At 42.7% G+C, this 248,631-nt stretch overlaps 3 protein-coding genes across 10 annotated transcripts; 1 reads left to right on the top strand and 2 right to left on the bottom strand.

Moving 5' to 3' along the window:
- Positions 1-47,684: 47,684 nt before the first annotated feature.
- CIT (citron rho-interacting serine/threonine kinase) lies at positions 47,685-179,650 on the top strand. 8 transcript variants are annotated; one of them, XM_060249942.1, is made up of 48 exons: positions 47,685-47,775; positions 48,375-48,483; positions 49,385-49,526; positions 51,705-51,880; positions 52,498-52,599; positions 53,514-53,656; positions 55,074-55,167; positions 63,119-63,322; positions 64,877-65,030; positions 73,376-73,556; positions 88,689-88,791; positions 89,628-89,771; positions 90,568-90,687; positions 90,979-91,158; positions 91,852-91,905; positions 95,593-95,646; positions 97,744-97,884; positions 98,151-98,276; positions 110,069-110,164; positions 112,562-112,678; positions 113,297-113,406; positions 114,871-115,045; positions 116,636-116,833; positions 120,267-120,320; positions 128,902-129,099; positions 135,906-136,099; positions 138,263-138,398; positions 138,935-139,039; positions 141,415-141,555; positions 141,689-141,796; positions 142,671-142,833; positions 143,082-143,246; positions 150,345-150,482; positions 154,066-154,246; positions 154,454-154,545; positions 154,988-155,092; positions 159,058-159,227; positions 160,627-160,707; positions 160,910-161,045; positions 161,762-161,901; positions 162,845-162,937; positions 164,635-164,743; positions 165,646-165,774; positions 168,415-168,495; positions 170,897-170,975; positions 171,094-171,273; positions 173,140-173,443; positions 176,754-179,650. In XM_060249942.1, exons 2-48 carry the CDS (start codon positions 48,388-48,390, stop codon positions 176,775-176,777), a joined length of 6,216 nt encoding a protein of 2,071 aa, XP_060105925.1. In that variant the 5' UTR covers positions 47,685-47,775; positions 48,375-48,387; the 3' UTR covers positions 176,778-179,650. The 8 variants fall into 8 exon arrangements, with proteins under 8 accessions (XP_060105925.1, XP_060105924.1, XP_060105927.1 ...); XM_060249941.1 differs by having other exon boundaries at positions 173,110-173,443; XM_060249945.1 differs by having other exon boundaries at positions 47,686-47,775; positions 142,716-142,833.
- A 2,325-nt stretch (positions 179,651-181,975) lies between these two features.
- Positions 181,976-228,260, bottom strand: PRKAB1 (protein kinase AMP-activated non-catalytic subunit beta 1). The gene is made up of 8 exons (XM_060249950.1): positions 228,255-228,260; positions 188,205-188,386; positions 186,950-187,116; positions 186,588-186,681; positions 185,568-185,682; positions 183,905-184,038; positions 183,401-183,469; positions 181,976-183,321 (listed from the first exon to the last, which is right to left on the bottom strand). Exons 2-8 carry the CDS (start codon positions 188,355-188,357, stop codon positions 183,244-183,246), a joined length of 810 nt encoding a protein of 269 aa, XP_060105933.1. The 5' UTR covers positions 188,358-188,386; positions 228,255-228,260; the 3' UTR covers positions 181,976-183,243.
- TMEM233 (transmembrane protein 233) lies at positions 202,954-232,980 on the bottom strand. Its single transcript, XM_060249951.1, has 3 exons — positions 232,654-232,980; positions 208,621-208,755; positions 202,954-204,382 (listed from the first exon to the last, which is right to left on the bottom strand). The coding sequence occupies exons 1-3, from the start codon at positions 232,867-232,869 to the stop codon at positions 204,371-204,373; spliced, it is 363 nt and encodes a 120-aa protein (XP_060105934.1). The 5' UTR covers positions 232,870-232,980; the 3' UTR covers positions 202,954-204,370.
- Between the last annotated feature and the right edge of the window lie 15,651 nt (positions 232,981-248,631).

Raw genomic sequence — 248,631 nt, 5'->3', positions numbered from 1 at the left:
TCTCATATAAATTAAAATATACAGCAACAAGGCCTAAATGAAACTAATCACTGCACAACAGCTTTTTAGAATTGAAATATTCTACATCAGCCCTTCTTTTCTCAGTTCTGTAAACTTTGAATCATTCACAGACAGTTTCCTTTAATCTGGGCTGAGTTGTTTTTTCATGCATCATAATATTATTACCAGTTGCTTTTCAGTCTCCAAACCATGGAATGAACATCCAAAAAGATTATGCCTTCTGCCGGTAGAGCCTGTTATAATTCTTGTGGCCTGATTAACAAAATCCACTGTGCTGCTAGTGTTAATCCCTAATGCTTTCTTCCCAGGGTATAGCACACAAAGGGATTATCAGAGAATTTAATCCATCCCAAACAAAGCTTCTCTCCCATCCCCCTTCAAGTTTATAAAGATGGAGATAGCAAAAGGGATGACTATGAATGTCAGTGCTGCATTCATGGCCACTTTGCAGATGTGTTGTTCATCTATGACTTCTCCTTGGCTCCATTCAATCCTATTGGTTTGCAAGTTCAGAACAATGTGCCAGTCCTGCCCCAGTCATGTCAGCACATCTGGCTCTTCACATCCTACTGCACATAGTCACTCTGGATATTAATGTTTTGCTTACTGCAAGGTCATACATTAATCTCCACTAGAGAAAATCTGTCATTGCCCTTTTAATTTAATTATTGCTTGTGGACTTGCTTTGAACTCCTGGCATGAATGACCCTTCCATTTACTGAAGCATGCATATAAACTGATCAAAGTACTTTATAGATTAACATTTATGAATGGATTCAATTTAGTGTGTGTGTGGAAAAACTCATGCACTGTAAAAAGTTCATTAAACTGGCTTCTAGTATTCCAATCATTTTTTATTTATTTGTTTAGACCTATAACTCCTCTCTGTTACCCCAACAAAAAAGATAATTTCTTCTAAAACAGACTTTGGGCACAGAAAATAGAGAGAGAGAAAGGAAAACATACATTTCCATTCGCAAACCCATCTTCTAGTCTCCAATCTTAATTCTCAGACCCTGTTTGTATGCATATATTAGGGCTAACATCTGGCTAAAGAAAAATTAGTCCACCAATTATACAAGAGCTGTCCTTTAATTAACCAGTTACATTTATACATACAACGAAACAACAATAGTCCCTGAAGAAATAGAGTGGGCTTTAGGATCAGGCTAGAAAGAACTGCAATGTTACAAATGAGAAGACCCCCTACAGGATCAGCCCAAAGGCCCATATAATCTGTTTTATTTCCCACAACAGCCAACCATATGCACCTAGAAAACAAAACATAACAGGGATATCTTGGTGCGGAAGAGAATTAATGCCCCCCCTGCAACTAACATAAGATAAAGGCCAGCAAATGAGAGACAATTAAACTACCATCCATCTCCCTCTGTACACTCAAGTAGGGAGAAGAAATAGCAGATACCAATTCAGACGGGGGAGAGAGAGAAAAGAAGGGACACAGTTACTTCTAAGTGGTGTCCAATTAACTGAGGAGGCTTAGGAGGACTTTCTAATAAGTTTTTGGTTAATTGGTTAAACACTGCAGCATCAAACAGTAGCTTGCATAGGATAACATATTCAACTATAAACCATCAAAAGGGACCAATAGATTGAGAGCCAGAAACCAAGAGAGATACACAGCCAGCTGTGGAGCAAAATTTCCCCCTCTTAAATTTTCAAATTTCCAGCTTAAATTCATAGCCTTCCCTTCTGACCGGCAGTCACTGATCCCAAGCCAGATTCATACTTCTGATCTCTGTCTTCCATCTGGAAAAGAACCCACAGTAACACACTGTTAATTCTGCAAATCATCACTCAGAGGAGTTCAAACACAGGTCAATTCCCTTAAGCTCTTTTCTCTCCCTTCTAGAGACAGAGTCCCCTATAATCAGTACTCCAAAAGAATGTTTGATACTGAAGAACAACTAGCAGGCTCAACAGCCATGTCTCAGTTGTGAATAGCAGGGATATCCTGCACACCATCTAATATTTCACAGGCAATAACAGAGAGGAACACACTCACAATACCCCAGTTCTTATACCAAAGATCACTGCTTGAGCCTCCAGCCTACAAATCATTACCTGTTGCTGAAGGCTTTCCTCCATCTGCTTTATTCAAGTAACCTTCAATAGCCAGTTTTTCCAAGACAGGTTAGCAAAGGGGTGTAGCCAGGGTTTTAAAAGACAGGGGGCACCCTTTCCCATCCACTGGGGGGCTTGCTGTTTCTCAGAAACTTTCTGGGGTAGGGGCAAAAGCTGGAGTCTTTGAAAGTGGCCAAGTCTAGGCAGCCAATCTTAAAACTTTGGAGTCAAGAAGGGACTACACCTTGTGTGCAAGGAGGGAGGTTTCCTTCCACCTCCTTCTCCCTCACCCATCACTTTGCAGCCAGCAGCTCCATCCATCCCCCCCCCCCAACTGAGCCATGGCAAAAATGGAGAAAAAACAGGCTGCACACCAGAGGGCCCCCTGGAAGTCATGGGGCTGTGTCCAGAAGCTGGGGGCAGTGCCTCCACAGCCCCCCAATGGCTACAGGCCTGGGTTGCCACTTTAGCTACCCCCTCAGAAACTGCAGTGTATGAAATGGCAGACCATGTACTGTATGGTGCCTTTTAGTGCAATCACATGTCTACACAGAAGTCTGTTTAATGGAGTATACTGGAGTACTGCATTGAATGGGGTACACTATCAGGTAAGCATATACAGGATTGTAGCCTCAGTGTTTGTTTATACTTTGGATTTATGAATTGCGAGTTCCTGAATACACAGGGCTCTGGGCAATTTACATCAATAAAAGAATACATACATACATCATAATTACAAGTTAAAATACAATAAATATAACATTAAAAAGTACAGGTAGTCCCCTGTGCAAGCACCAGTCGTTTCCGACTCTGGAGTGATGTCGCATAATGGCATTTGCACTGCAGACTTTTTACAGGGTGGTTTGCCATTGCCTTCTCCAGTCATCTACACTTTACCCCCAGCAAGCTGGGAACTCATTTTACTGAACTTGGAAGGCTGTCAACCTTGAGCCAGCTACCTGAACCCAGCTTCCACTGGGATCAAACTCAGGTCACGAGCAGAGCTTAGACTGCACTACTGCAGCTTACCACTCTGTGCCATGGGGCTCACATTAAATATAACTTTACAGACTTAAAATTAATCCCCAGATGGCATTAAGAGTTAACCGTTAACCAATTGTGGACTGAGTTGCTGCCTCGCAAGCAGGATAAGGAAGAGGAGGAGAAAGGAAAGGAGCATGCCAGCAACGTTGTTGCCCATTGCTGCTCTCAACCAAAAGCTAGGCAGAACATCTCTGCCTTGCAGGCCCTGTGGAACTGCATTAAGTGCATTTGGCAGAGAGTTCCACCAGATTGGAGCCTTCCTTTCGCTACCATTTTTCTTCTACTCTTTTCTGTTGTGCAGGTAGACTTTTACTTTGGTTGAGAATGGGACAATAACACCTGGTGTAAAGTAGAGTACAAGGCTTGTTCTATATGTTATATATTCATGCCATGTTAAAACTTTAATAAATGTACATGCAGTAAAAGCAACTTGCAGGCACAATTACATTACATAACTGTTTTGCCCCTCCCCCCTGTCTTTACCAACACAATGGCCTTCAGCTCCACAGGGATCTCAATTTCTCTCTCTCTCTCTTTCTGTATGTGAGAGAGAGATACCATCAAGCTGCTTCTCATGGTGTCCCTATGAACTGATGAGCTCCAAAATATCCTGTCATTAACAGCTTTGCTCACTGTCATGTTAAAAGCAATGTCATACATGCACAGCAGAGCCCAGATGCACCCACCCCCATTCTGAGATTTAATTTTTAGCTACAAAATACAAACACCCATGTCCCAGGTACAGGTATCAGAGATGTTGCTAAATAGCCATGATTGGAGCATATGCCACTAAATATAACTTTAATAAAGCTTTTTTAAAGCTTGAAAACACAATTTTGCAAAATTAAATAAATTAAAAATAAGAATACACCATTAGAATATACTTTCAGTGTTGCAAAAGCAACTGGTATGGCGGGGAAAACAGGTCTAGACATGTAGGCACTGTTTTCAGCAGTGCCCAAGCTTTGGTATTTACTTCCAAATAGGTATGTGCAAACTGACAAGTGGCCCCCTATGCACATTTATTTAGAATTAAACCCAATTGTTTTCAATAGGGCATACTCCAGGCAAGGATCATGACTCCAGTTGCCACTCATGTCTTGAAAACAACACTAGGAGCAGCCCTAGGAATGTATAATTGGGAAATTTCCGTGGGATTTCCCCTGACTGCATGATATACAACTATACATTTGTGGGCTGCTGCGTTAACTCCTTTAAAATAGTGCTGCCATTGTTAAAGTAATGAGACCTCCGGGAGGTCTGAGTTCATGAATTGCTCTTGCAGGAGAATGCCGTGTTTGTTTTATAAGGTGCTTATCTATCTGCATCACCTCTCAGTAGAAAACAACAGCCCTTCATCTCTCCTGAATGTGTTCTAATTGGACTGTGTCAACACGAAACAACCTTTCATTATAGTGCAGTCTTAGTCACTTCTTGTCATTGTGATCAATTATTTCAAGATAATGGCAATGTTACTCAGTATATGCCTCATTAAACAATGGTGTTGCTATAGCGACTAGGCTTCTAATCACGATTTAGAAATGGACCTGATGTGGTTATATGTGTGCATGTTTTTAAAGCAAGATTGGTATCCATAAGACACCAAGGCAATGAAGAATCTGAGCAAATTCACAAAGGGTCCTGGGAGAGGTAAAATATTATTATAGTTCTGTTTAGGGTACAAAGTTGACAGGAGTAGTTATTTCAGTCTGTTGGTGCCAAAACAACAAAAAAGTCTTGTGGCACCTTAAAGACATACAGATTTGCAGTGTCATCCTAAACAGAGTTATAGGCTTTTAATTCCATTCAAGTCAATGGTCTTAGAAGGCTGTAACTCTAAACAAACAACTACAAACATACAAGGTAATCTCTAGGTGGTATTTAAGTCCAGCTTTCTCATTCTGTACCCTCTATATCTTCTTTATGTTGGAAGTTTTGTGATGAAAGAAGAACATTTTATCATAACTAGTGGTCCTGCAAGGTAATTTAAAAAAAATTGGACACAGGTTCTATTTGAAATTAAACTGCTTACTGATTATTCAGTACTGATTATTCAGTAGAGAAAGAAGTACTTTCCTCCCTTTCTCACAATACAAGAACTCGTGGGCATTCAATGAAATTGCTGAGCAGTCAGGTTAAAACGGATAAAAGGAAGTACTTCTTCACCCAAAGGGTGATTAACATGTGGAATATATGTGGAATATATATATAAATAATTTTTTTGGCCACAGTGTGACACAGATTGTTGGACTGGATGGGCCATTGGCCTGATCCAACATGGCTTCTCTTATGTTCTTATGTTCCAGTAACCCCAGACTTGACTCTCAACTTCAGGGAAAATTTTAAAATTCCTAAAATCCAAAAAGAATGGATATTATGCTAACAGCAGCCAAAAAGCTTATTGAGCTTAAATTGAAGGACAAAGACCCTCCCAATGGTGCAGCTTTGATATGTTAAATTGTGGGGTTATTTTATTTTAGATAAGATTTCAGATAATGTAGTCAAAACAGAAGCCTTAGCCCACCAGCCCAATCTGTTAGAGAAATGGCTTCTCTTCACAGAAAGAAACCTTAATTTTTGAAAACCCACTAATACTATGTCACCAGACTACTATCATTCTCTTCTGGCATTACATTGTTATTACATTTTTTTGTAATAGATTTGCTAATAGAGGGTCAACTTCCTGAACATGGCATACTCAGTACTGTGTGATAACTGCCATTCCAGCTATATTCTTGCAGTATATTGTAGTATCTTATTTAATTGTTACCTTTGTAAGTATATGTTTCAATAAAGGAAAAAAGTTTGTAAAAAAGAAGGTTGTAACTCTGCTTAGGATAGCACTGTTAGTGAGGCACTAACAGTAAGCTAGAACCCACTATTAGATGCATGAAGTGTTATATAGGGGGTCAAATTAAATAAGACATGCATAAATCCATGAAAGTATCTATAGCATGTTTCTTTAAACTGGTACACAGCAGCTGCAGGAGCCACTAATTCTGACTGGGTGCATAAGGCCGGGGGGGGGATTTTTTCTCTCCCCCCTCTGAAGCTGCTTTTGATCTGTTGTGAGGAAACATACATGCAGTTGTACATTCCTGTCTCTTCAGCACGTTTATATTCTGTCCTACCTCCACCAATCTCTCTCTCGGCTTGACTTTGCGAACAAAGATTTAAGAAAGGTGCAGTAGTCCACGTCTGCTGCAGGCTCGCTGGTGGCTGACAAGACCAATGCGGGACAGGCAGGTCCGGCCACAGTGGCTGCGGGGAAAAGTCTGATTCGGGGTTGGTGCTGTAGCAGTACGATTCTTCCTCAATCTCCTTTTATCCTCAAGACCAGCTATGCGTGCGTTCTCAAAGGAAGAGACAGCCTGGTGGATGGTGTGCCTCCATGCTATGCGATCTGCGGCTAGGTCAGACCACTGGTGATGGTTAATGCAACAGGTACCAAGGGATTTCTTCAAGGAGTCCTTGAACCTCTTCTTTGGTGCCCCTCTATTTTGATGGCCGGTGGAAAGTTCGCCATACAGAGCAATCTTGGGAAGGCGGTGGTTTTCCATCCTAGAAATATGCCCTGCCCAGCGAAGCTGCATCTTCAACAGCAGTGCCTCAATGCTTGTAACCTCCGCCCTCTTGAGGACTTCAGTGTTGGTCACAAAGTCACTCCAGTGGATGCTGAGGATGGTGCGAAGGCAGCGCTGATGAAAGCGCTCAAGGAGTCGCAGATGATGACAGTATAAAACTCATGATTCGGAGCCGTAGATGAGGGTTGTCATCACAACTGCTTTGTAAACATTGATCTTTGTGCCTTTTTTCAGATGTTTGTTGCTCCACACCCTTGTATGCAGTCGGCCAAATGCACGGTTTGCCTTTGCCAGTCTATTGTCAATCTCCTTGTCAATCTTGGCATCTGAGGAGATGATGCACCCCAGGTAGCTGAACTGCTGGACTGTCTTCAAAGCTGATTCACCCACAGTGATGCAAGGAGGGTGATAATCTTCCTGGGGTGCAGGCTGGTGGAGAACTTCTGTCTTCTTCAGACTAACTTCTAGGCCGAATAGCTTGGCAGCCTCTGCAAAGCAGGACGTCATATGCTGCAGAGCTGATACCGAGTGGGAGACAAGTGCAGCATCATCAGCAAACAGTAGCTCTCGGATAAGTTTTTCCATTGTCTTGGAGTGGGCCTTTAGTCACCTCAGGTTGAACAGGCTGCCATTGGTACGATAGCGGATGTAGACACCATCGTCGTCCTCTAAATCTACTGCGGCTCTTTGAAGCATCATGCTAAAGAAGATCGTAAAGAGAGTTGGTGCAAGAACACAGCCTTGCTTTACACCTGTGCCTATTGGGAAGGGCTCCAAGAGATCGTTGCAATGTCTAACTTGGCCTCGCTGGTCTTCATGTAGCTGGATGACCATACTGAGGAACCTTGGGGAACATCCTAAACGTTCCAAGATTTGCCACAGGCCATTCCTGCTAACAGTATCAAAAGCTTTGGTAAGGTCGACAAAAGTCACATATAGACCCTTGTTCTGTTCCCTGCATTTCTCCACCAAATTACAAGGTAATTACAAGGTACCTCCACTTTCTCCATTTTATCCCCACAACAATCTTGTTAAGTTAGGTCCACGGTCACCTCAGAACCTCAGAACTTCAGAGCTGAATCCAGTTACACACTGATTTAGTATTATTTTTTTTCAGTGGGTTTATATTCTGTTCTCCCCTGTAAACAGGGCTCAAAGCAGGTTATATGTTAATAAAACATATTATAGAATATAATATGTTAATAATACTAAATACAATAAATATAATCCAACAGCACAGCTAAAAGATGATGTAACATCTGAGGCGGGGGGAGTAAATGACTTGAAATCTATCTGAAATAACGGAGAGGGGGAAGAGGAAAGGCAGGAGGAGATGAGGGAGGCCAGTCAGAGATGAAAAACCCTCACTGCCCTCAACTGTAAGTCCATGGAACAACTCTGTTTTGCAGATATGCAGTAGGTCTCACAGGGCCCAGATCTCATCCAAAAGGAGTGTTCTACCAGGTCGGAGCCAGGGCTAAAAAGGCCCTGGTTTTGGTTGAGGACAGCCGGACACTCTTTGGGTCAAGGATCACCAGTAGATTTTTGTGCACTTGAGAGTAATGCTTTTGGGGGGGGGCTATACTAGAAAAGATGGCATTGACTCTTGAAGGTATGTTGGTGCCAGACCATAAAGGCAGTCCCCAAAGAGGCCAGTAGCAGTCCCTCAAATATGTTTGAGGTTGAGATAGGGTTGCCAGGTCTGACTCAGGAAATATCTGGGGACTTTGGGGGTGGACCCAGGAGACTTTGGGGGTGGACCGAGGAGCAAGGTTTTGATAAGCATGGCTGAACTTCAAAGGGAGTTCTGGCCATCACATTTAAAGAGACCATGCTCCTTTTAAATGCCTTCCCTTAATAGGAAATAATGGAGAATGTGGACACCCTCTTTTGGGGCTCATAGAATTGGACCCCCTGGTCCAATCTTTTTGAAACTTTGGGGGGGGTTAGGATAGGCACTAGATACTATGTTGAAAATTTGATGGCTCTACCTGCAAAAACAGCCCCCAAAGAGCCACAGATATCCACAGATCAATTCTCCATTATATTCTAAAGGAACCAGTCTCAGTAGGATATAATGAAGTGCCAGTAGACACTCAGCCCCCCTCCTGCTTTCTGATAACCATGAAGCAGGGGAAGGGTGCCAAACCAGGGATCCCCTACCACCAACTGGTAGAAAGAGTTAAAGAGTTTCATGGTAGAAAAGGTTAAACTTTCTCTCCCCCCTTTTTCAGCACCATGGTCCCAAACAGAATGAGGAGGGGGAGATAGGCTTGGATTTAGCAATAAAAATGCCCAGAAGATCTGCAGGTGAATTTTTAGCATCTCAACTGGTTAGGCTCTGAGCAGGAAAAAATATATCTACACATGTGAATATATACATAGAAAGGAGAGGTGACAGAGTTTGAATGTGCAGGAAGGTGTGGTCCCCTGAGTGAGTAGATAGTTGGGTGCACTCCAGAACACTGTGGTAAAAACACAGACTCCACAACAGCCAGTTAACAGTTATATTTTGGGTTGAACGGAAGAGGCAGTCAAGACAGGCAATGGTCATACACAGAATAGCAGTCCTCCAATATGCAGCACCAAATCACAGTCCAATAGAGAAGTCAAAATCAGTCCAATACATTACATGAATCCAGCAAGTCAGTCAGTAAGTCACTCCTTCCAAGAAACAGTTCAACAGAGTTTCTCCTTCACATATGTCATCCATACAGCATCGCCCAAGGCCAAGGCACGGCATGTAACCAAGGCAAAGTGCTGTGGCTAATGCTACCACAGATATAGTGCAGCCACCCAATCCTAAGCCTGATTGGTAACATGGGCCACACCTGTGCTTCTCGTGACTTCTATCACAGCTGTATAGTTTTAGTTGCATAACCTTGACTCAGCAGTTTAGTTCTTAAAGGAACTCAAACACTGACATCCTCCCCTTTATGGAACTAAAAACATTCTATACAGGTAACATAAACTATTTACATTCATAGTTCACATACATATCAACAACATGGCAGTAATATTGCACCTTCACTTCAGACCAAGTTTTATACAGTTGTCTTTATGTTTTACTGGTGTCTGAGCCTTAGTGAAAATGTCTGCAATATTGTCACTCGTTGCACAGTATTCCAGAGTGATTAGCCTGTCTGTTAAGCATTGCTTTACATTGTGGAACCTGACGTCTGTGTGCTTGGATCTTGATTTAACTCCAAGATTGGTTGCTAGCTTTAAAGCTGCCTGATTGTCTTCAAACACAGTGATAGGCTCTATGTAAAACAAACCAAGGTCAGCTAGTAGCTGTTTGTACCAGGTTAACTCACTACAGACTGTACTGAGTGCGGAATACTCTGACTCGCATGTCGAGAGAGCCACATGTCGTTGTTTCAGAGATCTCCACCCTACCAGGACACCACCCATGAAAATTGCCAGACCGGTGGTTGACTGCCGGGTGCTCTGATCACTAGCAAAACTTGCATCTGCGTAAGCATGCACCTTTAGATCCTTAACAGGTGTTATATACAAGCTTAACTCTAGAGTATGCTTTAGGTATCTAAGGACATGTTTAGCAGCCATCCAATGGCATTGTCTTGGCTCCTTTACAGCCCTTGCCAATTGGTTAGTTGCCATAGCTATATCAGGTCTTGACCAGTTAGCTATATAAGATAAACTTCCAATCAAAGACTGATAGATGCTTTGGTCAAACAGTGGACTGTTACTATCATTTAAGTCAAAGTTCTGCAGCATAGGAGATTGCACTCCCCTGCATTGGTCCATTTTATAGCTCTTTAGCAACTGAGCTATTTTACCCTTCTGTGAGACACGATACCCACCATTTACAGGTTCTATGTCTAAGCCAACATATTGTCTGATGTTGCCCATATCTCTCACAGTAAACTGTTCATTCAAAGTTTCAACAACAGATTTCATCATCTTTTCATTTCTACAAATCAAAGCTAAATCATCAACAAAGACAAGGATTAAACATTGCTGCTCCCCTTTTCCTTTGAGAAATATACAAGGGTCAGCTATGCCTTGCTTAAAACCAAGCTTCTTTAAACATTCAGTTAAGAACTGATTCCATTGATGCCCAGACTGTTTTAAACCATACAGTGATTTTTTAAGTTTCCAGCAAACATTTGCATTGTTATTTCCACCAGAAACACCAGGTGGCAACTTCATATACAATGTGTGTTCTAGAGGAGCGTGTAGGTAAGCGGTCTTAACATCTAGATGTTTTACAACACAATTATGCCTGGCTGCATAAGTCAGAGCACAAAAGATTGATGTAGCTTTGAGTGTGGGGGCAAATGTTTCGTCATAATCTTGCATGGACTGCAAGTACCCCTGTGCTACTAGTCTAGCTTTATAACATACATTTCCGTCTGCCCCAGATTTTAATTTGTAAACCCACCTACAACCCAAGAGTTTATGATTAGGTGGTAGTACAGACTCTTCGTAGACTTGTAGCTCCTTCAACGACTCAAGCTCCGCCTTCATGGCTGCGTTCCATCCAGCCTGTTCGTCTTGCGTGAGATGCTTGATGCTGTCGTAGCAGGAAGGCTCAGCAAGGACGACACACGCCTGACCAGGACTGTAGCGATCTGGAGGACGAGTTGCTCTCGTAGATCGTCTGAGAACTGGTTCTGGTTCCTCATCTGACACTCCATGCTGGCTCACCGGCTGCTGCTGCTGCTGCTGTGACACTCCCGCTCCAGAAGACGCAGGTGTAACAGGTTCCGGCTTGATGGCTCTGCTGCTGGGTGAAGGACTCCGCCTCTCGCCTCCAGTTGGTAGTGGCGAATCAGTTTCCACTGCTGTAGGTAGGGATACTGTAGAGGACGTTCTCTCCCAACCGACAGAGGTTTCCAGGAACTTAGCAGAGCAGGACGTTGTTATCTTCTTGTCACCTACTTGGGAAAATCTATAAGATTGGTGATTGTTGGAATACCCAAGAAATAACAACTTAACAGCCTTATTACTCCCCTTTCGCTGTAGCTGCTTTGGGATGTTTACATAGGCTGGTATCCCAAAGATCTTTATATGGCTAATGGACACTTTCCTGCCGTACCAGACCTCAGCAGGGATCTTTCCAATAGCAGAAGACCAGGAATAATTCAGCACATGGGAAGCACTCATGATACTTTCCCCCCAATAACTCATGGGAAGGTTACTGTCTCTCAACATAGAGATACACATATTGTAGAGGGTGGCATTCCTCCTCTCAACAAAAGCGTTATGCTGTGGCCTATAAGGTGATGTTCGTTGATGGCTGATGCCATATCTCCTAAATAGAGAAGACATGCGGTCATTACAAAATTCTGTGCCGTTATCAGAAATAATAGCCCTTGGAACTCTCCCAGTTTTCCTGTTGACAAAACGAAGCCAGTTGCTGATGTTTTGGTAAGTCTCAGCCTTGGATTTAAGTAAATAACAAAAACCATAGCGAGAATAGTGATCTTCTATGTGTAAACAGAACTTAGCTCCGCCCACACTTCTGGTTGGGAATGGTCCAATCAGATCCATGAAAACTAGGTCCAAGATTTCTGCAGACTGGAATTTTGATGGAGACACTGTGGGTGCTGCCTTTGATTTTGTTGCTTTGCAGATCTCACAGTCAACAAAACAATGACAGGCTCTGGGGGTAATTCCTGCAGCTTGCAAGGTTCTCTTGACAGCTTGGAAATTTATGTGCCCCAGCCTCCTGTGCCACATGTGTATGCATTCATCATGAGGGGGTCGGTTCATACTCACATGTTGCACAAGGTTTTCTTTCTCCAGAAAATATAAGTTGTCTCTCCTTTTAGCCACCACTGAAACGCCATCACCACTAATCAAGCAGCTCTCAGCTGTAAAAGACACTTTAAAACTCTGCTCAGTTAAAGTGGAGACAGATAACATGTTGTACTTAATGCTGGGCACGTGAAGCATTTGGAATTTTCTCCTTAGACAAGGAATGTTAACAAGCCCAGTTCCTTCTACATTGGCACAAAGCCCATCTGCTAACATAACACACTGACCTTTAATTGGTGTGTAGGTGTTGAAGAGACTCTTGTCCTTGATAATGTGCACAGTCGCGCCGCTATCAATTAAAAACTGATTGCAGAAGGAAGAATAGTTAACAACAAGGTTCACATGCCTGCCTCCCTCCGGAGGTATAGAAGACTGTTTCCTTTTGAAATGTTTACAGCTCCGTTTGAGATGATTAGGGCTGTTACATATAAAGCATCTCCTCACTGAGTAAGTTTTCCCAGCTGCTGCATGACTGTCGGCCCCTTTAAATTCCTCCCGGGCGGGAGACTTGGCTGAATGAGCTGGAGACACACCGAACAAAACTGTGTTCCTTCTCCTCATGTCCTCATTCAACAAACGTTGAGCGATGTTAGACATAGTTATCTCAGCTTTTGGCAAGATATCCAAACAGGATACAAACTGATCATAACTAGCATCCAGGGAGCAAAGGATTATGTAGGCTTTCTGCTGCTCAGAAAAAACCACCTCCTTCTCCTGTAACTGTTGCAAGGTACGTTGCATAAACTCTAGGTGGACATTCATTTCCCCACCAGGCACATATTTTGCACTAAGGAGTTTCTTCATTAAGTATATGTGGGAGCCCACACTCTCACTGACATAGAGAGACTTTAAAGCGTCCCAACAAGACTTTGCACTGCTGGAGGACTTTATGTGGATAAGCTGGCTGTCTTCCAACGTTAGACCAATTAGTGCGCAAGCTTTATCCTCATTACTCCTGTGTTTTGCTATAACAGCTGCGTCATCAGCAGCGTCTAACACAGCTATATTGGGTGGACTTGTCACGTACTCCCACAAACCATGATATTTGAGGATCATTGTGACCTTCTCCGACCAGGTGCAGTAATTCTCCCCGTTCAGCCTCTTGATGAGGAATCCGGAGACTTGGATACTGGACTCCATTCTGCCTGTGTAAAAAACAAAAAAACTGCCACGCCCAAAAATGGCTGTTACTCACGAGTAGACCTCGAGTAGACCACAGGAACTGATGGCACGTAGCGCTCTTACTCTCCAGGAGACCTACGCACTGGGCCCATAACCGATGACAGAGTTTGAATGTGCAGGAAGGTGTGGTCCCCTGAGTGAGTAGATAGTTGGGTGCACTCCAGAACACTGTGGTAAAAACACAGACTCCACAACAGCCAGTTAACAGTTATATTTTGGGTTGAACGGAAGAGGCAGTCAAGACAGGCAATGGTCATACACAGAATAGCAGTCCTCCAATATGCAGCACCAAATCACAGTCCAATAGAGAAGTCAAAATCAGTCCAATACATTACATGAATCCAGCAAGTCAGTCAGTAAGTCACTCCTTCCAAGAAACAGTTCAACAGAGTTTCTCCTTCACATATGTCATCCATACAGCATCGCCCAAGGCCAAGGCACGGCATGTAACCAAGGCAAAGTGCTGTGGCTAATGCTACCACAGATATAGTGCAGCCACCCAATCCTAAGCCTGATTGGTAACATGGGCCACACCTGTGCTTCTCGTGACTTCTATCACAGCTGTATAGTTTTAGTTGCATAACCTTGACTCAGCAGTTTAGTTCTTAAAGGAACTCAAACACTGACAAGAGGGATATTATGATAAAGTTAGATTAGAACATGTAGCCCTCCAAAAGAAAGATGATACTGGATCACTGTTCAGAGCACAGGCAAAAACAAGACCAAGCAAAAGATCCAACCAAAATGTGTGCAGGTCACTCCTAATTGGTAGAGAAAAGACAAGCAGGAATACTATGTTCTCCACAGAGGAACAATTCTATTCTGGAGCGGTTGAATGATCCATTCCCAGTCTGTATTAAGTGCAAGTATCATAGCATTATGAAGTCCTGTGAAGTCTAGTTCAATCAGTTCATGCTAGTGTCTCTTTTTCAAATGGGATATAAGGTGCATTGCAAAACTTTATCTACACAAAATAAACAAGTCCTATACTGAGGAGCTGGTTTGTTTAGGTTGAGACATCAAAGGCAGGCAATGCTTCCAAACAAGAGATCTTTTTGAACTGCTTGTACATCTCTTTTCTGCATTGAGCTGCAAGCTGAACTGAAACAAGGGTTCTGTGCAGCTCTTAATACTGCATGACATATCCCCTCTTCAAATTGATCCCCAGAAACAAGACTTGCTATTTCTCTATCCAGAAGAAACTCTCCTTTCAGCAAGTTATTAATTTCCCCTCCAGTGTAATTCAGTTCTCGTTCTCTTGGATGGTTTTCTTGTGGCACTCATAAATCAATAGTTTATTTTGAATTGTTTTTCCTTTGATGGGGGGGTATTGCTATTAACATTACACCCACAGCCTCTTCTCAAGTTTTTTGTTATTTTTATGATCAAGACGGTATGATAATACAATGAACAATGACTTAGACTGTTTGCAAAGTGAGAAACATTACTTAAACCCCTATCTCCATAAGAAAGAGTTGACAATTTACCTTTGATTAATGAATGCAAAATGAGAAGCAGATGACTTGAGAAAGAAAGAATTAATTAACCTGGAAGGTACAGGAAGACAGGAGAATTTAAAGGGACAGTGATAACAGAAAACCTCAACAGCACTGTATAAGGCAGGATGGTGCAGCACCTGCATTTTAAGTTATAAAAATGCCTCACTGCTGTACTTGTCATGATCATCTGGTTGTCTACTGTAGGGAACAACATAAGAACATAAGAGAAGCCATGTTGGATCAGGCCAATGGCCCATCCAGTCCAACACTCTGTGTCACACAGTGGCCAAAAAAATTATATATATACACACACACATATATATATACACACTGTGGCTAATAGCCACTGATGGACCTCTGCTCCATATTTTTATCTAACCCCCTTTTGAAGCTGTCTATGCTTGTAGCTGCCGCCACCACTTCCTGTGGCAGTAAATTCCACATGTTAATCACCCTTTGGGTGAAGTACTTCCTTTTATCTGTTTTAACCTGACTGCTCAGCAATTTTATCGAATGCCCACGAGTTCTTGTATTGTGAGAAAGGGAGAAAAGTACCTTTCTCTACTTTCTCCATCCCATGCATTATCTTGTAAACCTCTATCATGTCACCCCGCAGTCGACGTTTCTCCAAGCTAAAGAGCCCCAAGCGTTTTAACCTTTCTTCATAGGGAAAGTGTTCCAATCCTTTAATCATTCTAGTTGCCCTTTTCTGGACTTTTTCCAATGGTATAATATTCTTTTTGAGGTACGGTGACCAGAATTGCACACAATATTCCAAATGAGACCACACTATCGATTTATACAGGGGCATTATGATACCGGCTGATTTGTTTTCAATTCCCTTCCTAATAATTCCCAGCATGGCGTTGGCCTTTTTTATTGCAATCGCACACTGTCTTGACATTTTCAGTGAGTTATCTACCATGACCCCAAGATCTCTCTCTTGGTCAGTCTCTGCCAGTTCACACCCCATCAACTTGTATTTGTAGCTGGGATTCTTGGCCCCAATGTGCATTACTTTGCACTTGGCCACACTAAACCTCATCTGACACGTTGATGCCCACTCACCCAGCCTCAACAGATCCCTTTGGAGTGTCTCACAATCCTCTCTGGTTCTCACCACCCTGAACAATTTAGTGTCATCTGCAAACTTGGTCACTTCACTGCTCACTCCCAACTCCAAATCATTTATGAACAAGTTAAAAAGCATGGGACCCAGTACTGAGCCCTGCGGCACCCCACTGCTTACTGTCCTCCAATGCGAAGACTGCCCATTTATACTCACTCTCTGCTTCCTATTAATCAGCCAGTTTTTGATCCACAAGAGGACCTGTCCTTTTACTCCATGACTCTCGAGCGTACTAAGAAGCCTTTGATGAGGAACTTTATCAAAAGCTTTCTGGAAGTCAAGGTAAACAGCATCTATTGGGTCTCCTTTGTCCACATGTTTGTTCACCTCCTCAAAGAAATGTAACAGGTTAGTGAGGTAAGATCTTCCCTTACAGAACCCATGCTGAGTCTTCCTCAATAATCAGTGTTCATCAATGTGCCTACTCATTCTGTCCTTGATAATGGTTTCTACCAACTTTTTTGGTATTGAAGTCAGACTGACTGGCCTGTAATTTCCCAGTTCTCTTCTGGAACCCTTTTTAAAGATGGGGGTGACATTTGCTACCTTCCAGTCCTCAGGAACAGAGACAGATTCCAATGAAAGATTACGTATTTTTGTCAGAAGATCCACAAGTTCAACTTTGAGTTCTTTCAGAACTCTTGGATGTATGCCATCTGGACCCGGTGACTTATTTGATTTTAATTCGTCATTCAGTTGTAGGACCTCCTCTCTTGTCACCTCAATCTGACTCAGGTCTTTCAACACCCCTTCCAAAAGTAGTGGTTCTGGAGCGGGCAAACACTTCTTGTCTTCTACAGTGAAGACGGAGGCAAAAAATGCATTCAGCCTCTCAGCCATTTCCCTATCCTCCTTTAGTAATCCTTTTACCCCTTGGTCATCCAAGGGCCCCACTGCCTCCCTGGCTGGTTTCCTGCTTCTAATATATTTGAAGAAATTTTTATTGTTGGTCTTTATGGTTTTTGCAATATGCTCCTCATAGTCCCTTTTTGCCTGCCTGATCACAGTCTTGCATTTGATTTGCCATAGCCTCTGTTCCCTTTTATTAATCTCACTTGGACTAACTTTCCACCATTTAAAGGAGTCCTTCTTACCTTTTACAGCTTCCATTACTTCGTTTGTTAACCATGCAGGCTTTTTCTTATACCTGTTTGTGCCTTTCCTAATTTGTGGTATATATTTTATCTGAGCTTCTAGGATTGTAGTTTTAAATAGCCTCCAAGCTTCCCCAAGGGTTTGACTGTATTCACCTTTCCTTTCAGTTTCCTCTTCACATGCCTCCTCATCTCAGAGAATTTACCCCTTTTAAAGTTAAATGTGGTCATGCTGGTCTTTTGGGGCAACTCTCTATTTATACAAATGGTGAAATCAACAATGTTATGGTCACTGCTCCCAAGTGGTGCGATCACTTTTACATCTCTCACCAAGTCTTGGGCATTACTTAGGACCAAATCCAGGATCGCCCCATCCCTAGTAGGTTCTGAGATCATCTGCTCCATAGCACAGTCTTTGAGAGCATCAAGAAACTCAATCTCTTTCTCTCGACCAGAACACATATTGACCCAATCAATCTGCAGGTAGTTAAAATCACCTATTACAACAGTTTTTACGTTTCGGCACTATCTTTAATCCTTCCATCATATTATAAACGTTCTCTATTTTTTGAGTTGGTGGGCGATAACAAACTCCCATAGTTAAATTTCCTGTACTATATGCACTTTTCATTTAATCCATCTGGACTCTTCTTATGACCAGGGGGCCAAGTCACAGTCTTTAAAGGAAATGTTTTTGAGGAAGGATTTGAAGAAATCAGCACCATGCAGGTTTTCTAGGTGCTCTAAATATTAGGGATTGTAAAGAAGAAAAGGCAGACTAAAGCTGCAGCCCTAAACACACTTACCAGGGAGTAAGCCCCATTGAACTTAATGGGATTTACTCCTGAATATCCATGCTTAGGCTTGCACTGCATATGACTATTTTAAGGAAGCAGGAGATCTCTTTGCAGCTGGGAGTGGTGAATAAGAGAAAGGCTATTGTGAGGAATGAGGGAAGACAGTTGAATTGGGAAAAGTTTTGAAAGATTTCAAAGGTAAACAGCAGGAAACCAGTGTAATGGTTTGGGAAGGAACATCTCACAAAATAACCTACAAGCTCTGAATTATTTGTGAGGTGATATTCTGGATAAAGGTGACAGGATGAAAGCAAGACAGAGGTTGCAGTCCTAAACACACCTTCTTGGGAGTAAGTCCCATTGACTAATATTGGACTTATTCTGAGTAGACCTTTTTAGGCTTGCTCTCATGAAGATGGAGCAAAGGCCATCACTCTTAATGCAATTGCCAGCTTCCGGGACATAAAAAAACTCCTGTACCTTTAAAAAAGGTTCAATGGGATATTATTTACCTAATGATGCTACATATCTCCACACCATGAAAAGCTATGGCTGCCCATTTCCACACATTAAGGTTCTATTAAAGGGGCAGGATGTATTTCTTAAGGCCTGTTGGTAACCATGCCTCTTATACATACCACTGAGGGACTAACACAGGCAATTGGTTTTGAAAGAGACCTTGTCCTATGCCTTTAAGAGATTAAATCAGTTGAAGGAGCTGAACATGATCTGCTGCAGCTCAAACTGCTGTTCAAAGGGCAGGGAGGAACTCACTTAAGGAGGGCATATTTTGTATCTCCTTGTTTTGATGGTGTTTTCCAACTCTGTTATAGGAGATGCTAAGGAATTTGGAGGTGAGCAGAGGGGCTGTAAGACTATATGTTAGAGAGTGAGGCACAGTTTTTGGTGGTGAACTTGGGAAAAGAACCATGTGCTGTGGGTTGGGGCAAGGGAAGTGCTTGCACCCCTGACTCCTTGATCTCTGAATTGAAGGATATTTCTCCGTTAATCACAGTTTCACAATAGAAAAAAAATATTTTAAGAGCATTGCATTCTACAGTTCCAGAAGTGTCTCTGCAATGGGCAATCCCACTTTTGTCACTGAAAGCTATCATACTATGGGAACAGCAGACACAATCTCCAACATCTCTGTGCTTACCCAACGCAATATTTATTTACACATACCCAGAGGCAGCAAAGCTCTGAATACCAGTGCTTAGGAGGCAACAGCAGGGGCGGGCCTTGGCCTCTGTGTCCCATTTGCCCTCCAGGAAAACTGGCTGGCTACTGCGTGAAACTAGGGTTGCCAAGTGCCTCGTGGCTGCTGGTGGGGGTACCACAGAACTGCCCCCCAAATTACTAGAGTATCCCTGCATGAAACCATAGAGTTTTCCAGCAAATTCCTAGAGCATCCCCATGCAATGTGCCCGGCGCAATACATCACTTCCAGGCGCCACACATGCCATGTGGCAACAGGACTCTCGGGGAGGCAGGGATCCCCTGGCGGCCTCCTCCCTGCCAGCGTGTTGCGGCCCACCAAACCAGGGGATTCCCTGCCCCTGGTGGGAACTTAGCAGTCCTATGTGAAACAGAGTGCTGGACTAAATGGACCACTGGTCTGATCTTGAAGGGCTCCTCTTACATTCTTCAAATTCTAGGAAGGCGTAGGGCAAAATGCAGACACTGGAACAACAGACCCTTATATTAATGCAGTTTGTCTTTGGGGTTCGAATCCTCCGGTGTGCTTTAGACAAACACTAACCACTGTCTGGAAGTGGTGTGTCTTTTTCATTCGTAGTACTGAAAAGCTGACGAAAAGTACACTACTGAAAAATATTGCAAGATGGCAATACCATGAAATCCAAATGTTCAACACACTGTTAAAATAATTTTTAAATCTTTTATTTAGCTGTCTTCACATCCCGTCTTTCTCTTAAGACATATTCCAAAGGTGGCTTACTATATACCAAAGCAAAAACACCATGTCAAAACAAGACTATCATAACTATACCTCAATGCACAGCAGAAACAAAAAAAGTGCAACCCAAACTATGCCAATTATAAAATGGCCTTTTTGAAAACTTTGCTTTGTACATCTTTCTAAAACTCAGTATAAAGAAGGAGTCCTCCAATCTGCAGTCAGTCTATTCCATTAATATCAGACTAGAAACTAAAAATATTCCAACTTCTATGGGAAAAGATGCAGACCAGGTGTTGGTCAGATTAAAGCATATTGGTATGCACTGAAAGATGCAGTCCTTCAGGTCAGGAAGGTAAACACCAACACCTTGAATTAAAACTAGAAGCTAGTTGGCAACCAATGGTGACACTGAATAAAGGTGTTGTATGCTGAGAACAGCTAACTCCTGACAGGAGGGGAATGGCTGCATTCTGCACCCACCAATTGAACATTCTGGACTGGAAAAAATGGGTCTATTTGAATTCAGGGTTACTTGGGGTTAAAAGTATTCAGGATTACTGCCAGGCCTCAGATTCAGCACAGGAGCACAACTTTCTGACAGTTCCACCTCCTCCTTTCCACCTTGCCCACTGAATAGCAGGTGCAGGTGCATAATAATCTCTGGATGAGCTCCACCACCTTTTTTTCTACAAAAAGACCCCTGAACTGCAAATCTTTGAATATCAGGTTCTGCTATGTATACTGGTTCAGGAGATATTCAGGAATCTCAAATATATGGCTCCATTATATCCTATGGGCCGCTAAAGTCAATGACAAAATCTCATAAAGTATAATCTGGGGGCTGTGGGGAGGGGGTTTGAGGGAGAGGCACCAAACTCACAGTGTAGCTGCTGGAGCCTCTCCCCAAAAGAATCCCCAAGTCCCAAAAAGATTGGATAAGGGGGTCCAATTTTATGGGCCTCCAAAGAAGTTGCCCCCATTCCCTATTGTTTCCTATGATGGGGGAAAGTGTAAATTTTCCCATGGTGTTTACAATGGGATGGGGCAGAGGGGGTTTGAGGGAGAGGCACCAAATTTCTACTGTAGCTGCTGAAGCGTCTCCTCACAAGAACCACAAAATTTCAAAGACATTGGACCAGAGGATCCAATTCAATGGGCACCCAAAGAGGTTGCCCCCATTCCCTCCATGGCCTCATAAGGTTTCAATGCTGTAAAAAAAAATTGGGAGGAAAAGTGTCCTCTCCCTTTAATAGAGTCTTAATTGGATGTTATACCATGAAAATCTTAACTGCTGGTTTCACACATTACGTTTCTATGGTCATTGTTTCTATAGTCATTGTCCTTAAAGCCCTTTAGCAACCCTAGCTACTCTAGATGGCCTTGCTACTAGTGTGGTCACACCAATGGCTGTCTATCAATTAAATGCACAGCTATAAGTTGTGGCAGAGAACTGATGGACTTGATGGACCAAAGCCCTGGGCCCTAGCCTCTCCTCCCAAATGAATGCTAAGACCACTTGCTGCAAAACTGAGTCTTATGTGATCTAAACTGTCAGATGGTTTCAAAAGGCAAACATAGGATGTGGACCAGGTGCATGCCATAGGGAGAAAGGGCATTGAACCTTCTAACCCTGCAGGGTATTGACAAAACTCTGAAGGAAGATTTAATAAACAAAGAGATGGCTCTTTTGTTTGTTTTTCCTCTTCAGGACTTAACGCTACTGGAGGAAGATGATCTGAGAAAACTGTGCATGGAAAGAAGGGCTGAACCTCCTCGAACCTCCCGCCCCCCATCCAAATGGGATTCTATATAGTTATCATCGCAGATCTCCCATCATCTTGCCTAACTGGGGTCTACATCCTTCTTTTGCCCCTAAGAATGCCAGTTTGATAGAGAAGATTGTTCTCTGCAGCAATTAGTCATATATGATTGACATATAACATAATAGAGGTTGATGATGTAATATAATTTTTGTTCATTCTATTAGTTTTGCAGATACTGATCAGAGGAAGGAACTATTCAAAGATACATTTGCTAGGTACATACGATACAAATTTAAATCTCACAAACATCCAAAATACCAGCTTTCTCATCATTGTATGGACCGCTGTCTGCAACAATTTATGCTGGAACTTACTCTGCTCTAAGGAGATATTTCATGAAATGACATTCCCAAACAATGTCGAGTACACCCTAGAAGAGAAAGTCAATAATATCCTGCAGAATGAGCCTCTATGTTAAGGTTGTAAAAATATATATACAGTATATGAAATTCTGGGGCATCATCTTCTTTACTGGCTGTTATATAAAGACCCCAGAGAAAGATTTCTTCAAGAATTGACCAATAAACAATCAGAATGAAAAATAGTGCTACTGATTTAGATGTTTTGTAATCTACATAATTGCAATGTTTATAGCAGCAGTCAAGAAACCTACCGCATAACTGTGTAGAGCTACTGATTCTCATTGGTTTACCAAGGTTTGCTCAATTTGTTAATTTTACTGCATACTGCTGCCTTGTTGCTTTCGCATGCTCATGCTACTCAGATCAAAGGTTTGCTCAATTTGTTAATTTGACTATTCTGTCATTGTACCATTTTACATTCTAAACCATTGTCTATCAGATAATTTTACTTCACTGTCATTGGTTCTTAAATCTGTACCATGTTGCATTCTGTGCCACTGCCTAGTGCCTACCAGCTATGTATGGCTCTGCTCAGCTATGTATGGCTTTGCTCACTGTGCTGGATTCCTTGTCTGATGAAGTGTGCTTAAGAGCACATGAAAGCTTATGTTCTAAATAAAAATTGGTTGGTCTTAAAGGTGTCACTTGACTCCTGCTTTGTTCAACTGCTTCAGACCAACGTGGCTGCCCGCTTGGATCTATCTACAAGGAACAACTCAGTATAGGATCATACAGTAATTAGGCAAAAGATACTACCATTCCCAAAGCTAGGAACCAGTGGTAGTAATTCTAGCATTTAACGATCTCTTTATGCATTTTTACAAAAGTCTTACTGAGGTCTTCCACATCATCTACCGCCTCTTCTTTTTAACTGGAGATGCTGGGAATTGAACCTGGGACCTTCTGCATGACAAACTGAGGCTCTTCCACTGAACCACCATAACTGTCTATCTACAGTACTATCTGTTTTTATATATTTGAACATATATATAAATATATATAAACATAGAGTTGTCAAAGTTCACATATTTCTGGAGATTCAGGGGTAAAACCTGTGGAGGGCAAGGTTTAGGGAGGGGAGGGACCTCAGCAGGGTATAGTGCCATTGAGTGCACCCTCCAAAGCAGCCATTTCTCAAGGGGGAGTGATCTCTGTAGTCTTGATATAAGTTGTAATTTTAAGAGATCTCCAGATCTCACCTGGAGGTTGGCAGTCCTATCCACACAACAGAAATATCTCTTCCTCCTTTTCATCTTCACAGAAGCCTTGTAAATTAGGTTATGCAGACTTACTGACCCAAGGTCACAAAGTGAGTTTCCATGGTGGGTGAGCGGGGAGGGTTGTACCTTTAGTGAATAACTTGGCAATTTTACTAAGTGTTACAGACATACATTCATACAGTCTAATATAAAGATTTCCTCTGTTGTGAATGTTTCAAAAGCTGGCAACAAATTTCAGAAATGGAATGGCATTTGGGGCTCATTAATCTTGGGAACTGAACAGGTTTGGTGGGGGAGTTCTGTGTAAAGTTCAATTATTTTCCAACTCTCAGTGTTTAAAGAAATAAGAAGTTTGAAGGTAAAAAGTTCCCTTTGTAAGTCTGTGTTTCCTCACCCATTGCATTGCACTGGATACATATAGATATTTTAGGAAGTGCACAGATCCTGATTTGTCACAGATATGTTCTGTATCAATTATCTATTTCCCAACCCTTCTTGTGTGGGTGAGTGTTAGATTCAATGACTTCCTCAGGGAGAGGAAGACTGCATGGATACCGTTGCAAGTTCACTTTAGTAATAGCTGCATATCAACAAGAGAACTGTGTTTTCCAGCAATGCCCTAAGAAAACAGACTGTACCTTTTGACCCTTGTTCAGTAGCTCAATATGTTTCTTCCATGCTGTAATTCATATTCCACATTACCATATAAATATTGTTTACCTACAGCAGTGGCTTTAAAACTTTTTACCATTTTTCCACATCAGTTTATCTTCTGAGGAACTCCTGCTTGCAGTGTGATGCAATGCATGCACGTTACAGGTGAAGCAGGGTTACTGAGTGTACACATTTAATTCATTCCCAGGGCTGAAAGAGTAGGCCATGCTGGTTTGTGATGTGCCCAATTCATGAACCACAGACCATCATGATTTTTTTGATGCTAGATGAACTGGTTTGGTGATGCAGTAGAACTCTCAGTTTAGCAAACTGGGGATCTCCAGCTCACTCTCCTCTATCTGCCCTACAAGTTTAGAGATTATTGGATTTACAAGGTACAAGTTATGTCCCCAACAAAGAAAATGTCCCCAGGAAAGTGCTTTCTTGGGAAATGACAGGCACAGGTTCAGGAGGTTCAAGAGTGTATAGAATGGACCCTGTGTAAGCTATAGATATAAAACTCACAGGTGACCTCTGGCTGACTATCTGTCTGGTGAGGATTAGATTTATGGGGTCTGGGTTACAATGCCCCCCCCCAAAGAAGGTGCTCCCATCCTCCATTGTTTCTAAGGGAGAGAGGAAAACAGCAAACAAACAAACAAACAACCCCCAAGGGCAATAGAAGCCCAGCAGAACAGAATCAAAGTCCCCAAGAATCTCTGCAGCAGAAACTGAAGGTGGGGAACATTTCTGCAAGCCCAGCAGAACCAGTATCACTGGGGCACTGCAAACCCAACAAGATTATGGGCAAATCAGGAAAGCCCATGTTCTAAAAATACTTGGTGGGTACAAGGAAAGAGGTCATCTCATTGGGGGACACATGGTTTATAGTATGTCATGTCTTACGCTGTTTGGAAGGGTTTTCTGTATTGTCCTCTAGTTTTGTAAGCCTTCTGTTGCATTGCTTATTGAATATCTTTGTGGCAAGATGCATGGTAGCTTGAAGACAGGATGGGGCAGAGGTGAAGGAAAGAGAGATTTAAGATGGGAGGAGGGACAGCTGAGGGTTGGCGTTCAAGGAGAGAGAGATGGCCAATGTATGACGAGGGAGGAACACCTTGAGCTTGGAGAAGGAGCACAGTGTGGAGAGCCAGGGCAGGAGGAGGAACCAGCAAGGATGAAACCTGACTGTCAGGATGGGTGAACAGTTGTAGCTTCGAGAGCAGTTAAGAACAAGTTTGTGCAACCTCACGCTTCTGTAGTGTGACCTTTTGTTCTGTTAAACAATCACTATCTGAGCCTGTGTTACCAGTGACAATCTTATACTGCCTGATTGCATTGTTTTTACATTTTGCAATCCACCTTGAGTCTTGACAAGAAAGTTGAGCTTTGAATGAATGAATGAATGAATGAATGAATGAATGAATGAATGAATGAATGAATGAAATATAACAAAGGATTCACTGGCTTCAAAAAGAGTCAAGGGAGAATGATAACACCACATAGTGTACCAAATGCCTGTGTGGAATTCCTTCTGTGCAAGGCTCATGGAAGTGGGTAAGATTTCCCCAAGGACTTGAGCATAGGAGCTGCCTTATACCAACTTAGATTGTTGGTCCACCTAGTTCAGTATTGTGTACTCTGGCAGGCAGTGGTTTTCCAGGGTTTCAGTTACAGAATGGTTTTCCCAAGACCAGCTACTAGAATGTGTTTCAACTGGAGATACTTGGAACTGAACCTGGGACTTCCTGTCCAAAATGCAAGTGTGCTCTTTTGCTGATCCATGGCCCCTTCCTTGTGTATAAAGGCCAGCCATTTGCTCTGGGCCAACAAAACAGTAGGGCTTGAAGGCTGTTCAGGAAGGCATCCTCAGTTGGTCCCCATGACCTGCAACAGAAGGGGAGTTCAGCATGAAAATTCATTCCTCCTGCTTCTGGGCTTCTTGGGAGCAGGTTGTTTTTGTTTTTTAAAGACCAGCAGGAACTTATTTCCATATTAGGCCACACTCCCTGATGTCACCATTGTTTCTACAAAAAAGCCCACCAGGAACTAATTTGCATATTAGGCCACACCCTCTGATGCCAAGCCAGCCAGAACTGCTTTCCAGATACAAAATGCCCCCTGCTTGGGAGTAAAGTAAATACAGCAGCACCGTTGGGGTAATAGGGCTGTTTCTGCTTTCTGAAGCTGGTCCTCTGGTAGCAACTGAACAGGGAAAACTTTAAGAAGTTTTGCTCAGCGTGAGATATTTTTAGGTCTGGTTACAAATGGTAACATCAAGCAAGTAAGGCTTTCCCCTGACTTTTCAAGTGGCAAAGCTTTTCCTTCAGGCTGCAGAAATGTTTTGCAGGTCTGAATGCTCCTCCATTAACCCCCCCCCCACCTTTCTGCAAACAGAAAACTAATATATTTTTGTTCTGACCTATTATTTTATTTGTAAGGAAGCATTCCAAAATGCAGCTCCTCACCTGACATGGTACAGTCCAAGAAGAAAAACCTTTACCACATGATTTTCTTGATTGCGGAAGAAAGCTCTTAGAATTGAGTGCTATAGTTTAAAAAACTCTGAATTTTAATTGGATATAATTACTGATGTGCTCTTAGCGATACCTAGTCCTGCAGCATATAACCAGTAGAGGGCATTAGAGGGCTGGGTAGAAACAACCAACAAGCAAGAGTCAGCCTTAACATTTATAACCCTGCTGGTATTCAACTATTAACTCATCTCAGAAGTGTTTACTATGCATGGAGAAGAACCATAGCAAATTAGAGGTGAATCTGAAATCCAGTTTACATCCAAACGCCATCTGTCCTCAGTAGAAAGTACTTAATTCCCCAGAGGTACTTGTGTGACCATAGATGTAACATTTCAAGAGTGCTAAGGGTGGTTTCAAAGCATCTTCTCTGCTCTTGAAATATGTATAAATTTTCCTGTCCTGGGATGAGTTAATTGCAAGTTCACATTGCTTAAGAAAAAAGTAAGGAAGGAAAAAAAGCTGGATGCAATGGGCACATATTGGCTAATGCTCAGTTTATCATCTGTATTGTTTTATAATGTTGTAATCTGAATCCCATTGCATCATTCATTGGATGATTTATGCTGGCATTTTTCTAGTATCTCAAAATCCACCTTGGGTCTCAGTGGGAAAGTGGGCTAGAAATGGAGTAAATTAATAATAAATTAAATATCTCCTTCTGTGAATACCTTGAGAAGATTTGCTTATTTTCAAATGTTTGAGGGTTTGTTTTTTTTTCAAAAAGTGAAGAATGAACACAGGTCTACATAAATGAGCATGGGCCTAGCGGCAAACAAGGAGGTGGGCAGCCTTCCAGAAGAGCAAGGCAAAAAGGCAAGAGTGAGGCCTGAGCCGGCATCGGACTCATTGCTATGCACTGTATGTATGTAAAGCAAGTTGCAAAGTTCACACTGTGTGTGCTTATACTTCAGTTGTGTTGATGTGCAAAAGAATAGCAAGATTTGATCAAAGACCAACACAATGTCCAGGATTTAAGCTTTTGAGAGTCAAAGCCTCCGCTGTCAGATGAAGATAATCTGATGAAGGGAGCTATTATTGTCAAAAGTTTATGCTGGAAATCTTGTTGGTCTTTAAGATGCTACTCAGGTTTGCCAGTTCTTGGTTAGGAAACACCTGGAAAGATTTGGGGGTGGAGCCTGAGGAGGGAAGGCATTGGGGAGTGGAGGGACTTCAATGGGGTATAATGCCAAAGAGTTCACCTTCCAAAGTGGCCATTTTCTCCAGGTGCTGTCACTGAGATCTAAGAAAAATAATTTATCTACTTGGTTCAACTGAAGAAAAAAAGGAAAGGCAGACATATACTTTGTCATTACGGAACTTTTGGATTTCCTACTTGCCAAAGGCTGCAATTCTGAAAACACTTTCCTGGCAGTAAGGCCCATTAAATAAAATGGGATTTACTTCTGAGTAGATAGATTTAGGATTGCTCTCAAAATCTACAGAAGTTTCCTTTTCTGCACTTTTGAATAGGGTTGCCAAGTCCAACCCCAGAAATATCTGGGGACTTTGGGGGTGAAGCCAGGAGACACTGGGGTGGAGCTAGGGGGAGGGGGGAAACGGCGCCGGGGAGCGTGGCGAGCCGCCCCGTCTCGGAGCGGGCGACGCCACTGCGCAGCTGCCGCCTCTTCTCCGCTCGCCGTGGCTGCTCCTCCGAGATGGGCTCAGCCTGAGGAGGAGCAGCCACGGCGAGCGGAGAAGAGGCGGCAGCGGCGCGGCGGCCTCGCCCGCTCCGCCTCTGGGGTGGAATCGGAGGGGGGGTGGAGGCAGGCCAGGGGCGTGGCGAGCCGCGAGTCCGGGACCTAGAAGGGCCTGGATTCACGGCTCGCCATGCTCCTGGCCTGCCTCCGCCCTCCCTTCTCCGTTTTTGCCTGCGCTGCTGCCGCCTCTTGGCTGCTCCTCCGAGATGGGCTCAGCCTGGGCCCATCTCAGAGAAGCAGCTGCGATGGGCGGGGAGGGGTCAGCAGCGGCACAGCGGCCTCGCCCGCTCCGGGATGGGGCGGCTCGCCATGCTCCCCGGCGCCGTTTCCCCCCTCCCCCCGCTTTCATTTTTTTGGGGAGCGGGGGAAGAGGGTGGAAATCCTGGGGTCCCCCGCCAGGGCAGGAGGGTTGGGAAGCCTACTTTTGAAATATGGGAAATAGCTATCTAAAACTTCAAAATCATTTACCATGATTTACCCTGTAAAAAGTCTGCCGTGAAAACATTGCGAAAGCAACATCACCCCAGAGTCGGAAAGAACTGGTGCTTGCACAGGGGACCTTTCCTTTCCATATCCCATTGCTGGGTGTGGATGTTGGGTAACAAAAGGAAAAACAAACACATTTTTAGAAAATTATTTCCTCTAATTAAAATGAGACACCAGCACATTTTCTTGACTTATCCCAAAGGTCAGTTCAAACAGGTCTTATAATGCTTCTGAAAAATAAAATTTACTAAATAAAATAAATAAAGGTGTTCAGGGTTGGCCTTTGGGGAGTCTGCACAGGGAAGAAATTCCATTACTGGGGGACAACCAGTGAGAAACATCCATGTTCATGACCAAAGTCGTCTGACCTTGGCATGGCTGGTATCAAGCTAGTTCTCTTACTGGACATCAATGTAGTCACAGAACTGAACCTGGACTAAACTGGCAATTTTCTCTCATCCCCCCTTCCTTGCTGTAAAACCTGTTCCTGACATTCCTCAGGGCCTCCTATCCTCAGAAGCAGAATTTTGTAGAAATCATGGGCAGCAAAGTTCCATTCTGCCAATGGAAAAATTAATCTGGACGCAATCCTTAGTCTTTCAGGAGCATTGTGCCTGCAAGCCCAAATTCATGTTTATTGGTGGGAGATGAATTAATAGATCTCTTCTAGCAGCCAAAGCTCACAACACCATCCCATTTTAATCCCACTCACAGTGTGGACAATACAACATCTCACTCGAGTATTGACACTTGTACCAGAGCCTGCAATAAACCCAAGTTTGCTGCCACATACACCCAGACAACACAATCACTGGACCTAACAGTATTAACTACACCATCTCAGGCTCATTCACTTGTTCATCTTCCAATATTATATATGCCATTAAATGCCAACAATGCCCTTCAGTTCTTTACACAGGGCAAACAGGACAAACCCTACAACAAAGGATAAATGGACACAAATCTGACATCAGGAATCACAAAACTGAGAAACCCATAGAAGAACATTTTAACTTTCCAGAACATTCAATGAGTGACCTCAGAGTTGCTGTTTTACTGCAAAGGAACTTCAAGAACAGAATGGAGAGAGAAATGGCTGAATTACAAATTATTATGAAACTTGGAACAAACACCTCCTGAACAGGGATATTGGTTTTTTATCTCATTACATATGCTAAACGCACTCTCACCTAGCTATATATCCAAAGTATTCCAATGTATTTCTCTTTTAGAGTAGTGTATCAGAATAATATTTTTTGTATTGACGTACTCAAATAAGGGATATTGGCTGTTTATCACATTACATATACTATACCCATCTTCCATTATATTTTAATGTATTCTTTTTTTCTAACGGCAGACTAGAATGGTGTTTATATGTATGTTGCATGTTAAAAAGTAAATTAGATGGACAGAAAAAGCCTCTGAGAAAGAAATGTCCTCATTTTAACCCAGACTTGCTAGCAATACAGTAATTAACATTTATTACCTTCTTCTCCCATTCTGACATGTTACTGTTTTATTGGTTTCCCATGCAAATGCTATCCAGACCAAATGTTCTTTCAATTTGTTAATTGCACTGTTTTGCCATTGGATTCAAACTTTATACCACTTTGCATTCTAAACTACTGCTTACCAGCTATAAGTAGCTCTGCTCACTGTACCCCATTCCATTGTCTGATGAAGTATGAATGCATACGAAAACTTACATTCTGAATAAAACTTTGTTGGTCTTAAAGGTGCTACTGGATTTCTACTTTGTTCTACTGCTTCAGACCAACACGGCTGCCCACCTGGATCTATCTAGTGTGGACTGGAGTGGGGCTAAACTCTTTCTCCTCAGGCCATTCCCACCCCCCACCCCCAAACTCAACCCATCACCTCCAAGAGCTGCCATTTGCCCATGAAGAGGCATCAAAGGGCACATTGTATCTCCAGCATATTGGGAAAACAGTGAGCTCAGAATAAATCCACATCCCATGCCCCAGCACTGATCAAACCCAGGATTCCCTGGGGTTTCTGTTCACACTTTAAAATAATGCAGGCCATCTGTTCGTGAATATCTCACCATCATAACTAATCTGGCCCTGCTATAACTATGAAGGCTTTGTGGGATGCAACTAGCATTGTGAATTGTGCCAAGACAAGAACAGGGAGCTGAAGCATCTGAACAGTTTTCAAGATAAGCCCCCTTGTAAAATGTGTGGTGGTAATCTAAACTTTAGGTGATTGAGGCGCGAGTGATAATCACCAGTCTCTCATCAGATAGAGAACCAGATTACCCTACACAAAAGACCTTGATCTTTTGGTTGGTGGATGCAAATCCACCACACATGACACTTGAAAAGCACATTTTTTTTTTTATAACAGTGCATATCTTCAATTCAGATGACCTAGATGTTAATTGGAAAGGAAATATTAACAACAACAGAAAATGCAATGTTTAATTTTTTTAAGAAATTGTTCTCTGTTGCTATCTACGCCCACCCCTCAGACACTCTTATACTGATTCCTTGGGCCTATTCAGCATGCCAGACTACATTTCCCAGCATATTCTTGATTTCCCCCCCGTATTTCTGTTGAAGCATAGACACTAGATTCTTTTTCTAAACCTTTTCTACCACCTAAGTACTCTCCCCCCCCCTCAAAAATATGATTTTGTACTCTCTGCAAAATACCTCAGTAAGGTTTCCATCTATCTGCACCCCTGTGGCAATCTATCACTGATCAAATATAACTCTAGGATGTTAACATTTTATAATGAGGTGTGTTCCCTCCTCCTTTCACTATTTCTACCGTTGTTGTGTTTAGATTATGTAAAAGTGGATATTTATAAAACAGTCCACACAAATATCAGCAGGAAAAAATGGCTAGAAGAATAGGCCTAAACCAAGTATTTATTACTGCAGAAACAATTTTTAAAAAAACAAAACATTTCAGGGCTGAATCTGACAAAGGCAATGGCACATAATTACTAATTTGGGGGCAAAATAAAGTAACGTGTAGGAGGGCTCTGCCAAGCTTTCCAAGACAGAAATAAGCACAATGACTTGGAGAAGAAAAAAAAAGTAACTCTGCAAAGAACCAAAAACCGTGATTCAGAACACAAAGATGGGCAATCATACCTACTTTGTGCACTTTTCTTGAGAAGAGTTTTTTTACATAATATACCTGTCACTATTTATCTTGCCTGCACGAAACAATGAAACAACAGCATTAGTCATGCACAGGGTTTGTTTTGCATGACTAGCCTTGAACACTGAAATGTGTACACTTCATCCACTGAAGTCATTCCATGTTTCAATTCAAACTCCAAGTTTGGCTTGAAAACTGTTGGTCATTCCATTAGTGTTTAAGGTGTTGTGCCTTCACCATTCAATGAGCATAGTACCAAGTTTTTGTGGCTTAATTTATGTATGTTTATTCATTTAAATATCAATGCATTGCTTTTCAAAGCAAGGAGATTCCAAAGTAGCTTTCAACATAACAAGCCCCTCCTCCATTTTATCTTCATAACAAGAACAGCCTTTTGAGGTAGATTAGGCTGCAAGAGGCTTCGATGGTAACAGCTGGGGATACATAAGTATACATGGTATTTCTGCCCACTGAAAAAGATGTTTTGCTGTACAAATTGACTTCAGCACTAATTTTAGGGCTGCAAGTTTTAACCAACAAATTAATGAAGTTAAAGTTTTCATTGATTAAAGAGTGGGGCAATTTACAATGGGAGGAGCTACAAGCTGAACTCATTAAGTGGCCTTATACCAAGTCAGACTTTTGGTCTATCGCTTAATAGTGTAATATATTCTGATTGGAAGCAGCTGTCCAAGATACCAGGCAAAGAAGAGTGTTTAAAGTGAGAATTTTTTTGCAGCTGCTAGTGACTGAGCCTGGGACCTTCCACATGCAAAGCACATGCTCTGCCACTGAGCCATAGCCTCTTCAAGACTACCAACATAAGGGACCCATGGATAGCTTTTTTAAATAAGCTGATTATTTAAAATGTTATTTTGGAGCTAGTGGTTTAATAGAACTAGTGTGGCGTATTGGGTACAGTGGTAAATATCAGACAGGGAGACCTGGCTTTCAACCCTTCTTCGCCCATGAGTCTCATCACTATGAGGCACTGGGCACAGCACTCTTTTTAAACACCTAACCTGCCTTAAGGATTTATTTCTAGTTTGCAGTGGGGTATCCCTTCTGTACATGACCTTAGTCTTGTTGAATTGTAGGGTAGGTTTTAAATAAAATGTGTCCTGTTTGAGAGGAGCCATACTGGTAGAGCACCTATGTTCCACACAGAAGACAGCTTACATCTCTGGTTTTAATTAGCTTGGACAGCATGGCTGGAAGAGGCTTTGTAGAGTTACTGCCAGCCAGGATAAGCAATACTGGACAATATGGACCTATGTTTTTTATCCTAAGGAGGGGCCATTGCTTAGCCATACCCTGTTTACATTTCTGTCATCTCCAGTTTAAACAGAGGAGATCATAACAGCAATGGGAAAGATTTTTGTCTGAGACCTCACAGAGGCATTGCCATTCAGAAGATACCATCCTGGAGAGTCCAATGGTTTGATTTGTTATAAGGTTGTTGCAAATGTTCATGTATGTTAACTGTCTTAACAAACTTTTACTGAAGTGAGCAAAAAACTGAAATCTGCTATCTAGCCTCAGAAATACTGCTCACCGCATCTCTGCAGAATTCCTTGATCTGGCTTTGCCTGCATCTCTTCTGGTTTCCTCTGAGAGTATTCTGTCCCAGTGCAGAGATAAAGCAGATTTACTTCACTCTGGCTGTCCCTTGTATCTCTTGCTTCCAATAAGGAAGCAAGCCTAACACTGACTTGTGAAGTGACATTCTTTTTAGGCAAGTAATTCTTATAGTAATTCTTATTCTCTCACATGCTAGTCTACAAGGAAACCTTTCAGAGTGCAGGATTGAAAGGTGCCTTGGGTTTTGATTCAGAAAAAAAAATCAGTTATCATGTGTTTGGCTTTGTACTTTGAACATGTTAATTCTCTTCCAGGCCTTGTAATATTTTTTACTGTACCTTTTATAAGAATTAGGAGCCCCATGGTGCAGATTGGTAAATTGCAGTACTGCAATCCAAACTCTGCTCATGACCTGAGTTCAATCCCGGTAGAAGCTAGGTTTAGGTAGCCAGCTCAAGGTCAACTCAGCCTTCCATCCTTCTGAGGTCAGTAAAATTAGTACCCAGCTTGCTGGGGGTAAAGTGTAGATGACTGGGGAAGGCAATGGCAAACCACGCCGTAAAAAGTCTGCCAAGAAAACGTCATGATGTGACGTCATCCCCATGCGTCAGTAACAACTCATGCTTGCACAGGGGACTACCTTTACTTTTAAAAAACCTTTGATAAGAACTCTGGTTCTATCCATGTTTGTATTCTAGGTGTGTGGGGTCTGTCACTGACTATTGCTCTGTTACTAGAATCCTGAAATCTGCCAGGGAGTCCCTAACACAACCCAAGCAGGTGGGAGGGGGACACTAATTACACACAATTAGAAATACTTGTTTTTCTTCTGATCTGGTAGGTTTAGAGAGCACCTGGCAGATTCCAGTTCTAGAATAATGATTAGCAATAATGATTTTTAACCAGAGTAGTTGGATGTTTTCTAAACCAAATAAGGTTACAATCTGTTATATGTGCTGACTTGTAAGAAGAGTTGTATGCTAGTTACTGTGTGGGTTGCAGCCCATAATTTTCACATTAAAACAATTTATGGAATTTATATACATTTTTCTTATTTTACAAAAACCTATTCTATATTCATCAATGGGCATAGGCATACCTAACTTTACCTAAACTTGAGCTATAAACCTTCCCATCATCTCCTTTCAATGCTGTGTTTAAAAAAAAAACCTATAATAAATTAGGGAAAAGGAAAATGTATTCCCATCCATTAAAAACTTTGTTTTCAGTGACTAATACTCTTTTACAAAAAAAGATTACCAAATTTGGCAGAAATCCTAAAACACTGATATAATCAAAGGGGCTCCTGATTAAATGCCTTCCTTTGAATGTACTCAGTCTATACTCTTTCTGGGCTACTTTTCAGATTAATAATATTTTCCCCCATGAACAGAAGACCCTGAACTGTATTACAAACAGCTTTTGAAATTTTTTCTATTTTCAAGAAGTGGTTTTCTGTGTGACATGATGGATTGCTATTGGAGGAACAAGTTAAAGAAGTGGAACCAACAGTGTGCTTTTTCTTTTGTAAATGGAGAGTAGAATACTATTTATGTGCATTCATGTGTTTTGTGATGGTGACTGATTACATTTTTAATCTCATCCTTAACTCCAAGGCAGTCAGGGTGGTGTACATGGTTCTCTTCTCCACCACTTCATCCTCATAACCTAGTTATGAATCTAAGAAAGGGCAACCAATCCAAGGTCATGCAGTGACCCTTTTGGTTGAGTAAAGATTTTAACCTCTGGTCTGCTGCAGTCAGACACTTTATGCACCACATTATACTGACTCTCATACAGCTCTTGCCAGTGACTAGCTGAGTAGCCCTGATTTCAGAGAGGCTACTCTGAGTTGCTATTCTTTGAAATATTCTTGTACAGAAGGGGAGGGCAAGCAAAAGGGACTAATGAAGGTAGAAAAACCAGGGACAGAGGACTGAGAAGGATGAGAGTAGGTGAAAAGGACTAGCAGGGGGAGAAAAAGCAGAGCCATAGGACAGAGGAGCAGCAGGACAAAAGAAGGGGAGCTTTGGATTGGAGAGCAAGGAGTGGTCCGGAAGAGGGAGGATGTATTTGATTTACATGTATTTACATGTATTTGATTTACTTTGAAAAACTATCCACTATTAAAAAAAAGTCTTAATAGCAGATTGAATTATGATTGGAAGGAAAACTGAGACAATAAGTGTTATGTATTTGAATTTCAGTTACATTTCATTTACTAAGCTATTTTGAATCTGCTGTTCTTTTATATTTACTAATTTTACTTACTGTATTTGTTGCTGAAAAGAATATGCGTAATAGCCACTGCTGGACCTCTGCTCCATATTTTTATCCAATCCCCTCTTAAAGCTAGCTATGCTTGTAGCCACCACCCCCTCCTGTGGCAGTGAATTCCACATGTTAATCACCCTTTGGGTGAAGAAGTACTTCCTTTTATCCGTTTTAACCTGACTGCTCAGCAATTTCATTGAATGCCCACGAGTTCTTGTATTGTAAGAAAGGGAGAAAAGTACTTCTTTCTCTGCTTTCTCCATCCCATGCATAATCTTGTAAATCTCTATCATACCACCCCACAGTCAACGTTTCTCGAAGCTAAAGAGCCCCAAGCATTTTAACCTTTCTTCATAGGGAAAGTGTTCCAAACCTTTAATCATTCTAGTTGCCCTTTTCTGCACTTTTCCCAATGCTATAATATCTTTTGTGACCAGAATTGTACACAGTATTCCAAATGAGATCGCACCATCAATTTATACAGGGGCATTATGATACTGAATATATCTGAAATATACAGATGAATCTGAAATATACAGATTAAGTATCAGAATTAACACTAGTAGATACATCATGCAGAAACAGTAGATACCAAATGTCACAAAGGTGTAAGAGGGCAATACTAAACTTAAATTCCCCTTTCCTCAGCCTCATTTTCTGTTGTAGGCAAGGGGGAATCAAATTTTGTTCTTTATGCAACTATCAACAATCATGAAACATGACTACTCTAATATTTGACATTAGTTCTGGTCTAGTTTAGTTTGCTTTTTTAAAGTATAGATAATTACTTGGAAGTGGGGGCACATGTGTAGAATTTTCAATAGTTCCATAGGTTTATTTTTCTAGCACATACCCCACCCACTTAAATGTAGGGGCTTCTGTGGTCATCAGGCTGGATCGAAAGGTATCTTTCTCTTTGTAGAAGGCATCTTCTGCTCTTACACAAGAAGCTTGACAACTACTATGCTGCCTACCTATAGTACTACACAAGCACTTCTTCCAAGCTCTAGCATAAATGTTTGTAGAACCTGGTGGTTGTTTTGATCCTCCCTATTGGAACTATATTTCTACCACCACAGACATTTGTGTTTTGAAATAACTGATCTGAAGTTTTGTAGCATAGCCTCAGATAATTTTCATTTACATAGAAGAATCAATGTTCATGAACACATTACAAACTACAAGACAGTTCCTTACTCTGAGTAGCTTACAGTTTAAAATTCAACCTCTGAGTGGCTCCCCACCAGAGCTGCTGGAAGGGGGGGGGGGTGGAAAGGGATCACCTTGGGGCAGCTGTGGGGAGCAGGGAAGCTGTATGGCAGTGAGCTGGCAGCTTTCCTCCTCAGTGGTGGTAGGAGAGAAGGCCATGGAGGTTGGGGCCACTATGTGCCCCCTGAAAAAATCTGGGCCCCCCAATTCTTCAAATCCTGGCTACGGTGCTGGAAGGTCAAGAGGGCCAGGAACCCAGTGGAGGGATTTAAGGGGGAATATCATATGGTCAGAATGATGGGGATGGGGATCAGTTTTATGAGCAGAGTATCTCACAATGATCTAGCTGATTCCTTGTCAAGATCCACTGGCAGTAGTTCATGAAAGAGCCTCTCTACTATTCACTTTACAAACAGTTTTATTGATAATCTTCCTTGATCCTTTTTCCATGCCATCTGAAAGACCAAGGAACACAGCTTATTGATAGGATGGGAATGATCATCTGGAATTTTTCTTTAGGCACCAGAACAGTTGAAAATCACATCATCTCGCTGAGATGTATTGTCCTTTGTTGGTGAATCGGACGGACTGGATTTTGGAGGGATTTTCAAAGGGGTTAGAGCATGCTGGAATCCAACTGCATATTTCTGAAGGTCATTACTGAGCCAGTTCACCACGTTGCCTTCATGGCAGTGACCTTGTTTGAAAAAGCAGACAGATCCTTCAGTGTTTGATGGATTTTTGTTGTCATCTTTTATTACAATGACCTCCTTTTCCTCCAAGTCAAATCCATAAAGAGAGTCAAAATCACTGGACTGGCTATCAGATGGCTTGGATTTCTGATCTTTATCTTTTTCATTAAGGTTGGAGACATCGACAAAGCAAATCAGTTTCCGTTCAGTATTGACTTTTTGTCTGTCACGGTTATAAAGGTTTACTTTGCACAGGCTTGCCTGGCAGTTCAACCAGTCAATATCTTGAGACATCTGGGTCATTGGAAGAGTGGAATTGAACTCAGAATCTTCTTCCTGTTGAACAGCTTTGATTCCTGTGTAAGACTCAAGGTGATGCATCTTCTTTCATCTTTCCAAGCTCTCCTACTGGTGGGTGGCACCTTCAGCCAGGTGAACACATGGTTTATGTGGTAGCAATGACATCACAAAGCATCAACTCAAACCAGTGATGTTTGGCTGTGCTTTACAAATATATTATGCTTTCTCTATTGCCATCCTGGTATTTTAATTAATTTTATCTGATGTGTTAACTTGTAATTGACTGTATTTCTTGACTGTAAGTTTTATATGTTGTTACCCACAGTGGCCCTATTCTTGGGGAGGGTGGGTTATAAATAGAAAATAATAAATAAATAACTGTATAGTCAAAGGACTACTGGTGCAAACACACCACTGTATTAGGATGTTGATTGATCTGTCAAGGAACATGAAACCTAATTAGGAACAATTGTATTACAAGTTTAAACTTAATCATGACTACAATAGCTAACCTAACAGACCTCATAAAAGATCCTTTCATGAAGACTTTAATCTTATTACTGAATGGAAGGATCTCCACCACAGTGTTAAAAGTGGTCATTACAGGGATTTATCTTTAATCTACGATTTTGTATTTACAGAGAAGATGTAGCGGTGGCTTTAACTGCAGTATTTGTTGAATTACCCAATTTATAAAGCGATACCTGTTTCCTTTTTGCAAATTAACAAAACACCGAATCCTTTCTAGTTGACAGCAAAATGTTGCTTGACATGCCTTTGCTGAAAAGCATGTATGTCAAAAGGTTCTTTCTATAAATGTGGCTCTAATAAATTAATGACTTTGTTCTCTGTTCTGCTTTGTGTATATTCATTTACAGTTTCAGTTATGACCTTCGGTTCAAACAAAATATAATTCTGTTTCTACAACATTAGGATGCATTGCTCAGTATTTACCATGCCCACTGAGGGTTGTATAATTACATCAAAACATGCATACAACCCCATTTTGCATGTGTTTATTGATAAAACCAAAAGTCAGAGTCATGGAGTCCTGTAACCAGGACTGCCAACTCTGAATTTGGAGATACCTGGAGATTTGGGAATGGAGCCTGAGGATGCTGGGGTTTGGGGAGGGAATGGGGGGTATAATACTATAGAGTCCACCATCCAAAGCAGGAATTTTCTCCAGCAGCATTGACCTTTGCTGTCTAGAGATCAGTTGTAATTCTGGGATTTCTCCAGGGTCCATCTAGAGAACAGCAACTGAAAGGACCAGGTGAGTTGAAAAGGAAGTGTGTCCGTGCCAATACCACAGAGACTGCCATGCAGACAATCTCTATTTAATTACCTTCACATACTATCCCCAGCCTCCACAAACTCCCCATTTGGTAGAAAATGAGAGAAAAGGAACTGGTTCTGTCTACAGCTAGCAGTTCAGTTACATCCTGGATAAGGAATATACCATGCAAACCACACACATAGCAATTGTCTAAAAGCTCAAATACACATTACAAAATAGTTTATGTGCATGCTAATGTGGTTAGCTGTCAGCATCTAGGCATCATGCTTTGACTCTTGTCAAAGGATATGGGAATTCCCCCCACTAACAGTAAACCCATTTGTGAGCCTTAAACATCCTTATCAAGGATTAATATTTCTAAAAATTGTTAGAGCTGATTCTAATTAAAACAGAATTGTTTTAACACCACCACCACCACTTCCTTGAGTAGTAGGATGTTCCAGGGCAGCTACAGGGTCAGTTTTCTTGAGATAAGAGAATTCTGAAAGTTTATTGTGCTTTTTGAACATCTGTTTATCCGCATATGTATGCAGAGCATAGGAAAACAGATAAACACTCTGGCTGATAGTGGTAGCTTCAGAAGGCACAAATAGCTCAGTGGTTCAGCACATGCTTTGTATGCATAAGATCACAGGTTCAGGGGCGGAGGAAGGGACTGTGCCCAAGTCTTTATAGCTATTGCAAGTTGAACTAGACAGTACAAACTGGCTTAATGAGTTATTATAAAGCTGCTGTTTGATTAATGTGAATGGATCTACAATTATAGTTTTGCTTAAAGTGATCTGGGTGGATTTTACAAAAGAGGCTTTGTGTTCTTTTAATGGTTATGAATGTTTCCATTTCACCTGCAGAAGTACCAAATTGTACATGATGTTGGTATTCTGTGACTGACACTCCCAACATGTCTTTTCACTCTAAAAAGCCACCATGAAGGTCCTCTACTATGAATCAGGGTCATAGCACTAGTGGAAGGAGGTTTGCATCATTTCCATGATCAGTATCAGGCTACCTTTAAATCCCAATAAGGAAGAGACCCATACCTGTCTTTTTAGCCCAGAAAAGCCATTTTTGATCAAGGGAATAGTATGATGAGGGAGTTAACCCTCCCATTGCCACAGCCTCAATCCACAAAGGACCTATGGTTACCAACCTCCATGTAAGGCCTGGAATTCTCCTAGAAGTACAACTAATCTCCAGACTACAGAGATCAGTCCCCCTGGAGGAAATAGCAGCTTGGGAGAGCATACTCTAAGGAAACCCTAGACCGTGGGTGTCAAACTCATTTGTTATGAGGGCAAGATATGACATAAATGAGACCTTGCTGAGCAGGGTCAGGCTGTGTTGGGCCAGGCCATATGTGTACCTATTTAAGATTAGGTAGCAGAGATATAAACTTTTTAAAAGACACAGACAAACACGACTAAAGATTTAAAAAAAACAAAACCTTAAAACATGCTTAAAACATTAGCACTTGTTGGTCTTAAAGGTGCTTTCTTTGTATTTCTCCCATGGGATCCAGGAAACGAGGAAGCTCTGACTCTTTCCCTTCTTCCCCAAGAGGGGGAGGAGCCTCAACCAATGGAGAAAAGTGAAGTTTTGCTCTGTAGCTCCTGTGCAATTGAACAAGCTTTGCAAAACAAGCTGCAATGCAGAAGGAAGTAAGAGAGAGGGAGAAGGAAACATTAGCACTTGTTGGTCTTAAAGGTGCTTTCTTTGTATTTCTCCCATGGGATCCAGGAAACTAGGAAGCTCTGACTCTTTCCCTCCCTCCCCAAGAGGGGGAGGAGCCTCAACCAATGGAGAAAAGTGAGGTTTTGCTCTGTAGCTCCTGTGCAATTGAACAAGCTTTGCAAAACAAGCTGCGATGCAGAAGGAAGCAGGCAAGAGTCTGTTGCTCAGGGGCCTGATAGGAGTCCTCCAGAGGCCTGATCCGGGCCACATGTTTGACACCCCTGCCCTTGACTGTAAGTCATATCCCTGCCCATGACTGTAAGACAGGCCAGTCAGTCTGACTTCAATACCGGGAAAGTTGGTAGAAACCATTATCAAGGACAGAATGAGTAGGCACATTGATGAACACGGGTTATTGAGAAAGACTCAGCATGGGTTCTGCAAGGGAAGATCTTGCCTCACTAACCTGTTACATTTCTTTGAGGGGGTGAACAAACATGTGGACAAAGGAGACCCGATAGATGTTGTTTACCTTGACTTCCAGAAAGCTTTTGATAAAGTTCCTCATCAAAGGCTCCTTAGAAAGCTTGAGAGTCATGGAGTAAAAGGACAGGTCCTCTTGTGGATCAAAAACTGGCTGAGTAATAGGAAGCAGAGAGTGAGTATAAATGGGCAGTCTTCGCAGTGGAGGACGGTAAGCAGTGGGGTGCCGCAGGGCTCGGTACTGGGTCCCATCCTCTTTAACTTGTTCATAAATAATTTAGAGTTGGGAGTGAGCAGTGAAGTGGCCAAATTTGCGGATGACACTAAATTGTTCAGGGTGGTGAGAACCAGAGAGGATTGTGAGGAACTCCAAAGGGATCTGTTGAGGCTGGGTGAGTGGGCGTCAACGTGGCAGATGCGGTTCAATGTGGCCAAGTGCAAAGTAATGCACATTGGGGCCAAGAATCCCAGCTACAAATACAAGTTGATGGGGTGTGAACTGGCAGAGACAGACCAAGAGAGAGATCTTGGGGTCATGGTAGATAATTCACTGAAAATGTCAAGACAGTGTGCGTTTGCAATAAAAAAGGCCAACGCCATGCTGGGAATTATTAGGAAGGGAATTGAAAACAAATCAGCCAGTATCATAATGCCTCTGTATACATCGATGGTGCGGTCTCATTTGGAGTACTGTGTGCAGTTCTGGTCGCCGCACCTCAAAAAGGATATTATAGCATTGGAGAAAGTTCAGAAAAGGGCAACTAAAATGATTAAAGGGCTGGAACACCTTCCCTATGAAGAAAGGTTGAAACGCTTAGGGCTCTTTAGCTTGGAGAAACGTCGACTGAGGGGTGACATGATAGAAGTTTACAAGATAATGCATGGGATGGAGAAAGTAGAGAAAGAAGTACTTTTCTCCCTTTCTCACAATACAAGAACTCGTGGGCATTCGATGAAATTGCTGAGCAGACAGGTTAAAACGGATAAAAGGAAGTACTTCTTCACCCAAAGGGTGATTAACATGTGGAATTCACTGCCACAGGAGGTGGTGGCGTCCACAAGCATAGCCACCTTCAAGAAGGGGTTAGATAAAAATATGGAGCAGAGGTCCATCAGTGGCTACTAGCCACAGTGTGTGTGTGTGTGTGTGTGTGTATATATATATATATATTTGGCCGCTGTGTGACACAGAATGTTGGACTGGATGGGCCATTGGCCTGATCTAACATGGCTTCTCTTATGTTCTTATGTTCTTAAAAGTTCTAGTCTTGGAATCTCAACATAACTTTGAGTCTGAGATGCACACCTGGCAAATCATGGGTGAGAAACAATATCTGACTGCTTTGAAGACTAAGAGATGACAGCAGAGTGAGAACTGTGAACTGGCTGAAAACAACTTGGGTTATCTTGCTCTAGGTATCTAATGTCTTATCAGAGTATCTCTTTAGTTTCACTTATGCTCAGTTTCTATATTTATTTGTTGATAAAGCAAATATTACGAAGACATTGATATCTTGATAAATATTACGAAGGCATTGATATCATTGAGAGCCAGTTTGGTGTCGTGGTTAAGTGCATGGACTCTTATCTGGGAGAACCGGGTTTGATTCCCCACTCCTCCACTTGCACCTGCTGGCATGGCCTTGGGTCAGCCATAGCTCTGGCAGAGGTTGTCCTTGAAAGGGCAGCTGTTGTGAGAGTCCTCTCAGCCCCACCCGCCTCACAGGGTGTCTGTTGTGGAGGAGGAAGTTAAGATTGTGAGCTGCTCTGAGACTCTGAAATTCGGAGTGGAGGGCGGGATATAAATCCAATATCTTCTTCTTCTTCCACATGACAGTACTTTTCTGCATTTAGCTCACAAAGCTAAGGTACCTCTCAACAGCGCACTTTGGGTACAGATGTTCCACATGTTAGGTAGTACTGCACACAACATGGCTTGCATAGCAACATGAAAACACATTTCAAGATATTTTTAAAGTGTTTTTTTTAACTCAAAATTTTTTATTTTTCAATAAACAACACTTTTCAATACAAATACAGCTTAAATTCAAACACTGACACAATGTATAGGGAGAAAAGAAAGGGTGGGAAAAAAAGAAAGAAAAAGAAAAAAAAGGGAAAAAAAACCCTTGTACTACTGCTCCAAACTCCACAGCCAAGCTCAGAGAACCCATCAAAGAGTCTTTAAATTAAAATAAGACAAAGTTTAAATATTTCTTAGGCATTTCATTTTTTTTTGATGAGTTAACATTTATGTAATCAAAAAAAATAAACCATTTTTCGATGAAATTCTCCCCTGCTTTGGGATTATCATTAAAAATAAGTTGCGACGCAATTTTATCCTGAATAACTATTTCCCACACTTTCTGAAACCAAAGGGTAATTGAAGGAATTCTTGTAGTTTTCCAATATTTTGCTAACAGAGCTTTCCCAGCCAAAATCAAAAGAGAAATAAGTTCTGTTTTTTGTTTAGTATAATTATTATTCGGCCAGTAATTGAGTAGTATTGACTCAGGAGTGCAAGGAATGTGTTCATTAGTGATGGCTTCAATTTTGTTTAGCAAGACTTTCCAATAGGCCTGTACTTTCGGACAGAACCACCAACAGTGGGAGAAAGATCCAATCTCGCCACACCCCTTCCAACACAGGGGAGTAAGGCCTGACCTAGCATGACTCAAAGATAAGGGAGTTAAGTACCACCGTGAAGTGAGCTTGTACTGTTGAAGCTTAAAGTTGGTGCATCTGGATCCACCGATAATGAGTTCCCCCTGTTTAAATCCCATCAGGTCAGCAAAGGTGTCCTCCAGGAACTCCAACTGCCCACTGTTCGGAGAGTAGATAGAAGCAATAGTTATCAAGTGACCGTTTAGCATACCTTTAACAAATACAAACCTACCATTGGGGTCAGCTTTTATGCCTTGCAAACTAAATGATGCGGTTTTAGAAATTAGAATTGCTACTCCCCTCGCTTTTTAAAGTGTTTTGAGTGTTAATTTACTGCAGCAATATATCATTTGTTATTCTAATAGTAAAATAAATCGCTGTGTCATTTTGCAGTGCTGAATGATTCTGAGGATTTAAAATGGCAGGATGGGTCATCTGGCAACAGAGCAGAACTCCCATAACAGAGAAAAACACCATGGAAGCAGTTTTTTTTCAGAAATGATCAGATCAAAAGAGATTTAACAAAGCATGGAAGATACAAGGAGGAAAAGTGGGACAGGCAGATAACTGGAACAAAGTTTCAAAGCTTGCAAAAAAAAAATCCAAAGAAAACAGGATTTAGTTTGGTACTAAAGGGGTAGCAGTAACTCTGTGTAGGAGATATCACAGCCAGTCTCCACTGCTCTCTTATCCAAAAGAAAGGAAACCCAGTTTTATCGCTCCTTGAATATCACATTAACTAGGAAAGTAGGAAAAGCATAAAAATATGGTAAAAACAACATGATTTTCTAAAAATATATCTCCTGCCCACTACAGATGTTGCCACAATGACTGGTTGGTATATCTAATATGTAGAACTCTTCAGCCATAAAAAAAAAAATTGAAGAAAATTTTGTAGCTTTTAACACCCACTGATTATACATATGTAGGTATTAACAAAAGAGTCAAGGTCTTCTCCACAATAGTCATTAATGAATGCTAAACATATTAGTTTCATTTATTTTAATGTTAACTTATATATTGTATAATTTATATTGCTCTGTTTATTGATTGTATTACTTTGTTTTATTGTTATACCATGATATTTTATATCATGCCTTGTAAGCCGCCCTGAGCCTGCTTCAGTGGGGAGGGCGGGGTATAAATAAAAACTAATTATTATTATGAATAAAGATTTTTAATCTCATCAGTCATCTGGCAGAGAGTTTACTTTTCTCACCATAAATTGAAAATTATAAAACACAACAATTAAATCAAAACCACAAATACACATCAATTGCATCTGTTTTCTTATTTAAAAACATTAAATCAAAGTTAATTGTATTACTTTATTGTCATAAGGACCCCAGGCTGAATTATTTTATTGTCATAAGGACCCCAGGTTGAATGGAAAAACAAACTTTGACCAGTCTATGCCAGGCGAGATAATTGATCCTACTCTGATCCTACACTGCTGTCTCATGTAGAGGATCTTCTTTCCCAGTCCAGTTACCGGTACTTCAGAGCCTTTTTAACAAGAAGAATCAGGCACTTAACCAAGTTACACGGCACACATGCAGAACATGTTTTGTACCCACTGAGGTATAGACCTTTCTGTCAGTCAGTATTTGTCCCATGAATTACATTTTGCCCTGTCAGTCTTCCAAAGAGCCCCTCCCATTCTGTCCCCTCAACAATTTAATGCCATGATTCAACACAGATGAAACCAGGAACCCACCCCTAACAGTCCATTCTGACTGACACCAAGGCTCTCTGCCTAAGACTCCTTTCTTCATTACACCGTTTGAAGGTTCTGCTACATTCATTTATAAACAGTGGTTCTGGAATCTATTGGCACCACTATAACTCTCACCTTTATGGTTGCTAGCTCCTGGTTGGCAAACACCTGGAGATTTTGGGGGTGGAATCTGAAGAAGGCAGAGTTTGGGGATGGGAGGGGCTTCAACTGGTATATAGCCAGAGTCCACCTTCCAAAGCAGCCATTTTCTCCAGATGAACTGATCTCTGTCACCTGGAAAGCAGTTGTAATCCCAGGAGATCTCCAATCACCACCTGGCAACCCACTTGCTTGGCTCATCCTTACCACACTTGAGTGGCTTCCACAATACGAGGTAGTGGTAATTAGGGTTGCCAGCCTCCAGGTGGGGCTTGGAGATCTCTTGCCTTTACAACTGATCTGCACCTGGCAGAGATCAGCTCCCCTGGACAAAACTGCAGCTTTGAAGGGTGAAATCTATGGCATTGCACCATGCTGAGGCCCCTTCCCTAACCCCACCCTCCTTGGCTCCACCCCCAAAGTCTCCAGGTATTTTCTAACACAGACTTGGCTGGTTTGATTGTTGTACTATGAATTTGTAGGCCTAGGTTCAAATCCTTCGAGGATTTGTGGTGGACTAAAAATGTTATAAATTCAATAAATAAAAATATAGTGACGCCTCTGGGAGTGACCTTGGTTCAGTCACTTTCTCTCAGTCTAATTTACCTCACAGTAGGGTTGCCAAGTCCAATTCAAGAAATATCTGGGGACTTTGGGGGTGGAGCCAGGAGACTTTGGGGGTGGAGCCAAGAGACATTGGGGCGGAGCCAAGAGCAAGGGTGTAACAAGCATAATTGAACTTCAAGGGAGTTCTGGTCATCACATTTAAAGGGAATGCACAAATTTTTAAATGCCTTCCTTCCATAGGAAATAATGGATAGGGGCACCTTCTTTTGGGACTCACAGAATTGGACCCCCTGGTCCAATCTTTTTGAAACTTGGGAGGTATTTTGGGGAGAGGCACTAGATGCTATACTGAAAATTTGGTGCCTTATCTCAAAAAACAGGGCCTCCCAGAACCCCAGATACCTGCAGATCAATTCCCCATCATTCCCTATGGGAATCGTTCATGGAGGTGCATGATGGCTCTGGGGGCGGGGCTTCCCCTGCCGGCCAGCGGGCTGGGGGAAGGGGGAAGCCTGTAAAACCGGGGGATCCCCCTCTGGGACCTGGGGATTGGGAAGCCTACCTCACAGGGTTGTTGTGTGGGGGAAAAGACATGAAAAGAGTCATTGCAACCTGAAGAAAGGCGTGCTAAAAAAAAAACTAACCAAGATAAATAGACGTCCAATTATTTTATATGTTTTCCTATTCCTTCTACTGTCAGGATTTCCATACCTCGGCCAGGGCGAAAAATAAAAAAAGTGGAAAAAGCTATGTGCCACTCAGGTTTTCTTGTGGTTCTTTAGTTCCTCTAAACGAGAATCGCGGCGAAGGGATTGCAGCCATTCTACATTACACAGGAATGAAACTGACGACCGTTGCGGCAGTTGGGCTATTTTGGCCACACCCCTTCCCCAGGCGGTCATTCAACAGGAAGATATAACGCTAGCAGAGCGAGTAAATGCAGCTGGCCGCCACTCTCCTTTTACGGTCACCGTGTCAGCTGATTGGTGGGAATCTTAAGTCACATGGTCTCAGTAGGCGAGGCGAGTCACAGTGGCGACGTATCTGCTTGTCGAGCCTATTCAAACCGGATGGCGGGAAGGCGGGAGGTTCTCCTCTGAGGTAACGGGAAGGTTTCGTGGCGCGGAGGGGAGGTTGGTCGGTCGGAAAGGTGGGGTTGTGGTTTTATGGCTGAGGTGCATGTAGCGCATGTCAGTCCGTGCTTGGCAAGGCTCCCTTGGCTGCATCAGGGAGTGGTCTGAATTAAGTAGCGTTTAGAGAAAGTTGCTGGAGCTGATATTTGCCCGGTTGTGTGGTGACGGCACTCTGCATCTTCTTATACGCATTCTCTGCCAGTATTATCAATGTACTGTCATGGGTTAGGACTGGAGTGACCATGGTTCATATCCTCCTCCCCCCAATAAAGTTTGCTTCGCTTGCTCCAGTTGCAGCCTCTCAGCTTACTCTAATAGGGCCGGTTTTAAGGCTGAAATAGAGGAGGATGGAGGAAGAACAACGGAACTCCCCTAACTGGGAATTCTGGGAACTTAACATAAGACTTTCTGCATGCAATGTGGTCTACTTCTGAGCCATAATTTCCTCCTGTTGAAAAATATTTCCTAGAGCTGTATTAGGTCTGAAAGCCAGATGAGAATTCTCAAAACTTGCTTTGGATGTTAATATTTCTACAACATCTGTAAAACAAACAATTTCCTTTGCAGGTCAATTGTAAAGATGCTGAAGTTTAAATACGGTGCACGTAATGGTGTAGAAACAGGCGTTATGGAGTCCATTGCCAGTCGTGCCTCTCGACTTAACCTGCTCTTTCAGGTTAAAACTTTTTTAAAAAAATTATTTATTGAAACATTTATATCCCGTTTTCCCTTTTTGTTCAAAACTGTGCAAGTGTACTTGTTCAACATCAATATCCTGCAGAGCTAAAGTAGCAGCATCTATTTTTGTGTAAATATTCATGACAATCTGATTTCAGAGTTGTGTATTTCTCTTGCAATTAAGTAATTGCTGGTCATGGAAACAAATGTAGGCCACTTGTGTCATCTGCCCTGCACTGTTAGTCCCAAAGGTACAAATAGGGTAATGTCTGTGGCAGTGGAAATTGACGGAAGGTTATTTTGAAGAGTGGCCCATGGGGCTTTGATGAATACTGCTCTTTTCTTATGTTGCCAGCTGGGAAAGCCAGTTGCCAGTTAGAGTAATAAAGTAACTTTCAGTGCAATCCTTTGTGGAATTCCTCTGCATAGTAGCCTAATGATTTATGTACACTCAAAGTTATGTTTTAAGGGAACCGCAGTTTCTCTCACTTAAACATATACAACTTGGGCAGTACATTACATATCCTTTTAAGAAGGGTGCATTTGATTTCTGAATAATAATAATAATCTGTTACTGTAGATGGTTTTGCTGGAGGAGCCAAAGAAGTGGTGATGGTACTTTTTCCTTGTTTGCTGCTTTGCTTCTTTCAGTCACAGGGCAGTTGCTTTTAAATGACTGGTGTAAAGATTGAGGTCCCTGATTACAGCACTAGAGCAGCAACATTTGGAGGTGACAGTAGAAAAAATTCACTTTCCTGAATGATTTGCTATAAAGTAGGAGAAAATATTTGTTTTATTTGGTTTAAAGCAACCCACTGGAAAATTAACTTCTATAACTTATTCAGATGTTATCCTTCTGTTTTTGCCTGAGGCTCACTGGTTCTTGCCTTTGTTACCAGGGTAAGCTGCCTTCTGTGTCACAACAGCAGATGTCTCTACTTTCCAGGGAAGGCATCTTGGACTCCTTAATGGTGCTTTTTGAACAATGCAGCAACCCCACCTTATTGAAAATGAAGCATGTGGATAACTTCATTAGAAAGTGTATGTTTTCCTCACTTTTTTAGAACTGAAGAAAAGTGCAAGAGCAAATTTATTCTTTGAAGGGTTTGTTCTAAAGAATATTAGTATAGTAATAGGAGTGTGTCTAGGTATCATACATGCTGTCTTTTTGCCCTGATTGTGTGTAGGAGTTATATTCTCAAACTAAAAGGAGTATGTGTCTATTGAATGTGGTGGCTGTGGTGACTCCTGCTGGGCTTTGGTTTGAGGCAGAGGCCTGCACAATGTAAACAGCAGTACTGTAACTTTATAGCCTTTATTTTTGCTAGTTGAGGACATAGAAACACATTCAAATATAGTAGTCAGAACCTAAAGCAGATACCTAAGTATAAGGGCTAGAAAGACTGCCTAGGAAAAGTTATATTTCTCTTGTTGGTCTGCAAGGTGTATTTTCTTTGAAAGGCTTTCCTTGGGTGGAAAAGTGGCATGAAATGTTTTAAATAAAAATCAGTAAACATCAACTTTGTATTTAGGAAATTGTTTTTGAGGGTAAGGGCTAGTGTAACTGCCGAAATAGCTATGGGCCAACTCAAATTAGGGTTTCTCTAAAAAGAATTCTGAATGGTGGTCTGTTACTAACAAAGCCATGTTATTGAGACCCCCCACTGCTTAATTATTCACTGACTACTACTTAATTCATAAGTAAAACAATGATAAAAGATAAATACTAGAGAGAAGGCATTTGCAAAAGTTTTGTCAAACCTCTTTTCAAAGGTGCTAATGCCACTGATGCCAACCTTGTGAGCAGAGGGGATGGATATTCACCAGCTCATATTGTAGTGTATCAGGCTCACCCACTGATACAGTTTTATTGGTTCTCCTCAGTTAGTGACTCAGGCCCCAAAACTAGTGGCCCAACTGAAGGGAGGTGATCCAGGTACATCATCACCACTTTCTTTTATCTAAGTTTTTTTTTTTAAAGAGAAGTAGGAACATAGGCTGCAGAGTTAAACTAATAGTAAGAAGTGGAGACAAAGAGAAGCCAAAAGTTGCATAGCAGATGATCTACAATTGATACTGCCTGTGGGGATTAAAAAGAGGTCTTTTATCCAGGACCTGGATAGCTCAGGTGAGCCAGATCTTTTCAACTTTGGTTAGTGTTTGGATGGGAGACTGCCCTTAAAATACCTAGTTGGGAGGCAGGGGCAGTCTCATCAGCCACCTTCTCCAGACTTCCAGTAGGGGGTCAGTCACCAGATGTCGACATGACTTCCAGGTGTGCACACAAACACAACTCCGCCCCCCCAAAAAGAGATCTTTTTCCTAAAAAGACAGAAGAATGTTGATATTGACAGTGTTGTCATTGAGTTAATATATATTTCAGCCAGACTTGAGTTGTGTCAGGGAGGCAGTGCGGATGTGATCTCCTGCAGTATGTTGTCATCCTCTTTAACTCAGAGGATCTCTGTTACATACCATTTTGAGATGTCTTTTTGTACTTCATTAAATACTTCATCTCAAGGCTATATAGCAACAGCAGTACATATGGGTACAGATTAACACAAGCCAAAGTCCCAGCCCTGAGGAACTAACCAGCTTCAATTTTTAAAGGGGTATGGTGAGGGTAGGGAACAGGAAAACAATGAATGTGTGTAAACAGATGTGCTTATACATGCTTAGCTTTGTTTCATTTTGGCATGGGGGCTGAGGAACTAAGCTAAATTTTTAATGGTTTTGGAACTGGAACTTGAAGTAAGAGATGAGATCCTACTTAACAGTTTTGGAAGGGAGTTCCAGGGAGAAGAGGCAGTTGTATCATTGAAGAGAGCAAGGTGACTGACAGCACAATCCTAAGTGCAGGTCTCCTAAGTCCATTGACTTCAATAGATTTAGCAGCACATAACTCTGCTTAGAATTGTACTGCCAGCGCATGAGAAGTACAAGAGTGAAAGTCAACATCTGGAATATATTGGAATATGTGAGAGCAGAAAGATAAGAGGGCATTAAAGTAAGGTCAACAACCTAATGTGAAGAGATGGGAAGCTGATACAAGGCTATGAAAGAATCACTCATGTTTGAATGACAAAACAGGCAAAGAAATTGGCGGTAGTGAATTGGACAGAGGAGAGAATACAGGCTGAGAAGGCTAAGATCACTTGCATAAAATTCTAGGCTTCAATCCATTTTATTCCTTAACATAAAATGCCCTCCCTTGTGCAGATTCAGATTCCATAGCAGAGTTCCGGGAACTTCAGCCCAGTGTGAAGGACTTTGAAGTCAGGAGCGTGGTGGGATGTGGTCACTTTGCAGAAGTGCAGGTAGTGAGAGAGAAGGCAACTGGTGACATCTATGCCATGAAGGTGATGAGCAAGGAGACTATGTTGGCACAAAATCAAGTATGTTCCCGTCTAAATTTTATACCCTACCAATTGTTTATAAGTTTTTAGGAGTGCTGAGAACTCTTTCCATGGTTAGAATATGTAAATCACAGGGAAAATCACAATGTATCCTGATCCAATATCTTGCTGTGGTGTTAGGCTAGTCTTTTTATTTTTTTATTTCTTCTGGGAAAGTGTGGTTGAGATGATAGAGGATAATGTTAATGGCATGTTTTCCAAACTTAGATCCACAATGACAATAAACTTGTTTGTTGACCCTGAAATCCCCAGAAGTTAAAAACTTCTTATGAATACTAGGTTCAGGGTAGCTGAAAGGTGGCAGGTTAAATCTGCTGATTATTTCCCGTAATGAATGTGGGATGCTTTTCTCCTCATGCTGTTCATGGAAGTGCTTCCTTTCTCCCTGGAGCAGCATTTAGGGGGGATCAGTGTACTGTGGTGGGAGAGGCAGGGGAATTCTGTTCTGCAAACAGAAATGCTTTCCATTAATGCAAACGACCGGTGAGATCCAGTTCTTTTGGCTTTATGCGTAATTGTCTCTGCTGTAGTCATTAAATGTTAAACTACACATTTTGTTTTGTTTTTAAGAATGTATTGATGATATTTGCTCCTAGGTATCGTTCTTTGAGGAAGAGCGGAATATATTATCTCAGAGTACTAGTCCTTGGATTCCACAACTGTATTATGCATTTCAGGACAAAAAGAACCTTTATTTGGTGAGTTTTTTTGGGCTGGCAGGCCCATTTCAGGTGGGAGTGATAGTTTTTCACCTTCATTGTATGTAGCTGACTCCTGGGGACTGTTGAACAGCATTCCAGTTGTGTTGCATTCACTTCAGAGCCTTTATAGAGAACAGCATATACTTGAGTCCAAGAACAAGAGAGTCCTTGAAAGGACTTGTGTTTTTCAGCCTTATGCCTGTTTAAATGTTCTAAAATGTTGACCGTTTAAAAAAGACAAAAATGAAACAGAACTGAAGTACCTTCAGGCCTGTATAGATAAGATCTCTCCCCCCCCCGCCCATTGCATGCTACATGGGGTGTAATCAACAGTGGGGTTTTGGTCTTGTGCACTTCCATTATGCCTCCTTGATTATGCAGAAGTGGAAAAGTGGGAATTTCTGCACTGAAATAAATATCAGTATTGATGTATCCTGGTTTGAGCATAGCCTGCTATGTAAGTGTGGAGGTGGGGAAGGAAGGAAGGAGGAGAGGAAGAGACAACTAGAGAACTCATTAGATCAGTACAAGCTAAGATCATGCACATCTTAATTGCATTTGAGTTGCATCTGAATGCAGCCAATGTGTCTACAATCCTACACTTCAACTTTAATTACTGGATTGCAAAAATGTATTCATTTCAGATTATAACTGCCAGTTCTTGAGCCCTGCTTTGTTACTCTTGTTAATCAAGAGTACATACTTCCACAAAACACTTATGGGTCACTATGCTGCAAGATTTACTATTAGATGTACATTCTTTAGTTTTCATCATCAGTCATCTGTTAAATTGACTATATTATGAACCCTTCCTAAATCTTAAGTTCTCATGCATTTGTTTACCTTGCATGCTTTTGATGGTCCAGGAATTTCCATAAAATCTGGGATGTGTTTGTGTAAAATGTATGCAGGTTATGGAATATTATCCTGGAGGAGACTTACTATCACTCTTAAACAGATATGAAGATCAGCTTGATGAAAATAGTGTTAAATTCTATCTGGCAGAACTTGTTTTAGCAGTGCATAGCATCCATTGCATGGGCTACGTCCACCGGTAAGTTCTTCCATTTTCCTCTTGCAGGCTTAATTGGGGATCAGGAATAATAAATTGAAACTTATTTTATTTTTAAATGACATACGCTGTTTCAGAAAGCAATTGGTATTTTCTTGTACTTAATGTAATTCTAGGATTTCTGTAGATCTTGGCTGGAACCCAAAGAGATGCTTTTAGGTATCACAAAGGGTTTGAGCATGCCCAATAAAACAACATATCCTATTACTGCCTCCATTGCTTTTGAAACACTCTTGATGATAAAAACTCATTGCTCAGGGCACTTACTCTCAAGGTAATATGATATGTAGAAGACAATCAAAATGATTCTGCTATTGGCTACTTCCAGTTGACATTGTATTGGGTTGGCTCAGACTTAAAGCTCATGATTACTTAACCATGGTTAATGGAATGAATCTGGGCCACTGGATTGTATGCATCCAAACTCTTACCTCACTAAGACTTCCATCAGCATCACATTCAATTATGGTTAACTGGGGTTTGCTGTTAACCAGTATGAATGAATGAACAAGTTAACCAGTATTCAAACCACCTTGAACCTGCGGTTGTAAACCCTTGTTAATGTAGGCAATGGTTATGTGCTGTTTGGTTGGGGTTTGCAGGCAGGAGGTGTTCCTGATCTCTTTCGTCTGCAGCACAGTCTTGAAAATACAGAACATTTTTGTTTCAACTGTTAGAGCTATTTCCTGATATATAGATCATGGATTTTTGAATGAAAGCTGATTATCAAAAACTTGTGCTTTAATTGTTTATTGTAAGAATAGTGTAATATTTCTAATAGCTGCTTGTTGCATTGTCCAGAGCTATAATGTAACACTGGTCCATTCCTTTTTGTTTAGCTCCTTATGTATTGGTAACTTGCATCCACCATCTTTCTCTGGGGAAATCTCAGTAGCTTTAATGCTTGAGAGTGGAGTAGAAAGAAATGCAGATACACTAGCCTGGAGTGTTGAAATTTGGGGTACTATTGAAAGGTGGATCCAGATTAATTGGGCTTGCTTGTTTTCAATCTGCAGATCCTTTCTTTAGTGGATGAGGGTATTGTTATATGGGTTATTACTCCTGCTTGTTCTGATAGGCAGATTTGTAGTTATGTAGATGGGGTTTTGGCTTGCCTTTTCCTGTGAGATAGGGACCCTCCCACTTCTGGCCCTGTCTGCTCTGAAGCAACTGGCCCTGTCTGCTCTGAAGCAACAGAATATTGTCTGGAGCGCCATCTGCAAGACGGCAAATCCTGCAGTGTCAGGCACCATCATACATTGTGTCTCTTCCCCTGCCATTATACTTTCATTGCAGGTTCCCTGCTTGCACTGTTGACTTCTGTAAGATGTTATGGGGCAGGGAAGAGGTGGTGAATGGGTTAAAGGTGTTATATTGATTGCTTTTTGCTTACTTACAGAGATATTAAGCCAGAGAATATACTCATTGATAGAACTGGACACATCAAATTGGTGGACTTTGGGTCAGCTGCCAAAATGACAGGGAACAAAATGGTAATAAAAATTATTTGCTGCCCAGATGGTACACAGAAAATAAAAATTTATGACTTGGCTGCCGCTCTTGTAGTTGTCTCTAATTTTATGTATATTAGTAATAAGGATACCAGTGTCTTACACAATGGTTCTAATATTAACTTGAGTCGTCTTTTTTTTGGTTGATTATCAATTTCCTGACTGCTTTTTCTGCAAGGGGGTCTTCATTTTTCTCTCCCTATATTGTATGAACATACTGACTTATTTATTTATGTATTTTCTTTGATAGGGTTTCAGATAGCAAGCGCACAAGTCTATTAGAAGTCCTCTTCCTCTCTCTCTGTTATAGTGGTTAGTATAGTGGAAAAGGCTTGGGAGACCATGATACAAATTTGCACTTTTGCTGGGTGACCTTGGGCCAGTCATTCTGTCTCAATCTAGCTTACTTTACAGTGGATTGTTATGAGGGTAAAACGAGGGGCAAACCATGTATGCTGCTCTGATCTCATTGGAGAAAGGGTAGGATAGTAATGTACTAGAAGATAGTAAACTGAGATGTAAAACTGTATTTGTCTCAGTTCCCAAATGGGTTGCTGTAGAGGAACTACTAATAGTGCTGCAAGAAGATAAATAAAATGTTCCTATGATGCTGATGTACCCATCTATAAAGAAGATTGCCCACCATTTGTTTCTTAGACAAAATGCTCTGTCTTGGCCTTTCCAAACAGCTTGGCATGGGGGAGGATTCTTTACATCAGGTATTGCTGGATGCAATCACTCTCAATGCAGAGTTGTGGTAGAAGCTTCATGAAAAGAGGTTGCATGTTGTACTTCAATGTAATTAGTTGCTCTGGGGTTACCACTTTCCAGTTAGTAGAGTGATTCATGTACAGGGGTCAGTGTCTGCAGGCAGTAAGTCCAAAGTATACAAGAGTGAAGTATGTATGTCTAATTTTAATTTGTAAAAAAGTATGGCTGGTTTGTAGATTATATAGAGAGACTATTCTCATTACCTAGGTCCAAATAAACTGCCCTAGAGATATACTGTTATATGACAGCAGATTTTAAAAACCTATGCAGACTACAAGTTTAGTGACTGATAATCCTGCAGCAGAGGTTTATCTTGAGAAAGTGCAAACTTTTAAAATCCCTTACTACCATTTTAAACCATGTTTTAATTATTGGTAGGGATTCTCATTTACATTTGAAGTTTGTTTTTTAAAAAAGTAGTGTCAGATATATGAATACATATTCCTGGCTATTTATGGATCTGAAAGAAGCAAACAGAAGATAAAACTAGTGACTGCACTGGTTCTTTAATGTCTATCCTACTAAATTAGAAAGTAACTAAGATGGGTAATTAAATAGTTGAGATCTTGTGGCTGGTAAATAATAGTGTTTTTGATTACTATTAGGATTGTCTTTTGTGATGATAACAAGTGTCTCTTGATTAAACTAATGTAACTGATACAATATGATATGGAAATGAATATTATCTGATTGTTCTTTCAGTTTGATTTGAGTGTTCTGGTCTGAATTCTTTAGTACAAATTATAATTATGTAGATTAAAACAGTATATTATTAAATCCTTTTGATAGGTTTCCTTTTTAGAAGGCTATTTGGAAGTATTTTTCAGTTAATTCCCACATCAGTAAGTGTTAGTTTAAGTAAATAGATTAAGGGTTTCTTTTAAAACTGTACTGGGAACCAGGATGTTCTTTGGAAGCTTATCAGGAGTTCCTCCAAGAGAATTTGCATGTGACTTGTTACAGATAGGACATGGGCTGGAATAGGGGTCGTTTTGTAGAAAAATAGGTGGTGAAGCTCATTAGCATAATTAACATATGCTGTCCCTCCCCCAGTCAAAAGCAGCCTGACTCAAAAATGGAGAGACCCGGGCAAGTGAGGCCTGCTTGGGCTGGCTAGAGATCCAGCCAGCCCAAGCAGGCCTCACTCACTTGGGTTTTCCTTCCCCCACCCCCCCACTCAAAAGGCCAAAGTCATCTGCCACCTAAAATCACGTAAAAAGTGGAGAAAGGGTGGTGTGGGCTTCTCCAAGGGTTAATGAGGGCTACTGGGGGTGTGGCAAAGCTCCTGGTGGCTGACTGGCTACCTGCTCTCCTAATCCAGGGATTGTTATGCAGCTGAACCTACTATTCAATGGATATGGTAGGTGGGGAGGAGGAAGGTGGGGCTGTCAGAAAGGTTCAGGAGCTGTGCTGCTGTGAGCTCCTGCTGAATTCAAGGCCTGGGCTGGAAACCAGTCTTTACCTAGCAGATATTGAACTATGATTCTCTACTGTAGGTGAAACAGTAATTTTGTTAATTTGAGTAATTAATAGAAGCAATGAGAGAAACCCTGGTCATCCTCTTATTATGTCACAGCAGTGTCAGCCATCATGATAGACAGGATGATAGCCAATTTGGTATAGTGGTTAAGTGCATGGAATCTTATCTGGGAGAACTGAGTTGGATTCCCCACTCCTCCACTCGCACCTGCTGGAATGGCCTTGGGTCAGCCATAGTTCTGGCAGAGGTTGTCCTTGAAAGGGCAGCTGCTGTGAGAGCCCTCTTAACCCCACCCACCTCACAAGGTGTCTGTTGTGGGGGGAGAAAATAAAGGAGATTGTAAGCTGCTCTGAGTCTCTGATTCAGAGAGAAGGGTGGGGTATAAATCTGCAATTCTTCTCCTAGATAGATTGTTATACCACACTTCCCCCCCAGTAGAGACACAAAGTAGCTTATGACATCTGTGACAGTCTTGCTCTCTTCCCTTTGTCATGCTCAAGATTTCCCTTTTTTCTTTCTTGCTGAGCAGCCCCTTTAGCTCTTTTCTTATTTGTCTATGGCTGTCCCACCCAGTTGCTTTGATATGTGTGTGCGCGCGCGCATGTTGGCCCAGCCCAGGGACCTGAGGGAAGGAAAAAACCCTTGCTAATATTATAGTCCTGTAATAGCACATGAAAGGCTTTTGAAAGTTCTAAAATTCACAAAAATATTTTATTTAACTTGGAGGGAAAAGAGTTAGGTGGAATTAGAGATAGGATGTATGATGTGAACAGATCATGAAATTGAGGTAACTTTGTAATCACTCTGACTCTAGATAATATGTTGCCAAGTGTTTTTGCTCTTAGTCACTAACCAATCACCTCACTCATTTCCCTTCTTCCTCCTTTTCTCTACTGCAACTTGCTAACAAGAACACACACATAAATTAAAATAATTACAGATGCTTTAAATTTACCATGTGATCTGACTTCAGAATGGAAACGAAAATGTTTCAGTACTCACTTTCAAGGCCATTGCTTCTGGGAAGTAATGGGGATAGAACCCTGAAACAAAATGGCACAGAAATAGAATATCTAGCTGTTTACAAGAAAAGGCAAACATTTAAGGTTAAAGTTAAAAAAATCATAGGTAACTTGCCACTATGGATTTTGGACACAGTATTTGCAGAGACATGTAGGTAGGCAACAACTGAAGACTGTCCTTACCTATTAAGCAGGCTTTTAAGCATGAGAAGCATTTAATGTTATTTCTGAATCACTGACACAGTTTACACTTCCCTTATGTGCATCTATCATAGTCTTTGGCTGTTAATGAGCAATCATAAATGTGACTTTCAGTTTTTGGATTTAGTCAATCTGGTGAGCATGCTTGACCAGCAAAGTAGATAGGGGTTGAGAGAAAATTCAGATGCTGACCTACAGATTTGTTCAGAAGGCAAGTGTCTAACAATTGTAGGTCAAGTGCATGATCTGCAGCCAGTTTATTGAATGTTCTTCAGGGTTTTAATTGGAAAAAATGAAACGGAATGTTTGCTTTTGGTGCCCTTTCAGAAAAATGTGTGCATATCTACAATGTAAATTTCTGTCCCACGCACAGAGTTTTGGTGGTCAAATAAGAGCGAGTTAACTTCCTGCAGTAATAACAAATGTACCCCAAAGATTTTGTCACATTCTTTGTTGAAATTTAACATTGAATCTAGTGATCTTTTTTTGTACAAGGATTCTAAATCTTCACTGCTTCCCATCACACAACAGTTCTGACCATGGGAAAGTTCTGGATTTGTGGCCTGTACGTGGAGTATAGCTATGTGGGTCTGAGGGTTGCTGTGAGGAGGAAGGCGGCAAAATAACTCTCTATAGACAGCAAAGCTCTGCTCACAGAAGAAATAGATCTGCCTATAAAAGAGGCAGGAAGGGTGATTTTATTATCTTCATCTTCATTGCTGCCTGCAGACCCATGTGACTACTACAGTAGGTAGGTGCCATGAATTGGGGAATTAGCTTTCCTGGAGGTGGAAATGGCTGTTGAGGCAGTGGAAATTAGGGAAGGTCCATGACCATGAGTGCCTTTCACAAATGGATTGGTAGATCCAACCTACCACCTTAACTATGTCAAGATACTCATTTAGGACTTTAAATTTAGCACTTTTATTTGCACCTGACATTTATTTTTTAAAATATTATATCCCACCTTTCCTTGGGGTTCAAGATGTCTTACAATAATAGTTTAAAACATTTTCAGTTTAAAACCAAACGTAAAGCAACAAGCCCCCAAATTTCTTTCCCTCCTATAAATGATGCCTGCCAATTCGGACTTCCTCAAAAACCCTGACAAACAGACAGGCTTTGCAGCACTTCCTGAAAATGTTTGAGGAGGCTCCCTTCATCTCTTCTGAGACCCCATTCCACAGAACTGGAACCACAATGCAAAAGGCCTTGCATGATATCAGATAGGCCACTCTTAAGTGGTAGAATAGCCAACAGATGGCAGCCTGAGGACAGCAGTTGGCATACAGGGACAAATAGAAAGAGACAGTTCTTCAAAAATGTGGGGCCCAGGTCATGAAGGGCCTAAAAAGTCATAACAAACACCTTGAATTGAAATGGCAACCAATGCAGCTATTTCAGAATGAGCAACATATGCTCCTGGCTAGCCCCTAATAATAGTCAGGGTGTTGCATTCTGGACCAATTGTAGTTTCTGGGTCTTTGAGGGCAGCTCTCACATAGTGTGTTGCAGTAGTCCAACCATGAGGTTACAGAAGCATGGATCAGCATGGCCAGATTAGTTGCATCTAGGTAATGAGAAAGTTGGCAGAAATCAGATGTAGCTGATAAAAGGCTCTCCTGGCCACCATGCTAGCCTGCTTTTCAAACAGCAAGGCAAAGTCCATGAGTACCCCAGTCTCCTAACTTAATCTGAAAAAGCTAACATCACGCCATCTAGGACAAGTGGATTAAGTTTCTCTAGAATATCAGCCTTCTCAATCAGTGTTTCCTCTGTCGTCTTTGTATTCAGCTTCATTTTGTTCTGCCTTAGTCACCTGACCATAGCTTCAAAACACTGGTTTAGAATCAGGATGAAAGCATTTGGAGGCTTCGACAATGAAATACAGAGCTGGATGTCATCTGCATATTGATGACACTTAGCCTAAATAGCTCTGAATAATCAACTCTAAAGCTCTGTACAATCTTTTAGCAAGAACATTACGAAGTCACAAACCCTTTACAAAGGGTTGCAGCAGGTGCACCAGCCTGAGCTGCTAAAGGAACATCTTGCCAGGTACAGGTTTGTCACTAGACCTGGAGAAGAATGTCCTGTTCTTTTAATAGAGGTTAGTCAGATGTTATTGACCAGGTTTGCCTTCATGACACAACCATCAATTTCTGCATATGAAAGTGCAATTTCTGCACATGATATTTTTCTCCAGGCCTGTTGACAATCTTAGCCAATCAGCTGTTGTTGACCTGTCTTAATATTTCTACTGGTTCTTTTCAGTGTTTTCAGAGACTCAAACATGTCACCATATGTCTGCATACCGTACTCTGAGGAAAAAAATCTCAGCCACATCATTGCTTTTGCTAGCAACTTTTTTGCCCTTATGCCTCAGTTGTATTGATTGCCATTTAAAAACTGAGGAAAGCATATTCAGTTCATAACACTTTGACTTAGTTAGAACATGTTGCAAGTGTCAGCAAAATTTATTGGTTTTAAATTTGTCATGATGATGTGCCTTTGACTGGAAGGGACATGATTTTCAGCTTTAACCTTTAGTTTTCTTATATGTCAGCTAGACATTCTGTTTTTGTGCTATTAAAAGACCTCTACCTTAAGCTTTTGTTTCAAGACTCTATCCACATTAATTCCTGAGATTGGTATCTGAAATTGGTAGGGGGATGTTTTTAACCTGTCATTTTCATCTGAAGATGCAATTTTAAAATTACATTTCTGGTAAACTGACAATGTCAGTTTCCCAAGTCTATGGGACACATAAACAAGAAGTAGGACTAGCAGCAGCTTTCTAGGGACTCCATAGTGAAGTCTTTCATATCACCTGTTACCCGAGTGTTTTAACTGGAGATTGAACCAGGAACCTATAAGCCAGTGTGGTATAGTCGTTAGGCTAGGGAAACCCAGGTTTGAATCCCCACTCTGCTATGGAAGCTCAAAGCTCCTCACAATGTAACTAAAACAACAGTCATAAACAACACAAAGACCACAATTAAAAACCTTAATTAGGACTGTCAATAAATAAAAAAGTTAATCAAATGTAGTCCTAAGTAAAACTTGTCTTTAGCTGCCTCAGAAAGTAAAGGTGGCAAGGAGCATCTACTTGGGGAGACTGTTCTATAATGGTTCGGCTAACACCGAAAAGGCCCTCTTGTGTGCCCACCAGAAAAGCTTTTTTGATTAGGGGGATAGTCAGGAGGGTCTCTTGTGATCTTAATTCCCAGGCAGAAATGTATGGGAAGAAAGCCTTCAGATATCCTAGTCAAAGTGTAGGACTTTAAAGGATGAAACCAAAATCTTGAATTGGGCTCTGAAGTGGATGGGTAGCCAACATAAAGTGCTTTCGTATCAGGCTACTTGTGCGCACACTCAGCCTAATTAACCTCTGGAAGAGGAAATTGATGTAAACTCTTTTGAGTTCCCCCTGGAAGAAACATGGGGTATAAACGAAGTAAATAAATTGATCTGCACATAAAGCAGATGCTGTGTCACTGAGCCGTGGCCCCTTCCTTCTCTAAAGGAAGCATGCCCCCAACCAGACTATTATTTTGCTGGTCTTTCTTCAGCTCCCTTTCAAACAGTCACTAATCAAGTTTTGTTTCTGATGCTTTTTGCACTCCACCTTTCTCTTTTCCCACATTCTGTAAGTTTTTAAAGGCACAGAAATAAGCATTACATTATGAGCATTCCTTCTCTGAAGGAAACATGTGCATCGCTATTGATCTTCCCCTGCAGCTGCAGAAGAGTGTGGGTTGTACAGGGATTCTTGGATGTCCCTCACATGAACTGATGCTTGGTTCACAGAGGCAGTATAATGATATAGTAATAAAGTATAGGAATGCCCCAAAGCACCACCACCACAGGTGATAGATTCCCGCTTCAGATTTTCTTTGAATTAAAAAAACCCCTGGAAAATGTTTGTCATTATTTATATCTTCCCTGCCTGTAAAATTGTAATTAAGGCAGTTTGCAATGCATTGAAAATATTATAACCAATTAAAATTAAAAAAAACCATCCCTTGAAATCAAACCAATTAGCTAGTCCATTAGGTATGCATGTTGTACCTCTTCTATTTGCTTCCCATGCTGGTTTTCTATTTGCAGGCAGTTTCTCACTTAAGGAAACATTCTGAAAAGTGACTTTTGTGTCTGCCGTCTGAAGCACTGTGGCCCATTCTACCTCTCCATTATTCTTCTTCATGTTTGAATAAAGCTTAATTGTAATATGTAATGGAAAAACTGCTTTCAAACTTTGTGAATGGTGAGAAAATTGGCTGGTGGTTGGAGTATTATCACTGGCGGTGGTAGCTACTGGGAAAAGAAAAGTCCTGGGGGCCTGTGAGCTGGCAGCCCCCACAAGTGGGATGGGAGCGGATGTGGATGCATGCAAAATGAGTGAGAGTGGGCTTGTTCCTTCCCTCCCCCTTTTACCAACTGTGTTTATACATTCTAGGTGAATGCCAAATTGCCTGTGGGTACCCCAGATTATATGGCTCCAGAAATGCTAACAGCATTGAATGGTGATGGCAGGGGTTCATATGGATCTGAGTGTGACTGGTGGTCTCTTGGGGTGGTAGCTTATGAAATGATCTATGGAAAGTCCCCATTTACTGAAGGAACATCATCGAAAACCTTCAATAATATCATGAATTTTCAGGTACAAATTGGTCTTCTTTCTGTATGTTCTGAAAGCTTTGTATCATCCCAAGTTTTGCATATATCTGGCTTTCTCTGTATACTCTTTTGCTGTATTATTTTCTGAATTATTAACAGCATGAGTGTTGTGAAATGAGCGCTGATAGGCCAAAAGCAAAATTTTAGTCTTGTCCTGAACTTTATTCAGGACTGGGTTTAGAAAATGATGAAATGACAAAACTAGAGAAGTTCTTGGATGTCCCTCACATGAGCTGATGCTTGGTTCACAGAGGCAGTATAATGATATAGTAATAAAGTATAGGAGTGCCCCAAAGCAACAGAATGGGTTGCACCACCACAGGTGGTAGATTCCAGCTTCAGATTTTCTTTGAATTAAAAAGAAAGCCTTTGAAAATGTTTGTCATTATCTGCCCATTGATGAAATGACAAAACTAGAGAAGTAAAATCTTTGACCATCATAAACAGCAAATAATTCATTGTGCATAATTTATTCTACAAGAGCCCTGTGGTGCAGAGTGGTAAAGCTGCAGTACTACAGTCCTAAGCTCTGCTCATGACCTGAGTTCGATCCTGGTGGAAGCTGGGTTCAGGTAGGCAGCTCGAGGTCAGCCCAGCCTTCCATCCTTCCGAGGTCGGTAAAATGAGTACCTAGCTTGCTGGGGGGAAAGTGTAGATGACTGGGGAAGGCAATGGCAAACCACCCCGTAAAAAGTCTGCCGTGAAAACGTGAAAGCAACGTCACCCCAGAGTCAGAAACGACTATTATAAAGGGAACTACCTTTATAATTCTGCTTCTGCTGGCGTTTGGGAGAGGCAATGAAATCTTCTCCTGATCTATGCAGTTTATCCTGGGCATCTAAGAGCCCTTTGCCTATCTTGTGAAAGGATGCCCTCTTCTGAATACTCTATGGCAAGCTGCATTTGATACAAATAAGCTTTTAAAAGTAGCTTGTATGATGTAGCCTAGTGACTGAAAGAATGAGCTGTGATTTGGAAGATGGCTGGTTCAAATACCATTGCTGCCACAGACTCACTACTAGTGGCATCCTAAGCAGTGTTATGCCCTATGTCTGTTGAGGCTTGGATGAGTGTAAATTGCGTAGGATTGTACCCAGGTGGCCTTAGCAAGGTGACACCATTTCAGCCTTGGTCCCCACCTGCAGAACCTGGATGATAATACGGGATTTCCTTTTAGGGCTGCTTTAAAGGTTTCTGCGATGTTGTGTGTGAAATATCTTAACACTGAACATAAGAAAATATATATACACACACACACTCTCTCACTCTCTGTGGCTAATAGCCACTAATGGACCTCTGCTCCATATTTTTATTCAATCCCCTCTTGAAGCTGTCTGTGCTTGTAGCCATCACCTCCTGTGGCAGTGAAAGTGTCCTATAAAGCATGAGGGAATGTTTAAGTTTTTTTTAAAAAACTAGCTATATATTCTGCTGTGTGCATGTGAACTTTTGGGTTTACCTAAACTAGCTCTTTGGATCACAGCCTTCTGGCTTTTAGTTTCTTTTCTATTAAGGTTTATTTTTGTTTCAACTGCAGAGATTTCTGAAGTTCCCTGAGGATGTGAAAGTCAGCTATGAATTCCTTGATCTGGTGCAGAGGTTATTGTGTGGGCAGAAAGAGAGACTAGGTTATGAAGGACTCTGCTGTCATTCGTTTTTTTCTACTGTTGATTGGAATTGCATTCATAACTGTGAGTACGGTGGTGGTGTTGAAATTATTCTCTTGACTTCTCTGCATTAGGGGATAATTCCAAAAGGGAATTTTGCTGAGGTTTTGCTCTGACAATATGTGGTTGCACAGCATCCAAAGACCGAAATGGAGAATTTTGTTTGCTTTGCACTTGAAATACTCTGCATGGTGTTGGGTTTAGCCCTTATAAGGGGACTTTGTGCAACTGATAGGAAGAGGATGAAGATGAGGAAGAAGATGAAGATGATATTGGATTTATATCCCGCTCTACACTCTGAATCTCAGAGTGGTCACAATCTTCTTTACTTCCCCCCCCCAACAGACACCCTGTGAGGTAGGTGGGGCTTAGAGAGCTCTACAGCAGCTGCCCTTTCAAGGATAACCTCTGCCAGAGCTATGGCTGACCCAAGGCCATTCCAGCAGGTGCAAGTGGAGGGGTGGGGAATCAAACCTGGTTCTCCCAGATAAGAGTCTGCTCACTTAACCACTACACCAAACTGGCCCTCGAGAGAAACTTGAGATAAACCCTTTCCAAATACAGATACTGTGAAACAGAAAAAAGCCATCCTTTGCAAAAACTAAGCCTAGAAAATACTTGCAGAAAAGTAACTTGTTTCTAAGCCATCTGCCTACAGATATCTTAGTTATTTTTGTTACTTAAAAAGAAAAAAAACCCAACTTTTGTAAAGCTCGTTTGCTTGGAGTATATTAACAGTCACCATAGGCAACCTAGTGATTAGCTGTGTATATGCTGGAACCAAGGTAATTTATCATTTCTAGCATAATCATATAATCAAGGAGGAGCCACCAGCTGCCCTGTGGGCATTGAGCCCCAGTGATAATGATCTTAATTTTCCTAAATCTCCATAATGGAGTAGAGTTTGTGCTCTTTGGAGAGGCCAAGGGGCTATGGAGCCATGAATGGAGAAATTATGGGCTCAACATCAAATCCAGGCTCTTGTAGTATAGTGGTTAAAGTATCAAATTAGGATCTAGGAGATTTGTTCAAATCCTCACTTAACTATGGAAACTTGCTGGGTGACCTTGGGCCAGTCACAAGCTCTTAGGCTAATCTACCCACAAGGTTATTGTGAGGATAAAATGGAGGACAGGAGAACAATGTAAGCTGCTTTTGGTCCCCATTGGGGAGAAGGGTAGGGTATAACTGAAGTAAAGTAAATCAATAGGATAACACAGGTAAGGCAAACTTCACTGACTCATTTGAGCTGCGCATTGCAAAAAAAAGTCCTGACCTGGATAGCCCTGGCTAGTCTGATCTCATCAGATCTCAGAAGCTAATCCAGTATTTGGATGGGAGATCACTAAGGAATACCAGAGTTATGACACAGTGGCAGCCAATGGCAAACCACCTCTGAACCTTTCTTGTCTTAAAAGTGCTAGAGGGTCACTGTGTCTTGACAGCAAGCAAACAAAAAAATGGTAAAAAGAAGTATAATCAGATGTGGAGCAGAGCAAATTAAAGGGATATGTTAGTGGACACTGACTACGTTAACAGTACTGTCATCTAGATTTAGCCACCCCAAAAAGTGTAGTGATAACTGCTGTTCTCTGCAATGGGAGTTGGGGCTAGGCATTGACATTAGTGTGGTGCAGGACAGCTTCTCTAAAGCTGTCTGTTGGAGAGTGCTTGAAGTAGCAAGCCTTGAGGCACTGGCTGCACAATCTTTTGTGGCCCTCTTCTCCTTGAACTAATGAATAGAACTGGCTAGGGCCAAGCATGAACTGAAGTTAAAATCTAAGTTTCTTGGGGCTGTCAAGTTATTAACTCATTATAGAACCCATGTTTTTGCTGATGAAGTAGGCAGTGTTGAGCCAGATAAGCTCCTGGTGTGATGGTGAAGGCAGCTTCATGAACCTATAGAAAGATATTTTTGTGGCTGATGAGCTTCTCTGAGACATCACTGTTTTAAATTGCAGGATAATGGGCTCAAATTCATTCTGAAAATTCTGTGGGGGGGGATCTTAATTAAAAATGCATAACTCATCAATCCAGGTATCACCAGAACTTGACTCTGAAGAGCATTCAATTAGATCACGTTAGCTATAGATAACAGTTTCCATTTTAAACTGATGGTCTTTGTCTTTTTCCCTTAAATGTATTAAATGTTTAAAGAAATGTAGCTTGTTCCAAAAATAACTTCGGTTTATTGATGTTCTAGATAAGCCAGGTGGTGGCGAGCGTGAATTCTTAATTATGTAAGTGGGATGAGGGTGGTCTGTTTTGCTCATGCAATTAGGATGGGGATTTTGTGAATGATAGGTTTCTTATTGATTTTTTTTCTTTCAACACAGGGATGGCATTGAGTGGTGGTCCTTGTATAATGATTTCTCAATTTCAGTATAGAAAAAAAATTATAATTGTGTGCTGTTAAGGTGCAACTGATTCATGGCAACCCCAATGCCATTGCATTTTCAAGGCAAGAGATGAGCAGAGGTAGTTTGACATTGCCTTCCTTTGTATAGAGCTCAGGCGAGACGGGGCTATTCAGACTGCTATAAAATTAATAAAATGATGCCTTCTAAACATGTGCTGCTTTTCGCTGATAGTTCTACATGTCGCTTGAAAGATTAATGCAAAGAGTTTTGTATGTTAACAATATTTTATTTAAATAAGTTTTCTTCCACAACCTGCTCCTTTAAGAAAACAATAGGCTTTGTGCTTATGGTTGTGAATCCTTTGGATAATTTGAATATCTTTACATATAAAAAATTATCTGAGAAGCAACTGTTGCAAAATGGACCCCACAGGGACTTCTTCCTTCCACAGTAGGTATGGAATCTAACCAGCTGGCCTGGATCCCAAGCTGCTAGACTCTAATGAGGAGTTCATCTTTCTAGCTTTATCCCACTTACTTCCAACTCATATAGGAATCCTTTTTTCTTCTACCTCCTGAATTAGAGGGATTCTTGTATATTTGTCTGGACCTGGACTCTTGTCTTCTAGTAGATTTCAAAAATTAAGAACCCTAGGCTCTCACTGGCAGTGTACTTCATGTCACTGTGCTTCTTGGAGAAGCCTTGAGAATGGTACTTGCTAGAGTAATTCAGATTTAGGTAGGCTTCTCCCCACCTTTTCATATCTTGATACGTTTGGGCCAAGATAAGCTTTTATCTGGGTGCAGACAGACCATAATATTTGCTTTAGAAAATGAAACATTTTATTATGTTTGTGTTTTTGGATTTTTGCACTTCCAAGAGTAGATGAAGTTGGTACTTAGTTATTTCAAGGGCACAATCCTTCCAGGAAAGGTGCATGTATATTTCAAGCATCAGTCAGCAAGATAAAGTGATGCTATACTAACTGCCATAATGAACTACTTTGTCACTTGATCCATTGTGGTATATTAAGGAACCAAGAAAAAAGTGAAAACTGAAAGTCGTTGGAGTAGTCTTTTCATGCTGGTATAAGTTACAAACATAAAGAACTTGATGTACACATCTCAAGGAGCCACATACGACAGTGTGCTTAAGAGTCAGCCTTATCTCCTTGATATGGGACTTTTCAGGTTGTCCTGGCACTGGAAAATGAGGGTAGACACCCATTTAGGGGATAAAACAGCAGTGTGTCAGATGATCTCAGGCCCAAAGGAGAGGAAGTACATTGAAAGTACATTAGCTGGAGGTCTGTAGTTTTTCCCCCAGCTATTTATCCATTGCAGTTTGGTTTCAGGTCAGGATTTAAAACTGAGCTTTCACTGCACAGGTGGACAATTTGTTTAAAACTGGATTAAGGACAGTCAACCCTGTTCATATTGTTAGATTTCTCTGCAGCCTTTGATATAATTGACCACTCCAGCCTTATTCATCATTGGAAAAGAGAGTATTAGAGGAGTAGCTCTGTAGTTGTTTTGTCCGATTGGACAGGGTTTTTGCTAGAGAAATAGAACCAGTGGGTTGAGACCTGTTTTGTGAAATATCTTGGTGTTCCATTTTGTCATCCATTCATCTATGTATTTATGGAGCTGGTGAGTGAAATTATCTGGAGTTTTAGGGTTGGATGTTATTATGCAGCCCAGGTCTATATTTTAATATTGAGGCCTTGAAATGTATACTTTTCTGTTCTGAATCAGTGCTTTGGCAAGGTAGAACAAGAATGGAGTGCTCATGGGGACCCAGTCTTTCTGTTTGAAAAGCAAGCTGGTACAGTAGCCAACAGTGCTTTCTTGTGATTTTTTTTCCAAAAAAGGGGATACAGAAGGAAAAAAAGGGAAAGTATAAATTCATCAATAATTTTCAAATTTTATGAATAGTTACATATGAGTAAAATCAACTGTTTTAATAAAAATACATAATTCACATGTGAGAGCAGGTGATAGTACAGTATTTTGAGGTGAATTCTCTCTTTAAAGGAATAGACAAGGATTTTCTTGATTGTAATATTCTATTAAAAATAAAAAGATTACATCTTTTACAGTTAGACAAATTCCTGTTCTAAATATCTCGGTGCTAAATTTAAACCATCCTGAAAAACCTAGATACTTTTCTTTCCCTTTTTTTAACAAACAAAAATATTTTTTATTAAAGTAGGCAAGAATAAACAGAACAACAACAGTCTTATCAAAAGATTCCAAGGAGTATGAATACATGCATTACCATATAAAATAAAATCAGATATAATAACTAAACAGTATCAAATGGATATGTTACAACTAAAGAAATCATTATGAACAACTAATGTAAATGGAGCATTCATGAAAAAATACTAGATATAAATAATTATTAAACTAAGAATACTTCATCATTTAATAATTTCAAATGTAACGGCAGATAGTAAAACATCATTGTTATAGTACTTGAGGTGAATTCTCTCTTTGAAAGAATAAACAGAAACTTTCTTAGTTGCAGTATCTTATAAACAGTAAAAATAATTACATTTTTTACAATTTGGTAGATACCAATGTAAGTTTAAAACATCCTAAGAGCCTAGGTACTATAAAGTCAAGAGTACTTTCTACCTGTTTGCTTTGCCAGCTGTCTCTCTTCTTAGGCTTAGCTAACGTGGCTATACCTTTGTAACCTCATCATTGGACTATTGTAAGGCACTGTATATGGGGCTGCCCTTAAAGTCAACCTGGAAACTTCATTTAGTCCAGAATTCAGCAGCCTACTTATTGTCAACAGCTAGCTGACAGGAATATGCTTTATTTTAAAACAGTTACACTGGATGCCATTTTGTTTTGGAGTTCAATTTGAGGTGCTAGTTACAACCTTTAAATGTTTCATGGCCTGGGACCTGCATATCTGAAAGACTGTTTCTCCCCAAATGCCCCTATATACCAGCTACAGCGCTCTAGTTGCAAAATTCTGAGAGCCAGTTTGGTGTAGCAGTTAAGTGTGTGACTCTTACCTGGGAGAACCGGGTCTGATTCCCCACTTCTCCACTTGCAGTTGCTGGAATAGTCTTGGGTCAGCCATAGTGCTCTCTGGGGTTGTCCTTGAAAGGGCAGCTGCTGTGAAAGTCCTCTCAGCCCCACCCACCTCACAGGGTGTCTGTTGTGGGGGAAGAAGATATAGGAGATGAAGGAAATGTTGTCCTTAATAGTTCAATTCTGTTTTGTTTGTTTGGTCTTGTAATGCGGTTTGAGCTGCAGGTGTGTGGGGCTTTATTGTATAATGGAAAGTTTTTAACTTTCCATTATAAGCTGCCTTGAGCCCTAAGGGAAAACGGAATATAAATGTTTATACATATATATATGGGGTGCGGCAATGACTCATTTGGAGAGCATCTAGGTCCCAGGTTCAGTCCTCAACATTTCCATGAAAAGGACCGTGTGATGTGAAAGACCTGCCTGAGACCCTAGAGAGGCATTGCTAGAGTAGATGGTTCTGAGCACGATGAAGCAATTATCTAACTATAAGGTGGCTACATAAGCACTTAAGAAGAGCCCTGCTGGATCAGACCAATAGTCATCTAGTGCACCATTCTGTCTCACACTGTGACCAACCAGTTCCTCTGGATGGCCAGCAACAGGGCAAAGAAGCTAAGGCCGTCCCCTGATATTGCCTCCTGTCTGTGGGATTCAGAGGATGAGTGTGTTCGTGTATTCTTTATGGGGGTGTACCAACAAGCAAGGGTCCAGATGAAATGAGCAGTCAAGACCATGGCTAGTTCACTGAAGGCTGGATACAAAGCACTGACAAGTAGAAGTGCTATTCCGATTTCCAGTCTTTTAATTATGGGGTCACAAAAAGCCGGACTTGACTGTGCAACTGAACAACAAAAAATTATTATTTGAATCACCCAAGCGGGCTTGTGCCCTTTCTGCATGAATTCACTTAATCCCTCTTCTTTCCTTTGTTAACTATGGTGTAGCATTACCTCTTCTGTGATGCTAATGTCTAACTATGGCTAGTGTTAAATCAGAGTTTGAAACTGGTGTTTGAAAATGACTTGTAAATCTGGTTTCCGATATAATGCTGGACCATGATTAACAGTGAAAAAGGGAAGGATTAATCCCAATTTAAACCATGGTTTAGAGAGAGGAAATGTCGTACCTGCAACAATTTAAATACCGTATTTTTCGCTCCATAAGACGCACCTGAACATAAGACGCACCTAGTTTTTAGAGCCGTTTGTGTGAATTTAGAGGCATTTGTGTGAATTTTTTGCAGTATTCGCTCCTTAAGACGCACACACTTTTCCCTCCACTGTTTTTTTTGGGGGAAAGTGAGTCTTATGGTGCAAAAAATACTGTAAATTCCAAAATCTATTCTTTATATATATTTCATACTGTGTAGAAACGAAGATTTGCTGTTTTCTGCTTCTGAATGGCCTGTGGGCCATAATAAAGATTTGAGATTGGTTTTAATTTTTGTATGTACTGTTACTTTTTATAAATACAGGGAAAAATAAAAATCCAAATTAAACCAAAAGGTTAATTCCCCTTCCACAATTAAAAAAGTAAATAATTGACCCCCCCCCACACACACACACACCCAAAAAAACTTTCAATATTAACTAAGAATAACCTCTGGAATAGCAGTTTGTTTCTCCCTTCCCTTTGCCTAAAAACAGCGTCAGCATTTGCCATTTGAAAAGCTGCCGATATGTTTCCATGTGTTCAGGGTGATTTGAATTGGAAAGATACTTAAAAAAAAAAAAGCTTATTAATTCTGGTCACTAACGATGGCTTAAAGTCAGTTGAGTAGAAAATTAAATGGTTAAAAACTCAGACTGCAAAAGGCTCTGGCAACCTAGAGGGAGCTCGCAAGCTCCAGCAGTGATTCATTCTGCTTGTGTCAGTCAGATAAGTATCAGCATCTGTCAGGCACGCAGGGAAGCAGTGTCAAACTCCTGAGCATACACAGAGTAAGGAACAGGAATTCTGCACTGCAGGGGCTGTAATATTTGTTCCTGGTTCTTAAATTCCCATCATCCCTTCAGTCACAGGAGATCTATACGGAATCCATGGTAACGGCATTAGCACACTATACATCCATCAGCTTGTGACAATGAGCGAGGCAGCTTGAAGTGATATCTGTTTCATAGAACAAAAAGGAGCTTGGTTGATTTGCATTTTATGAGGACTTGCATTGTTGAAATATATTTTCAGGGGAAAAAATCTGGTGAAGGTGCATAATTTTCATAGAGGAGACTCTTGCTTTACAAGCAGACTAGCAGGCAATTCTGTTGCTGAACATTGTTTAGGAAAACTTCTTCCAGGAGTTTTGTTGCTTTATTTAGATTGCTGTAAAAATGTAAAATAGGACTAAAACGAAGCTGTTGGATACCAGAATCACTGCATTTTTAATAGAGTTGGTAGTACTGGAGCTAGACTGCAGTGGTGTCCCATCAGGTATTTAGCAATCTGGGAGTGAGGGAGGGTATATTCTCAAAGGACTGCTGGGGTTTAGCAGCTGCAGCATTTCCATAGACAAGATTAATGTAGCAACTGGAGGCAAGGGTCTGGAAGCCAAACTGGGGACGCTTCTACTGTTCAGCACAATCCTTTTTCTAGGTACAGTGGAGCTGGTTTATGTCATGTATTTTTAGACGTCTTCGATGGATGTTTCCCCTTGCCAGAAAGAAGAGCCCTGAAAATAGACAAGATTGTCACTTAAAAATAAACTGAGAAAATCAAACCTGGATGAGAAGCAGCAAGAGATGCTGTGCCTGCAGAATGGTAGCCATGTTGGTAGCTGTAGGGTTAATCTCTTGTTGCTGTAATAGGTTGGAGAGCAGTGGCTCAGCCTGCTGGTGTTAGCAAGATTAAAAGCAGGAGCTGCAGTGCCATTGAAAATGCTGAACAAGAGGGACTTTGACAGCAAGCTGCAGCTAAAAAATTTTTTGTCTCCTCTCTTTCTGTTTTTTAAAAAAACAACCAGCTCCTCCCCCCTTTGTGCCTACCATCAAGTCTGATGATGACACCTCAAATTTCGATGAACCAGAGAAGAATTCACGAATTGTATCCTCTTTGTGCCAGCTGAACCTTGCAGGTTTCTCAGGAGAAGATTTGCCATTTGTGGGGTTCTCTTTCATCAAGGCGTTGGGGATCCTCAGATCAGAGTAAGTAGGAATTACTGTCTGTAGAGGATGAATAAGAGAAAATCGGTGCTTGGTATACTTGTCGGGCGGGGGAAACCCTGGTCTACCTTCTGCTATAGGAAGATGATTCAGGCTTCTTTATAGCTGTGATTCATGTTAGACTCCCCCCCCTCTAATCTTACTACAGGAGAGGAACTGTGATTCTGAAAGTTACATTTCAGAATAAAGATAAGGCTCAGTTGGCTGAAGTCTGTTCACTGCATTTTGGGGAAAGTGAATGGTTTGAATGGTTTCTCTCTGTTACTCTTTTTTTTGTGGGGATTTAGAAGACACCTAGAGGAGTTTCAGAGGGTGAGGGTGTGTTCTATTGATATGAAATGGCTAAGATTGGGACAATGTTAAACATTACAGATCTATGAGGTTGTAGCAGAGAGCCACAGAAGTGTGGAGTTCGTTCATCTGGGAGTGTGCCAGTGATCCAGGTTAACCACAGAGACTGGGAACAGGGTATTGACAGAATTCATGGTCAAAAGAGACACTGGAACTGCAGAATGGATGATGCAGACATTCATAGTGATGGACTGTCTTTTGGAAAGACAGAAGATCCTGTAGAACAATATTGAGGTTAAACCATGAAGAGTGTCTGTCATGTAGTGATGCCCCTTCTGTTCTGGATGGTCCTTAATTCTTTGCTGCCCATGAGTTCATAAGGAAAGCATGAGTATAGTGTATCAAGCCGAAGAATGCTCATTTTGAGTAATGATAAGGCTTCATAAAATGTAGATGCTTTAGTTGCTTGGTGATTCAATGTATTTCAGATTTTTTTGGGAGGGGAGGTGGGCTGTGTGTCTTATGAAACATTTCTTAAGGATGTGAGACGCTAATCAAACCTGGTTTCTGTGTTTCTTATGTGGACTTGAGTGATATGCACGGATGATGATTTGCCTAGAAGTGAAGCCTGGAAACCAAATTTGAGTGTCTGTACTGGGACCAATGATGGTTCCCGATGTTATGAGTCAGAAAGAAACCTTAAATAGGCCAGCAATTAGAAGGGAGCTTCTTGACTGCCTGTGGTGTCCTCCTACTCGCAGGTGCTGCTTTTTGGATGGGGGAGGAAGGCAAGAGTATCGAGCAGGGAGCTGGAAGATGGTAAAGCTGCCTCTGCAGCAAGATGATGATCGTCCCCAGAATTCTGTGTTTAATTGTGGTATTGACTTGTCTACAGAGCATAACAAAAACCAGATTAAAAAATATTCTAAGAGCTATAGGAATGGTTGCAAGTTTGGGCATGTTTCCTTTATTATTAATTTCTTGACAAATGGTTGACTTACAATGAGTTCTTATCAATATGAGTAAAAGTGGCTTGAAAAAGGACTAGAGGAATTCACAGAGGGATGGGTCTATCTTGTGCTAGAGCTTCCATGTTCAGAGGCACTGTATCTTTAAACATCAAATTGTGGACAGTGAACAAGGATGGCTCCTGCCTTCATGCTATGGTTTTGGGCTTCTCAGAAGCATCTTGCTTGCTGCTGTTGGAAATAGAATGCTCGACTACATGAATGGTCTGAGCCAGCAGGGGCAGTTTTCACATTCTCGCTATTTCTTATGAAGAATTTTTGCTCTAATGTCTGTAAGTAGTAAGTAATGGGAGAAGGTTAGCAACAATAAAAAAATTGATGAGCATGTAGTCAGGGTATGTTGTGAATGATCCAGATTATCTTCAACAGAAATATTAGAACAATTCAGGGAAAAGTGAATTTTTCTAGTATAGTCTTGTCCAGAAAGTTAGCTTAGACCGTCATTTCTGAGGCTACAGATCTGCAATTTGGATTTGCAAACCATCTTTGTTGGGGTTACTTAAGCCATTTCTGTCACATTGGCTGTCAAGTGACACTAAAGCCACCTTAGCCAAATGCATGCTGTCAAGTGATTTGTGTATCACAGCAAGAATCTGTGACAGCAGCTGATGAACGAGCTGTGATATACTCTTGGTGTCGTCATGGTATTCTTCATTTGTGGCTTGGATAGATACTTTGGCAAAGGCCATTCTGGGAACTTCTCAAATAGGAGGATGAGGCTGACTAGCTTTTTTCATGAATATGGTGGTTGTAGGGCAGTTTTTGTTGGACAATTTCTAATGCTAGATTGCTTCGAAAATTATTCAGTTGGCACGTAGATTCAGTAACTGCAATGTCTGCTTGCAAGAATTGGTATTAGTGAAGCTAAAATGTATACTGCACCAATTTTATATAGGTAATAGAATTTCAGTAGCATGAATTCTCTGGATTTGTAATAACAGGCAATTAATCTATCTCTAGTTGGTGCTCAGCATGTTCAGATGACAACATAATTAAAATTAAGCAATGTAAAGGTTAGTGAATGATGGTAGTGCTGATGGCTCCCTCTGAAACAAGGGAAACCTCTTTTTAGGTTCCTTCCAACTATAGTTCCTGTGTGTATCAAATAACTGGTTAATTGGCTAAGGGCAAACAAGTTGAAAACTGAATCCTGATAAGATGGAGGTAATGCTGGTCAGGAAGGCTGAGGTCTTGAAGGATACTGTGCTACCAAGTTTCAGTTATGTCCAGCTGACATTGTCTGATTAAGTTAAGAGCCTAGGGGTTATACTACTGGAGAAGCAAGCCAGTGTAGTTGTAAAAATGCATTCTGTCAGCTTTACCTAGCCTGGCATTGGTCCCTCTGCGTCAGCTTGGCCAGTCTGGCCACATGGATCCATGTCATGGTTACCTTGAAGTTAGACAACTGTAATGCACTCTCCATGAGTCTTCCCTGGAAGTCAACTTGGAAATTCCAGTTGATACAGAATGTGGCAGCCTGGTTACTAGCTGGTACCAGGCAGAACATGCACAATGTACCTATTCTACAGTCACTCCAATGGCTATTAGTCAATTACCAAGCTTAATTCAAGGCACTGGTTATCATTTACAAGGCCCTTCATGGCCTAGGTCCTACATACCTGGAGGCCCGCCTTTCCTACTTTGTTCCATCATAGCAGCTTCAGTTGTCTCGACACTACCTTTTGAGGTGTAAATTGGTAAGACTGGCAGTCACTTTATCACATATATTCTCTGTGATGGCTCCTATCTTGAGGAGTGGCTTGCAATAGTACTATCATTCTGCAAAATGTTCAGGAGTGGATTCTTGTAATGGAACTGATCTTTAGTGGGACAGAATGGTCCAGAAGGGCACCTTCATATGGGAGTTGGAAGTGGATTCTGCATTGTCTGGTATCCTTGTGATCCCATATTCTGCATTTCTCAGACTAAAGCAAATAGCAGTCTGCTGTTCACATTGTCTTTGAATTTTGTATTGCTAGTTCTTGAGATTTGATGTGGGTATTCAGTTTTGTATTCCTAGTTCTATTGCATTGTTTGTTTGCATTGTTCACTGGGTATCATATACTATATAATTAGATTGTTGCTTGCATTGTCATTCAGGTTTGTACTCCTAGTCCTATTGCAATGTTCATTTAATGCCCTGTACTGTTTGATTACATTCTTTCTCTTTGTGTGCTCTGTAATCTGTCTTGTATCTCAGTGAGAAAGGTGGCCTATAAATAAGCTAAGTAAATAAATACGGCCAAATCTACACTATAAATTTGGGGTTATATTTAAAAGCTCAAATATATATAATGTTTTAAGAGAAATTGCTTTCCCAAAGTACCCGGGGATTGTAGTCTGGTGAGACTGCTTTGAATCCTGTTGGAGTTCCTTAGCCCTTCTCACAGAACTACAGTTCCCATGGTTCCCTGCAGAAAGAGAATGACTGAAGTCTATGCTAATTTTATACTTTAATTTCATTTGTATTATTCCGCTAAGCCATAGCCTAAACATATAATTACAGCACATTACATGGATAATGTAGATAGCCACCATGGCTTGTGATGTGTGGCAGTTATTTAGAAAACAATTTTTGATATACTGCAGTGTGCATCCAGTCCTTCTCAGTTGTCTGTTTCTTCCAGTTTCTGGGATGAACAAGAACATTATTCATGGGGAGCAATGAATAAGGCTACCCTTCAAAACAATGAGAGAAGTTCTTGCGTTGTGTAGTCATACATCTGGATGGAGTTAATTCCCCTTCTCATGTATGAATTGTGAATATGGTATCGTTATGTTTTAGTTCAATTAAGGAAGACTATATATTTTTGTTTGCAAAACAAACTGAATTTCACAAAAGACAATTGCAGGTGTTGCCCTCTGTGTGCCTTTGCATCTTTCTGGAATTATAATTGAAACTTTCCCCACTGCCTTTTTGCTTATTAACAGAACTTTGTCATCATAATGCTTATTAACTAGGTTGAATTAAAAGCAGATTTTAAAGGATTTTTTTAAAATCAGATTTTTGGGTTTTTTTAAAGTTTCAGCTATTAAAAAGTCAGTCTAAAAATAATCCAATATAAAATGAACTGTGAACTTAATGCATACATGTGGTTTCTTAAAATTGATGTCGTGACCCTGGTATAAAAAGCTGCTTTTTTTTTTTGTAAAGTAGGAACTGGAGAGAACATCTTTGTCAGGTGTCATAAAAAACAATAGTTTATGTATTTATCTTATGCCTTGGTTCTGAGGGCCAGGAACTTGCAAGCCACCACTGTGTCGCCTACTGATCCATCTGGGCGACCTTTTACTCCTGATTTACTCAGTAACTACTACCCACCTTTGCTTCTGGTTGAAATTATCTCATGTCTGTTTGGTGGGAGTGGAGTAGGTAGTGACAGAAAAGAGGCAGACTAGAGCAGAATACTGGATATAAGTAGCACCTTCAAATTCCAATCAGCATTTCTCTAGAAAACTACAGGTTATTACAGAGCCAATGCGGGAACATGTGCATTAAGTTTAGGGTTGCCAGGCCTCCCATGGGCAATCATTGTTGCTTGCTGTTGCTCTTGAGTAGTGCTAGAAGAAAACTTTTTAAACCACTGGTATGACATCACTTCCAGGGGAAATCCAAAACTGATATCACATAGGTCCATGAATTTGTTGGAAGCTCTGTGGTATTACCAGAGTTTTCAGTGATTTCTGGACTGCCATATCACTTCTGGTTTTCCAGGGAAGTGAAGTCATGGTGAACGTGGTGCTGGCACTCCTCTTCCCCAAGCTCCCCTAACTAAGTTGTCTGGTGGAAAAATTTTGATGTGATTGATTTTTTTTGGTAATTCAAAACATTATGTAAAATGTGTTGATGTACATAACTATCCACCCTGTTGTCTCCCACATATTCATCAAATACATAGTTATAACTCTTGTGTTTTGCTGGCGATCAATACAGAATGTTAAGATATATCTTGGTATGAGCAGGATGCCTGGATTGGTGTTCTGATGCTTATGAGCAAACATTATTATTTACTAAGTTTAGAGAGGCACCTTACAAGTAAAAATACCATAAAATAATAAAAACAGCTATCATAAACTTCAACAGTCTGGGGGCATAAAAACAGTATATTAAGCATTCTAAAATGAGATCCATAGACAGATGGAAGCAGACCAAAATGACCTCAAATGCTGATTTAATGCAAGTCTGCCAATCACAAAAGCTGTAATTTGCAAATTCATTGCCTATCAAATACATTTTGCAGATTACACCCATGCACACACCTGGCCTACCTTAGATGTGGTGGTGGGGATTTATCACTGTTTAACCTGCGGACAATTCAATACTGGCATCATCTGAAATGGAAAGAGTTAATGCAAGATCAGAACATTCAGGCTAAAGTGTGAAATGTGTTCTTTTCTAGTAGCAAGTAGCAAAAAAGTTCAGTATTTAAAAAAAAGGTTCATTAGGCTTGTGGGATGCAATTAGCAATAAGTATGGGAAGAAGAAGCAGTGAGTTGTAAATCTGACTCTTGACAGCAGAAGTTCTTTTTAGCCTGCTGTAGTCTCAGGCCTAGTTTTTATTATGCCTCTGCAATTCCAGCTGCAAATAGCAGCTCTTTCATACAAATGCATTAAAAAGTTAGCATGTCAAGGGGATGATGAGACCAGAACATTTGTTTCCTACATGCTAGCTTTCCTTCTGTGGTGTGTATGTGTTTTGTTTTCAGCAGGGCTTTTTTTCTGAAAAAAAAAGGTGCTGGAACTCTCAAGAAGGAAGTAAAGGAGAAACATATCAGTGTCCCTCCTGAACTTTTAAACACTATTTGAAAATGTTGTTTCTACAAAGAGGTTCCCAAATCCTATTTTCCCAGGAAAAGCCCTGTTTTTTGGTATGGAAGAACATTTTGTAATAGAGTTCTAGCCTAAGTATGTACTTCCCAGATAAAGTTTAACACCTTGGTGTTCATTAGGCCTTGGACTCATTAGCTGATAGTAGAAATTGTGCAACACTTGGACTGGTTTATGGTAATGAATGAGCCACCCAAATTCTCAGTTCTAGCCCTGAAACAATGCTGTTTAGGTGTGTTAATGTTTGGCTGTAAACCCCTTTATGCTTTCATTGAATCTAGTCCCACTGAAATCAGAACCTCCATCCAAGTAAATGATGTAAATTTTAGGCTGTAATGCCTTTCAACTTTCATATGCACTGGACCTTTTCACTATTCCTATATAACAACTACAACCCATTCTGGGGTTTCTAGATGAAGATTGGTTCCTATCAGTGAAGACTGCTCCACTTGAAAATGGGAGCTTGCATTCTGAAGGATCTGATTACTGGAAGGTATCCTACACTGTAAAAGTTTTGTAACTATGACCATTAGGAAATCCAGCAAAAACACAGCACAGGTGAATGTTTGTAAAAAAATACTTGAAATAAAGATTTAAAAAAAATTCTTCTTCATTTCCTGACTAGAGCTTAAAGCAGCCATTCGCACTGTTCTCCCATCTTCCACTTAATTCTCATAACAATAACCTTGTGAGGGTATATTTGGCTGACAGATTGAGAAGGGTCCAGGGTCACCCAGTGAGACTCCATAGTAGAGCAGGGATTCAAACCCAACCATCCCAGGTCCAAGTATGACACTAACCATGATCCTATGCCAACCTTTTGTATAGTGAGATTAATTCCTACCCCTGACTTGACATCAAGTCATAATGGCACCAATGCACAATCCTTGCTGCTCAAATTTAGAGGGGGGAGGGTGTCAGGGTCCCATGAATCAGACACATTTCTGAATTCTGTGGATACATACATAATTTAGATATTGTCAAATGCATAGATTGGAAGTTGAACTTGTTGATGGGGGCTGACATATGATGCTCTTCTACCCTGCATTTAATTTATGCGCTTCTGTGAATTATAATAAATTTAATTTTAATAAATCAGCAGGCCTTGTGCTATTGACTCTGGAGGATGTGTCGAACCTGAAATTACAGAAAACATTCATATCTGACAACCTCAGGTGGGATTCTGGGCAAATTTTTTAATTAGGTACCTAATTTATTTTATTTGTGTGTTAAATGTTTTATACAGCCTTTCTGCTTGAAAAAAGACTCATAAAACAGTTTATAAACAATTAAAACTCTGCCATCTAAAGCAACAATAAACTATTTAAACAGCTCAAATCCATTAAAACTTGAGGGTTTTTTTTAAAAAAACTGCCAATAAAAGTACAGCAAACAGAACTGAAACTTTGCCAAAGGGCCATTGCAACGAAATGGTTTCAGCCAATTTTCTAAACATCTGCAGGTTAGTCAGTGTTTTGGATTTCAGAGGAAGAGTATTTCATGTGCACTAGGTGCCACTACTGTAAAAAGTTGTTTACCAATGGCTGAGTCCATCTAAAGATCTTAAAACCTGAAATGGCTGGTTTGGGAGAAGGTGGTTTCCTCAAATAGAAGAAGAAGAAGAAGATGATATTGGATTTATATCCCGCCCTCCACTCCGAAGAGTCTCAGAGCGGCTCACAATCTCCTTTACCTTCCTCCCCCACAACAAACACCCTGTGAGGTGGGTGGGGCCGGAGAGGGCTCTCCCAGCAGCTGCCCTTTCAAGGACAACCTCTGCCAGAGCTATGGCTGACCCAAGGCCATTCCAGCAGGTGCAAGTGGAGGAGTGGGGAATCAAACCCGGTTCTCCCAGATAAGAGTCCGCACACTTAACCACTACACCAAACTGGCTCTCCTGACCAGGGGTTGTTTAGGGCCTTGTGGGTTTTTTTGGCAAAAAAGCAAACTGGGATCTGATGTTCTTTTAACACTGGAAAATGACATGGTTCCAACACTGAGCACCAGTTAACAATTGTGCTGCTATACTCTGGACCCACTGAAGCTCCTGGGCTTTCTTGACAGGACAGACCCACATTGAGTGCATTGCAGTAGAAGATGAATATAGAAGTTACCAAGGTGTTTATCCTTGTTTCCAATATGCCTACTTCATTCTGAAATGCTTAAGAAAATAAATGGCAAAAATGTATTAAATGGAAGACATTTAAAAACAATTAGGTTGCCTTTGAGAAGCTTTCCTCCCCAGCTGTCTTTCTATGCATATTATATTCTATAGAAGAGATATTAAAAAGGAAAAGGATTGTATGGAATCTGTAGATGGGTTACTACTGAAACTAGTACAGCCAGCAGTGGTGACTTCAATCAGCTGCATCTTTACGAAGCGTTTAGTTAGTTCTATTTGCTTGGGAGAAGAAATAGGGCAGTTTGTGCTCTAAGGAACTTGACAGACTAATAGCTCAGTCCTAAATGCATCTACTTACTTCCCTGTGTCTTTCTATTGGATCTTTACTATTGCTGTTCATTGGATCTGTCTTCAGTGCAAGCTTCTAGGATCACAGCCAAAAATTAGCTCAAATAAAAGACATCCATAATGCATACATTTGGACACGCTTTTCACGCTGTCAGTTTCCACAAAGCTGAAGCTACTTCATTTGCAGTGACTTCAGTTACACATGAATGCAGATAGAAAAGCTGTTCCAGTAGTGGAGAACAGCATTGGAGATGAGGGAGAGAAGTTAGGAGCCAAAGGTGAGCTGTTGTGGCTTGGCAGGAATGATAAGGGGAGTAATAAGGAGTTGCAAGGGTAAAAATTTATAAAAACAAAAATCCAAAATTCAGATTTGGTTAGTGAGAATAACCAGAAGACTGAAGGATGGACACAACAAAAGGAAGAGAAGTCAACTTGAGGCACTTTGAATTTATGAAACAACATAAATTCAACACAAAAAGTGGGAATTGCCTGTAGGCTGGAATTTACTGGATGGTGCAGAATTATTTTAAAAGGAGGAAATATATATGTGGGAGGAGTCAAGTCTGTGAAGATGTGGGCAACCAATTAGAGTGAGATCTTTTCTGCATGATGAACTGACTTTTTTTGGCAGTCAATCCACAAGCATTGGAAATGGTTTGGGCGTGGTTGTTCTGCATGTCTGTCCTACCTGCATATTTTCACAGCTGTTTCTTCTACACATACTTAATAATGAGGATTTTCAAGAAAAGGTGCTGTCGTAGTGATAGTTCAAGCAGATTTTCAACATTCCCAGCTTTTTTTCTTTTCCAAGTGAGTCTCTAGCTGTGTACCTTGCTGAGATACATAAGGGAAAAGGCATATCTTGGCAAGGGAGGGAAATGGAGACCTAGTTTTTAAAAATGAAAGCTAGAATTCGGAGAACAGGCTTAAACTATTCCTAGAAGAAGAGGTTGGGTTTATATCCTGCTTTTCACTACCTGAAGTAGTCTCAGAGTGGCTTACAATCCCTTTTCCCTTCCCACAACAGATACCCTGTGAGGTAGGTGGAGCTGAGAGAGCTCTAACAACAGCTCTGAGAGAACTTGTGACTGACTTCAAGGTCACATCAGCAGGTGCATATGGAGAATCAAACCCGGTTCTCCCAGAGTCTGTGCACTTAATCATTACACCAAACTGGCTCTATATCAACCCTACATCAGTATATCAATATTTTAGGGCCTTTTGTTGAAAAAAAATAAAAACTGAAAACACTCTTCTTCAGGGCAAGGGGGAGGAGGAGTGGTTTGACAGTGATGACAATCCAGTTATTGAAAAGTGGGCTGGAGGTGGGTAGGAGTGAGTGGGACAAATAAAAGCAACAAATATTACACAGGAGGACAAAGCTGATACAAAATTGGCTTCCAAATAAGATCATGGTAAAAGTGGTTTTAAAAGAATCCTAGAATAACAACAAAAATGAAACCTAGAGACACACAAATTTTAGCCTGGAGAGGAGGTGAAAGAGAAGTGATATGATAAACATCTTCAAGTACTTGAAGGGATGTCTTATAGAGGATGGAGTGGAGTTGCTTCTGTTGCCCTAAAACAGGGGTGTTGGACTCATTTGTTATGAGGGCCAGCTCAGACATAAATGAGACCTTGTTGGGCCAAGCCATGTGTGTCATAAAATGTAATGCCAGGTTGAGAGAGAAACTTTATAAAGGACACAAGTAAAATAAAAGATTTTTTAAATAAAACTTAAAACATGCTTAAAAGATTAGCACTCTTGTAATATTTTTTATTTAACAGTCTCTGGTAACTAACACTTCTTGCTCTGAATTATTGTATCAAAATCTGGAAACAATGCCTGTGTTGTATAAATCTTGAGTATGCTGTTCAGGTGTGTGTTTGTAAATTGTAAACCTGGCAAAAGCAAGCTGTGATACAGAAGGAAGCAAGAGACAGGGAGAAGGAAGCAGACAACAGCCAGTTGCCCAGGGGCCTGATTTGGCCCCTGGGCTGCATGTTTGACACCCCTGCCCTATAAGGTCAAACCAGAACAAATGGGTTGAAATTAAGAGTTTTCAGCTAAACATTAGGAAGAACATTCTGACAGTTAAAACGGTTCCTCAGTGGAACAGGCTTCCTCAGGAGGTGATGGGCTCCCCTGCTTTGGACGTTTTCAAACAGAGGCTAGATGGCCATCTGACAGCAATGCTGATTCTGTGAACTTAGGCAGATCATGAGAAGGAAGGCAGGAAAGGTTGCATCAGTGCTTAGTTTCATGGCTCTTTCTTATATGCCCAGGGAAGTGTGATTGCCACTTTGGGGGCAGGCAGCAATTTTTCTCCAGGCCCGTTTGGCCAGAGATTCTGAAGGGGTTTTTTTAGCCATCTTCTGGGCATGGAGCAGGTGTCACTGGGGGTGTGTGGGAAGAGGTGAATTTCCTGCATAGTGCAGGGTATTAGACTAGATGGCACTGGAGGTCCCTTCCAACTCTATGATGCTGTGAAATATCTGTGGAAATTGGTGATAAACCAAAGTAGTATGGGGCCAGAATGGACAGGAAAAACCCACGTGGAAAAGCCTTCTGAAGGACCTCTAGCAGTGCCAGAAAGGAGTGGGGGTGGAGACAGCTGGAGTGGAAATATTAAGAGGTGCACTTGTTAGCATGACCAACTTTGAAATTTAAACAGCCTTTTAAAGTGGAGCATGTAAGTGACAGATTAGTTTGGGCATAAGGGCAGTGGTTAAAAAGTAGATGTGAAAACTGTATAAAGAAGCTGCTGTTAGAGAATGAGGTAACCTAAAGGTAGTGCTGAGTGGCAAGAGCTGAGCACTTATCGGACATGGGAGAGATGAGAATGTGTTCACAGAGAAAAAGAAGAACTTCAGGGATAGACGGAAAACTATATGGAAAGGCACGGAAGACTTGCTCCGTGGGAGAGCTTAACAAATATCAATAGTGGGCCAGAGAGAAGCAATATGCATCATAGGGGCAGAAGTCGCAGGTTTGGGCTGTCCTTAGTGGTTAGTCAAAGATGTAAAGTAAAAACCTAGGTTAACTGGTGCATCCTGAGCCATTGTTCTATTTAAGGCTAACTAGTGTTAACTAGTAATGACTGGTACTACCAAAGAGTTTTTTCTAGTTGTCTTTTTAAAAGAGTATGTACCACTTATAAAAACTAAGAAAGTCTATGCTATAATATTGGTTGCTTTCAATCTCAAAGGTATTTCAGTTATTCCTCTAACATCTTATTCCATATCCATTTTATAGAAGAACCATCTATTTCACAGTTTAAAAAATTCTTCAGACTATCCCAAGTTTTTATAAATTTATAAATTGAATCTAGGAGCCACCCAAAAATTTAGAATATTTTTCAGCCCTCAGGGTTTCATATTTTCATGACCATGTTTTCTAATTATTGATAGCAGAAGACTTAGCCCTATTTCCCTTCTCATAGTTTCATGTAATTTTATTAATGCTTTGGGCAAAGTGTTATATATAAATAAATCCAGGGGTAACTATTGCCATCACCTCAACAGAAGGCTAACCTTTAATCCAAATATAAAGCATCCATTCATTAAGAACTGTTAAACACACAAACAAGTAGGAACCAGAGGTGTGATTTGCAAGTATGCCCAAGGGGATGTTAGAATCTCATTGAAGCTGTTCTCAAGATATATGCCTCTTCAGGTCTCCAGTTCCCATTACTTAAGGTGCATGAATACAATATGACTGCTATATTATGCTTTTTCATGCCATGACTATCCACCCTGCCTTTAACAGGATAGGGTGGAACTTTGTGACGCTAGTAAGGTCCCTCCAATTGAGGATATTGGGTTTATATCCCACCCTTCACTCTGAGTCTCAAAGCAGCTCACAATCTCCTTTATCTCCCTCCCCCACAACAAACACCCTGTGAGGTAAGTGGGGCTGAGAGAGCTCTCTCAGAAATCTACCCTTTCAAGGATAATTCTTATGAGAACTATGACTGACCCAAGGCCATTCCAGCAGCTGCAAGTGGAGGAGTGGGGAATCAAATCCTGGTTCTCCCAGAGAAGAGTCCGCATACTTAACCACTACACCAGACTGGTGAACAAAAGTTGTAGGAAGCAGTAGCAACTAGATAAGGGACAAAGGGGTTCAAAATGCAACCCTTTGTTTGTTAGCTTGGCTGCACATGCTCCTGACAACGCTTATCAGCTTTTATCTTCTCCTTGCAGCTACCAGGACCTTGCTAGCTTCAGAAATCTCCTCCTCCTTGTTGTTGTTAGGCAGTGTTGCAGCCCCTACAGTATTTGCCTACAACTCCCATCAGCCCCAGCCATTGGCCATGCTGGCTGGGGCTGATGGGGGTTGTAGGCAAAAAACATCCGGAGAGCTACCGTTGGCCACCCCTGCCCTACAGTTACAGCTGGGGGAAAGCAGAGTAAAGAAGAGCTATTGGGAGTAGTGGCTGCCAGCCGAAGAGATAGTAGGAAATAGTTAATGTTTGTCAAAAATACTAGGAGGCATGGTGACCTGGCACTCAGGAGTTGTTGAGTCCATTTAAAAACATTTTTGCTTCAAAAAATGTTACAATTTATTAGAAGTGGGGAATCTATTATCAAAGGGCTCTGTAGGTTTTCCTAGATGACAAACCCATGTCCAGCTTCCAACTGAGATGTGTAGAATTAATTTTATGACAACTTACAGAGACTTTTCATCCTTAAAAAGAACACACTTCTAGAGATTTTTAGTAGTGGGTGCACCTAAAAAAGTTCCAGTAAGGGTGTTACTTTGGTTATTGTTTTTGTATTTTCCTATTCTTCCTTTTTAATATAAATAAATCTTATATAAAGCTTAGAACAGGGACATCAGATTGCATAAGACTTAGTGCATGCAGTGAGGAACATGTTTTTGCTGCTTTCTGAGCTCTTCTATTATTTCATGGTAGTGCAGCCAGCTCTGGGCTGGAAATGCTTAAAGATTAGGGGGAGATGGAGCCTGAGCAGGGCTGGGTTTGGAGATAGGAGGGATCTCAGTGGGGAATGCCATAGGGTTTACTTTCCAAAGGAGGCATTTTCTTCAGGTGAACTGATCTCTATAACCTGGAGGCCAGTTGTAATTCTAGAAGACCTCCAGCCAACACCTGGAGACTGGCAACTCTACTTCAGGGTCAAGCGAATGGGAGGGGCTCTCCCTGAAGTCTTGTTGTGTGTTGGAGTTGCTCAGAAACCAGCAGGACATGTCACTGTTTTCTGAAGTATGTGCAAGACTGAAGAGAGTCCTTCCTGTCTTTGGGGCTTCTCATGGTTGTTTTTAAACCATACCTGCTAGTAGTGAGCTGGCAAGCATTTTAGTATACCCCTGCATTTGGGCTAATTCCTTGCTCTTTTTTTTGTGGATCTGCAATCCTTTCAAGTTGTAAATGCTTGCTGTTAGAACTGCCACAGGGTATTCATCTTCACGGTAAGTACGGTATATCCCTCCTGTACCAGGGATTTATGAGCAGTTCATGAATTGCTTAGTTAGTTTTGAGCTGTTGTGATTGAATCTTTGGACTGCATTTCAGCATCAGGAAGGATGAAGCAAAAACATATCTTTGCCCAATTTTAGTGTGTCCTACAATGCATAGTTCAATTCTGAAAAGACTATTTCAGATTTCTAGAGCATGGAAATTTATATGTGCCAGTTTTGCCGAGAGCTTAAATAAGCTTTCATGTTCTTAGGCAGCCATATCTATCAGGCTAACCAACTGCCTGGAATTTATCTCCAGAAATTTATGTCTTTGATTATTTTGACAGACAGACATAACCTTTATTGGCATAACAATCTTTGATTATTCTTTTTATTTATATCAGATTTTGTAGAAGGGTAAAATCTGGAAAACGTTTTAGTAATGCAAAATTTTTTTTGATCTCAAACATTAATGATTCTGCTTTGTTGTTGGCTTTTAGGATGGAGTAGTATAAATATGTAAATAAACTTCAAGATACCTCTGTAATGTAGATCTTATCCTTTCTGCGTATTGTATCAGATTCTTTTCCAAGCCACATAGTAAGCTTGTGGAGAAGTCTCCTTTTCAGAGTACAGTTATACCACTTTACTCTCTTAGTATTTGATTAAACTGTGTGCAAGTTGGTAGAAAGGTCCTAAGGTTGGGCTTATTTTGTTCTCTGATTGTGTACTTAATATTTAGGATTTCCAGCTACTGCTGTTCTGAATGCTTTTTTATATCTTTCTCACCTCTTCCTTTGTCTGGCTTCTAAGTTATAGTTATTGTAAGGGATTGTTGTCTAGAAGACTAAAGTGCTGTGTTCTTTGATGGCCATTGTACAGATCATAACTTTTCTCTTAAAGCAATCTCTAAGTGACACTTAATAATGACACAAATGGACTTGGCTTTTTTGATGATGGCATACCTGTCTTTACTAGGATGCATAGTTTTTTTGGCTTGTGTTTTGAAGGATGGCTTGAATGGATTCTTGTAGCTTCCAAACCTGTATTCATACATCCTTGTGGTTTTTTTCAGGTCAGCTTTGAGTTTGGATTCTCCAGCCAAGGTTAACTCCATGGAAAAGAAACTCCTTCTTAAGAACAAAGAGTTGCAAGACACCCAGGATAAGTGCCACAAGGTATTTATTTACATGGTCGGCCTCCTTCCTTGCTCCAGAGATCGACAACCACTGTATGCCAAAGGACCTGCCAGATGTTGTTGTTGAGTTCACAGCTTCTGCGGAGTGGTTTCCTCATCAGTTAAATGGAGAGGAGTTTAGGCCATGCCTTACTCTACTTCAGTTAATGTTAACAAAAGGAAACTCTGGATTCTGTCTAGATCTTTTCTTGGCCTGGCATCTATAGTGGCGGCTTCCAACAGGTGGCATTTCTTCTTCATCAGCTGCTCTGGTTCTATTTTGAGTGCTGCAAAGTCTCTCTTTTCCTAGCTCTTCAGTTTCTGCTTTATGTAACTGTTTCCAGTTCATTGATTACTGTGACCACATTCTAACTGTTGCTCAAAGAGAACTCACGGGAATATTTTTAAAAACCTTCTGATTTTTGAGGGACTTAGTGTACAGTTCTTTGTCTTTCTGTTCTGGACTTGACCTCTGCTTCATCAGGAGGACATGGGGGAGAGCCCTCCTCTGGTCCAAGATGGATTTGGGATAAAGCTAAAGTGACACATCTCTGGAAAAAAATCAGGTGAAAAAATGATTGTGGCTACTTTGCTAACTGGGGTTCGAAGAGTGACTGATTGTGAACAAACGGCTTGAATGAATGGGGTGACTTAGACTTACTGCCTTTCCTTGCGAAGGAACTGTGAATTCCCAGGAGCAGAAACAATGGTATTTGAATTTTAAAAGAATTTTGGCTTGGTCTCTCTTAGAGACATTTTCCCTACCAAGTCACACATTGAAATTATTGGCTGATAGAACTTTGGAAAGCACTTTAAACCTTTCAATATTTGTTGCAGATGGAGCAGGAAATGACACGCTTGCACCGCAGAGTGTCGGAGGTGGAGGCTGTACTTAGCCAAAAGGAGGTGGAACTGAAAGCCTCCGAGACCCAGCGCTCCCTCCTTGAACAGGACCTGGCTACCTACATCACAGAATGCAGTGTGAGCCTCTACCTGTTCTCCTGCAGTCACTCACTGCTGTTGGTCTAAAACCTTTGTGTTCTGTGGTTTTATTAGCGGGGCATATGGCAGAGAGAATGTAAGAAGGCTGTCTAATTAAATAGGGTGGTTAATTTGCAAAGCTCAGTAAGTCTGTTACATGGTTTTAATTCATTAATTAGCTGTAGAGGTGACAGCCTGACAGAGCAGCAAAGGAAATTCAGCTTGAGTCTTGCAGGCAGAACACAGTGAATATTGTGATTGTAATAGTAACATTTGGGGCTTTCTTCTTGGCTGAATCTAAAGCAAGGTAGCAATTACTTTGCCTGTGGCAGTGAGAAGTCTGTGTAATTTATATAGACCATGTTGCTAGTACAGCACATGTATATAAGCTATCAAATAGTTTCACACCATCAGTTTACATAGCTCAATGCTATCTACTGTGGGCCAGCTATAGTCTCTCCAAGGTTTTGAGCAGAAGTCTTTCCCTGATACAGCTGGAGATGACTACTATTAAATTTGGGATCTTGTGCATGCAGAACATGTGTTCAGCTGCTGAGCTGTGGTCCATTTCCATTGAATACAGGGGCAAAAGTACTTTTGTAGTTGTTCTCTTTCAGGTAGCTCTTAAAACTGCAGTCTGCACTGAGAGCTGGCTGCTGCTGTGAATGAGACTGCAGAAGGTTGCAAGCTTCTAAGGGATTGCAAGTTTACTGCTTGTTTCATCCTTAACTAAAAATATTTTCCTTGGTACAGCTTTATGCAAAGTGGTCTATGCATTAAACATTGCACTTTTCAGAGTTTAAAACGAAGTCTGGAGCAGGCTCGGATGGAAGTATCTCAAGAGGATGACAAGGCACTGCAGCTTCTTCATGATATCAGAGAACAGAGCAGGAAGCTGCAAGAAATCAAAGAGCAGGTTTGTATGACTATCGCTGAGGAGGAGAATAGGTGGTGATAGATGGCCCTGGCTTGCAATTGCTGGTCTTCACATTACTGGGAACAAATCCAGAATATTCACTCAGTGTAAAAGCTCTTGGTGCTTTCAATGTGGTTTTTTTTAAAAAACAAACAAAAACAAAAGACTTCTAGAGTAACCTCTGTGTTGGTTGAAGTAATGTGAAGAGACCTTATGTGTACAGAAAAGTGAACACATTCCGTTATACAGCTGGTGCTTTCTGAACCATGTAACTACCCTTTCTTTCTACAGGAATATCAAGCCCAGGTAGAAGAGATGAGGTTGATGATGAATCAGTTAGAAGAGGATCTTATTTCAGCTCGCAGACGGAGTGATCTTTATGAATCTGAGTTGAGAGAGTCTCGATTGGCTGCTGAAGATTTCAAACGTAAAGCCACAGAATGCCACAACAGGCTCCAGAAAGTAGTTAAGGTCAGGGTCTAGAAGTCTCTGTTTTGAAATTCATTTTGGCAACTCCACTTTTGCAGTGTATTCAAATCAGACAGATGTATACATTTATTTTGCATGAGCCCTTGTTGCAAAGAGTAGGCTTTGGTGGGATTTACTCCCCCTCCTCCAGTAATTAATGAAAGAATGGATCAGAATGAGATAGAAACTATATTTGTGTGGTAGAATTTCTTAAGTGAGAGCTGAATCTGGCAGAGCAATTCAGTTCTATTCTAGGAAAATATTCTACATTTCCCTTTTGTGCCCAGACAGATTTCTTGGCCTGCTTATTATGGGGAAAAAGACAAATGTCTTTCTCCTAACACTACATAAGTTAATTAGAACATATGCCGTTATGCCAGATGTTCTTGTGCTTTACAGAGGGAACCAATCCATTCTAACCACTCTTGTCAATTTCACCTCTTCCTCTGTTAATAAGTTCAACTAATATGGATGTACTGACAAGCTTTATAGATGGTTTGTAAATGTAGCAATTTTTTTGAACCTGTTAATTGGTTTTGAATGCCACTAATTTAAAAAGCACTTCATGACCTATAGAAAATGGTTCCTTTAATACTTATTTGGAAAACACAGATTGGGACGTCTTTTAACCTAGGAGACTGCAATGCTCGAGTCCTATTGCTGAATTGTATGCTTTGTTCAATCTTTGTATTAAAGGTCAAAGATCAAGGCAAAACTGAAGTAGGAGAGCTGTATTCCAAACTGGAGAAGGTACTATTTTCTGTATATCATTCGCTTTCTGCAGAAAACCACAGCATGACCAGTTAGTCGCTAATTTTGACTCTAAAGCAGAGGCAACCTATGTGGTACTTATTGCAACTTGTGAATTTAAGGTATCTGGAGAAAATCTAGGCAGTCGTTCACTGCAGTAGTAACAACATTTCTGGCTTCTATTGGCTGAGCTGATGCATGAAATAATCACAAACATTTTATTTCCTACAAATAAGTGCCAGTCTTAGAACCTTTACGACATTTCAGACATTGTGAGTAGAAGTGCTGCATACTCACAAGTTGACAGGAAAATCCTCAAACAAGTTTGGGGACAGGAGAAGCTGTGTAGTCTAATTAGGCAGATTGAGGAATAAAAAGCTTAAGGGAAGATATCATACATTGGGCATGCTGAGTAGAGAATCTAGAGGCCAAGTGGGTAAGAAAGAGGCATGTATAGAGAAATGGGAATCTGAGGGAAGGGCATGGGTAGAAAGTAGGGGTGTACAACCCCCCCCCCCCAGTATTTTTCAGGTTGGGGTATATTGAACCTGAAAAATATTGGTCTTTCCCGATATCCCTGAATCTCAATAGGGGTATGGTATTTGAATTCAGTAAATATTTGGGATTCCTCAATTTTTTGTGGTCCAGTGGACCCAAGAAGAAAAAGAAAGAATAAACTTGTTGTTACTTATCATCTAAATAGTTCACATTGTTTTCCTGCTGAGAAAGAGTAGATCATGAGGGTGGAGGGAATCCAGTTGCAAATAGGAGAGCCCTGGCAAAATGAGCTTTATAAAACAAACACAAACAGGATAGCAAGAAAAAAAGCTCTTACCTTGAATAAAAATGTGCTGGTCTTAAAGGTGCTTTTTGCATTTCTCCCCTATGACTGAGGCAGCCAAGCAAAGCACCCTCTCCTCGCTTTCCCCCCTCCCCCCTTCTCCAAGGGAGGAGGAGCCTCAGCCAGTGGAGGAGCTTGGCTCTGTAGCTCTGCTGTGCAATTGAAAGAGCCTGGCACAGCTCTAGCTTTGATTGCTAGAGCTCTAGCTGTGCCAGGCTCTCAATCAGACAGCAGAGCTGCAGAACCAAGCTCCTCCACTGGCTGAGGCTCCTCCTCCCTTGGAGGAGAGGAAGGGGAGGAGAAGGAAAGAGCCAAAGGCTGCTTTGCTCGGCTGCATCACACCGAAGAAATACAAAAATGGCAACCAAAGGAAGAAGAGGGAGAAGGAAGCAGTTCATAGCCATTTGCTTGTGTGCCTTATAGAAACCCTGTGGGGGATGGGCCTAATTTGACATCTCTGTGGTTTAGAACAATCACAGGTTACTTTCCAGCTTAAGCAGGGGGAAGAGGATGTGCCATTAAGTGCAGAATTTGGTTTTGTAGGGTTGATGCCTTATTTTTTGGCAGGATTCCTTGTGCCTTTAAGAGCTTCATGACAAGCATAAATAGAATAGCTGTAGCTATTTCCAAGTATGCAGAGGCTGTCTTGTTAAGCTTCTAGTCATTCAGCTTTTATAGGTGCCAGGAGTCCTGACAATATAAGAGCAAGAACCTGTCCCTAGGAGCAAGTTAACAGGAAAGTGAAACTGATTGGTGTTTGGATGTACTTTTGGGCCTTCTCTATGTCTATAGGCCTTACAGTGAACAAGCAGCAAAGTGCAGTTTTGGCAGGAAGAGTCTTCTGTCTGTTCTGGCCTGTGTGGCATGAGTTTTGTCCCCTCCTCCTCACTACTACAATTCCTCATGTCATAATGTAGACCAGATTAATTATCTACTTTATGAATACACATACACACATTAAAAACTCGTGCCATGCTTACGAGGCATGGAGAATTGTAGTGAGATCCTCCTTTTCCCTAGAATAGTCCACAGCTGACCTATGAAATGGTTCTCCACGCTATCAATGCTATTTGTGCATCCAGAAGAGATGCAAGTATCCAACTACTGCCGGGAGGGGGGCGGGAATTGAAGCATCTCTTAGATACCTCATACATTGTCCCTTGGGTTCTCCCTCCCCCTCCATGCAGTAAGACAATAGAGTTGACTCATATAAAGGACAGTACTCACTGATGCGCAAATGAAGTATAACTTTAAAAAGAATGCCATGGTAAGGCTATACTCTTATGATGATAAAAGTCACTTTCTGAATTGATTTAGGTCTGCAGAGTAGGGATGGGCACATACTAGGAAAAGAGGGGTTCGTAAAAAAAACACGAATCATGGTTTGTGAACCTCCACAGACTTTTCAGTTTGCTGAACCAGTTCATGGTCCATTAGGTTTGTGACTGAGTATTCAAAAGATGCTTCTGAGCGCACTCTCCAATATCCAGGGGCCTGCTTCCTGACCGCCCCCCCCCCTTGCTGCCTCCATAAGCATGCCTCCCCTTTTCGCCTTCTCCCCCCTGCAAGAGCATTTTCCCAGGGTGCTGGAGACCCTGTTCTTTTACTGCTCATACCTCCTGGCCTTCCTCTACCACCTCCAAGGATTGGCCTGTCAAATCTATTGTACCTCCTTTCCTTGTTGCTAGCTTTCTTCCTCTGTGTTAAACCCCCATTCCCCATGGAAGCCGCCTCAGTTCTTGCGAGTAAACTCAGAAGGCAGCTCACTGGGCCTACCATTGCCTTGAATGCCAGCATGTCTGGCAAATGAACCCGAACTGAATGAACCAAAAAACCAGGCTAGTTTGGGAGTGGTTTGCGAACAACGTGATGATTGTCTGAATCGCAGTTCGCAATTCAATGAACTTGCCTGGTTCACCACAAAATTCAGTTCATACTTTGGTTTGTTCCCTTCCTTACTGCAGGGATTGACATGTACAAGTACATGAAGTAACATACTGAACTGCAGTTTCTAAAATAGGGATGTGGTATATGGATCCACTGCAGTTGCAGTCATAGGCCACTAGTCAAGTATGGCAAAGTACTAAGGTATCTTGCTGATAGTGAAGATGTTGAGCTGCCCTACTGTGTTGAAGGATGGAGTAGCCATACAGATTTCTGTCTGCTATGGACTGGGTTGCTCAGATCCTACAGAAGTGCAGGTCAAAGACAAGAGCCTAAGGAAGAATGCTAAAAGAAGGAATGCTTGGAAAAATTATGGGAGGAGTTTATGGGGGCTGGAAAGTGGAGGGGGAGAAGGCAAAGGAAACTAGTGACCATAGTTGGAGATACAAAAGAGAAGAGCACAGAAATACAAAAGCACTTTCCTGAGTTTGCTGGAGACCCCATTCTTTCACTACTCACACCTCCTGGCCTTCCTCTACCACCTCCAAGGGCCGGCCCATCAAATCCATCGTATCATCGTAAACATGGATTTAAATAGCAACTGAGATCACTGCTTGGAGGACACTAAGCAAATGAGCTTGGGGCCCTATATCATATCATCCAGTGTTTTATTGACAGAAAAATAATGAATGCTCTATATTTCCTAATGTCTTGCTAGATATCCAACATCCTTTTTACAGTAAAAAGAAATGTAATATACTTTGCTGGCATAGCTAGAATCATCTGAACTCACTTCTTCTAAGAAAACAAAGAGGTTTAGGAAGTGCTGGTTAGGAGATAGTGTGAAAGAATGGAGAGCTGCTTAATCATTAGGTTGACATAGAAATGAAGGAGGAAACCTTCACTGGGAAATCTGCCTCATAATTCCCATTTTTTATTTCTTCCGTTAATTCTTGTTGTAGATCAATGCAGAACAGCAGGTCAAAATCCAAGAGCTACAGGAGAAGCTGACAAAGGTAACGTTTAGTTATGAATGATTATAAACATTCATTGTTCTGTTTTGGGGTTAAATGTTAGAGATGTATAAATTTCATAAATACATCTCCATCTTAGGCTTTCTTGCAAGTCGTAATGCAGAGGAGGGAGGAACAGTGTTTCATGTTCCAAAACAGAATTAGTCATAGTACTGTGGATAGGAAAGAGAGAAGGATGAGGGGCTGGAATCTGAAATCGTGATGATCTCAGTGCTTTCTCCTCTTCACAACATGTCATCTGTGTTTATTTTTAAAAATGAAGCAGAGCCAGAATTGGAATATTCAATAGAAATTTAATTTAAAAGACCAGATCAGGCATGCTGCACAGGTGTGGGCTTTTCAGAACTGCGGGTTGTGCATTGCAAAAATATATCGAACCTTGAGGCAGCAACAGATTGCGGCAGCTTAATTTGGATGTAGTTTTCATGAATGGGGTGGGTGCCAAATTATAACTTGTGGGTAATGGCATGTGTTTATTCTAGAACTCTATTGTGAAACTGCTTAGTTCCATCCCCTAAACATCAACAACCTTGGTCTGGGTTTAGCAGTAATATGATACTAAATTTGGACTTCATGAAACTTGCAGAGTGCCATTGTGATAGGAGGTATGTTGGGATTCAAGCAGGGGGAACTTGGCATCTTACCTGAATACTAATCTTGCAGATAACCTCTGTGAGCGTCTTTGTAGTAACATTTATTATGTATATTGTGAAGATAGAAACGGAGACAGCCCCTTTAAGGGAATGCACTCTCCAGGTGTAGGGCAGACAGGAGAGGGCAGACGGGCCAATGGGTAAGGTCGGGTGCAGACAACTGTAGAGCATGCTGTCGAAGTAAGCTATAATAAGTTTCACCTGCAAGCAGATTGAGGCTCTGGACTGTGTTTTTCTCCACATATATCAGTGTAAGCTGTTCTAGAAGCCAAAATATTGTTCTTAAGGGCTAGACTTTCCATATAAGCATGGAAGCCGAGATTCAAAAAGGATCTCAGTACTCATCTCCTTTGGAAATAGAGAATCACATCTTGCTAACTGGAAAGTAAAACTGTAGTTTGGCTATTAATTGCTCTGGAATACTTTGGGTTTGGTCATTCCCAGGATCAAGGTAGTTTACAAATACATAATACAATACAACGCTGAAAAAATTAAATAAAATCAGCAATAAAAACATCATACAGTAAATCAGGGCTTTTTTTGTAACAGGAACTCCTTTGCATATTAGGCCACACACCTCTGATGTAGCCAATCCTCCAAGAGCTTACAGAGCTCTATGTACAGGGCCTACTGAAAGCTCCAGGAGGACTGACTACATCAGGGGTATGTGGCCTAATATGCAAAGGAGTTCCTGCTACAAAAGAAGCCTTAAGTAAATAAAGCTGTCAACTAGCCAAATAAGCAAGCAAACAAAATGTGTACTTTGTTTTGCACCTTCTCCTACAACTAATAGAGGTGAAACTATGAATGGCTGCTGTTGCTTCCTGTTATACACGCGTAATAATGCAGTGTCATCACATGAAAAATATGTCTGCAGAACTGGAAAATACAATCTCAGAAATGGCAAAAAGACCATTTTGCCTAGTTACAATACTTTGGTCTTAATTACTTACCAGTGAGTAACCCTTTGTCCTGATAGTCCTTTGCCTCCTGTGGATATGCTGAGCAGTGTATTAGTAATAAAGTCTGGAAGGATTGAAGGACAGGAGATCATTAATCTGGGAGAAAAGGAGTAACTGCACTTCTCACATTAATCAGCAAAAAAAAAAGCGAAGAGGCTAATTTCTGTCCACTGAGGGCTGATTGCTTCATGTCCAGTTGGAAGTTTATGTGATCTCTCAGAGGCTGAGATCACACACAATAATGCACTTTCAATGCACTTTCCAACTGGTTTTTACTGTGTGAACTGGCAGAATCCAGTTGGAAAGTGCATTGAAAGTGCATTGTTTGGTGTGAATGATTGCAGCCTAAGATGGATATTTCTCATTTCCTGTGGAATGTTTGCTATGACTTGCTGAATATCATAGCTTATTAACATCTTAAACATGCATGATGGCATTGATCATTACTTTGTTCTTTATTTAAGGCTATGAAAGCCAGCTCAGAGGCTACTGAGCTCCTTCAGAATATACGCCAAGCAAAAGAGAGAGCAGAGAAGGAGCTGGAGAAACTGCAGAATCGAGAAGACTCTAATGAAAGCATGAAAAAGAAATTGCTTGAAGCCGAGGTTTGCACAATGTTAACTTTAAGGAGAATTGAATAACCTAACTTGTATTAATTAAAATAATCCTTTTAAAAGGGCACCCTGTTGATTGCTTTTTATGGTTTACTACAAAGGTTTTTCTTTAGAAGCCTGTATTCAGAAACTTTATCAGAATTCAGAAGAGTTGTGTAATCTGGGAAGGATTTTTGAAGTGCCTGAACTGTGACTACTATTTATGTGAACATCCTGACCTGGTTAGCCTCAATTATACTTTCCTGGTTGTTGGGCAGGAAAGGCGCCATTCTCTGGAGAACCAAGTGAAGCGTTTAGAGACTGTGGAACGCAGAGAGAACCGACTGAAGGAAGATATCCAGACTAAATCTCAACAGATCCAGCAGATGGCAGATAAAATTCTGGTGGGTAGTGATCCAAAAAATAAATAAATTGTAGGCTCCAAGATTGGAGTGCGGTGGTGGGAGCAGGCATTGACTCCATAAGACATGGTGGGAAGTGTTAAATACAAAAACCATTCGTCTGAAATTACTTCAGAAGCTAAGTGTTTACTACTGGGAGAAGGTGAAAACTGCCAGAGGTACTTCGTACCGGTACCTGCGTACTTGGATTTTGGGGCTTGACCATCCAATTTTTTAATGTCTTTGTTCATTGTAGATGACTCAGTTCCTACCATGGAGAAAGGAAGTGTCCAGTCCCCTTCCTTCTCAGTTGCAGCTGGCAGCAAATCTCGTATGCATGAAAGGCTGTATTAGTATTCAGGCTTTGGATGTTCTTGTATGAGTAACTCGCAGCTGGTGCTGCCAAAGAAGCACCAGAGGCCACCCTCACTTTTTATTCCCACTGGCTTACACATGATCAGAGATCTGTATTGTTGTAACTATACAAACCCCAGTTTATTTTTACCACTTGCAATTTAGTCAGGCCTCACCAAAGTGCCCAACCTGTGTCTTGGATATACCACTTCAAACCGCAGGTTGGTGTTCACATGACGGAATCATTCTTCATATAAAAGAAGTTCCTTGTAATTAGAAAACTAGGCCAGGGCAGGATTCCTCTACAGTTTAGAATGGCGTTGGTGGGAACTCTTCCTGCTACATCATGCAAATGTGTTATTGTGCTACTGCTTGCCATGCTAGGGAGATTAAAATTCCAGTTGCTTCAACAGAAGCTTTGCAAATCAAACAAAGCATGTTTCGTAAACTCCTTACCCATCATGTGTTTGAGTTTTCTGACAATAAAATCTGCAGAGCCCAGCTTGGGAAGTCTTGGCAATCGTGTCTGTGTTCCAAAGTCTGCTGCATTTTCTGTGTTGGAGAAGGACACAATTAGTCATCTTAACTCTTCTCCAAAGATATTTGTTAGAGATCAGTTTTCTGTGCATCTTTTCTGCAATACAGATGTAAATACTCTCTTGGCTTTACAGTAATTTATTTTGTAGCAAAGCAGAGGAGGAATGAGCACCTGTTTCTTGACCTTGGGAGAACAAGCATATCTGAAGACACTAGGATATGAACAGGCACCTCTACATGGAAATCTTGTTTGTTTCTGTTAGGATAGTGGGATTGTGGTACTCAGTGGCTTGAGAACCACACATGGCTCACCACCTGTGGCGTTTCTGAGTACTGTTGTCCTGTGTGCTACGTACCGCATGTTTCAGAAAAGTGGGCAAGACTGGTGGGTCTTTTGGCTGGCAGGGGTTCCCATATTAAAACATCTGCTGTCAGAGGAATGGATAAGCTGCAAGCCTCCCTAAGGTGTCAGGAATGAAAGCAAATGTGACTCTTCATGAAGTGTAGAATGCGTACCATTGTGTTAGTATATTCATTCTACTAAACGTTTGTCAACATCATCTGCTAAGGTTGACTATGGAGTTGAGACTAGAAAGGAATAGAATCTACTTTACTATAGCGTAGTTGCTACTTTAAGGGGCATTCAAGGCACGTGAGCAGCAGAGGTGGTTTGTAATTGCCTTTCCCTGCAGAGTCTTCCTTGGTGGTCTCCCCTCCAAGTACTGACCTTACTTAGCGTCTAAGATCTGACAGGATTGGGCTATACCATGCTGCCTTCCCTCCCTGACCTGTAACTGGCCTAGGCTGAACAGGTGCAGTTTTTCTGATTTGCTTTTCTTGCATCAATAAGCTGGGGTTGGATACTACTTCCTAACCCATGTGATTTGGTAAGATTCTGTCAAGATGGGTAGCCATGTTAGTCTCTCTGTAGCAGTAGAAAAGAGCAAGAGTCCAGTAGCACCTTAAAGACTAAAAAAATTTGTGGTGGGGTATGAGCTTTCGTGAGTCACTGCTCACTTCTTCAGATACAGCTAGAATGGGAGTCCATCTGTCTTTATATCTTGGAGATTGGAGCGATTTCAAATGCCGAATGGCAATAACAGGTGAATGACAATAGCGGGTGTGATTGGATTAGGTGTGATATACAGAGGCATGGAGAAATTGGCATTGGTAATAAGACAGGAAACCTAGGTCTCAGTTCAGTTCAGGAGGATGCATTGTCTTGAGCTTCATTATCAGCTGCTATTCAGCAGTATCCCTTTGTAATCTCTCTTTGAAATTCCTTTGTAAGAGAACCGCTACTCATAGGTCAGCAACTGAATGTCCTGGAACATTAAAATATCCCCCACTTGAATGTTTTGGTTTCTTATTGTCAGACTTATGTCCATTTATTCTTAGTTGTTGTCCATTTATTATTTGTTTTAGGGACTGGCCTGTTTATCCAGTGTAGAGAGTAGAAGGGCATTGCTGACATATGATGGTATAAATCACATTAGAGGATAAACTGGAGTATGAACCTGAGGTGTCATGGTTGATGTTGCTGGATCCAGTGATGGTGTTGCTAGGACCTATATGAGAGCAAAGTTGGCATCTTGGTTTGTTGCAAGTACCAGAATCCATGTTACTGTTATCATTGGAAGTGAGAAGTTGTTTAGGTTAGCAGACTGACTGTAAGCAAGAAAAGGTCAGTCCCCCCCCCCCCCCGAGTGCCTGTGTGAGGGAAGTGTCACTATCCAGCATGGGTTGTAGGTTGTTAATAATACATTGAACTGGTTTGAGTTATGAGCTGTATGTGACCACCAGTGGTGCTCTTTGCGCTTGTCTTGTAACAAGTTGTCCCTGGGTACATTCTGGCTTTTCCAACCATCTTTCTTAGCATCTTAGGATGACATTTAAGTTGCAAAAATACCTGCTGTAGATCCTTTGAGTGAGTATCTCTGTTTGAGGAGGTTAGAGCAGATGCTACTATAGTGTAGGGCTTGGCTATAGACAATGGATTGTTTGATGTGGTTGGGGTGTTAGCTAGAGGCATGTGGATATGTTTGGCAATCTGTCAGTTTCTGGTACTTATGTGTCCCTCATGTATCCATGCTGTGCTATCCAGGAAGACTAATTCATAGTTAAATTAATACTGGGGTAAAGTTGTTGAAAGCTTGGGGAAATCTTTCTAGTGCTTCTTTGTCATAGGTTGAGACAAAGAATATCTCATCAGTGAATCTCAAGTAAAGGAGGTGTGTCAGTGGGTAAGGTAAAGTAAGGTAAGGTAAATTTATTTTTGTATCCCGCCCTCCCTCGCCAAAGGCAGGCTCAGGGCGGCTCATAGACATGGAACAACCATGATTTCTATAAAATACAATCAATACAATGCAATAAGACAAATTAAAATACAATTAAATTACCATTATAAGTTAGAATAAAATTAGATAAAACAGCTGTTATATGTTAATAATTAATAATTAAGGTGCTATAAATCACAGTCATATATAAGATGGTTAGATGGCTAGAGGTCAGTTTAGTCAGGTTCTATCTTGAAAGCGAGCTGAAAGAGGGTGGTTTTGCAAGATTTTGAGAACTAGATCTCAGAGCTCTCTGGGGAACATATGGGGAGAGGCGGTCCCTAAGGTAGGCAGGTCCTCGGCCATAAAGGGCTTTAAAGGTAATAACCAGCACCTTATAACGAACACAGTACACAACCGGCAGCCAGTGCAGCTCCCGCAGCCCAGGCTGCACGTGTTCCCACCGAGGTAGTCCCACTAACAGCCTGGCCACCGCGTTCTGCACTAACTGCAGTTTCCGCGTTCGGTATAAGGGCAGCCCCATGTAGAGGGCGTTACAGTAGTCTAGCCTCGAGGTGACAGTTGCGTGGATCACAGTTGCCAGGTCGCTACGCTCCAAGAAGGGAGCCAACTGCCTCGCCCTCCTAAGGTGGAAAAAGGCGGATTTAGCAGTGGCAGCTATCTGGGCTTCCATTGACAAGGAAGACTCCAGTAGGACTCCCAAGCTCCTGACCCTGTGCACTGGAATCAGTGGCACACCGTCAAAGGCCGGTAGGGAGATCTCCCCTACTGGCCTGCCGCGGCCTACACAAAGGACCTCAGTCTTCGCTGGATTCAGCTTCAGCCCACTCAGCCTGAGCCAGCCAGCCACGGCTTGTAACGCCCGGTCCAGATTTATAGGGACATCGCCAGTCCGGCCGTCCATCAATAGATAGAGCTGGGTGTCATCAGCGTACTGATGACAGCCGAGCCCATACCTCTGGGCAATCTGGGCAAGGGGGCGCATATAGATGTTGAACAACATCGGGGAGAGAACTGCCCCCTGAGGCACCCCACAATGAAGTGGGTGTCTCTGAGACAGCTCCCCTCCAATTGCAACCCTTTGTCCCCGACCTTCAAGGAAGGAGGAGAGCCACTGTAAGGCTAGCGTCCGAATTCCCGCATCGGCGAGACGGCGGGTCAGCAGCTGATGATCGACCATATCGAACGCAGCCGATAGGTCTAGCAGCAGCAGTACTGCTGAGCCGCCTCGATCCAGTTGTCGCCGGAGGTCATCCATGAGGGCGACCAAGACTGTCTCCGTCCCATGGCCCGGGCGGAAGCCGGACTGGCATGGGTCTAAGGTGGAAGCGTCATCCAGAAAGTCCTGTAACTGCAGCGCCGCAGCCCTCTCAATAATTTTGCCCAAAAAGGGCAAGTTTGAGACCGGTCGGTAATGTGCCAATTCGGCTGGGTCTGATGTAGCCTTTTTCAGGAGAGGGTGGACCACTGCCTCTTTCAGGGGTGTTGGAAAGAAGCCCTCTGAAAGAGATCTATTTAAGATGTCCCATATAGGATATCTTAGCTCCTCCTGGCAAGCCTTAATTAGCCAGGAGGGGCATGGGTCCAGATCGCAGGTTGTGGGTCGTGCAGTGCCAAGAATTCTGTCAACTTCCTCCAAGCTGAGTGGGTCGAAGCAATCCAGGATCAAATCAGAAGACACGCATTGGGCCTCGAGTTCACTTACTGTATCTAAATTGGCAGGGCAGTTGCGGCGGAGCGACTGGACCTTATCTGCAAAAAATTTCGCAAAAGCCTCACAGCCTATCTCCAATTCCTTAACATTTGAATTGCCCTGTGGCAATGTAATGAAGTTCTGAATCATCCTAAATAATTGAGCCGGGCAAAAATTTGCAGAAATTTGCAGATGCAATCTTAGCCGCAAAGTATGTTTTCTTTGCGGTCTTGATTGCCATCTCATAGGACTTCATAAACTTCCTATAAGATGTTCTAGTCGCTTCGTCGCGGGTACACCGCCATTGCCTCTCTAGCCGTCTGATACCTTGTTTCAGCTGGCGTAACTCCGGGGTATACCACGGGGCCAGCTTAATCCGAGGTCGTAGAGGGCGTCGAGGTGCGATCTCTTCTATGGCCCTAGAGAGCCGGCTATTCCAGGTCTCAACCAGGCCATTGAGAGAATCGCCAGAGGGCCAGGGATCCCGCAGTGCCATTTGGAACCGTTCCGGGTCCATTTGGCTCCGCAGGCGAGCCATAATAGGCTCATCGCCTAAACAGGTTTGGGGAGGCATATCTACACGGGCCCTGAGGGCGAGGTGGTCTGACCATGGCACCGCCTCCGCGGTTATATCGCCCACTATAACCCCGGCCACAAAGATCAGGTCCAACATGTGCCCCGCCTGGTGAGTGGGGGTTGCAACAAATTGAGAGAGTCCTAGCGTCGCCATGGAAGACACTAGGTCCGTCGCCTGACTGGAGGACGGGTCATCAGCATGGACGTTGAAGTCACCCAGGATTATCAACCTTGGGTGCTCCAGCGCCCAGCCTGTCGTCACCTCGAGCAGGAACGGTAAGGCGCTAGCTGGTGCATTAGGCATACGGTACACCAGCCAGATCGCCAACCCCTCTCCGGCAGCACATTCAATACCCTCGATCCTTGGGGCCGGGAGCGCCCTGAAGGAGTAAGCCTCCCGTATAAATAATGCCACTCCTCCCCCCCGCCCGCTAGTCCGCGATTGGTGGAAGACTGAATAACCCGGGGGAGCTGTTTGTGAGAGGGCTACTGTATCTCCCTCTCGAATCCAGGTTTCAGTCACGCAAGCCAGGTCCGTGTCCTGTTCGAGTAGAAACTCCCGAAGGACTGAGGTCTTATTATTAATGGACCTGGCATTGCATAACACCAATGACGGAGGCGGGTTATTCGGCCTGACCCTACTACCTGTCACCCTTGGGATGGGCGCAGATTGGAGGAAGATCGAGCACTGTCCTGTCTCAGTCTTCCTCCCTTATAGCATCTGCTCCCACCGCCATACCTCCCCCTCCCCAGGAGCACTGGAATCCCTGAGCCAGCCATTCCCCGTAGGCAGCAACCGCTATTTTAACCACAATCAAGCACTGCTATCAGGAATACCCTCACACTACCTCGTCCCACTAGGTCCCAATATTCCAAACTAACTCAATAAAACTCCAGCCCTAAATTTCTCTTGTATATAATTGGTAAAAATTTAACTCAAATAGCATAATTAATTATAGTCCCCCCCCCATTAACCATTCTTAAATTAATTAGCAAAAAAATTTTAAACAGTCCAAATCCAATATATACAATAAACTAATCAAAGTGAGTCAATTAGTAAACAATTTTTTTTTAAACTAGTGGATTACGGGTAAGTGGAGGTAGAAGTTGTTAAAGTGCGATATGAGTGCGATATAAGTTCTTCTAATGAGGCAAGTAGAGGCACCAGCAGGGTATGGGTGGAGTGTTGCAGGCAGGATGTTAAAGCAGTAACGTGGAATAAAGTGCGGGGTGCAGAGTCAAGCTCAGACGCCGGCAACAAGGGGGTGCCGTATAGGATGTACGCTGAGTAGCGTTGAGGGCCGCAGACTCCCGGTGCAGGGTCCAGTGGATGAGGGTCTTGTCCGATGTTTCCCACGTAGCCTGGCGAGCTCGCAGAGGGTAGAGACCCTCCCCGTGCTCCCCCGCCACGTAGTAGGACCCACGTAGTAGAACTCGGCCCCTCCGGCACTCCTCCCGTCGCACCCACCGAATAGGTGTCGCCGTCCCCTCGCCGCACCTGCTGCCCCTCGCCGCGCTCGCACAGCAAATGTCTCCGGCCTCCAGCCTCTTCCAAGCAGCGATGTCGGCTCCACTCCCGGTCCGGGCGCTTGCATCGCTGCCTCAGCTGGCTCGCAGTCCACGCGCTGCCTCAGCTGCAGCCTCGTTCAGAACAGGCCGGAGCAGGCCCCACCCTCGGCTCGGCGATGGGAGCTCAGCGATAGAAACAGCTCTGTCGCACCCCAACTCTCCACAGGCCCTCCAGTGTCTCACCGCTCTCCAGGAATCGGCGCCAGCCTGTCCAGGTCTTACGCCACGTAGGGTGGTTAACAGACAGGTAGGAACCCGGTTTTCAGGAGCTCTAGCACCTGAGCTCCTTCCTTGTCGCCATCTTGGAAAACCATCCAAGATGGTAGGAGTTCAGATCCACCATGAAAATGTTGGCATACTGTATTAGTTCAGGAAGGAACTTGTTTGTATCCCTTGTTGGTTTGAAACCATTTCTAAGACATTTGAAAGAGAGTGGTGGGATGTGGGCTGGTCAACAGACAAAAGAAAGGCCCATCTTCCTTAATGAACCAGTGAGTCAGTCAGACAAAAAAGCAGCTTCAGTGGTGCCTCCTAACATAGGGAATTATCTTCATTTCACTCAGTTGGTGCTGAGAACATCCTCATATCCTGGATCAGGAGAATAGCAATTTCTGATTGTCAAAATGAAGTTCCATTATAACACAGCCAGGTTTCTGAAACAATCTGTGGTTATGCAGAGCAATCTAAATTGACATAGGAACATTTCAGATTCTACAAGGCTGCTAGTTTAAAAAGAAAAAGTAGGAAAAACACAGATTGAGATATTATTTCTGCATATGATTTGGTTGAGGCTTGATTTGAACAAGATGCTCACAAGGGGTGGCTTAGACCTCACTTTTCTGTTATCCTTTGTAGCTGAATGGTGCTTGGATCCTGCGGCACCAGGGATGCAGTTTGTCACTGTACTCCCAGATTCTGACACAAGATGGCCCAGTTTCTATTGGTGTGGACTCTGGTGGTCTATTCATACAGTTATTGCAGACCAGTCAAACTGATGGACAGATCCTCTCTGTGGGTCTTCCTCTCACAAATGCGGATATTTGGGATAGGCATGGTCCAGAAAAATGGTGGTCCATTTGGTCTGTTTCGTCTGTGGGATTCATGGATCATGAACCACCATGTTTCATGGACCAGATTGGTCCATTTGCACTGTGATGCCTGAGTGGCAACTCCACCCACTTCCAGTTCACTTCTGGGTGAAGTTGCTGACCGGCCTATTTGCAAAAGCTATTGAAATTTTAAATGGCCTTTGCAAAGCTGTGAAAGCCAAGAGGTGAGTTCACCCACTTCTAGATGGGCCAACTCACCACTCAGCTTTGCAAAGGCTATGGCCTTTGCAAAGTAACACAGCACACAAGTGAAGACCAAGTGGCATCTTGCTGTTCGACCCTCACTTGCATGGTGCTTGGCCTCTTTGTAAAAGCTATTTAAATTTTAAATGGCTTTTGCAAAGCTGGGCAACATGTGAGTATGGGCCAAGTGGCAAGTTCACTCACTGGGAAGTGTGTGAAGTCACTGCTTTGCTTTCACTCACACACTGTGTGGCTTTTGCAAGCCCCACACCCAAATGGACCCACAGACCTCCTGGGGTGGTCTGTGGAGGTCCGTGTTGGTTAGTTCACAGATTGGGCTTATGGACCATGAACCAGGCCCTGGTTTGTGGTCCGGTCTGTTCCCATCCCTAATGGGTATATCATTTATAATGGGGAGGATAAGCTTGTGTTGAAGTTGAAAAGAGAGACTGGCAATTATCCAGAGTGCAAAATGTTTCCTTCTGCCTATAAACTGGTACAAATGGATAGCTCAGGATTCTATGTCAGGAGCAGATTTCTGTTAATAATACAGAAACAACCATGCAGATATCTATAGTCCTATATACGTGAGGAAACAATCACTGTCCATCACTCAAATCCCAGATAGAAGTTTTCTGCTTATCCCTAAGAGACACTTCATGCTGTGGTTTTGGTGATGTTTCTTTTGGTGTGTGACATAGTGAAATTGCAAAGAGATTAAAGTGAGTGTAGGCATCCTGGGCAGTAGTTCCCTCTAAGCTGAGTTAGTGTGAGTTATCTCACAGATTTTTAGACTTCGGCTTACACATTTTAATCCTAGCACAGGAAAAATGGCCCCAGAGCAAGCCAATTTATGCAATAGCTCACAACTTTAATGCCAATAACTCACAACTTTATTGCCAGTGGCTCACAAAGTAGAATTTTTGCTCACAAGATTCCATAGCTTAGAGGGAACATTGATTCTGGGGCATCTGGCTGGCCACTGAAACAGATTGCTGTATTAGATGGACCATTTACTTGGTACAACATGGCTGTTTTAATGGTTTTTTTTAAAAAAATTAATGTGTATGTATGTGTGTGCACACACCTGAAAGTCATGGTGACCTCTGGTGACTGACCCCTACTGGGGGCATGGCGAATATTCAAAGAAGTGGCTGAATAAAGCCTACCACTGCCTTCAGGCTTTGGTATTCCAAGGTCTCCCATCCAAGTACCTGCCAGAGTCAACCCTGCTTAGCTTCTGAGATCTGACGAGATCAGGCTTGCCTGGGCTATCCAGATCAGGGCTGCTGCTTTTACATTGTTGTGAAGCTTCTTCATTCTTAGAGCCAATGCAGACTATGGATTAGAGCAGGGCTGTCATTTGTTAGGAGGGCCGGATCTGACATAAATGAGACCTTGTTGGGCTGGGCCATGTGTGTACCTATTTAAGATCAGGTAGCAGAGATATAAACTTTATAAAGGACACAGACAAACAAAATTAAAGATTTTTTAAAAAGCACCTTAAAACATGCTTAAAACATTAGCACTCCTTGGTCTTAAAGGTGCTTTCTTTGTATTTCTTCCATAAGATTCAGGGAACTGGGCAAAGTAAACTGGCTCTTTTCTTCCTTCCCCAGGGGACCAGGAGGGGGAAGAGCCTCAGCCAATAGAAGGAAAAGAGTTTTGGCTCAGTATCTCTGCTGTGCAATTAAGAGAGCCTGGCAAAGCAAGCTCTGCCTCCCCCCCTCCTCCCCAAGGGAAGAGCCTCAGCCAATGGAGAAAACAGAGGTTTTGCTCTGTAGCTCCTGTGCAATTGAGCAAGCTTTTACACAGAAGGAAGCAAGAGAGAGGGAGAAGGAAGCAGATGACAGCCAGTTGCTCGGGGGCCTGATAGGAACCCTTCAGGAGCCTGGTTCAACTTCCAGGCCACTTGTAATAAAGCCTAAAACCACACCTAAACCTTGTTTGACACCCCTGATTAGAGTGTCAGACTAGGATATGCAAGACCTAAGTTAAAATCCCAGTTCTGCTATGTACACTTGCTGGGTGACCTTGGGCCAGTCATTCTTTCTCAGCCTAATCTACCTTATGGCAGGGGGAGGGAGTTGTAAGGATAAAATGGAGAAGTACAGAAAAATGTTACATTATCCTGGGCTTTTTGGATAGAACAAAAATGTACCAAATATGGTTTTGTGGAGGGGAGGGGAGCAGTGATATCCTATTACTGAAGAAACCAGCAATCTATTTTTCTAAAAGAAAGATAAATCCTGCTCGAGTGGTTCTAGAAGAGAGAGACTCACCAAGTATGCTTTGTCAGGATTTTTAGGGAGTGTAGGTGTATGCTGCAAGTGGCTATGGTAACAGAGGCAGGGGCAGATGAGTAGGAGCTGCTGGCGAATAATCTATCTAGTGGTTTATCTGTGTCTCCGAGTCTGTCATTTTCAAATAGCCTCTCCTGGATATTATGAAAGGCCCCTTGGTGTATTTTCAGGTGACATTTGGATTCTTGGCACCACAGTTGTTACCAAAACTATTAGCAAATAGTTTTACTTCTACAAGAGCCGGTTTTCGCTTCATTGGAATGGTCTGAGACTGTCTTACAAAAAAGATTGTCTCTTCCATTGACACACAGCCAACCTGCTTTTAGAGAGGGAAGTGTTCTTTGAAAAGTAAGGGTAAACTATGGTGTAGCAGATGTTCTGATTATTTAAGATGCAGAAGACTTGATTTTTGTAATGATGCCTTAACACTTTTAGGACTCAGGTCTGAGGGTCCCACTCTTTGGGCACAGATGTTGCAAATGAAAGCAGATGTACCTGGGCTTCAAATAATATGATAGCATCATTGTCATTGTGTGGAAATTCTGTCATATACATAGGGCTCTGAATATGGGGCACCTTAGTGGCCCTGATTGGGCTGAAAAACAGGATATACATATTGTAAATAAATAAATTAAATATGAGGTTGGAACCAAGGGAAAAATGGGGGAGAGATACCCAGATCAACCCTTTCAAGTTTAGGAAAGTTGCTGCCATTTTCCTTCCTGCTAGGACCAAACACTGCTATGTGACAGAGCTCCTCTGCAGCGGCCCCCCCTGCTTTGCTGAAATCTCATGATGAGGGACCTGCTTACTTACTAGGAAAGTGTCTTCAGGCACCCAGGTTAATCCAAACCCTCAAATGGACTGCACTATCGTCACAGTAGAATTGCTGCTAAATAATAACTTGGTGAGAGGTTTGCTACATTGCCCTCTGGCAAGGAAGGCTATGTGACAGCATTTACATGTATTTCTTGGTCCCAGCCAAGAAAACCAGCTTCCTATGTAATCTCAGATAACTTTATGCTTGGAGAACTTTGCATTTTACAGTTTGCAACTGATGAACCAGGCATTGTATGTTGCAACACGGTAGTGTGTTTATATATTTCATAGCTCTTTGTTTCTATTTTTGCATGTTCCTCTTCCTTATTCTTATATTTACATCTTCTGTATCTAGGAGCTAGAGGAGAAGCATCGAGAGGCACAGCTTGCAGCACAGCACCTAGAGTTGCACCTGAAACAGAAAGAACAGATGTATGAAGAAAGGATCAAAGTAAAGATGTCTTTTATCTTTAGATGTAAAAGATTCATAGCTCTCTGGATAAATCTTAAATACTTTGTTTTTTAGTACCTTGAGTTCTTCTCTACTACTGAGGTGTGGTTTTGGAGATATATAAGATGTGACTTTTTAAAAATGGTTAGAGCTATAAAACACTAGTCCTAAGTTCTAATGGAGTTGCTAAATCATGTTTGTTTCTTGGAGAACATTGAACGCTTTATTTTTTTCCCATTGTGCATGAGTTAAACTGACATTAACTTTGATGATGCCTAGGTGCCTACTGAAATGCTTCTTATTTTCAAATATGGTATAATACTTAGCTTTTCAATCTATGCACTGGACCCAACCAGCTTTTCTGCTTGTTAGAAAGGCAGAGTTTTTGATTTACTGTTAAACTTTTACTGTTTTACTGCTTTATTGTGTTTGTAATCCATCTTGAGCCCATTACGGGGAAGGGCAGACTATAAATTTACTAAAATAAAATAAAAATAAATAAAGAGGAGTGTTGCCCTTGACCACCAAAAAAGTTATGGTGGGGCTCATGGGACTTTCATGGACAAAAGCCATGTGGGATGGGGGCCGCAGTGAAGAGAAGAAATTAAGTGAGAGTGAGTGAGAAAAGCTGGTTGAACAAATTCTGTAGGTTGATTTATCTTATTAAAGGCAGAAAATGGGTGGGGGGAAGTGAGCATATGGCTTAGAAAGGGAAACAAAGGAAGAACTGGCATGTTTTTCAGAACTAAACTCAATTTCTCAGAGCAGTAGCATCAAGGGGTATCCCATCACTATTCTGGTTGCTGCTATTGAGAAACATCTTGATTATCTGAAATTACAGGCATCTCATAAAATTAAGTAAACCAGAGTATATTAAAAATCTACCACGTATCATCCATTAAGTTTCTTGTAGAAGTATTTTGATTTGTTCCTTATCCTTCCATTTTGTGATTAATTAACGTGCCAGTGTAAACCTACATAGCATCTTGGAATGTGAAGAAACTCAATGGGACTATTGGGGGGGGACACAAAACCCTTTGCTTTACCATGAGTCACAATTTTAAAAGATGATCATTTGGAAAAGAAAGTTGTCATGAAAAGAATGAATGAATTGTTGGAGAATAGAGCATAAGGAGCATTGTGACCTATCTGAAAATGCAGGATGTCTTGCAGTAAGGTAGTGAAAGAAAGAGAGGTTTGTCAGGTAGGGGATATAAAATATCCATGGGGCAAGTTGACACACACTTGACAAGCAGTGGAGTTTAATGGAGAAAAATGGGATCTGGCTTTTGCAGGACAAGAATACTCAATAATTAGATTTCACTTCTGTGTCATCTTTTTTGTAGGAAGACAACTACTTCCCTTTTGGGTTGTGAATAATCTTTTTTTTTTATTATAAAATCACCTGTTGAAGATATGACCTACTCAAACATTATGACAAACCATGGTTTGCCTCTATATGAACATTGCCAGCTAGTTAGAGATTCCTGCTTTGGCAGCAAACCACAGTTTGCTGTTGTATCTGAACCAGCAAGCTGTAGTTTGGACTCTTCTGTTTTTTTAAAGGTAATTTTTATTAAATTTAATTTTTTATAAGAAACAACATTCCAAGTATTACAGTCCAAAACAGAAGATATTCAGAGTCATTACAGCATTACAACAACATTTCCTAATAGTACAAAAACAAACTTGAATACTGACCATTTCATGTAGGGTTGTGATACAGTATCACATGATTCAGACTTTGGGTATAATCTACTGATAGTGGTTTTGGGCAGCTCTTGTTCATTTCAGTGAGGCTGATGCCAAGGGACCACCTTGGCCGATAATTTCTCATGGGTCAGACCCATCTCCTTCTCCAGCACCCTAAATAATTATCAGTAGCACCTTGCATTGGGGAAAAAGCATGGCACTTATGTAAGTCATATGAAATTGCTTTCTGCTGCGTCAAATCATCAATCTGTCTAGTCAAGAACCATCTTCTCTGGGCAGCAACTCTCCAAGGTGTTTTCCAGACCTGCAGCTTGAGGTAGCTTAAGAAATTAGTATCCCATCTTGCCAATAGTTGAGGTGCCACTACTGAGAATGCTCTGTTTCTGGTAAACACTTGCTGTCATTTGGCAGTGTACAACAGCATCATTCTGGTGGAAGAACCTCAGCTGACTGGCAGGGTCATGTAACAACAATCAGTGCTTTAACTGCAATGACAAGGATTGAATTTCTGTATGCAAACCATCTGTTCGGCTACTCTTATGGTACTTTCCTTTAATTCAGTTTTCTACCATTGGTGTCTATACCTTTGGGTTAGTTTTGCTGTAGAACAGTGCCCTTTACTGATGTTTCTTCATGATGAATGGGAATCAGCATGAGGTAAGGAATACTGTTTCTTTTCTTTAGGTGCTGGACAATCAGATGAAAAAAGATTTGGCAGACAAAGAGGCACTAGAGAATGTGCTGAGGAAACATGAAGAGGAAGCCCATGAAAAATGCAAAATTCTTTCAGAACAGAAAGCAGTATGTGAATTGCCATTTAATATCAACAAATTTGGTCAATTTTGGATAGCCAACTAGATCAGAATTATATCAATAGATGTTGATGGTACACGGTAATGGTTTGCACCAGTTTGGCATGTCTGTCCTGCTAGGCAGGTTGAGGATTGTAATTCCTTTACATAGTGCAGGTGAACTGTCCCCAGTAAAAGAAGCAGCCTGCTGGATCAGACTACAGGATGACCTAGCCTGCTTCTGTTTTAGTTGTCTACCCCCCAACTGGTTCTTGGTGCCAGCCATATTGCCTCTGATTTTAAGGTTCTTTTTGGGTTGCCATTGGGGAGTTTTGTCTGCCATTAGTTGAAAAGGGTTATTGCGTTGGTTAGCTTCTAGGTCATCCTTATCATCTTTTATGAACTGGAAATTATGTGCCCTACCTACAACAGGACCTGTCTCTCATCTTCATCTGTGCATTTCAGAGAAGATCAATAGCATTAGGCAAGCTGTCTTTCAGGGAAGCTTGTCTGTCACTATTCACCTCATTATAGATCCTCTGATAAGCTTTTGAAGAGCCTCAGGATTCACCAAAACATTTTGAATGCTACAGTTGTACGGTATTAATAAAAGATGTCTTTCTTTCAGATGATCAATGCTATGGATTCAAAGATTAGGTCTCTGGAACAGAGAATAGTGGAATTGTCCGAAGCAAATAAGCTTGCAGCAAATAGCAGCTTATTTACGCAGAGGAACATGTAAGTACAAGAACTGCTATTAACCTGTCTTTTGGTTTACCGTGCTTGGGAGAAGTGTTGAATTCTTGATACTGAAATAGTGAAGTAAGTCCTTTTAATAAAGATGCTCTTGACTTGAGCTTGCTGTCTTTTGTGTGACTGGCTGCTTCACTAATATGAATTGCACGCCTGCATTGTTCCTTTACCCTCAGGTGCTTTCTCAAGTTGGTAGCGTATCATCATCTTCAGTGTTGCTGTTATCTGGCAACTTTCATTTTCATGTGGTTTTTTTGTTTTAGAATCCATTTCCCTTTTTGAAGGGGGTAATGAGGATTGAACAAAGTTCCTGTATATGCATAATTCTAGCTTGAGTTGAGAAATAATATATTTTCCAAATGCAACTGGATCTGATTCAAAGGCTTCTGGTTATGAGAGCCAGTTTGGTGTAGTGGTTAAGTGTGCGGACTCTTATCTGGAGAACCAGGTTTGATTCCCCACTCCTCCACTTGCACCTGCCGGAATGGCCTTGGGTTAGCCATAACTCTCATAGGAGCTGTCCTTGAAATGGCAGCTTCTGTGAAAGCTCTCTCAGCCCCACCCACCTCACAGGGTGTCTTTTGTGGGAGAAGAAGATAAAGAAGATTGTAAGTTGTTCTGAGTCTCTGATTCAGAGAGAAGGGCGGGGTATAAATCTGTAATTCTTTTTATTCTTCTTCTTATAAGGGATGGGAGAGGAAGACAAGCTGATATTACTCTTGTGGAGCTTGTTTTGAATTGTACAATGTGCTTGGTTTTCAGAAGTGTTAATGGGCCTGGTGCTACTGTAATTCTACTGGTCTCTTTAAGTGTTGGGATAGGTTGTAACCCTCTGCAAATTTTCCTTGCTAGTTTATACTATGGTTAATGTTTATATGCCTACTTGCTTTAATACTGGTTAATACAAATTAAGGTTCCCTCTCAACCAGCTAACCAGCAAGTACTGGTTAAAGTGGCAGTCAATATGAACTTCAGTCACATCAGAATGAAGGAAGCACAGTGCTACTGCTGCTCTGATTCTTTTATCTGCTTTATGTTTACAGGATCAAAGCAAATGAGCTGTATTTTCAGCAGGAAGTCATGCAGACTTTCATATTCTGATTTCAGAGGCCTCAGATTGCTGAAGATTAGCAGCTTCATCCGTTAGAGAGATTAAGCAAGGCAAATTCTGTTCCTCTCAAGCAGAGTGAGACAGCAACATTTCTAATTAAATGGCAATTAGCTCTTTATTCTAAAGTCTGTTTGTAGAATCCACTAATTTTCATTTGACAAGCTGCAAAACTATTTTATGATTATTTTGGAGAAAGCTGTCCAATAGGCCTGGGTAGACCTTGCTGATGCACCAACAGTTCCTGGCCTTAGGGTGATCGTTTTCCATTACATCTTAGTGAAATACTTGACTTCTGGCTAGGGTTGGAAATTGGAATACGTCTTTCTCCCTCTTTTCAGGAAAGCCCAAGAAGAAATGATTTCTGAGCTCAGACAACAGAAGTTTTATTTGGAAACTCAAGCTGGAAAGTTAGAGGCCCAGAACAGTAAACTGGAGGAACAGTTGGAAAAAATCAGCCACCAGGATCACAATGACAAGACACGTTTATTGGAGCTGGAGACTAGGTTGCGAGAGGTATGAACTTGCTTTAGTACTTGCTGCTGTTACTGTTTCTGCAGCTCTTGCCAGCAGTATATAATAACTGCTTAGCACCAGCAGTGTGGTGACCCTGAGATTCACTAGTGCTGTCATTATAATATTTTCCAGGTCAGTGTCCTTCAAACTTTACAGACCCAGGATGCACACTAAGAGGCATAACATAATGAGGAACAAGCCAAGAGTTAGAACCATGCATGAGTTACTTCCATCATTGAGTGACCTTGCCTCATTATCCCACAGCTTTTCCCAGCAAGCATGCAAATAGAAGCAGGAGATATGCCATTGTTTTTCTTTATGCAGCAGGTCCTTCCAGAAATCAGAAAAAAAAAACAATTCTGTTGGGGCTCACAACCCAGCAGGAGGAGGGTTCTAACCATGTGGTGAAGACCACTGCCCAAAGCACATGAGGATAAGAAGAACATACCATCAAGTCGCAACCAACTCATGGTGACCCCTTCCTCTGTATAAAGTTTGAGTCCAGTGGTACCTTTAAGACCAACAAAGTTTTATTCTCAGAATAAGCTTTCATGTGCATACCCACTTGCTCAGATATCTTTGTAGATGAAAACTTATACCCAGAATAAAACTTTGGTCTTAAACATGTCATTAGACTCAAACTTTGTTCTGCTGCTTCTGACCAACACAGCTACCCACCTGCATCTTCCTCTGTAGAGCAACCTTAGATTTCCACGATGGTCTCCCATTCAAGTATTGACTGGAGCCAACCTTGCTTAGCTCCCAGGGTTTGACAAGCTGAGGCTGAGCTGGGCTAGCTGGGCTGCTTGCATGAAAATCAAGTTGTCTTGAATGCCTTAAGGTGAACCATTATGGATAAGTATCCACAGCTACAGCATAGGGCTTCCCTGGCCATAGGAGAATCCTGGGAGGGTATTTTAAGAGATGCATAATAACTCCTTGAAATGATTTCTGCTACTTTGCTATTGCACTTTTTGTCACACTGTTTATCAATACGCTAGAGAGATCATAGTAAAGCATTTGTACCCTCTATCAATTATAAATACTACACAATAGGGACTACCCACAGAAAAATTGGGGAGCTCCAGAATTTTGGGGATTCCCTGTCTATGCAGGAAAATATGAATCTGTAAATCAAGTAGAAGGAAAAATATTCCCCTCTCTTTCTTGTCTAATGAGAACTGAATATGTTCCAAGGCTATGGTTTATGAGGCTCAGTACTTGCTATCCAGTTTAGGAAAGTTTTCTGGACCTGTGTTTCTTTTACTGTCTTCAGCTGTAGTGCAGACTTGGGGCACTAACTATGGGTGGAGCCTGCTCAATTTGACATTTTCTTGACTTTTTGGCCTTAATGTTATAATGGGTTTCTATTGTGACAGAATTATATCTGGAATTCCTTTTCGTATGTGATGTTTTAGAAATCAATACTAAGCTAAAAGCATTATTTTTCCTCTTCCTGCTCTGCATTAAAGAAGCTGTGGCAACCTGTCCATGTGGCATTAAATTGTGGTGCTTTTCCAGAATTATACTCTTTAGCAAGTTCACCCTTTTGAAGTACAATAGGTATCAATGCTGTACTTAACTCTTCAGGTTAGCCTGGAACACGAGGAACAAAAATTGGAATTGAAACGACAGCTAACAGAATTGCAGCTCACCCTCCAGGAGAGGGAATCTCAGATTTCAGGGTTGCAGGCAGCACGTGCAGCCCTGGAAAGTCAACTGCGGGAAGCAAAAACTGAGCTGGAGGAAACTACAGCTGAGGCAGAAGAGGAGATTCAAGCGCTGACGGTAAGCTCTATTATTTTGGGCTGGCACAGAATCTGTGCCTGTGGAGGTGATGCGCTGGATCAGTTTGAAAATGTGATGGTGAAATATTGTGATTTAAACTGTGCTGATAATCTTGAAACTGTGACTGTTCCTGCTGTGCTTTACCTTACATGTGCTTGATGCTGAGCTGTTGCTTGTAGAATTGTAATCCAAAACAGACTTATGCTTTTATGATATGAGAAGGTCCCTCTAGATGTGATATTTTTTCTTACCTTCTTTGGCTAGTAAAAAGTAGTCCACACTCTCTACATGATAACTAAAATTTGAAGTGGATCGCTTTGCCAAAGTCCTTCAGTTCTTGTTATTGCACACAGAAAGAGACTCCAACTCTAAATGACTGCTTGGTTTCCACAAACACTAAGGCTATCCTCTCAAACAAGGGCACAGCTAAGTTATCTGGGAAAGAGATAAAATTCTATACCAGCTACTATTTCTGATCATAAGCCTGCAAGAGGTTTTTTATAGTCTGACCTCAAGGGGCAAAGAAATGTTCTGTTGGAGAATGATGATATGAAAGCATCTACTCAGTGTGATACTGCACATTTGTTCTAATGGGTACTTCAAGAGAAGCAAAAGTTTTTATGTGACCCCAGATGGAGCATTTCACTTCTAAAAGGAAAATTCAGAACTCTGAAACCTCAGACTCCTAAAGGGAAAGAATGGTTTTTACCCAAAAGTTTCCTGTTTGCATTCTGAATCAGACCTTGATTTCTTGAATATAAACTGGTGATGAGATCTCTTATGCTGTGACCTCACCGCAAGGTTCCTTACAGTCTAAAACACTGTATACTCTGGTGTTTTTTGTGCCTCAGAGTTACAAAAATTGATTTACCCTGAGCTGAAATGTGCCAGAGAGGCAGAGCTCAAAAGAATATGACCATCTTGTAACTCTACTAACCTTTAACAGATCAGTAGCTTGGCAAGTGAATGCCAAGTGATGAGATTTTCCTTTGACGTTCCAATTGATGAGTAGAAATCCAAGATACAGGCATACATCCCACTCCTTTATATAGCATCTCAATGAGACAGAAATAATTTTAATTTTTTGTACATTTCTCAACATTTACATTCTGCTTAGATGTTAATTGACAGACTAGTTACTGGTAAGTAACCAAACTTCCTTAACATAATTGTTCCAGAAAATACCTACAGAAGTAAAGATGGTATTGTGTGTTTTATCCTTAATACCATGCTACTTATTCTAACAGTGCTGTCCAGTTTTAAGCAATGAGTTAATGAAATAAATGCTCCCTTAAATTTGTCAGTTTTTGCTGTACATGATAAGTGAGTAATTCATTAAGACATTTTCTCTTGCTCCTCTGAACTGAACCTAAATGTATACTGTATGCTACTGATTATTTGTCTTGTCCTGCAAAATAAAAGTGCTTGAAGAAGTGGTATTTTTATTTCAAACATGTTGCCAAATTTGCTGGTAGAGGTTAACTTGCTTTGGCTGCTGGCTGTTTCTGACTAAAGCACAAGTCTTCAGTAGTGTTTGCAACCAGCTATACTGGAAGTGGGTTGTATGTCTTGGCAGAATGTGATGAAAGGAATATTTGCCTTTCATTGGGGACTCCCTTTCAACCTTTATAGTAGTTCCTTAGGGCTTGGAGAATTCAGCAGGAGACTTGTGCATGTTTCACTCATGTTGTTGATATTACGACAAAATTGCTATCTCTCCAGTTTTCTAAGTTGCACCTAAGCTGAGTCTTACCCATTGGGGAATACAACACTGGTTGTATTCTAAGTTGCACCTAAGCTGAGTCTTACCCATTGGGGAATACAACACTGGTATGGGAAATTTACAAGTAATGGATGTCACGCTGTGCTTAGCTGGTGGCCAACCTGAAGCAAGGGTGCCATAAGTGGCATAGGCAGTGGAAGTGTTCAGTTCAGCTGTAGCTTAAGATGACTTCACATGAGCGGTTGTTTTAGTGCTTGCAGTAACATGACTGAAAACAATGTTGACTAGAAGGCATAATTTGCATTATGCTTTAGCAGTCGCATGTAAGGCAGCTCCCATAAAAGAAGTTCCACATGTGTTATAAAGTTTTGTGTGAAAACACCCATGAAGTCAGGTTTGCACACTTTCCATTTTCTCTCATATTGTGCTGCTTCCTGCTCCTTGGTTCAGTAGATAGACCTGAGACAAAACTCTTTCAGGCAGCGGCAGCAACAAAGTGAGGAGTGCATATGTACTGAATTGTATACTAGAACGTCATTATCTCCTACTTTGAACTTCTGACACACTTGCCAAAAAAAGGTTGGCCATTGCTTTTCTGCCCCGTCTTGTTATATGCAAATTAAATCCTTTTTTTTCATCTGTGCTGAAGCAGTCTTTTGACATTTTGGCTTGGAACATCTGCCTTCTTGGCCAATAGGACATGTTTGATGAGAGTATGTTCTGTTTTGCATTGAAATGGTCGACGTGTAAAATCTTATACTCTCAAAGACCTGCTATTTTGCTCTATTGACTAAACCATTCAAGATTTGGATATTAAATCCAGTGCAATGATGGGGTGTGGGAATGAGAATTGTTGTTTGAAACACTTTTTGGTTGATTGGTGGTGGAAAGAGTTCATTTTCTATTTAATCACTTTCGAGTCTGGCTGAATGGTTTTTCCTTTTTTGAGTGTCTTTGGTGCAAAGCAGGTGGCTTGAATAAAGATAGAATGTACTATGAGTTTCTCTGTTCTGGACACTGAATACCAAAGTCATTGATAAGGAAGGGCCAGTTTGCTGGAAGATGAGCTTTGCCTTTGTCCTGCTTTGTTTGTAAAACAAGTAAAAATGATGCATGCCTTATAGCGGCTGTCTTGAAAAATGAAATGCTTACTGTTTTTGAAAGGGTTGGGCATCCCTTTTCCAAAGATTTCAGTAGTCAGCTTAGCTGCTGCTTAAGAAAGGATAAAACTGCTAGTTAGGCTTAATGATAGATTAGCAGGAATGTTTGGGGTAGCCAGTCTAATTCTCTTTCTTTCTGTCTGTCTCTGCTTCTGTAAGAAATAAAGCATTCTGGGAAGTATTTGTTCAGATATAAAAATAATGCATATGGCAAATTTTTAGGAACTTTAAAAAGTCGTGAAAGTAACTTTGTTATTAAGTGGCTGTTGTCTTGGGTCACTTAAAAGGAATGTTTTGCTAACGTATGGCATGTGCCAGAAAGCAGTGCATAGAATTGTACATTTAGCTTCAGTAGCTGAGAATTAGGGATCTCAAGGATGCCTTAAGTCAATGCAACTTCTGGTTCTTGTTGTCCTGTTAGTAGTCATAGCCTGTAGCATCTACCTTCTCAATTTTGCTTGCTGGTAGACTGTTCTACAGTTCATTTAGAAACAGCTGTTGGATTCTAATATATGAAAAAAATTGATGATCAACTTCTTACCTCCTTTAGGCGCATAGAGATGAAATCCAGCGTAAATTTGAAGCCCTTCGTAATAGCTGCACAGTGAGTATTAAATACAGATCATTGAATTATTTTGAAATTAAGGATGAGGAAGGAACTAATTTTACTCCTTGGAGACAAGGGTTCACAGTGCAGGCTTTTGCCTTCAAGGAGTTGGCAGGACCAAGACTAATTGGATTGCTTCTTTAGACATCAGGTGAATCTCAGCTTAGAGGTTTTAACCTGATTTTAAATTTGACAGCATTCCTCGAGTTTTTTTTTTTAAGAAGTCAATCTGAAAATCTCATTGTAGTGCAGCTAATAAGAATGGTGTAGCAGCTGCAGCAGATGATGGTATATATAACATTTCCCTCACACAGGTAAAGGGAAATGTCATAATATTATAGTACAGAAAGATAATGAAGGGCATCCAGTCATACCAAACCTTGGCTGTGAAGGGACTTGTAGGCTATGATAGTGTCAGTCTTTCGTCTCTTTGTAGGAAAATGCGCATATATTTTCATACATATGTGTGTGTGTGTTGCTACATTGGACATTTGCCGCACACACTGGTATACTTTTCTGTTTTTCCTTACAGAAGTCCTCAGGGTAGGAAAAATATAGTGAATGAACGTACCCTAAGTTTCCCTTCAGAGAATTATGTTTGCAAACTCGTGTATCCAATTTCCTTTCTCTACCATCAGCATTTTAGTGACTCTCTTAAGATTCCTTTAATGACAGAAGACTGTAGTTTAGGTTCTGAAGCAGAAGATGCATTCACAGAGAACTTTCTCTGGTTGTATGCCTCCAAGATACTGATCTAAAGCATAGGCTACCTTGAAACAAAGTTTGCCATTTCAGCTTGATGCAAATTTTGAACTTAGTTACTTCATATAAGTTCACATTTCTCCACTATTCTGGACTTCAAAGTCAGAAGGCACAGAAAATAGGCTTATGGCTGAGCACTCTCTGTAATGAAGAGAAGTTAATGTTCCAAAAACCTCTGTGGTTGTCGTTCCACTTTAAAGTCCCTTCATTGTTCCAAGATGGGCTAGCACCAGGCAGCCTTACATCTTTCTGAGAATGGGTGGTTACAGAAGCTTTTCCTTCTCTGCTGTCTTGCTGCTTTATGTTCTGAGCTTCTTCCCTGATATGAGCACAAGGAAAAGGCTATGGGATACTTCTTTGAGATATTGTTTAGGTGACAGAGAGAACTGCTACACCGCATATTTGACTTCAAGGTTGTCTGCTGGCTTGCCTATAATCATTAACTGTTTTTGAAGCTAGCACTGATTTGCATGCCATTGCAACAAGTGATGACTTGCATGTGTAAATAAACCATCCTCAGATATGTCATAGATTAAACTGCCATGACATTTCAAATGCAGTGCTTTTCAAATAAGTCAGTTCACGTGTTCAGCTACCAGTTATCAAGTACATTGAAAGGAATCAAGCAGTGTATGCCCATGTATGATCCAGCCCGTTGTATATCAGCGGAAGAATGGGAACCCCAGAATGGTATTGTTTTTAGATTTGTTAAGGAGTTTGGAAAGACAGATTATTGAGCCAAAGGATGATTGGAAAGTTTCCTGTGCCCTGCTTTGTTCAGTGCCGTTGCACTTAGTCAGACTTATTCAGTAGGTTCTGTGAAACTGTGGCATAAGAAAGGCCCTGCTGGATCAGACTAGTGGTCCATCTAGTCATAATCTTGTTTCATGGTGTGGCCAACTAGTTGCCTTGGAAGGCCCAACAAAAAGGGCATAGAGGCCAAGGCTTTCTCCTGACGTTCCCTCCTCACTCTGGTATTCAGAAACTTTATCTACTTTCTTCTTAAAGTCATCTTAAAGAGCCAGCTTGATGTAATGGTTAAGTGTATGAACTGTTATTTGGAAGAACTGGGTTTGATTCCCCACTCCTCCACTTGCAGCTGCTAGAATGGCCTTAGGTCAGCCCATAGGTCTTGCAGAGCTGTCCATGAAAAGGGCAACTTCTGTGAGAGCTCTCTCAGACCCACCTACTTCACAAGGTGTCTGTTGTGGAGAAGGAAAGTAAAGGAGATTGTAAGCTGCTCTGAGATTCAGAGTGTAGGATGGGATATAAATCCAATATCATCTTCTTAAGCTTTAAGAGGGAAAGATGGTAGAATCTACATTAAGTAGGTAAAAAGGGTAGAGAAGAAGTAAGAGGTGCAAAGTATTGTTTCCTAAGGCTGTGCTGGAAGATGCCAGGACTGAAGGATGAAACCCATTTCTGGCAGACATATTAGTGCTGCCTCCCCTTCACCTTCAGTGGGGGTCAGAAAATCCCTTTGTAGCTGAGTGCTTCTGTGTCTTCCCACTATTGCTTATCAGCAGCTACTCTGAAAAGGGATTCTTCTCCTTGTCTAAAGAATTCTAGAGGAAAAAGAGCAAGAGAGGGGGAAAGGAATCAATGGGAAGTAAAATAAATTGAGACTTTTTCTGAAAGTCATTTGATCCGCTAGTGAACAGCATGGCAAGGAACTCACCAGAGAGATAGTGATTCTGAGGTTGCTCATGGAGCCTTCCTTCCATGACCCTCCAACTCTACAAGGAGGTTGAAAAGGCTCCTGTAGTTTAAAGGGATCCTGTGGACTGCATTGTCCTCTTCAGGCCAGGGGGCTCCTCACCCCTGCTCAGTCTCTCATCAGCTGCTGTGATTCCTAGCTACTGCTGACCATTTAGCTTTGAGACCTGGCTGCCACCTTGTTTCTGCTCCTTTTAATTACTTACGTGGCTTTACTTGATGCTTGATAACAAACATTGTAGGGTGCTTTTTCTGATCTGTTGTTGCTGCTTGATGGATCCTGTGTAGAAGCCTCATTCCATCTTGGTGCATGCACCCTTCAGCTATCAGCTCAGAATCTTAACCGCCATTCCACCCTTGTTTGTTTCTGCTGGGCATGCTCAGAATATATACCTGCAAGTAAACTGAAAACAAAGCTACCTCTTTTTGCTTTTATGTGGAAGTTATGGCATTTTGTCAGTTGCAGAGGGCAACCAGGTGCCTATTTTTCTGCATATCTGTAGTTCATTTGAACCCATAGCCAAGTTCGTGTGCAGTCTTGCAAGCTGAAAAAAAGGATGGAGGTGATATATAAAAGTTTAGAAAATAGCTATAACGCGTTAATCAATTAGATAAGACTTTTCATAAACCAAATGTAAACCTGCTTTCAGAAGTCCTTCATTGCTTTTGATACATGCTTATTCCAATTATAAAAATAGTTGCTTGTTTGTTGGTACAGCTAATACGGAAAGGTATGGGCAGACTCTAACAAATTAAGAATGGTCTTGTAGTTAGAATCTCACTGTTTTATTTGCTGTGCCAAAACTGCTGATGCATTGATACTGCCAACCTTGCTTCTAAACCCTGCTGTTGTTTCTTGATAGAGAACAGGAGGTAGGATTTTATAGTTCTTTTTGTACAAGAAGGATTTTGACTTTGGTATTAGATTGGTTACATTATTTAAACACCCATATAACACTGCATATACAGTTTCTTTGCTGCATTAGGGACAGTGTAGTACCTCTCCCCCAGAGAGTGGAGAAGATAGCATGTCCTTTAGCTTTTAAAAAAAGTAACCTACTAGTGGTTCCACGTTATGTTTCTCACCATAGTATAGCAGAGTTTTGGACTAGGATCTAAGACCTGGGTCCGAATCCCTACTTTATGGGAATTTGCTGGATGACTGACCAGTCACACACTCTCAGCCTAACCTACCTCACAGTGCTGCTGTGGGAATAAAATGGAGGAAAGAACTGTAAGTTGCTTTGGGTTCTCATTGATGAGAAATAAAGCAAGAAATTTCCACATTGTGTTAAAAAACCCAATGATTTTCCTCTTAGTCTACCTCCATTTGATATATCTCTTGTGGTTGGGGGCAGGGGGTTGGACCTTCAAAACAATGCTGTTGTTTTTCTGATTCAGCCTAATGTGCTTGGGGGTTTTATGGTCCCTTAAACTTCTACTAAATTTCTGATGGAGACCAGGGGCAGAGGAGAATAAATAAGCAGCATTTTGAGAGGGAAGCCATAGAAACCCTAGATGTATCCTTTAAATTTTAATGTATAGTTCTAATAATTTGTGTGCCTCTCATGATTATAGCAATGCATAAATACAGACTCCGCATGGGTATTTGCAATTTCTATGAAATATTGAGTTTTATGGACTTTATTTTACCTTCTTATAGCTAGCAAATAAGTTCACAAATGTTATTAGCACAGGGGTTCTTTTTTTTTTTTTAACCAACTTGCTGACCACACATAAGTTTGTTATTTCTGGCTGGAAAGCAAAGAACAGCCAGCTTCTGAGATATTGTCTTGCTTTGTTGCTGGCAGGTAATTCCTGGGCAAGTGATTATTTACAACCAGCAACGTGCCTCCTAAATATGTTGTCCTCCCATACATTGGCTATGCAAGATGAAGTGTGTTGGATCTGTTCCATTACCGGTGGTGCTTTCCCTTGGCATAAAATCTAACCCTATTTGCATGCCTTTGTTTCTCACTGGTCATTTAAACATGCACTTCCACGATCTTTAATTTATATCATATATAGCAATCTGTTTTTATTAGTCAGTCCTAGAATAACACCTTCACTCCCTTTCTCCTGCCTAGGTAAAAGTCATAACTTTACGAAAAATTTCCACACAATATAATGGAATCTTTGGGGTTTTGTTGTTGTTTTTGGAGGACTGGTTTAGCAGTAATTAGTGTGAGAGAGGTTTCCACTGACACGGTCACTTCCCCTAAAGGTGAGCCTGCCATTTTGCTCAAGTGGTACAGTATTTAGCAGTCTTTCCTAAGAGCCAAGTGGTTTGGGGTTCTCCAGAAGGAATTCTGGTTTTTCTTCAGCTTACCTGCGTATCACACTGCTTTTGAAACTCCTGGGGAAGTTTTAAAAATGGTTGTTTGTACTTTATGGGAAGCTGTTATAGAAGGGTAACAATCCAAAGACCCAATTGCTTTGGAAATAGCTTCATGGTGGCTTGGATCCTTTTTTAAATACTACTACTTGATATCTAATTGTTTACTATATTATTATGGCAAGAAGTGATGCAGCCACTTCCTTCAGGGATGATGAAGGTGATACTTTTGAGGACCATGTCTTCTATGTTCCTTGGGCTCTGTATGTAACTGGCTGGTGTTTATATTACTTTTAAAACCTGATAACCCATCTTTCTGACAGCTCTGTCAGCAATATGAATGAGACAGTTTTTAAGAAATCTAAAATCAGTAAATGTAGACACCCATTGAGGTAGCAAGTATTATGAAAAGGAACCGTAGGTAGTAACAACATTAAGGAGCCAGCATCCTGAGTGAAAGAACAACCTTATAAGAGCCCTTTTAAAATTATGTAGTAAAGAACCCTGGTAGCTTCCCTGGGAAGAGGTTCCATGTATTTACCTGGAAGTTTTACATTGTCCAATTGGTAATTCCACCCCCCCCCCCCTTTATGTTGAAGCTAAAAAAAAATGGTTCACATAATCAGCCCGAAGGCATTTTTATAGGTTCAAAATCTGATGATCCCCGAAAGGGGAATGCACTTCCTTCTCCTATGATCTAGAATAGGGGTGTCGAACGTATGGCTCATGAGCTGGATCAGACCTGTGAGCAACTTTTGGCTGTCATCTGCTTCTTTCTTACTCTCTCTTGCTTCCTTCTGTGTCACAGCTTGCTTTTATTTTAAGGGTTTTTTTAAAAGTCTTTAATTGTATTTGTCTGCGTTTTTTATAAAGTTTATATCTCCTCTATCTGTCATTACATTTTATGACACATATGGCTCGGCCCGACAAGGTCTCATTTATGTCAGATCCAGCCCTCATAATGAATGAGTTCGACACCCCTGGGTTTCTGAGGCAGGTTCTTTTAACTATGGAATGTTTCCCCTCTTCCGTCATTTTTCTCTGCATGTCTTTTCTCAGTTTCAATTACTTGATTATGTATCGCTGAAAGACTTCCCACTGGGAGATATAACCCTATCTAGAAAATTACATTTAATAGCTATGCATATTATAATAGGTTAGATGATCAAGTAGGGATTTGTTATCAAAACTGTGTCCTGGTAGATCAGAGGAAAAATTCGTTTGGTCTAGTACTACTTGCCAATAGTGACAAGACAGATGCGTTCAAGAAGCAGGACACAGTGGTGTTGGTCATCTGCTGCTGGTTTTGTCCCGAGCATCTGCTAATCAGAGGTATGGTGGCTTTGAATAAAAAAGTTCTCCTTTTAGTTATGATTGATAGCCATTGATAGACCTTTTGTCTTATCTAATCACCATGACAATATCTTGTAATGAATTCCATAAGGTAATTATGCAGTGCATTAAGAATGCTTCTTTTTGTATGCTGTACACCTACTGCCTATAATCTTTGCCGGATGATCCAGAGTTCTGGTGTTCTGAGGGTGGTTTTTAAAAAACAAAACAAAAACTTTGCTGTACTTGATGTTCCCTATTCCTTTTCAACCAGGGGCCAAATTGGGTATGTCTATTTGTTTTTTGTCTAAGCTATTTTTGAACTGAATAAAAATCTGGGTCTGTGCATAAAGAAACATGCATAAAAGAATCCAGAGAAGCAAATGATTAATTTGCTATACGCTTTTCTACTGCCAATCATGCTACAAAAATAGTCTTGACTGGTAATTTCAAAATTATGATGTGAATCACCAAATGAGTTTACACTAACAGAAATCCCCTTTAACCAGGAGGGGAGCCATTTTCAATCAACAGCTTTGTTATCCTTTGAGAGCCACAAGCAATTGATATAAATCTAGGAGGATCAGAAGAAAAAGCTTTCTACACTGCAGCAAAAAATAAATGCGGCTATTTTCCTCCAGTTGCTGGAAGTTGCTTCTCAGTTTTTATATATTTACGAGGAATGCAAGCAGAGTTCTGTCCCCTGCCCCTTCTTTACTCTGATTTCTCCATTGTATAAATGAGTCATTACATCTGCATGGTTAAGTACAATAATAAGTAAGAACAGCAGCATTCAGTCTTTTTGGATTGCAGAACTACTTTTTACCAGTGAAATCACTTTTCAAATGAAACTTCTAATCACATAATATTTTAACATTAAAATCAGTTTTTATTCTTCTGTCTCTCTTCCCCTTTCCCCCTTTTTTGTCATAAATTCCTACTTTAAAAGATTCACACATTGATTGTGAGTCTCAGCTTCCAGTTGAAGACCAGTGTGTTAGAACAACTACAGCTAGTGCATTATCTATGTATGGTAGGATTGTGTGATTCAATATTAAAATTATTTATTTTATTATTTTAATGGGTTTTTATTAGACTATATCTTTTATCTCACCCTGAGTATATAGAATGGCAGGATATAGGTCCTTAAATACATTATAGAATTAATGTGGTTTTCTGCTTTTATTTCGCTTTTCTTTTACTTCATTCTCATCATTTTTGTGAAATTTTCCACCAGTTGGTGTGGCAGAATACTCATTTTGCTGTTCATAAAATATTATTATGGGGTACAGTCACCACAGCCACAATACTGCTTTAAGTCATGGACGCATCTGTTTTCATACAAGCAAATACTACCCTGTTCTTTTGCCTTTCATTTTCAAAAGCTTATATTGGCTTTTCCTGTATAATCTGTTTTGCTGCAGTACTTTTTTCATATATCTCATTTTGCTATCCCTAGTTGCACTGGGTCAATAAAATCAGGCATTCCTAAATAAAATCAACCATTTCCTAAATTGGAACTCTTTCTCCGTGGCAATGTATTGGGTTTTGTTGATTTTAAACCATTATAAATAAGAGGCATTCCAGATAATGCACTTCAGTATTACCTCTCTTCAAAGAACTCTCTGGTAAACATTATTATGGAAGTTTTCTTTTGCAAGCTAGCTTCTCCTTTTGTTAGATAGAGTAACTTAAGGTTTAGAGAGGAAAATCAAATTTTACATATGCCCAAATCAAAATATACCAGATCTGACCATTAATTGCTGTTGCCACACAGGAATGTTCTCTCAAATCCATGTTGTTGCAGGGGAGGGACAGTGGCTCAGTGGTAGAGCTTCTGCTTGGGAAGCAGAAGGTCCCAGGTTCAATCCCTGGCATCTGCAAAAAAGGGTCCAGGCAAATAGGTGTGAAAAACCTCAGCTTGAGACCCTGGAGAGCTGCTGCCAGTCTGAGAAGACAATACTGACTTTGATGGACCAAAGGTCTGATTCAGTATAAGGCAGCTTCATATGTTCAAATTAAAAGATTTTGCAATTTTTTTCATTTCATTTTTCATTTTATTTGATTTATATCCCGCCCTACCCCACCGAGGCGGGCTCAGGGTGGCTTACAACATAGAAGTTCTAACAATAGAATTTAAGAATTAAAATACATAATAATTTACATAATTAAAACAACTAAAATATCAATCGATCAATGTCAGTGTGCTATGTGTTATACTCAAGTTGGTTTCATTAAGTCCAGCTCATCTGAAGATGACAGATCTTCAGGCTAAGGACTGAATTGGCTTCCAGTGTATATCTTAAGCTTATTACAGTCTAGAAGACTGCATGATGAATTTCACAAAAAGTCATTTGTTTGGCTTTGGGGTGGTTAAAAAAAAAGATTATTTCAGAAAATGTTTCTTAATATTTTTCTGGTTTATTTGTTTAGGTGATTACAGACTTGGAAGAGCAATTAAACCAGCTGACTGAGGACAATGCTGAGCTGAACAACCAGAATTTCTTCCTGTCGAAACAGCTAGATGAGGCTTCAGGAGCGAATGATGAGGTAGTCCAGCTGCGAAGCGAGGTTGACCATCTTCGTCGTGAAATCACAGAGAGGGAGATGCAGCTCACAAGTCAGAAACAAGTAAGTGTTTAGGAATTAATAATCTTTTCAAGGTTTTTTTTATCAAGAGAAAGGCTGACATGATAAAAAATATAATTGCTTTACCTTGCCTCCTCATGGAGAAGATGTGTGATTATACGAAGTTATTTCCAGCCTGAGTTTCTGTTCCACAGTCTCGCTATATCTCCCAGGTGCTAAAGGTTCAAAACCTATAAAAGCCTTAGAAGAAAAGCTTAAGATAGTTGAGGGCATCAGAATACTTTATTCTTATAAAAGGGGCCAAAAAGTTGCAGTGGTACCTGGGAAACTAATTGGTAAGTATGACATAAAGCAGAGCAGGATAGACAGTGTGTAAGAAAAGTTTTTTAAAAAATTAAATTGAATTTATTACAAAGAGAAAGAGTTTATATAACATTGAAGAGTAAAATTCAAAGAACCTAAAAGGCACCATGAGTAAAAAAATACAGTAGATCTCATATTTATTTATTTATTTTTTTAGATAGCTGTTTTATCTATTTTAACTAACCTATGTAATTGAATTGTATTTAAATTTGTTTTGTCTAGATTGTATTTTATTTAAATCATGGTATTCCATGTCTGTGAGCCGCCCTGAGCCCGCCTTTGGCAGGGGAGGGCGGGATATAAAAATAAATTTACTTTACTTTACTTACTTATTTGGCTAAAGAAAAGTATTTTTGTTCAAGGAATTTCAAAAATAGCAGGAGCTACTTTTTGTGGAAGTCATCATGTGAGACAAAACAGGAAGTTCCAGACCCAGGTTCCCTACACAGATGCATTGGACAGTAGAACAAACTCCAATTTAAATAACTCTCTTTTTGTTGTTGTTTTATGGTGACCCTGTACAGTTTTCAAGGCAAAAGATGTTCAGAGGTGATTTGCCATTTCCTGCCTCGGTGTAGTGACTTTGGGATTCCTTGGTGGTCTTCCATCAAAATTCTGACAGTTCTGGGGTATCCGGGTCATAATAAACTTGCAGAAAGGAAAATCTTGTCCAGTTGGAACTGGTACCTAGGACTTATTTTATGAAGCAGAGGATGGAAAAAATAGTCAATCATGAAGAGTATGTAAATCTGTTTGGAAACCTGATACGTAGGCAGAAAGAGATGGTCACCATACGACCTTCCTAGAACACACATTTCATTGCCTAGGCAGAGACAGAAAATTGAGTGTGTATACATGCCCTCACTCAAGACACTCTCAGCAGACAGGATGAAAATGAGAGTAGAATTTTGAGACTTCTGCTGTGCAGGGGCATAGCCAGGATTTTAAAAGTTGGAGGACTTTTTAAAAAGTCAGGGGGCAACCTTTCCCATCCACTGGGGCTTACCACTTCTCAGAAGCTTTCTGGGATAGGGGCAAAGCTGGAGGCTCTGAAAGTGGTCAAGTCAAGGCAACCAACCCTAAAACTTTGGAGTCAAGAAGAGACTGCACTTTGTGTGCAAGCAGATGGGTTTCCTTCCACCTCCACCTCTGCACTTTGCAGCCAGCAGCTCCAGCCAGGCCCACCACCATCACCCCCGGCCCATTCCACACAGCTTCCTTTGCCTCTCACTCCTCTGCCTCCCTCCTCTCCACCTGCTGCTTTTGCTGCTGCAGTGCAGTGTGCCCCATGCAGATCTCCTGGCTCCAGTGCTGCTGCTGATACTTCACTGGTTCAGCCATGGCGAAAAAAAGAGAGAAAGGGAGGAAAGAAGGAAGGAAGGTAGTCCCGAACCCACACAGGGCCCATCCCCGTGGCTATGGGCTTGCTGCTATGAGAGATAGGCACAGAGGAATTAACAAACAGCTATGGAGTTTTCTATGGCTTTAACAGTTGGGAGCCAGTCACTTAACCAGACCTTAAAGTTATGTCTACTACATAGGCCTCCTCTGTCACAACCCATGACTTGAGCAGAACTTATTTTAAAAATATTTTTAATAAATATGAAAGAAACATAAGAAAAGAAATCAATATAATAATATTTGTAATTGCAATTACGTCAAAGGAGAAAAGAAAGAGGGGAAAAAAGATACTTCGAACATCTTTCTTTCTCTTTTTCTGTCTCTATACACAATCTATGATTGTGATAAATAAAAATTGATTCTTAACCAGGCTTCAAGTGATATTACTTAAATGGTGATTTCATAATATGGAATACTTAATATTGACATATGTCATAAACTAATCTATATAATGTCCTGTAAGCATATTAATAGTTTTAAAAATATTTTAAATAGAATAAAGTCATACAACATATAATAATGTGAGATGATAGTTGTTATATAGTGAATCCTTTATCATTATAAAACCATAGTGGTAGTGGCCAAATGGAGCTCTCTCATTGGTTGATGACTGCGTAGCATAAACCATTGTCCTATTAAGCATCAGTTACCACCTCTGGGTTCCCGTTGGCTGACTCCCCTGTCCCACACCTACTACAGGCCTGGGAACACTGAACAAACTGTTAAAACAGGCTTACCTCAGAGACAGACACATTTCAGATGCTTCTCTGTGTCCTCTCTATCAACCAGCCTCAGGGCTGTGGCTCTAATGCAGCCTCATGACGTGTTTCCTCAGAGGCCATGGTGGCTGCCTCTTTCCTGTCACTCCCTCCCTCCTCCCCTCCCCTCAGCCTCACCCCAAGAAAGATGAGGATTGGGCCATCGGGGAAGCTGCTAGCCAGAGGATGTTGCTAGGCAGTAAAGGGAGAGCCCTCAGCAGGGTATAATGCCATAAAGTTCACCTTCCAAAGCAGTTATTTTCTCCAGGGGTAGAGAGATCTGTTGCCTGGAGTTCAGTTGTGATCCCAGGAGATCTTCATGCTCCACTTGGAGGTTGGCTACCCCTAGACCTGGCAGTACCCTCTGGGTGACTTTATGCCACTTGACTGGCACGACTTAACAAGGTCTGGCTGCTTCAGCCCCCCTATGACAGCCAGTGTGACTTAGCAGTTACCAATTCTGGGTTGGGAAATTCCTGGATATTTGAGGGGCGGAGCCTGGAGAGGGTAGGTTTGAGAAGGGGTGGAACCTTAGACAGGTACAATGCCATAGACTCCAGCCTCTAAACCAGCCATTTCCTCCTGGGGAACAAGTGTTGCCAATCTCCAGGTGGGGGCTGGGGATCACTCAGAATTACATCTACTCTCCAGATGGCAGAGACTGCCTCCCCTTGAGGGTGTGTGGGGGGAGTCAATGCCTTCATTTGGGTGGGTGGGAAGACAGCAAGGGTGGGAGGGCACTTGCCCAAAGCCTCTTTCTAGAGCCCATTGTATTTTTTTTCACAACGGGCCTTATTCCAAGTATTAAATAAGCCCCTCTCTTTTCACTCTTTCTCACTTTCAGACATTTCAATATGATAATTCAGATATAACATTTCAGTAACTTCTGTTTTCTTCCCAGTAATTAAATAAAATATGAAGAGTAAGCTTTCAATTTATCCTGGAATTCTTTGATCGACCTTTTATTTACATAACTCGTTAGCTTTGTCATTACTGCATATTCAGCTAATTTGTCTTTCTAATCATCTCAGCTTGGGCACTCTTCTATTTTGTTGCAAATGCAATTCTGACCTTTGTTATCATGTATCTAAACAATTCTTCAGAGATTTTTTCCAGTATCCTCAGGTAAAATGCCACATAGCATATTCTCAGCTTTCATAGTAAATTTGACTTAATTTTTTTCTGGATTTCTGCATGTATTTCCAATATTTGTCTTTTTGCATGTTCACATATGGAAAACAGTGCCATCCACCTCAGCATTTCCAACAACAGTTCTTATTCATCTTCTCAATATCTTTTGGGATGATGTACCATCAATAAAATGGCTTGTGCCAGTTTTCTCTTAGTGCTTGACTAGCTGTGAATTTTATGTCTTTTGTCCATAAAGTTTTTCCCAGTGTTGAAAAGACATCTCTTCCTCAATTTTCCATTCATCTTATCATACATGTTTTTACTTGTTCTGTCTCTGTATCATATTGAACTAAAGCTTGTAAATTCATCTTAATAAATGATCTTTTTGTTGTGAAATCATCTTTTCAAATTCAGTCAATTCCCTTATTGAAGCAGAGCTTTGTATGTGCCTGCTCAGTCTCTCCTAATGGAATGTACATATGTGCCAAAGCAGATGCAAGCAACCTAAAAATTGCTTTGCTGGATCAGACTAAGGTACATGTAGCCCAGCGTTCTTCTTTCAGCTGTAGCTGAACTGGCCAGTTTGATTTCTTTGAGCACATGTACACAGGATATGATGTTGATGGGCATTCACTGCTTGACCCCAGCAGTTGACATTTAGTTATATACTACTTCAATATAAGGGGCATTGGTTTATTATGATTAGCTGTTGACAGTCGTATCCTCTGTAAATTTGACCTACTCATGTTTTTAAAACCCTCTAAGCTAAAGACTGTAACTTCAGCTTATGGTACTGAATTATGTACTGTGTGACAGGAAAGGGCTTTCATTCATCAGTTTGTAACCAGCTTTATTGGGTTACATAAGTTCTTTATAATGAGAGAGGTGGAAAAATGTGTAAGTTTTTTTAAAAAAAAAATCTTTAGAATAAACATCCATCGTATTATCTCCCAAAGCATTTATCATTATTTTCAAAATTAAAGAAGCTTTAGACTTTTTTCAGTACAAAAAGTGCCTTAGCTCTTTGGCTGTTGCCCTTTTCTTTGTGTCTTTTTCACTTCTGACTGCCTTTTGAGATGGGGTGACCAGATCTGTAATGGGTATTCTAAGTAATCCCACACCATAGAGCAAGGGTCCTCAACATTTTCTGATGTAGGTTAGTGGAGCCAACTACAGGAGGAAGAGCCAAACACAGTGTAAGGGAGCAAGGTTATACTTGGCTCTAATAGTAACTCTACAACATGTTAGACAAAAAGTTCTGTTTAACAGGATTACTTTTAAAATGAACATTTCATTTAAAATATTTTCTTGCATACACACAGCTTTACCTTCAGTCACACAATGAAGATTCTTCTGCTGTTCTGGCCCCTACTTCTGAAGCAACTTTAAGAAAAATCGACGCAGCCAATTGGTTCTGCAATGGCCAGGTGGAAGCTTATCTGGGCAAAAGTCCCACCTGGCACCATGCCCTTAAAAAATCACTCGGTGTATGCCTGAAAGGTTTCAGCAGGTGCTGTGGCACCCATGGGCACCACACTGGGGACCCCTGCCATAGAGAGTACATTCACACAATAATGTGCATTCACAATGGCTTCAGAGGACTCAAGGAAGTGATCCAGCCACTGACTCAAGAAAGTGTCCCAGGAAAGGCATCACCTCTCTCTTAGTTTAGTAGGGAAACGTAACCTGCTGAGACAGTCCTTCCCAACTCCTGGAAAGTAAACCCCCTTTTTCCTTTAGAATTTTACTAGAGTGGGAGAGACAGTGGCTTGGATCCAGCCAACTTTTTCACTCAGTCTCATCTCCTTACTTACAGGGATAGAGGAGTACATCTCCTCTTACACCTCACCTTCTTACTTCAGCCCTCATCCTCATGGCTTTTGTCCATGCAGAGGAGTACATCTCCTCTCTTACACTTCATCTTCTTACTACAGCCCTCATCCTCATGGCTTTTGTCCATGCAGGTCCTGTGATCCCCAGGATAAACTTTTTGCTAGTCAAAGGACACCACTGCTTCACTTTTCATCAGCACAATCCGCTGGTCCAGTGGACAAGATAAGTAGACCAGGAAAATCTGTGCTCCATCATGAATTTCACTGGCTTTCTTAACCTTCCTGTAAAATAGTTTGGGAGAATAAATTGAGATAACTCCACATATGCTGCCCTAATGTCTCTGTAAAATGTGGAAAATTCAAACATGTAGAATGATACTCCATAAACTCCTACTCCAATTATGTTTACTTGTAGCGGTCTCAGAAACTTAACAGGGGGAAAATCCCTAAGATCTAAGTTCAGCCTGGAAGAGGATTTGTTTTTGTTCACCTTTCTCCCCCAGTTTTTCTACCACCAAAGAACACCTCCCACACTGACTCATCTGCAGAGAAACTTGTTGTGCTGCAGAGGATTCTGGGACATATTGTGGAGTGCATACTCAGTTCCCAAAGCATGCTGGCCAGGCTAATTTGCCTTCATTTTCATGTCATTTGAATTGACAGCACTTTTTATAACATAACCCTACCTCTCTTGCAGTTGTATATTGCAAGAGATGTGCAGTAGCAGTGGACAGGCTTGTCTGCTGTAATTGTGAATCTCACTGAGCTAGACCTCTGGAATGCAGTTTGGAAAAAATATACCACGTGATCACGCCATTCTGACATTTAGAAGTAGTTGTGATTTCAAGAAGAAATGCTGCACTACTAAGCACGTGTGATTCCTGTCTTGTGCACTGTTAACACTCCAAAAATTATTTGAATTGTAGAAATTCTTGAAAGAAAGAGGCTTGTGTTTTTGCACATGTCTCAGCTGAGCTAGGAATTGGGAACATCATCACCGTCTTGCATCAATTGCTTCATTGTCTGTTTGGTTGCTTCTGTGGCATCCTTTCTCTTTCAACCTCAAAGAATTCCATAGGTCCAAATATCCCTGATCCTTCCTTTTCCTTTGTTTTAGCTGCCTATTGGCCCAGGACATGAGTGAGTACCACCAGCCAAACTGTCTTGTTGTTGTTCTTGTATTATTTTTGAGAGGTTCAGACTGTGTGTTCCTTCCTTTTTCTTTCCTCCCTGCATCTAGGAAGGCTAAGCGTGATAAATTTTAAGAGGTGCATCGTAAAGACTACGAGGGAGTTTTATTTTAGAATGGTGCAGTGGTTTTGAGGTGGAAATTGGAAAAATGATTGAAGGGGTTTGTTTTTAGACAATGGAGGCCTTAAAGACAACCTGCACAATGCTGGAAGAGCAAGTGATGGATTTGGAGGCTCTGAATGATGAACTCCTAGAGAAAGAGCGCCAGTGGGAGGCATGGCGAAGTGTGCTGGGGGATGAGAAAACTCAGTTTGAATGTCGGGTTCGAGAGTTGCAGAGAATGCTGGACACAGAGAAACAAAGCAGGTATGGATTTTTGCTTTGTGAGGGGTAGCTATGTGAAAAAAAACAATAAATAGGACTGAAGTAAGAAGATTTGACTCATCAGAGCAACCTTGATCTGTGGAACTTGGGAGTACTGTTAGATTGCTTGTCATTATCTTTAGTGGGATTCCTACTGGGCTGTGTCCTTGCTGTTAGGGACAGAGTCTTCCCAATGTCTCCACCAAGGAATGGGCAGATCCATATTGGTGACTGCTGAAAAAGCTTGTAATTGGGCAAGATGCTGCAACTACAGACTTCTGCTACCTTTTGAATACTGTTTGCCAGCTGTGCTGAAGTAGTGTAGGGAGAAACTAAGCCTGCCAGCAGCTTCCAGCACAACTTTCCCTTCTGCTTTCCCCCTTTGGGAAAAGAGCACTGAGATCTGAATTTTTGCTTTGGAAGAGAGCACCGAGATCTGAATATATTGATATCACATAGAGTTTGGGTAGAAAATAAAATACATTCAAGCTATCAGAATAATACCAAGCACATAAATAGCACTAAATAAATACCTGAACGCCCACACTGAAATATCAGTACTTCAGATGTCTGCATTCTTGTGCAGTGTGTTTCACTTGAGCAGAGGTGGAGGGGTTGGAGAGAAGGAGCAGAAGAAAAAGGGGAGGTTTATATTGCCTTTCGAGGTATAGTCCTCTGTGGGGATTTGTCTGGAGAGAGTCCCAAGAATTTTAACAGCTGATAATCAAAACAGGAACTACATAAGCCAGGAAGAGTTTGGGCCAAACTACCTTCTGCCATGTTCTTGCTCTTTGAAAAGGAATGAAGTTGACTCCACCCCCTTTTTCTAGGTGGAGTATACTTGTCCCCATCCTTAGAAAACTAAGAAGGCTCTATTTTCACATTAGCCAGATAAATTTGTCAGAATGGCTTGCCACCTGTCCTTAAAAAGGACTTGCAAATCCCAGCAGCCCCCTCAGTTTGGGATAGTAAGATTTTCCTGTGGTTCCCAGGACTTCACTGTAGTATAGTTTAAGGCAAGTCCTGTGGTTGTCTCTGTATTCTGTTCTCTAGTGTTCGTAATAAATTCTTCAGTAATGTTTCTTACTTTTTTCAGTCAAGGTTTGCTTGTGATGCTACAGTTCAGGGTTTGGTTGTCTTTTTATTGTCCTAGTCCACTGGAAGGACCCTAATTCGAAGGCAGTATGAGTAGCCTTCCAACATATCCCCCAGACAGTCATGGGAAGAAGCATGCACAGTAAATCCAGTGTTCTCTGCTTTCTCTTCCATCCTGACTCTTTTGCTACCATCTTTGTTTCTTCCGAATTTTCTTTCGGTCAGTGACATAGTCTCTCCTGTTTTTCAGACCAGGGAGAGCTTTTTTTCTCCCCCTCATCAGTCTCCCCCCTCAATTTCCTGAATGTATTTTTTCTTCAAGTAAGTGCAAGAGTCCATTAGCACCTTAAAGACATCTTTAGAAGTGAGCAGTGACTCACGAAAGCTCATACTCTGCCTCAAATTTTGTCATTCTTCAAGGTGCTACTGGACTCTTGCTCTTTTCTACTGCTACAGACTAACACAGCTACCCATCTTTTTCTTCAGACATTTCTCTCTACTACCTATTCTTCCCTCAGTTCTCCACTCAATAGTCCACAGCTGATTCCACCCTTTTCTTTCTTCCCTTCATTTGCCTATTTCTTAGCTCCTCAGCTGTCTGCACAGCTCTTCTTGTCGCTTATGCTAATTAGTGTGCTCTTTTTAGTCCCAGCAAAGCTGACCTCTCACAGAAGATTCATGGAATCAGTTTGGCCAGTGTGCTATAAATTTTGTCAGCCTACAGTTTGCTTTTATTCCTGCTCAAGGGCCATGAATTCAAAGAATAGCAATTCTGATTATATGCCAGCTGCTTTATTAAACATGGTTTCTTATTCTGTACCACCATATGGTAGTAACTGTTGATTCAAGACTCTTGCTGTGGAAATTTGGAACTTTTTCAGCACAGCAGGTGTACATGAATTATGTAATATGGAGGAGTGGCATTGTAGAATAATGGGCATTCCTAAAACAGAACTTTGAAAGTCTGAATTGGCTCTGTTCTGTTGATTTCTTCTGATTCCCTGGGACCCTTGGAAGAAGCCAGTTCCAGAAAATACTATCAAGAAATGTATTTCTCATTTTTTGGTGTAGGGTACGAGCAGATCAGCGTATTACTGAATCGCGCCAGGTGGTAGAACTTGCTGTTAAAGAACACAAGGCAGAGATCTTGGCTCTGCAGCAAGCATTAAAGGAACAAAAACTCAAGGCTGAGAGTCTTTCTGACAAGGTCAGTAATGTTTAACCTTTAAAGCACTCACCATAATTTGGTTGTAATTCAGATGAACTGCAATGAACAGAGATAATGTAATCTTTGACGGTTCTTTTTCAGAATGAATGTGTTTCATAGCTTCCTTTGGAAGGTGCGGTATTTGCACAATAGCTTTAAAATCAGAGCTTTTAATGCCACTTTCTGGTGTCCCTGCATGGCATGAAGTGTGTCATTGTTGCAGTGTTCTCATGCAGACAAAGGTTAATCAGCTGGGGACAAGGATTAATCAATTAAGTTGAAGGTTCCCAAAAGTAATGATTGGGGAGAGACAGAGAAAGAGAGAAGAGAAACCTTTGAGGAGGATGTTTTAGGAGCAAAGTAACGAGCAAAGACAAGCCCTTTGGGATAACTGAGGGTGGGGGAGTTAGTTAAAGAGTTGCAGCTTTAAAGAAAAGACTTTTGCACTAGTTGACTTAGTCCTCTTTGTCTCATATGATTGCATTTCACATCTGTACTCTTTTTAATGCATCTTTCTATGTATTCTAAACATTTAGCTTAATGACTTGGAGAAGAAGCATGCCATGCTGGAGATGAATGCTCGTAGTCTGCAGCAGAAGCTTGAGACAGAACGTGAGCTCAAGCAGAGGCTTCTAGAAGAGGTAATTTGCAATCCATCATGAGATGCCAGCCTTCCTCATAGAAAGACATGAGGAAATTGCAAAACAGAGCTATGAAGTTAGGTTAACGTTAGACTGCAAAATCGCAATCACTTTAACATTTCTTCAGGTCATTAATAATAATAATTTTTAATTTATATCCCGCCCTCCCCGCCGAAGCAGGCTCAGGGCGGCTTACATGGCATAAAATGCAGACATTACAATAATACAATAATAAAAATACACTAATTATATAGCAATTATATATTACTCAATTAAATGTACTGTTACATTAAAACCATCTAATTAAAATCATCAAATTTAAAACCAACAGATTAATTCGGTGCTACAATCTCAATGGTACTCATCTTGGCACAATTTTATGTGACGACGGTACAATAAATTCCACATTAAGAAAAAGCCAGCTGAAAGAGGGTAGTCTTGCAGGCCCTGCGGAATTGTTTAAGGCTCCGCAAGGCCCGCACCTCTTCTGGTAATTGGTTCCACCAGTGGGGAGCTGTGATCGAAAAGGCCCTTTCTCTCGTAACTTTCAGTATGGCCTCCTTCGGCCCAATGACGCTTTGGAAAATAGGGAATTCTGTCCAAAACAGATCAAGGTTAATCTTGAGAAGTCTAGAGTACTACCAGATTCTATAATTGGAACATATTATGTTTAGTAGGTGTATTACATACAGATATACTTAGGAAAAAGGAAAGATCCCCTGTGCAAGCACCAGTTGTTTCCGACTCTGGGGTGACGTTGCTTTCACGTTTTCAAGGCAGACTTTTTACGGAGTGGTTTGCCATTGCCTTCCCCAGTCATCTACACTTTCCCCCCAGCAATTGAGGAAAGTGGATTTGTATAGTATTTTTAAAACTAATAGATTTATTGAAGCAATTAATGCCAGTTAATATTAGATAGCAGTTCATGTAAAGATTGAAATGTGCTTTATTTAGCACACATATCTTAGGTTTCTACCCAATGAGGACGCAAAGCAGCTTAAAAATACCAAAATACGATTTAAATAAACAAAACACAGCATGGGAGGTGGGGAAACCCCAAGCTGTAGAATTTATTTTTTTAAAGAAGAGATGTGTTGTGTTGAAGATATTCCTTAAGGATTGAATTCTAGAAAGGTAGCTGTATAAGTCAAGGTCAGAAGTCTCCAGAGCTCTTCTCTTGGCAACCTATTGCACACAGGCATAACACAGCAGACTAAAATCAGGCTCCACAAGCAAATGTGCCAGGGTGGGGTACAAGATGGTCTCTCCCTCCTTTATCTGTGTTTGTGCAGCAAAGTCTCCAGACAAATAGATAGATGATAGATAGATGAATTTATTGTCATTGTTCTCAACAAAAAGAGAGCAACAAAATGAGGTGCTCTTCCACAAACATACCAACACATCAAACACACATATTCATAAACCATTTAAATACATCTAAAACCATTAAACCATTTAAACCATTAAAACCATTTAAATACATCTAAAACGGATAAACATTCATAAAACCATTAAAACCATTTAAACCATTAAATAAACATTCATAAAACCATTAAACATTCATAAAACCATTAAAACCATTTAAACCATTAAATACATCTAAAACAGATAATCCTTCATAACCCTGCATTTAACCTAACCACAGCACTTGGATAGAAACTGTCCTTAAATCTGTTTGTCCTAGCCTTCAACACTCTATATCGTCTACCTGACGGTAAGATCTCAAAAAGCAAATGGCCCAGATGTGTATGGTCCCTTAGGATCATTTGTATCTTCCTTTTACATGCCATATTATACAGATCCACCAATGAGGGGAGAGAACATCCACACATCCACACACAAAACTGGGGAGGATCTGATATCTCTTAGGCCACCATGTCTCTTGGTAAGCAGGGCTGCAAGTTGTGACATAGTTTAAGAGGCAAAGATTTCTCCCCCTGCTAATAACAGCCCATGAGAGGTGGTTTTGACTGAAGGAACTGCCAGAAAGGGGGAGGTGTTAACCCTCATTTCCTCCAGAGCCCCAATCCCAGTAGGGGATCTCATGGCTTTGGAAAATATGGGCAAATTGATTTACAGATCTTCCAGCATTTTGTCTAGCTTAGCCATAAATTCCTGTCTTGAGTTTCTGGTATTATATGCAAAGAAAAGGCTTGTGCATTCACCTGTATACAATTTTAATTAGCCGTTCCGTCTATGCATTCTACATAAGGCATAGAAAATCTGAGACTCAGCCAAGCTAGAACCCACAGCATTTCAAGGATGTAGTTAACAGCCATAATAGCACTGTATATAAGAGAAGGGATTGTTTTTGGCAGCCAAATGTGCCATTGAATGGGTTTAAGGATCTCTGGAGTTTGCTTTCTCATCAACAGCAAGCAAAGCTGCAGCAACAGATGGACTTGCAGAAAAATCATATATTTCGCCTAACTCAAGGCCTGCAAGAGGCTTTGGACAGAGCAGACCTTTTGAAAAATGAAAGAAGTGATCTGGAGTACCAGCTAGAGAATATCCAGGTGAGGGAAAAGCAACAGCTGCTGTGTTTTGGAATTCTGCCCTGGATTCCTTGCTAGTTCTGCTGGGACTGTTTTGGTGTTTGAATGGTCATCTCTCACTATCTCTGCTTTTCATTCTTTTTCTATTTCAAAGGTTCTCTATTCCCATGAAAAAGTGAAAATGGAGGGCACTATTTCTCAGCAAACCAAACTCATTGACTTCCTGCAAGCAAAGATGGACCAGCCTGCCAAGAAGAAGAAGGTGGGCACAATAAACATTAACCAGCAACCATTAGCCAGCTATTAATCATGTTTAAAGAAAATCTGTGGTTGGGATGCAACTAGTTCTTCATGTCCAACGCAGCTTTGGATATGAGTTTTTGGAACAGCAGCTCCTCCATGCTGTGTGTTACTGATTGTGAAATGGAGAACAAGTGTTAAAAAGCTGTTTGTAATAGTGCATGAACAGCGGGGATGAGTCGGCTGTTCCAAAGAGAAAAGATCCCACCGGGTGGGTGTAATCCCCTGGGAGAACCCAAAGCAGGTCTTCAGATCTTGGCCTAACGAATTAGATATGGTGCCTTTTATAGTAAGCCGTATTGAATTATGAACATGCCCTAGTTTGAGAGATTATTGTGAAGGTAGCAGAAAGTCTTCAGTTAGGCCATGTTACATCACAGTATTTTCGTCTTCCTTTCTTTGAGCTAGCTGCTTAGAAAAATTAGGGAAAGAGAATGTTCCTTGCCTTGAAAAGTGTGAAACAAGCCAGGAAGAAATATTTTTCACAAGTAAGCACTGCTCACGAGTGACAGTTCAGGATTTGTTGGGTCTTTGTCCTTTTACTGTGACCCAGAAACAAACTACCTATTGCCATGCTGTTTAAATAGAGATAAAACAGCAGCGGAGACTGAATTTCACTTTCTGTGATGGTTAATGAATTTCTTCAGAGAGAAAAACTAATGGTTCGTTAACAAAATGGGGAATGGGGAGAACCTTAAGGGTCCTCTCCCCATTTCTTTATTTAGGTTAGGAATACTGTCAGACCCTCTGGTCTGAAGTCAGTTAGATTTCCCTAACCCTAGTATAAACCATCACTTACTAGGAGTTAGGAGCTGTCTGTGTGTTTCTGTTGCTAGGGCCTGTTTAGTCGACGGAAAGAGGACCCTTCTTTACCCACACAGGTTCCTCTGCAGTACAATGAGCTGAAGGTGGCATTGGAGAAGGAGAAGGCTCGTTCGGCTGAGCTGGAGGAGGCCCTGCAGAAAACGCGCATTGAGCTGAGATCTGCTCGAGAGGAAGGTAGGGGGCTGCTGAAAAGTTGCATCTGAAGAAGAGGGTCATTTTTAGCCCAAACCTGTCTCACATTTTGTGTGTTCTGTAGCTGTGAAAATGTTTTTTTCTCTTCTCCTCCCCCCCCCCCTTTGTTTGCTGTTGAGGATCCAATATAGCAACACCTTTGCTGCAGGCTCTAACTCTTAAGGTTACATAGAACCACTGCTGCTTCTTGTCCTGGGAGGAGTTAACTAACTATTTATGTGTATCTGTAGCTGCCCATAGGAAAATTACAGACCACCCTCACCCATCCACTCCTGCCACGGCCAGGCAGCAGATCATCATGTCTGCCATAGTCCGGTCACCAGAACACCAGCCCACGCCCATCAGCCTGCTTGCTCCTCCCTCAAGTCGCAGAAAGGAGTCCTCCACACCAGAGGGTAAGGCTTCAAAGGGCCGGGTGGGGGTTATGAAGAATATCTTAATGAAAGCAACACCCACGTCCCTGATTCAGGTCCCACCCTGCTTTTCTGACAGGCACATGAATGTGGCAACTCAAAGGCAGTTGATAGGCTTACAATCTTTTTGAGAGAAAGTAGGACAGTTATTATGAGAACAGAAGCATTTCTTCCTATTACTTTTGTCCATGCTGGAAATCTTAAGCACTGCTTATTCTTCAGCATAAAATGCTGCTTTGACCAAGATTGAAGACCACTGTTTATAAGATGCCAGTCAAATGAAAATCATAAAGGAAGGCAGCTTCTGAATGAGGAATTGCAAATAGTAGTTTCTAGGAAGTGAAAAATAATTTTTTCCCGTGATCCCTAGAAAGGAAGAAAGTGAGGGATATAGTTCAGCATCAGAACACATGGCTTGTGTGCCCATGGTCACAAAATCAGTCCCTGGCATGTCCACTTAAAAAGAGATAGCAGGTAGTTAGGTTAAGATAGAATTCTTCCTGGCAACCAGTGTAGACTGTACTTGGCTAGATGGTCCAACTCAGCGCAAAGCGGTTTTATATATTTATGAGAAAGAAACAGATATTTTGAGAATCTGCAAATGTAGGTTTATTTATTTATTTTTGTGATGGGGAAGATCTAGACTACTGTTTTAAAAGCTATCACCTTCTCTAAAACATTTGGAGTTCTGTTCTGCTAATGCTTTCTTTATTGAAGAAGCAGAACAAAGTTTGAGTCCAGAGGCATCTTAAGACCAATAAAGTTGTATTCTTGGTATACGCTTTTGTATGCATGCACACTTCTTCAGAGACAGTGAAACATAAATCACCAACCTTTACCTATAGATAGCAGGTGAAAAGGATGTTGCCAGGAAGGGCCAATTAGAGATGAGTTTGGATTAAGGCAATTGGTAGGAACTATGAATAACAGCAGATTAACATAAAACATAATAAAAGCTATATTTCTTAGTATTTATTTGATTTGTTAATCGCCCTATCTCAGCTTGTGCCAGGCTCTGGGCAATGTGCAAGGAGCATAATGACATAAAACCAATATACAGACTTTAAAATTCAATATACAATTTGATAAAAACCAGAGTAAAAGAGATCCAAGATGGCATCTTGTACTTTTCTATCACAATTCTGAACTACCTGATCATTTTCTGGGATAGAGGAGAGGTGATTTAAACCCAAATATACAGGGGAGAGAGGAAGGGTGCCAGCCAATGAATAAAACCACTACTGCTCTCAAACAAAAGCCTGGCAGAACATCTCTGCCTTAGAGGCCCTGTGGAATTGCATAAATTCCTGCAGGGCCCTGGTGTCATTTGGCAGAGAGTTTCACAAGGTCAGGGCTAGGACCAAAAAGGACCTAGCCATGGTCAAAGACAGCCGGACATCCCTAGGGCCAGGGATCACCAGCAAGTTGTCAGTAGAACATAAAGCTCTCCTAGAGACATACCAGAGGAGACAGTCCTGCAGATAACATTGGTCCCAGGCCACTCAAGGCTTTAAAGGTTAATACTAGAACCTTGAACTTGACTTGGTATTCCACTGGAAGCCAGTGTAGCTGGCGCAGCACTGGTTGAATTTGTGCCATCTGTGACGTTGCTGTCAAGACTTGTGCTGCCGCGTTCTGGATCAGCTGGAGTTTCCAGGTCATTCTCAAGGGTAGGCCAGCATAGAGTGAGTTACAGTAGTCTAATCTGGAGATGACTGTTGCATGGATTACTGTGGCTAGGTCAGGGCATGACAAGAAAGGAGTCAGTTGCCAAGCTTGGCAAAGGTGGAAGGATGGCAGCCTGGTTATGTGCATGACTTGGGCCTCCACTGATAAGAAGGCATCCAAAGTCACACCCAAGTTCTTGACTGATGGTGCTGGTGTCAGTAGTGCCCCATCAAGAGTTGGAAGCCTGCACTACAATCCCAAAGCCCCCCTGCCATAGAACCTCCATGTATGATGGATTCATTCTCAGCCTGCTCTTTTTGAGCCATCCCACCACAGCCTCCAATCCCTCAGCCAGATTTTGCTGGGTGGTGGCTGACAATCCATCCAAAAACAGATACAGCTGGGTGTCATCAGCATATTGATGACACCCAAGCCCAAAACTATTTGCCAGCTGGGCACAGGGACACTGCTTTCACAGGTCTAACCAGCTGCCTTAATGCAATCTTAGCTCTAACTGACCCTTCCTGTTAGCATCTCCTCACCCGCTACCCTATATATTTAATAATTAGTGACTTCTGTTTCACTCTATCTGAAGAAGTGTGCATGCACACGAAAGCTTATACCAACAATAAAACCTTGTAGGTTTTAAAATTGTCCCTAGACTCAAACTTTGTTCTGCTGCTTCAGACCAACATAGCTATTCACCTGAATTTATTGAAGGTTCATCCATTCTTACTTTTGTCTCTCTTTTTTCTCCTTATGTCTTCCTGTATCAACTCAATATATTGTAAACTGCTAAGGGCAAGGACCTATCTTATTTGGCTTATTTTACTTGTAAAGCTCTATGTTCAATGACAGAATTTTGTAATGAATAGAGAATCAGAAGATGCAATTCCTACAGACGATGCCACAAAGGACTGGGCATTCCCTCCAGAAATACTTTAAGAGCTAGTAAGCAAGATGAATATTTACTTGCTGGCTAAAACAGCTAGGAAGACTGAGACAAACAGGTCTTCCCCTCAAAGGGGATTAATGGACTCCAAAATAAGAAGCAATGAAAGAAATCTGAAAAACGAGGAGAATAATCACTTATTTGGCACAAGAGTTCATAGAATAATACACAAGACAGGTTCTGTAGCAGTTCTCACATTCCTGCTCATGCAAGAAGTCCCACAAATCTCTTGCCCAAGTAGAAGCACATCTTTGGGTTTAGTTTCCCTTGTTCATGCAAAGTTCAGATTCAAAATGTAGAAACGGCCCTTCATTATGCTGTATAATGTAATAAGAGACCCATGGTGTACAATTTAATATAGCTATCACTATCTTTAATAATTTTATGATAGGACAGAGATGTGAAAAACATAAATTAAAGGTTCTTTAGTATTGTGGAGATGGGATGCTGCTGGTAGAAGAGTCTCTTACATCAGTTGAAGTTCCTGGCACTATTATGATTAGTGGAATGGATCCACAGGATGCAGCCTTTGGTGTAAAATATAGATTTCAATTGAAGAATGTCCACTTCTGTTGCTGGTGGTTTATACTGTTAGAAAATCACAGCTTCTTGCTAAAACAGAATACACTACCTCTGGGTACAAACTGGAAGGAAAAAAATTCTTTGCCACAATGTCTGGCTTGATTTAAAATGAATCTTTTAAAAAAACTGTTAAACCTTTTCTCTAAGGATTATGAGAACATTGAAGGCATTCCTTTTTCTGACAGATATTTTGTCTGGGGAGAGTGCTCGCAGCTAGATTTTCCTCAGTATGTTTACTCCAAGGGAGAATTTTCATTTTTACTGCCTTTTTAACATTCTGTGAGCAGCATACTTCACTGAAAATCTGGTCTCATTGCTATTGGATGTAACAGTGTTCAGAATTTAGAGGGTTTTAATGTGCCATGGTATAGAATCGACAACAGAGGATGCATAAGTGATTTGCACGCTTTCCCATGTTTCTGATGCCTCGTGCAAACAAGAGCTCATATATCTCCCCTACTGGGATAAAAGGAACCAAATAAATGAGTGCAAGGAGGATAGAAAAGAATCAAAAGGTTTATAAAGGAAAGGTTTTATGGGACTGGGAAAATCTGAAAAATGCTGAGCTGGAGGCCAGTGGCTTATTCAAGCAGGACTCTTGTATATGGCATGCCAGTGACTTATGTGTGTGCATGTGCCCACAGCAGCTGGGGACCTGCTGATAGGATGAAAGGTGATGTCCTGATGCTCAGGATGTGTTCCACTGTTACCAAGCATCTAAAGGGTGACATGTTGAGAAAGAAGGGATTTCATCCCTAGAGGGATGCAGAATGTCCTGAGATGGTGAGGGGAGAGAAATTGCATGGTATCACCAAGGTAACAGTAACCAAAAAGAAATAGGGATGACAGGGATGAACTTAGATGTTTCTCAGGATTTCTCCATGAAGCAGAGGCCATGTGTAGACTGCAGAGGTATATTTAAATCCTTGCATCAGGGTTGGAGTGGGGGCAGAATGAATGGCCTGAGGGTGTAAATCTGAGTACAGGGTCATCCCAAAAAGCAAGAGAACTTGGGAGCTGTAAAGCTTATCTCCCCCCCCCCCCTTTAATTTTGAGTAAATCTAGGCAGTGGAAGAAGTAACATTTCCAGAAATTTTGAAGGTGCAGCAATTTTTCCTTGCAAACCCACCCCCCTTGGGAAATAATGACTTTTCTATCAAACCTAAATTACTTTTACTATCTAGCAAAATAATATGAATCTATAACTTAACATACAAAATGATACTGTTGGCACATATTTATGGAATTTTCTTACGTATAAGAAAAATTGCTAGTATACCCAATATTTGAGGGAGTGTTGCAGAAGTGCTGCACTTTATTTTGTCATTGGGCATGTAACTTAATTTTTGTCATATGAGTGATAGGAATAAAATAAAAGTCAAAAGGAAGAACAAATTCTGTAAGAAACAAAAGAAAGTGTTATTTGGATAGAAGCACCCTTGTACAATCACATTAAACCACCATTATGTTTGGATATTGAGTTAAACTTTATAACATTGAAAATCCTGAAGTCTTTCATAATAATGTATTATTTAATGCGTTATAGTATATAATTAATATTGCTAAAATATTATTGCCAAAATTATTTGCATTTAAACAAAAATATTATTGAAATAGTTGCATGCATCAATGATATACCCAGGAATTATCATGCAGCAGAACATACACATTTTGGATAAAACCTTGTATTTAATTTTATTAATTCCAAAGGGAGAGGGGGATCAGGAGTTTTTCTGTGCTCCCTCAGATTTCCCGTTGGAAAAGTCCAGTTTAAATAAGAAAAAATTTGTTTTAAGAAGCATCACTCTAAACCAAAATATTTCATAGGTTTTCTTTCCTGTGCTTCCCCAAATTCCCAGTTCTCCTGCTGGGAAAAGTGGAAGAAAGAATTGGAGATGAGGGCATTTCCCCCCTGAATTTTTGTTGTTTATTCTGGGTCTTCACATCTCAGAGGAGAACAAGAGTCCATATTTGAAGCTACTTAAAAGGCTGCCTCTAATAGGAATACTGTCACAATGCAGTATAAATTCCCAACCTCCTCAGTTGTAATTAAGTCATAGGTTAGAGTGAAAAATAGGGGAGCGAGCAGTTTGCTTCCTTGGAAATGCGCTAATACAGTTAAGGAATCTTCTTTAATCAGTCCTCAAATCAGAACACAGACCGGCACAGTTTTTTGTATTCGCTCCTCTGCCATTATTTCTCCCTTGTACCACCTTGTATATCTTCTCCCATGCTTATGCTTTCCTCATTCCACATTCAGCATTTCAGAAGAAATTCTGAAGATATGTCTCATTACTTCCTTTGCTGATTTCCCCCCAATTATTGGTGGTCAGTTTGAATAAGAGACTTTCCTGTTTTACATTTGCCTAACTATGGTTGTTAAATCTTCCTGTTCTTCTTGATCAAACTTATACAGTTTATTCAAGTAGCAATCTCAGCTACTTTTCTCTTAACATTTAAACCATGGAAGCCACATTCTGTTGCCTCGTCAACTTACTGAGCCCTCTGTTCTGAAGTGCTCTTGTCTGTACTAGTGTGTGATGACTTACAGGTGCCGTTCTCATTCAACAGGTTTCTACAGCTAGTGTGAATCTTGCATTGTCTTCCTTGCCTGTTGAGTAGTCAGAACCATACAGGGGGTTAGAGTTAACAATGTTGTCTTTGGCTTTCTAGGCCTAACGATCTTTCTAAAAATCTGTTGGTGCTTACTAAACCCTGTATCACTTAAAATGCTGGCTACAGCAGTAACTCTTAGTCAGAATGATCAGACTGCCAAATTTTTGTGCTTCTCAGTGTTTCACTATAGTGATTGTCTTCATTTTATGGATGTCTTGTATACAAACTGTCTGCTGTTAGTGTAGATGTATTCTTGTATTTGTCCATGTGATGCAGTCATGTGCTCTAGAGCTGGAGTCATGTTATGGACAACAGTGTGAACTATAAGTTGGAAGAACCCATGAATTTACCATATGGCCTGAGACACCTCCCCATGCTTCCCAGTCTCATAGCCTACATTTGCAGTATTGGGATGATAAAGCTTTATCCACCTTTACAGGGGCATTTCAAGAATTACTGAGATAATTATGTGAAGTGCTGAACACCCAGAAATGTAATACAAGTGCTAAGGGCTTCTATACCAGTAATATCTGCAGAATATGAAAAGTTTTTTAATTTTCTGGCCCGGAATGTTAACATGACCCATTAACCCCTGCATATCTGCTCTCCTTGCAAACCCTGAATATGTCAAGGATAAACAGCCAAGCTGTTGAGTTCTGCTACCCTGTTGATTTTTACTTTGTAGTTATGCACAGTGGCAGTATCACAGCTGATGAGGTCAAAACACCGTCATGTAACAATTATTTTGGCAATTTCTTGATTTTTTTATAGTCTGGCACAATATTTCTGACAAATTTTGATGAATATTGCTCTGGTGAACAATGAACTGTAAATTGCTATTAAAATTATTGCAGTCATGCCAGAATAAATTACTGAAGCTTGTTTATTTGTTGGGGGGGGGGGTGACCATAGCTTAAGTTGCAGGGCTGGTATTAGAAGTCCTTGCTCACCTATGCATGCTGCTCTAAACAGTTGTGGTGCTGGCACATGCAGAAATGAAAAGCTGCACCTTGTGTGCTTTGAACAACTTTATGCCACTGTTGCTACCACTAGCAATGTACTTCTTTAGGTACATGGACATAGAAGCCTTAAGCAGTATTTAAAATTATCACTTCCATGGCCAGTTCTGCCACGGATAAGGACTTTTTGGCAGATGTAAGCCATTAGTTCCCACTAAACCAGCACAGGGATAGTGAACTTGGAAATGAGAAAAGTTCTTTGTGCTGCTTTGATAACATTTTGCTGCTTGCTCCTTTCTTCAGAGTTCAGTCGGCGGCTAAAAGAAAGGATGCATCATAATATTCCTCATCGGTTCAATGTGGGATTGAATATGAGAGCAACAAAATGTGCAGTTTGTTTGGATACTGTGCACTTTGGGCGGCAGGCATCAAAATGTCTGGGTAAGAATCTTGTATGAGAGTAAAGAAGGACATGAACATAAAGGATGAAATCGAATAATTATCATTTAGCACTGTACTCATGTTATATACCCAAGACTTGATCTAGAATGCGGCAGAGTGATTTGACAATGGGATAGTAAAGTGCTGAGGAAGCTGAATGAACCATATCTCCTTCAGATTGCAGGGAAGGGATTTTGGTTTTGTTTGTTGTTATTGTTGTTGTTTTGTAATTACCCTACATTAATAATTCCCTCTAAGTAAAAAACTAGCCTGGTATGTGGTATTCCTCCCTGGTGGGCTCCATTTTTATTTGCAAAGAACTACCTTACCTGAGTTTAAAATAGTTTAGTTCATTCTACTATTTCAGAATTCTACCACCTCATTTTACTTCATCTGTAGACCAGATCTATGTTAATAAAACAAGTGTGGGAAGAGGGAATGAGTCTGTTCTGCCCACTATTTTTGACCACCTATCTCAAAGCCTTCCCTTTCGTCCTTGTTCTCAAGAGCTATCTTTCCTAGTTCCTGCTGCCATTAACTGCTCACAGTTCGTGAGGAAATGCAGCAGGCTGGCTTCTCTTAAAGAAGATCAAGGGGTGATTTCTTGGCATTCTTGGAAGATAAATAATCTGCTACTAAATAGCAATTCCTTGGATACCTAGTTTGTAACTATCAAGTGAGAAAGGCAAAGCCCCAAGAACTTTAACAGTGTTGGCTGTCCTGGAACCTTCCACCTAATCTGGTAACATCCCAGTTTAGCCCTATCCAGAGGAGAACCTATCTTGGAGGGGTATCAGCAGCCCAAGATCTGTACACTGTCTTTGAAATTGGCTGCTCTGCTGGAAGACCAGAAGGTAACAAACATAATGCCAATTTTAGTAAGAGAATCTGAGGAGAGTAAAAAAATTACAAGCCATTTAACCTAATGTCTGTTCTGAAAAAATGGTGGGAATTGTTATTAAAAATAGAATTATTATTATGCAGATAAAGGAACAAACTCCACTGATGAAGAATCAGCATGGCTTCTATAAAGGGAAGTCTTCTCCCTCTCTACCCTTTTGGAATTCTTTGAGAGGATTAACAAACATGTAGACAAATGGTCATCTTGTAGCTGTTATATATGAACTCTTTTGACAGTCACTTGTCATAATCCTCAAGATGTAAGGTGCTTTGAAGCTTACTAAGAGTTTTCTAGGATCCTGACAGCCACTTGCGTTCCCAGAGAAGAGGGCTATAAAATGCAGCAAGAGATCAACAAGAGTGATGATGTATTTCCAAGTCAAAACCATTTGCTTTACCTGCCAGGATTGATAGCTGTTGTAAAACATGATCAGGATATTGAGATGTGTGGGATGTGCACCCTTGAATGATTGGGAGATAGGAGTTCGTCATCCTATATGAGAGTGCTCTCTCTAATTCTGGATTGGGTAAGAAGATTACAGTCAGTTAGGGCAGAGTGGGTTAAAAGGTTGGAACATCCAGCTAGCATTGCTCTAATGCTAGGAACTGGATTCCCTTGCATGGAGCAGCTGGAGGTTGAGATTTGGATTTGCTCTATGGCCATCGAAGCAAAGACCTGGAGGTTAACTTCTTTATTGTTAAGTTTAGTTTAGTGTTAAGTTTAGCTTGTTTCTTTCCTTGGATCAGTGTATCTAGTAGACATTATATTTTCCCTTGTCTTGTGCTGTAGTTTTAATAACCTGCATCAACTGCAAGTTTACCTCTTTTAAGAGTGCAGACTGTGTTTCAAACTCCTCCCTGTACACCTAGATTCTTGCTCATGCGATCACACAAGCACAAGGGAAGGGCTAAAGTAATTGGGGAACTCTGACATTTGTACATGCTCAGGGGAGAGCCTTTACTAGTGTTCCATAAGCCACTGGTAACGTGGGAGGCTGGATTTTGTTTGGGGGCAGTGGCACCAAAGAAGAACACACATCCACATAAATATACTTACATGCATGTAAACACACGTGGACCTCAAATGGGTTTATGACATCCCTCACCCATGTAAGAATAGTACCAGTGCAACAGTGCCCAGTGGCACAACTCAGTGCCAATGTGGCAGCAGTGCAGAAACCTTATACACTGTTTCCCCAGGGAAGGCCTCAGAAAGTGAAAGGGAGCAGGTTGTGTGTCCACCCTGAAACTCAGCAGCAGTCCACCCTGAAACTCAGCAGAGAGCCAGCGTGGCATAGTGGGGAAAAGCAGTGGCTTTAGATCTGGCGTGATCAACCGGGTTTGATTCCCCGTCTCCCACCCCATGAAACCTGCTGGGTGACCACGGGCCAGTCACGTTCTCTCAGCCCCACCTACCTCACAGGGTGCTTGTTGTGGGGGAGGAAGGTAAAGGAGATTGTGAGCCGCTCTGAGACTCTTCGGAGTGGAGGGCGGGATATAAATCCAATATCATCTTCTTCTACACACCAACCATCACTGCCTCAGTGGAGGAGCCTTAGCCTTGGTGCTGCAGCTGCCTTTCACAGGCTCTCCCTTTCCCACCTCCCATCCCTACAAAGAAGAATGTTTAAATTAGCTACATTATTTATGGCGCTCCTGTGGGTTCTGCTGCTTTCTTTTTGGTATACAGATCTCACTGTCCTACTCAACCCCTTTCCTCGCCATCAAAATGAAGAATAGGTTTTGTTCTGCTTTTTTAATTTCAGCATGCAGTTTTGGTTTGGGGTGGGTGGTGGTGATTCAGTGAGTGAATTTGTGAGCGGCTTGTTGAGTACCTTGGCACACAGCAGAGCCTGGCTGTAGCTCACCCAGTAACTGTAACTCTGCCTAACATTAGTAGGTTTCCCCACCCTATCCCTGCAACATTGCTGGTGCAGGGGCACGCACACTGACCAGCTACAGGCACCCCTGGAGCCATCTCCTGTGAGCTCAGAGCAGATATACTGCGTCTTAGGGGGAAAGGAGGAAGTTTAAACCTCTCCAGAGCAGCTATTCTGTATTACTGAAAAAGTAGAATAATTTTGGCTTTTTCCAGTATTCATAGAATCATAGAGTTGGAAGGGATCTCCAGGGTCATTAGTCCAACCCCCTGCACAATGCAGGAAACCCACAAACACCTCCCCCTAAATTCACAATTGATCATACCAGTAGCCAAAATGATTCTCTAATTTGAACTTGGCTTTAAAATACCCAGAAAATACCGGTAAGGTTTTCCAGGGTTTTGTGGGGGTTTTTTGGCTCAGATAAACCCAGTGCACATGGCTAACACTGACTGTCACAGGATATAGGGAAAATATATAAATTGGAAATTTCCAGTGTCTTAAATAGTAATCTAATTTAGCATGTTTGTTTTGAGATAAATCAAAATAATTTAGTAAAATTTAGTAACAAATTTTTGTTCCAATAGCAATATGTGAACTGAAATATTTGAGGGAGGGGGAATTGAGTGTGGTTTAAATGTTATATTCAGACATATCCCAAGCGCTGTATGAACATTATTTTAATAGGACATAAATAATGGAAGACAGTATTGCAAGTAATTCTTTTATGTTGTTTAAATGTAAAAAGAAAACCCTGCAGGCCTTGAAGACCCTCTGATTTTAGCACACCCTACCTCTTTCAGAATGCCAGATGATGTGTCATCCAAAATGTTCCACATGTTTGCCGGCTACTTGTGGCTTGCCTACAGAATATGCCACTCATTTCTCTGAAGCTTTTTGCCGGGACAAATTGAACTCTCCTGGTCTGCAGCTGAAAGAGCCAAGCAGCAGTTTACGGCTGGAAGGATGGATGAAGGTGCCAAGGTACAAACGTGAGTCTATGTACTAAAATGCCAGCCCCGCGCTGGTGCTGGTGCAGGAGGAACGCTCTGTAGACTTAAGACGAATCTGCTGAAGCCATTGTTCTTGTTGCTGGTGAAACTCCTGCAGGGTTAGCTAATGTTACTAATTCTCAAAACCTTAACAGAACCTCTGATACATTTTTATCCCTCCTTTCTTCTGTGTTTTCAGAAATAATAAGCGTGGGCAGCAAGGATGGGACAGGAAATACATAGTTCTAGAAGGCACTAAAGTGCTTGTTTATGACACAGAAGTACGAGAAGGTAACCTGTTCCATTTGATTAACTTTCCTGGCTTGTCTGACAATGTATGCTCTCTTGGTCTCTTCATGCAAAATTTTGTCTTCCACAGAAGTCAGAATAGGGAAAGGCAAAATGTTCTAGTTCCTTGGATTTCAAACTTCTTTACTTCAAGGAATTCCTTCCACATGTAATTTCTGGGGCATGTTTGCATCAGGCAAGCAGGGCTGAGCCAGATGTCTTACAGAGACAATGCAGTATAGTTATCAGGGTGCTGGACTAGGCAGGCCTGGAAAAGAACACAGTCTGAAAATGTCTTGTTTGGTTGGCATTACAGTTAGTTCAAACCCTCACAATGTGTAGTTCTGCTTTCCTCCCCTTCACTCTTCCCTCTGTCACTGCCTTGATTCTCAACTATGTTTTCATTTCCCTTTCATGTTGTTCTTCCATTTCAACTTGGCTAAAGCTGGACAAAGGCCCATAGAAGAGTTTGAGCTGTGTCTTCCTGATGGAGATGTCACTGTCCATGGAGCCGTTGGAGCCACTGAACTTCTAAATACAGCTAAGACAGGTGAGGTTAAATAGAATGTCACCTGACTGATAAGAATGCCTAAAGCATAAGTGTCTGCAGCAGAATCAGATCTTCTGGCACCTTTTAAAAATGTGTTATAATTTTGTATCTAACTGAGATCAGGACCCGATAACAAAAGCAAACACACCATGTGAAGAAAATGTTACTATACGGTTCAGTTCTAACCACCATGTGTAATAAATGTTCATATGCAGCAAGACTTACCTTCTTTAGCAATGTTGACATTTTTCTTATTGTACTTCAACCTGTTGCTAAAAGAATCTCCAGTAGTAATTCCTTTATGTCACAATCCCATGGGTAGTCAGTTGTCCTTTCATTTCAGTCAGTCTTTTTCAAGAATCACCCACATCAGGTAAATTCAAGTAAATCTCTTTCAAGAACCATTCACAATAGGTAAGTTCTAGGTCTGCCTTTTACCATCTTTGGAAAATCAGGCAGTTGGTACTTTACCTCTCCCCCCAGGATGTAGCTACAGTGCCCCATGAAATGGTCACTTCTAGGCTTGATTACTGTAACTCGCTCTATGCAGGCTTGCCCTTGAGACTGCTGTGCAAACTCCAGCTAATGCAAAATGTGATTAGGTATTATCAGACGCTCACTTGCTGACTGCAATTGCACTGGCTACCAATCAAGTACTGGATCTGTTTCAGGGTGCTGGTATTGATCTTTAAAGCCCTGTGCGGCCTTGGACCAATATATCTGAGGGATCACCTCTTCCCATATTTATTTTTTTATGTTATATTTATAACCCGCCCATTCTATACAGACTCAAGGCAGTTAACAGCATAAAATATACAGTAAACAAAAGCAATATTAAAACAATAAAACAAAAACATTCAGATAAATGGCAATGGTGCTACTTCAGCAGATATGTGCCCCAAAGAGCTTTACGCTTGGCTAACCAACATCTACGGGCTGTCCTCAGCCCAAAAGATGTCTGCTTAACCTTGGCCAGGGCATTCTCTGGCCTGTTGGAATACATTCCCGCTTAAAATCAGGGCTTCTACCATTCTGTAGGGCCTGTAAAATGGAGCTGTTCCATCAGGCCTTTGGATGAGGTGGCGGGCATCTAATCAAGCTGGCCTCCCTTCCTGCAGCTCTTCTTCCTATCTAGCCCAGTTTTTAAGAAGATCTTCAATGGCCCAGCAGCTCTAGCTTGAGTTCATCATATTTTAATCAGTGGCTGTTTTAACATATTTTTTTTTACTTATTGAATTACTGTGTTTAATTATTGTATATTGTTTGAAGTGATCTGCCCTGATCTGCTTGTTGGGAGGTGTCATGATCTGAGGCCTAGTGCAACCTAGAGGGCAAAGAGAAGCCTACCTAGGAGTTACTAGTTTGCCTAATCTCCCATGATCCCTTCTGACCCTCTGATTATATGGCAGAGATTTTGGAGGGAAAACTAGCCCCAGAGGGGGTGGGATTTGGGAGGAAGGCATAAAAGGCCTGGCTAGAAAGGAAGTTTCTCTAGAGAGGCTGCAGACAGAGGAAGAGCTGTAGGAGGAACAGTTATTAATCTGATTGTTCCAGGAAGAGCTCCTTGGAACAGCTGTAGGAGGACTGTTCCCTCACTAAAGGAGCGCAAGTCTTTGGTATTAGAGGAAGGGAAACATATAGATAGTCATGTTAAGTCTGTTTATTTATTTGTACTGACCTTTATAGTTTCTTATTTCACTGTTGTACTAATGTTTTACTACCCACTTGTTCTATTTATATTAAACATTGTTGTTAAACTGCTTGGGTCCTCACATCTGTTTGGTCACGGTTAAAATGTGCTTGCTAATAAAACACAGGAGTTGGGTGGCTGTTCTGGGCCCTCCTAGACAGACCCTTACCAGAATGGTGGCAGCCAGTAGAAGGCCCTTCCTGGTCCTCTGCTGTGTGACAGGAGGACAGAATAAAAATCAAGATTTAAAAAAATCTCCTATGCTATAATTTGAACCTTTCCCCTCTCCTAAAAACCAGAGGATTGAATCAGAGCATAGATTATTTGTGCTTTGTTTAGAAAATTGAAAATTTAATTAGATTATTTGGAATGCACATGATGGTTAGAACTGAACTGTATTTATATGTATTTGTAAGTACTTAGATTTATATAAGTAGCTAGGAATGTTTACAGTTTTGTGTATAATTTGAAAGTTTATATATATATCTATATAGATATATACAAAGGTAAAGGTAGTCCCCTGTGCAAGCACCAGTCGTTTCTGATTCTGGGGTGAAGTTGCATCACGACGTGTTCATGGCAGACTTTTTAAAAAGAAGAAGGGTGGTTTGCCATTGCCTTCCCCAGTCATGTATACTTTAAGCCTAGCAAGCTGGGTACTCATTTTACCAACCTTGGAAGGCTGAGTCAACCTTGACCTGGCTACCTGAACCCAGCTTCTGCCAGGATCAAACTCAGGTTGTGAACAGAGCTTGAACTGCAGTACTGCAGCTTACCACTCTGCGCCACGGGGTCCCTATAGATATATAATAGCAACGTTTTCTACACATGGTGTGTTTGCTTTTATTATCTGGTCATAATCTTGTAAAGTGTAGATGGGGAACTTCAGGCTAGATTTGACTTCCAGCGCATCTCTATCATGCATCTAGTAACTTGCCCATTTTATACTATCCTTTTAACATGCACAACCCTGCCTTTGGCCTGACCCCAGCTCTTATCTGAATGGGCCATAACGGTTTCTTCTATTTGTGCATTTCCTATTTAAAAGATTCCTGTATATAGTGAAAAAAATCAAACCTGTTTTTGGGTTGCAATGAGTGTGTGTTATGTTTTGGGTATCATTTTTTTTTGCTGCTACAAACTTGTACTGAGTTTTTTTTAAATTGCATGATACTTTGGGGGGGAACTGAATTGTAAGTGTGCTTGATGTTTTTCTCTGAAAGTACTTTTTTAAAAAACACATTTTATTTTCAGCATTGGTTTACAATAGGGGTCCCCAACATGACACCTTTCCTGGCAGCCACCATGTGTTCTGAGAAAATGGGTGGGGCTACATGAAGCTGTTGCCCAGCAGGACTTCTGATTGGCCACTAAAGATCTGATTGGTTGGGCAGATTAAAATAATGCTGTTTGATTGGCAGCTACCTAAAGTCCTGGTTTTATTCTCTCTTGCTGTGTTTGCCCACTATATTCTTAAAATGACCCTTATTGTGCCCTGCTTTTAGACTCCTTCATCTTCTGTGGCAGCCATTTTGTGGTTTCACACTCCACCCTGTGTCAAAATTCCCAAGGTGCCTGCAGGCTCAAAAAATTTGGGGACCTCTGGCAAATTACAGTCATTACCAAATGATGGCATTGTCACCTATGTTAAACCATCTCTTGCTATAAAGAATAAATAAAATATGCACACCAGAACATGAGATGATGTCTTTGCACTAATGCAGCCACAGTTCCTTTTGGCTTGGCTTCAGTCAGGGGCCAAACTAAAAGCTTCAGAAACTGTGTGGGCTTATGAAAGAGAGAGACTGTGTTCAGCAGTGGCAGAAATGGGGTGTCTTTCTTATGGCTGCTGCTTCTTGTTCTTCCCTTTGATCAGAAGAGACTCTAAGGTATAAAAATAAAATCAGTGTCTCTCTTTAATGAGTGTTCCTATTTATGGGGATCCTTAGATTTAGATTTTTTTTCCTTTGTATGTGATGCTATTTCTGAGTTGCATGTGGCTCAAAGCGTGTCAGATGGAGGGGATGGGGGAGAGGTGTTATTTCCTGTCATAGCTAGAGTGTGAGTTCTTGTCTGCAAGTTGGGGTGCTACTTGTTTCGTAACTTAAGGGGATGGTTAGCATTCTTTTAATCCATTTTCAGATCATGGAAGGTTCCTGTTCTGACAGCGCCTCGCTAAAAGCAGAGAAATGGTCTAATGAAGCAATTTGGAGCACTAGTCCAGTTCATGTTCGTTATTTTTTTTCTTTCTTCTTTTTAAATGTTAACATCTTAGATGTGCCATATATCTTAAAGTTGGAGTCTCATCCCCATACCACTTGTTGGCCTGGTCGGACCCTCTATTTACTAGCACCCACTTTTCCTGATAAGCAACGCTGGGTCAGTGCACTGGAGTCCATAGTTGCTGGAGGCAGAGTTTCCAGGGAAAAAGCTGAAGCTGATGCAGTAAGTAAAAGCAGGGATATTTGGGGGGGGGGGGGGCGGGGAGGGATGGGAATGCAATCTCTGTGATATTCCAGCCCCTTTCCACTTTTAACAGGAAATAGAAAAAGTAAGCCTTTAGTGTACAAGAGGTATAAAGCAGCATTCTAGCCCACTGCTGAATGAGAGCCACCTTCTCACTTCTGGCTAACCTATTGTAAAATCCATGAATTGCATTGGCAAACACTTGAATATTGTAGTTACTAGAGATGTGAATTTGGCAGAAACTGAGCCAAGAAAATACCCAGAAAATACCTTAGTGATTTTTTTTAGTATTATGTAGAATACAGATTAGAGAATTTTATCAGCTGCGAAACAACTAGTATAGCTGAGCCTGAATAAAGCCATTTTCCCTGGCTTTTGTTTGGGTATATTCAGCTATACTGAACGGCTGGTGGGCTTCTCTTGTAGCTTGGTTTAAACCGAGCTGCAAGAGGAGCCAGCTCAGGATCGGCCAGGGCAACAGGAGCTGAGAGCTTGCACTGCCTTGGCTAGGGCTGGCTCCTCTTGCAGCTGCAGACCCAGCTGAGGCAGTATGGAGCCCACAGCTCTTGCTGCCCCAGCTTATCCTCTCTTGCCTCCCCACCACATGCAGATAACAGCTTCTCCTGCGATGCCATTTAAAACTTTTAACTCTGTGTGAACTGTATTTATTATTATCTTATGTTTTAACTGCTTTGACTTGTTCTGAACCTGCTCATGGGCTCTTACATGGCTGGGGCTGATGGGAGTTGTAGGCAAAAAACATCTGGAGAACTACTGTTGGCCACTCCTGAAATATTTAAATGGTTACACTTGCTGATAGCCCTTGAAAATACACGCATGTCCATGGCAGACAGCCTATGGAAGACTTGGACAGAGGGTTAAAGAGCCTTTTGCTTCAAATGTTGTCTCTGGGTCAAAGAGTGAGGAAGCAGAAGTCCTCCTACGGTTAAAAAATCCTGCACTTGTTCCTGTCCAGAGGTTCACTTAAATGCAATCTGCCTTGCTGTACTAGTAGCATCACTCCTCCTGAATACCTTTGCTTGGCAACTGGGAATGGGGAGAGTAGGCAAACCTGTCAGTGTAGCTGAGTGGGAGGAACAGAAATACTCACGTATCTTTACCTTTGACAGTGGGTAATTCGCTGTCACAGAGCTGGAGCTCTAAGGAGGAGGAGGTTTGCCATTGTCCCTTAACAGCCATGAGGGGCTGCAGGCACACACTGGACAGTCTTGGATTATGGCAAAGCAGATGCTATCCTTGTATCTGGGTTATCTGTTCCATAAGGAAATTACCATAGGCTCTTCATAGGTGGAATTACAGTAAATTTACTTCTAGTCATTTCTGACTTTTTTCTCTGCTATCCCTTTCTCATACACAGAAGCTACTTGGAAATTCTTTGCTGAAGTTAGAGGGGGAAGACCGTTTGGATATCAATTGTACATTGCCCTTCAGTGATCAGGTAATGGTGACATATTCAGTACCTTGCTAGTGAATCTGTGTCAGCCTAGAGAATAAACAGTGTAGTTTCTTACAGGGAAAATGTTTAGTTCTGAATCTCCTCTTGAAGTTTTCTTCTTCCATTAGCTGGTTATTGCATTCATATTTAACACCTTCATCTTTCTGCATTTGTTGACAAATGTATTTATAAATTCCATTTGTAGGTAGTTCTGGTGGGTGCTGAGGAAGGTCTTTATGCCCTGAATGTGTTGAAAAATTCCTTAACCCATGTCCCTGGAATTGGTGCAGTCTTCCAAGTGCACCTCATCAAGGACCTGGAGAAATTGCTCATGATAGCAGGTAGGGATCAGGAAGACATATTTTCTTTTTTAATGGCAAGCTCTTACTAGCTTATTTGCTGGTGAATTCAACCACCCCAACTTGCCCTGTGACTACAACGGTAAACATTACTCAGCAACTCCTGTGATTCCTGAGATTGTAATGTGTATTGTCCCTTTTTGTTTTCAACCGTATATTTGTATTTAATCCATAAAGGTTAGAGAGAAAAAAACTACAACTCCTCTGGTGTTAGAAAATAGATTTCTGGAGCCAGTACCCCTATGCACAGCATTTCTGCACTCTTTTGGAATTGCTCCATACATGAAGCCCTGGTTGTCCTTGAATGTTTGGCTAATTTTTTCCTAGTGCCCATGTCTTTGCATTTAACAGCACAGAATTTCATCTGCAGAGCATATTGTTTGATTTTAGAATCATGCTATTTTTGTAAGACACTTTTGTTGCTTATGGATGTAAAAGTCTTTAACTCTGTTTTCATATGCAATCTAACATTTAATTGTTTCTGCACCTTAAAGTTTTATTAATAGAATGAGCTCCAGTACTAATGTGACTCCAAATTAAGGTACATCTTGTAATCCAAATCATAAAGATGCAGGCAGAAGGGGCCAGGGAGAAAGAGCTTTAATTCCTTTGCTACTCCGTTTTGCTGCTTTGCCAGAATTTCTTTTGTTCTTGTTTAGCTTATATGTTAACATGTCTGTGGTGTTGTTCTTGCTCAGGAGAAGAGAGGGCTTTGTGTCTTGTTGATGTGAAGAAAGTGAAGCAGTCTCTGGCTCAGTCCCACCTGCCAGCTCAGCCTGATGTTTCACCAAATATTTTTGAGGCTGTAAAAGGATGCCATCTTTTTGCTTGCGGCAAGGTAGAATCTTCAAACTCAGTTTTTATCTATTGACAGAACAATCCCAAGAACTTTTTGGTGTCATGTTGTGGGGAGTTGCCAAGCCTTGTCTCAAATCATTCATTTCATTCAACAGCCAGCTGGCACATATGTTTTTATAGTACCTGTGGAGCAGGATGCATGTAGTCTGCTCATAGGAAGAAGTGGGAGTATTGGAGCATTTGCTGTTGCTCATTAAAATTGGTATTGGTATATTAATAAGCATTTTTTGGTGAGATGATAACTTGGTCAGTTGCATTGCATTAAGCTAGGAGGCAAATTTTGCCTTCACTGCAGCAGTGCCCAGGGATGGGCACAAACTGGCTGGAGAATTAAAGTTGATCATACATTTTGACTGGTTTGTGAAGCAATGTTTGTGAGCTGAAGAACCACCATGAACTTCCACGAATTTTGGCACAGTTTGTGGTGTTTGGAAACCCTTGCTTTCTGCTCCCCACAATTTTTCACGGGAAGTAGAAAGCAGGGTTTAAATGGCTCAGCTTGCTTACCTTGGTCAAGATAGTGATAATGTAATGAAGGCAGAACTGAAAGGGAAAGCTGGAGTAACACTGTTTAACTGAGACTTTAGTAGCAGTATTTCTTTTAAGTATATTTAGATTTGTTCAGAAATTTCTTCCAGTTTCAGTTTGTGTATAAACCAAAATCCTATTGGACAAGAGCGACTGTGCTGATCTAAACAAATAGTCAGTTTGTGGTTCTGAGTGTGGCACCTTCATTATAATACCTCAATTGGAGTGTTGTGTTCTGTTCTGGGCGCTGTAATTCAAGAGGAACATTGCCATTGGAAGGATACAGTGAGGATCTGAAATTTTCCTGTCTCTAAATCTAATGGGATGTTATTTCCAGAAGCACCCCTGAAGCATATTCCTACAAACTAATGCTGAGTATTTTTTCTCTCTCATAGATTGAGAATGGGCTGTGCATCTGTGCAGCCATGCCCAACAAAGTGGTTATTCTGCGCTACAATGAGAGCCTCAGCAAGTTCTGCATCCGGAAGGTAATGTTTGCTAATTCATCCCATCAAGGAGAGCTGATCCCTGCCCTGGAGTAATGCATAGGGTCCCAGCTAGCTTGACCATATTTCTGTTACACCATCACCTAACTTTCTTCTCCACCCATTATTGTCCCTCCACCGCTGCGATTGCAGCAGTGCATGGACAACGTTATACCTCCATGATGTAAATGTCTTAGTGTATCACAGCACAAAAACATGCCCATCCAAGAGGTACTTAGCAGTGACCTTTTAGCTTTCTGCCAGTATAGCATGAATATTTGTTTATTTATTTGATTTGTTATATGCCCTCTCCTGCTAGCACAAGGCTCAGGGTAAGTAACATCATCTTTATAAATAATACATTAACTATTAAAAACAGTTCTTAAAATACTGATTACAACAAACAGATGGCACATAACAATGCAAATAATGTAATCAGGGGAAATTTGATTACATCAGAACTGGGGACAGACAGGAGAGAGAAGGGAGCAGAAGGGCCCAATTTGATGGAGCTGTCATTCTCATCCATCAGAAAGCTTGAGCCATAGGCCTGATAGAACAGCTCTGTTTTGCAGGCCCTGCAGATCTATAACAGGTATCGCAGGGCCTGGATCTCAGCAGGAGGAACATTTCGCCAGGCCAGGACTAGAGCCGAGAAAGCTCGGGCTCTAGTCAAAGTTAATCAAATGCCTCTCAGTCCAGGAATCACCAATAGATATTTATCAAGTGAGCGTAATGCTCTTGAGTACTGTTAAGGGTTTTTGTGTTCATTCTTTCGGTTTTTAAACTGTATTCCAGAGAACCTTGGATTTCCTCAGAAGCTAACCAGAGTTTCCTCCATGTGTAGATCAGTAATGATGGATAAGCTCCCTTGATACAAAGCTTGCCCATTCTCAGTCATTCTGTTCCTGCTATGTGTAGCTGCAGAAGAGAGTGTCTTCTAGAACAAAAACTTGTTAAATGCAGAGCAGCTGATTAAACAGAGTAGGCCTGACCAGCTCTCCTCATGTTGCCTGGAATCCATGGGAATGAGTGGAATTTCTATGGCCAAAGAATCGGATGCAGAAAGGATTCCTTAAATTAAGACTTCAAATTAAAACCACTAAGCCTTGGCAGCAAATTATACCAGTGTCCACATCAGCACAATCCAAATTCAGTGACTAGATTTAGTTATTGAAGTTCCTGACAGCCATGAAGCAGGATAGCACATTTATTGCCAGCCGAAGCCTCTAAGTAGTCATTAGTGGGAGCATCATAACAGAAATAAGATTCTACTGCTGAAGTTCTAAAAATTGTGAATGACAGTTCTGAATCAGTTAAAGGCTTCATGATTTTGAATCAAAAGACTTTGTGTGGCACCTTCATTGTAATACCTCAACTGGAGTGTTGTATTCTAGGTACTGTAATTCAAGAGGAATATTGTCACTGGAAGGATGTAGTGAGGATTTGAAATCCTTCCTGTCTCTGAATCTAATGGGATGTTGTTTCCAGTAGCACCCCTTAAGCATTATTCCTAAAAGTGAAATCATATGAGCCTTACATACCAAGTCTAGAAATCCCAATTCCGTGTTACCTTAAGTGACTGAAGCCAAACAGATTTCTAGGGCAGCAATCAGCACTAGCCAACCAGCAATGTATTGTATCGGGTTGACCCATCTAACCTGAACTTGTCTACCTTTGCTTTATCTTTCCTCTTCCAGGAGATTGAAACTTCAGAGCCCTGCAGCTGTATTCATTTCACCAGTTACAGCATCATCATTGGAACCAACAAATTTTATGAAATTGAGATGAAGCAGTATACCCTCGAGGGTAGGATTTTCTTGCTTTTTATATGTTCTTACTGAGAAAGAGAGAATGCATGTGATGGGATAATTAGCAGGAGATGGCTATTATGTTCCTACCTAACCTTTCTGGATCAGTTGACACCCACAGGACAAAACAGTCCTTTGGGAATCAGTGGACCCATGCAGATCAAAACTGGAGTTGTAAATAACGCTGACTCAAAGTCAAGGCTAGAGCTGATGTAGGTCCAAAGGGCAAGGCAGCAGCAGTACCTGCCTCCTGCCATCTCCTATCCTCATTCCAGGTGATGTTTTCATTATGACAACAAATTCCTTAATTTAGCATTAAAAAAAATCAAGCAGCAGCAGTGTGGTACACCTTCTAACAAACTTCTTGCTGAATAATACACATAGAAGATTCAGTGATGAAGTATGCTTCTTCCAAGTGAAGTTGGGGCTCAGTGGTAGAGAATGCATGTGAACAGAAGGTCCCAGTTCAATCAAATCCTTAGTATATTCTGTTTATAGGTGATGTGAAAAACCTCTACCTGAGACCCTAGAGAACTGCTGCCTGTCAGTTTAGATAATATTGACCTTGGATAGACCAGTAACCTTGCTCAGTATAAGGCAGCTTCATGTTCGCAAGTGGATGTTTGTCTGGATTTAATTGTTTCCCAGGCAGAGGTTTTCATTGATCCACACTGAGTTAGTGACTGTGCTCCAGCAACCTTCCCTGATACAGGTCTTTGTGTATACAGCTGTACGTGAGGATGTGTGTTCTCAGCTACTGAACAGATGATTAGTGTCAGAGGTGGTGGTGGTAGAGCGAGCTTAGCAGACCTATATCAGAAATGAGAAATTCCAAGTTAGTAGTTAATGAATTTTAATGTGAAAGGGAGACTGATCTTATCTTTCTTCCCCTGATTTTAGAATTCCTGGATAAGAATGACCATACCTTAGCTTCTGCTGTGTTTGCATCATCCACCAACAGTTTTCCAATCAATATCATTCAGGTGAATCCTACAGGGCAAAGAGAAGAGTATCTGCTTTGCTTTCATGGTAAGTTTAGCATGTTGCTCTTGGCCTAACCTATGCTTGTCATGTACAGTCCTTTAGGGAATGAGGAATTCTTCTGGCACTGATTCTGAGGGAGTGATTTGTCCATTATGCTGTAGTTCAAAAGCATGTCATTGTCCAGTGCTCAACTGGTGAGATTATAAACAATAAAGGATGTTGCTGTAACAGTTGTTTGTTCTGTTGGATCTGGTCAGGATTTTGTTGATGTTGTTCTGGGTAGTATTACACAGTATTCATATATTAGATGGCAACAATTAAAGGGTAGGATGGTATCTCCAAGCCCTAAGGTAGTATTGTTTCAGAATCTCACTAATCTTTAAGATAAGGCACCAACAGTAATGTTTCCTGTATGTAAAGCAGCAATGTGAAGTATGGGCATAATTATGCCCTTCTGTGGACAGAAAGGGATACGAGCAATGTGTTCTGGCCAGAGAATCTAGAACCTGTCTTCCTCCCTACTGCCCCTACTTCCTCCCTACTCCTGCAGTGGAGGACGGTAAGCAGTGAAGTGGCCAAGTTTGCGGATGACACTAAATTGTTCAGGGTGGTAAGAACCAGAGAGGATTGTGAGGAACTCCAGAGGGATCTGTTGAGGCTGGGTGAGTGGGTGTCAACGTGGCAGATGAGGTTCAATGTGGCCAAGTGCAAAGTAATGCACATTGGGGCCAAGAATCCCAGCTGCAAATACAAGTTGATGGGGTGTGAACTGGCAGAGACTGACCAAGAGAGAGATCTTGGTGTCGTGGTAGATAACTCACTGAAAATGTCAAGACAGTGTGCGATTGCAATAAAAAAGGCCAACACCATGCGGGGAATTATTAGGAAGGGAATTGAAAACAAATCAGCCAGTATCATAATGCCCCTGTATAAATCGATGGTGCGGTCTCATTTGGAATACTGTGTGCAATTTTGATCACCGCACCTCAAAAAGAATATTATAGCACTGGAAAAAAGTGCAGAAAAGGGCAACTAGAATGATTACAGGTTTGGAACACTTTCCCTATGAAGTAAGGTTAAAACGCTTGGGGCTCTTTAGCTTGGAGAAACGTCGACTGCGGGTGACATGATAGAGGTTTACAAGATAATGCATGGAATGGAGAAAGTAGAGAAAGAAGTACTTTTCTCCCTTTCTCACAATACAAGAACTCGTGGGCATTCAATGAAATTGCTGAGCAGTCGGGTTAAAACGGATAAAAGGAGGTACTTCTTCACCCAAAGAGTGATTAACATGTGGAATTCACTGCCACAGGAGGTGGCAGCGGCTACAAACATAGCCAGCTTCAAGAGGGGGTTAGATAAAAATATGGAGCAGAGGTCCATTAGTGGCTATTAGCCACAGTGTGTGTATATGTGTGTGTGTGTGTGTGTGTATAAATTTTTGGCCACTGTGTGATACAGAGTGTTGGACTGGATGGGCCATTGGCCTGATCCAACATGGCTTCTCTTATGTTCTTATGTCCCTGGCACTGAGGAGGAAGGCCAAGTATCAGAGGGTGAGAAGTGTGCCGCTGGTTTCCCCCATGGTGGTTTGATTCCTGGGTAGGTAGCTCAGAGGAAGCTAAAATCACAAGTTTGGAGATTTGGCAAAGGCATTTAGCAGCCTGAGGCTCTAATTGAATCTTTTGGGTACTGTCTCAATGACCTATTGTTGCTAGATTTGAAATAGCTTCAGCCTGCATTGCTTTATTAAAGTCCAGTCATTTCTGGAGTTCAGAGTTCATACACGGGCTTTTCTTAGGTGACCAGACCTGCTGAATTTTTAAAATTGAACTTTATCAAGTATAAGCTTTTCCAAAGTAATTTATTCCTCTTTTCAGTATAATTTGCAATTGCTGTTGCATTAAGAATAATTGAATTCCTGACTCATGGCAGAAGCGGGCTTTATTTTTTTCTAAGAATAACCTTTTTATAGGGGAAGATTTGTGGCAGTTTAACAAATGTTATGAGATTAAATGCATTTGATGACCCGTAGATTTCTGCTGCAGCCCACTGACCCTGTCCTCCCAAATTTTGTTCCTGGATCCAGCAGACCCTCAGGAACAGCATAAGGGGCCAAGTGGTGGTGGGGGGGCTGTAATTAGAGGAGGGAATGGGTAGAAACTGCTGCACCCTCTTCCAAAGACTTCAGTGCCTTTTAGTTTTTAGACCTATGGTTGAATAGACACTATTATAGCATCATGTTCTGTAAGATACCACAAATGTCCTTTTGCTTCAACAAACAAGAGCAGTAGCTACATTAGACAGTGCAGCATTCGGCTTGGCTGTACCACAAGGCAGAAAGAGGAGAGTTCCTAAGGCAGTGGTTTTGGGGGTCAGTAGTTTCTGGTTGGCCTTCCACTAATTGCTGTTACTGCCTAGAAGGCAGAGTTAACCCATCTTCCTGGTTTCTTCTCCCCCAGGCTTCTTAAAAAACAGCAAATGTGCAGCAAGCCACAAATCCCCTATATTATAGGGCTTTCTAAACTGTGGACTGGGGAAGGAATGTTGCAGGGGTTTAGAAGGCCCTGTAGGATATGCATGGCTTGCTGCACTGATTTGCAGCCTGTGGGAGAAGAGAAGGAGGATCTTTGGGTGTGGTGGATCCTCAAAATTAGATGGCACTAAATCATTTATTCTCTGCAGAGTTTGGTGTCTTTGTTGACTCCTATGGGAGGCGGAGTCGCTCAGATGACTTGAAATGGAGTCGCCTGCCTTTAGCATTTGGTAAGTCCTGTGTAATTTCTTTATACATTTCATTGCTTCATACACTGTGTTCTGAAATGCTGCAGGATTGTAGAAATAGGTGATAAAATAACCTCTCCTTTTCTGGAAGAAGCCACAGTACAGTTTTTTAAAAAGAGAATATTAAATCTAAATGGACACACTGACCTTTCCATATTAAGAACTCAAAGTGATAAGATGTGAAAAAATTAATTGGAGACTTTATGCCAGTAGAACTTTTTACTGCACCATGAATATATTGGAAACTTGGGAACATCTGGCCTTTTAATGTCAGAGGAAAAGTGAGAACTTTTTGCAGTTTATAATGAGTTTTGTAACTTGCTTGTGTTTGATGCTTAATGGTAGAGGTGTTAGCATGAACACTGTTAGGCATCTTAAAAGAAGAACACTTCGTCATCAACATATAGATTGCCCACTCCAGTTCACCCCAGGCTCTGGGCCATTTACAACATAAACATGCAAATTAATATATAATTAAAACAGCATATAACTTATATTAAAGTTATATTAATTAAAATTATAAGCCACAGTGTTTTTAATAAGCCAAATCTGCTTCCTAACTGCAATTGTCAACTTAGAGGGGCAAGTGCAGAATGTGAAGGAATTGACAATTTTATTATTTCACGTATTTCTATCTCACCTTTACTTTGTTTAGATATTAGGTCTTCAAGACAGTTTACAGTTTCGGGATGACAGCATCTGGGGTATTAGGCCAGTGGGACTTGCATTGGCCCACCACCAACCATCCCTTCCTCAAAGAGATTGTTTGTAAAACTGTCTAGGACACCAAACCTTTTTTAAATAGTAGGGTGTTCAAGCAACATGTTAATTAATTTTATTGGGGCTTGAGCTGTCATGAGCTGCAGAAAGTAGATCGGAAAAAAAATCAGGTCCAATATTGGGCTTAGGATTCAGTAAGCAAACTAAGAACCTTTCTGCAAACAGTAAGGTTGCTTGCATGAGGATTGAGTTGCATAATTCATTTTTGAATGTAGACACTAGATTTCCTTTGAAGAAGCTGAAGCATTTTAGCACAGAGTTGACAGCCCTCCAACTGTGCAACTGACTTTTCTCTGGCTTTTGATGATAGTGGATAGGGCAGCAAGAAGAGATCCAGAGAGATTGCAATTGTATGTAGATGTCAGAATAGAAAGGGGGGGGGGGGTTAAGTCCAAAGCTCCCTCTGCAAATACCAATGTGATTAGAAAAACAGCTCCACAGCCAAGAGACTTCAGAAATAGATTTCCATTTACATGTATGCCACCAGGGGGGATACATTACAGGAATATATAAACATATAATACATACAACATGTGGATGTATTTTTAAAGGAGCTGTCAGGAATCCAAAGTCAGTATCATATTATCCACAGAATGTCAAATGTGCAGGTGATCAGTATCTCAGGCCAAACATGATAAAAATGGTTGGTCTCCCCTGGCTTCTGGAAGGCATTCTCAGTTCTTCAGGAAAGCCCCCTCCCTTTGGCAGGGTTTGTCTCTGCTCCACACACTTTGTCTCAAGAAGCAGAGTCTAGACTAGATTTTTCTTCCTCACCTGTCTTCTCCTCCTGACATCTTCCAGCTAAAGATTCTTCATATGGGTTGGGAGGGGAGAGAGTTTGGCAGTATTGCCATCCCTGTAGCTGGGACTTTAATAATGTCTTGGCCCAAAGCTGAGGGATACAACAAGATGCTGAAGAACCTAGTAGCATAGAGGCAAAGGATCTGGAGACACCATCTGTCTTGATCCTCATCCATTCTCCTCCCACCCCTGGAAGGAGGAGGCAAGATTGCAGTATGTTTCCAGCTGTTCCTTTCTCCCTGGAAGGCATTCTCAGTTCTTCAGGAAACCAACTTTTCTTTCAACTTCTTGCCATTGCAGTACAAGGAGATAGCAGAATCACAATCTGCCTCCTTTCCAGTTCATGAGCATGCCAGAGGGGCTCTTCTGTTCCGATTTGGAGGCTAGGGAGTCCCCTCCATTGTCTTAGAGGAATCCTTTTTCTTTTATTCCCTTAGAAGCTCATTGATAAACAAATCTTGAGCAGCAGAAGATTCTCATTCCTCATTTTTGGACACAAGGGCTAAAAGGACCGAAATGAATTTTGCTATTGCCAGAGTGATCTTAGGATCTTTGTCACTACACAAAGGAGACAGAGCTTCCGGGCTGTGGGGAGACTTAGAGGAACCAGTCTAGAGTTGACTCCTGCTCCAAAAGGCAGGGCCCCCTCCAGTTATTTAGAATGTCTTCCTGAAGCCACAGGAAGCAGGAATATATCGGAAAGGATTCTTTTTCTTCCTTTTGGTCTGGACCCAGACAGGTAATGTTCTACTACATATTTCTAGACTAGATCCACTAACATTGGTACTTGGTGCTGTTGCAGCCTACAGGGAGCCTTATCTCTTTGTGACGCACTTCAACTCCCTTGAAGTGATTGAGATTCAAGCACGTGCTTCCCTCGGGTAAGTGGTTGCCCTGCATGCATTTGCTTTCCCATAACCAGGGCAGGAATGTCAGTCTTGGGTCTTGCTTTGAGGGCCAGCAGTCTAAAGACACAGTTTCATTCCTTCTTCCCCTCAGCACTCCGGCTCGAGCCCACTTGGATATTCCAAGCCCTCGCTATCTGGGGCCAGCGATTTCATCAGGGGCAATTTATCTCGCCTCTTCCTACCAGGACAAACTAAGAGTTATTTGCTGTAAGGGGAATCTAGTAAAAGAATCAAACAATGAACACCATCGAGGATCCTCTACTACGCGCAGGTAGGAAACCACAATTATTATTATTAATAATAATATAGGGAGGAGCATTAACATGTATAGTATATGATGCTCAAAGGTTAAGGAAGAAATTCTGGGTCCATACCAACAAGTTAAAATTTGGCAGTGGGGAGTACAGCAAGGGCAGGAAAAGAATGGGATGATTAATGAGCCAATACTGCTGTATTTAGGTTTCAATGGGAGTGGAGATGTAGACTTGAGAAGGCTTTTATAGAAAAGGACTGAGAAAGGATATTGAAGGAAGAGGCCATGCTACAGAGGTTTTGGACAGGAAGAGAGTTCTAGGAATAAGAAATAACAAGAGAGAATAGGCAGTCAATAAGGAGAGCAAGAGATATCTTCAGTAGAATGATGAAAAGAGCAGAAAAAGTGTTTGCCACAAATGTTAATACAATGAGAGAGTAGGAAGACTGAATGAAGGCCATAAAAAAACTGTAAAGGGATGAAGAATCTGAATACAGAAGGGGATGAGAAAAGGATGACATAGAATTCAAGAGGTTTTGAGTTTTTTGTTTTGTTTTGTTTTTGCTGTGAATGCTTGAGGGTATGATAAGAGAAGACTCAAGAAAGAACACCCATGCATAGACCAGAATTTTAGTTAGGGAGTGGGGAGACTTGGGTTCAGTTTCCCACTTACAGTGAATAAAGAGGCTGAAAAAAACAGTAGTTGAGAGGATAAAAAGGGGAAAGGGAGAGACCCATGCATATTACCCAGAGCTCCTTGGGGAAAGGATGTTTATACTAAATAAACAAATATAGGCCAGATAAGGAGTTTTAGTTTTGGACATACTGAGTTGAAGACAATTGTGAGAGGTCCAAGTAGTAGTATCAGGAAAGCACTGGGAAGAAATCTGGGGTAGAAAAAGAGTGAGCCAAGTGTTATCAGGAATGTGATATCTGAAAGCTGTGGGATTCGGTGTCACCTAGTTTTCAAAGAAAATAACAGTTGTTCAAGAACAGGGCCCTATGGAATCCCAGCAAAGAGGGGCAAGCTGAGGAAGACCTGCAGTTGAAACATTGTGGTGAAGAAATGTGATGGGTACAAACAGATAATTACCAAAATATGGGAGACATTAGTGAAAAGCATGCAGTTGACTTTTATTAAGGTGAGGGCCAAGCCAAGGCCTATAGATATAGCAGCAAGATACCAATTCTTTTGGGGAGGGCAGATTCAGTGGAGGGCTGAGAGTGGAAGCTTCTCTTCATACAAAAAGAGAAAGGTAAGATATTGGGAGTACATTGTAAATCTGAAGATTTGAAGGTGGTGTCAAAGTGTACACAGAAGGCAGAGGTTTTTTTAAGAATGAAGGACTGTTTATGTTTGGATGGAGTAGGGAAGCTGCTGGAGGAGAGCAGGCCTTGAATTCAGCAGGGGCTCACAGGAGCACAGCTCCTGAACCTTTCTGAGGGTTCCCCCTCTTCCTCCCCACCTACCTACCTTCTCCATTGAATAGTAGGTGCAGCTGTATAACAACCTCTGGATGAGCTTCACCACCTATTTTTCTACAAAATGACCCCTGAAGGAGAGGATATTGATATGGTGGGAGAGATGGTAACCAAGTGGCAGAGTGGGAAAGGCTCAAGAGGGCACATAGTAGGGGCTCTCATCTACAATAGAGCAGTCTGTTCACCATGCTCAAAGACTACCTTTGCAGAGGGTAGATTGTAGAACTAGTTCATTCAGAGAACACTTGTTGGTTTTGTTATTAAACTCTGCAGTTATTCTAGATGGTTTAGTAAAGCACTTTTCAGCAAGGGGAAGCAGAGGAATTTTACTTCTGTAAATAAAAACATAACTTTAAGGTTTTTGTCACTCAGCTGTCCGCGTCCATTGTTTTTGAATGACAGCAGCCCGAATAAGAGAGGTCCCCCAACATATAACGAGCACATAACCAAGCGGGTAGCATCAAGCCCTGGACCTCCGGAAGGTCCAAGCCACCCTCGAGAGCCAAGCACACCCCATCGCTATCGAGAGGGAAGGACGGAGCTGCGTAGGGACAAGTCTCCTGGGCGTCCACTAGAGAGAGAGAAATCTCCTGGCAGGGTCCTGAGCACCCGCAGGGAGAGGTCCCCGGGGAGGCTGTTTGACGAAACCAGCAGGGGACGAATGCAAGTGGGTGGTGCAAGGACTCCCCTCTCTCAAGTCAACAAGGTAAGTTGTAGATTTGGCTGAGGGCCTCCTGCAGAGGGAGAAGGGGCTTGTTCTGTTATGCATCTGAGCCTCGTAGATTTAAAATGTAGCAAATGCTGAAGGGTGAGATTGTCCCACCTAACAAAAAATCTTTTCCATACAGAACAATGTTAATCTTCTTTGTGGTCTCGGTGCACACACTGGGTGCTGCGCCTGCACTGAACCCTCGTCGGAACATTCTAGAGCTCTATTCTTTTGGTGGGCTTTTCCTTGGCTCTGAGGAGCAGGCATTGACTGTGCATGCCTGGAAACCCCACCCCCACCTCAGTTCTTTCCTCACTGGCTGGATGGAATTTTTTCCTCTCTCCTGGTCTCACTTTTCTTCGATGCTCTCTACATTAGTTACTGGATTTTGACCATTATATTCTCCTTTTTCTTTCACTAGCACCTGCCTCTGTCATCTTCAGAACTGTAAAGTAAAAAAAGTGGTTTCCCTCAAAATTTTCCATGTTCCCCTCAAACCCTTCTCTCTTTCCCCCACCCCCTTAGTTTTTCATTCATGAGGGGAGATGTATGGAAGGGGCCCTGTTTTTCTAACCCTGCCATGTTTGCAATACTAAAGTCTCCCCAACTGATGGGCATGATCGTTGCTTGTTTTGTTTGGAAGAGGATCATTGCATGGACAGTTGTCCTCACTTGCAAAATATACAAGGCAGGTGTGGAAGAATAGAGAGGCTCAGCTTAGAACCCATCTTTTGGAGTCTTTGTTCAGACTGCCAACGGCACAACCTTCTGGCTCCTGATCAACACCACTTCCCCTACCCCAATTGAGAGGAGATTCAGCTCTGCTGGGTTTGAAGACGGGTTCAACCACATCGCATTAGGTCTTGGATTTGAACACACATACATCTACAAAATCGGCACCTTTGAAGGCAATGGGGCTGAAATCCTCTACAAGCTCTTCCAGCAGAAAAACTACTTTGGCACCAATCTTGGTGCCCAAGGTCGTTCATCCTGCAAGAGTCACAGGATGTCTCATCACCTTCGGTTCAGACCATGACTTCATCTTCAGGAACTGGACCTGGCATTACAAGCCGTGGCTAGATAGCTCAGGCTGAGTAGGTTGAAGCTAAATCCAGCGAAGACAGAGGTCCTTTGCTTGGGTCGCTGTGGTCCGAGAAGGGAAATTCCCCTCCCGGCTTTTGACGGTGTGCCACTGACAGTGGCGCACAGGGTCAAGAGCTTGGGGGTACTATTGGAGCCTGCCTTAACTATGGAGGCCCAAATAGCAGCCACTGCGAAGTCCGCATTCTTTCATCTTAGGCGGGCAAGGCAATTGGCTCCTTTTCTGGAGCAGGACGATCTGGCAACAGTGATCCATGCAACGGTCACCTCAAGGTTGGATTACTGTAATGCCCTCTACATGGGGCTGCCCCTGTGCCGAACCCGGAAGTTGCAGCTAGTGCTGAACACTGCCGCTCGGCTGTTATTAGGGCTCCCTAGACGGGAGCACATTCAGCCGGGGCTCCGAGGACTGCACTGGCTGCCAGTAATATACTGAGTTCGGTAGAAGGTGCTGGTTATTACCTTCAAAGCCCTATATGGCCTAGGACCTGCCTACCTTAGGGACCGTCTCTTCCCATATGCTCCCCAGAGAGTGCTGCAATCCGGCTCTCGAAATCTGCTTGTAATCCCCGGGCCAAAGAAGGCCCGGCTGAAGTCAACTAGGGATAGGGCCTTCTCAATCTCAGCCCCTTGCTGGTGGAACCAGTTACCGGAGGAGGTCAGGGCCCTGCGGGACTTTGGACAGTTCCGCAGGGCCTGTAAGACTGTCCTCTTCCGGTTGGCTTATAACTGACCGGCATTGAAATATTCTGAAGGAAGATTGGAAGATAGCACACTGACATTAATCGATTGATTTTAGTTGTTTTAATTATGTAAATTATTATGTATTTTAATTTTTAGACCCTATTGTTAGAATTTCTGTGTTGTGAGCCGCCCTGAGCCCGCCTCAGTGGGGTAGGGCGGGATATAAATCAAATAAAATGAAATGAAATGAACTGCAGAACCATTGCTGCAGCCACCTGCTTTTACAACCAGAGCTGAAATGGCAGATGTGAACTTTTATGAAAAACCAAGACTGCTGAAGTGTGGTAAAGTACTTGAGCACTTCATTGTAATGCCTCCGTTCCCTCTCTTTCTAGACTATCTTGTCTTCTGTATGAAACACCATGTATGCTGGATCCATGCAGAGAGCACAAAGTTCATTGACTCATCGGGCAGATGTTAAAGCAACCAACAGGGCAGTCTTCCAAGTAAAGATTCAGGGAAGTTATGGCCGTAGTTTACCTATGAGCTGGGACAAAACTAAAGAAAGACTCCCAAGTAGAAGCCAGTTGCTTTTGAGTGGATGGAGCTTTAGAAGACCTTTCAGAAATGCCTTCATTGTAGGATAGGAAAAAACAGTGGTACTTCCATAAGGGCAATTTCCTCTTCGGCTGCATTCTTGGCTGGCGTTTCACTGGAGGACATCTGTGCTGCTGCAACATGGTCATCTCCATTGACCTTCAATATGCACTTGATGTTAAAGCGTGAAGGGATGCTGCCTTTGGGCAGGCTGTCTTAAAATCCATCTTCCAGCGTTGAGACCCTCTCTTTCATTCCTTGTGGGGGGTGGGAACCACATGAGTTGCAATGACAATGCATACCAAAGTTCTTTGGTTACTTACACTTGCCGTTGTCTCAGTCATTTGGGTTAACTATTTCTGCCAGCACCCACCATCACACATGCCCATCCAGCCTTCCCCACTGCTGGCATCTCTTTTTCATTGACCTTGTCCTGACTGAACTTACTGGTGGTGCATGGAAGGAACTGAGATGCGGGCAGGTTATTCCTCATCTCCAGGCATGCACAGTTGATGCCTGCTCCCCAGAGCTGAGGGAAAGCCTGCCAAAATAAGAGCTGTAAAAAGTTCACATGAGGGTCCAGCACAGGTGCAGTACCAAGTGTTTGCCTACACAGATGACCACTTGATGATCATCAGTTACAGGTAAGCAACCTGTTTTTGTGGTCTCTTACAGACCATGGGGGCTATGGACAAAGGGATGGAAAAGCTCTTGTCAGGAATGTGGAGGCTGAGAAAAACTTCAGAGGAAATTCACACCACCTGTTCCAGAGAAACTTAAAACATTGTTGAGCTAGTAGCCTCCTTTATTTTTGGAAAGAGCACGTATTGAATTGTAGTCATGGGCTCCTGAAAAGAATGCAGCATCTAGAAACTGCAGGGTTCATCTCCTAAAATTGCCTTTTTTCCCCTCCCCTCAAAAACAGGTCTGGGACCAATCTTCAGTATAAGCTACACAAGCCACCCTTGACCTTGAACTGCAGGAAGAACCAAGGAAATGTACTGAGTCAATGCACCTTCCAACTGGGCTGTCCAGCAACCCAACCCAACCGCCATTGGGCCCAAGACGGATTGAGCAGCAGGATCCAAATCCATCGGGACTTGAGTTGCTTGCAAGGATTGTCTGCATCTCGGTTTATTTTCATGCAGCTTCCTGCAGTCAGGTTCTCCTCTCTCCCCACTCCCCCTCTTTTTGGGCACTTTGTACTACTGTTGCTCTTTCAGGCAGTTCATGAACTTTTTATACTTCGCTTTTAGCCTTTTACCAGCCCCACTGAGGAAGTTGAATGGGATGAGGATCTTATCCTGAGTCTGAAAAGTGGCTATCTGCATTTAGAAAAGATGCTGGAATTCTGAGAAGGCCTTGTGACCAGCACAAATCATAACGATTGTGTCTTGGTACCCAGCATCATTGGCTTCTGCTGCAGAGCTTTAGAGAAACCCTGATCAATTTTGTTCATCTGCTGCTTTCAAAGCCTTTTGGAATTTTAGTATTCCCAGAAAAATAGCCCTAAGTGCAGCTCTGTGGTCAGCTGGGTTATGGGGAAGGGAATGCCCCGTTTTAGCTATATCTCTAAACATCCCCTGATCACACAGTAGTGGTCACACTCCAGTCCCCTCTCCCCACTGTATTAAAGCAGTACAGAGGCTTAAGACCTCTCCTACCCAGGTTTTCTGCATGGCAGCTCCCTGCATGCTTACTGCAACACCATCATCCTGGCTGCGATCTCCTTTTCAGTTGCTTCGCTAGATATTGTATCTTGTACCTCCCGTGTTAACGAAACTGAAGCCTTTATAGATTATGCTGCAACAATAACCATCATTGTTTACTGGGGAAAGTGACACTGAAGGAGAGCGACTGAGCTTACAGTTCACATGACAGAACTTTACGAGGCATGACATTTCCATCCCCAGCCAGCCCTAGACAGGATCCTGTTTGCAAACAGTATAATACCGGATATAGGCCAAGGCAAAGCTTTGCCACTGCTGCAGTGGCACAACCAGCGCTCAACCATTCTTAATAAGAAAACCACTCTTAAAACGTGAGCAAGAGCAGGAAGAAAAAACTCATGCTGTGCCAAAAAAACCTTTCATGGTGTGGGCCATGCCTTTTTATACACTGTAAAGAATCGCCCTCTCTGGTAGTAGAGGGCGTATGCAACTCAATGGCTTTGGCAAATTCTAAACATCTCTCCATTCCTTTCTGCCGATTGCAAGATCATTGCTGCTTCTTGCTCTTGGGTGTTGAGTGCACCGAGCCAAATTTACTTCCATGTTAGGCTTTGGCCATTTAAATTTGCTTTAGCCACATTTCTCTCCAAGTTGGCAAGAGCAAGCCAGCCCTTCTCTTCTGCTTGTTCCTTTTTGCCAGCTGGTGCTGCCCTACTGGAGAGATGCCTAAATCTCCTCTGCTTTCATCAATGCCCTTCTGGAGGGTCTTGTGGATAACAGGGTCTGGTCTGTTGCGTTATCGGGCTATTTTATACCAGATGGTTTGTCAGGAAACATGCTGAGATTTCTGCCTCCGGGTCTGGGTGTCCTGAAAGGTACTAAAGTCTTTGCATCTCATGGAAAAGTCCCTTGTGACCTGAAAACTCGGCTTGTCGAGTCCTGAGAGTGTATATCTTGTGTCTTGTTTGTGAAATGCTTCCTGCTATAGAATAGCTCAAAGGACTGTACATATTTACAAGAAACTTTATATTCGTAAAAAAAAAAAAAGAAATCAAATCAGTTTCTACTTTTTTATTGTAAAGTGTGCATTTTTTCCAAAGCGCTAGCCCTTTGTTTTAATGGTGGTTGTGGAAAGGCATCTTCACACACTGAAGGGGCCTTGCCCTAATCCTCCAGAGTCCCATCAAGAAATACTGTAACATTTTAAATTTGCAAGCAGACGCTTGTTAGCATTAAATGAGATCTTAGGCATTATTAAGAGTAGAGGATTTGTCTTCATTACCTTTTTATTGCAGACAAGGCAAAGAAACAGGAATAATTCACAGTCCTCCTGGAAAGTACTGAACTTGTTGTTGACAAATAACCAAATAAAAAATTAATTCACTTTACTGACCTGCACGGCGCAGTGACCTTTTCCTTCACTCTCAGTTGCCAGAAGTTACTCTGTGTGGGCTCTGCTTAAGCTGTTGTTATCTTGGATATGGATGAACTATCAAAGCAGCCTCCCCCTTAAATGCAGAATAAAAAACTGTACTGTCTTCTAAAATGCAGCAGCAGTAATTGCAAAATTTCACTCTTTTCCCCTGATCCAGTCAACCACTTGTGTTTAAAATGCTGAGCAACTTAACAGTCTCACTGGCAAAGGATGACTCAAACAGCACTGTCCAAGAATTACAGGAGGACCAGTTTATATTACCCTTTTCACACCTAAGGCTGTAAAACCCTAAAGCAGCTATTTTAAAAAAAATGCTAATACAATTTAGGCTGGACATCTCAAAACAAGTAACACTTGTCAAAAGGTGACAAGCTCAGACTACAGTGTAAGTACTTCAGTTTTCAAACCCAGCTAGTCTGATACATTCTTCTGCTGGGCAGGCTGTGTGTGTATATTACAAACTAGCAGCTGACAGGAGCTCAAGTGTAGCTCCGGCTGCATACAACCTTCTCTCAACTTGCTTTGAGCAGGTTACCAGTAAACCAACTCCTCTGTCCCCTCCCCTCTCTACATATAGCTGCTCAATGATGCTCTGCATAAAAAATGCTTTGATTCTGTTGTGCCTAATCTTGAATGTATAAATGAACTGCAAGCTTGTTTACAAATGTTCCTTTATTTTTCTTTCATGTGCACAAAAATATACTACTTTAAGATTCATTGCTTCAGTCCTGTGCATGAGAGCTCATAACAAATTACTTGGAAGCCAGATAAGTAAACAAAATAAGCATTCACTCCTCACTACCAAGTTCCCAAAGCTTACACCCTTGAGTGTACCAGAATGTATTTTTTGAAAACAGTGGCACATGGATGGAATGAGCAGGGCTGTGTGTACTCAGATGAAAAAGAATGACAACTAAACATCCTTTAGCAATCATGCAAAGATCTCTACAAGTTTTAACTATATCATTTTGTTTTTGTTGGGAGTGGGAGGGAGCAACACTCAAACCTTAACCCAGACCTTAATCAGCTATCCCTTTGGCTTAAGAACCTTTGTCAGGCAAGGCTCTCAGAATATCAAGCATCTCTTTTTGTCTTAAAACAAAAGCTTGTCATTGAGAAAACTAAGCAATATTCCTCCTATCCTGAGAGCCAGTTTGGTGTAGTGGTTAAGTGTGTGGACTCTTATCTGGTAGAAACGGATTTGATTCCCCACTCCTCCACTGCTGGAATGGCCTTGGGTTAGCCATAGCTCTCACAGGAGTTGTCCTTGAAAGGGCAGTTGCTGTGAGAGCCCTCTCAGCCCCACCCACCTCACAGGGTATCTGTTGTGGGGGGAGAAGATATAGGAGATTGTAAGCCGCTCTGATTCAAGAGAGAAGGGCGGGGTATAAATCTGCAGTCATCATCTTCTGCCACCCAGTCTAATTTATTTAAATACACCCTGCTCCTCCCAGCCAAGGTTCTTGAGGTAATATATAATTCCTTCATCAAGGAGTACAAATCATAAAAGCAGTATAAAATAACTACTAAATATTTACACAGATGGTAACTTAGCTAATGCTTTTATTTTTTCATTCACACCATGAAATCACACTGCTGAAAGGTCTGGGTGAAAATGCCTTTAGCTGCTGTACCATCTCTGTAATTACTAAGATTGGGGTGCACAGTGGGGCCTGTGTCAGTAGATGCAATTGCCCCCCATTCATGCTTTATAGCTCCTATGCCAGCCTCCAGTGTAGTAGGTAAGTAGCTTCATATGGAAGCACATGAACCTTAACTAGGTGAATGATCCAGCATGCTCTTAAATTCATCTTTGTGGGTTCTGTGCAATCCTAAATTGGGGGTGGGAGGAAGCATATGGAAGCACATGAACCTTAAGATATCCCACTGCCATGTTGTTTATGGCTGATAAGGACAAGGTAAAGCTCTTTGACCTGTACCTGGAACCAAATTTGTAGCCTGCAACATGTGCAAAATAATCTCCACCTGCCAGATACTCCTCAGCTGCATTCTGAACCAAATGAGTATATCTTGGGAAAATCAACAGAGGTGTATTCTGCCATTGGGCATGTTCCCAGGGCAACCAATGAAATGTTAGTACCAAAGCTGGGTTGTAAGGTGCAGTGAAATGGATTTAAGTAGTCTGATGTAAGAAAGTCTGGAGTTTGCATTGCCACCACCTGCTCAAAAGCACTTCAATGAATAGATATTTGCAACTGGCTTTTTACAGTTCTTTCAGGTCTAGGGAGGCCTCTTTCAACCACTTCCTTCAAAATGTAATAAAGCAAGGTTGAAAATGGGGTTGTGCTTACCTAGAACCATTGTTCATCAAGTGGTCTTCTTTGCAGGCACATATCCTGGGGGAGCCTGCCCTTAGGCAGTCCTCCCACCCCCAATTTAGGATTGCACAGAACCCACAAAGATGAATTTGAGCATGCTGGATCATTCACCCAGTGCAGCATCCTATCTCAACAATGGCCAATTAGTAGTCCTAGAGAACAACAGGGCATAGAGGAGGCAAAGCCAAACCAGAGAGATTAACAGTTAACTCTGAGATGGTGCTCTGTACTTGCAGGAATTTTTATTCATCAGAGTACTTGTGTGGTTTATCTCCCCCAACCCGTTTGGCAGGGGAGTTACTAGTTTACAGCAAGCATAGATACAGACTGGTGTTTTTGCATCATGTAGACACCTAGCTACAGTCTTTTTGCTTCCCAACTGATATTATCAGAGTACTGTTGCACTTATTCTTCATCTTTTTATACTTTTCCCACTGACATTCCATCTTCAACCAATAGCCAAGCACACCTTCCAGAAATTGGCAACATCCCACGTTTCTTTGTGTCTCCTTTAAAAGGTGTAAGTTTTCTGAACAATGCTCTCCCCCACCACCACTCTGACTCATACAACAACAGGCGGTGGAAGGCACAGGTTATAAGTGTAGTTTGATTAACTGAGGCGTCCAACTGGGGGGGGGGGGAGAACAGATCCCAATTTGAACACCTCTGACATATGTGGGTGCAAATGAACATTAGTCATTCATACCACAAATGCTTTATTGTTAACAATTCTGGAAAGGACTAATACTAGAACAGAAAACAAGTGGACGTGAAATACAGTTCCCTGCAGCAATACTGGAGTGTGTATACATAAGCCATAGACCCATTAAAGCAAAACACATCTGTCCAGGATCAAAGAGCTGCTAGGGAATTATGACATCACATGGGCTCACTTCGCTAAAAGGCACAAGCCAGCTCCTTAGCAGGCTTGGAAGTATCTGCATCTTGACCCTGGCACACTCACTCACTGGCATTAGAAAAGAGGTAGGCCGGGGTTCCTTTCTGTTTTTCACTTCTGGCTGGAGTGGTCCTTTGAGCAGTTCTCTGCCAAGTACTGCAGCAAAAGAAAACCATTTTTAGGGGAGAGAGTCTCCCCTGGAATACAGCAGAACCATCTCTGCAGGTGGCAATCTTTGGAAAAGAGATGGACTGCACACAGCATGGCTTGGGAATGCATGCATGATTAATAGTCTAAGTGGAAAGGGGGGGGGGCTTGTAGTGGGGTTGGTCCCAGACATCTGCAGTAACTTGGAACCCTTCCATCTGACATGATAAGTGCTGCTATTAGAAAATCAGACACACCAACTTAGAGCTGTCAGTGCTGTTACAATAAATCATAAGATTAACTGGTTGCCTCACAGCACTTACTGGAAAACATAACAGAAGCCCATTGTCTTTGCCAACACTTTGAAGCTTGGCCAAGATGTGGACAAGAAAGGCAACTATCTGGGGGACAGAGCAGAACAGGGGAATGCATCTGAATCTGACCCAAATGATTTTAACAGAAAAGGCTTCTCTCATACACTTACTGAAGAATGAACCAGTGGAAATGCTTTTGGAGCTTCTACATTCATGAGCAAGGTACACAAATGACCATCCCTTAAAACTAGCAGAGGTGTTCTAAGTGATCTATTCAGATGAAGGCTCCACCCTCCCCCAATACTCTAAACAAAATGTTCTCAGCAGCTTCCGCATAATTTCTCTTTCCTTTGAGATACAAGCAATTGGGGGCCGTGGTCCATTTTTTAAATTCCATTGGCAGGTCAGCACAGGCCTGTTTGTTGATTAGAAGAACGTCCACAGTAGGAAGAAGAGAGCAAGGCAACTATGCATTAGATCTGAACTAAAAAAAACTGGTATGATTTGAGAACAAGTCTGCTACTGCTTCACCAAAGTGGATAGTCTTTGGGTTTGTTCGTTTTTTGGTTTGTTCCCTCTGCTACTCCACAGACTAGGCAGCCCAGTACTGCTTCATATGGGCTTATATAACAAAGTAGTCACATATTTCTTCTTGTAACGGTGGGTGGCACTGAGCACCATCACCCCATCCTAGAGAAATGAGAGAGATATATGAATACAGGCTGGAATGCCTAATGAGAGACAGCTGGCCAGACGAAATATCCCTTACCTTGATGGACAGTGCATACAGGTGATTCAACATGACGTGGTTAGGCTCCGGAAGCAGAGCTGGATCACACTAAAGAGGAGGATAGAGCAGACGGTCACTATTTAGGAACCAAATTCAAGATCAGAACCATAAAATTTACAGGGGGAGCTCCTTGGGTGTCTGCCAGAGACATATTTGTATGGGTTTCGAACAGTCATGGTTGCAGTAAAAAACTTCATGCTTTCTCACAAGATTCTGCTGCCTTTATTTCAAAGCTGGGAATTCTACATTAAAATATGCTGCCATTTTTCTGACATGGTGAATTTAAATTGGGAAGGAGGAGTGCTTTCCAAAGAAGAAATGCCCACAGCCATCCATGAGATTACCTCATTTTTATTACCATGTTCTTAATCTTTTATTTGACAGCCTTTGGCTATATACAATAAATATTCTGGTTCCAAATTACTATACCTGCTTAACCACCACCAAGGGTCCACAGTCTAAAGAATACATCTCTCTACTCACTGATATGCCTGTGTCTTTGTTTAGGATAACTTGCAGCAGATGTGGAGGAAGAATGGGTGGAGACTTGAAGCGCTCCTCTGGCTTACAGATGTAGGGTTCCTGGTGATAGGGCCCAGGGGGTGAACTTGATAGCTCTGCATTGAGAAGAGGGAACAGGTTAACCTCTACCTATTATAAACTTATTATTTAAAAAAAGCTTATTATAGACACTAATCCATTTCACTGCAGTTGTCTGATGCAGCAGCACAAAACGGTGTCAGAAACTGACAGGCGTGGTTAGTAGTTTGCTTTTTAATTCAAAGTCTTTGTCCAGGTCAAGCCCAGAATTCTCTAATAGGAACAGGTGGAAAAAAATGGCAATTATTCCCCAAAGTTGTCTTTTGCTTGCTTTGGGTAAGGCATATGCCTCTGGTCACGGCACAAGTCTAGTAAAGCTTAAAAGGTAGCATCAGCACCAACAACTGCACCCAAGTTGGGCACCGTGGCAGCTCACTGACATTTGACACTCTCTGCCACTGGGGCCATTCCTGTTTAGAACCTGCAGACTGTGAAGGCATAGGGGAGCCAACCTCTCAGGACCCACACCAAGGGACACCCCATCCACTCTTTGAGTTGTGAGAAGCCAGGAAAAAAAGAGCTTCTTAGCTCCATCACCATCTTTCTCTGCAGTCTGCCTCACAATTTCTATGTGTGGTTTTTTAATCCTCTAAGAGAAGTCATCAGCCCTATAGCAAGCGAGCAAGCAAAGGCTGCCCAGAACTCCCACCACAAACTACCCCATCCTGGCAGTCCCTTGGCAAACACAGAATGGGCCTCATGCTTCACCCTCTTCTACCAGAGAGAATGTGAGACCACCAGCAGTCAGGGCTAGTCCTGCTGCATTCCCTTTGTCAAATAAAATGGCTGTTCTTTCTATGGAGCTTATAAAAGCAGGAGGACAAGGGAGCCAAGCAACTTAAGCACAGAGGGGGAACCTGGGTACCCAATATTTATTTGCAAACATGACATCCGGAAGGCAAAAAAAAAAGTCTCCTGGGCCAGCATTTGGATAGGCAACATGAAGAGGCCCTTTCCTGCAACTGGCTATATGTAGTAAGTCTCAAGCAGTGAGCCCACAGGATAAAAACCCAAATGCCAAACCCTGCTTGCAGAATGACCCCACTGACAGAGAAACCACTTCCATGTGGGAGAATGCGATTCCTTCACGTGGCAGGGCAAGCTACTAGGCCAGGCTGTTTTGCTTGGCACCCAGGTCTGGTTTTCTGCCCAAGCAACTGAGATAAGCAGCTGAGGTGCTGGGAAGGCTCCTGCAGCTGACAGCATAAGAGAAGGCAATATTTTATGCCCATTGTAAACCGGACCTGTACAAGACAGGCCCTTGAGGTGCTGGGCCTCAATGGCTCCCAACATGCCTGGCCCTTGTCAAGTGCAACTCTCTCCCCAATTTTGTCTGCCAGCACACCAACAACTGCATAAATGGACACTGGTTGTTTTTGTGTGTGTAGCAGTGGAGCACTTGAGCCAAAAAAAGGGTTACCTACGCTGCCCTGGAGCACAGCAAATGTGATGCCCTCATCCATGGAAATTAAAAAGCATGAAACTAAGATTTACAAACATACTAGATTATCGCAGATACATGCTGAAAAATTAGATATATTCCTACCGGATATGTCAGAGCACTTTTGGGAGTCCACCATTAAAGCATCAAACACTTCAAAATCTGTTTTCTTCACCTGAATAACATTGTTGAGAGTCCCCAGCTGGCTAGTAACTACAGGCTAGGAAGAAGCAGATGAGCAGGTGTTAGGACAGAAGAAACGCTTTCACAATCCAACTCGCTGTGAAATTCAACTGCCTTGTCACAGGCTTCAGGGAGCTTTTAATGTTTATTTAGCCTTGGGGGCTGCCTTACCAGGAGGCACTCAAAACAAGATCCAGTCCCCAGGCTTTGACGGACCGCAAATATCTCATGGGTTTGTAACAGAAAGAAAAGCTAAAGTACTGTGGGTTATTATCAAGAGTGACTTTACATGGCACCACACAATGGCTGGCACAAGCTGTCTTCAGATCAACCTAGAACTTTCAAGTCACACAAATCCCAAAGGGCTGGCTCTACTGATCCACAAGCAGGGGAGGGACGGTGGCTCAGTGGTAGAGCATCTGCTTGGGAAGCAGAAGGTCCCAGGTTCAATCCCCAGCATCTCCAAAAAAGGGTCCAGGCAAATAGGTGTGAAAAACCTCAGCTTGAGACCCTGGAGAGCCACTGCCAGTCTGAGAAGACAATACTGATTTTGATGGACCAAGTGTCTGATTCAGTATAAGGCAGCTTCATATATGCTCTTCATATGTTCAGAACATTTTGCATGGAACAGAACTTCTGCATCTCCTTTCTCATGCTGTAGTACACTGCATCCCCCAAAACACGGGCCCTGGGGATTCCTGGGAACAGTTTTATGCATGATGCAGGGGTCTGCAGTCAGAGAGGGGATTAGCAAGAATTACCTCCCTCCTCTCCTTGGAGAAGTACCCTTGCCCCACAAGAACACGACAAGTGGATCCAGCTGGATGCTCTTCCACAGAGACAGTTCACGCATTCAGCTTGCCAAATCTCAAGGGATGTTCATGCATGTGGGAGCCAGGCCCAATAAACTCCATACAGGACCACTGAGTAAAAGAATATTACCTCTGAAGGATCATGTGTCCACTGACCATCCACGTAGAATTTGTATTGGTGCTCACCTTCTGGGAGGTCTAGGATGGCTACAAAATTATTGTGGCTGTGATACAAAGGCAAAGAATACAATTAATACTGTTTAAAAAGAGGATCAGCTGCAGAAACTAAGCACAGTAAACAAAACAAAAGCAAGAAAACACAGAACAAAAGCAAGAAAAGAGTAACATTTTACACCCAATGTCACATTTTAGGCATTTCGTGCTCTTTGGAGAACTGGTGTAATGATTACGCTGACAGGATGTCTTCAAAGCAACTGCCCCCCCAAGGGAGGTGCATCGGGGAATCACAAATACAGTCGCAAAGAGGCTCACCTCCGTGTAAGTGGAAGTTTGTTCCAGTTGTTAAATGAGCCTGATAAGTAAACCTCTTTGCCTCCTCCAGTCCAGCGGAAGACAGTCGGCCGGGCTTGAGTAGGAGCTTTATTGTTCACTTCCACGTCATGCTGCCAAGCCAGGAACTCATCTTTCTCCAGGGGAGCCTAAAAACAACAGACTTTCTTCAATGGGAATTTTATAATAGTTACACAACAGCAGAGGGAATGAAAGGATGCCTTATAACTTCTCATTTCCCAAAGGGATACAGCACCTACAAATTTCTTGAGGCTAGAGGTCAAGACTGCCATGCTGCTGGGAAAGAGAAATATGCCACAGTGACATGGTCAAAAGCCAGGGAATGAAACTGCCCATCTCCAGTTTAGATAAAACTGTGCTACAAATCAGGAAATGCCCATGCCTCAGTTTTGCTACAAGCTCACTAGCCTAATATATGGGTATTACTTTACAGGGCTGGATTACTGAGATGATGTATGTAAAGCCTGATGGGTGTCTTTGGGCCACTCACACACTCTCAGACTAATCTACCTCACAGGGCTGTTGTGAGGATGAAACAGAGGAGAGGATAACAACGTAAGTCAACTTTGGGCTCCCTTTGGGGAGAAAGGTGGAGTACAAATGACGATGATGATATTATTATTATTAATAATAATAATAACAACAACAATAATATGTGAAGAGATTGGAAGTGGGGGCAATTTTTAAATTAACAAATCATTAGTTCTAATGAATGGTAAGATTATCATATTATCATCTCAACCTTCCCTCAAGGAACTTGATGTGGCTTACTTGATTATCTCCTCCATTTCATTCACACAACAACCCCACAAGGTAGCTCAGGCTGACAGAAAGAGAGGATGTAGCCCAAAATCACTCAGTGAGCTTCATGACTGAGCGACCACTTGAACTTAGGTCTCCCCACTACTACCCTGACACTAACCACTACAACATGCTTACTCTTAATGCTATAAATATGTGCAACTCACACAACACATTCCTACGTACACAGATGAAACACTTTTCCATTCCCATAAGCCTTCACAAAAGCAGCCTCAGGTGTAGCTCCCACACAGTAATTCAAATAAAATGGCTGTGCCACCATCCCAAGTGATTCTCCAACAATAAACTGCACCTCGTCTCAGATGTTCAAGATATATGGTCACTGAAACTTGGGCTCAACTTTCTTAGCTAACAAGCACCAACATACCTTCACATACCTTGAACCATCACATACCTTGATTTCCTCCCCATGAAACAAGTCGGCATCTTCAGGGCTGTCCATCAAGATCTTAGGCCTGTCCCCTTCCTTTCCAGAGCTGTCCCTCCGAGGAGTCTTGTGCCCCCCTTGGCGCTCCACTCCAGCACGTTCACTGCTTGTGTTGCCCATTTTAAGGTTCTGAAGAGAAAGGCAACTTACTACTCTCTATGAAGTGCTGATACAACCAGGCACTGTAGAATCACTACCGACAGCAACTGGCCCTGTCCAAAGACTTGATTTAAATGTGATGATGCTGACAGATGCAAAAGTACTCACCTATGACACTTGGCACAGCATCTCACTTAACACAGGTTGCAGCTCCCTGTGCTAAACAGCTTTGCTGGTGCAAGGTCCCATAGATGGGTTCTTCTGCATCAACAAGCAATATATATTTAAAATAATGCCCTGCAAGCTAACAAACACTGAAATGGACAATGAATAGAACTAAAAGACTGACAGGTATGACTTTGCAACTAACAATGAACCAGATGAAGATTTTAAAAAGTGTTCCCTCTGAGTCTGTGTGAGCTAGCTCACAGATTTTTAGCCTCCGGCTCACACATTTTTGTCTTAACTCAGAAAAAATGGCCCCAAAGCAAGCTAATTTATGCAGTAGCTCACTATTTTAATGCATGTAGCTCACAAAGTAGAATTTTTGCTCACAAGCCTCCACAGCTTAGAGAAAGTATTGCTGGCAACAAACAAACCTTCACTCTATACACATCCTGTCACTGAAAAAGTTCTTTAGCCAGAAGATGATGCAAAGAACTCTGATGTTTTCAGCATCAAAGTAATATCTTTCAGATGTCACAACAGCTTACAGCAAGTATTAAGAACATATGAAGCTGCCTTATTCTGAATCAGACCCTTAGTCCATCAAGGTCAATACTGTCTACTCAGATTGGCAGTGGCTCTCCAGGGTCTCAAGCAGAGGTCTTTCACATTACCTACCATCTGAACCTTTTAAGTGCCATGAATTGAATCTGGGACATGTTGCATGCAAAGCAGAGGCTCTACCACTGAGCCACAGAACTGATGAATTACTATCTCCTTCCATGAGTAGCCAGGCAATGACAGGAATTGCGTAGGAAGAGCTGAAAGGAAAGCCACTTTCCAAGTCACAGGAAAATAATGCAGATTTTGAGAAACCAGCCTTACCCAGGGAATAAATGAATTTTAAATTCCTACACATCTGTACAACCTGCCTTAAGCACAACAGAGTCCTGCTTCCCAGGATAATTCAAATTGCAAAAAACATAAATTGAACACTGCCATCCTAAACAGCATTACACCCATCTAAGCCCAGTGATTTCAGAAGGGAGTACCTCTGCAAGTTATTCCCTACACTCAGCAGGCTGATGGGGAAGGTGTCCTTCTTTCCTCTGACTGTGCTACTCTTTACTGGCTATTAGGCATTATATGCATTCTAGAAATCATACCAGAGCCATAACTGGGGTAATCACTAGAGAGTCTCAGAAAGAAAGATCTTTTGTCAAAGCTGGGGAGAAAATTAAGTAACAGATCTGACTTCCAGCTGCTGCTGTTCTTGGTTAAATTTTACAGCTAAACTACTGATAAGAACAGAAAAAAAATAAACTCTCCCTGCTGAATCAACCCCACCAAATTCCATCAGTGGCCAGCCAGATGTCTCCAAGGCACTGGCTTCCCACATTGTTTGTCTTCAGCATCTGGTGCTCAGAGGTAGAGTGCCTCTGTACATGGAGATCTAATTTCACTGTCATGGCTAGCAACTGTTGAAAACATACCCTGCATTATTTTCTTTTTTAATATTATTTTAAAAGCTATTTTAAGTTAGCATCCATCACCACATTCTAGGAACAGGACTGCCACTATTAAATTATGGACTGCACACAGAATTATTATTAGTTTATTTATATTCCACCCATCCCCCCATGGGGGCTCAGAATGGAGTACATCAAATATACAATAATAAAACAATCAAAACAGCTAAAATCATAATAAAATAAGTTACAGCATTAAGCTCAGAATCTAATCAGCACTTTACATACCATATATTATGATGTTACATAACCCACTGGCCCCCGTCAGTAACAAACAGTCCGAATAATGATGAAATAGCAATGCTATATTAATAGCATAATTTTTCAGCACTGATGATGGTACAACATGATGGTACAGCAAGGGAGGCCATTCTTAAGTTATTTTATTTCATCCTAATTGTCCAGTGAGACAGCATGAGCTGAAGGGAAATGTCTCAAGATCACTCAGTCCGCTGAGTGCAAAGATTAATCTACCAAGTCTATTTAATTTGACAACTCTGAGTTCTAGCATTTGGGCAGGGAGAGGTTTCTCCATAACTTCCTTCCTTAATCGCTGTAAATCACAAAGTTTCAGCACATCATCCAGGGATATTTTGTTTTCCTTCCCCCAAGCTTTTAGGTTGTTTGTTTTACGCTCCCTACAGAATGTAGTTTTATCTGTGCTTTCCTGCCAGCATTTGTTTGTTTTAACATTGCTGTATTGCTGCAATGTTTTTAATTCTGCTTTTTAAGACTCGAATTCAATGAAATTTTACACAGCTTCAATTAGCAATTGCTTTACTTTTTTATCATAGCATCAGACACCATCTTCCACAATTTTGTTTGGAAAGTGCATTAATAAACAAAGTGGCCGACAGAGAGTGCCAGCCTTCCCCTCTCAGCGTGAAGCTCGATGACCTTGGGCTAGTGATTCTATAACCTACTTGTCATGAAAGTAAAACAGAAAAGGGAGAGAACCATCTAAACTGTCCTGAACTCCCTGGAAAAAAAGACAGGACAGAGCAGGACAGGTGATAAAACAGATCAAGGGCACCTCTTTCACACGTTGCTTTTAACCTCTAATTACACTTGTGGAAGGGGGAACAACCGAGCTAAGAATATTCCCTAGAAGTGTTCTGCGCAGGGTCATGGAGAAAATACACTCTGCACATACTCATGAGTTCTCTTGTGGCGAACTGGCTAACTGTGCCCTTTTCGCTGAGAAAGGCTCCGGGGGTCAGCTCAGCTTGCTACCCTCCCTTACCGACCCAAGGACACGCACCCCAACCCCAGCGCCCGCTCACCGGTAAAGGTTTGTCTTTTCCACAGCCACACCTCCTCCTCCCGGGCTGCCTCAGGTGCCACTTTCACTTCCGGTGGACCCCCTCGCCACAATAGACTTCCGGTCCCTAGTACGCCTGCGCAGATTGAGGAGTTGAGACGGGTGACGAGCGAGCCGGCCGGGTTTAAAGGGGCCGCATTCCCTTGTCATTGTTTGCTACTCCAAAAGGTGGTGTTTTTTTAAATAATAGGAATTCATTCCTCGTCATCATCTCATTTACTAACCTGAAAAATACGCATAAAATAATCTCAGATTTATGTGAGGAGTTTCAGCAGACGAAAATGCACTCTACACATGCTCGAAGCCTCTCCCAGAACACACGTACTCCTTTTTACTTGTTTGTTAGATCAAAGCTCTAACCTAAGCTCTGCTCACGACCTGAGGTAGGTCCCCGGTGGAAGCTGGGTTTTCAGGTAGCCGGCTCGAGGTTGACTCAACCTTCCATCCTTCCGAGGTCGGTAAAATGAGTACCCAGCTTGCTGAGGGGAAAGTGTAGATGACTGGGGAAGGCAATGGCAAACCACCCCGTAAAAAGGCTGCCGTGAAAACGACGTGAAAGCAACGTCACCCCAGAGTCGGAAACGACTGGTGCTTGCACAGAGGACCTTTCCTTTTCCTAGATCAAAGCAATTGCAATTGCATTCCAAGGGATTTGTTGTAAAAGTAAATGGCCGTTTACTCAGGAACTGCCTTCAGGGCTAGCAAGCTGGAATTGAGGAATGGGCTTAAATTCAACCTTCCATTCGCGCCGTGATCCCGATACAAATTTGGACACCTATTAATATCTTTGAAATATCTGTTCTAGCTGGTCATCTTAACGCTGAAAGGTTGCACAAAAGCTCGTTTTAATTCTCAACGTTATTTTATGATGTATTGAGATGTATCCGTGCCGTCTTGCTTTTTAGGATATTTTTGGAATTGCCTGTTTATAAATATGTAAATTGGGTCAGATCTTTGTTTTTAAAATGTCCAATGAGAAATAAGGTACAAAGACTGTGATTGGCTCGGTTGTGGCTGGTCAGGGTTTTCCTTGTCCTCACCAACCTTGCCTGCATCTCCCCGAAAAACAAGCGATCAGGTAGCAGCATTTTCGTTTCCCACAGAATATCTAGGTGACTGTCCCCCTTCCCTCCTCCCATGTAGGCTGCCATCTTTAACTACTAAACTACAGGTGGAAAATAAACTAGAGAAGCTTTTCCCTGCCTGGGGAGTTCGTAAATATTTTGATGTTTTTTACATTTTTGCTGAATTGCATTTCTGCTGATGGACACGATTTACAATCCAAAGAAGACCATATAATTGGAAAGAAAACTATCAGTTGTTGAATTTCTGCATGAGTCTTAAGATTGCCAACTCCAGGTTGGGAAGTTTCTGAAGTTTTGGGGTTTCCCTTCCTACCATAACAGGTGGAACCTGGGAGGGGACTCAGCGGGGTGTAATGCCAGAGACTCCACCCTCCAAAGCAGCCATTTGCTCCAGGGAACCAATCTCTGCCATCTGGGAATCAGTTGTAATTCCAGGAGACTGGTGGGCAACCCTACTTTGAAAGGTTTAAGACCCCTTTCTGGGGGGAAATAATGGTAGTCCAGAACAGGGGGAAACTTCAGCAGTTAGACTATTGTGTACAGTTGCCCATTTTTAAATGCTCCAATTATTATTATAATTATTATTATTGTGTTTTTGTTTTTTAAACAGGATGACCAGTGACTTAGCAGAGAAACCATACCACAGCAAACAGGATCAGGGAAGAAAAGTAAAGAAGTAGAATTCTCAGGGTTTAGACTAGGAAATCATTGCTGCATTCAACAGAGACACCCCACATTGACCCATACTTGCAAATGAATACTCCGTTGATCATGGTACAGAAGTTGCAGATCGCTTTTTAAAGACAAGCTGTTCCTCCTCCTCTGTCAGGCTTCCGTCGCCTTCATTTTACAGCTTTCCAAGCGTCCGGATGATATTTCACCCCTTAAATGCCTTACTGGGCAGCTGGATAGGAGCACCCGCACAGAGCAGGAAATGAGGAGGGTGGCTGAATTCTCCGGCTGCAGCTCCTTCCCATTGGTGTCTGCAGTGGATTTTGGCATCGAGCTGCTTATGATATAATTAGGGACTTCCAAAGTCGTCGTTTTTGAACAGAAATATCCCACAGCCTCTGCTGTGCCTAAAGACAGAGGAACTTGCAGATAGCTGTGCTTGTTGGAGTATTCTATCTAGGCTTGGCCTGAGACAGGCAGTGTCATGCGAAGCAGAGTTGTACCTCTTACCTCACAAACCCTACAGGGTCACTGCAAGTCAACTGCAACTTGACAGCACTTTCCACTACCAGCAGGTTCACTGAAGTCTTAGAAAGTGTAACTTTGCTTAGAATTGCACTGTCAGTGGCACCCAGGAAAGGAGCCTCTTCAGTACCTTGTTCAGCTTTTGCCTGTCTCATTTTTTGATGTCACTGGCCGCCCATTTCACAGTTTTGTTGCATGGTTTGCATTTATTATATCCCAGGTGAAAAATGAAGCGGTGTTAATGTTGCTACTTAATAGTTTTCGTGAGGTTCTGCTATTTTGATGGTGCTGATGATACTACTGGTGTTCAATTCACATGCCATGTGTTGAACAGGCATGATGTACATTTTCTCACAACAATAAAAGATATGGCTACCCAGGTTAGCACTGCCCATTTTACAAGTACAAATGGACTCTTTGCTCTGTTTGCTTCAGCTGCTGAGTGGATAATTTGGTAGCTAGTCCCTTGGCAGGCTCCCCCAGGCACTCTCCATAGTCACTGTCCAGAGGCAGCACCTCAGAAGCCATAGAGTGTTGGAGCAGGAAGGGACCTTGGCGATCATGCAGTCTTAACTCTCTGATAAGCAGCAATACGCAGCTACAGTATCCTTGCCAGATTGCCATGCAGCCTCTGGTCGAACACAGAGGGTCTCCAAAAGGTATATATGTAATAGTATTCTTGCAGCAGAATAAGCTACCTGAAGAAGCAACAATGACACATCCATTGTTCTATAAACATTATCTGTAAATCCCTTTAACCGGATTGGAATCTTACTAGGATGTGCTGCAGCCACTGGCAATGCAAAGTATCCCTCAATTCCCTACTTGTGTTCATTGAACTCTGGGTAGGGCTGTGTTCAAGCTGTGGAAACTCAGGGTGATTCTGCATTAGCCTTTGCTCCGGCTCCGACACTGTGTTTCCCCCGGGACAGATGTTGGTTTCCTCACATTTTGACCAGGGGCGGCAGTTTGACCCGCCTCCGAAGCGGTGCTGCTCCGGATTAAGGAGATTGGCAAAATATCAGATCTTTTTTTTGCTGTGGTTCCGAGGCTCAGAATATTATGTGCGGAACTCAAGCCAGTGCGCTGTCAAACTTCTTGCATCAGTAGAACACACCCACATAACTCCACGCCCATGATTCCGCCAGTTATTTCGTCATACTTCCGCAATTTTACTCCCTTTGAAAATTATGCAATATTTTCTTGAAATGGATTACATTTTTTTAAAAAACAACTCGTTTTGCGTTACAACGCGAAAACAATATAACTATGTAACACTATTTTCTTTTTCTGAATGCATCACTTACTTGCACCCGCCCCCTTCTTTACTATATTCCACGTGAATTTGATAATGTGCCATTGCATTGTGATTACGTTCTTCTCCCCTTCGAAAAAAATAAATCCTGACTGCTATATTTTTTTCCAAATAAGATCGTTGCAATGCAACTAAATAAAAAGCGATGTTGCACGAACTATTTTAAACATGCGTGATTGCCACCTTTATCGATCCCCCCCCCCATTGCCTCAAACGGGAGCAAAAATTCGATTATGTTTACAGCTTTATATTTTTGATAGGTTGGGGAAACTTTCTCCCTTAACCCCTCTACATATTTCTTCTCCCCACCCTTTCACACATCTGTTTGTAATTTGTTATAGGTTTTAACGGAAAACTGTGTGCTTAACATTCAGCGTGTGTGGATAAAAGCGGTGGATCGCCGACTCAGATTTCATGGTGCTTAACCTGCCAATGGCAGGGCGAAAGGAAAACACGTGACTTTGCCAGTATCATGCCTCTGGCATTACGTTGTAACGCAAAGATGCATGCATGTAAAAAAAAAAAAGGGAAATGTATGAGGGAGGGGGAACTCCGGGAGCAGCGGTAATGCGGAATCAGAAAACATGGAACAGATTGGGAATTGAATCTGGGGGAAATCCTCTAATACGGAATTGGGAAATCTGGCCCGTATGGAACAACCCCGGAGCAAAAGGAGGGCAAACGCCAAATGCGGAATCAGCCTCAGAAAAGCTGTGTAATTGGCAAAGGTTGCAGGATTTAGTCTGTTAAGGAAAATAGCTTGTTTTAATTTGAAGGAAGTTTCTAGCCCATAGGAAAGGAATTCCCTCGGGCCTGTGGGAAAGGCCTGAGGGAATCTCTGAAGCCAGAAATATTGCTGGATAAAATCCCCAGTGGTCAAACAATGGTGCTTTAATTATTCTATAGCTCTTGCTCCTCCCCAGGACTACAGAAGCAGACCAAATGATGCAAAATAAGAAACATGTAAGCGAGAGCTCTTATAGTTCTGCAGGTCCTGCAAAATGGCCCTCTTCTGCCTGGCATTTACATGAATGGTAACATCTGCAGCAATGGGACTGGCCCATAAGAACACCACCAATGGCCTACTTCACTGTGCTATGGCGATCCTGAGACCTCTTGAGTATAGCTAGTCACCAGAATTTAAATCGCTGCCTGAAATTATGATAGTAGCATATGCGATTGTTTTAAATTGTTTTTTTAATTGTTGTTTATTGTATTGGTCACACTAATGTGTTTGTGTCGACCTTTGGTTTGTGAGCCGCCCTGAGCCTGCCTTTGGTGGGGAGGGCAAGATAGAAGTTAAATAAAGAAATAAACATTGGGCCCTTTTGCTAATTTTGATAACATGAGCAGATAACAGTGTTCCACTCTTTTTTTTTTTGGCAGAATTTTTATTTTATTTTATTTTGTAGAATGGCACATATGTATTCTAAGAGTATGCTGACCAACTCTTTGAAAGTTCAGAAATAAATATTCTCTGGAAGAAATAAAGCATGGGATTAAATTCAAATTAAACATTTTTAGCAAAAAAAACATCTTAAACTTCTTGATGAGTGGTATTAGGGATAGAAATTGTGTCATGTAATTGGTGATATCACAAGTACTGTCCAGTAGATTCCCGTGATACACATGCTGCAGTCAGGTGCCACTGCCAGACAGCACTCCAAATTAGACCAGTCCATCCATTGGAGAAAACTGGAGAAAAAAAAACATTTCCCCAATGATAATATACTGCAATTTGACTGCTGTGAAAATGCCACAGCCTCTAAACAGAATTACTCCTGCAAAACACATAGCTGTGAATTTGTTGTGCTATAAAATGCCAATTTGAATATCTTCCAGCTGCTAAGAAAGTGAAGCCCTGAGAAATAAGAGGCAGGAGTATTACAGGCCAGGAAGAAGAAATTTCCTGATGATGTCATATCCTGCCTTAAAGCTCTCAAACATGATGGAGCCTCTTCTTCTTCCTTCATGGTAGCATAAGTATTTCTACTGGTGCAGAAAACTGGTTCACAGCTCAGTGGCAGAGCACCTGCTTTGGATGCAGATCTCAAACTGAATGCCTGGTATCTCTGCTCCAAAAGATCTTGGAAAGCAGAGTTAAAGAGACCTTTGCCCAAGACCCTAAAGAGCCGCTGATGTTCAGCACAGAAAACACCGAATTAATCAAATCAACAGAAGTCCAGTGGCACCTTCAAGACTAGCAATGTTTATTTTAGCAGATGCTTTTGTGAGTCAGAGCTGACTTTCCTCAGATGAACAGGAGGCATAAATCAATTTGTGTAGAACCATGTAAATGCATTTGAGGAAAGTCAGCTCTGACTCACTAACCTTTGCTAGACTATTAGTCTTGAAGATGCTGCTGGACTTTTGTTTTTCTTTTCTGGAACAGAATAATACAGCTTCCCCTCTGGAAGTAAGCTGACATTATCTCAGAAATAATTCAGCTTCATATATCAAACAGGACATCAAGAATGTGCCATGTTCAAGAAGTAGATTCAATATGATCAACATAAAAAGCTGCAAAATAAACTCCTTACATAAAGAACACATACTGACACATTCAAAAGAGGCTCAGCTTATAGAATGCATGGAATGCCTGTCTGAATCTGATCCTAGGATAATGGTATAGATGTTATAGGTTTTTGTCTGGGGAGAGGGGGAATTTAAAGGGTTAAGATTTTGTGAATATTTTACTGCACTTGTTGTATATCGTTGTTTTTAGTTTAATTTTAACAAAAGAATGAAAAAATGTGCCATGTTCATGCATATCACTGACATTGTACACTGACTAGCTCATACAAAGAGCAGGTGAGATAAGGTAAGCTCTTCCTGGACTAGAAGAAACATTCAATTGTGTTTCTCCTTTCTACAATCTGCAGTGGTACAGTCCATGATCTGTTTCACCACATCATCTATGCAAAATAAGGTTCAGGAACAAGCTAATACAATGCTTAGAGTGGAGGGTATGGTGATACTAATGTTGCCAATATCGAATAAGATACATTTTCTGCTAGATAGCACTTGCTGCATTGGTTGCTACTGCCCCTTCAAAATGCAGTGCATATCTGGAACCAGAACAAGTCAAAGACTGCTACATGGTAGACAGTGGGGCTGGATGCTCTTTAAAAAGGGTTCTGGCAGATATGCCTTTAAGAACATAAGAGAAGCCATGTTGGATCAGGCCAATGGCCCATCCAGTCCAACACTCTGTGTCACACAGTGGCAAAAAAATTTATATATGCACACACACTGTGGCTAATAGCCACTGATGGACCTGTGCTCCATATTTTTATCTAAACCCTTCTTGAAGGTGGCTATACTTGTGGCCGCCACCACCTCCTGTGGCAGTGAATTCCACATGTTAATCACCCTTTGGGTGAAGAAGTACTTCCTTTTATCCATTTTAACCTGTCTGCTCAGCAATTTCACTGAATGCCCACGAGTTCTTGTATTGTGAGAAAGGGAGAAAAGTACTTCTTTCTCTACTTTCTCCATCCCATGCATTATCTTGTAAACCTCTATCATGTCACCCCGCAGTCGACGTTTCTCCAAGCTAGAGTCCCAAGCGTTTCAACCTTTCTTCAAAGGGAAAGTGCTCCAGCCCTTTAATCATTCTAGTAGCCCTTCTCTGGACTTTCTCCAATGCTATAATATCCTTTTTGAGGTGCGGCGACCAGAACTGCACACAGTACTCCAAATGAGTACTGTTGTCCCCTCTTGGCCAAGAATTATTAGACAGTGCTTGTCACATCATACAGTGACATGGCATGGCTTCCTGTGAGCAGTGCCACATGGCCCCCCATCCTTTTATTTTACAAAATGAGCAAATTTACTCAGCATATGAACTTGAAGGGAAACATCTGCCTGGGAGTTGGGGAGAGACAGGAGTCCATCTTAGAAGACAACAACCCTTTTTCACTGTTAATTCCCCAACATCTGGTATGCTGCCTTTCTCCCTGGAGGTTCCATTTAACTTTTGTGGCTATTAAAGATGCAGGGATCTCTTGTTCATGAACCCATCTAACACATTTTTTAAAACACTCAGCAGCAGCCAGGAAATCTTGTAGAAATTAATTCCATTCGATTGTGGACCTAAAGTATGCTTTAGAGACAGGCAGGCTGGCCAGTAGAATTGAGATTACACTGGTGGTGGTGGTGGTGGAGGTGGAAATGGCCGTGAAGTCACTCTCTGAAAATTCCATGGGGTTTTCCAGGTAAGAGACGTTCAGAGGTGGTTTGCCATTGCTTGCCTCTGGGTAGTGCCCTTAGACTTTCTTGGTGGTCTCCTATCCAAATACTAACCAGAGCCCACCCTGCTTAGCTTCTGAAATCTGATGAGATCAGGCTAGCCTGGGTCAGGGCATTTCACACCACTGCTTAATTGCCCCATTAATACCGATAAACACAGTTGCTGCCAGCTGCAGAGGGGACAACAGGAAGGGGGATTTGCTTGTGGCTTTGCCTAAGACTGATAGGTGACAATTTGAAGGCTGTTTGGAAGAAAGCGTCTGCAGGCTTTTGCTTAAATGCTCATCAACCCTTCTCTGCAGAGCCACCTCTTATATTTAGCTGCCCCACTCTAAAGTTACATATCAGGATTACACATACATTGCTGTTTTGCAGAACCCAGCTGTCCTGAAGACCTGAAGGATGCTAATCTGATCCAGGAGCTGAGGGCAGCGATTTCAGGCCCCATCTGTTTCTGCCTGTAATGCATGCTAGGAGGCGAGAGCTTAGCTGCTGGGCACAGAGAGCGGCTATGGAGAGAAGCAGAGCAGAAGACCGTTATAAGGCAGTTGAAGCTAAGGGCAGAAATACAGTCCTGTGTCCTGCTAAGATGGGAGTTTTTTCACTCTATCCCAGTAATATTGGAATTCAAGAGGCACCCAAGGAAATAAATTCAGGATGGACCAAAGCAAATACTTCTTTGCCCAGTGCATAACTAACTTGTGGAACTCACTGCCACAGCATGTGTTGATGGACATTATCTTAGAGGAATTTGGGAGGGGGATGGGTCTATTAGTGGCTATTAGCTACAGTAGCTAAATGGTCAGAAATAGTATACTTCTAAATATCAATTACTGAGGGGGGGACCACAAGTAGAGACTGTGGCCTTTATTCTTCGGTAAAGTCTCTCTAGTGTTGCCCCCCCAGCAAATAGCATTCAGAGATATACTCACTCCCTGTGAGCATGAAGACTCTACTAATCAGTAATTGAGATTTGAATCCTAATTCTTTAGATATCTTAGCCCAAATCATAGGGATAGGCAACTGGTCACTCACAAGACAAATCAATCTGCCATCAAGTTCTTGCATAGTCCCAAAAATGGTCTCAGGAACTCTTGACCTCTTACGCACGCCATCCCCTTTCAATGATTCCAAGAAGGAACAGAGAGCTCTTTAGTTGCTGCCGCCTCCCCAGTGTGAATCATCGCAGAGACTCAATCAGTGTTCTTTACACACCTCAGCAATTCAATGCTATGAGCCAGCCAAGGCACAGGCCATTGGAAGAGACAGAGAGGGGGCTCTGCTCAAGCCTCTGTTGCTTTTGGTGCTAGGAAGGATGGTTAAAGAGCCCTTTGCCCATGAAGACCAACCCGCTTGACGGGGCCTTGCTCAGTTGAAAGCATGTTCAGATTTAGTAGCAAAACAGAGCCGTTTGACCCTTGGCAGAAGTCTTTAGAATACATGGCATTTGTGTGGCTTCTGCTTCGCTTTACCATGCCGGCAGACCCACAATATAGATTACATTTGTTCACGTTTCACAGATGAAAGAGCCGAGGCAAAGAAAAGTAAGTGGTTGTTTTCAAGTAGCCTGGGAGCTGCTCTGATTACAAACCTGTAAATCTTGAGATGACACCAGCACTTCTTCCATTAATTTGTGATGTGGATCAGAAAGATCACTCTAGTTCAGGATTCGATTTTCAGCAGCAGATCCTTTGATGCTTTCATGAGGCTCTCAGGCAGGTCAGGCAAATATCAGCCCTCTTCTGTTAATTGCCCCAAACACCTCCTGCTAAAAGATACCTTGCCTCTAAGTTAGCGGCTATCAGTGCGTCTTGTGGCAGGGAATTCCGTAAGCTATGTGTATTCAGTCTCCCTGTTCTAAAGACAGTCACACTCTCCACCCTTCCAACTCACCGCAGCAGGAGGTAATAGTATTGTTAATTCTTAGCATTTATGCAGTGCTATGGAATGATCAAAGCATTATCTTTTGTAATCTTTATAATACCCTGTGAGGACAGCCAAATTACTTTCCCTATATGGCAGACAGGAGGCTGAGAGTGCCTTGTCTGGGTCCATCTACATGGTGGAAGTGTGATTTAGACTCAGGACTTCCTGATTTGTAACTCAGTCACTTAACCACTAGGCAACACTGACTCTCTGGTTGGCTAGTAGAGAAGACTCCCATATTTGCTTAAACCAAATAAAACAGTGGGAAAGTGGAAATGCAGTGGTAAGCCAGTTTCTCTGCATGGTCACCAGCAAATTCAATAACTCGGCACTTTCTCATTTAAAGCTGCTTTTCCGTTTATTTGCAAGTGAATATCCAACAGTGTTAAGTGGCTTGTGTGCAGGGCTGCCAGCTTTTAAACTGGTCCCTCTAGCTGTCTTTTTAATAGCAGTTTGTTCCACAGCAATTGGCAGGTGATGCTGTTTAGCTCCATGCTATGAAAAGCTTTAACTGCAGATTTCTGAATATTAAACTTCTGTTAAACGGGCTTTCCTTCCCTGGCCAGCTGGCAAATTTAGTGGACTGTTTTACATGGTGGGATACAATTGTGCGTGTCTGATGTCTAGGCTACTCCTGTGTAGGGAAGTGGAGCACAGATGGCCTGATGCCACAAAGACCCAAAGAATGCATGCTCCTGTTTCCTTGGGTCAACTGGTATTTTCTGGTCCTTGCTCCTGAAAAACAGTTTCTAATTTATTCTGTTTTCTTCAGAGTTTGCTACTTCACTAGAAATTAAAAGTGCCATCCTAAGCAGAATCGGTTTCTAAGGTACTATGAGATTAGAATCTTGGGCTGCGATCACACACACTAAATAATGCAAACTGGCAAAATCCAGTTGGAAAGCGCATTGAAAGTGCGTTATTTCACTTGTGTGATTGCAGCCCTAGCTCTTCTACTCTCTAGTCTAAAACACCCTGTCAAGTTTACTGAAGTCAGTGTGGTTTAGGGTGTTAACTGCTTAGGACAGTAATGTAAATCTGAGTGGGCACATGTAAGCCAGTACAAGTGAATGAATGTAAGGACTCCACTGCCTCTCCTCATACCCCCTGCAGCTGCAAAGGTCTATTCTGAATTGCTGGTAGCAGACTGTGGGATGTTTTCCATGTGTGCGGGGGGGGGGGGGGAGCAAGAAGCCTTCGGATAGGAATTGGGGTCTTAAAGGCAGGACCATGTTTTCATTTGTGTGATACTGGAGGGTATGACAGATGGAATCCCAGCCTCATAGAAACAGAGAAGATGGGGGACCAGGTGGCATGAAGTATGCATGGGGGGGAAGACTTGTTCCGGTATGGAGGGAAGGGGGGACTTGTTCTGGGTTACACATTACACCAAATGAAGTGGAAGAATAGTGGTCAGTATCCCTTCAGCCTGCAGGGTGGGGATTGCATTTGTGTGCTTTTTCCTGTAAATGATCTTGAACTTCAGGAAGTAAGATTTCGCACTGATCTCTCACTCATGTGCTAACTTACTAATAGTAGGGGGTTGGTTTAAAAATGGGGAAACTCTTTCCCCAGCTACCAGTCCTGGTGGTCATGACAGAGAGTTGATGGATCCGAGGGCAACAGAAAGGCAAGCAGGCTAGGAATGAATCCTACAGAAATGGTGAAATGTTGACGTGGAAGAGGAGGCAAAACAGTCGCTCCCCCTTCTGGCTGCTGAAACCCTTTTTGAAGTGATAGACCACACCTTCTTCAGCATCTCCCCCAGAGGGAAAGCACTTCATCCACAGAAACCCCATAAACATTTCAGTTATTTGAACAATGAAAATATACAAACCAAATACAAGTTTATTATGTTTTTTTTTCTTTACAAGCAGGACTCTATTTGTTTAAATCAATGATCAAACATGGATGACTGCCGTTATTATATTTCCTCCCTTTATGAGAGTGTCTTTTCTTTTCTCCTGACCAGTTTCTCCAAAAAGATGAAGGGGGGTGCAGCTATTCATTGTCTCCCACTTGTAAAACCATGGGGCAGATTTCCTCAAGACTTCTTCCCCTCCATAATTTTACTAATTCCAATCAGGATCCAATGTGTGATTTTTGTATTTCCTCCACAGCACCCAAAAGCCAAGCCTGATTGAATTCTACCCCAATTGTCAGCCATTCCTACATATGTCACCTTTCCACAAACCGCTGTAAACATGCCATTCATGGGTTGTTGGTGCACAGAACTTAATGGGCCACCCAAATTATTTTCTATGATGGGGGGAAAACTTAACAGCTGACTGCTGCAGCCATATGTGCTCAGAAAGACATAGGAGTAGCCAATTGGTTATTTTTCCTCTGGTCAGCTGGCTACCACCACTGCTACCCAAACTCATTCCTGACTCTCAGGGGAAGCAGCTGTCGATTCAGAAACATGCAGTCTTAGAATGGGACAAACACAAACCTTCACAAAAGCATGGTCCAACCGACTGATGCATTAGAAGGATTGTAAAAGAGATCTGCAAAAACATTTCAGCAAAACAAGAGTGTGCCTGTGTGAGAACAACCACCTTGCGTTTGGGCTGGAGAGAAGTTGGCACAGGATGGAAAAAGAATTGAATGCTGGAACAGCAATGGGAAAAAAGAGCATACAGATCAGAGGCAGGCCTCTCCATTAAAAAAAAGGACATGATGCAAATCCTTTGAGAATGAGCCAAAAATTCAGAAGGGGCAACGTGCAGAGAGGTTGGTGCGGATGTCTGTAGCGCAATGCAAACAGGGAATTACTCTCATTTTGCATTCCATGGTGTTAATAGAGCTAGAGAGCCGTGACAGTCCAATGTCAGTACTGGGGAAGTCGAGGAGAGATCGTCCAGAGCATTGAGTTCTATTCTTCCAAATATCACTAGTCCAGAAAGTTCAACCGGTGAAACCCTCCAGCCTGGGAGACGTTCCACATGGGAAGAGGCATACATACTGCAATAGGTTGCATTATGGACACAGGATACATCTCTGACATAGTTTAAAAGGGGAGAGGGGCTGTTGCTCTAGAATAGCATTATTTAAGAAATACTGTTTACTTATCTCGTCATAACAGCACTGTTACCAGGATCAATCTCTTCACTAGTGAGGTGCCTCCAGGTTAATTGATCAGTCTGGGCTGGAGGATCCCTCATTTTTCTCTTCTTCATTGGTGATTTTCTTTGCTTTTCCCAGAGGGTTTGAAGACGGCAACCTTTCATATCCACTCTCAGTCTTCAGATGGCATACTGCATTAGCGTAAAAATAGGAGTTTTGTGTTTGTTTCAAAGAGAGGTGAAGGGAAAGGGAGATGGACCAGGGTGGGGGGAAGAGAGAGAGAGAGAGAGTTTGATTTCAGGTTTAAATTATTCATCTAGAAGGTCTAATGGATGTTTTATTTAATGGTCCTTGTGCCTATTAAACAAACAACCATTGCATTAGTGGTTCCATGCTCTTTTTCAATCAGGGACATTAAGCCTGCATTGGCTGCTGTCATCTTGCTGCCTATCAGGGCTGAATTGTCCATCAGGGAGATCAAGGGGTACTGAAGAACTGATAAGATTCTTGATTGTCAGGAAACAACCTGATGTTTGCTAATGGGTTTTGCAATTTTATTTTATTTTTTTGGCCACTATCTTCTCTTTTCCTTCTTTACCTGATACATAAAGCCCAGGGAGCTCTTCCTTCCTTAATCGTGGAAGAAACAATTTCACGTACTCTGGACCATTAGCAGAGGTGCTTGTCTTTTGACCTTGTGGCACCGGAATATGGATCGGTGCCCAGGTGGATGTCCAACCTGCACAGCCATTCAGGATGCAGAAGGGAAAAAAATACCCCACCATGTTCTAAAAAGCTTTATCTGCAGATTTCTACATAACAAGGCGCAAGAGTAGGCCGGGCCCTTTTTTCCCCTGGCCATCTGGTCTATCTATCTGGTCTGTCAAAAGAGCCTTGCCTCTGTCCAGAATCCAATCCTACAAAGTATTAAATAATAACCTGTGCTTGATACGATGATACCCTTTCACTTCTCCTCCATTCAGTACCCCACTCTTGGTAGTAGCGGAAAAGTGTCAAGTCGCAGCCAACTTATGGCGACCCTGCAGGGTTTTCAAGGCAAGAGACGTTCAGAGGTAGTTGGCCATTGCCTGCCTCCAAGTCACAACTCTGGTATTCCTTGGAAGTCTCCCATATGAATACTAAGTAGGGCTGACCCTGCTTAGCTTCCGAGGTCTGATAAGATCAGGCTAGCCTGAGCCATCCAGGTCAGGGCACCTTACTCTTACCTTCCACTGCTGTAGTCTAGCTGTAGATTTAGAACAAAACATGAGACCTGAGAAGTCTGGGTAAAAAAATAAGTAATTTTCCACAGATGGAATGATGGGCATAACTTGCCCACAGTACATAAGAACATAAGAGAAGCCATGTTGGATCAGGCCAATGGCCCATCCAGTCCAACACTCTGTGTCACACAGTGGCAAAAAAATTTATATATATATATACACACACACACACACACCCTGTGGCTAATAGCCACTGATAGACCTCTGCTCCATATTTTTATCTAAACCCCTCTTGAAGGTGGCCATGCTTGTGGCCGCCACCACCTCCTGTGGCAGTGAATTCCACATGTTAATCACCCTTTGGGTGAAGAAGTACTTCCTTTTATCCATTTTAACCTGTCTGCTCAGCAATTTCATCGAATGCCCACGAGTTCTTGTATTGTGAGAAAGGGAGAAAAGTATCTCTTTCTCTACTTTCTCCATCCCATGCATTATCTTGTAAACCTCTATCATGTCACCCCGCATGACGTTTCCTTGTTATCAAACTCTGGTTCTGTTTGGGTGTTCTGAAAAGCCAGGCTCTAAAGCTATGGCGGTGTTTGTGAAATAAGCTTAACAGAGAATGTGAAGCTCTCCCATCACTTCCACTAGCATGACCTCATTTCACTGGCTGTGGAACAGAATATGTTTTAAGACTCATGAGAAGTTGATCTGCTTCACTAACTTGGAAGCGCTGAAAGGGAGGAGGCGTTGGGGAAGCAGTGCTGTTGTTGTGCCAGTGATACCGCTGCAACCTCACACTGCCTTGCGAATAGCACAGCAGCCTTGGCTTTAGGTTCTGGACCTGGTTGTTGATGGGAGATCCTGGGGAAACAGGCTGCAGTGAGAACACTCTTATTTCAAGGACTTTTAGTCACACCTGCCAGCTTGAAGGCAGGGACAGACACTGAAGTCAGTTCTGACTGGGGTGGTACAGTTAACTCTAAGGTTTTTGTTGGGGAAAACCTAATTTGAGGTGTGAATTGTTTTGAATGTGGTATGAATTGTTTTGAATGGAAGGAATTTCAGCTGGGGTGAATTGTGATGTTACTGCCATAGGAGTAGGAACACTTTACAAGTGATGTTACTGTTGTAGGGATAGAAACACTTGTAAAGGAAGGTTTTACAAGTCGACACTTATTTGCTTGGCCTAGAATGGAGGCCCAGTATTCTCATGTGAATTGACTGTGCAGCTTGGAAAATGGCCCAGAATTCTTTGCAAAATGCTGGGGTTCTGTGGCTGACAACTCCTCAAGTTCAAAATTTGGACACCTTTATGATACCTACCAAGTCCCCTCTCAAGCACTACAAAATATCTATTGTCCGGAATCACCACTGGGAGTTTATTGGATAGCATTTGATAGTTGACATGTGAAGACATTCCTTACCACCGCCTTTGCTGAATAGCGTGTGACATACAGTGACACTCTGAATACAACAGCTTTAGCCAGATAACATGCCATGGGAACAGAATAATTAATTCCTCTCATATTTTGAACCTCCAGAAACCAAGACCAGTTGAGAAACCTGGTGGACTGACTGTGATTTATTTATTCATTATGAGATAGATCATGCCAGATTTTTCACTCACTTTCACCCAATTCTTCTCCTTTCTACATGGCTTTTGGCTAAGCAGATCCCAAGATCCCTGGCATAAGGGGACCTCCCCGCCTCCATATTAACCAGTGGAAAAGCTGGTTGAGTTCTACCTAAGGTTTATATTTTCACTGAGCCTTACAAACCAGAAAGAGAAGCATGCAAAAGAAACTGAGTGGAGGGGCAAGGCAGTGGAAGGCATTCGCATCTACCTACCTATCACACTTACATTTTTTATCCCACCCTTTCTCCTAGCAGCACAGGGTATGCAGACGCGGTTCTCTCCTCTGTTTTATCCTACATTAGAATATGATTTGTTCATTTATGTACTTCATGGATTCCCTGCCTCTCTCCCCAGTGGGGGACCCAAGGCAGCTTACGCCAGTCTCTTCCCCTGCATTTTAGGATCAAAACCATCTTGTGAGGAAGATTATGCTGAGAGTGTGCAACTGGCTAAAGGGCATACAGTGAGTTACCATGGCAGGGATTCGAACCTGAGTTTCCCAGTCTAACCATTACACCATGCTGGCTCTGGATGAGAGGCCACAACTGGCCCAAGGTCACCTGGTGAGCTTCACATCCCAGGGGAGCCAACTATGTCAAAATGAAGGAAGAAGGGAGAAGATGCGGCCTGTCACTGGCCCTTGGACCACTGGCTGGTGGCCAGGCCAGACCATCCTTCTCACCTGCTTTTGCAGCCCTGCTTCGCTGGGAGCAGAGTGCAGTTCTTTCTAGCTGGCAAGAGAGGAGCAATTTAACCCTTCTCATTCTAGTGCTGAATAGTAATTAATAGGATATCTCAGGTCAACTAAGAATGCAGGAAATTTTTACTTCCCTGGATGGGAGTTTAGGCCAGACAGCAATGCTCCCTCTAAGCTCTGAGCAAAAATTCTACTCTGTGAACTACTGACATTGAAGTTGTGAGCTTCTTTGTAAATTAGTTTGCTCTGGGGCCGAGCTAAGACAAAAACGTGTGAGCCAGAGGCTAAAAAAAAAGTGAGTTAGCTTGCAGTCACTCAGCTTAGAGCTCAGAGGGGACACTGGGCCAGAGGCCAGTATTTGCCTGGAAGGGAAGGTGAGGAGAAAGTGGTAGGGACAGGACAGAGGAAGCAATCTGAATTGGGCCAGAGAATCATGGCTTAGCTTCTCCAGCTGGCTTACAACCATTAGTGTAATGGCAAGTTTTATTTTTTTGAGAGCAATGTGTTACTTCAAGCCTACTATATCATCTGTCTGGCTTTCTGCTTGCATTCAACTTCCCGAATCTGTCAAAAAGCGGATATCACACACACACAAATACAAAAATTAATACTAATATTTGTCATATACGGGTGACAGAGGGAGATTTCTGTCAATTTTCCTTTTTAAACATTTACAGCCCATCTTTTTCAAACAGTTCACAGTGTCTAACAAAGTTAAAAACCCATGAGCTGTAGATCCCAGGATTTAAGCAAGAGCAATTGCATGGAACTTTCTGATGGCTGTATGGGTGGTATGATACTGCCTATTACTTTTGCTGTCCATCCATGGTATTTATGCTGTTGCAGATTGACAGGCCCAAAAATGCTTACCGTAGTGAAATGGACTATACAGTACATCGCTATGATCACAATGCCAATGATAATGGATGCGATGGCAACCCAGAATGCGTTGTGGCCCAGCCTCTTTGACCCTTCTAAATCTCCATCATTGTAACTGTTCACAGCCTGAAAAATGAAAAGGTTTTAAAAATTACAATGACTATTAAAAACAAGCAAACAATGCCGATCCTTGGTTTTCAGTACTGGAGGAGGACATGATGACTTTATTTCATAACTGACTTGAAAACGACTTCTGGGTATTATTATAAGTATGATTCAATATAATTGGTTTGATAGAAGAAAGTCAGTCAGGATATATTATATATTAAGGTATAAAGTTAAAAATCTGAGCCCATCAGGGGAAGGCAGGATATAAATGTGATAAAATAAAATGATAAAATAAATTAGTCAAGGCCCAATGCCTTACATCTTAAGCTACAAGGCTTGCTGCTAATAGTTAACCCAAACCAACAGTGCTCCCTGGGATGCTCTGACCCTCCTTGTCGGAGATCATAGGGCTTCTGGCACATGACTCCAGCAGCCAATCACAAAGCCTTGTGCCCTTTAAACCCTGGGATTGTAGAATGTGTCCTCAGTCTGGAGACCCAGTCAGCAAGTGAAGCCTTGGCCAAGACTGACTTTCATGTGTCTGTTCCTTTGCTAAAGCCAGCCTGACTTGACCTCAACTATGACTCCTGCTTGCCTTGGGTTATGGGTCTTGCCCCTGGGTCTTTAAACAGCTCACTTGGAATCACGACTCTTGGCTTCACCCTTTCTTTTGCCTCTGGCTCTGTGCCTTGAAGTGCACTCATGTTCCTATCAACTTTAGCTATGTAGCTATGATGCAGGTCTTCCTGCTATTTCAAGTGATCTCCAGGCTACAGAGATCAGTTCACTTAGAGAAAATGGCCTCTTCGGAAGGTGGATTCTATGGCACTATATCCCATTGAAGTCCCTCCCCCCCCCCCCAAAAAAAACCCCTCTGACCTCCTCAAGCTCTGCCCCCAGAATCTCCATGTAGTTTCAAACCTGGAGCTGACAACTTAACCAGGAAAACTGATTTTCTGGAAAAGGACCCAAGAAATGTGCTTAGCAAGTTTATTTAGTAGACATTTTGATGTTTTAAGCCTTAAAGGAGCAACTGGCAGCCTCAGTAGGAATACAAGAAATACAGGTTCCAAAGGACAACACACACTGGTCACTAACACTCTTGAAATGAAAGTTATGACATTAGAGAGCCAGGGCAGCAGGAATGGACTGAGCCTTGAGTTCAAACCCCTGTCATCAGCTGCAAATCTCACTTGAATGGCCACTCAGCCTAACATACTTCACAGCATTGCTGTGAAGACTATGGCCATTTCCATAGGGTTATCTTACGCAGGTTCAATGCTGTTGGGAAGTGGTTTTTTTTCTTGCTTCTCAGAGTATCACAGTACATTCATGTACCTCTCAAAGTTTCCTCAGCTTTTCTGTGATCTCTCTCAAATCCACTTTGCTTCACAGTTTTCAGAAAGTTCACAGTGCCTAGATGGCTGTTGTGTGGGTTGGAAAATTCAGATTCTTCCACCCACAAGGCAGCCATTTTTCCTGCCACTGTCTCTGGAGGTGGCATGGGCCTGCCAGCCAACACCTCCTTGGATAAGGAAGGCCCCAGCCCTCAGATGCTACGGGATGATCCACCAGACAAAGTGAAGACTTCATCAGGTGCAGATGAGTAATCTCAGCTTGTAGTCAGTGTGCCATGCTCTGCAGCCCAGGATGGGAACACAAGAGAAGCCATGTTGGGTCAGGCCAATGGTCCATCCAGTCCAACGCTCTGTGTCACAAAAAAACCAGGAAGCCAAAGCAGAGGCCCTGCAGCTGCCAGCCTACTCCCCGGGTCTCCAAAGCCTTTGGAATGCTGGAGAAGGTGGGCCTGGAGGGAGGTGCAGGAGCAGCGCCATAGTGCCCAGCAACATCTGCCAGCAAGTTGGAATGATTGCAGGATCAGGGGTAAAAGCCCTTTAGGCTGCTTAGCCACTGAGGACTTGCACCCTTTCTTGGATGACTCAGCAGGCTGAGGAGCTATACCTGGCCTTGAATGACTCCTCATAAAAGCAGCCAGAAAAGGGAGAGCTAGCATAGAAGCAACTTGTTAATCACTTTATGTGCTTTGGTCTTCTGGAGTGGGACCTGGTTTGTGCTCAGTGTTCCCTCTAAGCTGAGTTAGTGTGAGCTACCTCACAATTTTTTAGCCTCCAGCTCACACATTTTTGTCTTAGCTCAGGAAAAATGGGCAAACTAATTGATGCACTAGCTCACAATGCCAGTAGCTCACAAAGTACAATATTTGCTCACAAGACTTCACAGCTTAGAGGAAGTATTGCTTGTGCTGTTTGGATCTACCCTTGTTTTGACCCTGTACTGTTTTTGGACTATGCTCTTGCCCCAGGTGCCTGCCTGAACCATTATAGCAGGAGCCATTTCTTCTCCTCCTGCTGCTACCAGGGGGCTTTCATTTTTTAAAAAATAAATCCATACTGGAATATGAGCAATTTTTTAACAACTATTTTACAAAACCATTTGTACTCCAGATAAAATAATGATAGTGAGGAGGAAGCATTATCATGATTACAAAACTGAAGTTATCAACTGCACCTAAAAAATTGGTTTCAGCTCTTGGGTTGTTGGAGAGCAGCTAAACAGCCACCACAGATGTGGGGGGAGGGTTGGCCCAGAGGCATCTAGCCATACCCTACCCTAAAATATCTTGCAGCCTGGCACAACAATTTAATCTTCTGCTGATAAACTCTTCTTCCAGTAGCCCTGTGCCCCAGGAGCTTTCAGATTCTTTTGAGACGAAATGGAGGGCCCAAAAGGAAATTTAACTATGGGAGTTTGTTATCGCCCACCAAATCAAAAGATAGGGGACGATTGTAATATGATGGCAGGATTAAAGATAGCGGCTAAGCATAAAAACTGTGTCGTAATAGGTGATTTTAACTACCCGCAGATTGGTTGGGTCAATATGTGTTCAGGTCGAGAGAAAGAGATTGAGTTTCTAGATGCTCTCAATGACTGTGCTATGGAGCAGATGGTGACAGAACCTACCAGGGGTGGGGCAATCCTAGATTTGGTCCTAAGTAATGCCCAAGACTTGATGAGAGATGTAAAAGTGATCGCGCCGCTTGGGAGCAGTGACTATAACATTATTGATTTCACCATTTGTATAAATAGGGAGTTGCCCCAAAAGACCAGCACAACCACGTTTAACTTTAAAAAGTGTAAATTCTCTGAGATGAGGAGGCATGTGAAGAGGAAACAGTCAAAACCCTTGAGGAAGCTTGGAGGCTATTTAAAACTACAATCCTAGAAGCTCAGATAAAATATATACCACAAGTTAGGAAAGGCACAAACAGGTATAAGAAAAAGCCTGCATGGTTAACAAACAAAGTAATGGAAGCTGTAAAAGGTAAGAAGAACTCCTTTAAGTGGTGGAAAGTTAGTCCAAGTGAGATTAATAAAAGGGAACAGAGGCTGTGGCAAATCAAATGCAAGACTGTGATCAGGCAGGCAAAAAGGGACTATGAGGAGCATATTGCAAAAAAACATAAAAGACCAACAATAAAAATTTCTTCAAATATATTAGAATCAGGAAACCAGTCATAGAGGCAGTGGGGCCCATGGATGACCATGGGGTAAAAGGATTACTGAAGGAGGATAGGGAAATGGCTGAGAAGCTGAATGCATTTTTTGCCTCCGTCTTCACTGTGGAAGATGAGAAGTGTTTGCCTGCTCCAGAACCACTTATTCTGGAAGAGGTGTTGAAAGACCTGAGTCAGATTGAGGTGACAAGAGAGGAGGTCCTACAACTGATTGACGAATTAAAAACTAATAAGTCACCAGGTCCGGATGGCATACATCCAAGAGTTCTGAAAGAACTCAAAGTTGAACTTGTGGATCTTCTGACAAAAATATGTAATCTTTCATTGAAATCTGCCTCCGTTCCTGAGAACTGGAAGGTAGCAAATGTCACCTCCATCTTTTAAAAGGGTTCCAGAGGGGACCTGGGAAATTACAGGCCAGTCAGTCCGACTTCAATACCAGGAAAGTTGGTAGAAACCATTATCAAGGACAGAATGAGTAGGCACATTGATGAACATAAGTTATTGAGGAAGACTTAGCATGGGTTCTGTAAGGGAAGATCTTGCCTAATTAACCTGTTACATTTTTTTGAGGGGGTGAACAAACATGTGGACAAAGGAGACCCAATAGATGTTGTTTACCTTGACTTCCAGAAAGCTTTTGATAAAGTTCCTCATCAAAGGCTCCTTAGTATGCTCGAGAGTCATGGAGTAAAAAGACAGGTCCTCTTGTGGATCAAAAACTGGCTAATTAATAGGAAGTAGAGTGAGTATGAATGGGCAGTCTTCGCTGTGGAGGACGGTAAGCAGTGGGGTGCCGCAGGGCTCAGTACTGGGTACCATGCTCTTTAACCTGTTCATAAATGATTTGGAGTTGGGAGTAAGCAGTGAAGTGGCCAAGTTTGCGGATGACACTAAATTGTTCAGGGTGGTGAGAACCAGAGAGGATTGTGAGGCACTCCAAAGGGATCTGTTGAGGCTGGGTGAGTGGGCATCAACGTGGCAGATGAGGTTCATTGTGGTCAAGTGCAAAGTAATGCACATTGGGGCCAAAAATCCCAGCTACAAATACAAGTTGATGGGGTGTGAACTGGCAGAGACTGACCAAGAGAGAGATCTTGGGGTTGTGGTAGATAACTCACTGAAAATGTCAAGACAGTGTGCGATTGCAATAAAAAAGGCCAACACCATGCTGGGAATTATTAGGAAGGAAATTGAAAACAAATCAGCCAGTATCATAATGCCCCTGTATAAATCGATGGTGCGGTCTCATTTGGAATACTGTGTACAATTCTGGTCACCGCACCTCAAAAAGGATATTATAGCATTAGAAAAAGTCCAGCAAAGGACAACTAGAATGATGAAAGGGTTGGAACACTTTCCCTATGAAGAAAGGTTAAAACGCTTGGGGCTCTTTAGCTTGGAGAAACGTCGACTGCAGGGTGACATGATAGAGGTTTACAAGATTATGCGTGGGATGGAGAAAGTAGAGAAAGAAATACTTTTCTCCCTTTCTCACAATACAAGAACTTGTGGGCATTCGATGAAATTGCTGAGTAGTCGGGTTAAAACGGATAAAAGGAAGTACTTCTTCACCCAAAGGGTGATTAACATGTGGAATTCACTGCCACAGGAGGTGGCTGCGGCTACAAGCATAGGCAGCTTCAAGAGGGGGTTAGATAAAAATATGGAGCAGAGGTCCATCAGTGGCTATTAGACACAGTGTATGTGTCACAGTTTGTCACACAGTGGCCAAAAAATTTATATAATATAATTATATAATTTTTTGGGCCACTGTGTGACACAGAGTGTTGTACTGGATGGGCCATTGGCCTGATCCAACATGGCTTCTCTTATGTTCTTAAAAAGCTGGTTAACCAGCTGTCTGTAGAAAAAACATGCTGATCAACATTTTTATCCAGAAAAGTCATTGGACCCATTCCACATGGTGCATGTTGGATATAGTGTTCCTCATCAAAATGCAAGACACCTCTGGCAGCAGTGTGTACTAATGTTCTGGGTGTGGGAAAATTCAAAACCTTTTAGTATTGCCCATCAATATGTATGGGAGTTGCTGGAGTTGTTTTATTATATAAACCACATACTCTATATCTGGAAATTGTTCACATCTAGGCAGATGCAGGCTGCATGTGGTAATGCTTGTCAACTTGTATGGAGAAAACTGGGGTGAAACAGAGGCTTAAAATCTTGGTTTGAGTGCAGTAAACAAGTTCCCATTCATCAAGGTGCCTGCAATCAAACATCATATTGAACTGGAGCATGATCAAGCCACAAAGGGTTCGATCAAGTTTTGTGTGTTGAAGGAGGAACAAGGGGTGAATGCAAGCACAACAACAAGCTGTGTTCCTCCCCAACCGAAGCTTCATGGCAGTTTGTATGATGCCTGAATGTACCCTTGGTGTTAACAGAGGCATCCTTTAACAAGCTATGTTTTTCGGGTGAGAGTGTCATCGGATAAAAGGAAGAGTCCCTTGGGGGTACTGAAATAACACCCCATACGTCTCTATCTTTGGCAGATTTGGAGGATGGATTCCATAGCATCACACCCTCTGCTGAGCTCCCTCCCATACCCAAATTCTGCCCCAGCCAGGGTCTGTCCCTAAATCTCCAGGATCTTCCCAACCCAGAGCTGGCAACCCTAGCTGTCTCACTCAGCATAGGATGGCACGGCCGGCTTCCATCTCTCCTTCCTTCTAAGGTGTGACGTAACAACTGCAAAATGCACTCCCGAATACGGTATTTCTCTGTATTTATATAATAGCTTGCCTAAGCACATTGCATACATTACCTTAGCAATTCTTTACCTTAGCGATCCTTACAAATAACCCTGGAAGATAGGCCAGTATTATTACTATTATTATTTCCATAAGCAAAACCTCCATCTCATTCTGGCAGTGGGTGATAGAAGGCATTCTCTAGTTTTCAGCCAAGGGTACATCATTGGGGTTTTAGGTTAAAACAAGAGAACCCTGTCTCCAGGGCCATAGCCAGCCAAGACCTTCAAGACTGGGTGGGACCCACAGGGGGAGGAATTCTAGCAAGAGCTCCTTTGCATATTAGGCCATATACCCCTTATGTAGCCAATCCTCCAAGAGCTTACAAAAAAGAGCCTTGTAAGCTCCAGGAATATTGGCTACATCAGTGGTATGTGGCCTAATATGCAAAGGAGCTCCTGCTAGAATTCCACCCCTGGGTGGGGGCATTGTAGATTCTATAGGGGCACAACCCCAAGTGCCCCCCAATGGCTACGGGCCTGGCAGTCTCTACTGACCTCCTTATTGGAAAGGTAGGATAGAAATATGATATATATTCGGGAAAGCAAATGCTCTCTCAGGGAGGACTACTGGATTTTCTACCTGAGGGGGCATTTTTTTAGCTGGGGTCTGGACCTAGGACCATTCACATAGCTCTTCCATTGAGCTATGGGCCAATGCCCATAAACATTATATCCCTGAGGTCAGCCCAGCATGTTTTAACACCCCCAAAGACAGCAAGCTGTTTACTCCCTTGCACACTGGAAAGATCCTTGGCCCTTCGAGGTCTAATTAGAAGCTGAGTGGACTGGATATCCAATATTGCAGCTCGCCTTTGGCTCCCCAAAGGATATCAAAGTCCTAACTTTGGATCCCTCTTGCAGCAGTCAGCATTCCGTCTCAAGGAACAGCAGCATCAGGAGGGAAAGCTTGACAAACCCTGTGCCTTGGCTTCTCATTGGGCAGGAACAGTTTTCAAAGGGGAAAAGAAATTATCTCCTGATGTATGTCAGCCTAGCCTGCTGGAGCGTCAGAGGGCCGCTCACTCACACAGCGCTACCTGCAGCAATTTGGGTTAAAATAGGGGCTCTGCTTGAAAACAACTAAATCAGCTGCCTGCTACAGGGTTCACTAGGCCATCCTGAGCCGGTCAGTCCTTCTGCGTCTGCCTTACCTCACAGAGCTGTTGTGGGGATCTAATGGGAGGAGGGAGAACCATGTCTGCTACCCTGCCTTCTTTGGAGGAAGGGTGGGATAAAAATGCACTAAACAGAAACAAAGCGGAGTCTTGTGGCACCCTGAAGCTAACAGTTCCATTGTGGCAGAAGATCTCCAGGACTACAGCAGATTTCCTCAGACGGATGATGTATTAACCTTTGTTGGCAATAGCTGTATATAACACAGACAGCTGCAAGGTAGAAAGCATCTAGTTCATGAAAGCTTCTACCACAAAAAAAGTGATTCGTCTTTCTGATGACATAATACACTCTCTCTCTCTCTGCATTAGGCTGCATGGTTCCCCCTCTGGAATTTCTCACTGTAGCAAAAGAGTATTTGGTGAATCACAGACCTGCAGAGAAACCGTGTCAGGCTCAGGTTTCTCGAAGTGCTTTCAGAGGCAATGCAAGGAATAAAAGAAAATTAACTGGGTACTGAGACAAGAGACATTCCTCTAGTTGCAAGGGTCCCCAACATGGGCACCTGCTGACACCTTTCCTAGTGCCTGCCAAGTGTTTTTAGAAAGCGGGTGGAGCTAGGTGAAGCTTTTGCCCAGCAAGGCTTCTGACTGGCTACTGAGATTTAATTGGTTGTGCAGGGTTTTTTTTTTGTTTTTTTAATTGCTTTAGCAGCAGCTGCAATCACACCTCAAGGATTTCCACAAGAAGCCATTTTATGGCTGGCTCCACCTCTTGCAGCAGCAATTTTGTGGCAGCTGCAGCCCCCCAATGCTGTATCTGAATTCCAAAGGTGCTGCAGGCTCCGAAAGGTTGGGGACCCCTGTTCTAGTGGTCACTCCAGTTTGACCACCATATCAGATGGATAACAAACACAACAAAACAAAAAATACAACATACAATGTGGAGGAGGGCAGACTGTCCCAGTGTTCACCATCTTCTTAACAATCCAGAGTCATTGCCAAGCAGTTAGAATTTTAGTCTGGGAAGCCCCATGTTCAAATCAGCAATGAGGCTCACCAGGTGACAGAGTTGCCAGCCTCCAGGTAGGTGGCAAGGAGAGAAGGTTCCACCTCCCTGTGCTGTATCTATAAAATATTTCTTAAAGTGACCAACAATCACTAAAAATATTTAGACTTGGAAACTGTAATCTTCCAACACATCACAAGCATGAGAATTAACTGCAAAACAGAACACACTACAGAGAGTGGGATGTATAACCCATAGGAATTATAGTTCAACAGGTCAGTGCAATGTATTCATGCAGTCTTCTTTCTTTTTAGGTAAACATCCACTACTCCCACAGATGAAGAACTTGTTAAGTGCACTTCAGTCCAATTTGTAGGTCAGGAATGCAGGCTTATTCTCAAGTAAGCATCAGGACCTCAGTCATACTCTAAGCACTGACCCATAGGTAGGTGACTATTTCCACCGTGTGAAGTGGGAAAGGAGGGGCAAATAGGCTTGCAAGCTCTTCTCCTCCACCACAGAGGTTGCCCAGAGACTTAGAGTAGGGAAAGAGAGTGAAAGAGCTGAGGGAGATACTGGAAGGAGGGATGGAATTAAGGAGGGCAGTGCAGGGTTAGTTTCATAGCTCTTGTAGGAGCTGTATTTACTAACCTTGGGGTCAAAGCAAAGGGAAAGGTCCCCTGTGCAACCACCAGTCGTTTCCGACTCTGAGGTGATGTTGCTTGCACAACGTTTTCACGGCAGACTTTTTACGGGGTGGTTTGCCACTGCCTTCCCCAGTCATCTACACTTTCCCCCCAGCAAGCTGGGTACTCATTTTACCGACCTCAGAAGAATGGAAGGCTGAGTCAACCTGAGCTGGCTACCTGAACCAGCTTTCGCTGGGATCGAACTCAAGTTGTGAGCAGAGGGCTCCGACTGCAGTACTGCAGCTTTAACACTCTGCGCCACGGAGCAGAGCAAAGAGAGACGCATAATTATGCAAATAGTGGTCAGTGGTTTACAGGGCTTTTTTAAAGAAGATGTTAAGGAAAGGCACTGTCTGATAAAATGGAGTACCCCAGTGCAAATAAAGAGAGAAGGTCTCCTGTTAAACAAAATGGAGTTCAATCAAAGACAGGTCAAGACAACACTCCATCTAAAACAGGTGGAGTGGACCGAGTAGAGAGCTTGTTTTGGTTGGCGCCTGTAGTCTGTCTATCAGTGTAATCTTACCCATTCCCCCTCTAGTGCCTCCACCCAAACGGGATGCATAATAACATGGGAACTACGGGTAAGTATAACTTCTACTCTGATCTTCTGCTACTTGCCAACTGTCCCTTCCTCCAGTCTACCACCTCTACCTTACTAAATCCAATCAAATGCATAACTCTGATTGATCCTACCCTTAAAGGTCTTTTGATCCCTTTTCGGAGTGTCAGACAAAAACCCGGTAACAAATTATGCAGTCGCTCCAAGCTTATCATCCTAGTGAAATATGCGAAGTTTCCAACATAGCGATTCAAGATAGCCATCTATGGAACATCAAAGCCCCTTTGGTAACCACCGACCCCCCATCCGTCAAACCTCTATATAGTGTGGGTCAAAAACCCACCGCGGTGTGCATTCTGTAGGGCACCATTTGCAGTCTGTACCACCTGTTACTCCTGTAATTGGGTTTATAGGGCATGTTACGCTGGTCGTTCGCATTCCTCTCCGTGTATTTTTCCTTTGGACGCCTCCTCTTCTGGATCAGGTGAATATTACCTGCTTCAATGAACCTTAAACTCCTCTATCGATAACCTCTATTTTCTTAGGCTCTTGTTTGAATGTACAAACGCGTGTGCATGAATCCTCTTGCTACATACTCTAAGTAAAATACTATAAAAGATACAATTCCTTGGATTATTTTTGGCTGAAAACCCAAACTCCGTATTATTGAAAGCAAAGAGCCTCACTCCTAAATTCGCTTTACCAAGTCTCTTAGCTAATTTCCCCATTAAAAATAAGAGACTTAAAAGCATTGCCTGTAACACAGGAAAGCAGTTTCGGCTGGCTTGGTGTCAGGGGGTGTGGCTTAAAAGACAAATGAGTTCCTGCTGGGCTTTTTCTACAAAAAGCCCTGCGAGAAACAATGGTGATCTCAGGGGGTGTGGCCTAATATGCAAATGAGTTCTGGCTGGGCTTTCTCTTAAAAAAAAAGCCCTGGTGGTTTATATGGTGCACGTGTGTTTCCTCCTCCTACTGGTGCCAAAAATATTTCCCTAAGCTGGTTTTATGAAGACTGTTATTCCCAGTTTTTGTTTTTTAAAAAGTCTTCTTCTAGCATGGTCATGATGTAAAGTGCATATGTATGTATTTTATCTTTCTGTGTAAAGAAAGTATGAAGAATTTTAATAAAGGTGTGTGTAATATTTGTTCATGTCTTGCAGCTCTCAAACATCTGACATTTATCCTATGCGGCTCTCACATTAAGCAAGTTTGGCCACTTCTGCTCTAGCACCTTGCACAAGAAAGAATTATTAGATGCTTTCTCCTAAGTTTACAGGTTTTGGCAATGCCTTCTCAGCAACAGCCTTCCATGGCTTCCTTCAAACCCATGCAAACCATGCTGTCCATTATTTATTTATGGTCCATCATTCCTACCCTGCTGTCTCTATCAAAGGCACTAAAGGTAGCTGACGGATAATTATTGATTAATGGGAAATCTATGTACAGCCTCTCCAGAGACTTGCTCAAGACAGCTTGTGAAGTCAAAATAATATAGTAAAGTCATAAAAACAGCAACCATAAAATTATCAATATTCAAACAAGCCATGAACCTGTCAGGGGCAAAAACAATGTTCAGCAGCCTAAAATAATATCCAAAAAACAGTTGTTAAGCTAGAAGCAAACTATAAAATCAGCTAAAAAGATGAAACTCTTCAGTTAAAAGCTTGGGTAAAGAGAAACATTTTAGCCTGGAAACTAAAATGATAGCAAAGTATGGATTGGATCAGGTGATCCTCAAAAGTAAAAATCGTATCTGGTTGCCAACCACCTTACCTCTGCCATCAGAGCACAGAGACAAGGGCTGAGGAAAAAGAGCTCAGTTGGTAGGCTGGATAGTATGGAGGAGACGGTCCTTCAGGTACTAAAAAACCCCCCGTTTATATATTTACAGATAAGAACCAGCACTTTGAACTGTGCTTGGAAACAGTGATACAACCCCAGTATTCAGTCTCCAACAATAGCCCTACATGCTGCATCTTAGACCAACTGAGATTTCCACATAGTTCTTAAAGGGAGCCCCATGTTAAGCACATTACAGTAATCTAACTTGTATGAGATCAGAGCATGGACCTCTGTCACCAGATCATGCTTTTGAGGAATGGCTGTAGCTGGTGAACAAGCTGAAGATTATTAAAAAGCACCACAGGCCACGGAGGAGACCTGACCCTCCAACCATAGGCCAGGAATTAGTAGCACCCCCAAGCTACAAGCCTGCTCTGTCTAGTGGAATACTAAAATCCAGGGGTTATTTTGGGGTTTTTTAAAGGCCCAGCAGGAACTCATTTGCATATTAGGCCACACCTCCTGATGCCAAGCCAGCTGGAACTCCTCAAAAAAAGCCCTGCTAAAACTCCTCCAAGGACAGGCTGGCTTCATAGTCCTTGAACAGTCTTCCATTGATCAACAGCAATTGTCTTGTCTGGATTGAGCTTCAGTTTATTGGCCCTCATCCATCCTATTACCTTCTCCAGACATCTGTTCAGGACTTCCATAGATCCACCTGACTCAGATGTTAAGGAGAAGCAGAGCTGGATATCACCCACATATTGATGGCACCTCACTCCAAATTCCAAGATGATCTATTTTAAAAGTTTCATAGAGATGTTAAACAATATCAGGAGACAAAATGGACTCATGCTGGACTCCATACTATAAACACCACAGGGAAGAGCAGCTGTCCCCCAGGCACCACCATCTGGAACTGGCTGGCAAAGACTTGCTGCCAACTTGGTTGCCAGCTTCAGGATAAGCTGGCGAGAGTCTGGGGACAGGAGGAACTTCAGCAGAGTATGATGCCATAGAGTTCTCAATGTGTGCATGCACAAAGGAGAAAATGACTAGAGTAGCCAACCGTTTGAATCTAGGAGGCCAGAGCCCCTCCTAAACCAGTGCCCTAGTCATCTTGGCTGGACACGGCCTGAGTTCCCTTACGGCTCTAGAGACAAATGTGGCTCTTTTTAAAAAGAAAATAAGATCTTTAAAGTTAACGTATATCCGAAGGGTAACTGGGTTGCTACAACAACCAGTATGTGAAGGGAAAGAGGGTTTCTAAATATATATATATTTATTTAGAAACCCTCTTTCCCTTCACATACTGGTTCACATATATATATATGGGACAAAAGAACTATTTTGAGATGCTCCACAAAAAGGGAAATATTAGAGGAGAATAGCTCTAGTCATCCAAGTGCAAACCATGCATAGATTTATGCCAGTGCACTAAAACAATCATGCAAAGTGTTCCATGGTAGATTTTTTACTTCTTGTGGGTGCTGTTTCTTAATAAATGATGAGCAACAACTAGTGTTTGGGCTGCAGAAACTTTATGGATTATTAATCAATACGCTTTATGCCAATAAAGGTCTGAACTGACAAACTAATCAATGCACCAATTATCAGTAATGTTGTGTTTATTTATACAAATGATATTTATTTATTTATTTAGTAGGCTTATATTTTGCCCTTTCCTGTAAATGGGCTCAGGGTGGATCACAATATACAATAATAACAATAAAAACCTACAATTCAAAGTTAAAACAATACATTAAAATTAAACAAGTAGGAACAATAAAAACAATAAATAAAGTGCACCATAGGCGGGAAGGGCACATTATACAGAATAAGCAATTAAAGGCCCAGATTAAATGATGGAATAGCACTGTAGTAAAATACAATGTCGCTACAAGGGAGACCAACTGATGGAATAAAAACTGGAATAGGATGCCTGCTGCCTCAGCCAAAAGCCCGGCGGAATAGCTCTGTCTTGCAGGCCCTACGAAATGTCAGTAGCTCAGGTAGGGCCCAGATCTCCATAGGGAGCTGATTCCACCAGGCAGGGGCCAGGGCTGAAAAGGCCCTGGCCCTGGTTGAAGCAAGTTGGACATCCTTTGAGCCAGGGCTGGTCAGGAGCAATGTTCCCTCTAAGCTGTGGAGTCTTGTGAGCAAAAATTCTACTTTGTGAGCTACTGGCATTAAAATTGAGCCTGCGGCAGGGAGGGCAGGATATAAATGCGAAGAATAAATAAATAAATTGTGAGCTACTGCATAAATTGGTTTGCTCTAGGGCCATTTTTCCTGAGCTGAGACAAAAATGTGTATGATGGAGGCTAAAAACTTGTGAGCTAGCTCATACTAACTCATCTTAGAGGGAACACTGGTCAGGAGGTGTTGTGTAGCTGATCGCATGACCTCCAGGGCGTATATGGGGAAAGGCGGTTCCGCAGGCCTTGATTTCTTATACTGTCTCTTTTGTCCATCTCTTGCTCTGAATTTTAACATTGTTTCCTTCTTTAATTGCAAAAGGTGGCTGAGCCCTGCCTTGAGTGAAATTTGGGGGAGGGGGTGGTAAAGCAGGGAAAAGGGCAAAAGTGAAGCTCAAGGGCCATCCCTGGACTAGGTGGATACAAACTGGCAGGCGCTTGAGCCATTTGGCCCATTAACTCTCATTGCAAGCGGTCGATAAACAACTTCAGAGGACAGCTCATTCAGTCGTCTGTACAGTTGAAGCAGGCACCTCTGAGTGCTTTAACACAGCACCCCAGAGGGGTAGGGGAAAAGCTTTTCCTGTTAGCAAATATCTTTTGTCTCCAAATATCTTCGCTGTTCCATTCCAAGATTCTGGCAAATGCCCAAACCGCTTTGAGTCTCCCAGACCTTATAAAGAGCTGTCCATTTCTCCTCCTGCCCCAAGTAATACACACCACAACGCAGTCCATTAAGTTTGCAAAATGGCCTCTTTTGAAACCAAAGTCCTTCTCCATTTTGCTCCTCAGCCACCCCCACTCTCGTCTTTTTCATTTATAATCAATAACAACAAAGGGGTTTTTACCTCTGCAGGAAGAATTAAACCACATCTGCCCACAGCCTGATGCACCTCCTGAAAAACAGTTAAATTCAGGGGGGAAATTCAGAGTCCAGGTTGCTGCATTAATATCTCATGTCCTAGCGGGGATCTGAATTGTGTAAGAGGTCACAGGAAAGCTAGCAGAGAAAAAAATATATTTTTTCTTTTTGGCTAGGATGGAGAAACTGAGATGCTGTCATTTCCACAGCCAAGGATGGGTCAATCCAGGTAAGGCAGCCAGGGATGGCAGGATTGCTAACTCAAGGTTGGGAAATTCCTGGAGATTTGGGGGTGGAGCATAGGGAGGGCAGGGCTTGGGAGAGAAGGGACCTCAGTGGGGTATAATGCTATATAGTCAGTCCACCCTCCAAAGCAGCCGTTATCCCCAGGGGATATGATCTCTGTAGTATGGAGACCGGTTAATTCCAGGCCCCACCTGGAGACTGGCACAGGAAGGAGATAAGCCAAGGTTGAGCTTTTATCAAGGCAGCAGCAGCATAATCTAGACCTGGAAATTGTGCTTTCCACCTCCTTGAGGACAAGAGTTTAAGCTAGAGACTACTTTGTTCATTGGGGAAGGGCAGGACACTAGGATCCTGGTATCTATGCCAGGCCTGGCTACTCCAGAGATTTTGTTCTACCCACTATTGACAGAGGCTGATGTTGGCTGTACTTCCGTGCCTTAAAGTGTGTTCTCTACAGCAGGATCCCCAGCCCCCAGCCTGTGGACAAGTACTGGTCCATGGCCTGTTAGTGACCGAGCCATGGAGCAAGGTAGAGGCACCACACACACACACCCTTTCAAAAGAGGGAGTGTGACCTCACTGTGTCCCCTTGCAGAGGAGGCAGCCTCAGAGCATGGCAGAACAGCCCTGCTGCCCCTTTCATCTGCCTGGGTCCTGAGCAGGCAGACGGGGCAATGCGGCAGCAACCTTCGCCTACCCCTTCGCCTACCTAGTGGGGAGGCAGCAGAAGCAGCCCCAGACTTCCCCCCATTTAAGGACCCCCCATGGGGGCAGTGACAGGGTGCAGCCAGGGATGTGGCTGGAGTGGCAAAAAAACCAGCACCGCCCTCCCCAGTCTGTGGGAAAATTGTCTTCCACAAAACTGGTCCCTGGTGCCAAAAAAGTTGGGAGTCACTGCTCTACAGTCACAACCAGAGAGAAGCTTAGCTTAAAACCCCAGAGTCCCCAGCAGACTTCTGGCAAGTAACCCAGGGAATGTGTATGAGGCCATTTCTGGTACAAGTCATAGCTGGTGATAGAGGCAATCAAGGACACAGGACCACACAGCAATGAACAGATCAGATTAGGGATGATATATGCAGCTCCCACTTTCTGTTTACATTCGAAAGCACGATGCTTTTGCATGTCTCTGTGAGCAAGCTCTCTGATATTAATTACCATGCAAATAACTATACTTAATCAAACTACACTGGATTGGAACCAACTTAAACTGTTCTGATTCCTGTCTTTATATTATCTTGACCTGGCAACAATAGATCAAACAAATGGGCATTAACACCATGGTCTCAGAAGGCAGGGCTGGGGAGAATAACTGTCTGCAGTGGCCAGGTGTGCAGCCAGATAGACAAGGGAGCGGGATGTTTAAAAGAGGCAGTGTGGTATAGCGGTCAGAGTGTTCAGCTGGGACTGGGGAGACCCAAGTTCAAATCCCCCCCTTCATTTTTATTTATCTTACAAAATGTATACCTTGCCTTTCTGCCCTCAGAAGGGCCACCAAAGTCAGCTAACAAAAAACATACATAATAAAATCTCCTCTTAAAAACCATTTAAGTCCAGCAACCCCCCCCCCCAACCCATAATTGACACTAGAGTTAAAATACACATACAACACTATAAAAACAACAATTAAAACCCCAGGCACAAAGGAGGGATCGCTGAGGGAAATGAAAGCACTTTACCATGAAGCTCCCTAGAGGAACAGTCCCTTTCCCTCATCAACTTTGCAGAGTTGTTGCAAAGATAAAATGGAGGAGAGAAACCATGTATACTGCCCTTCACTCACTGGAGGTAGCATGGGATAAAAATGACTGTGAGGAACAGAAACAAAAGAACCACAACTGCTGTGGAGACCAAAACAATAAAAGTCCAAATATGTAGTAAACGCCAGTCTTATTCCAAGCAAAACATTACCCTCTTGAGACATCTATGGCTTTGTTTTTATAGCATACTTATCTCACCTTACATTGTTTCTATCTCTCCACATTTAGTCAATTTATCCTTCCCCCTTTGATACAACACATGGTTGTCATTTTTTGTGTGTATAAAAGGAGTGAGCACCTTTCCCCTTGGCCTGAGTAAGCGGGTGCAGAAAGAACTCTGTGTGGGACAGGAGAAAGCTTGCAGTCTATTTCCCAGATCCCACTAAAGGAAAGCAGGTGGCCTGAAGCTCATATGGAGACCCCCCAGAGAGAATGGTTTGCCTGAGCCATGTATGGTTGCCAGCCTCCAGGTGGCGCCTGGAGCTCTCCCACTTTTACAACTGATCTCCAGTTGGCAGAGATCAGCTCCCCTGGAGAAAATGCTGCTGCTTTGAAGGATGGCCTCTATGGCATAGTACCATGCTGAGGCCCCTCCCCTCCCCAAACGCTGCCCTCTCCCAACTCCACCCCCCAAAATCTCCAGGTATTTTCCAACACAGACCTGGCAATCCTACATCAATGATAGAGTAACTAAAAGAACTAACTAAATTTACCTTTAAGACCAACCAAGTTTTATTTAGAATGTAAGCTTTCATGTGCTCTCTAAGCACACTTCATCAGACAAGTGGATCAGGTATTGTGGCCGGAATACATGTAGTTTGCTGATTAAGAGGGCAAACTAACTGATCACATGGTCACATAAAACAATGTGGCTTGGCCATTTGGTCTGGATAGCCATAAAAGGTAAAAAAAATTCCCTGCCAAATGGTGTTTCTGCAAATCTAGGTGAATCACAAAAGGACATGTGTATCCTAGTTTGGGTGGACTACATCTAGGATACACATGTCCTTTTGTGATTCACCTAGATTTGCAGAAACACCGTTTGGCAGGGAATTTTAGTACCTTTTATGGCTATCCATACCAAATGGCCAAGCCACACTATTTTATGTGACCATGTGATCAGTTAGTTTGCCATCTTAATCAACAAACTGCATGTATTCCAGCCACAATACCTGATCCCCTCGTCTGACAAAGTGTGCTTAGAAAGCACACGAAAGCTTACGTTCTAAATAAAACTTGGTTGGTCTTAACTCCACTTGACTCCTGCTTTGACTCCTGCTTTGACTCCTTTCCAACACAGACCTGGCAACCCTACAAAGAAGGAGTCAACTCCACTTGACTCCTGCTTTGTTCAACTGCTTCAGACCAACACGGCTGCCCACCTATATCTATCTAAATTTACAGCGGGGATAGAAAAATAATAGCCTCGGCAGGACATGGCAGCTTGCTGGAGCTTCTCACCTGGGCACTAAAGCTTCCTCTGTCCTACAAAATGTTAAAGGAGCTCTCTGGGGCTCAGAGGAACACAGCAATCTGTATTAACTGGACAGCATAGGATGCAGTCGGCAAGCCTCAAAACTTCTTCATCCACAGCTTGCCAAGTATGATCTCATTGAGGAGGGATGTGGGAAGGGATAAAAGATCTGATGGGCACTGCAAAAGATGCAGCTGAAAAGCAGGGTGCTGTATTTGCAAAACTGCTGGAATTGTGGGGCTGCAGCAGACCCAAGATCAGATTACATTTTTATCCAACCTTTCCTGCAAGAATCTCACAGGAGCAGTGGTTCTTTCGATTTGGTGTAGTGGTTAAGCGCACGGACCCTAATTTGGAAGAACTGGGTTTGATTCTCCACTCCTCCACATGAACTTGCTGAGTGACCTTGGAACAGTTCGTAAGAGAGCTGCTTTCTCAAGAACAGTTCTGGAAAGAGCTCTTTCAGCTCCACCTATCTCACAGGGTGGTTGTTGTGGGGAGAGGAAGGGAAAGGAGATTCTAAACCATCCTGAGACTCCAAGTGAAGGGCAGGGTATACATTCAAAATCCAATCTCTTCCTCCCTCCACATTTTATCCCTATAATTTTATCCCCACATTTTATCCCCATCAAATGGGTAGTGTCCCTAGCCCAAAGTCACCCAGTCTTCACAGCAAAATAGGAATCTGAACCCAGATCTTCTCAGCAAATGACGTAGAAGTCCAATTCACACACTTAAAAGTTCTGATCTGATTTTGCAACAGATGTGCAAGGGAGTTTTGTGCCTCGTGGACACATACAGGCCTGATTCTGATCAAGACACAGCATGTGTGCAAAACTGGATTCAGCCTCACACACACCCATGCCATTTTCACATTCTGACACATCACCTGGGTAGTTGTTGCTTGATTTGTTGCTAAAATCAGGGCCTTTTTTCAGCAGGAATGCACAGGAACACAGTTCCGGCCGGCTAGGTGCCAGGGGTGTGTGGCCTAATATGCAAATGAGTTCAAGCTGAGTCTTTTCTACCAAAAAAGCCTTGGCTAAAATTATGTAACTTGCATGTAAAAATTACATGCAGATCTCACAACAGTTCAAACAGCAGCTCCCAGGGTAGTTTTGGGATGCAAAACCAGAGTAGGGGTGGGGTGGGGGTTTAGAATGACCGTAAAAACCAGAAGGCCCCTCCCCTGGTTCTGGATATCCCCATATTTATTTATTTACTACATGGTTAAAAAAAGGTACAAATAAATTAAAACCCCATCTAACCAGCATAATCAAACACAGCACAGAATAGAATAACCCATGAAAATTAGCTTTCAAATAACCCACTGCAACCCAAAGGAAAGCATATGCAGAGAACTGCTGAATTAAAACAAATTAATTACCATAAATAGGTACTATTAGAGCAGGAACAAAAACTGCCACATCAGAGCAAACATCAGAAATAAACTCCAGGAGGGCAATGGTGCCACACTTTGCTCAGACCACAGAGGGAAGCATCATCCAAACAAAAGCCACAGCGTTCATCCAAGCTTGTAAATTTATGGCAGGATGTCTGTAAATTCCTTGCCTAGCTGCATCTCACTTGCTTTTGTTGCTGATTACACAGCACCTTTTGTATACAGATTCCAGACAGGCAGGACCAGATCTACATGTTTTTTGAGAGGGGGGGCAAAATTAAAAAATGATGCCCCCTTATGGGTCCATAGAATAGAATGGATTCCATACCCAATTTGGCAGCACCTGAGGCAAGTGCCCCCTCCTAGATCCAGCCCTGCAGACAGGTAGCAGCATTACAGTATTCAGCTCTGGGCTAAGAAACAAACACTACACACACCCCTCCCCCAGCTCAGTGTCTTATGGAGTCCTAAAGTTCAACAGGTTTGCTATGGCAGAACCTCTGAGTGGCCTGGAGGTTCCCCTTTAGCAGATGAATCACACATATACATGGGTAGAGAGGCAAAGAAATTGCGAAAAAGTATACTCGGTGTCATAGCACAGCACTTCTGTGGCCACTGTGGACATATCAGAGTGTTCTTTCTTCACAATAGCAAATGGAGATAGAAGAAGACTGTAGATTTATACCCTGCTCTTCTCTCTGAATCAGTCTCAGAGTGGCTTACAATCTCCTTTATCTTCTTCCCCCACAACAGACACCCTGTGAGGTAGGTGGAGGCTGAGAGAGCTCTCACAGAAGCTGCCCTTTCAAGGACAACTCTTGCAAGAGCTATGGCTGACCCAAGGCCATTCCAAGTGGAGGAGTGGGGAATCAAACCCGGTTCTCCCAGATAAGAGTCTGCACACTTAACCACTACACCAAATTGGCTCTAAAAGAATGATCAAGCAACAGAATGCCATTTCCAACTGGAGGCAGAGGATCACATTTTGGAAAGTCTCCTTACGTTAAAAATTCTGTGCAAAAAACATAGCAAGCAAGATAGGGAAACAGAACATTTCTCCCTAATGAGCTACTCTTATCTTTGCATGAGGTTTTGTTTTGTTTTTTAATGTGACGGAGGCAGAAGTATAGCAAAAGTGGGTAGTATTTTTGCTGACCTCAAGATTTTGCCACCTCATTAGCACCTTGTTTTTCTACATGTGTGAATCAGGCCTGATATCTGAGTGGTGAAAGGGCAGACCTACCTTACACTGCAGAGGATACTGCTGGATGCAGTGGATCCCAGAATCAGCAATATAACAGAGAAAATGGTAATTATGGTCTGTGTCAAACACAAAACATTTCATATGGTCAATTAGCCTTTTAAAACTCATGACCAACATTATTCAGACTGATTCAAAGGGTAGGATCTCCTCTCCTCATTTCAATCGTTTATGGATGGATTGAATCCTGTTAGTGATTGCAAGCAGTGAACCAGGTAGGTGCTCATTCAAAGTTAGTTCATTCATCTGCAGCAAAAGGACATTCTCTTTTGATTATTCAGTTGCACAAATAACACAGAAGGTGCAATCCAAGAAAGGAAAGGAAGGGTCCCCTGTGCAAGCACCAGTCGTTTCCGACTCTGGGGTGATGTTGCTTTCACAATGTTTTCACAGCAGACTTTTTACAGGGTGGTTTGTCATTGCCTTCCCCGGTCATCTACACTTTCCCCCCAGCAAGCTGGGTACTCATTTTACCGACCTCAGAAGGACGGAAGGCTGAGTCAACCTGAGCCGGTTACCTGAACTAGCTTCTGCTGGGATCAAACTCAGGTCATGAGTAGAGGGCTCCGACTGCAGTACTGCAGCTTTACCACTCTGCACCACAGGGCTCTTGCAATCCAAGTAACAAGCACCTATATATAACATGTCTCAGTCTTACCCCAGTCAAATCTGTCCAAGTGTCTTTGGAACCAAAGCTTACATTCCAAAAGCTGAAAAGATCTCTGACCTGGATAGCCCAGGCAAGCCTGATCTCATCAGATCTTGGAAGCTAAGCAGGGTTGACTCTGGCAAGTACTTGGATGGAAGACCTCCTTGGAATACCAGCAGTTGGGAGGCAGAGGCAGGCTTTATTCAGCCACTTCTCTGAATACCTTCCAGGCCCCCAGCAGGAGTCAGTCACCAGAGGTCGCCATGACTTCCAGGTACACATGCACACATGCATATATAAATACAAAAATACCCCCCAGAAAAGTTGAAAAGATCCTTCAATTCAACCTCTTTTATAGACATATCACCCCTAATCTATTTCTGGGAAGAAAGTGTAGGATCATCCTAGAGTTCAGGGGGCATTCAGGGATCCTAAATGCAGACTAGTCCCTTCAATTGCCTTTGTTGTACACTCATAGAATTAAAGATAGGTTTAAAGAGTGGGTCTTTATTTTCCTTTGTTTTCATGGCATGTTTATCGACAGAACAAGGAGTGCAAATGGCATCCAAAGATGGGAATACAGCCAAAGGTAGTGGGAAACTATACATTCTTTATAATCTCTCTAATGGATGTTTTATTCTGCTGGTCCATGACTGTAATAAATTATTGATTGATTGAATATTACAGATTCTTCTTTTTAAAAAAAATACAATCTTACATATGAATCCCAAGTCAGTTACCTGCATTGTACCAGAGTCTGCAAGCAAGACTTTGTAAACGTACTAAAATTCAAAATTCCAAAAAAACAAAACATCATTTTTGTATGCAATCATGCTGAATTTATTACAAACAGCAAGCAAAAACTGCCAGCAGGGATAGATCCTACAGCTGAAGGAGGCTACCCAGCACTATGCCCCCCACCCTTCCTGAAATCCTCTTCAAAGAAAAGAAATCAATAATGCAAGAGACGGCTTCTCTTCCAAGTCTGAGATCTTCAGTGCTGTTCTGAAGGAACACAGCCACATGAAGGTGGGGGCAGTTTCCCATAAAGTGGTCAGGTTTGGGGGGGGGGGAAGGAGGCAGGAAGGGTTTTCTTGTCCACAGTTCATCCTTAGGACACCAGCATGAGAGGGATGGGGGGTGGGAATTGACAATGGTACTTCCCTTCAGAAACATACCAACAATTGAAAACCAAATGGTCCTGGTGCTAACTGTATCATTGGCTGAGGTCCAGCAGTCTTGCTTCAGAGGGCAGACTAAGGGATATCATTAAAGGAATCCCCAATAATTTAGCTGATTATTATTAGTATCTGCATGAAGAGCATAAGAAGTGCTGTCCACATGTTGAGCTTTAAGCATCAAATGTCTCAGCAACATCTCCTGCAGCATCCCTACATTCCTGCCTACCAGCTGTGAGCTAGGCTTTGTATAGGGCACCGTAATCCATTGGCCGCCATTGGCAAAACTTTGATTTTAAGACAGAGAAATGAAATCAGCCATGCATGTGGTGGTTTAACACCCCCCACTACACTGTAATATTTCACACTGAGAAAGATGGGTGGTCAAGACCCAGAAATCTCAAAAACTTGCACATAACCATGGAAGAAGAGTATCAAACAAAGTTTTACCTAAAGAAATTAAGCTTAGACAAACAAGACTGAAGAAAGTTCTCAATTCCTTGCATGGAGATCCTGAATAGAGTTATACCCTTCTGAGACTACTGAAGTCAATGGCGTTAAAAGGCTGTCATTCATAACTCCTGCTTCCTCTTGGATGCATAATTTGGGGCAGTTCAAACTTCAAAGCCATATTTTGAGGCTGCAGCCAGCCACCCCCAGATTCTTAATCTTCAAATCTGTGACCACCTTGATTTATAGCATTTGGCACTACAGGCTTTGGACTGGAAGACGTACGCCCCCCCCCCACCCCCGCCTTTGCAAGCCAGAAGCCCAAAGGCTGGGAAATGTAGGATTTTGGGTGGTCCAAAACTTATTTTTGGAGTGCAGAGAACTGTTTAAAGATCTTTAATTCCTGTGTTTGAAGTGGTGAATAAGGCACTAGAAACTGCAAACAAGGGACTGGAAGCCAACTGCAATTTCATCTTAACCACAACAGATCAGAAATCTCAGACTGTGCAGGCTTGCGCTGAAGGAAGCCCCACTGCAAGCAATGAGTCTACTTCCCAGTAAACACGAGTACGGCGTGGACTTCCCAGCTGCATTTCTATCCGCACTTGCGTAAACTCGAGTAGAACTTTTGAGCAAAAACGCAAGAAACAGGATTTAAAAGAGGCTCCGGGGGAGCGGGGGAGCAGCTCTCGGCACCTCGCAGCCTCTCCCCACCCCCCACCCCCCACCCCGGGCAAGGTCTAAGGCGGGGGGGGGGGCGGCAATCTCTCGCTTCCCCAGTCTGAGCCCCTGGATCTGGCCCGTCCCTTGGCAAGAGGGAGCTGCCCGGGGCGAGGGGGTCCCCCTGGCGGCCAGACTAGGCGCGGGCGGCCGGTCTGCAAAACTGTGACCTCGGCCAGGCAGGGCACGGAGACCCCCGACCCCTTCCGGCGCCCCTTCCCTTCCTTTGGCTCCCCTTGGCGGGGCTCACCCAAATGGAGAAGACGAAGGCGACGATGTTGATGGGATAGGCGGGGCAGAAGCAGGACAAGATGCTGAGCCACAGGTAGTTCTTGGGCATGTGCGCCTCTTCCTCGGGCCCCGCAGCCTCATCCTCGGCGCCCAGCTGGAGCTCGGCTGCACCGGCGTCGCTGTTGTTGTCCAAGGCCCGCTTGAGGTCGGAGGAGGGCGGCGACAAGCCCTCCATGAGCGGCCGCCGGAGGGAAGTTGGACGGGACGGACGGCGAGGAGGCGCGCTCCGCTCCGGAGAGGGCTCCGCAGGGAGACGCCGCGCCGCGCTCAGCCCGTCATCGCGCCCGCCTCCGGCGCCCGGGACTGCGGCCAAGAGGACAGCCCGGCCCGGCCCGGCCCAGCCCCAGAAGGAAGGGGGAGGAGCAGCTCCGAGGAGGCGCGAAGACCGCTCTGGGGGAAGCGAGGGGCGGGAGGAGGGAGGCGGCTCTGCACTGCAGCCCCAGGAGAGGAGGGGTCCTTGGCGCTCAGTCGGCCAGAGAAGCGGCGCTTTCCCGGAGCAGGTCCCGCTCCCACTCTTTCCCGCTCGGTCAGCTCTGCAACCATGAGGGCATTCCCAGCAGTCTAGCTGGACGAAAAGGCCCGCCGGCCGACAAGTGACCTGGTGGACTTAGCAAGGCAAGGGAAGTTCAGAGGTGGCTTGCCGTTTGCCTTCCTCCGCGGGGCAACCCTCGTCTGCCTTGGTGGCCTCTTCCCAGCGCTCTTGCTCAACTTCCCAGCGCTGACTAGATCCGACTAGTGTTAGTGTGCGCCCTCAGTGGTGGGGGGAAATGGGATCGATCGAAACCAATTCCCCTCTCTCTCTCCCACCCCCACCCCCACCAGTGTAATGGCCAGGAGGGAGGGGGGCAGGCACCGTCTCACTGCCTGTCTGGTGCACCTCTCCTAGTTCCCAAAGCACTCTTATTAGGATGTAATGGGGAATCTGCGAAAAGTTAACGGGTTTCTAAAAATGACCTGTGGGTTCCTGTTTCCACAGACCAATCAATGGGTTCTACTGTTTCCTTTCTCTCAGTCTTACACACATGCATGCAGGCTCCTTCGTTTACACAAACCTGTTCCTTTGTCCATTTTCCTGTTTCTTGCAATTTGCATGCATTGTTGGGGGAGAACCTTTGATTTGATCCTGCCTGCTCAGTGATGGAGGAGCCTGTTTTGCTTGCAGGAAGCTGCATGTTCAAATCCTGGCACCTCCAGTAAGGAATCTCAGATGTGCAATGAACATATGGAAGCTGCCTTATACTGAATCAGACCCTTGGTCCATCAAAGTCAGTATTGTCTACTCAGACTGGCAGCGGCTCTCCAGGGTCTCCAGCTGAGGTTTTTCACACTTTTTTGCCTGGACCCTTTTTTGGAGAAGCCGGAGACTAAACCTGGGACCTTCTGCTTACCAAGCAGATGCTCTACCACTGAGCCACCGTCCCTCCCCTAATGGGAAGGACCTCCTTTGCTTGAGACTTTGCAGGGCCACTTGCACCAGAGTAGACAAGCACTGATGTGGCATGATGATATTTGTCATTTTTCCATGCAATATATATTTGCATTTTTTTCAAGTGGTCTGTGACTTGTTACAACGGACTCCCTTTATCTCCTGATGTGGAATAACGCAGCTTCATCAAAATGGGTCATAGAGTCAATGCCTCTCTGTTTGGCCTGATGCCTTCCTTAAAAAGCTGCAACTCTGTGCACATTTGGGAGCAAGCCCTGCTGGACTCATGCCTCTCTCTGGGCTGAGGTCTGGCTTTTCAGCAGCTGGTTGAAAAATATGCCTACTATGATGGTGGTGGAAAGTGCCATCAAGTCGCAGCTAGTTTATGGTGACCGTGCAGGGTTTCTGAGACAGGAGACGTTCAGAGGTGGTTTGCCTTTGCCTGACTCAGCATAGCACCCCTGATGTTCCTTGGTAGTCTCCCATCCAAATACTAGCAAAGATGAACCATCTAGTCTAGGCCATCCAGGTCAGGACATACTTAATATACCCCATTTCATCATCTGATGAAGTGTGCATGTACACGGAAGCTTACATTCTGAATAAAACTTTGTTGGTCTTAAAGGTGCTACTGGACTCCAACTTTGTTCTATTGCTTGAGATCAGCACGGCTACCCAGTGCCTACCTGGATCTTAATATACCTCAATAGAAAGGAAACGATATAACAGGCATTGGCTCAGTAAGTGTCAAATATCCAGGCAAAGTTATGCATTGTTTTTGTCCCACTGGTTTCAGAGTGGCAAATAGGATTGTCAGTTCTGGGTTGGGAAGCTCCTGGAGGCCGGAGCCTGGGAAGGACAGGGACCTCAGTGGGATGCAGTGCCATAGAGCAGGGGTGGCCAAACTTGTTTAACACAAGAGCCACATAGAATAAATGTCAGATTTTGAGAGCCACAAGACATGAACGTCAGATGTTTGAGAGCAGCAAGGGAGGGAGGGAGGGCACACTGAAAGAAAGCAAATTGATGGGGGAGGGAGAAGGGGAAAGAAAGCGACTTCAACTTTACAGGCATTCTCCAAGCTGCAGGTTGACTTTGCTTGGAGAAGTGATTTAAAGAGAAAAACGCCTTCTCCAAGCTGACTGATGTGGCCATGGTGGCTTCAAGAGCCACAGAATATATGTGAAAGAACCACATGTGGCTCCTGAGTTGCAGTTTGGCCACCCCTGTCATAGAGTCTACCCTCCAAAGCATCCATTTTCCCCAGAGGAACTGATCTCTGTAGCCTGGAGATCAATTGTACTGTGAAGAGATCTCCAGGCCACATCTGAAAGTTGGCAACCTTAGTGGAGAGCATGTGCATGCTTCAGTCTCCCATTAGAATGAGCGGGACATGAAAGTGCTTCATTTTTGGATGGATCACGTCCATTGTGAGGTCCGTTTTGCATCCGTTTGAAGGTGGTGCCCAGAGCAGATGCCCTTATTTCCCCTCCCATGCAATCCAATACATTGCTAGAAACTGCTAATCCATTTGTCAAGGGATTTCAGAGAGAACTCACGTATGTGGCTGAGAGCGCACTTTTGAAAGCCAAGGCTGTGGCCAGATAGCAGGAAATTGATCGATTTTTAAATAGCATCCATTTGTCTCCACTTACTGATGGGTGCGAGGGAGAGAATGAACTTCTCCGATGCAACGCAGAGGGAGGTGATACAGGCAGTTTGCCCTCACCAGTCTGGGCAATCCTGACATATCACAAAGGGTTATAGAACAAAATAGGAGTTCAGTAGCACCTTTAAGACCACAAAGTTTTATTCAGGATGTAAGCTTTCGTATGCTTGCATGCTTCATCAGACAATGCAATGGGGTAAAGTGAGCAGAGCTATTCACTATTTTGCCATTGGATTCTAAATTTTTACCACTTTGCATTCTTAATCACTTCCCATCAGCTATATGTAGCTCTGTTCACTGTACCCCATTCCATTGTCTGATGAAGTATGCATGCATACAAAAGCTTACATTCTGCATAAAACTTTGTTGGTCTTAAAGGTGCTACTGGACTCCTACTTTGTTCTGTTGCTTCGGACCAACACGGCTGCCCACCTTGATCTATCTACAAAGGGATATGTTAGAGAGAAGCATGTTCTAGGGAGTTCTAGGGAGAGGCATGAATTTAGAGTTTGGTGGTTGGAGCATCATGCTAGGACCTGGGAGAGCTAGCTTCAAAGACCAGCTCTGCTGTGAAAAATTCTGGATACTGAACAAAGGGTGTTTCTTAGCCTAGCCTCCAGGACTCTTGTGAGGATAAAATGGGGAAGAGCCATGTGTGCTTCTTGGAGAAAACATGGGGTGAAAAATTGTGTACTTAGAGCTGGAGGAGAGTTAAAGACAAGCAAGTAAGGGATATGTAAAAGTTGCAGTCACCCATGCTAAATAATGCAGTTTTAATCCACTTTCAATGCACTTTCAAACTGGATTTTACTGTGTGAACTGGCAAAATCCTGTTTGAAAGTGGACTGAAACCGCATTATTTAGCATGGGTGATCACAGCTATATAAACCAACCAGAGGCAGAGCAAAGGGAAAGGGGAACTCATGAGAAGACCCAGGGTATTCTGCCAAGGAGCTAAAATCAGCTGGAGTCCTGTGGTACTTTAAAGGTGGCTTCCACAGGGAGGTTTTGTTTGATTTATTTATTTTACTTCATTTATGCCCTGCCTTTCTCCCCACTGGAGACCCAAAGTGCTGTACATCTTTCTCCCCTCCTCCACTGTACCTTCACAATGAACAATGCTGCTGCAAGTCTGGCGGGTTAGACTGAGTGAGTGACTGGCCCAAGGTCACCTAGCAAGCTGCCAGGGTGGGCATTTCAACCTGGGTCTCCCACAACTTAGTCTGACAGTCCCACACTGGTTCTTAGCATTTGCTCGGTGCTCCCCTCCAAAAAATGAACAACCAGGAGCAGATTAGGGGGCTGCCACCAGTCCACATGAGGTCACTGGACAGATAAACCTGGGAAGGTCATACTAAAAGTGTGTTTGGGATCCAGGTAGGCAACACATCCACATCTGGCAACACATCCAGCACCATTTCCCTTTATGCCTGCTTCTGACTACTGGGGCTTTCTAAAAAAAATCAGTGGGATATAGTTACAACACCATTATACCGATATGCCGGGGGGGGGGTGTAGAAAAAGCCTGACAGGAACTCATTTGCATATCAGGCCACACACCCCTGATATCACCATTGTTTCACACAGCTTTTTTGTAGAAAAAGCCCAGCAGGCGTTCATATGCATATTAGGCCACACCCTCTGACACCAAGCCAGCCGGAGCTGCGTTCCTGCTCAAAAAAAAGCCCTGGTGATATGTGGGTGTATGAAGTGCTGTTGAGTCTCAGTCAACTATGGCAACCCCAGCAAGGGGCTTTCAAGGCAAGTGAGAAACAGAAGTGGTTTGCCATTGACTTCCTCTGCAGAATCTTCCTTGGTGGTCTCCCATCCAAATATAGACCCTACTTAGCTTCCAAGATCTGATGAGAATATAGCATGCTGTTTCCCCTCAACTTAGAGCAATATACCTTTCTGGTTTTTTAGCCAGTAAAAAGCCATCCAGCTGTGAGGGGGGGAATGGTGGGGGCTAAGGGATACAACTGAGAACACCCACATGTGGGGGCTCTGTTGCTGCTCTGGATGCTGCTGCATTTGCAGTGGCAATGAGAACACAACTGGGAATCATCCACACCTGGATGCTGCCTCTCACAAACTATCATTCCATCATAAGGTACTAAGAATAAAATGGCCAATATTGTAATGCCCCTGTATAGATCTATGATGTGGCTTCATTTGGAAAGCTTTGTTCAGTTCTGGTCACTATGTCAAAAAGGACATTCCAGAGCTGGAAAAAGTACAGAAGAGGGCAACCAAGATGATTGGAACACATTCCCTATGAAGAAAGGCTGAAGAGTCTGGGACTTTTCAGTTTAGAAAAGAGACAACTAAAGAGGGACATGGTAGAGGTTTATACAATTATGTATGGGGTGGAGAGTTGACAAAGATAACTTTTTCTCCCTCTCCCAAAATACTAGACTTGAGGGCATCCAATGAAGCCGATGGGCGGTAGTTTTCAGGACAGACAAAAGGAAATACCACTTTATTTATTTATTTGGTTCACTTATATTCCGTCCTTTCCCAGATGGGCTCAGGGCGGATCACATTCAGATAAAAACCAGTCACATATAATACAACCAATAAATACAATTTAAAACAACAGCATTACATCAACATTAAATGGCAGAGACGGGCGGCACATAGTGCAACTTTAGGTGTAATCATTTAGTGGCCTGAATATAAAGATTCAGATGATAGAGCACTGTGGGGGGGTCAGCCGATGGTATAGGCAACAGAGTAGAGGACGCCCACCTGCCTCAACTAAACGCCTAGCGGAACAGCTTTGTCTTGCAGGCCCTGCAAAAGGGTAACAAATCTGGCAGGGGCCACACCTCCACCGGGAGCTGATTCCACCAGGTTGGGGCCAGGCCCAAAAAGGCCCTCGCCCCAGTCGAGGCAAGTCAAACATCCTTAGGGCCAGGGATGACCAAAAGGTGTTGGTTGGCTGATCGCAACACCCTTCGGGGTTCATATGGGGAGAGGCAGTCCCGCAGATATATCGGTCCCAGGCCGTGTAAGGCTTTGAATGTCAATACTAAAACCCTGAAACAGATCTGGTACTCAACCGGTAACCAGTGCAGTGCGTACAGCATCAGTCAACTGCTTGTCCATATAGGCAATCCTGTTAGGAGCCAAGCTGCTGCATTTTGCACCAGTTGAAGTTTCTGGATCAGCCTCAAGGGCAAGCCTGTGTGGTGCGAGTTACAGTAGTCCAATCTGGAAGTGACCATTGCATGGATCACTGTAGCTAGGTCTTGGGATGTCAGACATGGCATCAGCTGTTTGGCCTGCTGCAGATGGAGAAAGGCAGATCGTGCAACTGTTGTGACCTGGGCCTCCATAGAAAGGGAGGCATGCACCTATGAACCTATGAAGCTGCCTTATACTGAATCAGACCCTTGGTCCATCAAAGTCAGTATTGTCTTCTCAGATTGGCAGCGGCTCTCCAGGGTCTCAAGCTGAGGTTTTTCACACCTATTTGCCTGGACCCTTTTTTGGAGATGCTAGGGATTGAACCTGGGACCTTCTGCTTCCCAAGCAGATGCTCTACCACTGAGCCACCGTCCCTCCCCTGTGTCACCCCCAGTGTCACCCCCAGACTCCTCACCTTCTGAGCTGGCACCAAAAGGGTGCCATCTAGGGTGGGTAGTTGGATGCCTGATCCTGGTTCTGGTACAGGACCTCCATCTTAGTTGGATTTAGCTTCAGCCGGCTTAACTGCAACCAACCTGCCACAGCTTCTAACGCCCTGGTTAGATGGTCTGGGGCGGTGTGTGGCCAGACCGTCCCGGGCGCCCGGGAATGTCCCGGTTCTGGCCCCCTATTCCCGCCTCCCGGGCTGGCTATACCGGGACCATTTAGAGGTCCCAGTTTAGCCAGCCCCGGAGGCGGTGGGCCGCGGGCGCCGGCAGCGGTGGCAGAGGCCTCTCCGCGGCCTCCGCTGGTCGCTGGAAGCCCTCCAGAGACTCTGGAGGGCCTCCAGCGACCAGTGGAGGCCGCGGAGAGGCCGCGGAGCAGCCGGCGCTGGTCCCGGGAGGCCTTCCAGAGACTCTGAAGGGCCCCCAGCGACCAGCGCTGACCAGCGAAGGCCTCTCCGCGGCCTCCGCTGGTCGCTGAAGGCCCTCCAGAGACTCTGGAGGGCCTCCAGCGACCAGCGGAGGCTGCGGAGAGGCCGCGGAGCAGCCGGCGCTGGTCCCTGGAGGCCTCCAGAGGCCAGCGCCGGCAGTGGAGAGGCCCCCGCGGGTCCCTGGAGGCCCTCCAGAGGCCCGCGGAGGCCGCGGAGAGGCCGGCGCTGGTCCCCGGAGGCCTCCAGAGGCCAGCGCCGGCAGTGGAGAGGCCCCCGCGGGTCCCTGGAGGCCTTCCAGAGGCCCGCGGAGGCCGCGGAGAGGCCGGCGCTGGTCCCTGGAGGCCTCCAGAGGCCAGCGCCGGCAGTGCAGAGGCCCCCGCGGGTCCCTGGAGGGCCTCCAGAGGCCCGCGGAGGCCGCGGAGAGGCCGGCGCTGGTCCCTGGAGGCCCTCCAGAGGCCCGCGGAGGCCACGGAGAGGCCGGCGCTGGTCCCTGGAGGCCTCCAGAGGCCAGCGCCGGCAGTGGAGAGGCCCCCGCGGGTCCCTGGAGGCCCTCCAGAGGCCCGCGGAGGCCGCGGAGAGGCCGCGCTGCTCCCTGGAGGCCTCCAGAGGCCAGCGCCGGAAGCGGAGAGGCCGCCGCTGCTCCCTGGAGGGCCTCCAGAGGCCAGCGGAGGCCGCGGAGAGGCCAGCGCTGGTCCCTGGAGGCCCTCCAGAGACCAGCGCCGGCCTCTCCGCCGCCTTCCCGGCCTCCGCAGCCGCCGCCAGCCCCGCCAGCAGCCCGGAGGAGAGGCCGCCACCGCCCTGGATCAAGGTAAGCCAAAAGCGGGGGGGGGGGGGGGCGGCTGGCGGAGGGGGGGCGGCTGGCCTTCCTTCTTTCCTTCCCTCCTCCCTTCCTTCCTTTCTTCCTTCCCTCCTTCCCTCCTCCCTCCCTTCCTTCCCTCCTCCCTCCCTCCCTTCCTTCCCTCCTTCCTTCCTTCCCTCCCTCCTTCCTTCCTTCCTTCCCTCCTTCCTTCCTTCCTTCCTTCACTCCCTCCCTTCCCTCCCTCCTCCCTTCCTTCCCTCCCTCCTCCCTCCCTCCCTTCCCTCCGTCCCTCCTCCCTCCCTTCCTTCCCTCCCTCCCTCCTCCCTTTCTTCCTTCCTTCCTTCCTTCCTTCCTTCCTTCCTTCCCTCCCTCCCTTCCCTCCTCCCTTCCTTCCTTCCTTTCTTCCTTCCCTCCCTCCCTTCCCTCCCTCCTCCCTTCCTTCCTTTCTTCCTTCCTTCCTTCCTTCCTTCCTTCCTTCCTTCCTTCCTTCCCTCCCTCCCTCCTCCCTTCCTTCCTTCCTTCCCTCCTTCCTTCCCTCCCTCCCTCCTTCCTTCCTTCCCTCCCTCCCTCCTTCTCTCCCTCCTTCCTTCCTTCCTTCCTTCCTTCCTTCCTTCCCTCCCTCCTCCCTTCCTTCCTTCCTTTCTTCCTTCCTTCCCTCCCTCCCTCCTCCCTTCCTTCCTTCCTTCCTTCCCTCCCTCCCTCCCTCCCTCCCTTCCCTCCCTCCTCCCTTCCTTCCTTTCTTCCTTCCCTCCCTCCCTTCCCTCCCTCCTCCCTCCCTCCCTTCCTTCCTTCCTTCCTTCCTTCCTTCCTTCCTTCCTTCCTTCCTTCCTTCCTTCCTTCCTTCCTTCCCTCCCTCCCTCCCTTCCCTCCCTCCCTCCCTCCCTCCTCCCTTCCTGACTGAATGGGCCACTGGCCTGATCCAACAGGGCTTCTCTTATGTTGTTATGTGACACAGTGTGTTGGACTGGATGGGCCACTGGCCTGATCCAACAGGGCTTCTCTTATGTTCTTATGTGACACAGAGTGTTGGACTGGATGGGCCACTGGCCTGATCCAACATGGCTTCTCTTATGTTCTTATGTGACGCAGAGTGTTGGACTGGATGGGCCACTGGCCTGATCCAACAGGGCTTCTCTTATGTGACAATACTGACTTTGGTGGACCCAAGCACTGATTCAGTGTAAGGGAGCTTTGTGTTTGTGACTGGAGTGGACAATACTGACTTTGGTGGACCCAAGCACTGATTCAGTGTAAGGGAGCTTTGTGTTTGTGACTGGAGTAGACAATACTGACTTTGGTGGACCCAAGCACTGATTCAGTGTAAGGGAGCTTTGTGTTTGTGTCTTCTGGTGCAATTTTGTTCTCAGATCCTGTATTTACTTCATCAGTATATGGGATAAGGCACTTTCTCAACTGTGCTGCATAACGCAGCCTATTTATTTTGTCCTGTTTGCTCTGTTGGCTCTATCTGCGCCACCTTCATCACTTTCGGGGTGTGGATCCCCCAGTGGGGTGGTCTCGCGACTCCCTCCGCCGGCTGTTTCTGATAGCCCTGCGCCCCCTCTTTCATTTGATATGTGTCCCGTGCGGATGCCACCCTCCCGCCGGGAGATGCCGCAAAATGAGCCCCCTTGAGGCTTATGGCGGCAGGGCTTGGGGGAAGCGAGCTAGACTGCTGTTCTTTTGAGGGGTCATAGAGTGTTTCGAGCCCGTCCCTGTGGCATCAGTCCCATCATTGTGGGGCCCAGGAGGCCGGCGCAGCGGCACGCTGAAGCAGCCTGTCGGTCACTTCCGGGTTCCTGTCCTGCATCTCGACCTGTGTTATTAGTGACAGGCTGCTTCGGCGTGCCACTGCGCCGGCCCCCTGGGTCCCACAACGATGGGACCGATGCCACAGGGACGGGCTCGAAACACTCTATAACCCCTCAAAAGAACAGCAGTCTAGCTCGCTTCCCCCGAGCCCTGCCGCCATAAGCCTCAAGGGGGCTCATTTTGCGGCATCTCCCGGCGGGAGGGTGGCACCCGCACGGGACACATATCAAATGAAAGAGGGGGCGCAGGGCTATCAGAAACAGCCGGCGGAGGGAGTCACGAGACCACCCCACTGGGGGATCCACACCCCGAAAGTGATGAAGGTGGCGCAGATAGAGCCAACAGAGCCAACAGGACAAAATAAATAGGCTGCATTATGCAGCACAGTTGAGAAAGTGCCTTATCCCATATACTGATGAAGTATATACAGGATTTGAGAACAAAATTGTTTCCGGCGGTGATATTTGGGGGATTTTTGGGGACATCACAGGAAGTGCTGTGAAGTCACTTCCTGTTTCCGGCAGTGGCATTTGGGGGAAATGATGTCATTTGGGGGAAGGTATGTCACAGGAAGTGATATCACTTCCCGTTTCCGGCAGGTGACGCGGGGAAATGATGTCACAGGAAGTGGTGTCACTTCCTGTTTCCGGCGGTGGCATGACGTCACCGAAAGTGACACCACTTCCTGTTTCCGGCGGTGGCATGCCGTCACCGGAAGTGACGTCACTTCCTGTTTCCGGCGGCGCGCGCGCACCCCTACCTTCCCCCCCCAAAGGTGTCCCTGGCTGGCCTTCAGACATTATGGTCACCCTAGCGGTGTCCAAATGGCCGTCCATCAGCAGATAGAGCTGGGTGTCATCTGCATATTGGTGACAACCCAGCCCAAAACCTTGGGCAATCTGGGCAAGAGGGCACATATAGATGTTAAACATCATTGGTGAGATAATATCTCCCTGTGGCACACCACATTCAAGTGGATGCCGCTGAGAGGTCTGCTCGCCAATTGCCACCCTTTGTCCCCAACCATGGAGAAAAAAGGAAAGCCACTGTAAGGCCACCCCTTGAACTCCGACGTTGGCAAGGCGGTGGGTCATAAGATCATAAATGCTGCTGAGATTGATTAAAATGTGGAGTTTGCTGCCAGAGGAATAATAAACTGAATAAACTTCTTTGAAAGGGGATTAGATAGATTTATGGAAGGTAAGTCTATAAGTGGTAACTAGCCACGGTGTCTGAGGGGAACCTCTGCATTCAGAGGCTTTAAACCTCTGAATCCCAGAGCCAAGAGGCAACATCAAGGAAGGCCTCAGCCTCGATGCCCTATTATTGGTCATCAAGAGGGACTGGTTGGCCGCTGTGTGAGACAGGATGCTGAACTAGAAGGAATTTTGGTCTGATCTATCAGGGCTCTTCTTATGTTCTTAAATTTTGTGGTCTATAGCAGGGGTGTCAAACATGCGGCCCAGGGGCTGAATCAGACCCCCGGAGGGCTTCTATCAGACCCCTGAGCAACTGGCTGTCGTCTGCTTCCTTCTCCCTCTCTCATGCTTCCTTCTGCATCACAGCTTGCTTTGCAAGGCTTGCTCAACTGCACAGGAGCTACAGAGCAAAACCTCTGTCTTCTCAATTGCCTGAGGCTCCTCTCTTGGGGTGGAAGGGGGGGAAGACGGAGCTTGTTTTTCCAAGCTCTTTCAATTGCTCAGCAGAGCCACTGAGCTAAGCCTCTGTTCTTTCTCTTGGTTGAGGCTCCTCCCCCTCCTGGTCCCCTGGGGAAGGAAGGAAAGAGCCAGAGCTTCCTTTGCCCAGTTTCCTGGATCCCATGGGAGAAGTACAAAGCACCTTTAAGACCGAGTGCTAATGTTTTAAGCATGTTTTTTTTTAATTAAAAACAAATTAATTGTGTTTGTCTGTGTCCTTTATAAAGTTTATATCTCTGCTATCTAGTCTTAAATAGGTACACACATGGCCTGGTCCGACATGGTCCGGCCCAACAAGGTCTCATTTATGTCAGATCTGGCCCTCATAACAAATGAGTTCGACATCCCTAGTCTAGAGCATACTGCTTCAGATATAGGACCTGTTTGACCAGTAGAATCTTCTGAGCAGGAGCTGCTGCCCTGTTACGGTCTATTGCCACTTTCAGACCTCATTAGGAGGAAGATGGGATATTAATGGGAAAAACGATGGAATTTTTTTAATCCTCAGTGAGATTTGTCTGTCTTCCTCTTTTATTGTCTTCTACTGGCAGGTGAAAACTGCTGTTTTGATTGGTATTTCTTCAATTACCCTCTTTTCCGCTTATGTTTTCTGCTTAATACAGGGGTGGCCAAACTGTGGCACGGGTCGGGTGCCACATGTGGCTCTTTCACACATACTGTGTGTGGCTCTTGAGGCCTCCATGGCCTGGTTGGCCGACTTGGATAAGGCATTTCTCTCTTTAAATCACTTCTCCAAGCCAAGGCAGCCCATGGCGTGGAGAATACATTTAAAGTTGCTTTCTCCTCCTCCCCTTCCTGTCTTGCGGCTCTCAGACATCTTACGTTCATGTCTTGCAGCGCTCAAACATCTGACCTTTATGTGCCTCTTATGTTAAGCAAGTTTGGCCATCCCTGGCTTAATATACATAGCAACTCTGCTTAGAATTAACTCACGGAGGAATGAATAAAGGTAGGTTACCAGGCAGCAATGTTCCCTCTAAGCTGTGGAGTCTTGTGAGCAAAATGTCTATGCTACTATCAGGACTGGATCGACATTTTTTTTGAGGGGGGGTGCAAAATTTAAAAAATGGCGCCCCCTTTTGGGCAATTCTATCTTATGGTCCCATAGAATACAATGGACTCCATACCCAATTTGGCACCACCCCTCCACCGGTGCCCGGGGCAAGCACCCCCCTCTGCTCCCCCTAAGTCCAGCCCTGGCTACTATACACATATCATCATAAAAGTTGGGCATATGAGGTGGACGCAGCCTATCAGCAGGAGGAGCAACAATTAATGTGTGCGCGAATGAAGTAATGCTGTAACTTTCAAAGATGCTTTTGGCCACCAGGTGTCAGCAGGGGACAAAATTTCTTTGGAAAACCAGCTGGGCTTGTTTTCCCCAAAGGAGATGGTCAAAGCATCAGTTTTCTCCGAGGGAGCTGATCTGTGTAGACTGGAGATGAACTGTCATTCCAGGAGATTCCCAGGCCCCACCTAGAGTCTGGCATCTCTATTCAGGAGGGGCCTAGAACTCTCCTGGGATTAGACATACGCCTGTGTCTCAGCTGTGCCGTAGTATAGATTCAAGCAGGTTGCTGTGTTTGTCTGAAGCAAAAGAACAAAGTTTGAGTCCAGTGGCACCTTTAGGACCAGCAAAGTTTAATTCAGCACACAAAAGTTTATGCCCAGAACTAAACTTCATGAGTCTAGTTAAAGGTACCAATAGACTCAAACCTTGTGCCATAGTATAATTGCTAGAGCTGAAAAATGGAGGTAAGGACAGGGGTGGGTGGTGGGTGGGATTTCTGTTCAAACCTAAAGCAGTCCCAAGTTTCCCAGGAAAAAAATCTGAAATCTGAGAAAAAACAATACATCGAGGAATCAAAAATCCCCAAAAGAACAAAAACAACATCTGTAGCATTTATTTGTTTAGTTAGTTCAGATTTTTATTCCAAGCAGGCTCAGGGCAGATCACAATAAAAACAGAGTCAATAGCCTGTTACCATATACAATTAACAACAGATAAAATAGTAAAATCAGTAGATTAAAACAGGTAGTAGCACATTACATAAAGACTAAGAATGCTTACTGGACTCTGTGGCTGTTGGGGGTCGCTTGGCAACCACAGCACTATTGCCAAGCATTCTAGTCCTTGATTTCTGGCAAGCAAAGCTATTGGACGGGGAGCAGGAGTAGAGCGGGAGACCGAAACAGCTCAGGAAACACCCCTTCCCCCAGATTGTCCTGTCCCCTGATGGGGGAGGACTTGCCAATGACAGGCTCAGCAACAACTTCTAGAAACTCACTACTGATATGATTTAGCTTGCTTGGCAAAAGTGGCTATGGTGCTCCTAGGCCTGGCCCACTGACAGCTGCAGCCACTACACAACTGGGACCAGCCCTGAGTTGGCAGCCACCACACAACATAGCCAAACGTTTTTCAGAAAGATAATAGGAAAAGAGAGGGGAATGATGAAAATGGGGGAACAAATAAAGGCAGGTTGGCAGCAATACCCCCTCTAAGCTGTGGAGTCTTGTGAGCAAAAATTTTACTTAGTGAGCTACTGACATAAAACCTGTGAGCACCTGCATAAATTAGTTTGCTCTGGGGCCATTTTTTCATAGAGGAGGAGCAGATGATGATATTGGATTTATACCTCGCTGTTCTCTCTGAATCAGAGTCTCAGAGCAACTTACAATCTCCTTTATCTTCTGCCCCCACAACAGACACCCTGTGAGATGGTGAGGCTAAGAGAGCTCTCCCAGAAGCTGCCCTTTCAAGGACAGCTCTGCAAGAGCTATAACTGACCCAAGGCCATTCTAGCAGCTGCAAGTGGAGGACTGGGGAATCAAACCCGGTTCTCCCAGATAAGAGTCCGCAAGAATGTGTGAGCCAGAGGCTAAAATACTGTGAGCTAGCTCACACTAAGTCATCTTAGAGCCACACTGGTTGGCAGGTGAGCAGGAAGAAGAAGAAAATAAAAGGGGTGAGGCAGGGGGGGCTCTGTGCCTTTTACTTTGTGATTTGTATAGGTTTTGTCATTGTTTTTATCATGTTTCCAGAGAGAGAGACTGAGCTTATTTCTCTTAGGGTTGCCAGCTGAACTGAAGAAAAATTGTTCTATCCCTTGATTAGTGGCTTAAAGGAATGTTATTGAAGTGCCATGACAAGCTTCAGCTGCCTGTTTCCACACAATTTCCTGCTGGCCACCGTTGTCAGTGTGGCACAGCTAAAAGTGGCACAGCAGGGGCAGGGCCTTGGACCAAATTGTTAGGAGCTGGTCTTAGGTCTGTCAAGTAATCTATTACAGTTTAAGGAAGTGACCCTTTCCACCTGAGGGGAAGGATCAGGTATTTATGCAAAGAAAGGCTCTTTGTCCTGTAAAACAACATCCCATGAAGTTTCTGTTAAAGGGACAGGACACGTTTTTTATTCAGGCACTATTAGTAGCAGCCTCATTCACAATAATCAAACAGCAAGATACTGTGTGTGTTTCCATCTGTTACACACAATTAGCTTCCAGTTTCTATGGATTTCAGACTGCCAAATGGAGTTCAGATTGCAAAGTAGTCAGATCTATTACCAAGGCAAGAAAACAGGGAGTGTGGCCAGGGAAGTGATGCAGTCCAAATAACAGGCTTCTGCACTGATGAGGAATCTGCAGCGCCTATCCTAAGCAGTGTTATACCCTTCTAAGCCCTGTTGACTTTAGTGGTTCTCAAGAGAGAAGCTGTCACAGCTGGTGGGAAACTACCTCCCTTACAGTGGGAAGTTATTGTGCCATAAGTTCAGGACTTTGTGAGGAGCACTTATGTTTGTTCTCATCCATAGGGTTGTGGTGGTGCCATGGGCCACGTTTCAAAAGGAGTGCTTTGACTCTGAAGTCACTGCAGCTCACCTGACTCCTGCTTTTTCTAGCTTATTGCCAGGTGAAACAGTTTCTATGGATTTTGGTTCTGCTGGTAGACAGTTCCATAATCTTGGTGCCACCACAGAAAAGGCCCTGATCAAACCTTGATCAGTGATGGTGCTGTTTTGGGTTTGTATTACTGCCAGTGGTTTTGGGCTTGTTCTTATAGGCTGATGTGGCAGCCTACAACTTTTTTTGTCTAACAAAGATTTGAACAGACAACCAGCAACCTGCAATGACAATCTTTGGAAGGTGCAGTATGTAAGAGCAATTAAAATATTAAAAGGGGTTGTGATTCCTTGCACAGAAAGCAGAGGTATTTAAGTATTAGGTGGTATGTATGCACAAGTTGCTCATTGGTCATTCTGCACATGCTCAGGAGGAGCACTTCTGTTACACAGACGGAGCAAAGGTTTTAAAACTGGAATCTTGTGACACTTAAAGACAGAAAGGTTTTTTAAGCATAAACTTTTGCAGGCTAGAGGCCAGTACATCAGACACATGAAGTGAAACTTCATTCTGCAGAAATATCTACATGGCACGGGGAAGAAAACAAG

Source organism: Heteronotia binoei, chromosome 11 (genome assembly GCF_032191835.1).
Source record: "Heteronotia binoei isolate CCM8104 ecotype False Entrance Well chromosome 11, APGP_CSIRO_Hbin_v1, whole genome shotgun sequence".
Lineage (NCBI taxonomy): Eukaryota > Metazoa > Chordata > Lepidosauria > Squamata > Gekkonidae > Heteronotia > Heteronotia binoei.
The sequence above is the reverse complement of the archived record's forward strand: the minus strand, read 5'-3'. Positions and strand labels throughout refer to the sequence as shown.

What these genes read in the sequence shown, in the direction of transcription:
- CIT (XM_060249941.1), top strand. Translation starts at nt 48,388, where the DNA reads ATGCTGAAGTTTAAATACGGTGCACGTAATGGTGTAGAAACAGGCGTT. An exon ending in TTATTTACGCAGAGGAACAT is followed by an intron (nt 113,407 to 114,870) that starts GTAAGTACAAGA and finishes CCCTCTTTTCAG; the next exon opens with GAAAGCCCAAGAAGAAATGA. An exon ending in GACACAGAGAAACAAAGCAG is followed by an intron (nt 136,100 to 138,262) that starts GTATGGATTTTT and finishes TTTTTGGTGTAG; the next exon opens with GGTACGAGCAGATCAGCGTA.
- TMEM233 (XM_060249951.1), bottom strand. Translation starts at nt 232,869, where the DNA reads ATGGAGGGCTTGTCGCCGCCCTCCTCCGACCTCAAGCGGGCCTTGGAC. An exon ending in CCTTCGTCTTCTCCATTTGG is followed by an intron (nt 208,756 to 232,653) that starts GTGAGCCCCGCC and finishes TTCATTTTTCAG; the next exon opens with GCTGTGAACAGTTACAATGA.
- PRKAB1 (XM_060249950.1), bottom strand. Translation starts at nt 188,357, where the DNA reads ATGGGCAACACAAGCAGTGAACGTGCTGGAGTGGAGCGCCAAGGGGGG. An exon ending in AAACTTCCACTTACACGGAG is followed by an intron (nt 186,682 to 186,949) that starts GTGAGCCTCTTT and finishes TTTGTATCACAG; the next exon opens with CCACAATAATTTTGTAGCCA. An exon ending in TGTATGCACTGTCCATCAAG is followed by an intron (nt 183,322 to 183,400) that starts GTAAGGGATATT and finishes TCATTTCTCTAG; the next exon opens with GATGGGGTGATGGTGCTCAG.